We start from the raw sequence: 208,777 nt of genomic DNA, 5'->3' as shown, positions 1-208,777 counted from the left end.
GCAGGCCTTTAATCGCAGTGCTAGGGAGGCAGGGGCAGGTGGATTTCTGTGAGTTCAAGGCCAGCCTGGTCTACAGAGTGAGTTCCAGGGCAGCCAGGGCAAACACAGAGAAACCCTGTCTCTGAAAAACAAAACAACACTACACACACACACACACACACACACACACAGAGACAGAGAGAGAGAGAGAGAGAGAGAGAGAGACAGACAGACAGACAGAGAGAGACAGAGAGAGACAGAGAGACAGAGACAGAGACGGAGAGACAGAGAAACAAAAGCCATGTATTTGAAATGCTTGCTAGCTGGTTTCTTTCTCCCCCACCCACCTCTACCCCAGCAAAAAGTCCCCATTTCCAGCTGGGGCTGGAGCCCAGTGGTAGGACATGTGCTTAGCATCAGTGGTGTCAGAACCTCAAACAAACAAGGAACAGACTCTTCCTGAAACCAGTTTCGCACTAGACCCAGCACTCTAGCAGGGACTAGAGACCACAGAAAGAGCTCCAACACCATTCTTGGTAAAATGGTATGACGTTCCAGAATGTCTCCAGTGTCTACTTCTCGAATTTCCTGCTCAACCCCAGACTTGGCCTTTGCCTGCTACCCCATGTCTTTCATTGCTGGTCTGGTCAGGGCAGGACTTTTTCTTCTCAGGTCCATGATAGCTAGTAGGTCTATAGGAAATAACCCTGGGTCTGGATCTTCATGAACAGGCTCAGATCCCTCCTTCTGTATCTGGCTGTTATGATTTGGGTTGTAAATGTCCCTCAAAAGTCACATACAAAAGAAACTTGGTCATAACCTATTATGCTATTGATGGGTGGTGCAACCTTGAGGAGGTGGGGCCTGGTGGGAGGAAGTGGGGTCACTGAACCAGTGACCCTCTTGCCAGTCTTCTCTGCTTCCTGGCTTTGCTGTACCCACCCTCTCCACCATGTTCTATGTCACCATAGGCCCAGAGGCAATGCAAACAAGTGACCGTGGACTAGGACCTCTAAAACCAAGAGTGAAAACAGACCTTTCCTCTTTAAAAGCTCATCGTTTCAGGTATTTTGTTACAGTGATGGAAGCTGATTAGGAGATTTGAGCTATTACCCCAAACCTCTCAACCTTAACCAATTATGCTTTCCTCCAAGAAAAGACTCTTGAACGTTCCCCACTAAGGAAGCTAAACACACACACACACACACACACACACACACACACACACACCTGACTCCCTCTTGCGGCCTCTCAGCTGGCGCTGTGTCTCATTTCCTGAAGGTCTACAGGAATGACCTATTGACATCTAGGACTCTTTTCTAAGCATCCAATTTGTCACTTGTTCCCACAATGCACTGCTCTGTTGACCTTCACTCTGTTGACATCTATCCCCACCTCTTCAAGTATAATCCACTCATTCTTCACTCATTCACTGCTCAGATGTTTATTGAATGTCTACCTGTGATGAAAGGAAAGTGTGGAAAGAAAAGAAAAACAGAAGACATGCATACAACTTTATATTCAAGTAAGCCAGCAATGGAGAGATTGGGGACACTGAAGTAGAAAATCAAATGAGTTTCTCCCTTTACAGGAAGTGTTTGAGTGCAGCTATCTTAGGGAGTATTTTAGTCCGGATGGTGGCAGGCTCTGCTGCAGTAACAAATGGTCCACCAAGTGTTTGTGGTCTGCAAACCATGTGTTTCTCTTTTCCAAGTATTTTTACATTTGTCGGGCAGCTCTTCAGGCTCCTTCAGGATCCATGATCAAAGCTGCTCTCACCACATAAGTCTAACTTTAACCAGCAGCTTCCTGTTCACTGATAAAGGGGGAGAGCTGGGGAGTGTACTCTCCACTTCCGATACTGCAGCCCAGCAGTAATGTGCTCATTCTCAGAGTCTATTAACTGAGGAGGCTGGCTCTGCCCAACTGCAAGGGGGCTGGGACAGTCAGGGGCAACATGAGAATGGACCTTAAGTTACAGTTCTCCATTCCAGACTGGAGGTGAGTAGCAGAGGCCAGATGCTGCTGCTGAGTCAGAAGGGAGGGGTTCCAGAGACAGGGAAGCGGCAGAGGAGATAAGGGGCTCCATTCAGGAAGGGAGAGAAATAGTAAACCCAAAACACAGCTCTGGAAAAGGCAGTTCAAAGTCACAAACCAGCCAGGGAGGCCTGGAGGGACCTACCCCTGGCAGGGCTGCTGAATGTAGAGAGAATCTCTGTGTATTGTATGGATGCATCACCTGTCAATTTAAAAACCTATGACCTATAGGAAAAGGTAGAATAGAAGGTGGGACACCCAGGAGGCAGACAGGATTCTGGGATAGATTGAGGTGTGGGAGATTTACCCAAGAAGATGAGACGGAGGGGTGGTACCTGAGCACAGGTACCCAGCCACGTGGCAGAATGTAGATCAGAATAAATGGGCTGTGTTAAATTACGATCTAGTCAGAGAAGAGCCTCGCTATATGGCCAAGGTATATTTAATATTTGTTTTTTGATTCTGAGTCTTATTTCAGGTAGCAGAGGGCTGGGAGGAAGAACTAGGCATAGCTTCTACTTCTTAACACCACATAAGGAGGTGATATGAAGATCAGAGTTACTGCTCCAGCCACAGCGCTGGCAAAGCAGGGATGGAAGGACAGGCACTTCCATTCCTCAGTCCTCTTCCGGCCTGCTAGCTCACCAAACCCTTCTCTGTGGGTCACCAAAGGGAGCTGCAGCGCAGCCTGGGGCTTCAGCCAGGCAGCTACAGTGTGAGTCTCCCCAGTCCTTCAGCTTCTTCTTTGGAGCCTCCTGAACCACCTGCTTTCCTGCCCCACCAGCAGCGCTCTTTGGCTTTTTAAATTAACCATTTTAAGTTTTTAGATATGTAGCTGGGCAGTGGTGGCACATGCCTTCAATCCCAGCACCTGGAGGGCAGAGGCAGGAAGATCTCTGAGTTTGAGGCCAGCCTGGTCTACAGAGAGAGTTCTAGGACAGCCAGGCATAAGCAGGAACCCTGTCTTGAAAAAAATTAGGTATGTATGAGTGTGTGTGTGTGTGTGTGTGTGTGTGTGTGTGTGTGTGTGTGTGTGTGTGATGTGTATGCCTAGTGTGTAAGACCTTCTGAAACTGGAGTTATAGGCAATTGTGAACCACCATGTGGGTGCTAGGAACCTAACCGAGTCCTTTGGAAAAGCAGCAATTGCTCTTGACCACTGAGGCAACTCTTCAGCCCCTCTAAGGTTCTTTGGGAAGCTCCATTGATGGCTGCTTCTCCACCTGCCTGCTAAATGGAGCCTTTCCCAAGCTCTGGCATCTGCTCTCCGTTCCCCATGCTCTCTTTATCTCATCTAAAATGTGGCTTGCAAGGTCTGGCTATGCTTTCCATATCCTGATCATGAGTGTCTCTTGGGTCTGCTTCTGCTTATGGCTTCCAAGAGCTTCCAGCCAGTGGTGAAATGCCCAAGCTCTTCCGGAGCTCCTGGGTCACAGTTCTGATGTACTAACACGTAAAATACCTGGGAAAGTTTATCTTGACCATCCACTTGACCTGATTAAGAATCACTTAAGAGACAAAGCTCTGGGCAGGTCTGTGACTATGTTTCCAGAGAATTTTAACTGAAGTAGGAAGACTCATTTGCGATGTGGGCAGCATCCTTCCTTCCCTGAGTAGGATAGGCTCTCAGATTGACTAAGAGGAATAGAGCAAGCTGAGTACCATGCATACCACATGTATCTCCCTCTGCTTCCTGACCAGCCTTGGGCTCTTGAAAGCACACCTTCTGGCTGTGATGGACTAGCCCATCAAACCCGTAGTTGCTTTGTTTCTGATATTTTGTTACATCACTGAAAAAAGTAACCAATGCAACAACAGCACCGCCCAATCTGCTCAGTCTCTTTCCACAGTCTGTTCCCCATGTTGGACTCCAGGAGTCCCCTCACAAGACACAAGAACACCAATCTCAGTCAGACAGGAATTGAACATACACCCCAGGACTGATTGATCAGGGACATTGCTCCAGGTCTGGGGACTGAACCGTGACTTAACCTGAGTTAAGGCAATATAGGACTTTTTAAGCCTGAGATCTACAAATATTTGTGCCAAGTTATTTCACCAACTAGGAATAAAAGATTTCCTTAGGAGCATGTCTTTGTTGTACATTTATTCTGTTCACATTGGTTGGGGGTATTCAACTGTGGCAGGGGACTTGTCTAACATTCAAGTCTTAACCTGTCTACCAGGATGTGACTTGTCTTGTAACATTCACGCCTTAACATGCTAACCAGGATGTCAGTTGCCCGAGTACATATCTCTTTCTGCCAAGTAGGATGTCAAATCCCAGGGAGGTTTGGGGAACTTAGATTTTACTCTCCTACTACTCAAAACGGAAGTCTTATGCCAAATAGTTTCCTATATTGGTGTATGTGTCTCTCTTATGTTGGGCTCCATCCCAGGGGAAGCTTATAAAAGAAAATACCATAAAAGCTTATTCATAGGTGCAGGAAGGACTGCTGGGTAGTTGATTCAGGTCCACGCTTTGTAGGTGACTATACAAAGCAGTTCTACTGACTTCTAGCGTGGTTGGTTTCTAAGAGCACAGAACATAACAGGATATGTAATCAACTTGGCATTAGAATGTTTCCTGGTAACAGCAGAAACATACGAGGAAGTTCCTTTATAATGGTAGGCTAGCCAGGCAACAGTTACCTAGGCCTTAGCATTTTATCTAGGCCTCAACACTCTCTGACCCCATGGTCCCAATGTCCTTCATTCTTAGAACTGCCCCCAGCTCCTCGGCATCTGGGACCCTGTCTATTCGTGGATGCATCCAGGCAGTCCCCACTTGCATTTCTTCCTACCCTGGTCTGCATCCTTCCTCTTCTCTCTTCCATCCATCTTGCTTAGAACGTTGAGCTTTGTCTTCTTCAGGATTCCATTCGGCTTCCCGCTGGGTCCTCCTGGTTTTCCTCCTCACTCTCACCATCTAGCTAGCGTACTTCCTGGAGCTTGGCTCTGCCCCTTCTCACCTTCAGTACTGAGCTCCTCTGGGTTATCTGGAAGCTCGCCCTCCACCACTTTGTATAGTTTAAGACAGGGTCTTCTACGTATCACAGGCTGACCTTGAACTCACAAACTTGTCCCATCCTCTCCTGGGATTACAGGCACACATTATCGTGCCAAGTTGCTTGCCAGCATTACACCTAGGGTCTGTACACGCTGGCCCTGTCATTTTTACTGGCCTAGGTGCACATTTGTCACACTCTAGGAAAACTGGTCGATTCTGGTTCTCCCAGCATATCTAGAGTTGCTCTTTGGCTGGCCCTTGCTCAAGCTCCTTCTCCCGATAGCATGTTTCTCCCACCCCAGCTCTTGCTTCTCCTTCTGTTGAATCTTACCCATCTGTTGAATTTAATAACTAATAAGTCCCAGCAGTGGGTTTACCTTAAGCAGCACAAGAGCTGAGCCAACTATCTAAACTCCACACGGCTAATCCACTTCCCGCCAATACTCCCAAGCATATTCTATCTTGACTACCTTGGACTCAGTTGGGTAGCCCTCTCAGGCTGTAGTCTCCTGACTTCTTCACATGGTGGCTATGCCTCTCTGTCCTGTCTTCTCAGGGATGGCGGCTCTCCTCTCCTCCACACTCTCCTTCTCCTTCCTCCTCTTCCCAGCCCCAAGCCCAGGAATTCTCAAGTCCTGCCTCGGTCTGCTCTGCCCAACCATTGGCTACCGGCATCTTTATTTACCAATCAGAATCAACTGGGGACAGTGTGCAGACACTTGTGGAAGCAGTTTTGGGGACCCAAGTGAACATTAGAATGCAAGCAACCTTAAGCCAAACCCACTACACCCATCTTTCAAAGTTCTTCTGGAGGAGGGGCAATTCTCCTGCCTCAGCCTCCCAAGAGCTGGGATTACAGAAAGGACTCTGTGAGATCCAAAGTTACATTTTAAGTTTTAATCATTGTGCCTAAGAGATCCATAAACAAAAATGTCTATAACGTGTAAGCCTCTTGTCCAAGGACAGATAGTTCTGGAAATGTTGGAGGCCAGTGTTTATGGAAGATTATAAGTCACATGTTTTCACTTCCCTAAACAAGTTTGTTTGACCCAGCTGTACCTCATGTGCTTGAGCAGAGGTAGTTGAAAGATACATAGGCAGGAAATAAATCAGGATATATACTTGCCCCTGAGTGGATCTGATGGGATGTATGGTAGCCTTATGGGTGTGCCTTTATAAGCCTCTGTTACATGTGATTGGTGCCCATTTTCTGGGGACCCTAGAACTTTCCTGGTCAGAGTAGATTATCATAGCCAGTATTTATTATGGCTTACTTCAAATTTGGCTCAAAACTAGTGGTAATGGCCTTATTCTTGATCAATGGGTTTAACACCACCACACGAGCTCTCCAAGCCTCCTTCCAGGGCCATAGTCTCCAGGCACTTACCTGGCTTTGTAACCAAGTGTTCCCATGTCTTTTGCTACCGAAATGTTTTTCTTTGTAACTCAGAGAAGCACTCCCTTTTGCCACTACCCACCATCTTGTGTGTACCCAGAAGACTTCCGTTTGTGGGCCTCCCAGCCAGTGGCTCTCCTGGAGAGCCTTCAGAAAGTGAACTGCTACTCTGTGTTTGAGGAAGCAGATCCTTCCGAGGAGGCACTGTGTCTCTAGTTACAAGACTAAGCTTCCTACAGACTGGGTCACTACCAATCTGGGCAGTGTCTGGCCAGTTCTTGTTCTGTTAAATATTCTTGACGCCCTGTGTGCGGATTCCCTGACCTGTGTGAGGCCAATCTGGCTGCTTTGCACTTGCTTTAAGGGCTTCCCAGCCTGGTGGTTCTTCTGGAATATTCCATCAGGTCTCATTTCTGTGAGAAACCTGACCACACTGGAGAGGCCAGGCAAGTACATGAAGAGGAATCCAGTTCTGAGTAGGACTCTCTCTGGGCTGATGAGGCCCAGATGTAGCACACACAGAGCTAGAGGGCAGAGAGTGGACTGTACTCAATTACTTCAAAGCCACAAGAAATCTATCTGGGAGCTGAAGGGAGGTACAGGTAACTCTGGAGGCTGAAAGGCCCAGGGGGAAATGAGAGCTACTTACTGGAGCAGTGCCCTCGGGGGAGCTAAGTGAAACCTCCTTCAACAGTGGCTAGAGCTGGCATCACCCCTGTGCCCTACCTCCCTGTGGGAGCATCACAAGAAAAGCAGGGATCAGAAACAATACCTCCTGGCTGTAAAATGCAGTAAAGTGGAGCCTGGGGCACAGCTCAGCAAGTATCTTCCAGAGGACCCAAGTTTGGTTCCCAACAATTATACCAAGCTGCTAGTTTACAACAGTCTGTAACCCCAGCTCCAGGGGATTCTTCATCTCTAGCCTCTGATGACATCTGCACCCCCATGTACATACCCATACAGAAACACACGCACACACACATTGTTAAAAGTAAAAATTAAAATTGGTTTTTAATGTAATAATGTGAAGCACTTTGTTATCCAAAGACAGAAAAGAACACTGTAGTTGCACCGGCCTCTCTCCTTCATGTGCTGCCTAATGGGGGCATGGAGTGCCTCAGAGACCAGACCTAAAGCTCCTACATCAGGGAACCAGGAAGGGGTGGCCATGGAGAGGAAGTGGGGGCTGGAGAAGGTCTACCCTGGCCCCACCTGCCCATCCCTGCTTATAGGAACTATTTGGTCAGCCGTGGCAGGCCAAACCACACTCACTGGCTGATAAACTGTCTGAGGACACGTACTGTGGCCCAGTTCTCCCATTTTCTAAGCGGAGACCTGCAGAGATCAAGGGAGTGTGTCTGAAGTCACACAACGGAGAGTATTAGAAACTCAGATTTGAGTTTTCAAGTGGCCACATGATAGGTCTTTGTACTCAGCCTCCCTTTCAGTTGAGGCAAGATCCCAAAAGCTGGGTAGCATCAGGGGCCGGGGAGAATGCATTCCCTGTGTGCTGACCGCAAAGGCTGTAAGAGGAGAAAAGAAAAAAAAATAATAAACAGCTGTAAACATTCCTAAGCCAAGTGATCGTCCGACCTCAGGGACCAAGAGAAAAGTTCCATCCGTGTGAGAAGAAAACAACACAAAACAACAAAACCAAAAAAGCAAAACAACAAAACAACAGCTCTTTTTTTTTTCCCAAATCACTTCTCATAGTTGAAAAATGGCAAGTTCCTAAACAAATAAGTTATTTTTCCTGCTTTGGGGACTTGATGTTAACCCAAAGCTTTTTTGGAGTGAGAGAAAGAAGGTGGCCCACACCTGTAATCCCAAAACTTGGGAGGCAGAGGCAGGTGGATTTCTGAGTTCGAGGCTAGCCTGGTCTACAAAGTGAGTTCTAGGACAGCCAGGGCTACAGAGAAACCCTGTCTCGAAAAACCAAAAAGAAAGAAAGAAAGAAAGAAAGAAAGAAAGAAAGAGAGAGAGAGAGAGAGAGAGAGAGAGAGAGAAAGAGAGAAAGAAAGAAAGAAAGAAAGAAAGAAAGAAAGAAAGAAAGAAAGAAAGAAAGAAAGAAAGAAAGAAAAAAACGGAAGGTATGACTGGAGAATCCAAAGTCCTAAGCCCAGCCCAGCCTGTTCAGTAAACCCTCCCAATCAATCATCATTTTTAATGTTTTTTCTTTTAAAAAATAGAACTTTTATTATTGTCGAACATTGTCTTAGTAGGGGTTTATATGGCTGTGATATAAACACCATGACCAAAAGCAAATTGGGGAGGAAAAGATTTTTTTTTTTTTTTTTGGCTTCCACTTCCATTTTGTAGTCTATCATTGAGGGAAGTCAGGACAGGAACTCACACAGGGCAGGAACCAGGAGGCAGGAGCTGATGCAGAGGCCATGGAGGGGTGCTGCTTACTGGCTTGCTCAGCCTGCTTTCTTATAGAGCTAGGACCACCAGCCCAGGGATGTCAGTCACCACCCAAAATGGGCTGGGCCCTCCCCCATCGTTATTAAGAAAATGACCTACAGCTGGATCTTATGATAGCATTTTTCTCAATAGAGGTTCCCTCCTTTCAGATGATTCTAGCTTGTGTCAAGTTGACATAAAACTAGCCAGCACAAACATATTTAACATTTAAAATATATTTTTTAAATACACTAAATCAAAACATTCTGTAATCTCAAGCCAAGGACTCTTTGGTGTTTGAAGGAAGATACTATTTGCCAGGAAATTGTTATCATGTACGTCCACAAAAGTCAACACTGCCTGGAGGAGGCTGGACTTTCTGTAGGGCTGGGAATTGGGTGCAGGGTCCTGAGACAGCAGAACACAGAGCCCTGCTAAGCTCTGCCAGACTCCTGTCTTGTGCAGCAAGCCCTGATATATCCTGAGAGCAGAGGGGATTTGGTGAGAGCCTCCAGGCTTGAAGCCCTGGTGTTTGGGTGAGAAGACATCAAGAAGGGCATAGCTTTTATGACCAGATGACCTTGGGTGGCCTTAGAGGGGAGTGGCAAAGCCCAAGGATGCCCTACCCTGCTGTCTTCCTCAGCATTAGAGGCTCAGGTCCAGCCACATCACCAAACAACTAGACTTTCTGCCTCTGTCCATCAAGACAGCAAAGCCCATTGTGTTCTGTATTTGGTGTCTCAAATACACATTCCTGTATGCCCTACTCTTGATGCATGATTCGGTTTGTCCCACTCTTATACCACAGCTGCCACCTTACTTGGAGATCCAACCTGCAGCACCTCTGGCACACTCCCTAAGCGAGGTGTAAGTCCTATCCATCTGCCCAGCTCCCTCCAGCACCTTACCTCACCCTGATGCACTTGGCCATCTGCTAACCTGCTTTCTTTCATCTGGGTTGAAGGATCCTTCCAGTTCTGGGCTGTGTAGAATCTGTTTCCTCCTTCCTTCCTTTGCCCATCTTGCCATCTTCATTACCCTCTCTGCTTTTAAAATCTGTGCTCTCCATTCCTCCAGACCCACAGTGTAGCACCCTGTCCACAGGTTTCACAAATCTTGCATCTTCTTGTCCCATCGGGGCCCACTCTCTCTCTAGCTTTGCTGGTTTCCTTTGCTTTCCTGAGTGACAGGTGGGAATAAGGCAGTGACGCCCCGCAGTTCCCAGGCTTAGGCAGGGTTTCTATTGCTGTGATAAACATCAGGACCAGAAGCCACTTGGGGAGAAAAGGGTTTATTTTATCTTATAGCTTACAGTTCATAATGAAGAGAAGTCAGGGAAGGAACTCCGGGCAGGAACCGAAGCAGAAGCCATGGAGGTACATTTCTTACTGGCTTGCTCCCATGGCTTGCTCAGCCTGCTTTCTTATACACCCCAGGACCACCTGCTCATGCTGGTGCTGCAACAAAGAGGGCTAGCCTCTACCCCATCAATCGTTATAGACCAATCAGAGGGGGGCATTTTGTCAATTGAGGTGCCTTCTGCTTAGATGGCCCTAGCTCCTGTCAAGTTGACAAAACAAAATTCCTGAACAACAAAGAAACTAACCAGCCACAGACCAATGCACAACCTGCAGAAATTAAACCTGTTTTCCAAAGCATGGATCATGGATCACTGCACATGAGTGGGTCTGAAAAATCACTTAGTAGGTTGCAATCAACTTAAAAAGTAGAAGAATAGAGACTGGGCAGGGGTAGCATAGTTGGCAGAGTGCTTGTTGGTACCCATAAACCCATAGGTTTGATTCTCTAGCACCACGTAAAACATGCCTACTGGCATTGCCCGGAATCCCAGTACTTTGTAGTAGAGTCAGGGAGGTCAGAAGTTTGAAGCTATTTTTGGCTACAGAGCAAGTTCAAGGCCAGCCTAGGCTATACAATACTCTGTCAGAAAGAACGAAAGAGGGAGGGAGGGAGGGAGGGAGGGAGGGAAGGGAAGGGAAGGGAAGGGAAGGGAAGGGAAGGGAAGGGAAGGGAAGGGAAGGGAAGGAGGGAAGGAAGGAAGGAAGGAAGGAAGGAAGGAAGGAAGGAAGGAAGGAAGGAAGGAAGGAAGGAGCGAAGAAGAGGGAAAAGAAGGGAGGGAGAGGGAGAAGCAGAACAGAAAATACTGGAGGGCACACTCTAGAGTAAGTACCATTTTGTGATGCTTCCCTGCGTTGTTCTGTGTGTCCTGAATCTCTGGGGGAAACTATAGAATTTGTAATCAAAGAACCCAGAGGACCCCTGGTCTAAATAACAAGAACACCCAGGAGCCATCACTGAAAAGCCACAGGAGTTGGGGATGAAAAAATGTGTGTTACTGTGCAGCTCAGAGGACACTGTGGTCATCAGAACTCTGCATGGGTCCTCAGGATGGGCTCCTGATCTCCGTCTGGGGGGGGGGGATAAGACAGCTTTGGGGGTGGTTATAGGGATGGTGGGGGGATAAGACAGCTTTGGGGGTGGTTATAGGGATGGTCCTGAGAGAAACTGCCAAGTTGCATACCCAGTGCTGGGACTCAATTTGTATACAAATCAAAGACTGAATCAATGACTAATACTTTGGTCATCAAGACAAATAAAAGCTTTTTTAAAAAGAGATAGACTCTTCCAGAGACTTTTCCATGCAACTTCAAGGTCCAGAAAGTGTGTCTGATGGGGGTTCAGTCAGCCGGGAAACCCCATCTTCTGCATAGGCGCTGATGGATGGGATGATACAGTAGAACTTGAAGCCTCTTCTCCAGCTGGAGAGGGTGCGTTCTGACTCTATCCCAAGCCCTCAGCTTTGGGGTTCTGGGTGGCGGTTCCCGTCACCCCAGGCATCACTGGCAGTAAAAGGTGAGCACATTCTCCTGGTTGCCTCGGATGAGGAGGACGGGAGGTCTGAGGTCCTGGGACAGGGTCTCCAGCCAGGCCATGTACAGCGAACTGGGGCACTTCCCCTTCCTTCCAATGGGCAGGGTACTGTAGGAGGAAGAGCATCAGGAGGGGAATTACCCAGGGCTTTCCCACACAGCCCAGCACAGGGCTTGCCTTCTGAACAGTCCTTCGGCTTCCTGCCTACTCATCACTCCTTCCCACTCACCGTAAGACCTCCCTGCTGTCTTTCACAGTTCCTCAAAGAATATCTTCAGCCACAAAGTATTTCTAAGCAGACCTATGGCCTGCACATTTCCTTATGGCCCAGTCCCCTGCAACCCTGCTGTGGTGGTTTGCATAAGTTTGTCCCTGATAGACTCACATGTTTGAATGCTTGGCCCACAGTGAGTGACACTGTGGCCTTGTTGGAGGAAGTGTGACACCGTGGAGGCGGGGCTTTGAGGTCTACGCTCAAGCTCTGCCCAGTGACACAGTCTCCTGCTGCCTTCAGATCAAGATGTAGAACTCTTGGCTCCTTCTCCAGCACCATGCCTGCCTGCACGCTGCCATGCTTCCCACCATGATGATAATGGACTAAAATCTCTGAAACTGTAGGTCAGCCCCAGTTAAATGTTTTCTTTTATAAGAGTTGCCTTGGTCACAGTCTCTTCATAGCGATGAAACCCTAACTAAGACACCTTCCAACCTCACTCAGCCCTAATCATGTAATTCTTGAGTAGCCATGGTGGTAAGTTGCTCCTGTCTTGAGACCTTTGGACTTGGTAAACCACCATGCCCAGCTCTGGGTGGCTTCTTTGAATCATCCAGGTTTGAGGGCATTAAGCTGCTTGAGGACAGCTCCTCTGATTGGCCACAGTTTGCCATCCAATCCCCAGTTGACCGTTCTCATAGCCCTCCACAATCTTATAGGTGTCTTTAGTTGTGTTTATGTGTTGTCTCTCTCCCCCATTGGAATATGTGTTCATCCACCTGCAGGCTGAGTTTTGTCTGGAACTTCCCTCTGTGCATAAATACACTGAGACAGACAGGCTCAAAGGAAGTTTGCTGAGTGGGTGAGGTCACCCCACCAGGTCACAGAGTGATATGCTCCTGTGAGATGGCTGCATGCCCTTGTCCTGCCCACCACCGCCACCATCACCACCACCGCCACCACCCCCGCCCCATGAAGGATGTCAGGGACGATTCCAGCATGGTTTCTCAGGGGCCTTTTGTCCTAGCTGTAAAACACGATGCAAGTAACAGGATATCCTAGAATGCTGTTCAGTCATGTTTGGCTGTGCAGATAAGAAAGTGACTTTTCTACCATCTTAAGAATTCTAGCCGGACAGTAGTGGCGTACACCTTTAATCCCAGCACTTGAGAGGCAGAGGCAGGCAGATTTCTGAGTTCGAGGCCAACCTGGTCTACAGAGTGAGTTCCAGGACAGCCAGGGCTACACAGAGAAACTCTGTCTTGAAACAACAACAACAAAAACCCGAAGAATTCTAAAGTTACATTAGGATCATGGTTCCATGGGTTCAGCTTCTGGGAAATATGGTACCTCACAGAACCAGCTATGGTGCATGAGTTTGGGATATTAGTGCTTACACAACAGTGTACCGGATTGTACCCTTGACAATCCCTCCATCTGAGCTCTAATTAAGGCCAGCAGTGGACAGTGCCCCAGCTGAACTCTGGCCAGCTGAACTTGGCCAGCTGGAGCAGCCAGCCAGGCAGATTTGAACTAGGGTTCAGAGTTCAGAATCTGACCCCACAGTCATCGCCTGAGTGCTGGCATTGCAATGTCCTCAACTTGGTGACTTTGGCAAAGTGCCTGAGTGGCACTGAGCCTCAGAGTTCTTTAAATAGAGCAGTCACAGAGTCACTGCCCTTGTTGGCTGTCTGAGGATGCACACAGCATGCAGGTGGTGGAGATGTGTCCTGAATCAGGTTCCTAGATCTTTCTACCTGATGCATCTGCTTGCTACAACCTCACCAGGCCTGTGATCACTAACTAAAACACAGGGTCAGAACATCAGCCGGACAACCATTGCCCTATTTTTAGAACGTAAGGTCCCAAGGATCAGGAAGGATGGGTGGGAACAAGGATGCCTATGTCACTAAGCAACTGTTGTCTTCACCCGAAAGTGGTTAGTGATCTTCCATGGGAACGGCATAGGAGAGGAGAAAGGCCAAGCTTAGATTTTGCAGGCGCTCCTGAAGCTGAGGACTCTGCAGTCTGGGAAAATGCTACAACATTTTTGGGAACTGAGTTCACCAACTTTAAAGGGCACAGGGCACAGGTGCCTGCCTGCTCAGAGCCACAAAAAAACCCACAGTTCCTGCAGCAAGCTTCAGCCTGAAGTTCCCTCCCTGGGCGGAGCCTGTGGCCCTGTCCCGTGGGACAGCGCCTTTAACTGGCTCTAGCTTTAGCCAATAACATGCTTGCTCTTGCCAACAGGATGTGCTCACCCTAAACCACTGATCTTTAGAACAAAGCTGGGAACAATACAAGTTCTGTTCAAAAGTGCAAGGCAGTGTTGGGTGAATGCTAGATCCAGAAGTTAAGTCCCTGAACGGAACCAACCCAGGCTGAGTGCCAGTCCACTCCCCATCTGGAAGGCCCTGAGTAGAGGACACAACTCCTGTGGCAGTGTCCCTGTCTCAAGGAACACAGTTTAGTTATGATCCTTAAAGCAGGCCCCTGCTTACAGCATCTTCCTCAGCTCAGGCACGGGTGGTAAGGATGCCTTCATGAATTACTCTTTGGCAATGTAGAGGGTCGTTACTGAGAAAAAGGAGGTCCTGCTCAGAGGCTGTGGGGTTGGGATAGTTACTGTGCAGCGCCAGCTCAACACCTGTGCAGGTGTAGCTGCGCTCACACATGGGTGGAGGTGTAGGGGTGGGTCATCAGATAAGCCACGGAGTAGGAGACTGACAGAGCCAGGTTCTGCCCCAAGCTGGAGCTAGATTAGACACCCGTTTCACCTGGTTCCACTGAGGATTGTTCCTTGTTTGTTGTCCTTAGAATGTCTGGGAACAGGGGTCTTGAGCCCCTCCCAGCCTTCTTCTAAAAGAGACTAGAATTTGCATGTTCAGGGTTCCCAAGTCTAATGAGGCTGACCTTGACTGCATCCTGAGAGATCTGGGCTGGTCTCCAACTTGGAGGGTTGGGACACACTCACAGCTGCTCTGGAGAGTTGTTCCAAGAGCTAGGGGCCCTGTTGGGTGACATCTGGCTAGGGTGGGGGTGTGTGTAGGTGTCACCTCCAGGGTGACCAGACACACCACTGTTACTCTCAGCTAATCTCGCAAGACTAGTTGGTGAGCTTTTGACGTTTCCCGAAGTTTTGGGGAAGAGGAGAAAGTGGGGCGGGAGACGCTACTCAGGTAAAATCTCATCATGCCCCCACCCCCACCCCACCCCCTCACCCGTCCAGAGATGGATTCATTTTATAGCAAGTGAACTTGGGATCGCAGTGTGATGAAGGAGAACCTTGAACCTGCTTCAGTGCTCATTAGGGAAATCAAGGCTAAGAGAGACGTGGTGTTCCTTAGCAAGGCTACACAGTGAGTTAACAGCAGGTCATAATTGCAGGTGTGTTTCTTTGAAGAGAGACTTCACTATGGAAGCTGCAGCTTGTCCCACCCATGCACCCTGGACAGTTCACACCTCAGAGTCCCCAGAGGGTTAGATGTCTTGGCGCCACCTCCACTGTCTTGACTCAGGCCACACCCTGGGCCCAACCTAGTTTTGGGAACATTCTCTTGAGAGAATGTTGATGGAACAAACCCCCTTCCCTCAGCACGTTCTCAGTAGGAAAACCTGACCTTCTGCAGGCCCTGGGAGGTGCCCAACAATGGGTGTCATGGAGCCACAGAAGGGTCCTACCTCAGAGGGTCCACATCTGGCTTAACGCCTTGGTGTCACAGTCTTGACTTTTTCAATGCCGTAAGCCACACTGGAGGACATTCTAAGGCAGAATTCAACTCCCTGTGTGTGACACCACCCTTTGGCTGCCAAGAGCTGAGTACAGGAAGCCCCAGCCCTTGAGAAGCATGTAGGTTTCAGTGTCCTCTGGGGTGGCCCAAGGAAGGACTGGTAACTGCTTCAGCTCAGATCTCTGTGCTTTGACGCTAATTGGTCTGAGATCCTGATCACCACGTTACCGAGGACACCACAACTCACTAAGGGTCCTGTATGTCTTTCTGTCCTTGGGCACATGTGAAGTGACTCACAAGAACAAAGCCAGTAAGCAGCCTGGTGTGGTCAGCTAAAATTCAGCCTGTTGAAATGTTTCCTTCTGGATTAGGGGGTGACGGGTTTAGGAGCTGGAGACTTTGGGAGGTGATAAGGTCAAGAGCTTAGCATCCTCTGTACAAAATGTCTCTGGAGAGTTCCTGCCATGTGAGGACACAATGACAAGGGGTCTCCTAGTGACATGTGACTCTCATCTATGACCAGAAGGCTGGCTCTACCAGATACCATATTTGCTGACATTTTGATATTAGACCTTGAGTCCTCCAGAACCATGAGAAGCAAGCTCCTGTTTTATAAAGACCCAGTGTATAGTATTTTGTTATAGTTCTGAGTGGACTAAGACATGATTTCTGAACCTTGGTTGACCGAGTACTGTCCAAGAAGACACCACACACACACACACACACACACACACAAACACACATGCGCACACCATCCCTACAGTCTGTCCTGGAACATACCCCAGCAGGTTCCTCATAACTCTAACCTTTGGTGCTGACCAAACACTGTTGGTAGAAATAAATCACCATAGCCTTCCACACAGAGTGACCGGCTGGTGCCATATGAACCCCATGAGCCTGCAGACAAAGCTGAAGGGCCTGACCCCGCTGGCATCAGGGCTCTGATGGCATGCTTATCACGGGCTTCAGACCTCATCTGTCACTCTCCTGTTCATCTGCTGCATTTGCTCTTTACCCGTTGGTCATGCTGATCTTCTCAAAGTGACACTTACACTGTCTGACAGAAACAACGCTGGTCCCCCTCCCCATGGAAAGGGGAGACTCCTGACTGTGTGAGATGGAGACCCCATGTCTTCCTGTCACCCTCAAGGAGCTCCTTGATAGCAATCTTTTCTTGTGAATTTAATGTCCGGTATGGCCTATGGAGACTAGGAGGCAACCAGTCTGGGAATGGTACTATTCTAGAATCTTGTGCACTCTAAACCCAGTATGGTGCTAAGTTTGAGACCTCTCTATAGAAAAACTAACTAGCTAACTAACTAACTAACTAACAAACAAACAAACAAACAAACAAAAACAGCCTTTGCCACACATTTACTGCTTGTCCTGGTTAGTTTTTGATCAACCGGACACAAGGTAGAGTCAGTTTTTGTTTGTTTGTTTTTTGTTTTTCAAGGCAGGGTCTCTAGTCCTAACTGTCCTAGAACTCACTCTGTAGACCAGGCTGGCCTTGAACTCAGATATTTGTCTGGCTCTGCCTCCCAAGTGCTGAGATTAAAGGTATGCCTCGTTGCCCGGCTATAAAGTCAGTTTTTGAGATGACCACAATTGAGATATGTCCTCATCAGACTGGCCTGTGGGCAAGTGTGTGGAGCATTTCCTTGATTACTAATTGATGTGGGAGGGCCAAGGCTATGTGGGCAATGCCATCCATCCCTGAGCCAATAGTCCTGAGTGCTATTAGAAAGCAGAGTGAGGAAGCCATGAAGAGCAGGCCAGTAAAAAACATTCCTCCATGGCCTCTGCATCAGCTCCTGCCTCCAGATTTCTGCTTTGAGCTCCTTTCCTGACATCCCTGGATGACAGACAACAGCCTTTAAGCTGAAATCAACTTTTTCCTCTCTAACTTGCTTTTGGTCATAGTGCTTACTATAGCAATAGAAACCCTACTGTATTGCTTGTATCAGCAGATATAGACTTGCTTTCTAGAGCAGATAACACTTTGTAGGTCTGCCAGAATGTTTAGTGTTGAGATTTTTTTTTTTCTATGCCAAATACTGGTTGCTTCCAGAGACTGCTTATAGACCCAGGTGCCTCTATGTGACCTTGCCTGCTTACCCCCAAGTTATCCCTGATTGCTGAATAAAGATGCTGACAGCCAATAGCTGGGCAGAAGAGACATAGGCAGGGTTTAGGGTTTCTGGGTTTGGGGTGGGGGAGACCATGAGGAGAGAGAGGAAGTTGGGGAAAGAGAAGACGCCATGGGGTAAGAATCTTTAAATCATGACCATGAGGGCTGGCCAACTGGAGTGAAGAGCAGCCCAGATGGAACATAGTAAGTGGTAACTCAGGGTTATCAATAGGAAAGTAGATTCTAATAACATAGAGGGTAGATATCTGCCCAGCTTTAGTGCTGAGAAAGGCTTGTTATAAATTAAAGGCAGCACATGTCTTTTATCTGGGAATTGAATAATCAAGGCAGGGTAGAAGCCCCTGATTGGGATTAAATATTTTCTACCACAGTTTAGATTCATGTACACGAAAAAGGAGGATGCTAAAACTACATAGATGCTTCATCTGTCCATGACCATCTTACCATCAAGTAAGCCTGCCTCTGGCCCTCCTCCTTGCCACTACCTCAGGATTTTAAGAAAAAAGAACCCCTAAGGTCTATTATCAGAACATGCCTTGAAAAGAAGCCCATTTCCTGACATGTTCGTTGTTGCTGACTGCCAGAGAGGCAGAGGTGGAAGGGTCGCTGGTCTGAGTCCCATCTAGGGGTCCATAGCAAGCTCCAGATGTTAGGCTAGGAGCTTAAGTTCTCATGTGATAGAAGCCCTACAAGTGTGATGTCCTGCCCAAGCAGAGTGCTTGCCCCACCACCACCACCTTTCGCCCCACAGGCAAGCATGAGAAATGTCTTAACCAAACCTGCATGTTACCCTAAGCTACAAATGTGGAGGTCTTGGCTATCCATGTTCTTGTTTCTGGCCCCAGAGAGATTAAAACCACATAGAGAACCCTCCTTGCCACTGTTCCTGTCCTCTTGACCCGCCCTGGTCAACCCTGGAGGGCATCGTGGACTGGATGTCATTCCAGAGGAACAGTGTGGCCGGAGCAGCCTCCATTCCTCTTGTCCAGGTTCAGCACTCAAATCATCAGGGGATGGCAAATCGCCAATGAGAGTTGGGCAATTTCCAAGCTAGGAGACACACTGGCTTCTGAGACAAGCTGCCTCTCTCTGCCAAGCCTGTTTGGCAGGAAAAGAAGTAAACAAGGAAGGAAGATCAACAATGTCTGGGACACACACTCAGGCCAGGGCCGTGAGGCAGACACTGGACTGCATTGGACTGGCCTTGGTCTTTGAGAAGCCACCAGGTTGAGTCTGCAGCATCCTGGGCCCCTTTGAGCAGCTACCATCATCCCAACAGGCCCCTCCTCCCGCCACCCGTGACTTACAGGATGATCAGAGCAGCATCCCGAGAGTAATCCAGCAGTATCTCACTCAGTCTCACCTGCCGAAGGGACTGGGGCCAGGGAAAGCCAAGGTCAGCTCTACTTTCTTAACAGCACCCCAACCCCACCCCACCCCCAGTTTAACTGGATACAGAATTACTCCCCTAAACAATTCCTGACTCCCCACCCCCAGGAATAAAGGAACTCACATGGGAATTAAGCACCAAATGTACTTTCCTTTTGTTGTTTTTTGTTTTTGTGTTGGGTTTATTTTTTGTTGTTTTTTGTTTTAATTTTGTGTTTGTTTTTGTTTTTTCCTTGCTTGACTTTATTGACATGACCAGTGTGATAATGGAGAGAAAAAGTTCTTTGCTGGGTTGAAACTTCAGCCCCAGAGCTTCATGGCAGAGAGCCTGGGCAAGGTACAGTACCTCCCTGAGCTTCAGTGTGTACCTCTGCAAAATGGGTACAATAATGTCCTCCCCAGGGGATGTGGAAGAATTCAAATGAGCTAACTCACAGCTCAGTGCCAGGCAACGGGCCTGGCTCATGGAAGATCCTCTGTATAAAAGACTGGGGGACTCAGCTTCCTCAGGGGCAGAACTTGGGCTGTCTTTAGATACCCTGCTTATTTAGGAGTTTCTACAGAGCCAGCTGGTGCCAGGCTGGGAAAACATTCCAGATCCCAGGGTGCTTGGTGCTGGCTGGGAGACACACCTTAAGGCTGCCCCGTGCCCCTCAGAAATGAGGTGAACTCCCCAGACCTGAGAGTGGATAGATACTTTCTGTTGAGAAAGGAATCCGAGGAAAGAGGGTTAACCCAGTCTGGGACTCTCACTGTCTCACCGTGGACATCTTGGATGCCCAATTCTTTGCTGTGAGGGCTGCCCTGTGTCTTGTAGGACATTTAGCAGCGCCCACGGTCTCTGTAATACATAACAGCTGTAGCGTACATCCCTTGATGTGACCTCCAAAAATATCTCTAGACAGTTGACAGATGTCCCTGCTGGAGGAGGGTGGCAAGTGGCCCCTAGCTCAGGACCACTGAGAGGAGAACTGAGACCTGCCCCAGAGTGTTTGGCTGACACTGACTCTTTATCTACTCCAACTAAAAATATCACTGCAATGTCAAAAGAGCCTCGTGCCTGCCGTACACACAGCTCTGGAAGATCACCACCAATGGCCAGAACCACTTACATTATAGGAGGGTCAGTCTCCCCACCGGGGACAGCATGAGACTCTGCCCTCTCATGTGGCCCAAGAACATCTCAGACATTGCTAAGGGTGAATAGGGTGGAGTCAAGTAGGGATTCCAGAAGCCCAGGGATGGGGAGACATGCTGGAACCCCAGACCCTGGCAAGCCCCTTCCCTCTCTTGAACCTTAATTCTGTTCTTGTTAATCTCTTCATCTGAGATCTTCCAGGGACAGTCCCTCCTCATCTCAGTGACGGTGGCCTCGTCCTTGAAGCCATCATTGAGGCGGAAGGGTGCAATCATGTCCTCAAACCGCTTGGTGCTGGAAAGAAAATCTCAGTGAGGTTAGGTGGCAGGGCCCTGTTTCCAGGGGAGCCAGGGACATGGAGGAATCCCAAGGGATACCTAGGGTCCCCACACACAGGACATACTCCTCTCACTGAACCCATCCAGCTTTGCCGTCTGCACTGAAGGGCTCACGGGTGGCATCAGCCCTTAACACTTAGGTCTGGCATTCAGCAAAAGTCCATGAGCTGTCCACTGACCTGGACCCGACCCTCCCCACCCCACTCAGCCAGTAGCATCAAGTGCTGCTGCCCCTATATCAGCAAGACAGACTGGACCCCATTCTCACTGAACTTCTTATTAGCCTGGTGAGAGCAAGCAAGCAAACACAGAGGCAGGTGTTTTAGGAAGATACCCCCACCCTGAATCCTGTAACAGGGAATAGGTGGGAGAGGCCACTCTGCTAGCTGAAGGAAGTGTGTCCTTCTGAAGCCAGTTGTGTGCACAAGGCAGAAGGTGATGGGTGGAGAAACAGCTGTATGTGCAAAGGTCCTGAGGCCCACGTGAAAAGCAACACAGGAGCCAATGGAACTGGAAAAAAAAAGCAATAGCAAGCAGAGGGATCTACAGGGCCAACACACAACTCACTGCTCGGCCTGGGGCTTCTGGTTGATGTCGGGAAGGACGTGAACTTCATGGAATCCCAGTCTGAACTTGCTCAACAGAGAGATGATCCTGAAAGACAGATGCAGAAATTATTTTTGAAGTATCCACTCGTTCTGATAGTCATTAAGCACCTGCTGAGTGAGTAGCAATGATCAGAACAGAAGGGGCTGACAGAGGGGGCAAGGTGGCTAGACGCTGAGAAAATATGGGTGGAGTAGGTGAGAGAGTAGCAAGCGACATGGAAAAAATATTTGCCCAGAATCTCCCAAGTATCTGCTGGCTGACTCTGAACCAGTGTCAGCAGGCCAGGATGGAACTGGGATGTTGCTAGGCTTGGGAACCACACTTTGAGAAGTGAAGGTCAAAAGGATGAGAAGACAAAGGGAGAGACTGAAGAGAGGTGGTAAAGACAGAGACAACACCACACACGAGCTGAGGAGAAACCCAGGAGCTGCGCCCGTTAGACGGCACAGACTCAGCATCTGATGGAGAAGCCCACTGTTGGAGGGCACAGTCACGGAAGACTTCACAGAGGAAGCAGCCATCTGGCGGGCTAGTACATGCTGGAGAAAGCTGCTCTAGGCCCTCAGGGTAAGGCAATGTCCACATTGGAATCACCCAAGATGTTTGCAGAATGCACCGGTGGAACTCCAGCCCAGTGCTGAGCCAGAAATCCTAGCAAAGCATGGTCTGGGTGATACCTCCAGGATGTGATGTGCGCACCAGACCGACCCATTGGAGGAGGAAGCCAGTGAGGGTAGGGAAGAAGCAGCTAGGGTAACATGGAGCATGCTGGGAAGGGGAGCCTAAAGGCCCAGGCCTCTACAGACAGCTCCTGCTGGCTCTTGAACTTAGGGATGGGACTTAATTTTTTTTTTGAGATTTTTTTTTTATGTACATGTATGTGTGTATCTTTCTCTGTGTGTCCCATGTGTGTAAGGGTGTCTGAGGAGGCCAGAAGATGCCAGATCCCTTGAAGCTAAAGTTCTAACAGTGCTAGCTATTGGGACTCCAACTTGGATGCTGTTTAAGAGCAGCTGGTGTAATAAACTGGGGAAGCACCTCTCCGGCACCCCCACCCTAAGCCTGCTATGCCTTTGTTATTGTTGGCTAGTTGGTTGGTTTTGGATTGGTTTGTTGTTGTTTTGGTTTTTTGTTTTGTTTTGACATAGGGTTTCTTTGTGTAGCCCTGGCTGTCCTGGAGCTAGTTAACTCTGTAGACCAGGCTGGTTTGAACTCGCAGAGATCCACCTGCTTCTGCCTCCCGAGTGCTAGGACTAAAGGTGTGCAATGCCACCACTGACCTTGAGTTTCTGCGTCTTCTGTATCCCCCTCCCCAATGCTTACTGCTATGCTCTGTGCATGCAGCGCTGTGTGTTACACCCAGGGCTTCATGCACATTCGGCACACATAACCAGTGTTCCATTCCCAGAAGCAGGATTTTAAAAGCAGAGCTGTGGCACCTTCATCCAGGTATCTGCCAGGAGCCCAAGCAGTCCTTGGGTCATAGGGCCAGCAGATCATGTGATCCACAAAGTGGCAGTTGGGACAGAAGGGTTTTTATCAACACTGTGAGGACATGCTGTTACCCAACGGGGCCACCTTGAGCTAAGCAAACCTCACGAAACCCAGCTGCCACCCAGAGCTGGGACAGGAAGTACAGACTGCTGGAGAGCCTTCTGGTCTGTTTGTTTACTCTTTAAAAGTCCCATGAAAGTCAGGTGGCTAGGGTCCTCAATGCCGTCAGTGGCCTTGCCAAAGAAGGCCCTTTTGGTGGTAAAATTCTCACGGAGTGCAGCAGGCTGAGGGAGAAGGCAGGGAGAGTATGCTGGGCCTCCTTGAACCCACAGGGTGATTAGAAGAAAGAGCAGGGGTGGAATCCTGGTATAGGAAGAGTGGTACAGGCCAGGGGCCACCTCCTATCGTGATCTCCTGCTACAGCTTGCACCAGAGTCTTCTCCACGGACAAACCGCCACCATTCGTCTGAGCAGGTCTCATCATGCACGACCTTTAATCTTACTTCCCTTGGCTGAAAAGTCACTGTTGCCCCAACTCCTCCCCTACAACTCAGGCCAACTTGACACCTCTACAGCCACACCTCTGTGTACTTCTGTGTTTATTTAAGGCAAGTCACATTCTGTCTTAGTGCTGTGATTTGCATACAGTTTACCCCCAAGAAACTCAGGTTAAAATTTAATCCTCAGCGCGTGGGAGTGAGATCATGGAAACAGAATCCTGTTCTGGTGTTTATGGATAGGGACTTTGAGACCTGTTTAGGATTTGAAGCCAGGTCACTGAGGTTGCATCCTGTGGTTGAACTGAAATTTAGAGGCTTCATAAGATAAGAGGGGAGAACACACACACACAAACACACACACACACACACACACACACACACACACACACACCAGTATCTTGTCATATGATACCCTGCGTCACCATCACCGCAAGAAGGATGTCACCAGACACAACCCTTAGACTGAGCCTCCGGAACCGTGAGCAAAATGAAACCTCTTTTCTTTATGAGACAGACTGCCTCAGGTGTTTTGTTATAGTCTTTAAAAGGGGGCTTAGTAAGATATATTTCAGAAGCAAAATTTATCTCCTAATTGAAGCAGAAAACAGCACTTATGGCCAGAAAGAAGATACAATGAAAACCCATATAAATATAACAGTGTCACCAAATTCTGGCCAGATGGCATTGCCTGCCAAGCCAATGAGTCAGGCCTGCTCTGTTTGCTTAGAAGTTCAACTGAGCTCAAGAATAGGCCAGCTTGACACCAAGATCTCCTGCCAAATCATCCAGAGACCCGAGAGGGAATTAAAAGTCACTTCTCGCCATGAGATTTGGTATGTCTCCTGGCTACCTCATGTCTTCCCTGAGCCTGCATCCCTACTCTGGGGACACTGTCAGGAAGCATTCTAATCTTGCTTCACTTACCTCTGTCCTGCCATTCCATGAGTCTGTCCATGAAGAGTCTTGCGATTTCAGCACTTACCACATGTTCCTATCAGAGCAAACACCAGGACGCCTGGGTCTCCTTAAGGCGGGCCCCAGAAGCCAACCCTTCCGAAATGGAGAGAGCTCCTGCGTGAGCCCCAGGCACCATTACTGTGAGCTGGAGAGAGGCTGGCCTGGGCTTTGGGACGACCTCAGGGCCACCCACGGGCAGAGCTGGAGGGTACAGGGACAGGGAGTCCAGCAGCCTCGGGGAGGCAAGATGGCGGATCGGCACAGCCCTTGTGGTCCCCACTTACGCCTTTCTCTCTTCGTCCATCCTGTTGATCTGGCCCCCAACAAACACTCGGATCTTGCATTTGCCCCATCTCTTCTTGCGGTGCAGGAGATAGGGGATGAGGAGGGTGAGACCTAGCAGGGACGATCCCCAGGAGCCAAGAGCAAAGGACTCAGGACAGAGCCCTCTGTGTCTTTCCACCCCAGACTGCCACAGCGGAACCCTTGCTGGACCTTAGCTCCTCACCTGCAGAGGAACTCACCAGACTAAACCAACCCACTGGCCATGGTGCTCAGCAGGCTGTGGTTTATTTGGCTAACGCGGGAGTTTGGCTCTTAATTTTCAGAATTATCATTATTTGACCTTTTTGAGACAAGGTTTTAGTATGTAGCTGAGGTTGGCTTTGAACTCTTGATCTTCCTGCCTCTATCTCCCAAGTGATGGGATTGTAGGTATATGATACCATGTCCAGCCAATGATGTGGTTTTAAACAAGCAAGCTGGCGCTGAGTATTTGGCACGTAAGGTAGGGTGGGGTGGTAGCAGATAAACATTAGGATGGCCTTCATTTATTTCTTGAAAACTGAACATCTGACCAAAGAGTAGGAGCCACCCTCCCTGTCGTCTCTCCGTATAAGGCCAAGGCTCAGCCACCATGAGATCAGTGTATGCCTCCCTGTGCTTCAGTTTCTTGATTTGCAGAGAAAGACACTGCACTAGGTTGAACCCATAAGAGCACTTGCTGACAGGCACAGATTCACATATCCCAGCATGCATAGGCACCATTAATGAACTACACAGTTACTCTTGGATATCCACAGGGAGATGGGCTCCAGGACCTGCCCTCAGGTGCCACATATCTTTTAGAGAATGGTATAGGATCTGTGTGGACCCTACACCTGGCCTTGAATCTCCCTTAGGTCCTCTCCTGTCCTTCCTGCCACAGATCAGGTACCATGGAAATTGCTCTTGGGTTTTATTGTGGAGGAAACGGTGACGGGAAACTTAGTTTACGCATGTCCAATCAGACATGGTTTTCTTTTTCAGCACTTTGGTCTACAGGAGGACAGGCTCATGGGGAACCTACACACAGAGAGTCGATGTGTTCAACTAGGGCAGGGCTGTGGTCTCTTTCTTACTCTATCAAGGCAGAGCCATTGAAGCTGAGTGTTGTGTTTTAAAACCAGGACAGGCTAAGGCATCTGTCCATTTTGCTGGCTTCTGGGTCCCACCAGAGGCCTCAGTAAGTACAAGACAGAACAGCATGCCCGGAGATGCAGAGACCCCGAGGACAGAAACTCCCAGGGGACACAGATGGGTCAGAGGGGACCAGACCTCCATCATCGAACAGCCAGTAGATGTCAATGGTCTTCTTGCCTTGCTCCGACTGGAAGATGGTGCTAGCCTGCTCCTCTTGTATCAATGCCTCTGGGGTTGCTGCAGGAGGGGAAGGTTAGAGCAGAGCCAGCAGATTTGCTGCCAGGACCCACCTGAAAATAGCCAGCTTTCCCAGAGAGGTGGGCTAGCCGTTGTCACCAAGGTGAGCATGCAGTGGCCAGAAGCATCCTGCAGGCTGGGCCAGACACAGCTAATGTCCCTTCCCATACTTCATATAGTGCTATTTGAACCTTTTCCTGGCCCCCAGCTCCCTCTCCCTGGATGCTGATGGGCACTGGGGGACGATTGGCTGGAAGAACTCTGTCCCATCAAAGCATCCCCATGCAGCATCCCTGTACAGCATCTCTCTGAAGCATCCCTGTGCAGCATCCCTGTGCAGCATCTCTGTGCAGCATCCCTATGCAGCATCCCTGTGCAGCATCCCTATGCAGCATCCCTGTGCAGCATCCCTGTGTATTATCCCCATGCAGCATCCCTGTACAGCATCTCTCTGAAGCATCCCTGTGCAGCATCCCTGTATAGCATCCCTGTGCAGCATCCCTGTGCAGCATCCCTGTACAGCATCCCCGCACAGCATCTCCATACAACATCCCTGTGCAGCATCCCCATGCAGATAGAGCATATCCATCTTCCTGTACCTCTTCTTCCCCTCACAGATGTAGCAGGACATCTCTTACCAGCTGCCACTTTCCCCCACACCCCTGAAGGAAGGCAACTGCATGCTGCTCCTCTCTGCATTTGAACACTGAGAGGGAGTCTTACAAGGGGTGGAACTAAATGTACCACGGGCTGGTCATCTTCAACAGGAAACCAAAACCTATAGTCACCCAGCCTTGGTGATTAGGACACCACTGTCACAAGAGAAAGCCATTTACTCTTGGCCAAATTCCTGGATAACCTGATAGTAGCATTCCCATAGGATAAGAGTACCCCGATCTGAGCAGGTGGGGAAGGGGGGCTGGCCCATGCTGGGCACAGATGGCCACAGGCTCCCTTGCCTCCCTCTCTGGGGTCAAACATGGGATTAACTGCATAGTGTGTATGGGGGGCGCATCGGGCCTGTGCACCTAAGCCATTCTTTCCCCAGCTCTGTTCTCCTCGGCATCAGCCAGGCCTTGTCCTCAAAGGGGCCTCTGAGCATCCGTCTCCTCAGGATAATCTCATGTCTGAGGTGACCTGTGTGTCCATTACGCTGAGCATCCAGCATCGGCTTTGTCCCTGGAGGCTTGCCACCCTGGGTGAGGGAGCTTTTTGCTCCCTGCCTAGAGTATGATCGATGACTGCCACAAAGCTTGCAAAAATATTTGTTGTCTAGATGCTGTGGACATAAGAATATCTTTGGTCCCGGGTGATAATACCTCTGCCTGCAAGGAACAGAATCCTGCCTGCATGTCTGCCAGTCCTGACCACCCTTTGTCTCCCCCACGTCTATCACTAAGTCAGAATCTTCACAGTCAGGTGCAAATGCCGCGAAACATGTTTCTGTTTTGAGTGCCAAGGACAGACCTGAGATCCAATGGTCAGAGCCCATGGCCTTTAGGTATTTTCTTGATGGTGTTTATAGATGCCTCTCCTCTATCAGGTCCACCTGGTTATCAGAGCACAGCAGTGACTTGGAGCACTCTAGTCTCCTTTCTGGCCCTAGCTGGAAGTATGACCTTGCCCTGGTCAGTCACGTGCCCTTTCTGGATCTCACTTCCATTTGGAAACTGACGGACACCAAGGAACCATTAAGAATTGGCTACCTCAGAGTCTGTGACTCGACTAACACTTCCCTCTCTTCCACTGCTTAGAAAAGGTATTGGTTTTTTACAGGGCTCATCAGATGCAGCAGGTACTCACTGTGGGTCTGCAGAGCCTCGGAGACATTGAGCCCCTCGCGCATCCTCATGACACAAACCCCGTAGTTGAAGTCAAAGGCATCACTAGAAAGAAGATGCAGGGTCAAGCTGCTGGCCCTGTGACCTAGCTCCCAGGAGATCCCGTCTAGCCTTGGTCTGTGAGCCTCAGTTTCCCTATATGTGCAGTAGACAGGCAGCACTGGAGTGTCATCCACGACACTCCTGGGGAAACCAAATTGGGTCCTGCTCCATGTCACACTCATGAGTTGATCTTGTCAACCTCTCTGCCCACAACAGTGGGGCTTGGTGACTCCACTTTACACAGGAAAACATGTCCTGGGATCGGGGTAGCCTCATCACAGTCAGACAGTAAGGAACGAAGTAGCTGGGACCAAGACTATGTGGCTGGGACGATAAGCCGATGGACAGGTGTGCACATAGGAATGGCCACTCTCACATGACAGGTCACTATAAAGGATGTCTTGAAGACTTCTGACCCAAGAGTATATTTACTGACTCACTGATAATACCAAGGCCTCCCTGAGCGTTTGACCCATTGGGCTATGCTTGCCCCTCATTAGACTCCTTCTCAGACTGCCTTAGACAATAGAGTTCCCGGGAGCCTGGGGGCCAGATTTTCTACCCCATGACATAATTGTGGTAGAGTCAGCCATAGTCAGAGCTGAGTTATATAGCAGGTTAACAGCAGACCCAGATGTGGGCTGCAGGGCCCCAAAGCTCAGCCTTGTATTTTGATATGGGACAACAGCGGAAAGCAATCCAGACAGGCATCCCCTACATCTGGAAGGGCAAGAAGTGGAGGTGCTGAGGCTAAGAGTCAATCTTGAAGCCTTCTGGGACTGTCCTCAGTCCTAGCTCCCCATCTCTGCTCCCTGTCCCACCTCAGATCTGTGTGCCTGGCAACTGTGAGCTTCAAGGATTTTCCCTTAACAACCACCCTTCTCGGCTCCTCTGAAAAGCTGAAAGTTCCTGCGACCCCAAGCCTGCATCCCAGAAGCACAACTGGCCAGTGCTTTCTCCAGTTTGCCACCATCCCCACGGCTCCCCAGAGTCTCACACCTAGCCCACTTTCCTCTCTGCTGCCAAGTCCCTGATGACCTCAGGGTCTATGAAGGTCAAGGGGAGACACCCTCTGCACACCCAGCCTCTGCTCTGTTTCCCGCTATCCAGGAAGCCCCGGTGGCTCAAACCGACAGCTCACAGGCTGCACCTGCACGCTCACTCACTGCAGGACACCAATGTAGTCCTCCACTGTGGCTGGGTGGGCAGACTGCCAGTTCCTCTTGAATCCAACCACCAGAATGTTCGGCTTCATTCTCCCAAGCCCTGAGGCCTACCGGGGTCGGGGAGAAGAGTCGAGTCAGAGGGTGGTCTAGCACCGAGGCCTAGGATCACAGGGGCTCTGTCCTGTGACAAATGACCAGGGAGGGGCTCTTGCTCCTCCCAGCCACCCCTCCCACCCAGGCTTCAAGGGGCTCAGGGTTCTGTCTATACAGAAAGCATGAGACTTGAGTTTGTGTGTCAAGTTACAGCAACCTTGGGCCACCTAGTCTGAATATCCTCCCTTCCTCCCTGTCTCTCCCATTTTCTTCCCTCCCTCCCTCTTTTGTCGATCCTCCTGCCTCTGCTTCCAAAGTGTGGGGGTTACAGACGTCCACATCCTGTCAGGGTCTTCCCTTTCACACCCCCCTCCTTCCCTCCTTCCCTTCCTCCCTCTGTTTCCCCCTGCCTCTCCATCTCCTTCTCCCTCTTCTATGTCAGGATTCTTTAAAATATTTGGAGTGAAATCAATATAGTAAATTGACCATTCGGCCCAGGGAGAGACAGGAGTCAGATCTCTGTGAATTAGAGATTAGCCTGAAGATCTACATAGATGGTTTCAGTTAGCCAGGGCCATACTGTTAAGACCTTGTCTCCAAAAGAAATCATTTAAAAGTATACAATTCAAAACAAATTCACATATCTCTCTATATCTATATAGGTCTATCTATCTATCCATCCATCCATTTATCATCTATCTATCCATCCATCCATCCATCATCTATCTATCTTCTATCTATCTATCTATCTATCCATCCATCCATCCATCCATCATCTATCTATCTTCTATCTATCTATCTATCTATCTATCTATCTATCTATCTATCTATCTATCTATCCATCCATTTATCATCTATCTTTGTCTATTATCAATCTCTATCTATCATCTATCTATCTATCTATCTATCTATCGATTTATCATCTATCTTTCTATCCATCTATCCATCCATTTATCATCTATCTATCTTCTATCATCTATCTTTGTCTATTATCAATCTCTATCTATCATCTATCTATCTTCTATCTATCTATCTATCTATCTATCTATCTATCTATCTGGACATGGTACACTTGCCTCTAGTCATAGCCACCAAGAAGCTGAGGCACATAATGGTTTTGCTCAGTGCTAGAGCACCTGCCTAGCACACAGAAGACCCTGTACTTGATCCCCAAGTATCAGTCCCCCAACCTCCCAAAGCTAAAACAGGAGGTCCTTTGCATGAGTTGGAGGAATTTGGGGTACACCTGGCAACACAATGAGTCAAAAGCTAGCATGCTCTGCATGGTAGTTACTTGTCTCAAACAAAACAAAAGAAAAAAGGAACCCACAGAACAACCAGACACCAAGCACACACTTCACTGCCTCATTACCTCTACCTACTTCTAAAACGTTTTTGGGGAAACTTGGGAGCGACCTCAAACATTTTTTTTTCCAAGTTGAGAAACAGCTAAAGCCGTTAGAAAGGATTCTCAGATGCCTTCCATGACGACACGGAGCAGTGAACTCACTGCCCAGCGGGACAGTCTAGATGTCAGTCTGAGCCATGGTTATCACCACTGTGGGATGGCCGCATGGTTTACACCGCTGTGAGCCATGGTTTACAACCACTGTGAGCCGTGGTTATACACCACTGTGGGGTGGCCGCACATGCAAACATTTGATACTTCATGGTTTCCACCTTGCTAAGTGTAAACTATATCTGGAAAAAAGTAAGAGGGGGAAAGGCTTCCCATCTAACCTGGAAGGTGAGGCAGGAGGATTGCAAGTCACAGCACACCTGGGCTGCAGAGCGAGCTCAAGGCCAGCCGGGATAATTTAGTGATACTTAGTCTCAGATACTTTTTGGTTTGTTTGCTTAGTAAAATGACATCAAGGCCCTAGGCCCAATACTGATACTGAAAGAGAAAAAATTTTAAAACCTAAACTAAATTTAGACTCAGATAAGGCAGAAACAGGATCTGGGCAAAGCCACACAGTCCCCACAGGTTCCCAGGAGTCCTGGGCGCTCTTGAACCAGCGCAGCTTGAGACATAGGCAAGTGGGGATCCCGCTGCAGCCACCTAAGCTTCAGCGAGACCAGCACAGTCTACCGTGCATGCTGCCTCGCTGACTGAGTCCTCTAAGAAGCCTGGTCAGGACACCTGCATGAGAATCTGGACGCCACTGCGCAAGTCCTCAGCGATGACGTCAGAGTAGAAGGCCTTGATCTTCCTCTTGTTCAGCCACTTGGTGTGTCCACTGGCGATGAGCCGGAGCTCGGGCACTCTCTGCTTGCCAGGTCCCTGTGGGTGAGGGACAGGTGGTATCATGGCTGTCCTCCCTCACCATCCAGCCTGCTCAGCCCTTGTCCCGTCCTAGAGGCTCCCCTGAGACTCGGAAGCACCGAGTAGTACTCTTGGTTAGAGCGGACGAGGGAAAGTGAAAGAGAATGAAAGCTAGAGGCAGCGCTTGGATGGTAGATGTAGGGTCAACCTCAGCTACAGAGTGAATTGAGCCAGCCTGGGCTTCATGAGACCATGTCTTAAAAGAAAGACCTGGCCAGATTCTGCTAGGTCCACTTCCCCTGCCCCTCCTATCCCTGGGTAGATGCTGCATCCAGGCCCCGCCCCCCACCCACACACCCTAGGGTATAGGTGCCCTCCCCCCACTCCCCACCCAGCCTCCCAGGAGTACTCACAATGAGCACATGACCACAAATCATTAGGCTTAGGTTCTGGGTAAATGTGCTCACAAAGTCCACAAGGGCTGGGCGGAAGTTGGGGGGCCCTGTAAGCACCAGGCACTGGGGGCTAGGGAAAGGAAGAACACAGCGTGAGGCATCAGGAAAGATGCTTTAGGTCCTTCATGCTAAAGGAAGATGCTCTCTGACTCCCGAATCCTGGTGGTCCTGGGTGAAACTTGTGTGCACTGGGACACATATTGTGACACATTGGGGAGGCTGTGATTCAAGGGATCTTTCAGGATTTTTTTTGAGGCCATGATATTATAAGTATCCCTGTCCTTCTTGCCTGGGCCATCAGACACACCAGCCTACCTACTTCCTTTGCCCTGGCAACCCCAGCGTGGCAAAAGCAGAGTACCGATCAGTCATAAGGAGGCCATTGTTTAAAAACTCACTGTACCTTGCCCAGATGCCCGAACCTTTATGTTGGGAGTCAGCACAGGTTAAGCATTCCTGTCAATCAGAGCCAGACTCATTGGTTCATTTACCAGCTGGGCAAACAGGGGTTGTTAACAGCTCCAAACCTCACTGGTCCTTTTCTGTGTCTGAGGTTAGTACCCTCAGAGGTTTGTCATGAGTGTCTGTGGTCACAGTAGGTGGGTCATAGATCTCACTGAATCTACTACAGCCAGGTGAGAAGAAGATGGAAGGTGAGTGACTTCCCTTACCATTAGGGACTAATTTTGAAGGGCAGGCTTGTCACTGTAACCAACCCAGGATTGTGTCATAGGAATCAGACCATGTGATCCTGACAGCATGGCGTCCACTGTGGAAACTGAGACATGAAGACCTCTCCCTTGCTTTGTCTCTATCAGGCCGTGCCTGACCCCAGTCCTACACTGGCTCTTCCACCTTGATGCTACCATCCTGGTCTACCATCCTGGACCTGCCAGGGCAAAGGACCATGGCTGGCTCCAGGCTCCCAGCTGGCCCCAAAGCCCTGCTCACCGGTAGTTCTTGATGTGGTCTTCCACCTCGTTGAGGCCCACGGAGTAGCTCAGGGCCAGATTGTAGGAGCCAGCCTGTACTGAGGAACCCCAGTTCACCTCTGTGGGTAGAGAGGCGAGAACAAGACTCAGAACTGCAGGAAGCAACCAGTCCTGTGGCGGTGGGGGGGAGGAGGGACTGTCCTGCTCTCTTAGGCACAGAGCACCTTGGGAGCAAGGCCGTGGATTGATGGACAGGTGGCATCTCTGTTCCTAATGAGTGCAAGTCTGACTCCAAGTGCCACATATATGGCCACCTAATTCAAGGACATGGAGCTAGGGGTTGAACTCCCATTAGACAAGCAGACCTCTGTGACCATCTAGAAGGCCATGTTCAGATGTAGAGGTTTACGGTTACCTCCCTCAGACTGCAGTCCATCCAGGACCCTGCCTCATGCAGGTAGACAGTTTTTCTCAGTGCCCACCTTTGCACAGTCACTCTTGGTCACCCTGCCCTGTATGTACACATTAGCAAGTAGCCCCTCTAGGAATCTGACAGAAGAAATCTGGCTCTCAGTGGGCATTTTCCTTTGAGCACCGAGCTCAGGAAGGCTGTGGTAGAGGCCAGCCTGAGTCCCACTTGAGGGTGAAGCCAAGGCCAGGCTCCAGCTGGGATGAGGGGCCTGCCAGGCTACATGGCTACCCAGGCAGGGAGTTGGGGGCCTCAGGGGTCAGTGGCCACACACCTGGCTTCTTGTAGATCACATAGAGCAGGAGGAAGAGGACGACTCCGATGGCAATGAGAGCAGCCCACCAGGTAAGCAGGAACATGATGACCACCGAGATCACTGCCCCAAACAGCGCCGCCCACTTGCTGTAGTATCGGAAGGAGGGTCTCCATCCTGGGCGGGGCCAGGCCAGTGCACATGCGCATGCTCAGGAGCATTCTCCTTCCCAGAGCTACAGCAATCTCCATGCTTCCACAATCGGGTGCTGCTGTCCTGGCCTGTACCCACTACCTCTAGGGCCCCACCAGCCTTAACTCCCGGGGTGGGGTAGGAAGGCTCTAGGGAGTACCACAATCTTGCCTGTTGGGCATTTATTTCACCATGGTGACAAGCTATACCAGGAAGGAAACATCCAGACCTGGTCAAACACAGTCCCAACATCAGCAACAGTACCAGATCCCAAGGGTCTTATGGAACCCAGGAGATTAAAGGGATGAAAAGAGGACTTGATTCTTCCTAGCTCTGTGCTATTTTAGGGCCACTTCTAGTGACCACTGTACCATGGTGCATCTCTAAGAGTGCCAGGCACAGTGTGTTCTGTCTGGAAAGTGGCAGGATAACAGGCCCTTTGAAGATCTGGGATTCAAGTATTTCTCTGCTCTCTATTGCCATCTGCTAGAAGGTTTGCAGCAGCCGAAGAAGCAGAACCACCACTCCAAAAATCTATGCAATTAAATTGCTGCAGTATAAACAGCGCCCCCTAGCGGTCATCTGTGCACAAACAGCTACACCTTCCGTGACTAGGAAATTCATCCCTTTCTGAGCAATCAAGACTTCTGACACCCGAGAAATTGGTGAAGGGTGGAACTATAGAACAACCTCCATCCCCCGTAAAGGATGCACTATGCTCTGTAAAGAATGGCTGGCTTTGTTAGGGTACAAAGATTCCCTTCGTGTGGTTTTAAATGTAGGCTGTCCACCTCCACCATGCCTCCCCGTCTCCCCCCTACCCCTCCCCGTTCCTCCCCACTTTTTTGTGGTTGGGAGAGAGTCTGCTCACCAGGTGAGTTGGTGATGGAGGCATGGAAGCAGCTGAAATTGATGAGGGCGTAGGAGCAGAGGAAGAAGTTGGAAATGATGGGGGCGATGGTGTTAAGTTCAGCTTCGAAGACCCAGAGAGAGAGGGGCAACACGTTGGGGCTCCACCACAGGAGCTGCCTGGCACACACTCACAAGATGGTCCCTAGCACAGCTAAGCCTGGATGCTCAGTCAACTCAACCTTCTCATCTGGGAAGCGAGTCCTTTGCCCCATGAAATTCCAAGGGTCAGTGTCTTAGAAAACCTTAGCGTCAGTTTTTACGAAGACGGAGAGAGCCGGCAAGATCACTCAGCAAGCATCGATGCTGCCCACCAAGCCTGCTGGCCTTCCATGCTGGAAGAAGGGGACTCCTGCAGGCTGTCCTCTGACCCTCATGTGTTCCTGCTCCCCCATAACAAATGTATAAAAATATTTAGAAGGTAGAAGACAGGGGGATGGGCCTTTTCAGGCTACTGGGTGACTAAGGACAGTGGCCATGACACTTTTTGATCTCAAATAAATGTAAGGAATGCATTTGTCAATGTGACCCAGGACCCCTGAGAACATTTCCCAGTCCTGTCCACAGTGGGCTTTCTCTCCCTTGTCTCCCTGGCCCCAGTACACTCACATAATCGTGTGCATGTTGAGCTTAGAGTCTCTCTGGGGAGCCCAGAGAAAGACAAGCAGCTCTTTGGGGACAGGTATTTCTTCACATAATCTTATTAGGTCCCCTTGAGTATTTAGGGCCATAGTCCTCAGTTGGGCTAAGTCAGAATCATCAGCCCAAAGGTACCACCCAGAAGCCTACAGCTCTAAGAATCGGGCCTGCGCCTGAGCAGTAGGAGACAGGGGTGGATCTTGAGAAGGCCAGACGACTCACTTCTCAGTCTCCTAGGTGAGCCACTTCTTCATATGATGGAGGATCTAGTATCTAGAATCTTCCTTTGGGCAATAGCGACCAAACTATTAGGGCAAGTCTTATGGGTGGGTGACTAATGGGACCAACCTGAGCAGCAGGGATCTAACTCTAACAGGAAGGTGTTGGTGGGAGGGGTGAGGAAGAGGGGAAGGGAGGGAGTGGGGCAGGGACTGTCACGTTATAGGGTAGTCGCTTCTCTTTTTCGAATTCTGCATCCTCGGCTGCATTAACTAGGAGATATTTGGGTATGTGCATCTGTATGGGGTTGTGCCCTCCCACACGCTCTCTTTCTGCCCATCTGAGGCTTACGAACTATGCACTGCCCCTTACTCTACAGCGGAGCAAACGGTGGCTCAGAGAAAGGACTTATCAACGGTCAAAGCCAGCAGAGACCAGTCTACCTAACCGCTACATGGGTGAGAGGCTGGCTTTGTCTAGTTTATGCATGTATACAGATAGTGACTGAGCTAGCCATTTGTGTCAGCTTGGCCCATCACCGGTGTCCTTGGGGCGGAGGGGTGGTGTCCCAGCTGTCAGGACACTGGAATGCAGAAAGCAGGAAAGACACAGAAGTTCCCTCACTACCTGGCGTGACTCGCCACCCTGTCTGGAGGGGGAAAGGATTGTGTGGCCTTCCAAGGGCCTTCCAGGCTGGGCTTCACCCAGGCAAAGGTTCATGTTCTGGGACTGGGGTGTGGCTCGATAGTAAAGCAGTGTTTAGTTTGTGCCTGGCCCTGGTTGGTCCCATCCCCAGCACCAAGTAAGTGCTGTTCACTGAGTGCCCAGTGACATGGGGGTAAAGGGAGCGGGTCCGAGGACCTTCACAGGGGGCAGGAGGAGGAGCCCCTTACCAATGATGATGAAGGCCACAGCAATGGCATAGGCCAGCAGGTAGCCACGCACAGGCTCCCTGTTCTTGCCATAGCCTTTGCCAAAAAAGCCAATCAGAGGGTACAGCTGGTCTTCACACAGGCACTGTGGACAGTGAATGAAAACCACACTCGAACTCTAGCTGGGACCTCCCCTTTGCCCTTCTCAGGGCCAACCGTGCCCTTGACCCTGTGTGCCCACACCTCAGCAGGTTTCCACTTCTGAGAATGATAAATAACCCAGCCCTCGCCTCGCCACAGAGATAGGGCTACTTCCTTTAAGAGTTTGCTAGCCTGTTTCCCTTCCCTTCCACCCAGACCCATAGCACATGACCCACTTCACAGCAGCCTGGATGGGAGGGGCATGGGGAAGTGGGGATCTTCCTACTCAGCTCTTCCTAGCCATAAGCCCCCCCCCCCAGGCCTTCTTTCTGCAACCTCACCTGGAAGACCTTAGCAGCCGAGACAAGACAGGCCAAGGCAGAAGACAGGGTGGCGCCAAAGATGCCGGCTGTGATCAGGGGTGCGAAGGCAGACACCATGCTCATGGTCTGTGGGAATGTGGGGGGTGCTGAACTAGAAACACTACAGGGCATCCCTTCCCCACAGCAGGCTGTGGTCCTGACATCTCAGCCCACATTGGGTGTCCAGCAGCCAGGCCCACGGCTTATACCTGGTAGTAGTTGATGAGGCCATAGCGGCAACTGCGCTGCTGGGAGCATTCTGTGAAGTTCCAGCCATAGCCACAGGCTAGCCCTTCGCAGGGGCCTGGACCAGGAGTCATGGTGTCGTTCACATCCCCAGAGGCATCTCTCACCACACAGGAGCCTGAAAGGAAGGAGGTGTGTGGAGGTGTGTGTGTGTGTGTGTGTGTGTGTGTGTGTGTCCCCTTTCTTCCCTTTACCCTCTTCCCCATCTCCAAAGGCTGATGGCCACCTCTGCAGAGGGTAAGACACTGTGGACAGGGTGGCTTATCATGTGACAGCGTTAATGATAGTAGCAGGTATGGAGGTATTTGGGGGCTCCTGACAATCTGAGCAAGGTAATACCCTTAATTTTGTTGTTGCTCCCTGTTAACCCAAGGCAGGGAGAGCTGAAGGGATGGGCTCCATGTCCTTAAAGCAGAGACCTGGCTCTCAGTCTCCAAGAGCCCATGAGAAAGTTCGAGTTCCCTGGCCACCTGTGAACAGCTCGCCTCCAAGGCGAATGCTGTAAATGAGTACAGAGGTGCTACCCCTCAGAGCCCTGGCTTTCTTCTCTAAGGCAATGGCAGAGCCCAGATTAAACGTGATCATTAGACATTGTGCATGGGCTTCACGCAGGAATTTGGATTTGCAATGTCTTTAGCTATCAGAGGGGCCTAGTCTGGCCTCACTCACCGTGAGCATACTACTGTCACTGTGGAGGTGACGGGTGCCCCCAGAAGCAGGGCTCAAGGGTCACCCCAAAGACCTGTCTCGGTTAGAGGCCAGCCCCACACTGCAGTCTCCTCCAGCCCTACTACAGGGCTGATCCACTTTTCTCATTCTTGCCATCCGTGCCGTGCTGGCTACTCACCGATGGTAGCTGAGATGGCAAGGTAGGAGATGGTGGTCCAGAAAATGGCCATGAGTGTTCCCTTGGGGATGGCTACAGCAGGATCCTGTGGGAGGGCATGGTATTATCAGGCAGCCTGTGGGATCCCTTTGGGCCTTAGTGCCTTGGCAGAGGCCAGGGCGAACAGCAGACCCTGACCTTGGACCCTCAGAACCTGTCCAGCCCTGGAAGAAGCGCGCCCATGACTTAGGAACTACAAGATTTGATCCCAGTTTGGGATCCCAGGGTTAAGATGAGAAACCTCATCAGCTCCATATCACACCCAGAGGGCCCATGGTAAGGCTCACTGGGAGTAGTGGTGGGAGGGGGCCCTGTGCCTGGCTCTTCACCTCAGATTCACCTGAGGCAGCCGGCTACCGCTGGAAATGCAGCCAAATCCTCTTCACTAGTTCTATGTATCCAGTGAATCACCATTAACTAGTTAATTGGTCTGGTTCTCCAGCAATAAAGAGACAGAAGACATTTCCCAAGCATTCTCCTGCTCTAAGAAAGATTTTTTTTCCCCAACAATAGTGGCATCCATTTCCCACCCCCTATGCCCACCCCCACAGATCATAGCCACCTCCTGGGCACTTTCTCAAACACAATTTCCTGAGATATGGCCTGTACGATCCCACCCAGCTAGTGAGGCGCTGAGGGTGGCAGGATGTGAGGGAGATGGCTTTACAAGAGCTCCAGGTGCCTGTAGGCCCACAGCCTCAGACTCCAGGAGCTGGTTCCTGAGTAGCCGCAGAGGTTGCTCTTCCACAGCAAGCTCAAACCAGAGACCCAGACCCCAACCCAGGGGGGAAGGCCAAGCCTGCCGTGAATCGACTGTCTGCAAACCTTCCAGTGCTGCATGAGGCCCAGTAGATGGATTGCAATGTAAAAAAGCAGGCTGACAGAATGCAGAGAAATGAAGGCAGAGTTTCACAGTGGAAAGTGGTGGCAACCCTGGAATCTGCTGGGGTCTCTGTTAGGGGATCCCATAACCCTAACCTTACTAGTGATGCCCAGCGACCTGAGTTGAGTCCAGTGAGGTCCTGGCCCCCATTCCAAAAGGCCATGGCCATCTGAGTGTGGAGATGTTGGAGTTTCTCACACCAAAGGACTTCCTAAGTCTCAGCTGTGGTCTTAACCCAATGTCTACTGTGATGAGCATTCTCTGACCTCCTCAGAATGTGCCCTTATTTGCTAAGAGGTCCTTGGAGCTGTAAACAGAGATGAGGTCATTCTTGTAAGGAGCAGGGATTCCCTGAGTGACTGAAATCTTGAGTGACTGTGTCAAGGATTCTGAGACCTTAGCCCCAAGGGAATGACAAAGCCTTACCCTGGTGAGACTCTAAAGGCTTGACAAAGCTTTCCTCAGGAGTCTAAGTGAGTGCCTCCTATATACAAAGACTGGTAGCATCTGACGCTTCTTCCTCCTTTAGATGCTTACAGCCTGAGGCTGCTCACCTACAGAGACTTCCTACCAAGGCTGGTAACCTCTCCCCTGTGCTGTACTTAATAAATAGGCAATGCAGAGATTCTGGGTTGCTGGTGGTAGGAGGCGTGCTCCATTGGAGTGCTGAGCCTCCACCAGACTCCGGTGTTCCTGTACATGTGTCTGTCCTTCCTTTGTCCCTCCCCCCCCACCCCCCGTCCGTAGTCAGGGTTCCCAGACCCAAGCACAGCGGGTCCTGATACATGCTGGATTAGAGTGGGCCTCAGCTGATGACTAGTGTCATATTAGAAGAAGGTACATAGAGATGTCACCCATCGTTAAGAGTGACACAGGTTAAAATGACTGCCAGTTCAAGGCAACATTGTCAGGATACCACACAGCTAGGACAAAGCTGGAAAGGACCGGTCCTCAGACCTTTAGAGAGGCACAGGCATGTTGTGAATGCTTTCACTGACGTTTCCGGGCTCCTGAGCTGGAGGCTGTGTATTTGAAGGCCCCTGGTTTGTGGGGACTCTGCAGGCACAGGAAGCACACTTAGCCCTCAGCCTCTACTTGCCATCCTTATCTTGGTCTGAGATCTGGAGACTGGCTGGCAAATCCAGCCCATCTCTTCCTAGCAGTGTGCTCTGCGACGCCCTGCCACATCTCTCTGAGACTTAGTTTCCCCACCTGGTGTAAAAAAGTGCTCATAAATGGGACGTGTGGATGAGGACCGTGCCATACACTCCGCATCCCTGGCCAGCACAGTGTTACACAGGCATGAGCACCTGAGCTCAGAGCTTCAGGATCCACCTAGCGTTCAGCGTGCAGCGGCTTGCATCTGTAATCCTAGGGCTCCCAAGGCCAGGTGGGAGTCAGGGACAGGGGACTCTCCAGCTCACGAGCCAGCTAGCCCAGTGTGTACAAGAGTAGACAGTAAATAAGCTCTGTCTCAAACAAGGTGGAAGGTAAAGACCAGTACCCAAGGCCATCCCCTGAATCCTATTACATATATCTTGTATGTACATCCTTAAGCTTACACATATGAGTACACACACACATGTCATATACACACAGAATATGGGACGGTCTATAAAGTGGGGCTAGTAATACAGCTCAGTGGGTTAAGTGCTTGCACAGACCCCGATAACCTGAGTTTGACCCCCAGGTCCCATGATGGAAAGGGAGAACAAATTCTTAGAAGCTATCCTCTGGCCTCTGTATGCATGTTGTAGCATGCGCACATCCAAATTCATACGTGCACACCACACACACATAGCAATCATTTTTCAAGCCACAAATAGCATTAAGTGAGACCTCCCCAGTCTACAAGCTTACACTGTGTGGCTCCTCACCGCCGTGTGACCATAGTCAGCCTCTGACCCTCTCTGTGCTTGGCTTACTCATCTGCATGGTGGCAACGGGGCAGAGACAAGTGCCAGCTCCCTGCTCTCCCATTCTCTGCCCTCTGTCTCCACCTGCTCTGTTAATCTCACTTTACAGCTGGGGGAGCTGAGGCTTACAGAGATTGCTCAGAGTCTCACAGTGAGGGCCCCGTTGCTAAACACACTCCCAAAGGAAGGGCAGAGCCACGCCCAAGAGCCAACTTAAGGCCTGAGCACAGAGGGCACTACAACATGCCACCGCACCCGGCTCTCAGATAGCTGCTGGCCCTGATGCTGGGCACTGGGGAGAGAGAAGCTTGATGACTGTGGTGGTTTGAATATGCTTGACCCAGGGAGTGGCACTATTAGGAGGTGTGGCCTTGTTGGCATAGGCTTTAAGACCCTAGTTCCCTGGAAGCCAGTCTTCTCCTAGCGGCCTTCTGAGGTAGAACTCTCAGCATCTCCTGCACCATACCTGCCTGGATGCTGCCAAACTCCTGCTTTGATGATAATGGACTGAATCTCTGAACCCATAAGCCAGCCTCAATTAAATGTTGTCCTTATAAGAGTTGCCTTGGTCATGGTGTCTGTTCACAGCAGTAAAACCCTAACCAAGACAATGACACTGACAGTTAATAGGATTTGAAGAGGGGTCAGGCTGAAGGCCTTCTGCCAGATGCTCTCTTGAGAAAGTGTGGTAAGCAAGCATCCTTCTCTGCGGACCTTATTCAATAGGAGGCTCTGCTCTTGGTTTGGTTTGGCAAAAAACGGTGCCTCACAGAGCCCAGACTGTCTCTGAACTCATTGTGTAGTAAAGAATGATCTTCAACTTTGCTGATCCTCCTGCCTCAGCTTTATGAGGGCTGGGATCCCAAGCCTGTACCACAGTGCCCACCGTGCCCACTATCATACCTACCATGTCTACCACACCTATTGTGCCCACCACACCCAATTCTTAATTCTGTGAGAAGCACAATCGAGGAAAGCCTTCAAGGGGGAGGGAGACTAAGGTCAGAGTTCAACACAATACCATTTTTGGCCCACTGTCTGTCACACCCCCATCTCTTTGGTTTCTGCAGGCAAAGGCCATTCCATTGTCTCTCCTTACAAAGACTCTAGGCCTACTCCCACCCAGGAGCTCTGCTGGACCTTCTGTTATCACCCACTGCACTGCACTTCGCATTGCTGTGTTGACTCCATTCACTACCATTCAATCAACAAACACACCAAGCACCTAGCTAGCGTCTGACTCTAAGCTGGAAATAGAGCCAGAGACATCGGGCTCACACCTTATGCCAGGAACATATCACGGTGGACAGAAGGTCAGGCAGAGATGTTGCAGGAGGGACTTGAAAGAGGTGCAGAATTTTGCAAAGTAACAAGAACAGAACAGGGCATATTAGGTCTCTTAGGCAAAGGCCTAGTCATGAGCAAATGCATTGGTCTTCAGGGCCGAGCTGGGGATCCTGGGAATGATGTCAGGGTTCTGGGATGCGTTATGAGACAGGACAGCCTCTGCTTACCTTGAGGTCCCCGGAGATGTTGGCCCCTGCCAGAATGCCAGTGGCCGAAGGGAAGAAGATGGAGAACATGCCAAAGAAGCTACCATCAATGCCTCTCCAGTCGGGTACCAGGTTCTGAACAAAAATGTCCCCTGGAAAAACCAATGCCTAAGTCAGAGCCACCCACAGGGCTTAGCCATCTAACTGGGCCCAGTCAAACAGCAGTGGGATACCTGGAAGCCTGTGGCCTTGGGAGGAGATCCGGCCTCTTGTGCCCATGTAAGGAGTCAAATACACAGACCCCCATCCACTGAGTCACCGCCAAGGGAAGCTCCTGACCTCACGTACCATGGTAGCTGTAGAAGCCTTTAGAGGCTTTGTCTTCAGATGCTGGGATCAGTGTGCCCACCAGGTAGTTGGCAAAGGAGACCATGATGACAAGAAAGAATAGCACCTGGGCCTGGAGTAAAGGACACCGGAGGTCAGCCTTCAGGGGCCTGCAGGGTCACTCACTCCCTTACCCACGTGACTGCCTCCTCATCTCAGTCAGACAGTGAGGAGTCAGGGACGTGACAGCGAACAAGTTGATCTGAGACTAGAAACAGGAGTTATGATGGAGTCAGGTCGGGGGCTACGTTAGCAGAGTGTTCATTCCCAGCAGCAGATACTGTCAAGAGGGCGGCTGGAGAAGCACAGAACCACCTGGAGACTGAAGAGCCAGGAGGCCAGAGAGCAACATGGAGAAGCAAGGCACGCAAGCCAGGCCCCTGCCAATCAAAGGCTCCCCCTGGGCCAGCCTGCTGGCTATAGCCCAGTGATTCTTTGGTTTCCTGATATGTAACCTCTGACATTTGGCTGAATACAGGATTTAGCAGGGTTGAAGAACACATTTTCTTGCCTCCCTTTGTAGCTCTGTGTGGCCAATAGGGTGTGAGCAGGAGTTATGTGCACAACCTTTGGCTTAGCCTAAAAGTGTGGCTAGAGAATTCCCTTCTTTTCTTTCACTCCTCCCTGCCCCTCCACCTGGACCACAGATGTGACAATGGTGGCCACTGTGATCCAGGTCAATAAGGGCCACATTCGGGGATGGACAGGTCACAGGATGGAAGGAATCTTCACGCCCCTCCCCTGCTCCATGGAAACCACCATGCTAGCCCTACACCACATCCTTAGGAGGGTTACAGGACGTCTCAGGGTTTTTCTTTTATCCTAGTGGCCACACTTCAATCCTAGTTGATACACTAAGAAGAGGCAAAGCCAGAGCCAGGTCTGCCCTCTCCCACCCAGCATCCCCTCCTCACCTTGGACTCCCACTCCATCCCAGCCAGCGAGATGGCCAGCAGCACAGTGACCGTGACCACACCGATGATGCGGATGTCATTGATGGGGTCTACGATGGGTGTGCCATACTCCTGAGTGGGGGAGCAGGCCAGCTGTGTGTTCAGTCTTCACATCTGTTCCTCCAGAACCCCAACCCCACTCCACTTAGGGCATACCCTCCCCCAAAGGGCTACTGTGTGGTCATGGACAACATGGCCCAAAGGCAGCATGCACCCCAAAGGGGGCTTGTGAGGATGGTCTATACTTAGTAAAGACTTTTATTGTCACTCAAAGTGACAAGATGTAGCGTTGGTCACTGGTAGGGAAGGTTAGGCAGGAGAAGGAAGGCCCGGTTCAGTGAGGAGCAGTGTGTGTGGGGGAGGTGCTGGGGGGTGGAGGGGGGTTGTCCCACTCCCTCTGCCCCATGCCAGGTCCCTCACCTGCAGTAGGTCCCTTACGGTTTCTGCAAAGCCCACAGTGTGCATGGCCACACCCACAGCATTGGCAAAGGCGAAGATGAGGCCAATGGAGCCTCCCAGCTCTGGTCCCAGACTCCGGGAAATAAGGAAATAGGTGCCACCTAGCGGGCAGAGCAGAGGGCCAGAGAAGAAACTGTAGTGCAAGAGGGGCAGGACCAAGGGCCACAAGGTGGACAATGGAGACCAGCTTGAGAGGTAAAGAGCCCCTACAAGTCCCCATCAGAAGCAAGGTGGGCATGACAGGGTACGCCAGGGGTGGGGCAGTAGCTCAGAATGCATGGTGTCCAGATAAAGATGGTCCCAGAACTCACCCGACTTGACCTTGCCATTGGTAGAGATGGCGGAGATGGAGAGGCCGGTGATGGATGTCACCATGACCGACAGCAGGATGATGAGCCAAGTCAGCACTGTGTGGGGGTGAATGAATGGGAGCACCCCAAAACTCAATCAACACACTTCTCAGGTCAGCCCCCTCAATCCCCATGTGACCCGAGTCCCTTTCTCTGAGCCTTAGTTTGCCACCTGAAGAACTGTGGGTCTCAGTCAGAGGCCGAGGTGCAGACCTGCCACCCCAGAATTTTGGAGGTAGAGAGTTCAAGGCCAGCCTGGGCAATAGAGAGAGAAGCCCTGGGCGTGATGTCACATGTATTTAATCCCAGCATTCACAAGGCAGAGGCGGGTGGATCTCTGTGAGTTCAAGACCAGCCTGATCTACATAGCAAGTTCTAAAACAATCAAGTTTACATAGAGAGACAGAACTCACTTCAAATAACAGCAACCCCCACAAAAAGCCCCCAAATATAAAACTCACTAAAAATAAAGACTAGAGATATAGCTCAGTTAGGACAATAAAAGTCTATTAAATAGCACAAGGCCTGGGTTTGAGCCCTAGTACCACATAACCCAGGCATGGTGGCACACACATTTAATTCTAGGAGCTAGAAATCCTGGTAGCTAGAACTCTAAGGTCATCCTTGGTTGTTACATAGTGAGTTTGAGACCTGGGATATACAGGAGTCTGTCACAAAAAAGCCAGAGCACCTGGGAGTTAGCAAGGTGCTTGGCTCACAAGCAGGATGATCTGAGTTTGGTCTCTACAGCCCACACCAAAGTCTAGGCAGGGTGGCATGCACCTGCAAGCCCAGTACTGAGGAGGCAGAGATTGGAAGATCCCTGGGGCTTGCTGGCCAGCCAGTCTAGTCTAGTTAGTGAGATCTGGGCCAATGAAAGATCCATCTCAGAGGAGGAGGATGGCTCCTGAGGTAGATGTCTGAGGTTTTCTCTGGACTCTGCACAATCAAATATAAAGATGCACAAGACAGCATGTGACACACACACACACACACACACACACATCTACCTCCCCAGACTAAGATAAGGTTGGTTTGTCTACTTTCCTTGGTGAGTTGATTAATAGCAAGTTCATGTGCCAATGTGTGAATAGTTTGCAGGCACAGAAAGAAAGTCGCCCCCTTTGGCAATATAAAGAAAGCAGTAGTTACCATGTACTGAGAGCCTTCAGGTACTAAAGCCTAGGCTGCCTTCCAGCACCTTGGAAGCTGCACAGCAGCTCTGGAGGCAGGAACTGTCATCAGACTCGTTTTACCCACGAGGAAACCAAGGCTCAGAGATGGTTGGCACTCAAGGCTACCCAGCATCTGAACTCTGGTCTTCTAGAGTCCCAGTTCTGAGCACAAATACTCTGCGCTAGAAGTCGGCTTGCCGAGGTACCCTGACACTGCTGACTCTGCATCCAATGGTCTCTTCCACTCCACCCCACCCGTGGCTGCTGCCATCTGAGGGTGTGCTGGGAAGGAGCGGACCTAGCCTGGAGTCTCTACAGCCCAAGGGGTTGGGACCAGAATGCAAGCACTCGTGCATTCCCTTCTCCTTGAGGTGGCACTCACCGATGCCCGCCTGCGCCGTAATCCAGGGGAGTCGCAGGTAGAGGATCACTCCCCAGATGTTGAGCATGCAACGGATCTGGCAGGAGAGTGGGGTTAGAGGCTTCCTGAGGGCCAGGTGCCCAAAGCCAAAGCCTCGTGTGCTTGTTCCCAGGTCTAGGGGACACCTGATGTTTCTTGTGCTCTCCCTCCCATGGGATCAGACTGCCTGGCTTGGGGGTGAAAGGGGAGGACAATTTTTATCCCACCTCCTCCCACTCTGCCGTGGAGGCCTGGCCAGCCACTGCCTTGGGCAGCTTATTGACCCCGGGCATAGTATTCTGAAGGCATCAGCAAAAGCCAGGGGAAGCCAGCACCCCACGTAGAGCAGAAATCAAAGCTCAGGTTGCTTCCATATTAAAGGCAAAGCCAGAGGTCATCACTGGGGCTGAAATTCCAAATGGGAGGGTCCGACAAGGCCTTTGGCCCTGCCAACTACTAGGGCCAGGTAGGGACGTGTGACCTTCACACTCATGAGATTTCTGGGGCTCACATCTGCTGAGATGAAAATCAGGGTGTGCCTGGTTCTGGCTAACACAGATCAGGGGGGTGTCCCAACTCTGAATGTGGAGCCCCCGGGGAGGGGGTGAAGGCTCTGGTTCTGCTTTCTCCTGTACCCCATCCCCACATCTTTGTAGAACCCTATATTGTCTTTCAAAGTCAAGGGCATTGAGTCTTTACTTCCTGAAGGGTTACTTATGCTTCATACTACAGCTAACACTAGGCTGTACCATGGTATGCGATGGGAGAGGAGGGATTGTCGATGTGTATGTTAGTGCTGCCCTCTAGTGGCCATGTGGGGAATTTCTTCTAATAACCCCCTAGCAGGCATTGATCCAAGAACTCTCACACCTAACAACTATTTTAATGCTCAGTTTTACGGGTGAGGAAACTGAGGCAGGAGTAGCTAAGTAACTTTCCTAAGGCTACAACACTAGTGAGTAGCTAAGCAGAGATCTTCTTAGGATTGGGTCTTGGCCAAGAGCGCCCAAGAACTGTGGGAAGCCAAATACAATTAATTGGAGGCCACTGCTGATGGGGAAACTGAGGCCCAAACTGAGCTCCAGGTCTAAACTGCTCACTAGGGCCTGAGAGTCAAAGCTGAGGCTGAATGGGGCTCTACCCCCACCCTGTCTAGACATCAAGCTCCGGGCCACAGCCACTCACCATCACCCCCTTGACCCAGCCGAAGCGAACAGGTTCTCCAGGGCTCTTCTCACTGTTGGTGCCTGTCTCATCTTCCACAAGTCCATCAGTCAGCTCACGACCTTGCCGTCCATCAAAGGCCAGGGCATGCAGGTGGCTACCTTCCTGCTGGGGGCCCAGAGACCAATAGGAGTCAGGCAATGGGGGTTAGGGGCTGGGTGTCTGTATTCAGTCTTGCCTGCCCCACTTTGCCACACAGGCAGCCCTTGGACAGCTTCCTGGGTACAATGCTACTCGAAGCTTGGAGAAACACCAGAGAGAGCAAGCAAGCTGAGCATTCAGAATGCTTCTGCTCCGGGAGGCTCCTCCCCTCTAGGGCAGAGGGCTGGAGTCTGACAAGCCTGCAGTCTGAGAAGTGACACGGGATGGGAGGTGAAGCAGTATGTCACACGCCACACACCAGGTCTCTGACACAGAGAGTCTTGAACCCAGGCCTGGACTCCAGCATGGTCATCTTCTATTTCGTATTCCTACCAACCGCAGCCTACTCTGGGACCTTCATCCCAGTACCTATCTCAGCATCCCTATTCAAACAAGGGGTCTTGTTTGGTCCCTTCAGAGGGAAGCTTTGAAACACGGAAGAGTGTTAGAGGTTAGAACATCCAACTGTTGGTGAAACCGTGAGGTGACAGGGATTGGACCCTCCAGCCTCCCAGACAGCGAAGCCGATGAGCTAATATTTGAGAGGGCTCACCATGCTCCCTCCCTCCCTCTCACAGTCTCTCCCAGCGGTGTGCAACCTGCATTTGTATAAGCAGCAGGCTATGCTATCATTGTGCTGCCGGTGCCTGGACAATATGTATTACTTGTGCCCCCAAGCTTCATGGCACCTCTGTCCACTATTCATTTGGGTGTCTTGACCCTAGAGGAAGATGCCCAGTCATTTTCACAACACGAATGACAGAACATGTTGGGCAATCATGCCAACGTTACCCAGCCAGGAAGCGGCCAGTCTTTGAACTTCTGCTTACCTTGAGGAATGAATGCAGGTCAGCCAGGGTGGGCCGCACCTTCCGGGGCTCACCGGGCAGAGCGCTGTTAGCATAGTGTTCGTAGGCCGGCACCACGTCTATGGTGTTGTAACCGAAGGTGCGCATGTATAAGGTGCTGCCGTGTGTTAAGTGGCTGGGCTGGCTGCTGTCACAGGCAGCTGGTGGGGGCTCATCGCCTCCCATCAGTGTGCTGATGGTGAAGCGCCCACTGCACAGAGCATCGCCAGGCAGCTCTGTCACGGGGAGCTCTGCCATTATGGCTCTGGGTATCAAAGGAGGGGACAAGAGTGGGCAAGGGCACTGAGGGTGGCTTTATAGGCTGGGAGGAGGCGGGAGCTTGGTCCAGACCGCCCATGGCAAGTGAGCAGGGTCTCTGCCAGGGTGGGGGGCGGAGCCATAGCAACTGCTGTCCTGCCCCCATTTATCTGATCATTGACACAGGGGCCAATTTGGAGCAGGAGGGCTGGGCTAGAGCCAGGGCCACATCCCTGAGTCCTGCAGTAGCCCTTCTAAGCCTAGGGTAGCAGAGGTTCTGCAGCTAGGACCCAGGAAGCAGCAGACATGAGAGAGGACCCAGAGAAGGCCTGCTGCAAGGTGCCTACCTACACTGCAGGTTAACAGTCCTCGTGTTGGGCACAATGTATTTCTTTCATTTTATTTACTAGTTTGAATGGATGTCATCTTAGGACATGCATATAAAAAAAAAGGAAGTCTGCCTTCCGATCTCCATCCCTCACAGTCTCAGCGTCTTTCCTGATACATTTCAATATACATAAGCCATTGTGATTAGTGGCCTCAAGCCAGACCTGCAGCCACCTCTTGACTGACAAACCTTGAGAGCTTGGTGCTGGCCACTGGCCTCTAGGGTAAACAGGCACAGTGCAGCCTGACCTACACATTCACAGGCTGGCCTACGGGGCTGTAGTTTGGAGCCCAGAGCAACTGGTCTTTCCCTCCCTGGAGCCATGCATTGTTCCCATGAAGTAGGAGATCTGGTCAGCAAAGGCTCCTAAGCCATTGCAGGGGCATTGCCCTGGGGTATGAAAGACACTCTGGGTCTTGATGATGAACTAGTGGATGTTGGATGTGTCCTAAGAAAGCAATGGACTTGTAGCTGTGAGGGGTCCCAGAGTCAGCCCTTACATTAATGGCCCCACCCATAACTATCTTTCCCTAAGAGGCTGGGCGTTCAGTAATCCATGGCTGTGGGGCACAAAAGCCTGGCATCCTGCCCTGTCTCTGGAACCACCCAGTGTTTCCCTGAATCATCTGAGGCTTAGGGCTACCCTAAAGCCCGCTCCCTCTGCCCTCCCAGACACATGTCCTGAATTTGCTCTCAGTTACTTCCCAGTGAGGTGACCCAGCCCCTTACAAGAATAGGAGACGACGGTACATGCTTCTTGCTGCTTTATTGACTATAACAAAGATTTGGAATCGACCTTGACAATCAACAAATGAATGGGTAAAAAAAACTATGTATATGTATAAACCATGTATACATAAGTTATATAAGTATAAATTATATATATGCATGCTACTTGGCTATCAAGTTAAAATGTTTTCGGGAAAATGGACAGTCTCAGTATGAATATTAGGTGAGATCATACAACTTCAGAAATAAACCACACACTCTCCCTCCTGTGGAATCTAGCCAAAAATATATGTATGCATAAAAACAAAAGTACCCGTGGGTACAGTATAACATGAAGAAAGAGCATAAGAAAGGCTGAATATAAAGGAATGAGGAAGGATGGCACAAAGAGCAGGACACAGAAAGGGGACAAAAAGCTGATGTATTCCTAGTTCTAACTCCGTCACAGTTTTTTATTTTTTGATTTGGATGGTGGACAATTGCAAAAAATACATTTGACACTAAAGGTGTAAAATTTAACATGAAGCTCTATAGCTTCTGTTTCTATGCCAATTCTAACTGTATAGAAGTTCACTAAGTTGTACTGACCTTGGGTATGGTTAAATTTTGTTTGAATATTATTATTAACTTGCAAGATTTTTTTTTTCCAGACAGTAATAGTCCTGGCTGGCCTCTAATTCACTTTGTAGACCAGGCTGGCTTCGAACTCACAGAGATCCTTCTGCCTCTGTCTCCCAAGTACTGGGATTAAAGGCGTGTGCCACCACATGTGGCACAAGATTTTTTTTTAATGAAATTTAAAATAAGTTTATGGAATTTAAAATAAGATCTGAGGACTCTTGTCACTGTCCAACAGACCAGCCAGCACCCCATGCTGTGTGGCAGCAGGAGCCCAGGGACTCAGAGAAGCCATGGTGGAGCAAGGGCTCATGGGAAGCTACAGCTACAACAGACCAGACCAGCTGGGAGGTCAGCAGACAGCTGGAGGAGTGGACCACTGGAGAAGGGTCAAGGTGTTGTGGACAACCAGGGAAGGCTTCCTGGAGGAGGCCTTTTACCTGCTTTGTTCCTATGGAGACCTAGGGTGGGTGAAGGTCAGAGGGCTGCTGTCTACTCATGGTGGGACTCTGTTCAGGCTCAGGCTCCAGTATCTTCCAGAGGAAACTAGAGGAAAGCACTCCAGGCCCTACTTCTCAGAGTCTACCCATATCCCCTAGAGGACCTGCCCCAAGGCATCCAGGCCCTGCTACCTCCAACAGGAAATTGCACTCTGGTGGGTGCTTTCAAGAGACCCAGCTGGCCCCTGGTACTCTGGGCTAGAGAGACCAGGGCAAATGTGTCTAGCTAGGAAGACGGTGTTGAGACCAGTTAGAGACCGTCCCAGAGTCACCCTACTAGCATGGAGATGCTCTCAGACCTCAGTGCTCCCTTTCATGGAGGGGCAGTGTTCCCTCCAATTTCTTGGAAAGGAAGTCAGCCACAGAGGCAGGGGCCTCGCACAATAGATTGTTCAGCGACTATCTCAACCAACCAGAGTTTCAGACACGGGCTCAATAAGTGCTTGTTGGTTGTACAGGGAATGAATGGAGACTAGAACCAAGGAGAGCTAAGCCAGGTGGAGACGAGCTTACAAGGGGTCTTTGGGGATTCCCATGGCACAGATCCTGCCTCTATTGGACATTAAGTGGCGGGCAGAGGAAGACATAAACACTTCTTTCCTCTGCCAGCTTCCAGCAGGGCTGAAGGCTTGAAGTAAGGACTCAGGGGCCAAGGACTCCTCCGGGCCAGTTTTCTACCTTGGCAGGGATGGTGAGATTTGTAAAGCCTCCCCCACGCCACCCCCCAGCAGGTCCATGGCCCTTGGGGTAGATCTTATCTTCTGAGTTTTAAATCGCCAGCTACCTGGCAAAAATCACAGCTCCCCAGCATCCCCACACCATTCCAACACACTGTGCCCTGGCAGCTACGGAAAATTCCTGATAAAGATCTTGGGATAGAAGAGGCCAGGGCTGGTTTTCAGCCAGGAGTAAGAGGCTATGAAATTGCTGAATGACCTTGGCACATAAGTTCTTCCTTTCTGCAAAGCACTCATGTTAGCTGCAAGGGATGTAGGGCTGCTTCCCCAAACCTGCTGCCCCACTGCACTCTCTGGAGTAGAAAGAGGTTTAGGCTGGGTCCCTTAAGGGGCTTATCAGTAGGACAGTTGGTGACTGTTTGACACCTTGTGCCAAAGCACAGACCCTGAAAATGACTGCCCTGAAAATGGAATGGCATACATCCTGAATCCAGCTTCTGAGAGGACATAGGACCCCTACTCTGAGTAGTCCTGGAATTGAACCTCAAGGAGTTTCCATTCTGTTTGTTTTAGGGGTGTCTCTGAGCAAGTCTCCCCACCACAACAGCAAGGTGGGAGCCACACTGTACCAAGGCCAGCCAAGGACCAGACAGACTCAGATCAGAAACAATATCCTCTGGCTGAGCCACAAGGACAGGAGGGCACATCATAGCTACCCAACAGTAGTCCTGCCATCTTCTTGGCCACAGAGGCCCCTCCAAAAAGTTTCTCATATAGACCAGGTTCTGAGCCTGGAAGCTTAGAGCATGAAGCACCAGCAGAGAAAGGGACCTCACAGGAGATGGGGGCTGAGGGAAAAGGTGGGCAGGGACAGAGGAAGAGGTGGGTTGGCTGGTGACAGAGAATTGGTGGGATAGCAGGCTGAAGGGGTCATCTATCCATTCCACCTCGATCATTAGGTAATAACACATATGATTTTCTGTGCTGAGCAACCCCCCACCCTCCCCAAAACAAATCCCTGTCCTCTGGGGGCTCACATTCTAGAGGGCGAGACAGGCAGCAATGCACAGACAAGCAATCACCAAAATACACGTAGTGATACGTGCTATGAAGAAAATAAAGCTTTTCTTAGGTCTCTCTGAGGATGCAAATCTTGAGCTTGGCCACCCATATGTGAGCAGGAACTGCAAAGGGGGTGGGGGATGGGGTGGGGGAGGTAGGCAGGAAGAGCAAAGGCCCTGGACAAAAGGTGGCTTGGGCTTCCAACGGAGCAGGAAGGCCTGTGTGTTAGGACCAGGCAGGCAGGGTGTGCATGTGAAAAAAGGAACCCGGGGGCTCATAGAGCTATTTACAAGTGGCAATGGGGTATCGTGTCCTGAAGACAGAGATGATAGCATTAGCATTGTGTATGAAGTCAGTTTTTTTTCTTTTTGGAGGGTGGGGTGGGAGAGCTCCATGGACAGAGATGTCTCTGAGTAGGAATCCTTGACAGGAAGGGCTTTGGATGCCAGGAAGAGGAGCTGCTTTTGCCCTGGGTGTTTTGGTACCAGGAGCAGCAGTTGGGTGGTGTACATCAAATCTAAAGGAGTGGGACTGGGGAGGGCCGGCAGATGCCACTGCACGGTCAGCCAAGCACAGGGGAGCAGTTCAACTCTGAGCCCTGGGCTCGCCTGCTTCCTCCTCGCTGCACGTGGATTAGAACCTCTCAGGATCGCTGGCTCTGAGATCACACCTCAGAGCCTTTGTGGGCTTGGGCTGAGCAAGGGGAGGGCAGACCCTGGCATCTGTCTAAAGCTTCCCAGGTGACTATGAGGTGAGGTATGATAGGGAGGCTATGGACTACTGAACATCACCTTTCACAGTCAGTTGTCCCAACCCACCCTGTCCCCAAGTTCCTGTGTCCTGTGGTCCCACGGCGCTTGCCTGGAGAGGATGGGTAGGGTGCAACCCTGGTGTCGTGAAATAGCCGGGTAAGAGGATGCGCTGCTCGTCGGCCTGATTCACAACACCAGCTGCAGCAACCATACCAGAAATGGGTGGCTTCTTCCTGGGGCGTGGCTTCTTCCTGGGGGCGTGGCTCCTCCAGTTCGAAGAAGGTAGAAAGCCCAGAACCCTGCAGAGGTCTAGGATTGCCAAACCAGGAGCCGGATCCCTGCCCACAAGGGGCTTACAGACTTGATGACTCCACGGAAAAGAGACAGATCCAAACCCTACTCAGTGTAGGGACAGAGAAGACACAGAGATACCAGGTCCACAGCAGCCCTGGAAAGCCAGAAATAGGGCTGAGCTGCTGGGATTCCCATAGAGCCTTGAAGAGCACAAAGGTTTGCCTGCTGTAATTCTAGTCCTTTTACCTGGACAGTATTGAGAGTAGCTGGACACCAACGCGCCTTGAGCTTGGACCAGCTGATGTAAAAGGGAAATGTGCAGACACTAAGACATCTATCTGCATGCTTAAAGAAAGGACTCCTGACTGTTTCTTGGCCTTCTGGCTAAGATCAAGGGGAGGAAGGACTCCTGGCTTCTTTTCCTTCATGGGTAGACTAACTGTTTAGCCACCATTTACCCCTTGGGGCGCCATAGGTGTGAGGAATGTATTAGACTTAATGCAACTGTTTGGGGGCATAAGAACAAAGTATGTCAGTGCCCTCAGAGGCATGCAACCCAGGATCCCAAACCACGAGTCATATCCAAAGCATAAAAGCATAAAATCTTGGGAGAAAATAATACATGGGTTCAGAAAAAAGGTGGCTTCTTCTGTCTGGGGCAAGGATGCTATAAGGTGTCTGTAATATCTCAAAGAAAAGAGAAGAAACAGTAATTTAAGCTTGAAGCTTCTCAGCAGTCTAGAATCCTGAATAGTGATCACTGGTTGCTGAGTGAGAGTTGACTTTCCTTCTATTTATTTATTTATTTTTTGTCTCATATGGCAGTAAGGCTCCATCAACCCCTTAGCCCTCCATGCAGGCTTAGCTGAATTTTCAACGCAGGGCTGGTCTGAGCTCTGTGCTGCTGCAGCTACACACACTGAAATAGCAAACCTAGAGAACTCGGGTTTCCAGTAACAGGTAAACTCTTCCATCCCAGCAACTCTGCCAGGAAACCAGTGACTCAGCGCTGTCTGCGTCTCTTACGTCTGGACTTTCATTATAAAAGTCTCTTCAGCTTTCTCACTTTCTGGGAAACTCTTCCCCCGGACCAGGGCTGAGGGGGAGGAGATATGGCCATTCTGTCTCATTTTGAATTCCAAAGGTACATTTTAAAACAAGCTTTATGTTGTTTGGTTAAAGCAGTTTCAAACTAGGTATGGTTGCACATGCCTGTAATCCCAGAACTCAGGAGGTAGAGGCCAGAAGATCTGGAGCTCATGGCTGTCCTCAGCTACACAGTACTTTCAGGCCACATGTCCCCAAACAAAACAAAAACACGGGATTTTACCATGTGGCTTATGATGGCCTTTTTATTTTTATTTTAAGACAGGGTGGTCTTGAACTCGTGATCTTCCTGCCTCTGCCTTCCAAGTGTTGGAATTACAGATGTGCACCACCAGGTTCAAACCTTTTAATTTTTTTTTTTTTTTGTCTTATTCTTGAAACAGTCTTGCAATGTAACCAGTGCTGGTCTGGTGGTAACTGCTATGTAGCCCAGGCTAGCCTCAAAGTTGCAGCAATTCTCCTGCCTCAACATCACAAATGCTGGGATTATAGGCTTAATAGTCTTGAGATTTTGGAACCCAGAATCTCATGATCTGCTCCTGCAACAGGGACCTTGGAAACATAACGTCAGTTGCTTTTAAAAGCCCAGTACCTGGTTAGCTCTATGCCAAGCCTGCTCCTGGAGCTGCAGAAGGAACAGGAAGAGGGATCTATCTGGTCATACTTTGCCACCTGGGTGTCAGTCTCACCACCTGACAAATGGAGAGCTCTATGGGCTGACCACTGAGCAGGGACTTGGAAGGGCATTCACAGTGTTCTGCAAACAGAACGGCTCTGTGTATTTCTGGACTCAGCTCTTCAGTTACCATGAAAAACAGGTGTGAGAAAATAAACGCCTTGACTAATCCGATTAGTTGAAGGCATGCTTTCTGGTGAACAGCTGCTTCCATGCTAGGCTGTGGGCAAAAGCGGGACAAGGTGGCTCAGATTCCAAGTAGAAAAAAAAAAAAAAAGAGTTGGCTGTGTCTGCAGGTGAGAGACTGGATACAAACCCAGAAAACACTCAGATGATTCTAGGAGTGCAGTGCATGGTGCTTGCATGTTCTGCCCCTCTCTTTGAGCTCTCCGAGTTCCTAAAGCTCTCCTACCAGTGGCCTCCAGCACCCGAGGACATCTGAGCTCAGGCCACAGAGCTGGGCACTGGCTCCGCACTGGGTCCATGGTGGCTGGGGAAGGTCCCACAGTGTTTGTAGTCCCCATAGGAAACTGCCTGAGATTTCAGGGACTGAGCCTGGGTTCTTGGCCCCAAGCTTAGACTTCATGCTCCAGGCACTGAAAGGCTCTTGGAGAGCCCCAGTCCTCGGTCAAGGCACAAGAAAGCTGGAACAGGTAGACATCTTGGGTTTGGGCCTAGGGATTCAGCTCAAGTTAGCAGCTGTCATTCACCTGTGATATCTTTAAAACATGACCTTGCCTCCTCTGTTCCCAACGTGACAATTTTTTACATCTCATGTCATTTTAAAAGGGCATATGAATGGGCTGCCTTTGACCATGGTGGGGACACTGAGCAAGGTGACCCAATAGGCCTAGGCCTGGTGAACTTTTTCCTAGCCAGGCTCAATTTATTTTCACCTCTTCATCATAGCTCAGAGGTTTTTCTGACCAAACTGCTGTGCTGTGGAGTAGAAGCAGAGAGGCCTACCTCACCAATCCCTGAGGTCAAGTCAGATCGATGCTTCCTGGTCCTGCTAGGGGAAGAAAATCACCTGAGAAACTTCTGAAAAACACCAGCCAGTATCTAGCCCCTCCAGTCGGATGGCAGCAAGACCCCAAGAGCAACAGTTAGAGTCTCCCGTGTCCCCAGGGCTGGGGGCTTTTGGGCTGGCGCTGACAGGAGGAGGTGTGGCAGTGCAGCCCAGAAGGAATGCTGACTTGCAAGTTTCCAAAAACATCCTTTAGGCTGCAGGTGGCTTCAAAGACCTTTTTCTTCTGGTTGGATACTGAAGATAGAAGCTGGCCTGCAGGCTTTGTGCTAACTCACTGCCTCAGCAAGGTGACTGCTGCCTTGCACTGACAGGTATCTCTCAAATCACTTACCCAAGGTCTCTCTCCGCCTCATGGGTCACCCTCCCTGCTCCCCTCCTGGTCCCAACATACCTCTTCAACAAGGCGGGTTAACCTATGATCCAGGCTGGCCAGGGAAGGGATGAACTCGAGGCCTGTGACCTCTGGCAGGTTCTCCTCAGCTTCCGCCACTTCCAGGCACAGGAAACGTGAACACATGTGCAGGACCCCTGGAGCGTGAGAAGGGGGAGCAGGCCAGAACTGACCTGGTGCCACACACATCTTCTGCTTGCCTCTGTGGGTCTGAATCCATGTCACATATAGATCGCTCCTCCATCCCCAGTTCTGGAAATCCTGCCTTGCATCTTGCCCCCTTTTTGGAGGGCAGTGCTGGGATTGAACCCATAGCCCTATAGGAGGCAGACAGACGCTCACCACTGAGTACCGGACCCCAGTCTTTTTATGTTTTGAGACAGGGTCCTGTCACTTAGTTGCCAAGATTGACCTCCAGCTTGCAACCCTCCTGCCTCAGCCTACACAGCTGAGATTATAGGTGTCACCACCACACCCATCTCCATCCATCTGTATCCCCCTCTTGTGACATTTCTTATTACTATTCATGTATATACATCTAGATCCTCAGAAAACAGGGCTGCCCTCACCAATGGCCCCACAGTCTGTAGCCTCAGGGCTCCTGGTTGGTGCTCAAGGAGGCCAGAGAAGGCTTGAAATCAATGAGGAGAGTCACTTGCAGGAGACCCCTGCACTGTTGCTTGTCCCCCAAAGAGGGCAGTGACTGTTTTAGAACCATGTCCTGGGAAACTGGGGACACAGCTGAGTCAGTTATCTGGCCTTGGGCAGGCCGTCAAACATTTGCTGAATTACAATCTCCAATCAGCAGTCCCTGGAAACATGGGAACCAACAGCTGAACTTGACACATCAGTATCTGTCCTCCAAGAGCAAAATGTTGGCCTGCCGGCTGTGACCTAAGTTTGTGCCTTGAGATAAAAGAAGAAACAAAGGAAAAGGCAATCTTCCTTTGGGCTACTCTACCTGAGCCCATGTGAAACCCTGTTGGGAAGGAAATATGCCAAACAGCAGAGAAAAACACCCATCACCTTTGAGAGGCACCTACAACAGGAAGAGGGACACAAGGTGACTTTTGCCTGCTGAGGGCCTCCAGAGTGATGGCTCCAGGTAGGCGAGTCGCTTGGGATGCACTGACTCCCTAGGATCTGAGAGCAAGGGAGTGGGCACCCCTGCTTTCCCTGTGGCAAGGTGTCTCAGGGGAGAGAGGACTGAGCTCCGAGCCCTTCCCAGAGCTCTGCCACACTGTAGCTCTGTGGCATAGGATGGTCCCTCCCAGCACGTGCTGTGTCCAGGGCTCTGCTCTCCAGAGTGCCTCACTCGACTCTGTCTCTTGTCTCTCTCACATCCCTTATGGGCAGTTTACAATTTCCAATGTGGATGGCTGCAGTTACCACCAGAGGGGCCACATGCTGCATATCCATGCTTTAGAAAACTGCTTTAAAGTTTTCTAAAAACCCCAGCCAGCCCATTCGCATAAGAGCTCATGGCAGGATTCCATTCTGTGAGAGTGGCAGAGACTGTAAGGAGGATGCCTCTAGTGTGGCACTGCTGGAGAAAGAGACACGTAGGACATCTGAGAAGGAACTTCCCGACAATCTCTAAAGCAGAGGGGACGGCTCTCAATAGTGCCATTGTGAAGCTCCCAGGCTCTGGGCCTCTCTTCCCAGTCTGTTTGCTTCCAAGGGTTTCTATAGTGAAACCTGGCCATTCCCAAGAGCTGAGGTAACATTCATGGTGGGCCAACAATGATCCCCATGTTTCTTTTTATAAAGACAAGGTCTGAGTTGGCTTTAGACTAAACTCAAGTAATCCTCCCGTGTCTGCTTCCCAAATAGGTGGAACCACAGGCAGACTCAGAACTTTTCCATGAAAAAGGTAGATGCTTCACGAAACAGCTCCAGCAGTCCCTCTCTGCCTGATTCCACCCACTCACCAGTGTCCCTTCCAAGGCCACACACTGCCTTGCCAGCCTGGATCCAGGAGGTGCCAAGTCCAGAGGACATCATAAAGCCTTATAAGGGGTATGAGGGCATGGGTGCAGGGTAAGTCTTAGATCAGCAGACTGCCTCCAAGGGACCTGCTTAGCTGAGGGCCCCAGCAAGAGCCATGGCCAATCTGTACTGCTGGTCATCCATCTATTCCCAGGCAGAATACCAGAGCCCAGAACTCTGTAGTATTCTTGGTTAAAAACATAGCAGGTCCTGTCAAGAAACAGCAGTCCCAGGTCAGCCCCAACTTTTCCTGACATCAGCTCAGACACAGCCAGCCCTCACTGTTGACTCCCTAGTGCTTCCTGTTGAGCGTCCCAAATCAAGGGCCCCAGCCTCAGAATGCCACTTGCTGGCTTTGTCATCAAGATGCTGTTTATTGTCTACCACAGCTTGAATGAGATGTTCCCCAGATACCAAAGGGCTGGGTCTAAGGCCATTACTGACTTCAGAACTTCCAAGCCGGGACAGAAGTCCTCTACTTACAGAAGCAGGTGGCTGTGACTGGAGAGACCCAGAGACTCGGGGCCAGGTAGGCCTGAGGAGCCTCACGTACAGTGGAGAGGAGCTCCCTTCCCCGAGGTGAGGAGAGGCACTTCTGTCACCTTCTGGGAGCCTCAGCTAGGGAGCTCCCATTCCACTGGAGAACAGAGCAAAGGGAGCACATGGCGCATTGGGAGAACATTTACTGGATAGACAGGGGTGGAGTGAAGGAAGCGTCCTGGACAGAGCAAACACACAAGTTACTGCACGGAAAGGACCACGCACACACCGACTCGCCCACCATTCCCTCCCCACAAACACGAGTGACATCTGAAAGGCTAAGAGGAGAGGAGAGAATCTGCCCACCACATTACCAACAGAAATTACTCAAGTGAGGCCTGTGTCCTGCCTTCCCCGCAACCCCCCTCTAGCATACACAGCATTTGAAGCCCCAATGGACAAACATCTGGCAGGTGACAGGATAAAGGCCCTCTGGGGCCCCCAATTGTCCCAGTCAGTCAACCTGCCTGAAGGCCAGTTATGGCCTTCTCATCTGGCTGCCATTTTTGCTACCTCTCAAGTGTGAATGGCAGCAAAGGAGGGTTATCCAAGTAGCTGCGAAGCTCCTGGCGGCCTGCACCAGGCCCTAGGCTTCCAGTTACTGAGTGCCAGTGGATGCAGAGCCAAAGGCACACCAGACAAACTGCAACTGATGCTGTCATTTGCACCCAGAGGTGACTCTGTGTTCATATGCTAAATCTGTCCCCAGTGAAGGAGCTCATGGCCTGCCACTAAAAGGCTGGGCCAGGTCTTCTGGGACCCCCAGAAGGCTACAATCATTGACTCTGAAACTGGATACCCTTCTTACTGCAATAAGCCAGTGAATGTCAATAGCCAGTGTTTTTACCTGCACCATGCCCAAGAAACCGATGCTCAAGGGCAAAGGCAGCCAGGAACAATGCATGCCAGAGTAATGCTGCATCTCTACCCACACTACCCTAAGTATGCAACAGTATTCAGTCTTGGAGTTTTCATCCATCGCCCTACCTGAGGGATGACTCAGCTCACCCTGTAGCCAATCAGTCCACACCACTTTAGCCTGCTCAGGGCAACATGCCAGTCTGGGGGCTATTTGTAGCATAGTATTCAGCAAGCTCCAGGCATGAATGTCATGGATAGAAGGAATGGACTCATGGCAAGATACATGAAATATCCAATGAATTACAAGCAGAGGCTCTGATGCCCAAGAAAAAACATGGGTGTGGAGCCTAGGGCAGCAGGAGCTGGCACATTCAGCTAAGTTAACTTTGAGGGTTTGGACCATGTAAGCATTTATTCAACTAGAACAGTCAGTTCTGAAATCCAAAGCAAGAACCAACACACCTTTGTTTTGTTATTGAAATCAGGCAATACTGGGTTAAGGTGGGAAGACCCACAATTCTTTGCTTAAAATATCCCAAAGCATCACAGCAGTAACCACGGAACTCCTCTGGGCTCCAGTCTGAGTTTACATGGTGCAGGAGTGGGGTCTGCTTTCTGCCTCCAGTGTGAAGAAGCTTCCAGCTCTTCAATGAACTTCCCAGCTCAGGAGCTGCAAAACCAGAAGACTGGCTCTATGCGGGTTCTACCTCACTGTTCACTTGAAGTTACCCAACTTTACTTAGCAGTTCACTTATGAGCAGGAAGAAAAAAAATAATGGGGAGGGGGGTACAGTGGGAAGATGAGATCAAATCTCCAGGCCCAGAAAAGGTGCTGGGTCTCTTAACTCTTCCCTCCCCTATGGGGTCCCCCAGGAGTTAATTATGAGATCCTTAGGCAGCCTCTTACCCGCTCTGTCTCAAAATACCCTTGATTTTGTTCAAGACTAGAGACTCAGCCCTGGAAAACAAGAGACTCCAGGAGCATTTTCTTATTTCTCCAGGTAAACAATGAAATCACAATGAATCAGGAAAGAATTTCGTTCTCTGAACAAATGAGTGGAGATGGATGGATTAAGCTAATAATCTGCCCAAAAGTCACGCAGTCAATGGACATACACCAGCCCAGCATGCCACATGTAGTCACAGAATCAGCATATAGAGCAAGTGGGAGGTTTAACTCTTCTCGAACAGTACCTCATTCTTCCCACAAAGGTCTCCTTAAACCAACTCCTAACCTGCTAGCCACTGACTACACCACTATCCAAGCAGCTGTTTTTCATCCCTACTAGCTTTTCGTCTCATCTGGTTTCTGGCAGGACATGTGTACAGTTCTATATGCAGCCAGACTGCATAAAGCAAACACAAATCTACAACTGACTCTCATAGGGTGAAGAAGAGACAAGCCACAGAGGCTACAACCAACTCCCATCTTCTTGAATTGTGGTAAAAAAGCCAATTTAAGGAATAAAGTTAGGGGGCTAGAGAGATGGCTCAGCAATTAAGAGCACCAACTGCTCTTCCAGAGGTCCTGAGTTCAATTCCCAGCAACCACATGGTGGCTCACAACCATCTGTAATGGGGTCTGATGCCCTCTTCTGGTGTGTCTTAAGAGAGCAATGGTGTATTCATATACATTAAATAAATAAATCTTAGAAAAAGAAAAAGAAATAAAGTTAGTTACATGCTATGAAAATCTGGAGTACTCTCATTACATCATGTCAGCTCCTGGGGCACAGACATGAGCTACACCTTGCTCAGATACACCTACAGGGCTTGCCTTCTGTGACTTCATAGTAAAGCTCAGGTTTGGGTCCTGCTAACAAGATCAGACCAAAGAAAAGGAAGATAGAACATGACCTGGAGGATCCTCAAGTAATTCCTTTTATGGATCATGAAATCTGTGCCCATTATTGATCCATTAGCCCTTTCCCAAAGGACAAGAAATGGAAGTGACTATCCTGTGGTAAGAGAGTTCTCCCTAGAACAAAATCCTTTTTGGAGAACCTGTGAGAAAATGTGTTCCTGAGGGGCAGACCTTGCTCAACTGGTTGGCTCAGGAGCAAATGCTCATTTTGATCTTTCTAGTTTAGCTCAGGGCTACTGGTCCTGTGGAAGAAGTAGGGTCAGTAACATGACAACTACTGTTCAGGGATCAAATACTCCGAATGCAGGTATCAAATGGTTCCTGTACTGAGACATGCAGGATGAGCCCATGAGCTTGCTTTCTGAAGAGCAGAGGAGTGGATGGGCTCACCCACTCTACACTGTGAGCTGGGTACTTGCACTGCTTCTATTCCAGCAGTTCCACGCCCATGCTCTGACCCGTCTCTGGAACGTACACCAGCAGATTAATCTCCTGGGATCTTGGCTGAGGAATGAGGGCTGGTGTGAGGCTAGATGACCTCAAAGACTACTCCAGAGAACAGCAGCACTTGGTATTCCACCCACAGATCTTACACCAACCAAAGCTGGCTTCACACTCAACTACACTTGTGGAAAAGCACAGTGATTCTGCTATATGGACTATGACATCCAAAGGCTTTGATTCCTTGCTCATGGTGGGTAATTTTTTTTAATCATTTAAAGTCACATTGTCCAGATTTACACACCTATGTAGCCTCTCATTCTCTGGCCCCAAAACAACTGTGGACAACATTTCCCAAGTAAATACACACACACACACACACACACACACACACACACACACCCCAAAACAAGAAAACAACCTAAAATTTTAAAGGAAAAAAAAAAGGAAAAAGAATGTTTAAAAGAAATACAAATCAAAGAAATTTATTGGTATTGACAAAAATACATAATACAAAAAACAAAACACAACACAACAGAAACAAAACTGGAAACCCACCCCAGCTGGCCCACGTGCCTAATATACTGACAGTGTGCAGTCCCAGACCCCATCAAACACAGCGCTTAATTCATGAGGACCTCCATCTGCACCAGCCTGGCATTAGTGTCCCCCGACGTCCGGTACGGTATCATCCCAGCAAAGGTAATCAGGGCTCTGGCTTGACTTCGGAGTTGCTGAGAGAAAAGGGGTCAAGACAAGAAAACTGGTTAACTGCAGGTTAGGGTGAGGCACCCACCAGGTTCTTCTATGTTGTGCACTCAGTGTCAGGATGTCTCAGCCTCTACTGTCACATTATTCCAGCTTTATGTCCCTTTAAAAATAAATTTGTCCACTGGAGCCCCATTCCACAGGGTGTCAAAGCTTTTGGTGAACAAAGGCTGGAGACTGCCAGAAACGGCCTCAGCTCAGCACACCTGGCTAGCGTCTACACAGCTAAAGCTTCAGAACACCTGCTCCAGTTCCCTAAGCCTCCCTCTCTCCTAGCTGGTTTGTTTATCCTCTCTGCAGGGACCTGAGTGTCTAGTGCCCCCCAGAGCCATGGCAGTGCCACCTTGCAAGCTGTGTGCCTGTAATCTGAGCCACTCTCCTTATCCCTTTCCCCCATTTCCCTCTTGTTCTCCCTTTAGGACACAGGGTTCTTTTCTGAAAACACAACACTTTATCAAAACCAGATCTTTCCAGGAAGTGAAAAAAGAAAACCTGATTTCCAAGTGATAAATTATTGAACAAGGAATAGAGAAATTTAGGAAGGGTATACACCAGATTAGACTTAGGGTCCCCGTCAGGTGGCTTCGAGAGACACTGGGCTCTGGGGACTCAGGCTGCCCATACTGAGATTAACCTTCTCATGGTAGCAAGCAAGGAAACAAGCAACCTACAGAGGAATGGCCACACTTTTCTCAACCAGGATTGAAACATTAGGGCAAACTCCAGGGTCACTACAGGTCCTCAAGGACCACTTCAGGAAACTGAAAGGCTTTTTGCCTGAAGTGTGAAATAAACTGTCAAGTGTATGGTGTCCTTAATGTCCTAACAGACAGAAATCTTACTTTGTGATGAGAACCCTTATGGTATTCCTTTCAAGGTAAACAAAAACACCTAGGCTACCATTGCAGTTTAGCTTCTTTAAATGAGTTGTGGAGAAGGTTAGGCAAAAGGATTTGGTAGCACTTCACACTTTAAATTGAGCAGGCAGCTTTGATAAATAAGTTTCTATTGTCATCCATCTCTACCTTTCAGAGTAAAATAAAAAATACAGAAATACAGACTAGACCCCGCACAGAGGCACATGCCTTTAATCCCAGCACTAGGGAGGCAGTGGCATGCAGCTCTCTGTGAGTTCAAGGCCAGTCTGGTCTACAGAGTGAGTTTCAGGACAGCCAGGACTATATAGACAGACTCAGCCTCAAGAAGGAAGAGCAGGAAGAGGAGGAGGAAGAGTAAGAGTAAGAGGAGGGAGGAGGAAGAGGAAGGAAGAAGGAAGAGGAGAAGAAGAAAAAGAAGAAGAAGAAAATGAAGGAGGAAGCAGGAGGAGGAAGGGGAAGGAGGAGAAAGATGAGGAGGAAGAGGAAGGAGGAGGAAGAAGAGAGGAAAGAGAGAAAGGGAGGGAGGGAGGGAGGGAGGGAGGGAGAATACAGAATGGTAGGTTATGCAAAAAATTTTCTCCCTTGCAGGGCTGAGATGTTAAGAAGTCATGCACACTATGCAAGTGTTCTACTACACTACGCTCAGAAGATCTGCTGAAAGGGTTCCCTCCAGATGAGAGAAGTGGCTGGCCAGAGGACATCCTGCAGGGTCCTACTGACCTATAAAAACACAACTGCTCAGAGCCTCCTTTGCCACTGAGCGGTCTTGCCAAGGGACAGGTCCAATGAGTGATATCAATAGTATATTCAGAAAACAGGCTTTAGACTCCCTAGGGGTAGCTGCATCTGGTGCCTAAATGGAACAGCGCAGTGGCTCTCAACTTTCACAGGGTTACATATCAGGTATCCTGCATATCAGATATTTACATTATGATTCATAACTAGCAAAATTACAGTTGTGAAGTAGCAGCAAGAATTATTGTATGGCTGGGGTCACATAACATGAGGAGCTGTGTTAAGGCTGCAGCACTAAGGCTGGAACCACTGGACCAGCTGACTACTCAATGGAGCACTCCCAGGCACTGTTCCTTCAACGTGAGCATTCCTGCCCCTACTCAGTCACAAGCTCTATCAGGGACAGTGCCTAAGGGGACGACAACACACAACTTCAGAGGGAGGAGGCATGATTGTCTAACATGTTCAATTCCCCCAAACAAGTTCAGATAGCAGAAAATGCTCATAAAGTCCCATAAAAATACTAGACTAGACAGTTGGTTCTAGTGGCACAAACATGTAATCCTACCATGCAGGAATTCAAGTTCAAGCCTGGGTGACCGAGTAAGACTGTGTCTCTAAAAACTGAGGCACAGCTATTGTGGCTAATGGAAAGACAATTTAAACAAACTATTCCCCTAACCCCAAAATAACAATGACAAGAAAAAGCCAGTAATTGTCCTGCCTCTTAGCTTAAATGGGTCAAACTAGTGGGGTATGTGCTGTTGAGATTAGTTAGCACAGGTACTGATGGAAGCCCTACAGGAAGTCATACCCAGCCTCTTCCAAACCTGTGAGGAACCAGCCCAAGCTGGTTCCCTATGTCAGATCTCAGCTTCCTCAGTTGTAAGATGCTGTCTAGTCACCTCTCAAGATCTACTGTGAGCTAAGAGAGGAGAAACAACGGTTTGCAATAAATATTGTACTAATCAAAAAAGTAGAATACGGTATTGCTGAAAGTGTTCACCCCTGAGCAAGACTCAAAGTAACTTTGTTTGTTAGAACGGAATGAAATCCCATGGAATGAGCATTTTGTTTGATTTCCACCCCACCCCTAGCCCTAGTTTGAGAGCAGTAGCAATGGCAGTTTGATTTCTCCCAGGAGCTCCCAGTATAAGGTTTACACTAGTGCTAGGTTCCCAGTAAAGAATGTTTGGGATGATGTGGTCAAAGAGGGTTAGGAGTGGAATTCCAAAGGGAGTCTCATCAAGGTTTCTCAGGAATGCTGGGATCTTACAGAGTCACGGTCTTCAATGACTCGCTGGGGCCTGGTTGCTGAAGATGGACTTGTTCCTTTGAGCCTCTTAAACTGTGTGAACAGGATGTTCATGGTGGCGAGAAGAACTTCTGAGAGGTTGTGTCTGATCTGCAGAGAAAAACACCTGGAATAAGGGAAAGGAGCCCAGTGCCCAGAAGGAGCAACAAGTCGAGGGAGCATGGCCTCTGCCTGGTCATGCTTCATTCCACAGCTGCCAGTGGAGAACTACAGTCACCAAAAGGGAGCTGGTGGCATCATGATGTCCAGAGTGTCAGCAAATTCCTGGAACTGTTGTTCACTGGCCCTTCTCCCTGCTCCCTTATGGCACTTTGGTAGGGAGGACAGCACCTGTAAGCATGGAGGCTCTGCTGCCAGCAGAGTGAGACCAGAGATCTGCATTTAGTATCACGGCTCTCCAGGTCCCTGCAACTCCCCACTGCCTCAGACCTGTCTACCCTACACTTCCTTCATTGGGAAGTGTACAGGGACAGAGCTTGGTATATTACTTTAGCCCGTGATACAGTAAACCTGGTATCTAGGGGAAGGTAAGAAGCAATAGAGAAACTATGGCTGATAGCAGACTCTTCCCCTAGTGTGAAGTGATGGTTAGTAGTATCTCTCACTGAACCTGGAGCTCAGCCCTTTGGCTAGCAACCCCACTCCCACCCCGGTGCTAGGGTTACGGAGACATGCTGTCATGTCTAACTTTTATATTCCCTACTGTCAGGCAGGCAGTGGGCATCCAATCTCAGGTCCTTCTACCTGCCATCCTGCCTTCTCCAGTGAGCCACCTTCCCAGCTCTAGCCTTTTATTTTAACATACCCAATAGCTCTGAGAGTTCTAGCTACCATAGCCACCCAGACTGGACTTTTCTAGAATGTATCCAATTTCAGCTCTCCTGGTGGTCTGCAAGTTCATACAGTGGGTTGTTAGAGAGGAGGGGTCTGGTTGACCAATGAGTCTGGCTAAATTTTCTCACTGCCTATGCATACCAGAGGATATTTTAACACTCACGTATTTCTACAGGGTGCGTGAGATACACCCCATGATTTACACTCCACTTCCCCCAAGGTCTGCCTTGGAATATAAAGTGGAGAGCAACTGAGGAAGGCACTCATCATCTTCTGTGAGCTTCCATACATATGGGAATTATAAAAATATACATCACACACGTACAGATACAATTAAAAAAATAAAGCCTCTAGTTTTGGAAGGGATAGAAACAGAATTCTGTGATGAACAAAGAGAAAAACTCACTTCATCACTGAAGTTTCTGAAGGCAGCCACCCTTTCTTCCACACTCTCCTGATTCAGAGGCACCAGCTTCAAGCGGTCAATAATCTGTTTCAGACAAAACATCATCAGCCATAAGATACAGCATTATAGCCAAACCTCCTCCCCCAAAACCAGTCAGCCTTTTCAAAACAACAGACAATGCTGCTCTTCCTGTACATAAAACCTTTGATCCTGATAGTGGCACATGCCTGTAGCTCCAGCACGAGGGAGGCAGAGGTAGGTGGATCTCTGTGAGTTCAAAGCCAGCCTGGTCTACAGAGTGAGTTTCAGGAGAGCCAGGGTTACACAGAGAAACCCTGTCTCGAATAACAACAGCAACAACAAAAACAAAACAAAACAAAAAACCAAACCAAACCAACCCAAAACAAAACAAAATCCTCAAAAAACAAAAACCCCAAAACAACAGCTTTGATCCTAAGGTACTAACATGATTTTTATAATTTCCAGACCTAATTCTAAAATTCAGAGCTTTCTTTCAGAAGTCTGTTTCTATACTAAATGGGAGAGAAAAAAAAAAAAAAAAAGTGCGGGGCGGGGGCGGGGCAGAAATCTTTAGAGTCTCAGGATCACACTTGTCTCCGTCATTTAACAGCATGGTGGTGATAACCTGTACTTCAAACGCTCTTGCAGAAACTTACATCAAAGGCTCTGTCAATATGACCACTGTGATACTCGTCAAAAAAGGTGATCAGGTCCAAGAGGAGATAGAATGTAGAGTCCACAAACTTATTTGCACTTATTCCCTGAGCTCTGTACCTAAAAACAAAAAGGAGGGGTGCTGAGAGGAGTAAGAGTGGAGATGGATTTCCACAGAATCCTCACCTAAGTACATCAACCTCTCTGGACGGGCACAACAGTGTTCATTGTGACGCTGTGAAGGGCTGACTACTGTGATCTGGCAATACTCTTCCCACATGTTCTAAGTAAAGCCTGCTTCTCTAGTCCCCACCATCAACTCTACAGCCACATCTTTAGGAAGGAGAAGAGGACAGCATGGGCTACAGCACCTGGAGCTAACGCTGGGGACGACTGATTCAGGTGGTCTGTGTTGCTGCAGGAAGGCATCTCAAACCCAGTCTCCTCTGGAGTTAAGCTGGCTGAGAACTCAGGGACTTTACTGAGCAGTAAGGTGGATTCTATAACAGTGCCCACAAAGCCCGAGAACACCCCCATTACTACCACTGAAGGACGTTCTGAAAGAAGGTGAATTAGTGTAATCTGTAGGGAACTGTCTGCTAGTGCCTCATGAAGCTGGACACACAGTAGGGCGGACTCAGTGACCTGGCACCCTCGGGCCCCACTGAGCAGGCCCGGGCCTTACCTCTCCGCAATGGAGAGGGCCATGTTCTTCAGCCTTTCTTTGTTAGACTGTGGGGCGCTGATCTGTGGGACAACAGGGCTTAGCAGCTTGTTCATCAGCTCCAGCACCTTGTCAGCATTCTGTTGAAGATTTTAAGATTCAGGGAACAATCAACAAAAGAACAAACTAATTAAGCAAAATAAAACCAGCAACTTTCTGGGGTGATGAACAGAACTACTCTATATTCTGAGACCAGGGTTGTGTGGACAGATCACCCAATATATACCTACCACTTGCATATTTTCCTATGTCCTAATTAGACCTCAACACAATATTTTTAAATTTAGGAGATTTATCTGTCTGTCTGTCTTTTTAAAAGAGTAATTCATGTATATGAGTACACTGTTGCTGTCTTCAGACACACCAGAAGAGGGCATAAGATTCCATTACAGATGGTTGTGAGCCACCGTGTGGTTGCTGGGAATTGAACTCAGGACCTCTAGAAGAGCAGTCGGTGCTCTTAAATGCTGAGCCATCTATTTACCCCTAGGAAATCTTTATTTAAAAAGATTTATTTATTTTTATCTTTTTGTGTTTATGGTTTTTTTTGCCTGCATGTACGGATGTGCACCATGTACATGCCTGGTGACTGCAGAGGCCAAAAAAGGTACCAGATCCTCTGGAACTGGGGTTATGGAGGGCTGTGAGCCACCATGTGGGTGCTGGAAAGCAAACCCAATTCTTAGGAGAGCAGCGTGAGCCACCTCTTCAGCCCCAGGACATCACCTAAGTCATCAGTGCTTATCACATACTCGTAGGGAGATGCGTTTAACTCAGGTTCTTGGACTGCACACTGTTGGCCACTGTAGAAAGCTACCACGGGAACCACAGTGGTTTTGACAGTGTCTACAGGAGAGACTTTCATTATGCTGTTATTTGGCCATAGATACTTTTCGGACAGTTAGACTTCTGTAAAATGGGAACTTGACCCTGATTGAACCATTTTTACGCCAGAGAACATGTTTCAGCTGGGACAGTAGTGCAGAGCTTGGGCATTCACGCCGAGTCAGGAAAAGGGAACATTACCTTAGCAAGGTCATAAAGCTTCGCTGCCTCTTCAAACAGTCCTTTGTTTTCTGCCACCGAAGCAACTTTGTTGATAATAGGCTTTGTGTCACTGGTAAACTTATCTATAACTCCAGGCTGACAAGACAAATATCAAGGGGAAGGGAAAGACTCAACACCCCGCAGCAACTGTGTCTCGGAACACACAGCTGAACAGTTGCCCTAGTCAACAGTCTTCATCTGCCAGACTCGGCTCTCCTGAAGACATAAGGCCCCACACCATAACCACAGAAAAAGACAGGGCACGTTAATGGGAGCACTATGGAGTCAGCTATGGCACATTAGTGGTTTCTGAGAGATTTTCCAAAATGACTAAGAGTAGGTAAAACTATTAGTGATTCTAAATTTGCTGGCAAGCAGGATGTTATGAGAAAATACTTTTAGGACTTTCAATTTGCTTTCTAAGACAGATGCAGGAAGTGGTGGTGAGGACTTTGAAATAGCCTCTGTCACCACTCACTAGCAGGCACACGATCAGGAGAGTCTGACAGGCCCCAGGACTCAGGGAGGGAAGACCGACTGCGCAACACTGTGCTTGACCGTGCATGCTAAGGCACCTTCAGGGCTCGGCCAAATTCCAGTGCCCTGCCCCTCAACCCAGGAAATGCACTGCATGCTCAGATTCCACTTGTGTGCTCTTGAAGAAAGTACTTAGCCACTTTTATTTCTGCTTTGGTTCTCACTTTGTGGGTGACTGTCTTACCTGAGTAAGATACTACACAAAGCCAAGAAGATGGCCCCCACTATCAGTACCGGCAGGCCCCTCATCTGGGCGCCAGGCCAAACCATGAGGTTTACACAGGAAAGTGAGTAGCTGTGGGCACCCAGGGGGGCCAGGGTTAGGACTGGGCCCTGACATGGGGCTTCTGCCCTTCTCTTACAGTGTCCCATGGCATGGTAAGTCCCAGAGGAGCTGCTAAGGCTCTTGGGAGATGGCATTTCTGGGGTTGGTGGGGAGTTCTGAGTACTCAGAGGTGAAGTGCATGTCTAACTTTCCCATCTGGAGAGAGTAGGCAGAGTAAACCCTAACTTTTCTTCATGTTTTCTGAGTCAAAAATACAGCTGCCTTAGCTTTAAGAAAAATGTCAGACAGAACATATGAAAACACTAATTACAAATTTATAAATTTTAAAGAAAGAAAAATGTGTGTAAAACTAATTAATGCTATCAGTTGGGCTTATAATTTCATCCTTCCATTTGTTACAATTCATGTATCCAGATGACTCCTACAGTATAACTACATTCTGACAACCAAGGACACATTTAACCTACCTTTCTACTTCCATCGTTCTCTAGTTTTCCAAGAATCATATCAAACTGTGGGGGAAAAAAGGTTTACTCAGCTTACTGGTCAAGGAAATAAACATAACACACAATTTCTTAGGGCAAAGGGAAAGGAGAGGTCTCTCACAACTAGGACACAGTGAGGCTGAAGTCAGTATTGTCAGTGTAAGAAACCAAAGCAAGCCCTGCCCTGCCTGCCTCCCCCTCTAGGCCATGTACAGCACACACACAGAGTAGAATGAGAGCACACTAAAAATTCCAGCCAGGGTGATGAGAAAGCTGACCTACCTCTCGACTTTCTATCACAAGCTCGCTCACACAGCGCAGAAACATGTTTTCTCCTTGACTGTCTTTCTCATCCCTACAAAAGCACAGGAATAGCTTGGGTGGTTTGTGGTACAGATGCAGACTGAGTCTCTAACAGTCACTGTCAGGATGGAGAAATAAAAGCTAGGCAAGTACAAAGGCAAAGGCAGGATTCACCTGAGGAAGTAAAAGTACTGGAGGGCTTCTCTTGGGTCCGTGGACTCAAACTTGCGGGTGTAGAGCATGAGCAGACGCACAAAGTTCAGCCGTCGCATGCAGGGAGGGTCGCCAGGCTCGTGGCTGACTGTACATGGGAACAGAAGGGCCCCTCAGACCCCCGCAATCCAGGACCCATGGAAATCAAGTGTATAAGCCAAGAAGCGTGACTTCTGTGGTGCAGTCCCCATTTCCCAGTACGACCTCACCAGTGGCTTCACTTTCCTTTGTACAGACAGTAGAGGTGAATGTCTCTATGGCAGATGGCCAGCAGATGGCCTTTACAGGAAACAACTATGTACCTGACCATCATGGCTCATGTACTGGGGAGAACGTGCTGACCCAGTCAGCCACTCACATTTACCTGGCTCTCTACCTGCCTCTCCTACCTAGGAAGTCAAGTTGATAGGTGGCTAGCTGGTGTTTCCAAGGTCTTTAAAGCCAGATCCCTAATGAACGTCATACTCATGACTCCTGGAATGGCTCTGCCTGGCATCACCCTTTAACATTCCAGGAAATGCCAAGGGGTTAAAACAAGCATTCTAACACTAACAGAAAAGCTCATGTACCTACAATGCTCTAAAATGACCAAAATCTGGAGTGTCTGTCATTTCCCGACTAGGAACAAGGGGGATGGTGCACTATGGCCACATCAATGCCAGCTAAGACCTAAATACTCACGGAGTTGAGCACTCTGTCCAGAGGACTTTAAAAGCAGCTTTAGCTCAAACAGCACCAGGGCCACATGGACAGCATGGCAGCGCAGCCGCTCCATGCGGAAGAGGAAGGCAATGGCAGCTTCAAACTGTGCAGTCAGGAACAGCACTTGAAAGTAGAGGAAGGGCTGCTGGTTCACCGTGAAGTGGGACTCGCCTGCAGGAGAGGAGGTAAAACACACTCAGAAGGATGCTGCCACCCACTGAGTGAATGGTCTCGTTGAGTGGAAAAGAAGCAGCCACATGAGCCTAAAGTAACTGAAGGGACACTGGGCACAGGAAACTACATGAAATGCCACCCGAAACCAGGCACGGTGGTGCAGGCTTCTAATAATTTCAGTCACAGCAACAGAAAGACAGAGACAGGTAGATCTCTGTGGACTCAAGGTCATTCTGACCTACAAACTGAGTTCTGTAACAGACAGAGAGAAGCCTTGGCTTAAAACAACAACAACAACAACAACAACAAAAAGACCCAGCTCCTCTCTAGGCCTCACTCATGGTTAGAAAGAAGGGTCCTGTTATAAAAATCTAAGCTGTGTGCATTAGAGAGGAGAGAGACGGCTCAAGATGCTGAAGTGACAGTTGTCTTCAATATACATAGAGACAGAAAATGCAAAGCGCATGTACAGTCGGCTTCACAGAAGCCTGAGCTCAGCAACAACAGCTGCAGTCACTGACCCTATACTTCCTACAACTGTTCAACAATGAGGAGGTCAAAGGGAAAAGCTACTCCTCTCCTTTGTAATCAGGTGTGACCACTAGCAAGATCTACAAGGAAGCAACTAAGGCCTTATTCACCTCTCTCCCAAGCAAGAACTAGAAAAAATGTTTATGGTCTATGACTATGAAGTCACAGCTTTCTATTTCCTTATGGTGGGGCCAGAGATCAATCAAACTCAAGGTCTCTGGAATGTCAGGCAAGTACTGCAGTACTGAGCTACAGCCCCAGACCCTTTTATTCTTATTCTGAGACAAAAATTTTACTGTTTCCTAGGTTGGCCTTGAACTCAGGATATTCCTGCTTCAGTCTCTCAAGTATCCAAGTGATGCATATTTCTTAACGCATAATGGTCTGTACCTGATTGAAAATGGTAAGCCATATACCCCCCCAAAGGAGATGGTGACTGTCCAGGATCTTACCATAGTCTTCTAGCAGCTGCTTCTGGAACTGTGAGAGAGTGAGCCTGTCTTGTGGTGAGCTGGTGCCGTCATCATCAAAACACACCTGGTTCAACTAAATGCCCAAAGGAAACAAGCACATTGGTACAGACTACACCGTCACCCACACGCAGAGCTGTAGCTGCCCAGCAGCTAAGCTTGATGCTGTGAGCTGGGGCTACATGACACACTGTGGTTCTTGGGGCTGGGCTGTATTTTAGTAGAGCATGACTGATGCCCTAAATTCCGTCCCTAGCAAAGCAAAGGGAAAGGGAAGTGGGGGAAGAGGAGGGAAGGAAAGAAGAAAAAGAAAGCTGACTGTGTAGTTATTAGTTGGGAATTACACAATAAAAAAAATAAAGTGGATTTGATACAAAATCCACTGTCCCTGTCCTGAGTACTACACAAACTTCATGCATTACGAGCGTTGAGCATGGCGGACTTGAGCAGCCAAAGGACACTGTGCCTACTTTTAACCATAGGTAGTCCTCAGTCTTGTCGGCTACTTCACTCTGATTGTCGGTGATATCGCATCTCCCAATAATACAGTACACAGCTCTCTTGTAGGGGTCTGTGTTGTTCCTGAGGGCTCTGCGGTAGTGAAGTCGGAGTTTGTTTTCTGTAGCTGGAGACAATCTGAAGACACAGAGAGAGAAAGACTCAGCAAAGATCCTGAAAGGTGAAGTGCAAGCATGCCCATAACAGTCTGGAAGCTCTCCATCATCCTGAGCACAGGGCCTCTCTGCTCACCCACCACTCTCACCTGACTTCTAATTGCTAGCACTACATCCTTTCGCCCATCGGCCTTCTACAGGTCTAAGACCTCATTAGGAAGACTGGGGATTCTAGGGCTCAATATTCCCTCCAACATCCCTCAAGCAGGTCCTTCCCTAAATGTCTTGCTGTTGACGTTTATCAGCATGCACATGTGTGTGCAGCAGAGGGTAGAGGGCAGAGGTCGACCTCTCATGCCACTCTTCGGGTGGGTGGTGGGTTTTGATACAGTATCCCTTTCTGTTCTGAGCTTGCCAATTAGGTCAGGCTGACTTGCCAGAGCCCAGAAAGCCGTCTTTCTTCACTTCACCAGTGCTGAGATCACCAGCTAGTGCTACCGTGCTTAACAAGGGCTCTGGGACTGAACTCAGGTTTGCACTGCAAGCACTTTTACCTACTGAGGTTGCACTCCAACTTCATCCTTCAACTTTCTTAACCTTGGGCCTCCACACCCCCTTATTCACACGGGCTCACCTTCCAAATAGTAGACCTGTACCCCAATCTTTGGCTCAGTTGGGTGCTAATGCTGCCTCTACCCCAGTGGTGATCAAACCCTGGGCTCTGTGTATGCTGGGCAGGCAGATGCTCCACTTCTGAGCTCATCTTCAGCCCTAAACCTACTTTAAACTATCTAAGCAAATCAGAGGCTTAGGATCTGAGATAACTTCCTAAAGTGGCAGTATTAGCCCTTGAGTATTGGCTTCCCACAGGAACCACTGCAGTGAGTGTCACATTTCTTCTATACATGTGCATATATACAAACTGGGTTTGAACATGAACGTGTGTCCAATTACATAAGCACAACCAACTGCTGCTTACCAGTCCCTTAGTTTAGGAACGCTTCTTGAGGCAGTGGTCATTATCTCAATGCTAACTTCAGACTGATGAAATTCTAGCTCTAACTTGAGTCATAAGGCATACAGCAAATAGCATACACATCCACATGACTGAACAAAGAATATTTGTATTTAACAAAGTAACTAACACAAAAAGACTCATTTTATTTCAGTTATTATTTAGTTAGTTTTCTGGAGACAAAACATCTTGAACTCACAACCTGATGTCTCAGATTCCTGTCTGCTGGGATTACAGGCACACACCAACACTCTTGGACAAAAAGTTATGTTTTATGAAGCAATCAGTCTTAACCTAGAGTCTGTTCCATGCAGTCCTCCACTGACAGGAAACTCACTAAATGCAGTCTATATCTGCAGCAAAGCACAGTGCTCATGGTACCTTCTATCCTTGCTGTTCATGTACTCCTGGAACCAAGTTTTAAATTCCCCAAGCTGGTGCTGGGCTCGACTGACGACTTGTGATGCGGCAAGCAGGTCTCCACAGCGCATGCAGTAATAAATTAATGCCCAGACAGGATGGCCTTCTACCTCTCCATCCTACAAGACAAAGGCACAGTCAAACAAAAGCTAACAAACACTTTGTGATGTGAGACACCCAGCTAAGGTACGCAGTTCCCACCATAACCCCATGGGCTAAGAGCCACTGATTGTATCCTATTCCCTGTGTTTCGAAAACACATTGAGTTGTCCAGGGAAAACTGGGAGTGGCAGTGTGCGATGGATCTGGAGGTACTGTGATGCCAACAGAGCCCACCTATGCTTTTTCTCCTAGCCAGCAACAATGGGATCACCTTCTTTGATTTTGACAAAATAAAGGCTAAAGATGTCACTGACTAATGAGAGCAATTCATCCACTTGAGCTTATAAAACTGAACATGACTTATCCCTCCAAATGTTTAACTGTCTGGATATCAAGAGCTGCGAGGTGACTGTCTCCCACTCCCAACGATGTGACCACCCACCCACTTTTCGCTTGTCCGTGGAGCAGGCCTGGCCTTGTACTGTTCGTTGTCAGTTCTTTCGGAACTCTTGGCACTCCCCGCCCTTCTGTAGCAGAAGCTTCATCTTGGCATCACGTGCCCTCTTCAACACGGTTAAGCTATGCAAGGCCACATGCTCAGCTTTGGGACTCAATGCCTTCCTTTACCAGCTAACCCAAAGCTTGCTAAGCCCTGCCACATGCCCTACCACTCCAGATACTCTGCTTTCTCTCTTGTTTGTCCACACTGTTCTCCCCGCCTGGAACAGCCTTCCAGAGGCCCACTGAGGGTGAGCCCCTGCTCTTTAAGAGTTAAGTTTGACCTTTTATGAAGCTAGCATCTTTAGGCACAAAGCTCCAGCTTAGCTTGTACATTCTATCAGACACTGTAAAATAACCCCCACCTGCAAGACAAGCAGGCAGAGGGACTAAATCACACTCAATGCCACTCTTTCAGCTGGTTTGCTTTAAACTTCTGACATATTCCTCACTTCGTGTCTTACACCCACATGTAAGTGTCTGAGAGAGCACTTAAAGCTTAACTTTGAAAACTCATCTGAGACATGGTGTTGGCACATCTCCTGCCTCTACTCAGGATTTTTGCATGACTGGTTTTGAAAGGGCCCCCAGGAAACAGCACGACCCAGCCTCTTTACCACACAGAACTCCCTTCAACTAAGAATGCCTAAGATCAACTAGTGGCTCTGGAATGTGTCTGGCCCTGCAGAGGTACCTGAAGTCCTGGTGAAGGAGCTGGCAGTTTAATGTTTAGGAAACTCCGAACCAGCTGGTAAGTCCCAGGCACACCGCCCAGCTGTGCCTGATGCAGATTTCCGAAGACAGTCACAAGGGTGTAATTCTTATAACTAGAAACATTTTTAAAAGAAAAAAAATGGTCAAGGTTGACAACATGTACTACACACATCCATCTCCATGTTCAGAACACATGACTCTGAGTTCTACAGGCAAGGGCTGACTTTAAATTTCATACAGAAAAGGAAACACCTATGCAATGAAGCAAATTCCACTCTTATCATTGTATAGATTTTTACTACAGGTACCCCAGATAATTCCTAGGAATACAGCTGAGGATTTCCAATACTTCAAGAGTGGAGCCTACTGCTCTAATGGGTTTGCTTTTGAAAAACAAAACTTATTTTAAAGAATTCGAAATCAATTCCATGAAAAGTCAGAATTGTCCAGTGAATTCCATCCTACCCTTTACCTAGATTACCAGGTTCTAACATCTGTACGCATTTCCTAGCTCTACCCTTCCTATCCCACACCCAAACATACATAGGAACAGGATTCTGTTTATTCCCAGAAGCATTTACAAATGTTGTTAAAAGGTAAGTATGTTACCTGACCTACCAACATTTCAGCCATGTACCTCCTAAGAGCCAGGATATTTTCCTACCTAACCCAAATGCCATTATGACACCCAGAAATTGAGTATTAACAAACTACTATCTAAAGCACAAGCCACTGTCAAGTTTTTAATAATGGATTTGACCTGATTCCTATGCTCATATTCACAATTCACCCGTCCCCAGTTCTGTTTGTTTGAGACAGGGTCTTACTCTGTGGTCCTAGCAGTTCTGAAACTGAAGGTGTGGGGGGAAGGGGACGGGGATACTTTGTATTTATAGTGATCCTTCTGCCTCAGCTTCCCAAGTGCTAGAACTACAGACATGAACTATAGCACCCAATAGATTGTTTTCCTTCTAAATCCCAGACTCAACTTATAAAATCCAAGGCTCTTTGCTTAACTGGCACCCACTTTCATTCCTCTTTAGTCCAGGGAGTTCTCCCACCTTCTGTCTTTCCTGATACCCACCTCTTTAGACAACCAAGAAAAGTTGTCTGACAGAATGCCTCACAAGCTACATCATTTCTATGTGACTAGGCTCAGACTTAAGATTTTGTAACCCAGTAACTAAGTCTTTGTACACAATGACAGTTTTACAATGAGAGTCTGCCACTGGCAGCTACTATATCTCTTGGCTACCAAGCACTGACCAGATCTTTCTAACAGTGCACTATAACATAAGACTCTTCTCTTAGTACTCAAGAAAAAACCTGTGTCTGTGTGGCTACTCTGTTCTCTGTCAATGTTTTATCTTACCTAATACTGTTAGCTCCCAGTGGCAGTCTATGCTGAACCATTATTACAGTGGGGACTACAGAATGCTATCAATTCCCGCGTCATTTCCCTACTTTGTACCATGCCTCTTTATAAGTGTTTCTACTCCATTATTAGACCACACTATAATCAGAACTTTAAAAACATGTTCTGACTGCCTCAAAAGGTCAGATAACCCATGAGCACAAAGATGTGCAATGTCCAGTTAGATGCTGTGAGCAGTGAGGTGAGAGAGGGGGAAAGACGGGGAATAAACCCAAAGACCAATTTCAGAGAACAAATCGTAAAATTTGATGCATTAGTAATAATGGTGTTTAAGAATTAAAAGTGAACTATGCAAAATTATGTATCATATATATCTAGATCATAACTACAAAAAATAAAACTAAACTAAATACTCATGACTAAAGAAGGAAGAGGAGGACACTATGAGGAGGCAAAAGGAGTCTCTAGGTGTGAGGGATGGGGACCTCTCTTCTGCAGGTCTTCTTTTCAGCATTTTCCAAAGTTTCCATAAAAAGCATGTATAATGGAAAAGAAGCACAAGGTAGTTTATAAATGCATTCTCCCCACCACTGCAAGTATTTAAACGCACAAGATGAGAGGACAGAGTTCTATGTAGTAGCCAGAGCAAACAGATGCCCACTACTACCTCTTCCAACTTGTAATAAGACACGTGTGCTGGCAAGATCCTAAATTAAAGAATTCTAAACTCTTGAAAACCAAGACAAATATATCCTATCTCAAGCCTTGGAACACGGAAGGGACAGACCAAGCCTATATTTTCTCAACATTTTTGGCCTGATCTCTAAAAACCTATTTGGAACCAGGTCTACTTTACCATCTGGTGGATTATGTATCCTGAAACATTACGTGTAGACTGTCAGCAGAAAGGCACCTGCAGAACTGTATCCCTGAGATTGCTATTCTAAATAGGTAATAAGAAAGCATTCAAAAGGATGCTGTAGAGAGTAATGCTACTCAAGAGATGGAGAAAAGGCTTTATTAACTGGACAGGTGCTTCTAGGGAGCTCTAAAAGTCCAGCTAGAGAATGGGCAATGAAAGAATAACTAAAGTCTGGGCTGGAGAAATGGATTAGCTGTTAAGAGAACTTTCTGCTCTTACAGAGGACCTGGGCTGGGTTCCTGGCACCCATATGGTTGCTCACAACTGTCTGTAACTCCATACTGTTACAACCTCACTGTACCAACCTCACTGGCACCAGACGTACACATGGTGTACATATGTACTTTCAGGAAGAACACCCATACACATAAAATAAATACATTTAAAAAGTTAAAAACTGCGTGGAATAAATAATAAACTGGGATGCATAAACAATAGAACACAGACCTGGTAGCTGAAACACCAACTTAATGATTAGGTTTAACAGAAAAAGCATTTAATTTTTAATTCCTTAAGATTTTTATACGGTATAAGATTATCTGGCTCTTAGTCTTGTAACTAAAAATGAACAAATATTACTTTATTAGGGTCCTTATACTTGACAGTCAATACAGTCAAACTTCCATCACAAAAGCTTAGCCAGTGGGGCTGGAGAGATGGCTAATCAGCTGAGAGCACTGACTGCTCTTCCAGAGGACTTGAGGTTCAGTTCCAGCACCCACACAGTGGCTGGCTCACAGTGTCTAGGGGGTGCAGTCCTAGGGGGTCCAACACCCTCGTCTGGCCTCCATGGACACCGTACTCTTGTGGTACACAGGCATAACTAACCATAAAAATAAAAATGTAAACTAACGTGAAAACAGTCAAAGTCTAAAGAACTATTTCTCAAACCTTTACACAGAGAGATTAGAGAAAGTCAACAACAGCCCCGGTTTACAGATGCAGATTTCTAGTATCAGGAATGGAGACTGGTGAGGGCGTGCATTTCATGTCACTAAGGTGCAATTAGTGTGATATGTGCTATGAAAACCAGTTCCCTGCAGCATCAAGTCTGACTTCCCTCAGGGATCTTCCTAATCAAGTAGTATTTTGTTGACAAAGCAACCACACTGCAAGGCTGCTGGCATTTGAGACTGGCTAAGGCTGCAATTCAGCTCGTATACTCAGCTAAGCTTTCTCCTCTCAGGCCAGCGGGGTGACACCCAGCACCCTGACTCTATTTAGAGTCACACTCCTGACCATCCCTGCTGGCATTCCACAGACTGTCACAAATACAATGAATGGTGCTGGCCCTAGTAATGAAGTGGACAATAGGGTATGACGAACCAGCTACGAACCAACTCTGATTAGTGAGGAGGTGGAAGAAAGCCCAGGCACAAAGCGCTGGCCTCGGCAGCTATGCAGGGCCCTGACTCAGGGGTTAACTGGGTAGGGCCAAGGAGAGTAAAGTTACAGGGGCCTTGCTAAGATTTCCAAGTCATTTATTGCAAGAGTGAGTTAAAAAGCTGTAAGAAAACAAAGGAACCTGAGGAGTGAATGCTGGACCATATTAGGAAATCAGAATTATAACCCAAGTCATTATGATCTAATCAACATGTCTCCGTGTTAAATTATGGAAAGCAGAGAAATAAAAGATGTGAACAGTGCTTTCCCTCACCACCCTTTCCATGTATGATTTTATCAAGTGCAGAAACAGTCTGAGTAGATAAGTGTTCTGACAACAGAATTAGCTCAGCTCCAGTCAGTTTAAAGTACTCCAGTTATAACACACTCAGTCCCAGAACTACGTAAGACCAAGTAACATGTGACTTTAGGGAAGGTGAAAGCCTGCCCTGACCAGACACGGACATACTGAGAGACAGAGAGAGGGGTGGAGGAGGGAGGGAGGGAGGGAGGGAGGGAGGGAGGGAGAGAGAGAGAGAGAGAGAGAGAGAGAGAGAGAGAGAGAGAGAGAGAGCGAGAGAGCGAGAGAGCGAGCTTCCTTACCTCTGCTCAAGATATCCCAAGGCTTGCTTGACAAAGTCCATACGCACTTCCACACTGCTCCGGCTCTTCAGGGCGTCAGTTGCTGGTGTCAGCACCACATCTGTCATTTGTTTTACCATGGCCCACATGTCAGAAATGCTCTGCATATAAATGAGGTTGTGTATGACAACCATGTACAAGGGGAGGAGTTACCTGGCTATGACTGCACTGGCAGGCAGAATGAGGAAGGGTTGAGGTTTTATGTCTGAGATGCCCCTGGCTCAAATTCAGTGCAGAAGATGGGCCTCTGCCTTGCCAATCCTAAGAGCTCTGATCACTGATGAGTATATCCCTGCCCTGCTTGGAGCTGGCTTTCAGACCAATTACCATGCCAGGCCTGACAGAAGCACCTCCATCATTATAGGCACATGAAAGTAAGAAGAGCTCAACCTTAGTGGCTCACCCTTTAAGAGGGAGTGAATGCACTTCTAATTACCCAGCACTCTAGGAACTTAAACATAAGTCCTTACAAGGTTATTTAAGTTTCTTAGGGCTTAAAATAAGAGTTTAACCTAAATAACACGGTTCTGTCCTCCCAGAGGCTCTCTGGGCTGCCACCGTAGCCCACTTTATCAGTAAATGCCACGGCCTCCTGTTCTCCCTCCCACTCCACCTCAAGAGCGCCTCCAGGAAAGAGGGTTTTCTTTGTGTTCCTCTCCCCAGGCTCTGAATTTCTCCTTCAAAACCTGTTTTCTGGCCCCTTGGCAACACTCTAAAGATAGAAGCAGAGAAATGCACTGCAGTGGGGAAAAGTTGGTTCTCCTGGCGCCTCTCTCAACAGTGAAAGCTGCAGAATGAATACTAAGCAAATGTGACTAGTGAAGTCTCACGTCTGTCTTGAAATCTGTTTGTACTGCTTTTTATTTTACTACTGGGGGGGGTACAATTCTGAAAAACAAACCTGTGTATGAGTGTTTCTGCTCCTGTACTGGCCTTCCCTTCCTTCTGCCTTCCCTCCAGCACCTTCTAATGCACCCACCCCTATCCACCCACTGCTGCTCTTCCTAAAGGAGAAAGCTGCCAGGGAAGTAAGAGGGTGAGGAAGGCGTAAGTTAAGTTCAAGGAGATAGCACCAACTCCGCCCTCTGCATCCTTAAAGAGCATGCTGATACCTGAGGAGAGAAAATGGTCAAGAAGCCAAACAGAGCTCAGGACCTCTGACCACTGACTAATCCCAGCCAGAACTTTTGAGGATTTTTTTTTAATTATGTATTTTCCTCATTTACATTTCCAATGCTCTCCCAAAAGTCCCCCATACCCTTGGATGTATTTTTAAAAAGCCACCACAAAAACAATCACTCCAATTTATAAAAAACATTGGGAAAAAAATGCTAACTCTTAAAACAGTCTCTCTTAGCATACTGCAGCCTAGTCAGTAAGGCGCTGACGCCATTTGAACACGGAATGTGGGTTTCTACCCAGGTTAGGTCTGGGCACTACCTTGTCATCCAGCTCTGCGACAGAGGCACACAGGTCCACCAGGTTAGGCTGTAGGTGTCCACTCACAATCTTCTCGTTATAGATATAGATCTGAAAGAAGGAAACAAAAGTAACCAGCACGAGATACTCTCACTTCCTTAGAGATCAGAAGTCATTCTGAAGCCAGCAAGAGGCAGTAGAGGCCTATGTTAGCCTTCCCTTCCTCGGAGTGCCTAATCGTCCATAAGGCTAGGTCTCCACCTGTGGCCAGCACATTAAAGCTGACCACGAGCCCAGCCTTACAAACACCTGAAAAACATGGCGCAAGATAGTAGAGGACAGAGGCCAGGAACAAAAGGGAAGACGGCACACTATAGAAGCACAGGCAGGCTCTGATAAATCCAGGTCAGAGGACTGAATGGTCCCAGGCCACGGCTCACGGACTCGGGGAGGGCACAGCTGTCTTCTCCTTTGTCAGGGCAGTGTTTGCTACAGAGTTGGAATATTACCCCTAGAAAGCATCTCTGGGCCCGGCCTGAGAACTCAGTGTGGCCGCCAGGCCTGACAACCTGAGTTAAATCTCTGAGACCCACATGGTAGTAGAAGGAAAGCTGATTCCCACAGGCTGTTCTCTGACCACTGCTCCCACAGTGAATAAAAAAGTACATAAACATAAGAGAAAGAATCTCTGCTCTTCAGGTAAAATCTCTTTCAAGAAAGAAACAAACAAAACAACAAAAACCACAGCGATGATTTGATGTCATGCTTAAGGTGTAAGATTTTACTTTGGATTTGACTTATAAAATACTGAAATAATTATGGTTACAAACTAAGTTCTCCTCTCGTGGAAGACTTTCTTTTACATCTTGAAGTCCCTGTTCTGGTGAGAAGAGGACCGAACTAAAGGCAAATCGTGACCCAAGGAACCTCAGCCTCTTCTACTGTAAATGGAGGATGCTGGTGTCAGTTTAGCTTCCAGGGCTGTCATACAGGTTCTGAACCATAAGCAGCACTTATTCGCTCAATGAGCATGACCTAGGAGCCTCCCTTTGGAAGGCTGTATTCTACAGAGTACATACACATTCACTACTGCGGGAGAGACCCACCTACTGGATCCTAGGTGCTGCAGAGGGTAAGTGCTCCAGACTTTAGCTTTTCAGATAAAGAAGCTACACTGTTTCTCTATGCACATGTCATTTTGTTGGGTCTGAGCTTGTGGTAGCCACAGCAACCAAGGGACTCAGTCAGGTGAAACCTACAGGATGCTGATATGGAGTGAGTATATGAAAGAGGGTGAGTGTTCTAAAACTGGAGAAGGAAATGAAGTCTAGTGGTGAAATATGGAGTGAAAGGAAGGGGCTGTTGTCTCTGGAGGACGGGGCAGGCTTCGGCTGCCTGAAATTTGAAGCAGTAATGTCTGATGGAAGAGACTTTAACCCTAAATCTGTTACCATCCTGTGGAGTATATTCTCTGGTTCTACTATCATTTAACATGAATCTACATTTACACTAAGAAAGCATTTAGGATATTTATCTCAACAAGTGTTACTCAAGATATCTGATATGTGCTAGCTAATGTAGAACTCCATTAATTAACTAGTTGCTGAGTCCTCTATTACAGAGCACAAGGCCTAAGCTCCTCATAGGCCATGCTCACTTTTGTAGTCGCCATCTGTTTCTACCCCTAACTCTCACACTCCAGGGTGGCAGGGAGGAAATACATCCTCGTGTCTCTCAGGGTCATGACTAAATGATGCAGATCTGGAGACTCTGTGGAGGAAAGCAGCAACTACAGTAAAACACGGGCTTCCTTGAGTTGCATTCCTTTATTCCAAGCATCAGCCCCAGGTAAGCCTTGATCAGCCCCAGGTAAGTCTTGCGCACAGCTTGATCTTGATCTGTGCTTAGTGGTGCAGGCTCATGATCAGCAACCAGGAGCACGACCCCGACACGGCAGGAGCATCTTGCCTTCACTGCAATGCTATGCAGTGTCAGCACACTGCTTACCAAGGCACACAGCCTTTTGACAGCCCCACTCAATAAGGGTAAAAGGATCTGACCATATCCTTAGCCAGCCAAGTAAGTGATTCAGTTACTGCAGAACCCCATTTGCTTCATTCTCTAGGAAGCTACTGCCAACAATGCCAAAAGAAACACCTGGTCAGTAGAGAGCAAATTTCAATTTCCCCGCACTATCTGAGTCATGAGATTAACCCATTTAACAGAATAGAGAACAGTTGCATTCATGGTGAAATATTAACTAATCCCATGAGCAAGACGTCCCCGTGCTTTCAGGTCTGACTCTGCTGTGAAATCACTACTCCTGTGACTCTCTAAGGATCATAGCATTCCTTCTCCAGGATGAAATGTTTCTAAAAGGCATACTCACCTGCCGGGCATAGGCCATCTCAATGCTATCCAGAGAGCTTCGCCCAGGGGGATTCACATCACCGATGTAACTCGGCTATAAGTAAAGACACAGCGGCATCAGTTAAGAACAGTACTCGATTGCATAAACACATCCATGTCTGTAACCTGAACAGGGAAAGCAACAGAGAACAGCAGCAAGGCTCTGCTACAAGGACACAGGTTCAGCTATCCTCTAACAGCCCCAGGAAATAGTTTCCAGTACTAAAAACTTAATTTTAAAAATTATGCATTTAAAGAGTACTTGATTGCAGTCTCTGAATTTCCATTTAAATGACTTTTGCCTAATGCTCCTGTTTTCAAAAGCACCTCTCCTTCAGCTGCCCTTGGCCAAGCCACAATTTTACCACACATAAAGTCAATTATCCATCAACAGGATGTGTGCACTGTAACTCCTGAATAGAAGCGGCTGGCAAACGTTCAGCTGGAATTCCACAGTCAGAGCTGCCTAAGAACTGGGAACACGGACGCACAGCACGCTGCATGGGAGAATGTTCCCTACACCTCCGAGCTCCAATCAGGTCTGGAAAACATGTAGTCTTTAGATCAAGCCATGTTGGCTATGACAAGACAGGGCACAATAAAGGAATGCATAACAGGGCCAGGGAACCAGAGACCAGAAAGGCAAGGAAGCCAGGCAGACAAGGCTAGAGAAGGGCTCACTGGGAGCCTGGAGGTATGCAAAGAGACAGCAGTGAGTGAGCAGTGTGAGCCCCTAACTCACACTCTCTCTCTCTCTCTCTCTCTCTCTCTCTCTCACACACACACACACACACACACACACAGAAGGAATGGGCTTCTCAGAGTAGAGAGCATTCAGAAAATAGCCATTCTGGGATAGGCATGTAGCAGAAGGGAGTGGCACACTTTTATTTTAGCACCCATGATTGTACAAAGTGTAGGTAGAGGTGTGTAAAACTTTACCAAGGAGAGGGTGCACTCTAGACAGGAGAGAAAGAACTATAATAGCGCTCGCACAAAACAAGTCTAGGGTGAAAACTAAATCCAGTGATACCACAGAGGGAGAGATAGATGAGTCTCTACATAGAATTTTTGCCTTCATGAACACAAAGAGGAATCAAACTGATTAATTTAGAAAATTTTGTTATAAAAGCCCAGTACTGTTTAATTATGAACAACAAACAAACAAACAAACAAACAAACAAACAAACCACCGGGACACCAAGGAAACCAACACATACTTACCCACATGGATCACCACCACCAAAACCAAAACCTCTAATGTGAGTAAAACATGGGACAAAGCAAAACTGTAGAACCTCAAATACACAATGATGCAGCTTATATAGATGACAAGAAAACAATATGTCACAAACATACAATATCCATACACAGAAGTCCCTAGCAGGGAACCAGAAGGATGGACAGAGGTTGTCTGGACAGTGTGAGTGCATAAAAGCTCACGGTGTGAGGAACTTTCTGTGGTGCATCACAGAAGGAAAATGAAGGGCCTGTTGAGTAGTTTTGAACTTCTTTTGCAAAGAGCAGCAGGGTACTTTCTGTGCTTGGAATTCTACTCCAACCCCAACATATGAACTCGGCCATCCCTTAGGAACCAGACAGGGAGCACAGTACACAACTGAGAAGCATCTGGGGTGAGGCCGTCAAATCCACACTGTCAGTCTATATTTTACCAACCAATCACATCATTCATTTAAGACATGTCATACATGCCACTATAAGCTGGAAAGAATAAAAATGCTGCCAAACTACAACCCATAACTGAGTAAGATGCTGTGATTTCAGAGATGCTAAAATATGGGAAAGCTGTATGATTGACACTTGAAATATGGTATTAAGTGTCTTATCAAAATTAGTGTCTGCTCAATATTCACAAGTTTCACACAGCACAGCACAGAGCAGAGCAGCAGCCGTGTCATCTGTCAGGAAGCCTCAGCTCAGCTTCTCTAGCCAAGTCTGTTGCTTGCTGAGTCATTTTCCAGACAACTCGCCTGGGGAGACGCCCAGTGGCCATGGCCAAAATTCAACCCACCTACGTTAAATCCGCCTTTAAATACTGCTTTTTATTTTTTAAGAAAGTGATTCTCAGAAAGAGAGCATATGTATATGTGTACATATGTATGCATGCATGAACATATGGATACATGTGTACATGTGTTCAGTTGAATCCTCCTCTACCTTTCCATGGTTTCCAGGGTTCAAGTTCAGGCCGTGAGGCTTTCATGGCAAGCACTTTTACCCACTGAGCCATATCACCAGCCCCAAATATAGTTTACATGTCGATTAAAATATATCTAGGAATTCCCACACTGCTCAACTCCATCTTGCCATGCAAGCCAGACACTGGAGTCATTCCTTACACTCACCAGATGTAAGAACTGGGCCACAAGAATCCATAGCAGGGCAACAGCCTCAAGAAACTTATGTTAAAGCACACTATTTTTATCTAGGCAACACTTGAAAAGTTAACAATCTTTCAATTCCTACCTTCCTTTAAAAGTTGTTTCTCTTTCTTCAATGGCATCCTAAGGATATTAATTTTCCAAATAACTTTATGCTATTAAAGTGCCACTTCCTTTATTAATTGCCAGGAATAGATATTAACAGTGTCTTCACTCTTCTGTTATTGAGAGGCTTCTGAGAAAAACAAACGTTCCAGAGGCTACCATATTTCAGTTCATTTCTGCCTTTAAAAACTCCCCCAAAAGCCTCAGACTCAACTTTATATTAAATTAACCAAACCTGGACATTTTCCTTCAAATATAAGGTTAACTCAAAATGATCTGAGGTCTCCTCTCTGACGACTCTGATCTAACAATTGCTAACAATAAGATGCCCAAAAAGAACGCTATACTCACCAAATCCTACTTCTTCAATTATTACTTTTCCATTTATATAAAATTTTTTCATTCTTAGAAATTCTTCATAAATCAAAAGAGAGAAAAAAAGCCATATTAAAACAATTGCTGTTAACAGTGTACAGCTTCCCTAACGCTGATAGGGCTGTAACACTGCACAGGCCTGGAGCACACACCCCATGCCAGACACCGGGCTGCAGCTTTGTATCTGTTCCCAGTCCTTATAACAGAGGAAAAGGTGTCTCACAAGAGAAATCCAGGCTCAGGCTTAATTCTGATACCTGTCATCTGCCCTTCAAACTGTATGCTCTCTTCCACAGAACAAATGAAGTGGAGATAATATATATAGCTTTCCATCATTTTGAAAGAAATTACATGGAATGAACCCATGAAAACACAGGGCTCTATGTACTACAAGGACAGCTAAATTCTGAAAGATCACACCAAGTGTGGCAAAGATATGAAACAAATGGAATTTTCACATACTGATGGTGGAAGATATAATGAAACCATTTAGGGGTAATGTCTAGTAAATGGTGAACTTTCACAGGGTGTGGTGGCTCATGTCTTAACCCCAACCCCTTAAAGAAGCTAAGACAGAGGATCTCTGTGGATCTGAAGCCAGCTTACACTACCCAGTGAGTTTTGGGCCAGCCTGGACTTCAGAGTAAGATCTCAAAAAACCAAACAAACAACAAAAATGCTAACCTGTGTGGGTGTGGGTATGCGCATGCACACGAGTGTGTGCACGTGTACGCACACACACACACACACACACACACACACACACACACAGAGGGGAGAGGTGGGTGCTAAGAATTGAACCTGGGGCCTGGTGCACGCTAAAGTGCCCTTCCAGTAATCCCAACTTTAGCCCCAAAGCTGAACACACATATATATTCTGACCCAGCAATTCCTCTCAGGTGTACCCTCAAAGAGATACAAATATATTTTCATCAAGAGATAAAGGAATTGTTCTTAATAGCACTGTTTATAAAAGCCAAGAACTAGAAACTATCCAAATGTTCATCAACACATTCTAGTGTCTAGGGCACACAAAACTAGTTATACTCTTCAGTCATAAAATGAATGGCTTATCACTACAAATAAAATATATGAGTAGAGTGTTATGCAAAAAAAATCTACAAATAGCACATTTTATGGCTCCAGTTTTATAAAGTTCGAAGAGGTAGGACCTTGGGGAATGGGGCAGAGGTCAGAGGCTACTGCTGAGATACTGGGCTTGTTTTAGTAACTTGTTCATTTTTAATAACTGACTGAATTACATACTTAGGATTTTTATACTTTACTGAATAAACCTTACACTTTGTGGAGACAGATCAAAACAATAAAAGCAATGAAAACCATATGTAAACTGAGAATAAACCATTTGTAAGCTCAGGCCAGTAACTCCAACACTAAAAAGAATGAGACAGAAGGATCACACGAATGAAGTCATGCTATGCAGAGAACTCCAGACTAGTCAAGGCTATATATTAAAACCCTAATCCTATCTCAAAACAAATAAACAAAACTTCCCAGGAGTTTTCAGAAAATGACAATTCTCTGGGTACATGGAAGAGGCTTATATGTATCACCTGCCAACTTACACACAACATTGTTCACTCTGCCAAAAATCCCAACAGAGAACAATACTATAAGCCTGAGTAACTAACTCTCTCCAAGGGGCCTGGAGGTCATGGAAGAAGAGCCCACTGAATAGACTGGTCTATTTTTGAGAGAAGAGCAATCAAGGAAGAATATTTCATTTGTAGTTTATAATTACTTTCAAATCCCTGTACAGAGCACAGCCTATTAACACCATTTTAAAAAAATGAAGTTTATAAAACCAGGAGTTGTTCTAATTATTTGCTCAGACTCAGGAAGAATTGAAAGAGAAACACTAGATTAGCCAAGGGTCTTGTGTATTAGTTCTTCCTCCTCAGACTGTTTTCATCTGAAGTCTTTGAGTCTAAGAAATATAGGACAGTGTCCTTAAGGAGCAATTTCCCAAAATACCGGACACGAGCAGCTACTTACCTGGGGGCTTGACTGAACAGAAAGACAGGTTCTTAAGTTAATCTTAAATCCACCAAATCCTTGACCCACACTTCAGACAGCCAGGACTTGGAAGTTCTGGGCTTTCCAGCATGTTCTAACTCTGAGCCTGAGCTTCCCTATCTTCATATATAGTGAGAGTGTAGGAACCTGCACTGGCTGTGGGGCATATACCTGCAAATCAGAAATCAGTACTTGGGAGGATAGGATAGGAAGTTTGCAAACCTGAGGACAGCTTCAGCTACATAGTAAAATCTTCTCATTAAAAAGGGAAAAAAAAAAAAAAAGCTAAGTCCTCACCCAAAAGACCGAACAAGAAGCACTGGTAATATTAATATCATCACTTTTAAAACATTAAAAACTTTAAATAGCTATTTCTGAAGTTACTTTTAGATGCTTTTTCTTTTTTAACTTGACCCAGATAGGATCTCATGTATCCTAGGCTGGCTTTGATATTGAACTTCCTTCTCCTCCTGAGTACTGGGAATTGACCAGGGCTTTATGAATGTTGCTCTAACTGAGCTACATCCCCAACTCTGAAATTACTTTAGAAAGGACAACAGGGCTTTAATCCCAGTATTTGGGAGACAGAGGCAGGGGGATCTGTTTGAGTTCGAGACCAACCTGGTCTACAAGCAGGTTTCAGAACAGTCAGGGCTACACAGAGAAAACCTATCTTGAGAAAAAAAGGGGGGAGGGGATTGGGGGTGGGAGAGGAGGAGGAAGGGGGGGGAGGAAGGAAGAGGAGGAGAAGGAAGAGGAGGAAGAAGAAGAAGAGGAGGAAACAGGTCTGTTAGACCTAAATATAGTCCCTGAAAATTCCTTGCAGGAAAGATCTCCAACACGCAGTGAAACAGAAGAAAGCTGCAGAAGGGAGCACACAAATACTTTACACACATTAGCATATACTTTCAGCTATGTACACTCGTATAAAGCAATGCTAGAAATGGGTGTAAGGAAGAAGTGATGACCTACAGACTACAAAGAAAAACAGAATGGGTTATCAGGAGAGAGGGTGTTTTAAGTTTTGAACCACGTCCCTACACTGTCTTTATTTTTTTTAGTTAAATCTTTAAAAGAGAAGAACAATCTCAACTTAGTACAACTACAATAAACTTGGGCAATTAAGACAAGCAGACAAGCACTAGAACTTCGAATTTTGACTGGTGACTGATCTGATTCAACCTACCTCACTTTCTTGGGTGAAGTCAAGGGCATCCTCTCCCGACGCCAGCAGTGTGTGCAGAATCCTTTGTTTCACTTGTTCCCACTCGACCAGCATTGATTCTCGATGATACTCCTCAGCCATGCCAAAGGTCTGCCGACAGGACAGAGAGCAGACCCAGTGACTTTGGTTTCCTTTAAAACAATGCAGAGCTGCAAACAGGAGCCCCCACCCACCAACCACTTTTCTAGAAGCAGATCCAAACAATCTATTTTCAAATTTATCGTTTAAAAAAACTTGTTAGCAATGGTTTAACATACTAATGTGAAGACATTTCTGAAGACTCTCACTAAATTATGAGAAAATGTATATAAAATATACCATTTAAAAATTATTTTATTATTTTATATATATGGCTGTTTTACGTGCATGGATGTCTGCACATCACATGCATATCCAGTGCCCAGGGAGGCCAGAAGGGGATAGCAGATCCTTGAGACTAGAGTTACAAATGATTATGAGTCACCATGCTGGACACTGGAAATGGAACCCACATCTTCTGGAAGAGTAGCCAGTGCTCTTACCAGCTGAGCCATTTCTCCAACCCAAGCTTCCCGGTTTTAAGTGGAGAGCTGAGTGGCATGAAGTGCAGGTGCAATGGCCACCACCCTCCATCCTTAGAATGCTGATGCAAAACTGAAGCTCTGTAGCTGTTCACTAATAACAGGCTGCTCCTTTCTCTACCCAGACCCTGGCAACCATTACCCAGCTCTCTCTCTGACTGTGATTACTCCAGTTCTCTCTCTTTACGGCTGGCTTACTTTATTTAGCAGTCCCTAACATCCATCACGCTGAAGCATGTGCCACATTTTGTTGCATTTGTATGTAACACTGCTAAGAAGTGGGTATGCAGATATCTTTTCAAGTCCCAGCTTTCAGTGCTGGGGATGTACTCAGATGGAGAACTGCTGACACCATCTTGGTAATCTTCTGACTTTCTGAGGCTACAAGTTTCCATAAAGGATACAGCACTTTAGGGTATAGCACTGACAGTGAATCAGGGTTACCATTTTCCTACACTCTCACTCACTGCCGCACCGTTTGCTGTTGCTATAAGAACGTTAGGCAGTAGCTCACTGTCATTTTGATCTGAATCTTCCTAATGATGTGGTGATGAGCATCTCTCCCTATGCCTATTAAGACAGACATCTGTACTAGCCTTTTCGAATTAGGCTATTAAAAGACACAGTAGTACCTTTCCTTTTCTTTCTTTTTCATTTTTTTTTTGTTTTGTTTTGTTTTGTTTTTCGAGACAGGGTTTCTCTGTATAGTCCTGGTTGTCCTGGAACTCACTTTGTAGACCAGGCTGGCCTCGAACTCAGAAATTCGCCTGCCTCTGCCTCCCAAGTGCTGGGATTAAAGGTGTGTGCTACCACGCCCAGCTGTACCTTGTCTTTGTAGGTATGAAACAATGTAGGGCATGAAACAATGATGAATCACTGGTGTCTTAAGAGTTGAGACACTAAAGGGGGAGGGCTCTTCCAGTGAGTTTACTTATTTATGTAAAGTACTAATATTTCTGGTAACAGGAAAAAAGCAGTAAAAGAAAAATGCCTGCTGGAATTGATTTCCTAGCATCCTAGACCAATGACTACACTATAGTGACAGGACAACACTAGAACAAAGGCACTGGGGGTCAGGGAAGGGGAAAGAAGGGTGGATGGGAGAAAAGAAACAAAGGAAGAAAGGAAGACAGAACCAACACAGTTTACAGCTACATTGAATTGAGGCTGTTCTAGACCTGAAACTTTTTAATTGGTAGATCAGGTTTCCCCCAGATAAAACCCACTTTTCAAAAGAAGGCTATCTCACCTACAATGAGATTGCCATCTAATTAGGCAGCACTGAGAGCATATCAGTATCGCCTGCTTTATTTTGGGCAATGCAGATAATTTATACTGATAATCATTATATACACAAACTGTGGGGAACTATTAGAAAATTCAAATACATTCTTCCATAAATGCACTGAGTACTGAACAGCATTAAAATGTAAGCTAAAAGAGCAAGGGACACAATACACACACGCACACACGCACACACACAACGACTGGGAAGAAGGGCAGCACGCTTCATACGCTTTCTACAGTGCAATCATGGGAGAAATGAACAAAACTTTTAAAACTCTTCCTGTTTTGCTCTTTGTACCGAGATCAGACAGCATGGGTGGCAGAAATGGACACGGGCCAGCCAGTTAGCCAGAGTTGGAACATACACAGAAAACCTTTGTCTCTTGTTTATGTATAAACATAAACACAAAGGCTGTGCATTTTGACTAGAGACATGTGACTGATCAGAAAGGTGGAGTGAAAATGGAGAAAGAAGTGATTCCCTGGATGTGACTCACAATGGACACCACACCTTTTCTAACTGCTTCTTAGTGGAAGCCACTGCATTTTTAACCCTGACCCTATAGAAAAATATAGGGTTCCAATGGCAGGAGGACCTGGGCAGGTGGAAGAGTTTTCAAAAGCAAGCAAGACACAGGCAAAGGCTGAGGCACTGGCCCAGGACACTACAGCATCAGCAGGGTTTCTCTTGAAGACATGTTCTCTGGCTAATAATCAAGAGCAAAGTAGTAAAGGCAGTGACGAGCACAGATAAGACACCACCATAGAAAGCAGGGACGACCTCAGTGGGGTCAGTCAGAATTCCAGCATCAGGTAAGGGTTAAAGCAACCACAGTGGGAATTAACTACTACACCCCAAGTCCACTAGTTTACTAGGCTATCCTGGTACTTCTAGAAATACCAAACAACTTTGAAAAATGGAAGCTTTGGAGTTCAAGTGCTCACATGCCCCTGAGAAGTATGCCAGCTATTTATTTACAAACAGCAGCAACCTAAACACTGGCATCCTATTTACTGTTGGTGTGACAAAGAATATAAAATAAAAATAAATGGCCCAACATTAAAATCCTCTTGTCTTAACCATAGCACCCCAGCTTATCTTAGAGACAATGGAATGTCTAGCTTGTGGACCAATCAGGGATGATGAGCAGCCCATCTGCCCAGCTGTGGCCAGGTGGGTTTACTGTACCGTGGAGTCTGCAGTACTGAACTAGAGGCACAAAAGGTAATGGTGACCAAAGAGGAGCTACTCAAAAAAGAGGAAAGAGCAGGGAGGGTCTGAGGCAAGCAGGAAGTGGACATGGAAGAGTAAAGGAAAGTGAAAGGAAATGTAGAGACCTAAAACTCAAAAGGAAGGCAAAAGCAACCTCAGAAAAAAGTAACAAATTCAAGCTGAATGACGACTGTGTTCTGGGTGGAAGGCATTACCTGTAGAACACAGGTAAGAAAAGAAGGCAGGCCAGGCAGTGGTGGCGCACACCTTGAATCCTGGCGCTTGGGAGGCAGAGGCAGGCGGATTTCTGAGTTTGAGGCCAGTCTGGTCTACAGAGTGAGTTCTAGGACAGCCAGGGCTATACAGAGAAACCCTGTCTCAAAAAAACCAAAAAACCAAAAAAAAAAAAAAAAAAAAAAAAAAAAAGAAGAAGAAAGAAAAGAAGGCAGGGAACAAACTGGGCAACTGAATTAAGGACACGTTGGGAGCCCCTGAACTCCATTTTACCAAAATGAAGAGAGCAGTATGCTTTGGCTTACACATCCTATTCTTACTGAGCTGCTGCAGCTTTTAGAGACACTTTGTATGTTCTGAGAGTGTCATTTGTCTCTGCTGGGATGCACTAAATAGGAAAGGCAAGGATACATTTGTGGTTTCCTAGCCTGTTTTCCCAGCATTTCAGCGGGACATTGGCAAGTCATTCAGACATGAAATTGTAACGGAAATGCCAGGAAGCTGCTGAATTTTTAATTATTTTTTATTGAAAATTCTTTTTGCTCAGCAGTAAGCTCCCACTGTCCAGCCAAGTGAGAGGTACCCCTCAGGCTGGCTCCCAACACTGGGATGTCGTCCTCATAAACACATATGCACACACTTTGTGCTGTGGCATGTCACCTAAATTGTTTTGGCTGGCTGCACATTTAGTCTCAGTATGGCACAATATTTAGAGACTGCCAATTTCAGAAACACACTCTACAAGGTAAATGTATTAATAAGGTTTGGAGGCATTCAAGAATCCTAATTTAATTTCATTGGTCTTTTATAACAGGACAATCAATTTTGGTAAGAAATTCAAGAGTGAACAACAACAACAAAAACCCTTTCTAAATGTCTTCAGATCTAAATCAAATGAATGTCTCTATTTCTAGGATTAAGTACTGCTGCCAGCGATGTCACTAATGAAACTGGAATTTCCTAACTGGTCACGTAATGTCTTTGGAACATTTCTTGCACACTAGAGAAGGCAGCCGTGCCTGCCATCAGTCCTGCTGAGGATTTTACCCTGTAGACTGAACTAACTGCGCATCAAGCAGGGGCCCTTCTCACTTCATTACTTTTCAGATTACACAAATAATACATAAACACATTTCACCTGACATCCAAGCTAAGTAAACACTGCAAGAGGAACAACATTCCTTCCTCCGATCCCTCTGCAGAGAGACACAGCAGGCAGACTGGCAGGTGCTTCTGGGAGAAGGTACCTTCAGAGAGTCAGGTCTAATTTGACAGCTAACCTTTTCTCTCTCTTCCCCAAAGACCTCTCAGGAGCCTCAAAACTTTGACTCTGAACTGGGATGTTACTGAAAAGCTGCAGTCCTTGTCAGAAACAAGAGGAGCTAATGCACACTAGTAAAGGACCTGTGAGCATCATGAAGGAATGCTTCTCCAAAATATACACATTTATCCAACATGGGATGCTATATTGCTGTGTCTTGGGAAATCTCACCTAATAATTACTATTCTTTCCCAGAATGAAACCACCCAGAAACACCTGTGTAAAACTATCTGTTCTGATATTTCCGTGTTGAGAGCATTTGCAGGGGTGGAGAGAGGCTAGAATGTACAATGGCTGCTCTGGGTGATGTATCTGTTATCATTTAGCATACCAAACATATTCTAAAAGGATTTGAGAAAATGTTAGCATGGTGATATAGCCTTGCTACCAACCTGGAAACCTGGGTTTGAGCCCCAAACCGACATGGTAAAAGGAAATAACCAACCCACAAAAGGTGTCCTTTAGTTCTACATGCCCCCCCCCCCCCGAAATAAACAGTATAAAACAAAATGTTAGTTTTAAAAAAAAGTGTCACCATCATTCGGTAAGATGAAGGAAACAGAACAGGCAGGACTTGCAATCCACTAGTTAACACTATCACTCATGCATCTCATGTCGGTTGTTTCTTACCCTCTTCCGGGACTCTTCAATAGCAGACAACAAGGCATTATCTTTCTCATTCTTCAGGAAGCCCTAGAAAATGAAGTAAAGCCACATAACCAAGGTTACTTCCAAATAGCAGAAGTATACTCCTGAGCCAAAGGTAAACCCAAGAACCTGCTGTAGCAATGCATGTCTTTAACTCTGGCTCCGAGGTGGAGACAGGAGAATCAGGAGCTCAAGGCCATTTCCAGTAACGCAGGAAGTTTGCAGGCCAAATGGGGATATTGGAGACTCTGTACTCTCTATCCTCTCTGCCCCTGCCAAAGCCTAGTGCCTCCATTTACTAATGGCAGGACATTAACCAAACTCTAAATGTCAGCTGACTTATGTATAATAATGAGATAATGCAATCAAGTTCTTGGACCCAAGGCTCAGTACACAGCTCTACCATTAATACTGATTGTCTAGATATGTGGGAGACGTTAAGGAAAGTGCTCAGGGTGGCCTCCTGGTTCTTGTTCACTGTCTATTTGCCTGAGATGAGGTCAGCTGAGGGAGGATACAAGAGACGGTGACAACAGCCACAGATGCACACAGGCAGACCCTGTCTTTTATACAAAGGTAAAGCTTCTTTTCCACAGCTTGGGGCTGAGAGGTCTAAGCGGAAACAAGGAAAGCTACAATTAGTATTACATATTCATCATGTATGGAGATCAAAGTCTTGGTTGTAATGAAAGACTCCAAGTTATGCTACACCCCAGATCCACCTAAATTCTGTACAGCACAGTTGGCAAGCACACTATTCATACATTTATACATTTTAATGACCTGCTTTCTTTGTAATGCTTTCTTTATGATTTTTTAAAAAGAATTTGGGGAATGTAAAAGAAAGAACTAAGCAAACACTTTTAAATGGCAAGCTCACTTAAGACTATCGGGTGGTTTTCTACAGATCTGGTTAGTTTGCATACTTGTCATTTTAACAGCTGTAGCTTTATGCACTCTGTCCAAATAACCTAGTTCTTAAGCTGCTGGTTAGCAAATATGAATGGAAGGCGATATAATTTGGATAAGATATTAATAATATTCTCAGATCTCCAAGATCCCTTATCCACTGGCCCACGATTCCCCTGCACCTTGCTCTCATACTCCAAGGCAGCCTGCAGCCAGCAGCCAGCAGCCAGCAGCCAGCAAACAGTCCCCTCGGGAAGACGGCTCCAGGGCAGCTCTGAGGATTCAATGCACACTGCTGTCTACACTGACAACAGGGTATGAGGTGAGGGTTAGGGAAAGGCTTCAGTCCCTTTTTAGTAATGGTCCCACATACAGGAAAGGGAGATGATGTAATCATAAAATATACATACATTGTCCTTCATGGAAAAGGTCAATCTTGTATTATGAATTCTCTATTTTTCAAACAGGGTCTCAACTGTGTAGCATCTATCTCACTATCTTTCTCATAAGGGCTTCAATGGCTAAGGCTAAATTAAAGGCTTACAGTTTCACCATTTATAAGCAAAGCTATGCATCAACTACTGTGGCCCATGAGTAGGCAGGGGCCATGTGCTGCTGCTCAGGAAGCTGTTCGATTAAAGGTGGGAGGAGAAGCCACCATTGATAAGGCCTAGTTTAACTTTTCTGTTATGGCTAATGCAGAGGGCAGTATGTTAAACCTGATATTCTATCTCCCTTCTATGCTTCCCTGATCTTCCCAAGTCAATGATCAGCATATTAACTTCTTTTAACTATGCCTATATTCATGTATTTCACATACATACATACATACATACATATCTACAAACATACATACATACATACAAGCATGCAAAGCAGTAGTCAGACACACTTAAAAGAGAAGTACTTCTTGTGAAACAGAGCCCTCAATTGAATTAAAAAGAATTTTCTCTCTCTCTCTCTCTCTCTCACACATACACACTCTCTCTCTCTCTCTTTCTCTCTCTCTCTCTCTCTCTCTCTCTCTCTCTCTCTCTCTCTCACTCACTCATGCAAACCAACATTACCAGCAATTAAAGGAAAAAAAGATCATATATTTGAAGAAAACTGGGGCAGGGGGTTTACATGGGAGGGGCAGGAGGGAGGAAAGAGAAGGGGGTAAATGATGTAATTTTATTATAATTTCCAAAAATAAAAGAGTATCATAGCAAAAAGAAATAACAAATTATTGGGATCAGCTTAGTCTTAAGCTCCTTGTCTTTTAAAAGCTATATTGTAAAAAATCTCAACATATTAAATGAAGCATTTGTGCATGAGACTCGGATTTCAGATACGGCCCACATATGAACAAAGACCACACCACTATGTACCTCAAAGACTACCTGCTCTCTGTAGTACACACAACCCACAACACAACCATTTCTCAGAACTCCTGGAAGACAGGTCCAGACCCTTCCCCAGACAGCAGAGTATCTGCATGCGACCTGTGAACATTTTTAAGCCATAGGTCACTAACACAATGTGAATCTAGGGTTGAGAGCTTATATAGCATATTATTTAGGCAATAATGACAAGAAAATCTACATATATTCAATATCCCTCCAATAGGTCTTGCTATTTCTCTCTCCAAAGATGTTTAAAACTCCCTAGCCCAGCATCCCAATCACTGGTATCACAGGTCTGTGCCACCACATTGTACGTCAGACAAAATGCTTATTCTAGAATGTTTGTGTTTGGTTATATATAGGGCCAATTACACTTATTCTGCTCTTTGATATTTATCTTTTATTCCTTTCTACAAGGAAACATTAGAATAGATTATACATATTATATACTTTCAAAACTATACAGTAGCAGCCTACCTTTTAAAAAGAACTAACAGGTACACAGTAGTGATGGATGGAATCTTGTGCCATCTAGTGGTGATGATTAATTTACTCCAAAGAACACACCTAGCCGGGCGTGGTGGTGCACGCCTTTAATCCCAGCACTCGGGAGGCAGAGGCAGGAGGATTTCCTAGTTCGAGGCCAGCCTGGGTCTACAAAGTGACAGGGCTACAGAGAAACCCTGTCTCGAAAAACCAAAAAAAAAAAAAAAGAACACACCTTTGGGAAAAGTCATGAATGAAGATATTCTAAAGTCACTGTCTCTCTCCCATAGGCTATCAAACTATTAAGACTACCCAAGAAATTCCAATTTCCCCAGGTATCTCACTGATGGGAGAAAAAGGGCTGAAACTTAGCACCAGCCAGAACTTGTCCCCAGGACAGAAACTTAACACAGGTCTGACAACTCCTTAGACCACCCTGCAGGCCAGCCTGCAGTCCGGATAATGATGGGGAGGCACACAATCAGACTAGCACTGCTTGGCTAGGCATACTTCTTGTTCTCTGTTTTAACCTAAACCTCATGTCAGGACCTTGAAGCTAGATTTGGAGGGGGTGGGGTCCATTTGCTCCTTTCCCAGTATGACCATATTGAAAGAGCCACCACATCTGGCTCTGTCCTCTGTCCTTCAACCTTACTTCTTTCTTTAATTGGTCTAGAGAGGATGAGTAGCCCTAGCTAGGACCCAGGCTTTGACTCTTTTTTTTTTTTTTTTTTTTTTTTTTGAGACAGGGTTTCTCTGTATGGCCCTGGCTGACCTGGAACTCACTTTGTAGACCAGGCTGGCCTCGAACTCAGAAATCCGCCTGCCTCTGCCTCCCAAGTGCTGGGATTAAAGGTGTGTGCCACCACACCCAGCCCCAGGCTTTGACTCTTAACAACTCTGGTAACAGTTACACAGGGCTGGAATAAAATTGCTAAATTAAAGATGGGGACAATATGTATTTTACCATATAAAATAATGAAAGCAAAATTAAACATCCAAATGGATAAAAGACTCCTGTCTTCTTCCTCCTCCTCTTCAGTCTCAGAGCCTGGATGGGGCCAGGTATGGTGGCTCACCACTGTAATCCCAGTACTAGGAAAGATTGCTGTGAGTTCAAGGCCAACCTGAGCCTCAGAGTAATAACTTGTCTCAAAACACCAAACCCCAAAGCATAACAAGAATAAACTGAACAGGTGGGCAGAAACATAATCTGTCTCCATCCAGGTTTCCCAAGCCTCTTCCTAGACTTGCTATGACTAAAGTTGTTTTCAGTTTAAATTACTATGCTTGGGAGATTTATAAAACAAACATGCTTCTAATCTGCAAGCCCTACTTGCCAAGAGCAGATAACACACTGGAGTGCTAGAGGCTGTTGCTCTGCATCTGTGAACAACCTCGGTTGTCCCAACTCTACAGGATGTGCTTGGTCACATACAGGCAGGAGGTATGTCAGGATGTATGTTTGCCCTTGACTGGACAAGTACATATAGCCTTGTGGTTCTTGCCTTTATAAGCCCCTGTTTATTATAATTCAGTGACATACTATGGGAATCCAGTATCCATCCTTTTGGATTAAATACAGCTAGCCAGTATTAAAGCTAGCTTCAAATTTGGCTCAAAAATTGTGTAGTGGTCTTATTCTTGCTGGTAGGATTACCAGTCTTTTCTTTTTGGTTTCTGTGAGACTCTCCTTAAAACTTTAAAGTCTATCCTCATCCTGGAAAGGTGTTTTATCATTTATCAAAAAGTGGGATCTCTGGAAAATCAAGTTAGGGTACAAAGGTAAAGGCTGAGCTGGGTCTCCACTACTGGGAAGGCCTTGTGCACAGCTTCCCTCCTACTCAGAGATGGCTGCAGGCCTTTGGGGTTAATATGCCCATACCCAACTTTCCTATTTGCTCCGCCCTTCTAGGGTCCCAGAATAGACACATCACTGGCTCTTGGAATGGGTTTTGATTTCCAGCTTTCTGGAGCACACAATAGCTCCCATTCAGGAAGGAATTGGGCAATTCAATGACATCCAGGGCCAATCCTTTTAACAGTAGAGAAGCATAGACATCATAAGTCTAAAAGATCCACAGTATAAACCACACACAGGCCTGAGTGTTTACATATATGTGCTAACATATGAATGCCTGGTTTCTATGAAGGTCAGAAGAGGGCTCCTCTGGAACTGGACTTACAGCAGCCACATGGGTGCAGAGAACTGAATCCAGGCCTTCTGCAAAAGCAGCAAGTGCTCTTAACTGCTGAACCATCTCTCCAGTTCATCTTTGCTAGAGGAACTAGGCTGCCTTGTGATGTACCTGATGGAGAATAACCCAGACCAGAACTTCAAGGTTACGTCCATTTTCCTACCAATACTGTAGGTATTTCAAGGACCCAGTAGCCAAAGTGGCTCCTAAATAGCTAGAGGACAGGAAGATGAGCCTTACTGTAGTCAATACAGACTCTGGTATTCAGAGTACCCCAGAGAAGAGGAGAGAAGAGGCCTAGGCAAACAGACCTCTGTTGTGCCTAATGGACATATTTCTTAGCTTATCTGCTCCTCAACGGTGAGGAACTGGTTCAGCAAGTAAACATGCTCTTCCTTTTGAAATCCTGAGGACCTGAGTTCAGATTCTCAGAACTCCATACGCACGTGTGTACACATGCGCATGCATGCATGCACACATACAACATAATCTTTTAAAAAAGAATCTCTAGGGCTGGAGAGATGGCTCAGCAGTTAAGAGCACTGACTGCTCTTCCAGAGGTCCTGAGTTCAATTCCCAGCAACCATAAGGTGGCTCACAACCATCTGTAATGAGATCCGATGTCCTCTTCTGGTGTGTCTGAAGACAGTGATGGTGTCCTCACATACATGAAATAAATAAATAAATCTTAAACAAAAATAAGAATCTCTAATGAGGAAATTTTCTATGTACAGTTAAGTCAGAAAAGAAAAGCCATTAAAAAATATATTTTATGCTGCTTTTTTTTAAACAGGTCTCAGCTTCCATTTACAAGTAAGCATGACTTGAAGAACATATAAAGTTCCTCACTGCTGTTCACACAGATATGCATTAAATTAGAGGCTGCTGCACAAAGGAAAAGCCATATTTGATATGGCCCTCATGACACAAAACACTCCTTATTCTCTCTTTCCTTCAACAGACCAACCAGCCAACCATGCTGTCAAATGGAGACAGCACTACAGCCCGTGGGTATCTGACAAGATGCAAAATCCACAGTGGACAGCACAGAACCTCGGTGCTGCCTCCCATTTAATATGCATGACAGATACAAATCAACAGGAACTCTGTAATAACCAACATTCAAAATACTTACATTTAAAATTTTACATTTTCTTATTTGGGCCAGGGGTCATGACACATGTAGAGGTCAGAGGTCAGAGACAACCAGTGAGTTGGTTCTCTCCTTCCATCACATGGCTTCCAGAGTTTGAGCTCAAGTTCTTAGATTTGGCAGCAAATGCTTTTACTCGATGAGTCATCTAGCCAGCCCCCAAATCAAAATATTAATGTGAAGTCAACAGTGATATTAGGAATGAACACTACAATTGAATGAACTGCCAAGGCATGAATAAAAGGCATAAAGACAAAATAAGCAAGAAAAGGAGTGGTGGCACATGCCTTTAATCCTAGCACTTGGGATGCAGAGGCAGGCGGATCTCTTGTCAATTTGAGGCCAGCCTGATCTACATAGAGAATTCAAAGACAGCCAGGGCTATATATTGCAACCCTGTCTTTTGGGGATGGCGATAAAGGAAGTGGATAAATAAACAGAGTAGTAATTCTTATTCCGAGATGAAACAAAACCCACAGTGAGCTGGGCCTCTGCGCTGGTGTGGATATGGTTGCTCTTCAGCAGCCCTTTCCACGGTGTCTGCCGATACTCCCCCAGGAATCATTCAAGTGCAAATGATAAAACTCAAAGAACTGACACTTTTATATTTGGGTAGTCCCCAAGCTTTAAATTAGAGAATTTACATAATGTCTTAAAGTACTTTGGGTCATTTTATCAGATAGAGAGTACTGTGATAAGATAATATATAGAATGAGGCTGAATCTCAACTAACGTTTATACTTTAATCTCCAACTCAGATTTAAAGTAAGTCCCACTGCTTGTTTTCTACAAAAATGTCAAATTATCTGTTGATAGACTGCATATGTTCCCCATAAGAGAGTAGGGTCAGACAGACAAGAATGATGCCACTAGTCGGATGCTGTTGTGTGAGCCTGTGCTGAGCCTCTCGGCCCTTTCAGCAGGTGGCAGCAGATGCATGCTCAGATAAGTCTGGAGCCAGAGGTGGCATAGTGCTGTACAAGTCACGATGACGAATCTCACTTTGTATTTTGAACAAAATGAACTTCAAGTGTTAACGCTTTAAAGAGGGCCATAAAATTGTATGCTTATTTGGATCCTTTAAGGCAGATCAAATTATTATTCAAACTGGTTTACTTGGCAGTTTTCTAATTCTCCCCCAGGAGGAGAACTCAGTGTCCCAGAGGAGATCTAATAAACACAAAAATGCTCAGCATGGGTGGTACCGCCTCCCAGACCAACAAAGGGCACATGGGCAACATTTGACCTTAGGGTGCTGACACACCTGGTCTCTTCAGAATCATGTCAGTAGCAGTTCATCTGCACCACTGCCTTCTAAGAAAGCATGGGCCTTAAAGAGGGGCATTACTGTAAGCCCACTCACACTTTTTGCACATTTCCTCCTTATTACCCATCTCTATTTTCCACACCCCCAAAACAAGCAAGTGCCAGAACAAAAGCCCAAACTCTAAGACTTGAGAGTCAGGTAAAGCTATGGGCGAAGCAGCAGCAAGTCGGGTGGTGAGGACTGCAGAGATGTGTAAAACCCCGCCTGTTCACATAATGTGGGCACGGAATACTGGGTGCCTCCTCCTAGCTCTGCACAAAGGCATCACACGGAGTTGCTAACTTGAGAAAGACCAAGTTAGAGGCTGCATCTCAGTGATGCTACTTAGAGCTTATGATGCTGCTGCTGCTGCTGCTGCTGCTGCTGCTGCTGCTAAGCCTCTTCTGTCCCTTTTAAGGGCAGTGGGACATTTTTATTACCTGCCAATCCCATCTCACACCAGCCATTTCTAGATATTCAAGAATGATAACTCACACACCTCAGTTATTGGGAGACTCCATACAGAGGTTACAAGTATTAATGGCATCCTATAAATGACATTGGTGACAAAAAAAAAAAAAAAAGCTTTTCTACAGATTTTGCTTTCCCTCCACATCCCAAAAGGTCCTGCTGTTCCTTCATGCCCATAGAAAGCACTATCTTTTCACAAGAGGACTGGAGAGAGGGGACAACTTTGTCTGTGCTGCTGTCACACCACTCCTTAAAAACTACGCCCAAGCCAGGTGTGGTGGCGCACGCCTTTAATCCCAGCACTCGGGAGGCAGAGGCAGGCGGATTTCTGAGTTTGAGGCCAGCTTGGTCTACAAAGTGAGTTCCAGGACAGCCAGGGCTATACAGAGAACCCCTGTCTCTAAAGAAAACAAACAAACAAAACAAAAACAAAAAAACAAAACAAAAAAAACCCTATGTCAAAGCCTACACCCAGTGAGAGAGACCATGATGCAGCATGGAGTGACAGACCGTGGTAGCAGGCCCTCTGCTAGCCATTCTCCCTCTCCTTCTCCCTCTCTGCTGGGGAAATGTGGCTGTCACAGTGGGTAGATATCAAGGGAGCAGGGGGCCAACCAGCGGCTCTGACACTGGGGTAGCACCAAAGAGAAAACACAGTTGTGAGCACTTCCTCGTCTTCATCCAATTGCCCCTTAACCTCAGCACACTTGCTATAGAGACATAAGAAAGGGGAAGATTCTGCAGGAAGAACTTTTTCAATTCACCTTTGCAAATAGAATGAATACTAATAGTATACTGTGTGCTTGGCTTCAAAGAGCAGCAGCAGAGTCCTCTCCTCACCCAAAGGCATTAGTAGGATCTCAAAACTGGGCGGTTGCTCTAGGGGAGGAACAAGGTGGGTTCATTAGGGGACGAAAAAAGCATTTCAAGCTCATCTTGGGCTTTGGGTACTAAACCTGCCCTGCAGCATAAATGGGAATACAGCAATAATAGCCTAGCTGATAAGCAACAAGCCTTTCCATGGCCCTTAACATACACTCTGAAAAAACCCACTGAAGTAGTCTCTACTCTAAACAAGAAACAAGACTAGGAGTGGAGCCTGAGCTTCATCTGACCTTGTGCCTTCCACCCTGTTGGGAAAAAAAATGAAAGCAAGCTTTGGACACTGAGCCAGGGGTTGGGAGTTGGGGAGTTGGGAGTTGAGGTTGAGTAGAAAGTGTGTCTCAGTCAGGCCAATGAGAGCCAGCAACCTGCTTTCCACGGAGCTTAGGATTAAGCCTGAGCTCTCCTTAGCAAGCACAAGAAACGCTGTAAGGACAGTGTTTAGGAGCCACGCTCATATTAATTCCCAGCTGGTACCCACTGTCAGTCATTCACAATGCAGTCAAGGATGCTCTGCAGCCTCTCCTGCTCTGCAGCCATGCTTCTGCTGACGGGTCTGAGCACAAGCCAGCATGGGTGTCACAGAAGTAAGCCTTGTTTTCACTGCAGTCCCTTCATACTCAAAAATTCATTTTTCAAAAAATTGGAAACAACCAACCAAAGACATTTTCTCTGATTTCACAGTGTTTTAAGTGTAATTTGTCAGAGCTTTGTTAACCATGCTTAGAGTTTTACTCTCTCCTAAACCTCTTTATTAAGGCTGGAAACCTTTCGACTTTACTCTGTTAGAGCCAAGGAATGCTGGGGAATGCACCACTCAGCCCAGTCATCATAGACACAGCTGCAGGTCTGGAAGATATAAGCAGCGGAGAACATGGGGCACAGACATTTATCAAGGAGAAACTGCCCCCAAATTAAAGGCAGCTAAATCTTTTTACTCGTTTGTCCTGCAGAATGTTAGAGGAGTTGGTCTGCTAGGGATGCCTCAGAGAACCCCGCCCCACCCCAGCTCATAGAGTGCCTTACCACTCACGGTCAACCATCGTCATGAGCCTAGGAGCCTCACTTGCGGTGGAGATCATAGTTTTAATTGTGTGTTTATAAAGGGCAAATTGGTAAGTGTACATCATCTTCAACACAAACCCTGGAAGACTCTCGGCACAGCTTAGGAGTCATTGCTGGGATAGCTGAAAACAGACACGTCTGTGAGTCAGGCTGCTCCAGCACAGACAGACTGACTGTGCTGACCAGCCAGCCAACAAAGATTAAAAAACAAAACAAAACAAACAAAAAACCACCCAAAGGAAGCATACAGCATGTAGGTCAGGAATACAGCACTGTGGATGTAGAGCGGATATCACTTCCTTATGTCTGCCCTTGAGAAAGTGATTTACTGCAGAAAACCTTGCTTTACTTAGCCCCGATAAGTTGATTGTGCCAGATAAACTTTATGCTTGGCTCCAAAAATTCCAAACTTATAAGAGATGGGAATGAGAAAAGGCAGCAGCAGCACTGCTCTGGCCGTATTTCATCTGCAGAATAATCCGTATCTGGAGTCACAAAAGAAATACTGTAAGCTTCGTTTTGAAAGCGCTGGCGTATTTCATATATAAAATAACAAAAGCTGATGAAGAACCAAACGAGACAAAGAATGCAGTCTTACAGGAATGCTGCTTCACCTTGCCATTAATAATACTGTTCTGCATTTTCTAAAACTTTATCTATACAACATAAAGAACACACAATGGAGGCAACTCCAAAGTGTTAATACAATCTCTCAAAGGTGGTGTTTGAAGTCTAGATATGAGTGCTAACAACGCTTTAGGAAAATCTGAAAACTTCTATCTCCTACTGATAACAAGTAAGCATGAAATGTTTGTTGGTGGTGTTCCTAAGGATGTCTTCAGACTGTTCTAGAAAATAACTGCAGTCCGGATCTCCTCATGGTGCCCCCGGTGACGCCATTTTACTCCTTCCTCGCTGCCATCTTAGTGCCACAGCATGCTTCCTAGCAAGCTGGCTGGCATGTCTGCTTGTCTACTCTGTACTGCCAGCGCAGTCAAAGGTGTGATAGGAATATATTTTCTGTCACGGAAAGAACTGACCCCTGAATCTTTACTCTCAAAGGGTTAAAATTTTATGTGAAAAGCTTTGGAAAAGCTTCCAAACTGCAGAAACTCAAGAATACAGTATCAGGAAGAGCCTCCTCTAGCAGCCAAACTGGAGTAGCCAGGCTGGAAGTGAGTAAAACACAAAGCACTAGACCTCTGCACCTCCCAGCTGATCTGAAAGGTACTTGGCACAGAGCTTTTCTATAAAGTCAGTAACGGAGGAGGGGAGAACCCACAGAATCTTCTAACAAACAGCACTTAAAAGATTTTTTAAAGGAAGGCTCGGTAGAGCTCCTTAAGCCATCCTTCTAGGTAAGGTTGCAGTTCTGATTCACTGCCTGAAGACACTTTCATTTTGAGGTGTAAGCCTTGTGGAAATCAAAGGGAAAGCCACCTTTTCCTTTCTAGCACATATTTGAACAATTAGTGCATTCAATGCAGGGTCTCTGAGACTGGGGAAAAAAACCAAAACCAAAACAAAACCCTGAGGGCCAGGCTTCTGTGTGAGTTCTATTAGATTTACAGAATCTCTCTAGGACTCAGGTCAGGGTTTGTAAAACTGACTCTGCTATATCAATGTAAAGTTCTGTGAAGAAAACTGCTCTTTCCTAAGCATCCAACATGTGTTAGACAGAGACAGTGCTTAGTGACCAGGATGAACACTATCCCAAACAACCTACAGGAGGTGGCTGACTTTCTAAACCTGCTACAAGTCAAAAGAATTCTGAGAAGCCAATTCTGTGAAGGCCGAACTGAAACAGCCACTCAGTCTGGCGAGCCAGCTCTTCAAGCACAGCTAACTATCAACACTCTTCAGGGTTAAGACAAAAATTCTTCAGCCTTTAAAAAAATAAACACACAAGTCGAAGTTAAAACCCACACGTTTTCTCTCAGCAACGGCAGAACAGAATATAGATCTGCATCAAGTGGAGTGCACCTAAACTTAAGAATCCAGGCTCACAAGCTCACAGCCACAAAATGACTTTTATCTGAGTAGCTTTGCGTTCACAAGAATTAACGAAGCAAAGGCACCAAAAACGGTTCCCATAAGTGAGAGAGAAAAAAACTCAATCTATTATTTTCTTTAGAATAAAATTTTCTTTCATTAAAAACACTTTTTTCTTATGCCTCCTAATCATGTACTTACAGATTATTAACACGGAAGCCCTTTTTTAAAAAACAATAAAAAGCTCTAAAATTCAACAACCCTTTTCAGGAATAAAAGACATTTTTCTTAAAGACAATAAAAGAACCAAAACTCTGAAGTTAACTACTCTTAGGCTTCCTTTTATTTCCCTAGAAATCATCTCCATCTTTGACTAGTGTAAATTCATATTTATCATTATTAATGAATATTTAATTAAGGTCATTTGCTAAAGTCAGTCATGAATCTCGTATTTTAGGAATATACCTGAGTTTTGACATAGAACTTAGAAGAAAAAAAATCCAAGGGTCTCTGCTATACTTTGCACATTGGCAACATTAGCTTAAAGTCTATTTTACCCATTCACCCAAAGACAGATTTTCAACCTTTATCACTACACGAGAAATACTTACTGTAGACAAAAGGATTCCATTTTCTTTCTGGGAATATTCTCCCCACTCCTAAAGAATTCTTCTACACAGTATGCAAAAGCAGTGTTGGTTCCACAGCTACAAAGCTCCTGTGCCATAGCAGCTATGTCAATGGGATGGACCTGCAGCTGCCTTCAGAAGCCTGCTCACCTCGCCCATGATACAGCTAATTGTTAAAAATGGTGGATGAGACGTTTTCCATACATTACATTAAGGAGCTCTGATGAAGGCACTGGCATCCACCCACTTCAAACAAAGGGAAATAATGTGCAACTGTACAAGGCATGGATAACTGAGTCATCTCCCTGCACACAGGGTCAGTGTTAGAGGTTTCCTCCATCTTTTACAAAATGCAAAGCACAGCTATTGTCTCATCTCTAAATCAATTCTATGCAGTGTTGCATCAGGTCAGAGTTTTAAAGGAATGAATCTTAGGCACAAGTAAATCTAGACCCCACCCCCACCCCCACCACTGAGAGAAGCCAAATTCTCTCAGCTCCCCTCCCTTTCTGAGCAGGTCTCCTCCATTCCCCACTTGACAGCTTCTCCAGCTTCCTATTGTTAGTAAAGAAAAGTCCCACCTTTGAAGGGGCCAAAGCCCTCAACCAGGTGAGCCATTTCCAAGTCTCAGCTTCAAAGAGAGCTCCAGACCCCACAGGCCCCACAACAGAAACACATTCTTGAGATAAAAAGGTATACATACATATTTTTTTATTTTATTGTTTTTAAAAGCATGACAATGAACTGATTTAATGTTGAACTAAAACTAGTTATTTCTGATATCAAGCTATTAAGTGTTATTTATAGAAAACATTATTATTATCTTGTTATTTTCTAAACACTGTTTACATGACTTAGGAAGTTTTTATTTTACTTATAAACATCATAAAAATCTGAAATACATGTATATGCAAGACCTATACAGTTCTCAATTGGAATTTAAGAAATTAAAAATACTTTCTTAATTGCCAATAACTGATAGCTATTAAGAATTTATGTTAGGTACTAATATTTAATTTTTCTCATTTAAAATCTTATACTAAACCATTCCCTGTGAGATAATTCCAATCTCTGACAGTATTTTTTTTTCCTAACACAAGAAACCCAACTTATGAGATTCTATGAACGAATACACACATACACATACACACACACACACACCTAAATTCTAAAGAAGGAACTGGTTGGAGAGAGAGAGAGAGAGAGAGAGAGAGAGGAATTCTAACTTCATATTTCACATACAAATCCTGTGGTTCACTTAGCTCTTAAAAAAAAATCTTAAAGAAAGTCTACACTATTTGCTACTTAAAAATGAAATTCAAAAAAATAAAAATAAAAAATAAAAATAAACCAGTTCTTTAAATCTTCAGGCAGATCTTTGCCCCACCCAAACAATTTTTTGCTTTTAAGCAAAACATTAAAATGGCAAGGCAAAAATCTAAGTGATTCTTAGAAGAATTGAATACTTTTTCTACAAAAATGAGTTAAGCACTACAAAATTTATCTCAAAATTCCACACAAACCAAGACCTTACCTTTCAAAGACATTGCAATGTGTTGTCATTCTAACACCAGGGCACATTTATCTTAATTTCTTTATGAGACAAGAAATCCTACCTGACGTTCTCAAAAAACACAAGGAGTTGCAGCCGGCAAGGCGATCCAGTCAGTCACTGCAGCTCTCCTACCCTTCTAGCAGGGCGAGTGCTGCCGGCTCCAGTGCTCAAGGCTTCCCACCCTAAACTGCCTGGATTGAAAAGTCTGGTGGGAGGAGGAAGAGAGAGAGGAGAGAAAGAGAGGAAAGAAAAAAGGGGGAAAAAAAATCCAAGCTCTCTGCAAGTGCTAATCTGACTAAAGCACTAGAGTCCAATTAGACAATGAGACTGTCGCATCCTCTTAAATGGGGTGCACGGCAGGACCCTGCACAGAGCACTGCCATCACAAGAGCATGCTCCACACAAAATCAGAAAAGTCAGCTCTCAGTTTGCAAGCACAAACTGATGGGAGTAACAGTTTATAGGTTACAGAAGGGTATTTTATTGTTAACGGACTGTACCAAGTTAAGATTAAAGAGGGGGAGAGACAACATGTAGGCAAGGAATGCCAGGATACTTTTTCCTTCAACCCAAGCCACTCCAATTTCTCTGATGTGAATTTCTGATTACTTCCGACATCTTGCATGGCTAATAATCACTTCTCTGTCATGTTCGGTTAAAGTGGAAAATGCATTTGCTGCATTGTGATGCAGTGCTGTGGCCACAGATTGCTACACCAGTTGTGCAAAGCTGGTCCCTTAACTGAGCAGCAGAAATCTGCACATGTCATGATGCTAAAATAAATGGTAGTTAAAAGACTTTATACAGCAGCGGGCAGATTCTGCTATTTTAGTCTACAGAATATGTAGCTCCAATGTGCAGGATTATCTCAGGCACCATGCCCTTGTCAACTGCACTGCCCTTCAGAGAGAACAGTAAATTCCCATCTTAAATGCTTGGTCTCTTAGTAGTTAAAAGATTTTGATATTAAACAGTTACTCGGGTTAATTATATCTTTGAACAGAACAGAGGTTATTTGCATTTCAGGAATATCCCGCCAGTGAAACTGTCAGTGACACAGGAAAATGCAGGGTTTTTATTAACATATGCTCAGCTCAACTGTCACTTCTTAGTACAACATTTCGGGGGAAAACATATGATGTGTATGTAATGAATGTCCCCATTCTACTGCAACAATTTTTAAGGTGCTTGTCAGAAAGGGGTACTTTTTTCCCATATGTTTAACATACATCCTAGAAATTAAAGATCAAGATACGGATGTTTTTCACGGTAATAAAAGAAAACTCAATGCAGCAAATAAGTGTGCGACTACAAGAATGTTTTTATAAAATAGCAAAGATGAAACCATACCACGATGGTTAAAGTCAGATCAGTGAAAGGGCACACACGGGAAAGAAAAGAAACGAAAGCGCATTCCCTCTTCAAATCGACATCAGAGAACCTGGGAGTGTAATCTGCTGTCTGCAAACCCAGAACCTACAGTTACAGAACGTGAGTGATACAGGATACATGCCAATTTCATAATGTACTTTTATATAAATATTAATTTGGCCACTTAGCATCCAGAGTTTGGATATTTAAGGTTGTTTATTCTATCATCAAAATTTGTATTTTAAGAAACAGAACCAAGTCATAGACTTTGGTGCTAAAAAAACCAAACAAACTTATAATTCATATATTTCTTACATCAAAACTTCTGTCAATTAAATACACAGAATTGAGCTGCTTCTGACTTTTCTATCTCATAAAAACAAATCAAAGCCTTCAACAAAAGGAATGAACACAGGAGCACACTCCGACTGGTGTCAGAAAGCTGAGTCAGACAAGGAAAGAACTTATGATACTGACATAGAAAGCAGCCCAGGAATGCCCATCTTTGCGACAGCAGCAAATACCTAACTTAGAGGTGCATGTTGCTGACAAGGGCTGTAAACTTGAAAAGCTTTCTGATTTTCTGATCCTAATTTAAAATTAACTGCACCAACAGTGCTATTCAGTGCCATAGCAGATGTCACAATAGTTGTTGCTGACATTCAACAATTCAAGTTTTTATTCCAGACCCAATACAAGGTACCACCAACAGCTCAGAACTGCACAAGGAGGAAGGCAGGATCATGTGGTGGGGGTGGCTTTGAAATTAACCAGGCTCAGCTTAGGCTCCAATTACTGAACAAAAGACAATCCTGGGGGACTTCTCTCTGAACCAGAACAAGAAGCAAACTCATTTGTCTTTTATCAAATAAATACTGTATTGAGCATAGCAGACATGTAGCAATAAGGATTCTGTCTGGAAATGGAAGATGCAAGAAAAAAAGAGCCCAAATACCCAAGTGTGGTAAAAGTCAAAATAGCTCACTGGTACAGAATCTGACATACAGGAAAGTGAGGACACTCTTTGTTTACTTAAAAGCAAAAATCTCACTGCACTGAGTCTGTAAGGCCTTTTTACTCTTTACTAACCCCACCCGCAAATTAAGAGGATATTTCTTCATATCAAAATAAATTCTAAACCAGGTCAGAGCCTTTTCCCCCCTCAATCCATGAAAATTTTTAAAGAAACCAGGCAAGAAGCTCTCAGCTCAGGACTGCAGAACACTTTGGCAGAAAAGACCTCCAAGGCAGAAGAGACAGAGGTGTAGCTAATTTGCCTTCAGACTAAATGTCTGAATGTGGAGGTCAGAAAAGCACTGCGAAGGTACCACTTACAAAAAAAGAAGGATCTCTACGTGTGTCACTAGCCAAACACAAACAAATCCATTCTTTTTAAAGATTTATTTATTTTATGTATTATGAGTACACTATTGCTCTCTTCAGACACACTGGAAGAGGGCATGGATCCCATTACAGATGGTTGTGAGCCACCATGTGGTTGCTGGGAATTGAACTCAGGACTTCTGGAAAAGCAGTCAGTGCTCTTAACCACTGAGCCATCTCTCCAGCCCCCAACCCATCCTTAAATGTCTATGAGGTCATCCATTTTTTAAATTTAGTCCTAGACACTAAAAACAAGCAAAACTGACAATGTTGATTCATACTTACAACCACGGCATTGCGAGGCAGAAGCATAAGGATTTCAAATCTAAAAGACAGCCTAAGCTAAACATACAGTGAGCTCAAAGCCAGTTTAAGCTCCATACAAGACCTTATCCTGGAGTGGGAAGGGGACTCGGTGGTTAAGAGCCCTCCCTTAATGTGCTTCCAAAGTGTATCAGGCTGCTCACCACAGTCTATAACTCCACCACAGGAGATCTGACACTCTCACCTTCATGGCCACCTGCATTCATGTGATGAATATAAAGCCACCAGGCACATAAACACACACATTTAGAGATCAATAATCTTTTTAAAAAGACTATCTCAAACAAGCAAATGAAAAAGGGGGGACATAGTATTAACAATATGCTAATAAGTGTTAACATTAGATAATATAAATGATAATACTGTAGAACAGAAAAGAAAGCCACTGAAATTCTATAGTTCATACAGAATTATAAGCATCGTCAGATAAAATCACATTCATGTAAATGACTGTGAAGAAGTTCTACATGCACAACGACCACAAGCACATTACCCAAAACTGGGTGGACTCTGTTTTGCCAGGTTCACTGGGTTGGTGGGAAGATGGAGCAATATTGCTAGAGGGTACATCCTATTTTAATTTTTATGGCAGGTCTCACTCATCATGTAGCCTAAGCTGACCTTAAGCACTATCTTCCTGCCTCAAGTATCTGGGTAGCTGAGATTACAATAGGGTAACCCTCCTTTATTTCTTCTTAGTATTTACCTGCTCTCAGACTTATAGTACCTGCTGCCTACATTCCACTCCTTGGCAGGCATTTCATCTATAACACTTTATGCATTCATGCACAAACATATGTACAAGCAAAAGAACACTTAGCACATCACTTGTAAGTTCCCCTTCCTGGCTTTTGTATGACTCTATTATCCACCTCTCTCACTTTCTGCAAGCTGAACCCATTTTTATCTCTCAAAGCCTACTCAAATACTAATTACTCCACAGATTCTTCTCAGCCTCCCCAGAACTCGTTATTGCCTCTTCCACCTCAGAACTCCCAGGGCATTCAGAAGTTCGCAGCACCCTCACTCAGCTGGCAGCTTGATCCTGTTGTGGGACCATTAGTCCTGACTCTCTAGAGAAAAGACAAGAAGGTGGCTCTGGAAGGCAGTGCCTAGAGCTTACATTTATTCTAATTATCTTTGGTGGCTACCATATGGTGTTCTAGTAGTCAACAAAACCACTCCTGTACACTATGTCTCACCCAAGTAGAAGATGCAGATGATTGTTGAAAAGGAAAGCAAATATTATTCTAATTGCTGTTGGTTGTTTCAAAATTCTTCAGCTTCCTGAGACAATTCCCAGCCTTAGGTGATGAGGCAGATGCTGAGATGGTTCTCAGCCAACATGCAGAAAGGCACCAAACAAACTCTTCCTGTGACTCAGCATAATTCCCAGCAACATTCAGTTCCCAGAGTCAGCAGCCCTCTCACAGAGCCAAGAAGGTCTGGGAGAAATGAGAAGGCTCTCAACCAGCAACAGTGGTAAGGTGCACAGCTCCTCTGCCCTTACAGAAAACCAACAAGGAGTCCACAGTCACGGCACACATTTTATCCAGAACACTGCATGAGGTACACTACTACACAGAAGCAGTTGGTTAAAAAGACAGCTTGTTTATGTCTTTACCTTGTAGTAAAACACTCAAGGTTCATTCTCTCTTGTTTCTATTCAGACCATTTGGACCAGGGGCCAAAACACATGGAAAGAAAACACAAGCTCACCCTGCCTGGAGAAGGGGGTCTTCCTGCCACCTGGAAGCAAGGTTCTTCCTGTCTTCTTCTTTGGCAAGTATATGCCATAGTGGGATGGGGTGTTAAGAGTGAGCTATGAGCTGGGTGGTGGTGGCACACGCCTTTAATCCCTGCACTTAGGAGGCAGGCTGGCGGATTTCTGAGTTTGAGGCCAGCCTGGTCTACAGAGTGAGTTCCAGGACAACCAGGGCTACACAGAGAAACCCTGTCTCAAACCGCCCGCCCCCCAAAAAAAAGTGAGCTATGGTATATGATATGGTATATAATACTACAGTAAGATAAAATATATTCACACCCAAGATGGAAGAAATTTGACAGGAAGACTTCAGCTACCCCCTGGTAAAGGCAGTAACCAATGGGCTTAAAACAGGATGGGGAGATATCCTCCACAAATATTCCTTCGGATAATCCACTGTGATTTGTGACAGACCCATGCATAGTCCAGACTGGCCTCAAACTGGTAGTCCTCCTGCCTCTGCCTCTTGGGTGCTGGGACTGTAAACATTTATTACAGCTTCAAGGAGTTTTCTGATTTTGAGAAATGCAAAATGAGAACTCTTTTTGCTTGTTGTCCATATATCTTGTCTCTCTTTTTGTCTACTGCCTCTGTCTCTCTCAGCTCTAACATTAACAGACTTCAAGATTGAGAGGTGAAACAAGCCAGGCTGTGGTGGCACACACCTTTAATCTCAGCACACCACTTGGAGGGAGAGGCAGGTGGATGGGTCTCTCTGTTTGAGGTCTGGTCTACAGAGCAAATTCTAGGACAGCCAAGGCTATACAAAGAAACCCTGACTTGAAAAACAAAAACAAAAAACCTCAGAAAACCAAAAAGGATATGTGTAGAACAATAAAAGGTAATGAAATAATAAAATTATATGAAGACTCATGAAATTCATAGGTATAAAATTTCTGAGAATACTCATTTCCTTAGTGCAAAAAGAACTATAAAGTTCTAGTTAGGGTCCTACAATCACCTGGCCTGGATTTTGACTTCAGCCCAAGACTTTTTTGACACTATTGATGTTTGTTGAGAGCTCACTCCCAATGACAGGCCACTGTGAGAAACTACTGGGCACATGCCTAAGGTCCAATTTTCTGGAAATATGAAATTACCAAGTGAGAGATAATAGTGATTTCAAAAGAATGGCCTCTAGCTTGCTAATTCTTGTTACCAATGTACTTTACACAACAGATGTGGTTTTAGCCAGGTTGACTACAAACAGAATCCTCTTAAAATCCAGTTTGAATTTAGTAGGGAAGCTGCTACATGAATGAATACTAAAATGAAATACCAAAATTTGTCTTATAAATCCACATATTCGGAGTACAGATTTGCTTATTAATGAAGGGCAGGGCATGTTACTTAGAGGGAAGGTGGATCTTAATTTCCACATAAGCTTTTTTGCTGCACATATTTATTATTTATTACTTCTACTTTTTGGTTACTAGTTAAAAACAAAGGACTGCTTGGCAGAGCATGGGGGGACACACCTTTAGTCCCAGACCTTGGGAGGCAGAGGTAGGTGAGTTCTTTGAGTCTTAGTCAAACACACACAGTGAGATCCTGCCTGAAAAACAAATACAGAAGAGCAAGCAAAGGACTCTTTACTAAAAGAACAGAATTACTACATTTACCCAGTCCTCAGCAATTTAAAATGGGACAAAAACTATTTCCTATTTATTCATACAAATACACATTCTTAATATTTTGTCTTGATCAATGAGAAGAATTGGTGGGTAAAAGCATTTGTTGCTAAGACAGGAGTTCCATCCTCAGAACCCACAAAGTAGAGAGAATTCTGCAAGCTGTCTTGTGACCTTCACATGTGCCCTGTGACACATTTATGCACACCTGAGTGTGTGTGTACATATAAACGTAGAGTTTTTCTATAAAGGAAACTTATATGTGGGATTTCTATTCTTAATGTCTACTATAGAACTTAATGTCATTCCTAAAGCATTTGGAATGTACCAAGATATAATTAAAATTATGTTCAAGAATGTAAGTCTTAAGAAAATAATCAGCCGGGCGTGGTGGCGCACGCCTTTGATCCCAGCACTCGGGAGGCAGAAGAGGCAGGCGGATTTCTGAGTTCGAGGCCAGCCTGGTCTACAAAGTGAGTTCCAGGACAGCCAGGGCTATACAGCGAAACCCTGTCTCGAAAAACCAAAAAGAAAAAAAGAAAGAAAATAATCAGAAACTGGGCGTGGCGGCATGTGCCTTTGATCCTGAATCTTGGGAGGCAGAAGCAGGCAGATCTCTGAGTTCTAGGCCAGCCAGAGCTTTGGGGGGCGCGGGGGGGGGGGGGGGGGGAGACAGACACAGACAGGGAAAAGGGGAGGAAGAAGATGAGGAGGAGGAAGAAGAGGAAGAGGAGGAGGATGGAAGTGCCTCAGGTCCTTATCTCTAAATTAGGGGCACAGGGATCTGCAATTCTAAACCTTGTTTTTAATAGGTTGAGTTGGAAACTCTCCACCAGCTTAAAAGGACGAGCGGTTTTAAAAACAGGTACCTTTCTTTTAATTAACATGCTTCTTCACACCAGTCCACAACAAACAACCACGCTGTCACCTCACACCCCTTCCAGTTATTGGGCATTTCAAATAGCCAAATCCTGTTACAGAGCCTAGAACATTGAAAATGTAACAAGCGAGGGGACTTCACATCCACTTCACAAAGATCCTTCACAGGACGTGTGCTTCAGTAAGTCTCTGGGTGGTATGGGGTAGAAGGCTGTTATCTGGAAGTTCTTAAGATGTCTAATTGTGAACACCACACTGTATACTCACAGTCCCTCAGACTGAAGTACTCCTTGGCAAATTACTAAAATTTAAATCTGTTTAAGTACCTAATTAAAGGTACCCACATACAATCTCTGAACACATGCTGAAGTTGGAGGCCCAAAGTAAATGGGGTCTAGGTAACTACACACAAGCCATTTACTCTGTGCCTCAGTTCCCTTGTCTGTAAAGTGGTAACTTTCCCCCTCACCCCCAGACCTATAGAAGGATAATGCATGAACCTTCAAATGCTACAGGACTTGAAACCTTATGAAGCCTCACTCAGTACAAGATTATTCTTCAAAGTAAAGAGAAGTCAATTAAAATGATTTCTAAAACATAGGTTGCACATTCTAATACATTTCCAAGGAGATGCTTCATTCTGCTCCTCTGCGGGCTCTCGTGGCATCTGGTGTCAGCAGCAGCTAAGGAAAAGTAAAACCTAATGACTGACGGTAAACCCAAGATCCCCAGTGTATTAGTCAGGGTTCCCTTTCCTCCCCAACTTGCTTCTTGGTCATGATGTTTGTGCAGGAATAGAAACCCTGACTAAGACACCCAGCTCACGGGATTGAGGTGGAGGTGGAAAGGCAAACAGAATGAGGAAAGGAGGCTGGGAGAAAGGCAGAGGGGAGCAAGTTAATGAATAAAAACAAGTCCATCTTTCATCTCTTCTGGCTCCTCTGATGGCAGACGGTGTATTTAATCTGCTGAGAGACCAGATTTAAGGCTTCCTTTGGCATAGTCCACCCATGAATTATTAATGCTTGCAGAAGCAATAGCACATCCGCTCACAGCATCTGAGAGGACAATAATGATGAACCAAAATGGGATTATTAAGCCCACACCCTCTTTCTAGATCTTCCTCTCCCTTTCATTCTCCTTTATATGACTGCTTCCTAGGCAGTATATTTTGAGCTAACCTTCAATTTATATTCAATATTCCCATAATGAAAAAATAATAATTGACAAATCTTAAGTCATAAGAGATATGCTACGCATAGTTTTGTGACCACTGTGTCCTTAAAGAAGCACAACTAAAAACAAGGATGGTTTTAAAAAGGAAGTGGTGGCTGCAACTATAATCTCAACACTTGGGTGTGGAGGCAAGAGGACCAATAGTTCCAGGCTAGCATAGTGTACTGGTTAGTTTTGTGTCAACTTGACACAGCTGGAGTTATCACAGAGAAAGGAGCTTCAGTTGAGGAAATGCCTCCATGAGATCCAACTGTAAGGCATTTTCTCAATTAGTGATCAAGGGGGAAAGGCCCCTTGTGGGTGGGACCATCTCAGGACTGGTAGTCTTGGTTCTATAAGAAAGCAGGCTGAGCAAGCCAGGTGAAGCAAGCCAGTAAAGAACATCCCTCCATGGCCTCTGCATCAGCTCCTGCTTCCTGACCTGTTTGAGTTCCAGTCCTGACTTCCTTTGGTGATAAACAGCAGCATGGAAGTGTAAGCCGAATAAACCCTTTCCTCCCCAACTTGCATCTTGGTCATGATGTTTTTGCAGGAATAGAAACCCTGACTAAGACACATAGTAACTTTGAGACCCGTTTGGGCTACTTGGGGCCCTGTCCCAAAAAATCAAAACCAACCACACAATAGTAGCAACAGAAAAAAAAACAAAAAGCAACCGAACAGAACCCATCAGAAATGGTTATATATCTTTTGTAAACTCAAGAACTTTTAAAGACAATCTAGGTTGGTGTTACAAAATTATTTAATAGAAAGATCTTTTCTGGGGCTATTCACAGGTAGACTAAACCCTAAAGGCATGAGAACATCTACAAATGAGGGGTTGGTTGCACTAGACTTCTGTGTTTACACAATCCAGTTGGTTCAAACAAGAACACTTACACACATGGTGCAGGCCTCATCCCAGGGCTAATCACTTTATGAGGGCTAAGCATGCCTACTTCTTTTGTTTGTTTGGTTGGTTTTTTTTTTTTTAAATTTTGCTTTTTTTCGAGTCAGGGTTTCTCTGTATAGCCCTGGCTGTCCTGGAACTCACTCTGTAGACCAGGCTGGCCTCGAACTCAGAAATCCGCCTGCCTCTTCTGCCTCCTGAGTGCTGGGATTAAAGGCATGCGCCACCACGCCCAGACATGCCTACTTCTAAGAAGTCCTAAAGTGATATACATGCTACTGTTCTGGGCATCACACTTAAACCACTACCCAAAAGCCTGCTCCGAGTTGCCAAACATGCACAGGGCAGGAGAGTCACAGAGAAGGGAATTAAAGCCAACATCATGCAGAAAGCTAATACAAAAGGCAGAGTTGAACCACATGGCCGAGCTCTTCCAGACGTGGTCTACAGTATATCCAGTGCTCTAGCAATCTCCTCCAGAAAAATAAGAAGACACGGGAACATGCATAGAAGCCAAAGGTAGATTAATTTACAACTTTGTTCTAAAGTGTGTGTGTGTGTGGGGGGGGGGGGGCAGCCTTGTTTCCTCTGCTCCTCCCCATCCTTTCTTGTACTTTCTGCTTTTATGTATAATAGTTCAAAATGAATAGTTCTAACAGTTTCACTCCAAACCTCTATTTGTAACAAAAAAATTCTTAGAGATTTTCAACATAATCTGAATTAGACAATAAAAATCAAAACTAGAGAATTAGCAGAAGATTTAGGCAAGAACCAAGAAAGAAAGTAGAGAAATACATTTTAGGATACTTATTAAAAGTATAGAAGATGCCTATAATCTCAGCACTTTGGAAGGCTATGACCTGGGATCCTGGGTTCAAGGGCAGCTTGACTATATAGTAAGACTCTATCTCAGAAAACAACAGGAAAAGAGAAAAGAATAAAATATAGCTAAGTGCTGGCTAAGCTAAATTCCAACTTTTTAAATAAAGATGCAAACACAAAATAAAATAAAAACTACTATTGAGAGAGCAGACATAGCAATAGGCAAACAAAATGGTCCAAATGGGGACAGCAAGGTCAGAACTCCAAGGGACACTTGCCACCAGTTCCACAGTCCAGCTCATCCCAACCCCTGATGTGTCGGTCAGCTGTGGCAATGCACACTGTAGGGTGAGGAAGCCCTAGGAACAGCAGGCGTTTCTCAGCAGATACTCACACAGAAAAATGGGCTAACCATATTCAATGCTCTCCACCTCACTTACACCCAAGGCACTCTGGGAATCTGGTCTGGTACATTTTCATTAGCAATGGCAGCATCTGTTGACAGGCTGTATGAAAATGCTGAGGCAAGGAGAGAAGGCGGTAGGGGAGGGAGAAGGATACAAAGGATAGGTAAGAGAGAGAGAAGGACCAAGTATAAAACAAAGGGGGAAAGGCAAACCCAAAATACCTTTCTTCTCATCTGCTGTGAACCCTGTCATTCTGGTCCACCTAAAGTTCCAAACTTATTCTTGTATGCCACTTTGCATTTATTTAGTGTCTCAGGGTTTCTACTGTTGCAATGAAACATCCTAACAAAAAGCAAGTTGGGGAAAAACGGTTATTGGCTTATATGTCCATAGCACTGTTCATCATCAAAGGAAGTCAGAGCAGGAGCTCACACAGGGCAGGAACCTGGAGGCAGGAGCTGATGCAGAGGCCATGGCGGGTGCTGCTTACTGGCTTGTTCCCATGGTTTGCTCACCCTGCTTTCTTATAGAACCCAGGACAACTAGCCCAGGGATGACACCACCAACCATAATGGGCTGGGGCCTCCCCCATCAATCACTGAGAAAATGCCTCTCAGCTACATCTTATGAAGGCATTTTCTCAGTTGAGGTTCCCTCCTTTCAGCTAGCTCTAGTTTGTAAGTTGTAAGACCAGCCAGGACACTTGGCATCAAGGACTGACTCATGTAGTCTAAATGTAGCTAATGGGCTCTACTATGACAAATCTCAAAACATACCAAGCCCTTCACACAGCAGTGAGCTGTGTCAGCAGCAACAGCAAACACCAGTGTGTTTGTTCCAATATTCCTCAGGGAGAGAAAGTGAGGGTCACCATTATTCACTGTGAAGCCACGGGAGCCATAAGTACTTTATACATCCTTATAAACCAGATGGCTGACCCCAAATCTTTTGCATAGGAAAAAATAAATAGAAATATAACTTCAAATAAAACAGGCAAGAAGATATCCAAGAAGAAACATAAGGGCACAATATTAAAAAAAGCCACTAATGGAAAAACAAAAAACAAAAAACAGTACAGCATGCTAAGAAACAGCTGTGAGCTCAACACTCAGGAGGCCAAAGCAGGAGGCTTGTGAGTGTAAGGCTAGCCACAGTTAGAAAGCAAGACTTTGTCTCACAACGTCAACAAGCAACAACAACAACAACAACAAAAAACCCAAAACACACACACACACACACACAAAACCTAACCACACACATGTGACATATGTGTGAACAAACACACAACAAAACCAAGTCAGTCATGGTGGCCCACACTTGCAATTTACAGCATTTAGAAGGTTTACATAGGAAGAACATCAGTATAAGGTTATCCTCAGCAACCTAGATAAATTGGAGGCCAGCCTGGACTATATAGAACATCTTTTAAGAACAAAACAATCAAGCCTGCCAAATAACAGAAAGAACTGGCTCAGAGTCTGCAGAAAACAACTGCATGAAAGTCACTGTACCAGGCCACTACCTGATGCCCTCTTCAGTAAGGCAAGAGAGTTATCTGGGTTTAAATCTCACATCTTACAGTAGCTACTCTGTTCTGCTGTCAATTCCTTCCACTTCTGTCTTAGTTTCTTCTGCTGATGCTGTAACAAAAAGAACTTAGGGGAGAAAGTGTTTGTTTTAGCTCACAGTTTAAGGTAGGTATGGTGGTTTGGAGGAGAATGATTCTATAGGGAGAGGCACTATTTGAAAGAATTAGAAAGTGTGGTCTGGTTGGAAAAAGTATGGGGGTGGCCTTTGAGGTTTCAAAAAGCCCATTCTAAGCCCAGAGTTTTACTCTCTTCCTGCTGCCTGCAGATCCAGATGTAGAACTCTCAGGCGCCTCTCCAGTACCACGCCTGCCTGTGTACCCCATGCTCCCCACCATAACATAGACTAACCATGAACCTGTAAGCCAGCTTCAATTAAATGCTTTTCTAAGAGTTGCCACGATCATGGTATCTGTTCACAACAGAAGAACACTGACTAAGACAGTATAGTTCATCATCACAGAGAAGAAAAGAAACAGGAGCTTGAAATAGCTGATCCTATTTCACCACAATCAGAAGGCAGAGAGGGGTGAATGTGTGAGTGAGGAGATGTTCCTGCCACAACCAAGATAGGTCTTCCCATGCCCATTAACAAGATCGAGATAATCCCCCACAGGCATGCCCAGAGGCCCTGTGCCCAGGTGTCTCTAGATCCTGTCAAGTTGACAATATTAACCACTTTAATTTCTAAAAAAATAAAAAATAAAAAGGTGTGGCCAACATTGTTGGACCAGCAAGTGAGGGATGAGTAAGTAGTGGGCAAAGCCCACTGAAAAAGAAATAAACAAATAGCAGAATTATTCTGATACACCACTAACAGTTCACAGGAAGCTCCTGACTGGTTTCTGCTCCCCAAATCTTCCCAACTAGGGCAAAGGCACAGATTTTCAGAATAGCAAGAGTTCCAAATGGTCTGAGGGGGATAATGATCCAATGACTGTTCATGAAAGCTATGTGTCCCTTTCACATAATGTCATGCTTCTTAATTACAGAATAAAATAAAACACCACATGCTGTTTTATAAGCACCTAACAGTTCTGAGTAATAACAGTCATTCCAGGCCATCTCTAATGTATGCTTGATGTAATAATTCCTGGCTTCTCTTAAAAACATGCCAATTTCTCTTTTCTATGTTCCCTTTTTTTAAAGACTGGGGGTCTCACATAGCCCAATCTGGCCTCGGCATCAGTAAGAAGCAGAGGACACTCTTGCAGTTCTGATCCTCCTCTTGAGCACCCACCTTTTGGGTGCTGGGGTTATAGGTGTGCACTGCCACATCCAGTTTATGTGGTGCTGAGAATCAACCCCACAGCACCTCATATATGCAATGCAAACGTTCTACTGACTTAGTCATATCCCAAGCCTTCTTTGTCATTTCAAAACAAGATTTTTCACAACTCTGATATCTAGTTATCTTGTCCAACTAAACATTTTCAAATGATGGCTGTTCCAACAACTTTATGAGATGGCATGTCAGTCAAGATGGTGTGCTAGATCCATTTCCCAGGTTAGTTTTGAATTAAGCAGGTCTTACGGTAATGGTAAATATTAACGGTCAACTTGACACAATGTAAAATCACCTGGAGAGGCTCAATGAGAAACTGTCCAGGTTAGGATGGCCTGCAGGCATGTCTGGGGTATTATCTTGATGACATTAGTTGATATGGGAATGTACCCACTGTTGGTGGCTCTATGTTTTAGGAAGGATGTTTTAACTATTTAAGAATGGAGAAGAGGCAGTGTTGGCACACGTCTTTAATCCCAGCACTTGAGAGGCAGAGGCAGGTGGATTTCTGAGTTCGAGGCCATCCTGGTCTACAGAGTGAGTTCCAGGACAGCCAGGGCTACACAGAGAAACCCTGTCTTGAAAAAACTGGAAAAAAAAAGAAAGAAAGAATGGAGAAAGCACGCTGAGCATTAGCATACACGCAGCACTTCTTTGCTCTCTGGTCTTGATTATGAATATAAAATGCTGCTGATTTAAATTCCTTGCCAGGATGGTCTGTAACCCGAATTGTGAGCTAAATAAATTCTTTTTCTCTTGGTTTTGTCAGAGCATTTGCTCACAGTGTTTAAATGTGAGCATGCCATGCACACGGGATGCTAGACTTTCCTGTCCCCTGTTGGGCGTTCTCTTTGTGATTCGGTGGTGTTAGTTTGTCTTTAATATAAGAATCAGTCAGTCCAGAAGACGCTGAGCTCGTGAGGTCAGGCATTAATGTTCTGATGAATTCAACTCCTGTCTCCTAGAAGTAAGTAATCTTGCTGTAGATGATTTTTTTTTCTTATATTCTAGAATACAGGCAAAGTTGAGAGCTTTGTCTGTGTCTTTAAAATTCAAACACATATAATACCCTTAGGCAGCCAAATCATATTATACGATACAAGATTTCAACATTCCGGCACATTGCCAAAGCTTAATGGCCACTTAGACACAAAGTAAGGAAATGAGTCTGCATTAAGTCAGCAATCAATAGTCCAGTATTACAGTAAAGATGTGATGTGCCCTTTAAATTGCTTCTAGCATCATCCTTCTAACTCAAGCTCAGCTTCCAAAAAAAAAAAAAAAAGATTCAAACAAGAAGAGATATGCAACCTACTCTGCACAAAAACAAAACTTGGCATTTTGAACCAGAAGTTGCTCCTGGATTACACACAAGTCTTACTGGGCACCTATAGGACAGCAGGCTGAGAAATAATAGGCTGTGCTTTGGACAGTAAATTAACTGACAGCTCAGCAAGCAGAAAATAATAGGCAGGCAGCCACACCTAGAGTGTGAATGAAAGGATTTGGTCTTCCTGCAACTCCTCTCTCCCCGCATCCAGCAGGGCTTTGCATCAAGGGATAGTTGTCCGGCTTTTTACTCATTCAACATTATTTTACTATTAAGTCTCCCCAAGAGTGAGCAACATTTACCACATTCATTCCAAAGGTAGCACATCTGACCTGAGAAGATGGCTCAGTGGGTAACAGTGCTTGCTAGAACCTATGTTCCCCCACACCCCCAGAGAAATCTGGGTTTGGCCATGCACATCCCTATAAGCCCACCCCCACCACTGATAGGACAAAGACAGGTAGATCTCTGGGGCTTACTGGCCACCACCCTGGCCCCAGTTCACTGAGACCCTTCTTAAGGAAGTGAGGCTGGGAGGAATAGAGGAACACACCCATGTTCTCCTCTGGCTCCATGCATGCAGGTGTGTGTGCCTACATACATATACAATTTAAAATAAGATAATCAGGTATCTTTCTTAAAATATTTAAGATAATATAAATAGAAAGCTTATTAAGAAAGGAACACCAGACCTGGGTGGTGGTGGCACATCTTTAACCCTAGTACTCAGGAAGCAGAGGCAGGCTCTGTGAGTTTAAGGACAATCTGGTCTACAGAGCAAGTTCCAGGATGGCCAGGGCTACACAGAGAAACCATGTCTCGAAAACCTTCCCCTCCCCGCAAAAAGCAGCTTTTGAATTACTAATTGCCCATCACACATTTCTTCAACACTATGACATCCAGGACAGCCTGGGACCTCATCACAGGACCAAATTATCACTGCCAATACTCAAACCTTCAAGGAGCCACCAGGCCCTGCTCATTTAGAAGCCAGTCCTACTGTGACAGTCTGACATACTCAGAGTATTGGAGAGCCTAAGAGAGGAGAAAGTGCCCATGTATTCTGCTTCCTTGAAGAAATTAAGTATATCATAAACTCTTATGGTGTTCTGCCTGCTTTCAGATAGTAACAGCATTTTTAAAAGCAATAGAGGGATGCACCTACATATCATCTTGTCTGTGTCATTCCAAGAAATAAACCAAACTAGGCAACAGAAATAAAACTCAGTCAACAAATCCAGTCCACTTAAGAGTCTGTTGACCTGAAGCTCCTCTTGTTTTAGAAATTACACAAACAACCCAGTCTGGCTTGTGAATGTGTTTTAGGAAACACAGGCTCCTAAATGTTTTATCAGCTGCTGCTGTACTCTAAGTACCCCAAGTTTCTGAAAAGTACCACGGGCTTCAGCAACTGCACCTCAGTCTCACAACCAACCACTTCACAGTGAGAAACAATGCCTCACACATACTCTCCAGGATAACTAAAGTGGCGCATGGGCCTGTGCTGCTCCAGTGACAGTGCAGGTCGTGTCTGTCAGAATGAAGGGCCTCAGTCTGGCATTACCGAAGCAATAGGGCCTTTTTTCCACATCTCCAACCCCAAATAGAAGGTGGGCGTTTGTAAAGCAGGAAAATGCTTTAAGCAGCAGCAATACAACTGGTTCTATGTAACAAACGATACCACCATTCCACTCTTAGCTTCCCTCTCTCACCAAACAAGAGTAAAAGCCTCTCCAGTCTGAGCCCCTCCCTCCATTTCTTCTCATAGGAGGCACTGGTGGTGGAGACAGCAGTAACGTAGGCCCCAAGTTTCATAGCTATAGAGCCACACTTTGCAACTGCTGGTGGTCAAACACAGGGGCCACATCAGGCTGCCACCCCAAATGGAAATAAGATGCACTAAGCATAGCAGCAGATAGAGTGGTGCAGAGTTAAGAGCGGCCCACCAGATCTGCTGTTAGTGCTTGGCAAGGCTTTAACTCAAATCATCTCCACTCCACTGTCAAATAGTTGAGAAGATCAAAGGACACCCTCATTTCTGGTTTCTGAACAAAGCCTTTTAAAGATGCGGAAGATCTTGTGTCCCCAGCTCCAGAAGGTGGTGCATCAAGAGACAGCAGCAGGTTATGAGAGCTAATGAAGGAGGAAGGGAGGCTTCAGTGCCAGTTCAAAGGCACAGCCCTGCCAGTAGCTATCTGCCCTGCTCTATTCAAATGTTAGATAAATATTTTAGCTGTGGGCTTGTTCCAAATATTCAAAAAGAACTATTCCAACTTCTTTCTTCTTTAAGGTAGTAATTGATATTCTCCAGCTCACTCAGGATATAAGAAAGCCCCGGGAAGACAAAACAGCCTGTCAGCCTGCTTGCTCAGAATGCACTCAGCAGCTATTTGCTTGCTTGTTCTGAAAGCCTGGCATGCAGAAGCAAGTGTGAATGGATAAATAAAAAGACTGAAATTTTATATCCCTGGCTTACAGAAAAGCAGTTCCACAATTTCCACAAACCCTGCTTGATTCCAAAGGCTACAGTTTTTATTTCCATTCACCAAATAATGTAATTGTACTCTGCCACCAAACCACAATGCCTGCCTTTTCTCTGGTCACAAGCAGATGGGAAAACGTAATCATTCCAGGTCTTACCATGGTAGAATTAGTATACTTAACTATAAACACAAAACAGGTTACACAGCAGCCTCCCTCTGTGAATACATTTTTTCCCCCTTGGTTTTTCAAGGCAAGGTTTCTCTGTGTATGCAGTGTTAGCTGTCTTGGAACTCGCTCTATAGACCAGGCTGGCCTGGAACTCAGAGATCACTTGCCTCTGCCTCCTGAGTGCCGGGATTAAAGGCGTGCGCCACCACCGCCCAGCACGTAAAGACACTTTTAATTTTTACAAGTTTACTGGGTTTTGCCAACTGTGAGATTAACACTGGATCAGAGTTCAGTGTCAAGGACAGCAAATATGGAAACCACTGTGACACATGGAGACAAGGCCTGGCACAAAGCTGGGCACAGAAAGATGTGAGCTTTGCTAAATGCAGCTCAGCTGTCATGTCCAATCTTGACCTAAAATTTACCCACTATTCCAGAAAAGGGTTTCTGTTCAACCAATAGACCTCAGAGGCTGCCACACTCAGATTCATCTGCTGGTGAGTCTTAAGAACACTAAGCAGAGACTTCACTAGGACCAGGAGCGATGCTGTTTCAAGCTGGGAAAAGACAAGGCCCAAGTGTTCATTAAGCCCTCTGTGATCAGAGATAGAAAGTGGCTCAGTCGTTAGAGCTCTTGCAGAGGACCAGTGTTCCGTTCCCAGCACCTACATGATAGTTCAAAACTGTCCCTAACTCCTCTTCCGGCTCTGTGTACATGCTGCATACATGTACATAAAGGAAAAACACATGACACACAAAAAAATGTTTTTAAACCTCTATAACCTTAAAGAAAGGGTTACCATTAACTTCCCACAGAGTCTCTTAGGGTCGGGTGGGAAAGCTACAATAAGTATACAAATGGAGGCAAACCTTAGGAATGAACCTCATGCACACTTCCTACCACAGCTCTGCCAGGCCTTCGAAGGTGCACATGCTTAGAGTCAGATGAAAACACAACGCAACTGACTTCTTAAAATGGGCACATCCCAGCACTAAGAGGCAGAAACCAATTTGTTCTGTATAGTAAGTGCCCGGCTAGCCAGTGAGACCCTGTCACAAACAGTCCTAGAGCCTGGCATAATGGCTCTAGGACTTAATCCCACCCCTCAGGAAGATCTTAAGGCCAGTCTGTATCTACAACAACAACAACAACAACAACACACACACACACACACACAACAACACACACAGTAAAGAAGTCCGAGTATTAAGATACTGCTTGCCACTCTGACTAACTCATACTAACAGACATTTCCAGCTGTACTACTATAGAATTACTATCCCCCCAGTGATGTTCCCAAAGGCTGCTACTCATTGTGCCAATCACTCTGGCAAATCCAACACTCTCCAGCAAACTTCACAGGATTTCTGCAACTTGATCCAAATGCACAATTGGTGAGTACACAACTTCTTTTCCTCTTTCATGTTTTATATAGCTGTGTCTAAATGGTAATGTCTCTTTCTCAAGATAGAAAAATCCAAAGACAAACTGAAAATACCAATTTGGATGATAAGGGGTTACACCACTGATTCATTTTTAAACTCACAAAGACATTTAGTTTTTCTTCTCACTGTTTAAAAAATAAACTGAGTGGTCTAAGCATACTCTACATTTCCAAGAACAGAAAAAAGAAAACACTGAATATTTTATCATAAATACAGTGTGGTAAGCAAACAGCTTAATAAGCTATCTCAACACCAATGCTGTGCATGTTACAGATCAGCTTTCCTGACTCTGAATTTTCTCATGATAATGTATCCTTTATTTAATACTTCTTTTTCTCTTTACTCTTACAAGACAGTTTAATCTACTAATTAAGGCAGATTATGAAGCTGGAGGCCAGCATGGGCTACACAGTTCCACCAGGAAACCAAAGGCTACACTGAAAACTCTATGGAAGAAAGAGGGGGCAGCTTGCTGTGTTCAGTGCTCTATAAGCAGCAGACTATTTGTAACTGAAAAGGCCTGCACTGAAGGCTCTCTAACACATTATTGTTCAGTCATTTGTTTGGAAAGAATGGATGGCATTGAACTCTGGAATCAAGGTGTGTGTAGTCCTAAAGTCTTCATGTCCTAAAGGCCCCAAGGGAAAGCGGAGGATGCACTGTCTGTCCATGTTTGCCAGACACAGGACAGCTATCTACGTGCCTACTCCAGTACTCTCTCCCCGTGGGTTCAGCTGAAGGTGTTTCAGGAATTTTAATGAAAGGTTTAACATTTCTCGTACTCAAATTTCTGGACTCAAAACTGTAAAAGAATAAATCCCTATTGTTTTAGGGTACCTATTAATATTAGTTTCTAGAAACTGGGTATAGTTATTGCAATTATTCCAATATTGCTTTTTTTTCCTAATGCCATTTAGAAATATTACAGCTTAACACTGGAAAATGCCACTCCCATTTTTATGGCCTACCCATAGCCATTGAAATATGTGTTTGTAGTCTTTTTGATGTATAGCCTCTTGAAATATACAAAAATTGTGTTAAAAATAAAACCCAGGACTATGTGAAACCATACTATATTATTATATAATTCATTTTTGTCAATGATGAGGTCTATTCAGATCGTGGTAAATACATGCAATCTGTCCTTAGCAAAAAAAAAATTTTTTTTTTTTTGGTCAAGACTAAAGTGTGTAAGTGGATTTCTGTAAGCCTTGTGCCTAAAACTATAAAGCCACTTTGACTAGTCCAATATAGTCCATTCAGTAGTATGTCCTATTACATTATTGCTCTTACACAAGTTTGTAGGCCTTCTTTATGATTGTTTCCAAAAAATAAAATCAATAAACATTTTTAAAAATTCTATTAAATATCATTCATATGTATATTTAAGTAGTTTCCAAGACGTATTACCGTTGCTGGTCACAACAACTTTTAAAAAATGCATTCTCAATGCATCACTGATTAGGATAAACAAAACAGTAAAAACAGAACCCATATTAATTTCAAGCTCCATTAGAAACAGAAGGAAATATAATCAATGTTTACCAAACAGAGACAGTCTACACATGGAAAACTGCCGTGTGCGCGGATAAGATGACAATCCATAAGCGGTGAAGCCCGGCCCAGCACCTGTCAGAGAGTGCCCCAGTCCATCCTTTTGTAACAGTGCATTCAGGATCTGATAAACAGAGGTGACGGCTCTACTCCAACACTTAGCATACAGGGTTACCATACAGGATTTGAAAAACAAAAGTTCATGTATCAGTGCAAAAGTCAATCAAGCAGGATACAGGGACTCACACTTGGAATTCTAGCACTTGGAGGGTAGAGGCAATAAGATCCCTGCAAGCTGTAGGCCTCCAAAGCTACTTAGTGAGTTTCAAGTCAGTTATGGCTACATATTGAAACTATGTCTCAAACAAAAAACAAAAACAAAACCAACAACTTATGAGGACTGGAGAGATGGTTCAGCAGTTAAAAGCACTGGCTGCTTTTCCAAAGGACCTGAGTTCAATTCCCATCACCAACAAGGCAGGTCACAAATGTCTATAACTCCTGTTCCAGGGGATCCAACACCCTCACACAGACATACATGTTGTCAAAACACCAATGCATATAAAATAATTAAAAAATAGCAGGTTTATGGTATGTAAATGGAAATCAAGACTACCAGATATTCTTCTAAAAAAAAAAAAAAAATCAAGCAACTGAAAATGTCCAATTTTACTATTATCTGCAGCCAAAGCACACCAAAAGAAAGTAAAAGAAGGGCCACTCATGCTAACAGTGTCACTGCACTAACCAGGCTTAAATATGACATTGTCGGACTTCAAAGCAAGAGCACAGAGCAGTGGTTCACCTTCCTAATGCTGTGACCCTTTAACACAGTTCTTTATGTTGTAGTGAACCTCAACCATAAAAGAATTTTTGTTGCTACTTCATAACTCTAATTTTTCTATTTTCATAGATTATAATGTAAATACCTGATATGCAGGCTATCTAATATGTGACTCCCAAAGAGGTCATGACCCACAAGAGGTTAAGAACCAGTGGCATAGATCAACTGAGCTACAAAACACACTTAAAACCATCAATTCCTACAGATAAACTTGAGTCAGTAGTCCAGTTCAAAGTCTTTTCAGGCCAAAGCTATATTTTTCCTCTTTCTTGGCAAGAAGATGAAGTTGACAGTAGCTTACTACTACCAAGTGTAGACCTTTTCTTAAGGTCTAAACGATAAATTCCCAGTTACTTTGCGGGTATAGGGCAGGAAGAAAACCCAGGCAGTAAAACCCTTGCCTTGCATGCATGAGGACCTGAGTCGAGCCGTGAGGAGCTGCACGGGTCGGGTGTGCCTGTAATCCCAGCAGCGGAGAGAAGGGAGCAGAGATATGCACATCCCTGGGAGCCCACAGGCCAGCCAGCCAGCCTGCCTTACATGGTAAATTTCCAGGCTAATGAAAGACCCTTTCTTAAACAAAAGGTTAAAAGTGCCCAAAAATAGGTAAAAAAAAGATTGCCTTCAGCATTCCACACGTGCCTACCTATACCCTCCCCTAAATTCACATACAGATGGGCAAACATTTTGGACTATATACACAACTGCCTTGGATTATTTTGCATTTTAAAGGTATTCTGGCAAAGTCCAAGTAAGAGCTGAAAAATCTGAAATAAAAGCAACTTTAGTCTTAAAGTTCAAAGCTTTTCCCACACAAAACTAAAACTCATTACAACAACATTCCAAATTAAGAAATTCTTTCTGATGTGACTGAACATATATTGCTAGGAGACCATCCGCCAGGGTGCTGAAGGAGGCTGCTCTCACATTAAGCAAAGGGTTAGAAGAGATAATCGCTCTTACTCCTACAGCCAGAGCCAGTTGCCTGTCAACGTATGAGTTCTGTCCCATTCACGCCATCTGATCAATGTTAGAAGTATTATGATAGAGCACCGACAGCTATACTGGAGATCAGCTAGTATTTGTTAAAAGGCAAAATAAAAATAAAAACCTTGGGTTTTTACATTTTGGGAACATTCAATAATTGAGGAAATCATGAATATCAGTAATTTCTAGTCTCCATTCAAAACTACAGATTTCCAAATTAGAATAAATGCAGAAATATAGCATCAAAGTAAATGGGTCTTCAAAGGGTAGTGGCACACAGTATTAATTTAAGTCTGGCTCATAAAGAACACAATTATCACCCAATTTCTTCCTGGACTTGCCTTTGTGGAACCTGAATCCTTTCAATTTCAAAGGAATTTGGGGTAGGTGGTGGCACAGTCACAACTACTCAGGAGTTCGGGGATCATGAACCCAGGAACTTGAACCAGACCATGCAAGAGTGGGTCCTATCTCATGCAAACAAAACAAAAACGGGAACAGGAAAACCAATGTAAACAGCATATGCTTTTATTCCAACCCAAAACTAATTAAACCACGAGGTTTCTACTTAACAGTTTAATAGCAGTTTCTGATTAGATTAAAATAGCAAGCAACAGCTAGCGGTTATGTTTGGCTCAATGAGACGCGGGTGCTCTATTAGGCCATTTCCTGGTATCACTAATGCAGCCAAATACTTCCTGAAAATCACTGAGTCAATTTCAGTAAATAGTACTTTAAGTCCCAATACAAGCAAGATGCAAAAAGAAATGCAAACAATATATAGTAAAATTACCTGAGATCTAGTTTAAAAAAAAAAGCAAGAGAAACTGAACTACTGTCTCTGTATCCTTGGACTAAGACCAAGTAAAGGTGAAATCTGTACTCAGAAACAAAATTATCTGAAAAGTAACAGGTCGGAATTGCTTTCTTAAATTTAGCCACAAAGAACACTCTGAAAACAACCCAATGAGTCCCTTCTAATCTCCAAACCTGAGTCTCTTGTGTTCCTCGGTAAGAAGAAAATTAATGAAGAAAATGACATTCTTAACTGGTAAAAAAAGGGCCGTGGCCTACTACTGCCTGGGTACAAGCTCTACTGTGCCTGCAGCCGGCAGCCCTTACCTGAATGTCCGTGTCCTTCACAGGCTCGAGAGGTTCAAAAGTGGTGGCTGCGCTCAGACTCTCCAGTCTCTGGGAGATATGGGATATGTCAAGTCCCCTTGACCCGAGAAGAACTGATCTATATGGGGATGTAGGACAGGAAGACAAGAGAGAAAAAGTAGTATTAGGGTATCTAATATATGCCAAAAAATACCAGAGTTGTTTCCATTCAAAACCTCCTACCATGGAGTAGAACTAGGAGGCCAGAACAAGTGGTAGAGCACCTGACTGGAAAACCTTCACTTTCTGGCCAGAGGCTGCTTTTATATGGCTGCTTTCTTACCTTCCCATAAAGGTCTCCAAACTCAAACAACAAACATAACCCTGTATGTGGGAGTAAGGTACCCAAACTAGTAATGACCGACTTAGAAAGAGGACCTCTTTACAGAACGAGACAGTACCAGAACCTTAAGCTAGTGAGCTCCAAACTGAGGAAATCCGTGAGACAGATGCAATTATTCCACCCTGTTTTGCAGATGAGAAGCTAAGGTGCTGTGGTGGTTTGAATATGCTTGGCCTAGGAAGTGGGACTATTGGGAGCGTGGCCTTGTTGGAGTAGGTATGGCCTTGTTAAAGGAAGTGTGTCGCTGTGGGGGTGGGCTTTGACACTCTCCTCCTAGATGTCTGGGAGGTAATCAGTCTGCTCCTGGCTTCCTTCTGAACAAGGTGTAGAACTCTCAGCTCCTCCTGTGCCATGCCTGCCTGGAAGCTGCTATGCAGCTTGATAATAATGGTCTGAACCTCTGAACATGTAAGGCAGCCCCAATTAAATGTTGTCCTTTTTAAGAGTTGCCTTGATTATAGTGTCCCTTTACAGCAATGGAAACCCTAACTAAGACAAGTGTGAAAAGACTAACCAACTTGTCCAAAGTTACACAGCCAGGACACAGCAAACACTGGCAACCAATCTATCCTAGAACGAGAATGCAAACTCTTCACCACCACTCTATGCTTAACTGCCTCTGGAAGGAGAAGCAGGAAAGCTCAACATCTCAACTTCAGACGAACCCAAATCCAAACATTAGCTGAGGAGACCGTCTAGGGGAGTAGCAGATAACTTGCTCAGGAGGAGTCAGACCAGAATCAAGATCTAGTTCTGCATGGCTTATCTTCAAACTCCAGGTACCATGCTACTATACCTTCAAATTTTCTCTCTCTTGCTCAGCCAGTAAGATAGCTGTTTTCTGATCAATAAATGCTTCTGAAGAGAATTAGGAATATAGCCAAGTTCATTTCTCCTCATCTAGGCAGCAAAACAATGAATATATTTTGAGTGAATGAGTGAGTGAATAGTCCAGTATGACACTGCTCATCAGTTAGAAAGGCTGAACCAGGAAGACTGCAAGCTCCAAGCTAGCCTGGGCTACAGGAGAGTCCTTCTCTCAAAAATCAAAACAAAAAACCAACAGATCTTCACAATACCTAAAGCTCTTTGAAACAAAGAAAGAAATCTGGGTAAGTTTGGCCAGCTTTCTTGTTAAGATTTGCTTTTATTTCTATTTACTGATATGTGTATGTATACATCTGTGCACCAGCGACCACGAAAGTCACCAGATCCTTTGGAACTAGATTCACAGATCACATGACATGGGTGCTTGGGAAGCAAACGTAGGTCCTTTACAGGCAACCAGGGCTTTCCACCTCTAAGCCATCTCCTGCTCCTTTTGTTTTGTTTAGTTTGTTGCTTTTAGAAGTCTTGCTTTCAACACCAAATATAGAAAATGTGCCTCCATGCCTAACTAATCAGTTTTATTTTTTTTAGATTGCTATTTTTGTATTATGATTTGGTATTCCCAAAATGTGACTAACAAAGTATGCTTTCACCTTGAGTAAGAAGCTAGAAAGTCAGGCGAATGAGACCCCAGATGGTGCTGGAGATGGGGGAGGAGGAAGAAGGGGGACTGTTGCTGCTGCAGCATTTGTGAGCACATAGAACACCTGTAGTGTAAATTTACTCCCAGCTCTCTCAGAGAAGAAGAAGGGGTCCCCTCAGCCTGGCTGTATTCTGGTAAACACTGACAGTTCCTGCCAGCAGATCCTTAATTCCTTATGTCACCATCTCTGGGCTTCCCCTCTAAGCGAACAAATCGATAGACAGCCTACCCCTCTAACAATCCTCAATAGTTTTCTTCATTGCACAGTGCTTCTCATCCCTGGCTCCACAAAGACCTAGTCTGACTTCTCCTGGACAAAGTGGGGAATCAAGTCTTAGTATAATGTTCTCCCTCCTTTCAGGAAAGTTCTACTGATACATATTTGCATACCACACAATTCATCCGTTACAGTATACATACAATTCAGTAATTTTGGTATATTCATATACAGAAGTATACAACCATCACCAGCAACTGTAGAATATTTTCATCACCCCACAAAGTAAGCCCTATCTTGAGAAACACTTCCCTGCTTTCCTTCACAAGACCTTGACAATGCATATAAATGGAACAAGACAATGGTCTTTGTGACTGCTTCCTTTCTCTAATGCTTTTGAGGCTCATCTATCTGGGGTAGATTTAAGACTTCATTATATTTTATACCATACCTCATTTTATGTATCCATTAATCAGTCAGTGGGCATTTGAGCTGTTTCCAAGGTTTTCATTGTTATGAAAAATATTGCCAAGAACACAAGTTTCACATGAATGCTTACATTTCTCTTGGGCATATACCTCAGAGCAGAACTGCTGGGTTAAGTCTTCTGAGGAACTCAGACCTTTTTCCAAAGTAGTCACCATTTTACATCCCATCAGCAACATACAATTCGCACATCATCACCTTTAGGACTATACTATCTTGTCAGTCTCCCTTTTCTTGTTGTTATAAAAAAATGATTAAAATGCAAAATTAGAATACTGTATTTCTTTGTTCCTATGACCCAGCTTCAACAATTCACAGGATATGCTCAATCCTGTCCAATCTACCCTATTTTCCTCCACCACTCCAATTACTTTTTAATTATTATAGTAAAATATATTTCCCAATTGTTTCATAATTTGAATATCTGTGTTTGTCTAAATGAGTGCCAGATAAGCTCTTGTGGGCAACTGGTGTGCTTTCTAAATCTTTTCTTTACAGGTTTTCCCCTCCATCTCATTTTTTTTCCTTCTAGTTTCTTCGTAGAAGAATTTAGGTGTGCTTGTAAAAGAATGTAACTCAGATTTAATCACCTGACCTGAGGAAATGCTGGGTTCGATTCAACAGCTCTGGGATAGAGCCTGATACTCTTCGCTTCAAAAAGCCTTGTGGTTGACAAGTAGGTTACTGATACTAAGAGTTGACTCAAAGCAAGAGATAAACTCAAAGCAAGTGTTACAGTCTGATTAGACGCAGGCACCATTGTTCTGTTGCTATGTACTGGTCACACTTCTATCAAGAGGTATGGAAAGCCTGCAGACACTGATGTCCACTGCTTAGACTCAGCTGTTCCTTGTAGGCTTACACACTGGACTATACTTCTACCTTTATAAATCCTATGACTGAAAACCTATGACTGTACATGTGCTCACCCTGAACAGTGAGCTGGCTCTCCAATAGTCTTCAACCTGACTAATTGTTATTTTGGTATCATTAAAAACTGAAACACAGATTGACATGGTGGCGCATGCCTTTAATCCCAGCACTCGGGACGCAGAGGCAGGCAGATTTCTGAGTTCCAGGCCAGCCTGGTCTACAAAGTGAGCTCCAGGATAGCCAGGGCTATACAGAGAAACCCTGTCTCAAAAAAAACCAAAAAAAAAAAAAAAAAAAAAAAGACCTGAAACACATTTGATGTTTTAACCTACAGAATTCTTACAGGTTTTGTTTTGAGATTTATTTCTATCTTATGTGTATAAATGTTTACCTGCATGTATGTCTATGTATTGCACGTGTACATGATGCTGTGGAGGCCAGAAGAAGGTGTTGGATCCCCTGAAACTAGAATTACAGATGGTGGGTGTTAGGTCCCCTGGAAGAGTGCTGAGCCATCTCCAATCTCCTCTGCATTTCTTACCCTTCTGATGCTCAATCAATCTTACCTTTGGCCCAGAGAAGCCTCTTTGTGTTTGTCTCTAAGTTTTAAAGTTTCACTTCATTTCATTTTTGTGTTGATGTGTGTGTGTGTGTGTGTGTGTGTGTGTGTGTGTGTGTGTTGGCTTATGGCATTGAAGACAAAACCTGGGACTTTACATACATTAAACCACTATTCAACATGTATCAGTAGTGCCTTTCAAGTTCTTTCTCAAATGACACCAGGAAGACTTTATAACTGCCATCTGGCATGGCAAGTTTCAGGTTGAATCTTAAACACAGTTCAGAGATCAGCAACTCTCCAAAGAGCCCTTGTCACCTTTAAAGAACTTTATAGATAATTCTCTGGAAAACCAGGATTGCTGTACTGTTCCTAGGCCTCTTCAAAAGCAGAGCTAGAAAGGGAGGGTTTTTTTGGGGTTTTGTTTTGTTTTGTTTTTTGAGACAGGGTTTCTCTGTATAGCCCTGGCTGTCCTGGAACTCATTTTGTAGACCAGGCTGGCCTCGAACTCAGAAATCCGCCTGCCTCTGCCTCCTGAGTGCTGGGATTAAAGGCATGCGCCACCACGCCCGGCTTTGTCTTAGGTTTCTTGTGACAAACTATAACATGAGTTAACATTACTGCCTTCAATTCAAATTTAAGAACACTGCACTTCAGGCTTACTTCAGATGCTCTAATTGTGTTTCCTTTTCCCGTCACAAAAGTCTCACTACCATAACTAATGTATTTTGACTGACACAATATATAAGTCTCCAGAAAACAGTAATAGCCTTCTACCAGTAACAACACATTAAATATTAAATAACATATTAAAATATAATATAAAGATATTATCATTAACTGATAAGCATTTAGTTTGTTTTATTTTCCATTTTAGGAATTTTTTCAACTTAAGCTTTATTGTTAAACATGCCAAATATGTACATACCATTCTAAAGTCAGGTCCATTAAAGGGTCCCTGTCATCTTCACCATATTCCTCTCTCTTTTTCACAGGGAACATTTTATCTGTTTACTTTCTACATTAGTCATAGCTTTGTATTTCCTGTGTTTGATGCTTTGACATGGGGGTCTCTGCTGACACTGTAGGGCTGTCCCCAATTCCCAAGAGGTACCAAAACTCCACTGCAAACCCATCTTTCCTACCTACACCAACTGTTGCAGTTCAAATGAGAATAGTCCCCACAGGCTCACAGATTTGAATGCTTGCTCCCCAGTTACTGTTTGGGAAAGATGAGGGGGTGTGGCCTTGTTAGAGAGTAGGCTTTAAGGTTTCAAAAACCCACTCCAAGCCCAGTCTCCTCCTTCTTGCTACCTTCAGATCTGGATGTAAGTTCTGCTACAGCTCCTGCAGCATGCTGCCCTAAATCAATGATTCTTCCTTTTATACTTTGCCATCATCATGGTATTGTATCAATGCAATAGAAACCAATCAATCCACATCCCACATTCCAATCATCTCCTTCATCAGACTTTCACAGGTGATCAGAACCACAGTATTTCTTTCCCAACCACGCCAAAACCAGGTACCAGGTAACTAGAGACATCCCCCGTACCTCAGACAGAGTCTACAAGAACTCCCCACCCTAACTAATTCTAACCATATGTTCTATAGAAACCACAATGAAAGGCCCTGTTCTTGCTCTATCTGCCTCACGATTGGGTTTGGGCTATAACCCCAAAAGACACCACAATCCTATATAACCATAACCTTGAATGGCAAAATCTCAAAAGATCAAAATATAAAATATAATTCTAGAAAAATAATTTTAAAAATTTAAAATGTATTTATTAGAGTTCGACATAATGACAAAAGTAGACACCTATAGTCCCAGCATTTGGAAGGTAGACAGGAGGATCAAAAGTTCAAGGTCATCCGGCTTCATAAAGCCTGAGGTCAGCCTAGACTACATGAGACTCTGTCAAAACAAGCACAAAAGACATTTATTTGTCTGTGGGGTATGTGTATATGTATTGAACCCAGTGGGTTTTGCTGTGGTTATTTTGTTTCTTAAGACAGGGTCTCTCTGTTATGTAGTCCTGGCTGTCCTGAACCAAACCTAGGGCTCTGAGATACTAAGCCAGTGTTCTACCAACACACTACACTTCAAGCCCCATCTCAACCCCCCACCTGCACCTGCATGCATGTGTGAATGTGTGCATGAGTATGTGCATGTGTAACAATTCTGGTCTGTAGTTTAGGGTGCCCTGGAATTCACTGTGTAGAATGAGGATATCTGCCTGTCTCTGCAGAGACTAAAGGTGTACCCTATCCCACCCAGCTAGTTTGTCTTTTAAACACATAACAACATAGGAACATTTCATGGGTGGCTTTATAAAATATTATGGATAGGCTATATTAAAATGTTTTTGTAAGTGTGAGCAAATATACTACAACTATGTGGATAGTTTGAATAAGAATGCCCCCCCCATAGGCTCATACTGAATGCTTACTCATTATGGGATGGCACTTTTTGAGAAGGATTAGGAAGTGTGGCCTTGGTGGAAGAAGTGTGTCACTGAAGGTGGCCTTGAGGTTTCAGAAGCTCATGCCGGGCCCAGTCTTTCCCTCTGCCTGCCTTTGGGATCACAAATGTAAAGCTCTCAGTTGTTTCTCCAGTGTTGTGATGCTCCCATCGTGATGACAAGGACTCTGCCTCTGAAACTGTAAGCCAGCCTCCAGTTAAATGTTCTCTTTTATAAAAGAGGACATTTTATAAAAGAGAACATTCTATACAAAGAGTTGCTTTGTCAGGTTGGGTGTGGTGGTGTACACCTTGAATCCCAGAACTGAGAGGCAGAGGCAAGTAGATCTCTGAGTTCAAGGCCAGCCTGGTCTACAGAGGGAGTTTCAAGACAGCCAGGGCTACACAGAAAAACTCTTAGGGGTAGGAGAAGAGAGGGTTACATTGGTCATGGTATCTCTTCGCAGCAATAAACCAGTGACTAAGACAAACTGTAAAAACAAAAGTTATAAGGAGGGGGGAGAGTATGGGGGGCTTTTGGGATAGCATTTGAAAAATGAATGAATGAAATGAAGAAAATACCTAATTAAAAAAAATACCTTCAAAGTGTGTAGGGATCAAATTGGATTGAAATAAAAATCAATTGCTATTTTCTTCTCAAAAAAAAAAAAAAGTTATAAGAGATAATCATGTTCACAAATAGGTTTAAAAAGGCAAAATTTATAAGGATATAAAGCCCTGAATTCAATCCGCAAATATCCAATAAAAGCCTTTTATTCATGTACCATTAAAATTGGCAGTTGGCATACCCAGCTATGCTTGTTTGTTTGAGACAGGGTTTCTCTGTGTAGCCCTGGCTGTCCTGAAACGCATTCAGTAGACCAGGCTGGCCTCAAACTCAGAGATTCACCTACCTCTGGATTAAAGCTGTGTATCACAGCTTTATAACTGCAATCATATAAAATAGCATGATTTTTTAATCTGCTTGTTTTAAAATGTATTCTGTGATATATATCAAGATAAGCATCCCCTATCATGTCTTCCATGCTTCTGTGTTGATTTGGGTACACAGATATAAATCCAATCTGTGCCACAGTCATATAAAACCACAAATTTGGCAGAAATAATACTAGCAATCAAACTAGCACCATTGTCTAAGTACCTCTCATCGTACCACGCATGTGATAATTTTTGAGGCAATTAGTAGCTGCCAGGTTCTTCAGGTAAATGTGGCTTTCACTTGTTAAAACCTCCTGGAGTCTCATCAGCTGGAGGAGTGTGCATGCTGACGAGAAGTGGCTTCTTAGGTGATGGTCCCATCACTGCTGTACTGCATGGCCAATCCTTTCTGCAGAGCCCAGTTTTGTACCCTCCCAGAAAGGTGGTCAGCCTTCCTGACCACCAGAATTACAGTTTGCAGAGATTTGGATTTCAGAGTTTCAACATGTAAGATTATGGCATTTTGTATCAGGCCCTTTAACATTACCACGCAGCTGGCTCCCAGACAATTCCGGTACTCACTTGGGTGGGCTACACGATGTATCAGCCCGTATGTAGGCAATCCGTGAATAAAAATCTGCCTTGATGATAGCCATTTCCCTTTCTGCCTTAACCACATTCAGTTAAGAAAAATCTTAAGTATTTTTAAAGCATTTCCTTTTTTAAATCAGCAAATACATACATACATTTGTATCACTTGCTCTTTAAGAAAAACTTGTGGCTCAATTCTCCGTGCAATCTACCCATTCAAAGAACATTATTCTGTGGTGATTCTTAGGTACACTCAGAGTTATCCAGCCATCACCACCATCAACTTTAGAACATTTTCATTGCTTCCCAATGAAAACCTCTACTCTTCACTAATCAGCTCCCATTTCCCCACTTATTTTTTTTCTACAGATTTGCCTCTTCAAAGCATCGCTCATAAACAGAATGATACAATATGTGCTATTTTGTAACCAGTTTCTTTTACTTACATACACTTTTAGGGTTATTCATAGAGTACATATGTTGTCATGTTTAATGCCCTTTCTTGCCAAATCATATTCCATTACACGACTATGCCACATTTACTGCCCGAGTTCATCAGCTAGTGGACACCTGCCACTGAAACTCATGGACAAATTTTGTGTAACATGTGTTTTCATCTCTTGGATATATACCTAAAAACAAAATCACTTGAAGGACTCTGGATTATGTACCAAAAAGGCGGGTCCACTTTACATTCCCACCAACACTGCATGAAAGAAGACTCACCCAGGGTCATTTCAACTTTGTGCACATTCTCACCAACACTATTACATGTCTTTTTGATTATAAAAACCCTGAAAGGTATGAAGTGGTATCACAATGTGGCTGTGACATGTATTTCTCTGGTAGCTAATGACACTGAACATTTTCCCACTTACTAGGCAATGATTCTTATGCCATTTTAAAATTAAGTTGTCTTAGTCGGGCATGGTGGCACATGCCTTTAATCCCAGCACTTGGGAGGCAGAGACAGGCAGATTTCTGAGTTTGAGGCCAGCCTGGTCTACAAAGTGAGTTCCAGGACAGCCAGGGCTATACAGAGAAACCCTGTCTCAAAAAAAAAAAAAAAAAAAAATTAAGTTGTCTTTTTATGAATAAATTTTGTAAAAGGCTAAAGAGAAATAAAACAAAACATGAACCAGTGAGATGGTTCAGTGAAACCACTATAAGTACTTGACACCAAACTTGACCCAAGTTTGATCCCTGGCAAATTGTCCCAACTTCCACGCAAGTGGACATACATACATACATGCACACATACACACACACAGTAATTTTTTAAAATTCTGAATATAAATTCATTATCATTTAAATAAATGGCAAGTATTTTCCCCTAAAACATATTCTTTTCTAGACAGTTGCCTTTGAAGCACAAATGTTTAACTCAGATTAAATTCAACTGATCCATTTTTAATATATATCCTTTTGCCCTAATATCCTAGACAATTCTGCCAAATCTAAGGTTAGGAATATTTGTTGGTTTGTTTTGAAACCCAAGTAACCCGGACTGGCCCTGAACTTGCTGTACAGACAAGGATAACCTTGAATTTCTGACTCTGATGCCACCACCTCTAGAGTGCTGTTACAGGCATGTACCACTGTCTTTGTTGTAACTATATTCTATTGCTGTGAAGAGGCACCATGACCAAGGCAACTTATAAAAGGAATCGTTTAATTGGGACCTTGTTTATAGTTTCAGGTTACTCTAATGGCCATCATGGTAAAGAGTGAGGCAGCAGTCAGGCAAGCTCGGTGCTGGTGCTTACATCCAGACCTGCAGGCAACAGGCAGAGGGAGACTGGACCTGGTATGTAGGGACCAAGCATTCAAATATATAAGTCCATGAAGTCCATTCTCATTCAAATCACCATAGCCACCAAAGTTTATGTGATGGTAGGGACTGAACCCAGGGCCTTGTGCATGCTAAGCAGTCTACCAAGTGAGCTACATCCCTATCTCTTGAGGTCAGAAAAATTTATGCACATATTTTCTTCAAAGAGTTTCATAATTTTAGTTCTTATATTTACACCTAGAGTCCAGCTGGAGTTAGTATTTGTGTACAGAATAAGATAGGAACAAGTTTATTCTTTTGTTTATAGACATTCAGTTACTCATTTGTTAAAAACTACTCTTTCCATGTTCAATGGTCTGAATAGCTTTATTGAGGGAAAAAAATCATAACCAAATAAACTTTTAAGACTCATAATTATAGAATTATTGCTGTTATATTTTAATAAGAGGAAAAGAAAAACTCAGTATTTTTAGAGTTGTTTTAAGACTACAGATACTACATACTACTGATTTTTTTTAAAAGATTTATTTAATGTGTATGAAGTTTTTGCCTTCTTGTTACATACATACATACTCATGTGCATCACATGAGTACCTGGTGCCCATAGAGGCCAAAAGAGAATGGCAGATCCCCTGGAGCTAAAGTAACAGACAATGAGGAGTCACCATGTGAGTGCTAGGAACTGAATCCAAGTCCTCTTGAAGAACAGCCTGTGCTCTTAACCACTGAGCCCCATCTAGACTTGTAATTCTATTCCAGCAATCTATCCTCATGTCACACAATCTTGATTAGTGTGGTTTTCTGTTTATAAATACAGGCTCACCTTATGTAGCCCAGACTGGTCTTGGAACTCACTCTGTAAGCCAGACAGACCATGAGCTCACCGTCCTCCTGTCTCACACTTCCTGCTGATGCTATAGATATGGATGACCACCCCTGGGAATTACTGTGGCTTTCCAGTAAGTTTTGAAGTAAGTCTCAGTCTTCTGTTTTTCTGTCTTTTAAAGATTATTTTGGGGACTGTAGAGATGGCTCCATGGGCACTGGCTGAGTGGACCTGGGTTCAGTTCCACCAACATCAGGCATGTATGTGGTACACAGACATACATGCAGATAAAACAACCAAACTCACTTTAAAAAAAAAATCGTTTGGCTATGCAAGAGCTCTTATATCTAAATATAAGCTCTTGTATCTAATATCTAAAACATTAGATTAATCCCTCAATTTCAACAAAAGGACCAGCTGGGAAGCTGAAATATTTTTCTAAATTTTTTTTTAATGTCTAGTTTTTTTCACTATGTATGGGTATTTTGCTTGCATGTTTGTGTACCTTGTGTATGTGTAGTCTCTTTGGAGGCAAAAGGGGGCATCAGATTCTTTGGAAATGCAGTTAACAGATGATTGTGAGTTACCATGTGGGGAACTGAACCCAAGTCCTCAAAAGAGCAGCCAATGCTCTTAAACCACTGAACCATCTCTCCATCCAGGCTTGGATTCTGGAATTTTAATAGTCCTTGTTGAATTTATAGACCAACGTGGGGTGATACCTTAATATTAACTCTCTCAAGCCACTGACATAGGATGTCTTTTATCTGCTTTCCTTTTTTTGTTTTGTTTTGTTGTTTTTTTTTTTGGGGGGGGGGAGGGGTTCAAGACAGGGTTTCTCTGTGTACTCACTCTGTAGACCAGGCTGGCCTTGAACTCAGAAATCTGCCTGCCTCTGCCTCCCAAGTGCTGGGATCAAAGGTGTGCGCCACCACTGTCTGGCCCGCTTTCTTAAATAGAAGAAAAAGAAGTATGCACCTACCCACCGACCCTTTTGTTGTTGATGTTTTGTACTAGGGACCAATGCAGGACCTGTCATATGTCAGCCATGCACTCTACTACAGAACTACACTTCAATACAGTACTTTAGACACGTTTCCCTACCTTGAAATGCTTTCTTAATAATCTGTTCTGGAAGTATAATGATTATTCCTTGGTACGACTGGAAAGTAATCCAAGTATACAAACCTGGCCCTCTATTCAGCTAGTATCCTAAAGACAGACACTTGTCATTTCCTACTTTTGCTATGACAGATAATGCCACAGTGAATCGTTACGCAGACATGTCATGTTTCTGTTACTAGGTCTTTGGGATGGATTCCTAGAAATAGAATTACTAGATCATTTTTGATAGCTATTTCCTACTTACGTCTGACAGCACTACATCTTCACCAGTAACATGTGAAAGTACATCCAGTGTCCAAATGATTTGGACATATGCTAGAATAAAAACTTCCAGAATTAAAAAAAAATCAGCTCTTGAGCCAGGGCTGGCAGCTCACACTTGCAACCCTAGCACTAGAGAGGCTAAGATCTGGAAGCAAGAATTCCAGGCAAGCTTGGATAACATATTTAGTTCCAGGCTAGCCTAGGCAACATAAATAGTGTAACTACTGGAACTAGAGGAGCATGGCCATCTCAGGGGCAGCTACATGAGCTTATGTGTTGGCTATGCAGAAATGCTGCTGAGGGAGAGAGGAAGCCCTTCCGCAGAAGTGACGACTTATGGATGGTTATACCAGAAACTTTTCACACGATGGGCAGGAGTTCTACCACGAAGCTACACCTCTAACCCAACATTCATCTCCTAAGGCCCTTGCCTTCTATCAGCCCGAATCCTAACAGTCAGACAGACACACAATCTCCATGGTCAGAAAGCCACAGAAGCTGGAGTCACATTCCAGAGACCCAAAAGAGTAGAAGACACAAAAGTTGTTCCCAGTACATACAAGGTTTAGGAAAAAGAAGAAAGAAAAAGAAAAGAATTCAAACTTCATCTACAATTTACTAATGAAAAAAATCTTAAATAACATTTCATGAACATCAATCCCTACCTCTCCCACTTCTCAAGTGTTGACAATTAGTCAGGAGGGCAAATGCCAAAAGGGATTTTTTTTTAAACTTATTTATTTTTGTTTTATATGCACTCATGTTTTGCTTGCATGTGTGTCTGTGTGAGTGTTGGATCTCCCAGAACTGGAGTTACAGATAGTAGAGTGTACCATGTGGATGCTGAGAATTGAACTCTTGAAGAACAGCCAGTGTTCTTAATTGCTGAGCCATCTCTCCAGTCCTCGCCAAAAGGGATTTTTATTTTAACCAAGCCGAATTTGACTCTAGTTGCCCACTTACTACCTGGCCTTCCTTACTTAGAAAGTGAAGATGACGCCGCTTTTACAGGGTTGACTTCACGTTACACTATACCAGACAAACACAAAGTGGCCAAAAAGACAGCTTAGCAAAATTATCAGAGCGAATGATTATTTACTATGAAGCTTTGGACAAACTATGTTAGATATGCTTTGTATGATATGGAGAAAACTGTAAAAGATTACACAAATTATTAATAATAGTTACCTGGAAGAATAAAGTTAGGGTAAGAGAGTGGTCACTATCTTTTTCTTTGTACATCTCTAGGTTGTTTGGCATCTGTTGCAATGGAAAAATCCATTGCCCTACTTCTGCTGAGAAATGTGGGCAGACAAGTGATGCTGGACAATCACAGACACGGGTAATATTCTGTGTTTTAATGGGAATGTACACATATACTCTGTTATTCACACGAGTTCCTAAGATTTTTCTATAAGAAACGTCTCAGTTTGCAGTTTGCCATATAATTTGTGGCTATTACTCAGCTCTGTTAATAAAAAAAAAAAGCTACACAGTCAATATATAAAACAAGTAAATGAGCCTGGCAGTGGTGGCGCACGCTTTAATCCCAGCACTTGGAAGGCAAAGGCAGGCAGGTTTCTGAGTTCGAGGCCAGCCTGGTCTACAAAGTGAGTTCCAGGACAGCCAAGGCTATATAGAGAAACCCTGCCTCGAAAAAAAAAAAAACCAAAAAACAACAACAACAACAAAAATCCAAGTAAATGTGATCATGCTACCAGAAGATGTGATAGGCAACAGGCTCATGGGCCACAATCTACAAACCCCTGCTCTATATATGCCAGGCATACTCTTTATGTGTGGTGGGGGGGAAAAATCCAAAATTTTAAAAGATCAAGTACACATATGCAAAACTGCTCTCAAATTTGCTCCCTACAGCTAGAAGTGTTGGCACACACCTGTAACCCTAGTTACTCAGCAGGCCAAGGCAGGAGAATAGCATGTTTCAGGCCAGCTGGGAACAGTAAGATTCCATTAAAAAAAAAAAAAAATCTGTTCCCTTAAAAATAAAGATGCATGTGGTACAGGCAAAACACTTATACACATAGAATAACTTTTTAAAAATTAAAGGAAAAAAATTTCACAAAATCCTATTCAGTTCTCTTCTCTGCCCTCATCCAGCATGTACTAAAATATCCACATCATACTTTGTGTCTTTGCCTATCAAGAAGATGGAAAAATACAGTCATCAGCCCTCTGGTTTCTTTTTAAGCACCTGCCCCACCCTATATCCATTCTTTCAGTGTTCCAATTCCCAGCCTCCCTAAAATAATGAACTTCAGGTAGAAGGGATGGGACGAATGGAAATTTACAAGAAACAGAATATGATGGATAATTGTTACCAAGAAAACATCTTCCCTTTTTGCTCTTAATGGGCTGTAAAGCTGATGCAATTAAATTATAACTATAGCAACTCAGCGGGTATCCATGGGCTTTTGCTCCTTCGGCATCCTTGCACAAGCAGAAGCTGTCTGCTTAAAATCAAGGAAACTGTAGGCAGCCAGAAACAGAAGTTTGGGGACTACAAGGAAGGCAAGTTAGCAGAAATATCTACAGGGTGTTGGGGACCAGTGTAGGTTAGCTATTGGCAGGCAGCATTTTGCTACAGGCTAGATAGTTTAAAAAGACAAAAACAAGATCTGAACAGTGTAGCAAACGTCTTTTATCCCAGCACTTGAGTGGCAGAGGCAGGCTGATCTCTAAGTTCGAGGCCAGCCTGGTCCACAGAGCAAGTTTCAAGACAACCAAGGGATGTCCATAGCATACTACTGACTGCATAGAGCAACTAAATGCTGTTTTCATGATCACTTAGAAACGGACGGCAGCCGCCCCACGACTTTGATATTTACCAAGTTCCTAAAACAGACAATGCCTCAGATTATCATCAGTCTTTCTCAAGTTAACAGAATGAAGACTAGCTAGACATTCTCCTGACTTACACAGAATCCTACTGTCTTTCTGGACCCAACAAAATCTTAGTAGCAGAACCCCCTTCACGCATGCCTCTCTCCAGGACCCTTCCAGAGATGCAGGAACATGAGTGCTGCAGTCAGCCTTACTGATCTGAATCCTGGCTCAGCACTCACCTGCTGTATAAAAGGCACCAGCCCCTCTCTGAGCCTTTGCTCTTCAATTAGATATGCAGATCACTGTCTTGATGCAGGCTGTGATGATTAAGCAAAGACTTAATGTATAAGCAAGTTTCTAATACACAGTAAATAACCGTTCACTTATATTTTTCACAGAAAGCAGTTTGGTTTTGGTTTTTTGTTGGGTTTGTGTTTTACCCAACTAAGATCATCTGTAAGGATCCTGCTAAGGCTGTATGACCCTGTTAATCAGTGTTTCTCCGCAAAGCCTTGATCTCCTGGGGCTCACCCACCTTCCTGTTTCTACGGAGAGCACTGCATTTCAAGGCCTTTCAGAGGCAGCCTCTGGGGTCACTGACAATAAGCAGACAGAATCACTCCTCACTTAGATGGCTTCTCCTTACTGACCATTCATCAATTTTTTCCAATTACCCTTAAAAACTCTGTTTACCGCTGAGTGCTTTCTGGCTTTGGGTAGCACTTACGTGAACGACCCATATCTACTAACATGCTTACAAGGGCCATTTATGACTCAACAGCCTGCAAACCCAAGCAGGAACTACAGAACAAAGCTTCCCCATCCTATGATATGGGTTCTCAGCTTGGTCAGACAAACAGGCTGGCACTCTAAAAACCTAGAGAGGCACAGAAACAAAGCAAGGTTTGCTGATCTATGTATAACTCTGAGGTCCTGTCTATCTGGCTTGTGACTGTCATAGAAGAAATTGATCTGCTCCCAAACTACCCAATCCAACAGCACTTCCCCATCAGTACTCACGCCTTGACATCTGCTGTCTCCTGGGATGTGCGTGTGAGGGTACGGGAACGCAGGCGCTCACCAGCTTGCTGGATCTCCTGTAAATTTCGTTCTACATGTGGAAGCTCAGAGATGCCTTCAGTCTCAGCAGCAAGCTGTTCAGCTTGCTGAAGGAGCTCACCAAACCCCTCAGTATCCATTAGAGATGCAGATGCTACAAGAAAGAAAAAAATAAAAACCCAAGTCAAGGGGGAGGGAGGCTTCATCTCTGCTTCAATCTGTTACAAGATAATAAAACTCCAGGACTTTTTGTAAACCGAAAGGGGAACAGTTCATCAACAAGCAGGATTTGTTCCTGAATATAGCCCAAGAACAGGCCTGACAGAGAAGATGAGTCAGACTGTGAACAGATCATTTCTGTGAATACTGACAGCCCCAAGACTGATTTCACCACCAGAACAAATGCAAGCATATTAAGCCACAGGCTAGAATTCCTGCCTTTTCCTGCAGACCCAACACAGATAAGGAAATGAAAGCCATGTGGCAAGCTCCAGGATGCCTAAAGAGCAACCCCTCTATACCTCCAATCTCTCCACATTTATCTTGAGAGAAAAGGGCATCACCACCAGTCCACCTGAATCCCAACATTCCAGAAGCAAAGGCAGGAGGATCTCTGTGAGTTTGAGGTTAGTCTGGTCAATAGAGTGAGATCCAGGACAGCCAGGGCTACACGGTGAGACCCTGTCTTGAAATATGCCATACCCCAAAGAAAAAAAGATGAAGGCACTGCTGCAGCCAAAGGCCTTCCATCAGGATTTTCATGGTAACTCTACACCACGGAACTCAGTTATGTGTGCCCAGCATATGCCGAGGTGATCTGGCTGAACTGAGATCAGAGAAACACTAAGTGTCTTCTAACTAAACCCAGTCTCACTTTATTCTAACACAACCATGTCTTCTTGAATATAGAAGACATTCATTTTTATTATTCATACCCTGGACTCCATTTGCACATTCTTATAAGGTTACTGAAGGCCTCATTACATATGACATCTGACTCATTACTGCAACTACTAACAATAATTATATTTATATAAATAGCACCTATCTTTTAGACCATGAATATAATTAATAAGGCCACCTGTTTCTCTAACAACTGATTCAAAGGTCTGTAGCTTGAAAAGATGACTAAACTCATGGGGGAACATTTGCTATTGTGACCAACATTCAATTCCTGAGGTCCGTATGATGGAAAGAAAACTGACTCCAAACCAACTCTGGCAAGTCTTCCTCTGACCTCCACATGTGGTGTGGCATGACTCCACACGTACATACAAGCACACATACAAATACTATTTAAATAAATGTTTAAAAAAAAAATCAGGAATTGGGAGAGGCAGACGGTTCAGTGGTTAAGAACACTGACTGCTCTTAAGGATCTGGGTTCAATCCCAGCATCTACCTGCCAGCTCACAACAACTGTAACGCCAGTTACTCATGCCAGGCAGCTCACAATTGCTTGTATTCTGGCTCCAGAAAATCTGATACTCTTTGCTGGCCCCCAAGGGCAACCAAAAATAATATGGCACACATACATACACATATGATTAAATCTTTAAGGGTCTGGAGAGGTGGCTCTGTGATTAAGAACATTTGCTATTCTTAGCACTCAGAGTTTGAGTTCCAAAACCCACAAGGCTGCTCACAATTGCCTGTCACTCTAGCTCCAAGGGATCTGATATGTTCTTCTCCTCTCAGTGTGCACTGCATTGATATGGTACACTTACACACACACAGGATAAACACTCATACACATAAAATAAAAAATAAATCTGCAAAATTATAAAGCGAAAAAGATTAAGAACAAGTTTATTGTTAAAAAGAAAAAAGTATATAGGGGCACTGTAGCTCACAACTATAACCCCAGTACTCAGCAGGCTGAGGCAGGATTGCCCCAAATTTGAGGCCAGCCTAGGGACACAAAGCTGAGTTCTAAGCTAGTCTATAATATAATGTGAGATACTGTCTCAAAAATAAGATAGACAACTCCTTATAAACAGCAGCTCAATTTTAAAGGTTTTATACATTTCATTTTGATGTGTATGTGCATATGTCTGTGTGTGAATAGCAGTGTGGGTATGGGTGTCCACAGGAGTTAGAAGAGGGCATCAGATTCCCTGGGGCTTGAGTTTCAGGTTGGTTGTGAGCTGCCTGAGGTGGGTGTGGAGACTCAAGCTTGACTGCTCTACCGCAAGGTCTTAATTATTCTTTCCATCTTTGTTTCAAGCCCGTGGTCTCCTACTTAGTGTGACTCTGTCTACAAAAAAAAAGCATTTTGAGTTTTGTGGCACACACCTTTAAGACCAGAACTCCTGAGACTGATACAGGCAGATCTCTGTGAGTTTGAGACTAGGCTGGTACATAGTGAGTTCTAGGCCACCAGCGTTACAGTAAGACTCTGTTTCAAAAACGAGAAAAATTAATGTTCTAATGATCCCATGATCTAGACCTCTTTCCCCCACTTAGTATATACTTGGTAACCTCTGTAAGAAAGAAAGCTCTAAACGTACTGTGAGCTACGATGAGCTACAGTGCAGTGTTCTTCCCAGGAGGTAGCCTTCTTCAAAATCAATCAATAAATCAATAAATCAATCACACAAACTATGATAAATAAAAGCACTTAAAAACAACCTACCCCAACATGTCCACATTATCTCTTTGGAAAAGGCAAAAGTCTAAGAGGAATATTCTTGGCTTTTTTTTTCACATAACCAAAGATGGTAAGACATAACACCAGGGGTATTCCCCCATGGTTCTTGTATTTGCTTAAGCTAACTGTAAACGTCACCTCCAGCTTTGCTTGCTTTAATAATAAAAAATGAGAAGTGCTTTGCTTGCACTGCTCTTTAACTCAAAAGCCTGGAGTTCCCTGGTATCCCCTCTCAGATCTTTGGAATATGTTCTTTGAACCTTGAGAGTTCGAGGTGCTGGTGGGTTGGTAGATGCTGAGAAAAATTAAAGAAAATAAGTGATGTCCACAATTCCTTCTGTCTCTGCATGCAGGTTTGCATTCACCTGTCATTCAATGTCTCAACAACACATGCCCCACAGGGGTCACATTAGCATTCTCAAATAAGGTGGATGCAAAAACTTGTGGTTTGAACAGGAAATGCTTAGGATAAAGGAACAATGTGTTAGAACACTTAGTTTCTGGTTGGTGGCACTTGTTAGGGAACGTTGTGCACCTTCAGCAGGTGAAGGCCTTCACTGAGGACAAAGCCTTGAGGGTTGACAATGCAGCCTCTCTTCTATTCGCTCATTTCCTGGCTGTGACTGCAATGCTCCTGTAACCATGCCTTCCCCGATATGGAATGCAGCCCATTCAGTGGGAGCCAACATCTTAGTTGGGGTTTCCAGTGCTGTGATGATGCACCATGACCAAAAGCAAGCTGGGGAAGAAGGGGCTTCCACACTTCCAGATCACTGTAAATCACTGAAGGAAGTCAGGACATGATCTCAAACCGAGCAGGAACCAGGAGGCAGGAGCTGATGTAGTGGCCATGGAGGGGTGCTTTTGCTCTCTGTGGTTTACTCAGTCTGCTTTCTTACAGAACCTAGGACCACCAGGCCAGGGATGGCCCCACCCACAATGGAATGGGTCCTCTCCTATCAATCACTAGTTAAGAAAACACCTTATAGCTTGATCTTATGGTGACATTTCCTTCCCCTCCGATGGATGACTCTAGCTTGTGGCAAACTAAAACTAACCAGGACACAGAAAGAACTCTTTCTCCTTTAAACTGTTTCTTGCCAGGTTATTTGGTCACAACAAACAGAAAAATAACTAAAACAATCCTTACAGTTGCATATATAGTAAAATGAACCCATATATATAAAGATAGTGAAAATAAATCAGATAATTTCAGTTTCACTGCTATTAAAACATGTGAAGGTTTTTAAAAAAGATTTACTTATTTATTAAATGTAAGGACACTGTAGCTGTCTTCAGACACTCCAGAAGAGGGCATGAGATCTCGTTACAGATGGTTGTGAGCCACCATGTGGTTACTGAGATTTGAACTTAGGACCTTCGGAAGAACAGTCAGTGCTCTTAACCACTGAGCCATCTCACCAGCCCTGGTTTTTTTTTTTTTTGTTTTTTTTTTTTTTTAAGTGAACTTAATGCGAGATTTATTATTGAACGATTTGGTAGGGTATAGGAGAGAACTATTGAAGCCTTCAGGAATGCAGGGCTCTCCACTTGTCCAGAGGACCACGATTGGGGATATATTTGACACCACAGCCATCAGGAATGAGCCGCTTCTCAGCAACCATGTCTTCAAATTCATCTGCATTAAACTTGGTGAAGCCCCACTTCTTTGAGATGTGGATCTTCTGGCGGCCAGGGAACTTGAACTTGGCTCTTCGCAGAGCCTCAATCACATGTTCCTTGTTCTGCAACTTGGTTCGGATGGACATGATGACCTGGCCAATGTGAACCCTGGCCACTGTGCCCTGGGGCTTCCCAAAGGCACCACGCATCCCTGTCTGGAGCCTGTCAGCCCCAGCACAGGACAACATCTTGTTGATACGGATGACATGGAAAGGGTGGAGCCTCACTCGGATATGAAAGCCATCCTTGCCACAACTCTTTACCATGTATTTGTTGGCACAAATACGGGCAGCCTCCAGTGCTTCAGAAGAGAGTTGCTCATATTCATCTGACACCATATGGCCACAAAGTGGGAATTCATCAACTTTTGCTTTCTTCCGTCCCAAATCAAAGATTCGGGTCTTCGCATCAGGGACACCACGGCAGAAACGAGACTTTGGGTATGGCTTGTTCTTACAATACCAGTAACACCGGGCGGGGCGGCGGCCCATGATGACAATAGGATCGTCGGTGGCGCGCCAGAGGAAAAGAGCCAGCCCTGGTTTTTGAGACAGGGTTTTTCTGTGCAGCCTTGGCTGTCCTGAAACTCATTCTGTAGACTAAATTGGCCTTGAAGTTAGAGATCCACCTGCCTCTGCAGGGACTAAAGGCTTGTATTAGGGTTTGATCTTGTGAACTGTACATTCAGATGCTGATTTCTGTGCCCCAAGATCTAGTTATAGTCAGGACACATGAATGTTGAAGAATCTCCTAGATCAGTGTGGTATAAAAAATGCTCCCCAATTATCTCTGGTAAATAAAAGGCTGAGCAGCCAATGACTGGGCAGAGGAAATAGAAAGGCTGGATGTTCAATGTCAGAGGGAGAAGATCAAGGTAGAAAGATCAAAGTAGAAAGATTTCACCTTGAGGCAGGTGAGAGTCCAGGAGGAGGGCACAAGGCAGAGGAAGAAGATGCTGCCATGAGGTTGGACATGAGGAGGCGTTGCCAAGGGAGTTCTCCATGAAGACAAACAGCTACAGCAGAGCTCTCATGAAGAGACTAAGTGCAAGTAACTCAGGGTGTGTGGCTGGGAAGTAGCTAGACAGCATAAAAGGTTAGGAATATCTACTCAGTTATTGTGCTTAAAGCTTGCTGAGTAAATCTACAGGTCGCTGTCTCAATTATTTTGGGAGCTAGCTGGATTAGAAAAACCTGCCACTTTCATTTTCATCCTATAGGCGTTGGCCACCACCACCACCACTGGGCTAAAGCATGTGTTTAATTATGAAAAACATGGTCATTTCCACATTCTTAAAGTAACCATGTCAAACAGTCAATCAAGCCAGAAAAGAATAGATATCTTAAAAACTTCAACTACTGAGCACTTCTAAACCATTCTAAGTCCTTTTGCTTTTAAGCACCATCCACAAGTAGAATTTTTTTTTTACTTAACAGGCCTTGTGTAGTCAAAAGCTAGGTGGCTTTTGACCCTGAATCTTTTCTCAGTCAGTTCCAAACTGGGGTGACTCTGCCTCCGTGGGGCCGTGTGTCAATATTCTGAGATACTCTTGGATATCACAACTTAGGGCAGAAGATACACATTATTGACATGTAGAGAATGGGAGCCAGGGTTGCTGCTAAACATCCTACAACACACAGCATAACCTTCAACAAAGAATTAGTTGATCCAAAATATGAATAGTTTCTAAGCTGAGAAACTCTTCTGTAAACCAAGCTAGGTGTCTTAGCTAGGGTTACTGTGATGAAACAAAGGGTTTACTCGGTGTATGCATCAACACCATAGTTCATCATCCAAGGAAGTCAGGACAGGAACTCAAGAAGGGCAGGAATCTGGAGGCAGGAACTGATGCAGATGAAAGAGTGCTGCTTACTGGCTTGCTTCCCACAGCTTGCTTTCCCTGCTTTTTTTGTTTGTTTGTTTTATTTGTTTTGTTTTGGAGACAGGGTTTCTCTGTGTAGCCCTGACTGTCCTGGAACTCACTCTGTAGACCAGGCTGGCCTCAAACTCAGAAATCCACCTGCCTCTACCTTCCAAGTGCTGGGATTAGAGGCGTGCATCACCACTGCTTGACTTCACCCTGCTTTCTTGTAGAAACCTCGACCACTAGCCCAGGCGATGTACCACCAACAATGGGCTAGGCCCTCACACCACATCAATCACTAATTAAGAATAGAAAAGGCCCGGGGGCTGGAGAGACTGGCTCAGTAATTAAGAGTACATACTGCTTTTCCTGAGAACCTGAGTTCAACTCCCAGCACCCACATCAGGTGGCTTACAACTGCCTGTAAGCCCAGCTCCAGGAGAATCTGACACCTCAGACTCGTGGGCACTGCACTCATGTGCACATACCCCCTTTATACACACAGTTAAAACCAATAAAATATTTTTTTAAAAAAGAAAGAGAGAGAGAGAGAAACACTCTACAGGCTTTCCTATGGCTGATCTTATGGAGGCATTTTCTTAATTGAGTTTCTATCCTCTCAATGACTCCAGCAATGTCAAACTGACAAAAAGCCATCCAGCACAGTACATTTTAAAGGTACACACCATTAGAGACAGTATGACCCCCTGGAAAAATATCAGAAAAGCAACAGAGATTTTACTAGACCCAAACAATAATATAGGATTCTTCCCCCTCAAAAAATTTTAAAAATCACTATATATACAAAATTATCTTTAAGGTAGTATGCATACCATAGTATACCATACAGAAATAGAAAAGATCAAACTATAGCCTAAACTCAAAATGAAGAGGGGCAAGCTGCACGCATCTATTTAAAAACAAGAAAAACTACGCTGATAGAGAGCAGAATACTGGCTACCATTAGAGGTTCAGAGGGAGTGCTGATTCAGAGGGGGCATAACATACCTTTCTGGGTCCTGTGGATTGAACTGTGGCCCTTCAAAATTCGTTTGAAGTCCTATCCAAAGGAATGGCATAAGAAAATGAGGCCTTTGGGAGGCAGTGGTAAATGGTGGGGGTTCGAATATGCAATCAGTAGCATTCTCTGAAATCATGCTAGAGAGCTCCTGTCTTCCATATCCTGAGGCATATGTCAAGGAGACCACACGCACAAAAAGAGCAAGATGGAGGCCACTAACGAACTTCCAATTTTCAAAGCAGTTAAGAAATTTCAGGAGGGAGAGTTGTGCTGGGATTTTTTTTTCCTGTTTGTATATTATGTTTTGTTTTGTTCTGACAAACACATTTTTTTATGTAGCTAAAGGGCCTTCCTCAAAATCAAAACCCTGCCTCTGCCTCCAGAATGCTGGGATTACAAGCACCAAAGCCAGCTCCAATTTCTGTTTAAACCACTCAATCTATAGTCTTCTGTTATGGTAACCTGACCTGATACAGATGCAAGGATAATGGGAAATTGTCTCTATCTCAATATACACTCATCCCAGGCATGAACAACGGGTAAAAAAAATTACTGAGCCACATACTTAACAGCTCTTACTTAGAAGGTTAATAAGAAACAAACAACAACACAGCCAGAAATACTGGCTCTAAATTGCCTACTTCACAGCTGCTCACTGCCCCTAATTCTCAGTGCCCCTGCACTCAAGCTCCAGCCTGGCTTGGGTTTCAGGCTCTGCCTGTGTACATCCCCTCCTCACTGTCAACCTACTATGTGTCAGAGTGTAGTTTTCTAAGCACCACTGCCAGATACCCTGTCCACTCCCGTGTGGCCAGGTTTCTGCCTCTCTGGTTCTAACTCACGATTTTCCTCTTTATCTGCACCTGACCTTGGATTGTTACCTCACGAGTATTCCTCACTCTGCTAACTCCGACACTGTAATACCAATAACTTATACTTCATTTGTGGGGAGGGGTGTGTGTCACAGTGTGAATGTGGAAGTCAGAAGACAACCTGCAGGAGGGAGTTGTTTCTCCCCTTGCACCTTGTGGGTCAGGTATAGTCTATATACTATACATGGGTATAATTCTCTATATTATACATAGGTGCAGTCCGTGTCCCTCTAGCCACTGCCTCCTGTCAACTTACTCTTCATTTTCACATCATTTTCCATATGATGCTCTTACTAAAAACCTCTTGGGCCCCACCCTCAGGGATTCCAGTGACACTATTTCTGACTTTCCATATTTACCGTCTATGACCATCCCTGTACATGCCCTGCCCAGGTTTCTAGTTACATTTTTCCCAAATGAAAACACCCACCAAGCTCCTAACAGCTATTTCATCCCTGTATTGTGAGACTCTGAGCAAGATAATTACTTCCTCTGTAACTCATCTTTGAAAACTTTAAGTAACTATACCTCCCTCCCCTGCCACATTGCAACCATTGAGTAAATAAATAGCATTAAGGCCAATTCGAGTCACAACCTAATATGTTTTACATACAAATGAAGCATGCTATCCAAGACTTCAGTGGGTTGGGAGCTTTGGCGCCAACATGGCAATGTTCTGAGGTGATAGGACCTTTACAGCCTAGTGAGAAGGCCCTCCTTGTTCCCTGCTGATACCTGCTATGAGCTAATTTAGTCTTAAAATACATAAATACCTATTTGAATCCACTTCTGACTATTCTACCACTATCACCCTACTCCAAGCCACTTACACATGACTCATCAAGATCACAATAGCCTCTAGGCAGGTTTCCCTGATCCTATATTGACCCCTCTGCTACCTGTATGTTCTCTGCCTAGTAGTGGGAATTAGCCCTTGAAAACCAGGACTGGGAATGCAATGCAGTGGTACAATGTTTGCCTAGTATGCTCAAGGGCCTAGCTTTAGTTTTCAGAACTAAAATATAATATAATTTTATATATACATAATATATAGAGAGGGGGGAGGGAATAATGGCTAAGCCTTCAATAGTTCCCATTATCTGTAAACTCAAGTCCAGCCCAATGTGATGGTAATTGCCTGCCTATAATCCCAAGTACCCAGAAAACTGAGCAGGCGGTCCTGGAGCATGTATGAAATTTGTGTGTGCTGAGATCTCCATCATCTGTCCATGAATCAAGCCCTGCCCTTCTGCTCCCACTCTTCCCCATGACTATGTTCTTCAGCCATACGGCCATTTGGTTCTTCCAATATGCCAAACTCACAGCTGCCACTGGCTTCTGCAGTAACCACTTCCTCTGCATCTACAGAGCCTATCCCCTTAATCAATTCAGGTCTCTGCTCACAGGTCTCCTTTGTGAAGATGCTAAAACACTCCATCTAAAGGAGTCCCCCCATTTCTACAGTTTATCCCCTAAGAAGCGCATGTCAAAGCCAGGCATATGGCTACTTATTTATTAATCAATCGTCTGTCTTCTAACAGTGTCCTTGAGTCTGGCAAGCTTGTCCTGTTTTCTTTCACAGCATGAATTTCTAGTGCAATGAACAAAAGTAACTAGTACACCAAACACTCTTGGAAGTTACTAGAGGGAGGGTGATGAGGTCATTTCTTTAGTTGACCTTACAGACCAGCACAGGAACTTAGAAACGAAATTTCTGGCAGTGTTTGAGGCTTTTTTGGTAGTCAGCAAACTATGCACTGGAGTCAGACTAAGTGACTATTTGAGCACATTGGTGGCGTAGGTGTAAAGTGGCCTTTTGACCTTACAAACAGGAGATGGCTGGCTGGGAACGTGCATGCGGCACAAGCATGAGGATTTGAGTGGGAATCCCTAGTACCCATGGACAAAGCTGAGCATGGTGGCATCGATCTGACACCAGCACTGAGGGAGGGACAGACAGAGACTGGTAGACCCTGGGTGACTCATTGGTAAGCCAGTCTAGCCAATCAGTAGGCTCCAGGTTCAATGAGAGCTGCTGTCTCAAAAACTGACAAAAACACCCAACAGCAACGTCAAGCCTCCTGACCTCTGACATCCAAACACATATGGGCATGCATCTCACACACCCCCCACATACATCCAAGCACATATGGGCATGCATCTCACACACACACACATCCACACACATATGGGCATGCATCTCACACACACACATCCAAACACATATGGGCATGCATCTCACCTCCCCCCCCCCACACACACACACATCCAAACACATAAACACATATGGGCATGCATCTCACCCCCCCCCCACACACACACACATCCAAACACATATGGGCATGCATCTCACCTCCCCCCCAACACACACACACATCCAAACACATATGGGCATGCATCTCACCCCCCCCACACACACACCCAAACACATATGGGCATGCATCTCACCACACACACACACACACACACATCCAAACACATATGGGCATGCATCTCACACACACACATCCAAACACATATGGGCATGCATCTCACCACACACACACACACACACACACACACACACACATGTGGGTATGCATCTCACCCCCCCCCCCCACACACACACACACATCCAAGCACATGTGGGCATGCATCTCACCCCCACACACACACACATCCAAACACATATGGGCAGCATCTCACCCCCCCACACACACACATCCAAACATATATGGGCATGCATCTCACCACACACACACACAGACACACACACACACACACACACACACACACACACGTATACATCAAACATAAAGCTACAAAACATTTCAAGCTTTAGGTTGTTTGAAACAAAGGGGAGATAGCTATAAGTGGCCATACTATAAGAGAGAAAAAAAAAAGACTGTTGCATCTCTAAATTCCATCCAATTCTTTCTCCAAACCAATTATTTCTAGTTGTCTATCTGATAGCTACTCCTGACTGATCTATGGATGCCAGCAACAATTCTAGTTCCTCACCTTGGGTCCCCACAACAGTCAATTTAGCCAGAAACCATCTGGCTCCCCTCTCCCCTGAGACTAGCCTATAACCAAGTTTACTTCTCAAAGCTCATGACAAGTCATGCCCTCACCGTTCCCCTCTGCTCTGACCTTCATGCCTTCCTCCCGATTACCTCAACAGTCTAAAACTTCCCATTTCTTCTAACACACTCTCCCTGTGGCCAAAGTGGCCATTCCAAAATATCTCCCACTTTAGACCAGTTGGGGCACCTCAACCTCAGTTTGTGACATGGTTGCATGAGGTGCTCTGTAAAACAGACAGCGCCATGCACCACCTTCAACTCTTCCCTCCTTCTTCAGTTGTACCCTGACACATCTCTGCTCCTCAGGAAGCCTGGCAGTTTCTTCCCTTCCCGCTCCTGTACCTGTCAAGCACACAAGCATCCCCACCACAGACAGAGAAGGCCCTCCCTACTTATTCTGAACCTTCTAGGCATTCTTCCCTAGCGGAGCAATTGTGACCACTTCTCAAACATCTCTTCCCGTAGAGGAAGGTTCACAGATATTTAACTCTGAATCCTGAGCATTGACCTAAGCCTGGCACATAATAGAACTAAAAACATGTTTGCTAATTAAAATGACTAGTGACCATAACAGAGTTGGGACCTCCTCCTGATCTTTACTCTGACACACACACAAACACCTCAAAATGCATCTACCTTATAGGCTCAGGGGTAAGAGAGATGGCTCAGCAGTTAAGAAAATCTACAGCTCTGTAGAGGACGCCAGCCCAGGTCCCAGCACCCACATCAGTGATTTACAGCTGTCTGTAACTCTAGCTCCAAGGAATCAGACACTCTCTTCTGGCCTCCACAGAAATATCCACATACATAAAAGACACACAAGAACACACAAATGAGAGGAAGAGAGGAGGGAGGGAGGGAGGGAGGGAGGGAGGGAGGGAGAAGAACCCAAGTTCACCACAGCTCCAACAGTTCAAGTCTCATGGTTTTAATATTTATGTTTATTGCTTATGTGTGTGATGTCTTCCCAAGAAAGAAGCCTGTCTCATTCACCACAAGCCTATAATATCAGTAACATTCATTTATTTGATATTTATTGAGCACCTACTTTATTGTGTACCAAACTTAAGTACTAGGTAGGCACTCATGTTCTACAGGGGTCGGGGAAGGACAAACAATACATAGGACAAATAAAACCTAAATGCTTAGGGGAAAAAAAAAAAGCAGTGAAGACAAGAAGAGTGAGGAAAGGCTTAGATTCTAATGGCCCTAGTGAAGACTCCAAGAAAGAGAGCAGACAAAACAGACATCCAACCACAAGAACAAAGCCCTTAAGTCAAAGCATGTCCTGCGGTGGTGTTGGGGGTGGGGAGAGAATGTGGGGTGTAACAGACATTGAAAGTATGGGTCACGTTATTTAAAAGCCTTACAGCTCACTACAGGGAGCTTATATTACTATTGTTGTTGTTATTTCTATGATTAGTATTACTGTTATTATTACTAAAGCGCTGACCTTTGCTTGTACTGAAAGTCATCTAGGGGGGTAGGGGTGGGGCAGGGTCTAATGTAGATCAGGCTGGCTTCAACTCGCTTTGAAAGCGACACCATGCCGCCCATGCTGTGATTTTCTTTCAGAAGGGACCCAATATACTTGGGCATCCCTTACAGAAGACAGGATACAGGGTACCCAGAAACAGGTGAGACAACCGAAGCGGCAATCATTAGCATCCTGTCGGATTCTCCGTAAAAGGAGATTAAAGTTGACAGGGGTTCGCTGGCCGCCCCTTCACCCGGAAGAGCCATTCTCTAGAAGAACGGCCCCCACGCCCCAAAGAGGGCAGTCAGGCCGGGTGACGCCTGGCAGCCGTGGGTGGGCGTGGCGACAGAGCACCAGTGGGGAGGACCACGCTCGGAAGAGCCTAGTCACAGCACTCGGCGAGCAGTCGCCGGCCGGCATGCCCAGCTACAGCAAGAGAGGAAGCACGAGCCTCTTCGAACTAGGCTCGGTGTTCTGCTTCAAGGCCAGGCCCCGAACTCGGGCCCAGGGTCGGCTCGGGGCCGCGTGGGCGCCCACACCTCACACACCTTACCTGCCTCCGTCGCCGCCCGCTGCCGGCTTCTTCACTACGCCGCCGCCGCCGCTTCTCGCGCCGCTCGCCCGCGCCTCCTGATTGGCTGAGGCAGTAAGCTCCCAGAAGCCCCTGCGCGTTGCGCCGCCAAATGAACTTTATGGAGACCCGCAAGAGGACACAGGCGTGGGGGCGGGGCGGGGCCGGAGGCGGGGCTGTCGCTACAAGTAAGTCAAGGAGCTCCGCCCTGCTCCCGCCCACGTGGTTGGAGTTGACAGTCCTAGAGGAAGCATTTCCGCAGTTCCCAATGCTGGGCAGACCCAGAGAGCTCGGCCACTCGGTGTAGAGCTTCAGTCAAGTGCCTGGGCCTGTTCTAGGTGCAGGGAACACGGTGACTTCCACAGCAGACAAGATCCCTGACCTCAAGCAGTTCTCAGCTTGGCCAGGGAAACAAAATATAGTGAATAAATGCAGCAGTAATTAGGAGAGCTAAGAACGGAAAAGCAAACTAATTGAAGAAAAATGGTCGGATGGCCAGGAAAGGTGTCATTCCAACTGAAAGGTGAAAGATAAAAACATGTTTTGGAGTTTCTCAAGGGAAAAGGCTGTCTTTTGGCAGCCTGAACAAGCAAGCTAGGCTGGCCACCTGCCCCGTTGGCCAATTACAGAAAAAAGCAGTGGTGATACCCAAAGAAAAGAGATTACTTCAGTGTGGCCGCGTTGGGAACAAAGTGTGTCACTGGGATATACAAGAACCCTTCAGGAGGTTCTTAGTCTAGTGGGTAAAAGAAATTTGAAAACAGGCGCTGAATGAAAACAATTTTGTTGGGAGTTTGAGAGAAAAATAACAGGACAGGCAAGCTGCAGGTCTCAGCAGCTGCTGAGAGGAGAGACCTGGATAGGAGGAGGTTTTGACAAATGTAAAAGAGTGTGGGGCTAACTGTAAGCACTCGTGTGTGAGTGTGTGTGTGTGTGTGTGTGTGTGTGTGTGTGTGTGTGTGTGTGTGTCCTGGTGCTCAAGGAGGCCAAAAGAGGTCATCAGATCTCCGGAGTAAGATTACAGGTGGTTGTGAGGCGGCATGGGTACTAGGAACCAAACCCAAAGTCCTTTGCAAGAGCAGTATGCTGAGCCATTGCTTTAGCTCCCGTAATAGCCTGTAATCGTTAAAGAGGCACTTTTTGGATTGCACAGTCTCGAACATGTCTAATCTTTCAATGAAGGTCACCGTCCTGACCTAATGAGGACCATGTGAACACAGGCCTAGGCAAGGTTGTCACCATTAATAATTCTAGTTTGGTAGATGCCTGTTTGATAAAGTGTTCTAGTCAGCTTTGCCTTATATGCTTATAAAACATAAATACAATTAACATACAAAGATGCCCACAATGATTAGCATTATAGCTGCACAGAACTTCTTTCTGCCTGCATGTGTATGTTTGTGGTATATATTTGTGTATGTGCAGAAGTATGTGGGCAGCTATGTGCACATGTGCTTGGAGGTCAAAGGTTGCTGTTGGGTGGCTTCCTCTAGTCACTCTCTGCCTTATTTTTTGAAACAGGGTCTCTCACTGAACCCAGCGCTTACCAATGGGCATAAATAGCTATCCAGTGAGCTCCAGGGATCTACCTGTCTCTGCCCTCCTCCCCTGAGCACTAGGGTTACAGGAGCCACCCTCCACACTGGGCTTTTGCTTGCTCAGTAGGTACTTTACCAACTGAGACTTCTTGCCAACACAAAAGATTTTATTATTTTTATGACCTTAATTAATGTGCTTGTGAGAGACAGAGAGAGAGAGATCTCTCTCTCTCTCTCTCTCTCTGTGTGTGTGTGTGTGTGTGTGTGTGTGTGTGTGTGTGTGTGTACTCAGGTCCTTAGACTTGCCATCAGTGTCTTTATCTGATGAACCATCTTGCTAGCCCCAGAAATTATGTTTTGTTTTAATGTCATGGGTATAAGTGTTTTTGTGTGCATATGTGTATGTGTTCCGTGTTTGTGCCAGACACCCACAGAGGCCAGAACAAGGCATTGAATCCCCTGAAACTGGAATTACAGACAGTCATAAGCCAGCATGTGGGTGCTGGGAATAGAACCTGGGTCCTCTCCTAGAACAACAAGCACTCTTTGCCACTAAGCCAACTCTCCAATTGCCCCCCACCACTAAGTTCTTTATAAAATAACTCAGCTTCTATTTTTCCAGCAGAATTCAGAACCTCTGGCTCAGTAAGCTCTACAGCGGTGGTGCTCAACCTTCCTAATGCTGAGACCCTTTAATACAGTTCCTCATGTTGTAGTGACCCCCCCAACCATATAATTACTTTGTTGCTACTTCATGACTGTAATTTTGCTGCTAAGTTGTAATATAAATATCTGATATGTAGGACCAACAGTTCAAGACCTGCTGATCTATAGAAATGACAAAAATCAATACTTCAGACCTTTCTTTTGCCTGTGTAGGGAAGGAGAGTAGTGACCGGTGCGCCTCAAATTTACAATAGTAAGACTCATTTAGTCAAAGCAAGCAGATGTTGGCCAGTGTCTTGGTTAGGGTTTTATTTATATGAAGAGCTACTGTAACCATGACAACCCTTATAAAGGAAACCATTTAACTGGGGCTGGCTTATAGTTCAGAGGTTCAGTCCATTGTAGTCATATTGGGAAGGATGGCAGCGTGCAGGAGTTCTACATCTGGATTGGCAGACAGCAGGAAGAAAAAAATGACAACGGACTAGTCTTGAGCTTCTGACACGGCAAAGCCCACCTCAAGTGACACACTTCCTCCAACTCGGCCACACCTGCTTCAACATACCATACCTCCAATAATGCCACTCCCTATGAGTCTATGGGGGCCATTTTTTTTCATTAATTAATTTATTCCCCTTATATCCTGATGGCAGCCTCCCCTCTTTCCCCAGCCCCCACTTTACACAGCCTTTCCTTACATCCCCTTCTCCTCTGAGAAGGGGGAGGCTCCCCTGGGTACCAACCCACCCAGGCACATCAAGTCACTGCAGGATTGGGCACATTCTCTCCCACTGAGTCCAGAAAAGGCAGCCCAGTTACGGGAATAGGATCCACAGGCAGACAACAGAGTCAGAGACAGCCCCCTGCTCCAGTTGTTGGAGGACCCACATGAAAACTAAGCTGCACTTCTAGTACGTTTGTGCCATGGTGCCTAGGTCCAGCCCATGCATGCTCCTTGATTGGTGGTTCAGTCTATGGGAGCCCGTGGGGGGAATTTTTATTCAAACCACCACAACCAGGTTTTAAAAGGACTATGAAAAGGGCCACTTACCATCTGAATGATGCTGATCGCAAATGACAGAAATGTCACACTTTTATTCACTACTTGATATATTGTAAGTCGTGGTGCAGTGCCTGTTGTACAATAGAGGACATTTTGTATTTGCTAAACTTGCATGCCCAAAGGTTTCACTGTGTAAAGTTTTGCATAATATTTAGAGTTCAGATTCGCAGCTTTACATTAGTCTTTAGTCACAGATACAGAGGGCGTTAAGTGTACTAAAATTACCATACATAAAGCTGTTTGGAGTGGCCCATACCTTTAATCCCGGTACTTGGGAGGCAGAGACAGGTGAAGCTCCTGGAGTTCCAGGCCAGCCTGACTTACATGGTGAAACTCTGTATCAGAAAACAAACAACAAAACAAGCAAACAAACAAAACCCTAACATAAACAGTTACTTAAGTGAACTCTTGCTCTGTTTAAGACCCTTTAGGGTTCCATTTCCCAGTTGGGCAGTGGTGGCACATGCCTTTAATCCCAGCACTTGGGAGGCAGAGGCAGGAAGATCTCTGAGTTCGAGGCCAGCCTGGTCTACAAAGTGAGTTCCAGGACAGCCAAGGCTATACAGAAAAACTCTGTCTTGAAAAAAAAAAAAAAAAAAAAAAAAAAAAAGACTCTATTTCCCAGTTCACCAAAAAGCCTTAGAGAATAAGCAGAAACAAATAATTTCTTGATTTAAAAAAAAACAAAAACAAAACAACAACTTTGTTTTTGAAGCTAGCTTTTACAAATGTTTCTAAGAGCAAAATGTCTTTATCATTTAGACATGACCTCACTATAGAGCCCTGGCTGGCTTGGTGCTCCCTATGCAGACCAGACTGGACTAGACCTCATGCAGGAGTCTCACAGAATGTGAAGGAAAAGAATGAAGACACAAACGGAAGATTCCATTAGCATAGAGTTCACACCAGGCAAAGCTAATTGCTAATCTGTGGTGATGGATGTCAGGATGGTGTCTATTTTGGAGTGGAAAGGGGGAGTTGGCTGGGAAGGGAAGGAGGAATCTTCTCAGATCTGAAAATGTTCTGCCTCTTAATCTGGCTGCCGAGCACATGGGGGTATTCACTTTTTAAAAATGTATTAAGCTGCACATTTAAGATCTGTGCATTTCGCCATGAATATATTATTCATTACACTTCAATAAAATAGCTGTGGAGTTTGAAATCGTTTTTGGTGACCCAAAACTCATCGAACGCCGCCTCCCCGCCCCCCCCCCGCCCCCACTGTTCGAAGTCCGCAATTCTGATTTCCCGTTTTGCTATCCCGCCACCCCCCATTATGTACTAAGCCCCTTATGGAGTACAAAGCTAGAAATACTTTGTAAAGGACAGACAGACACCTCCCCCACCACACCGATTGCTCTCCTATCTCAAGCTGCTGCTGCCAGAAATGATTTCATAGTGGGTGGCAGCAAATTACATAAAGCTTTGTGATCGGCGGCTGAGCCATCAGCCGTATTCTCCAAGAGACATTAAAAGCTTAGAAGGGAAGGCACCAGCTTTGCCCTCTGCATGGGTTTAATTTCAACTTGTACAAAAGGTGATTCGACATTATCAAGGATGGCAAATTGGCTTCTGCTGGAGCAGGAGCTCCTGGCAAGGCAGCAGGCATGCCAGGAAGCTGGTGTGAAGGATGCCAAGAGCAAGTCCGGCCTCAGTGGAAGGCTGTTAGGAGCAGGCCATACTGCCTAGGACATTTGAGTTTGGGATAATCAGTTGAATCACTGAGGAACCTTGCTTGCTCAACTATTAGCAGTCCAGCAGTAAGGTGCGTGTCTGGTTGATTGACTCAGGTCTTTCCATACCTACGATTTGCCATCCTTAGTGCAGACTTAGCCTAAAGAGAAGAAGGAAGGCTGTGTCTGGTTGAAGAGAGCTGACAGTCCCTACTCCATAATGCAAATCACATCTTCGGATGCTGTCAAACCTGACAGAGCCTAAGATACCTAAAGCTGTTCTCTCCAACTGGGATCTGTTAAAGAGCAGACCCAAGAGTCTGCAAGTCGATAAATACCATAGGAATCAACAATTGAGCACCAACTCTGTGCAATGTTCTGGGACGAGAGGCCTCTACAAGAATTGTCCTCGTGCAACACATACAGTGGCTGTTGGGGAGTGGCATCAGTAATGGTCTCATTTCACCAGTGCTGTAAAAGCAGGCAAACGGGGGGTTTACGTTTCTTCAAGGCCATATGTTGAGCTCATTGCAGAAGAATGAGTCAATGGAGACCAGGGCCATGTGTCCTGTATTAATCCCAACACACCGACTCTTACCTTATACTAACGCTAATACCCCGGCACAACAGAGGCCGCCACAGTTCAAAGGCAACAAGTATGAGTCAGAGAACTGCCTTTCTCATTCTTTTCCAGAGGGAACAGAAAATTGTACAGAAATAGCTAGCTCCAGAAAACTAGCAACCTCTTAAACACACACACACACACACGCACGCACGCACGCACGCACGTAAGTACGTATGTACATTACCACCCAAGACCCAGCCATTCTGCCACTACATATTTACTTACCTAAGAGACAGGGGCACGGGAATGTGTTTACACAGAAATGCTTCTATCAAAATGTACATAGCAGCTTTATTCATAACAACTCAAAACTGGAAACAGCTAGTTTTCCATGGTCCATCAACAAGAACTGAAGGGGTGTGTGGACGGTGGCATGGCTATACAGATTGCTGCCTGGTGGGTCTCCTAAACCGCTGTCGGCCCAGAGCCAGACGTATAAGAGCAATAATGTGAGACCCCAGTTACATCAAGCTGAGGAACACACCTCGCTGGTCTGCAGTGAAAGGGTTGGGAATAGTCTTTCCTAGAAATGTTGATGTGATGAAGAGAGCCTTGTGGTGAGCATGCGCGTACAGCAGTCCACATATGCAAAACTGTACTGAGCTGCATGGTAGGATTCGTGCGTTTTATGGCATGAAATTGTTTCTCAGTAAAATCTGGTTCATCGGGCTGGAGAGAGGACTCAGCGGGTAAGAGCACTGACTGCTCTTCCAGAGGTTCCAAGTTCAATTCCCAGCAACCACCTGGTGGCTCACAACCATCTGTAATGGGATCCGATGCCCTCTTCTGCTGGGTCTGAAGACAGCGACAGTGTATCCATGTAAATAAAATAAATAAGTCTTTAAAAAAAAATCCAGTTCAGTATAGACTTGGGCTAAGGCCATAGCTCAGGCAGGGGTTGTGTGCCTTCCCAGTCTGCCCAAGGCCCTGCTGACACTGCAAAGATCATCAAATGAGGCAATAGAATTTACATGCATTCTTAAAAAAAATCTATTTATTGTTTTATACCTAAGTACACTGTAGCTGTCTTCAGACACGCCTTAAGAGGGTGTCAGATCCCATTACAGATGGTTGTGAGCCACCAGGTGGTTGCTGGGATTTGAACAGCGCTGTGAAGGGTAGGGTTTTTTTTTTTTTCTTCCAAATATCTAGTTGTTTTATTTGTTATTAAATATATTGATGGTTGGTTGGAAAAGAAAAAATGGGGGAGGGGAGGGAACCCGATCATCCCACACATGTCTCCTTTGCTGCTGTGTAGAGACACTCTGCCAATGTCTGTCAACTTTGTTTATGTCAGATTGGGCAATTTGTCACTGATGCTGAATCTGCCAAAAAGAAACATGAACTAGATTGACAAGGCTTGGAGCCTTTCTCTCTCTCTCTCTCTCTCTCTCTCTCTCTCCCTCTCTCTCTTTTCATTATTCCAGATTTGGGGGGAAAAATGTTGTTTCCCCGACAGGAAGGCTCATCTGTGGGTAAAACATGAACCAAGGGAGCTTGGGAGATGTGATTTTGGGTTTTGTGGAAACTTTTATCTCCAGGGGACTCTGCCTTCTTGATTGGCTCAAATTACCCTCCATTTTCAATTGTGTTCTTTCCACAGAGCTGTCTGTTTTGAGGCCCACCTGGCTATGTTGTGGGCTATGTTGTGGGCTATGTTGTGGGCTATGTTGTGGGCTATGTTGTGGGCTATGTTGTGGGCTATGTTGTGGGCTATGTTGTGGGCTATGTTGTGGGCTATGTTGTGGGCTATGTTGTGGGCTATGTTGTGGGCTATGTTGTGGGCTATGTTGTGGGCTATGTTGTGGGCTATGTTGTGGGCTATGTTGTGGTTGACTATTTGCAGCTGATGTTTCAAGGGGGAAAAATGACAAAAGGAAAGTATCTCCAAGAAGCAAAGGAAAAAACAACAAAAAACAAAACAGGGCTAGACTGTAGCCATCACTGTACTCAGAAATCAAAGAACTTAATTCTATAAATCCAGCATTTAGGAGGCTGAGGCAGTAGGACTGCCAGGAGTTCAGGGCCAGCCTGGGACTACAACATTAGACCCTGCCTTGAAGAAGAAGGGGGAAGGGGAGGAGGAACAGGAGGAAGGAGAGGAGGAGGAGGGAGAGGAGGAAGAAAAGTAATCGCTTCTGCAAAGCATAGTTTTGTTTTGTTTTTTTAAGATACTTTCTTTATTTACATTTCAAATGTTATCCCCTTTCCTGGTTTCCCCTCGGAAAACCCCCATCCCCTCCCCCCACCCTCTGCTCACCAACCCACCCACTCCAGCTTCCTGGCCCTGGCATTCCACAAGGCATAGTTTTATAAGCCTTTAATCCTGGCACTCAAGAGACAGAGACAGAGGCAGAGGGTCCAACTTAGTCTACATAATGAGTTCCATGCCCTCTGGGGCCACAGAGACCCTGTCTCAAAAAACGAAATAAAATGTATTAGCCAGGGTACTCTAAAGGAACAGAACTTATGGAATGAATGAATATATACGCGCGCGCGTGTGTGTGTGTGTGTGTGTGTGTGTGTGTGTGTGTGTGTGAATGTGTATAACTCCATCTGGTCTTACATTTAATCCTCTCTCCTTGTCCTTCTGAGTTCTGGGATCACAGCCATGCACCACCACATTCAGTAGGAAGTTAGCTCCACACAGAGTAGGTATTCTTATAAGAATAGCCATAAGCTACTGGGAAGGGGCATTATGTTAACAACATAGGGTGCTGAGGGTGCAGCTCGCTGGGAGAGTGCGTGTATGTGCAAGGTCCTGGGTTCAAGTTCCAGTGAAGGAAGGGAGGGAGGGAGGGAGGGAGGCAGGCAGGCAGGCAGGCAGGCAGGCAGGTAGGCAGGCAGGCTGACTGGCTGGCTAGCTGGCTGAAACCACAGCCTTGTATACAGTAGGCACTCAAAAATATTAGTTGTTTTTATTTCTGCCAAAGCCTGTTTTTACAGATCTATAGAGCTGAGTAGGAAAAGAAGCTTCCCCACCTCACTCACTAGGACAAAACTGTCAAACATCCTACAAGCTTCCCTAGTGTCCACGGAGGTCTTAGCCCTGGAAGGCCGCAGTGTGGCAGTTCAGCTTTCTGTCCATTAGGGGGTGCTCAAGGACTGCTAGCGGAGGATGGACCTTGGAACTCCAGCCAGCCACACTCCAGCCAGCATTGAAGGCAGGGGCAAGACTTTTAAACAGAACAGGGCACTAGCATTTGAACCAAACAGGGACAACAAGCCTGAGTGGCACGCAGTGTTAGAGGGAACCAGCTCTTCTGTAGGTTCTCTTCCTGGTGGTCAGTCATTTCAGCTCGGCTGTGACATCTAAACCTTTTCCAACCTCGCTGGCTATGAGAGATGAGTGATAAACTCCGGCCACAGGCAGATTCAGAGCCACCGGGAGTCAGAGTTGACCCATATGCAAGCTCACACTCTCTGAAGGCTGTGATATCGGGAGACTGGGGTAGCAGTCCGTGAGTTCAAGAGCAGCCTGGAGCTATATAGTGAGCGTAGGCCAGCGTAGGCAGCTTGTTGAGATCCTGTCTCAAAAAAAAAAAAAAAAAAAAAAAAAAAAAAATTAAACAAAACAAAATAAAGCCGGAGCAGGCTTAAGGCATTCCCATTGAGGCAACCCAAGCTAGCCCTGAACTATCAATCAAGAGATCACCTTGAACTCCAGTTCCTCCCACCTTACCTCACAGTGCTTGGCTTTAACTGGGCTGGCCCCGTGGGTAGTTCTACCTACTGACAACAGCAAAAAGGGTTCTTTGCTCTCTTGCTCTATGATCAAGGCTATTTATAACAGAAAGAGTCTAAATGGGAGCTTGCTTATCGTTTCAGAGGGTGAGTCCCTGACCATCATGTCGAGGAGCAGGCTGCAGGCTTGGTGCTGTAGAAGCAGCTGAAAGCTCATATCTTGGGACAACCACCACAGGGCAGAGAAGGATGCTAATTTGGGAATGGTGTGTGTCCAATCAATGAAAAACACAAGTTCAGGGTTTACTCCTGCTCAGCTTTAACCAGGGCGGCCCACTGAGTAATTACTCCTGCCAGCAACAGCAGCTCCCGCAGCTCTATCTAGCCATCTTTTCCAACAGTCTACATTTTTAAAGATTTGAGTTCTTACAGCCAACTTGCCAGAAAACCAAACACACAGTATGTGGTATGGTAAAAGAGTATGGCTTGCAGTCTTGAATGTCTTTCTGTCTGCCCAGCAGTGGGATGGCAGCAGGCAAGGCTGTGCAGGTCAGGCCTCATTCTTCTGAGAAGGAAAATGCTACACTCCCCCTCCCCCGTAACACGGACAGGGTTTCTCTCTGTAGTCCTGGCTGTCCTGGAACTAGCTCTGTAGACCAGGCTGGCCTTGAACGCACAGAGATCTGCCTGCTTCTGCCTCCAGAGCCCTGAGATTTATAAAAGCGTGTGCCACCGTCACCCAGCACCTGACCTCGACAAAAACAGCAGCCAGGACTCTACCCTGTTCCCTCTTCTGCAGCAATTTGGCTTTTCCCAAAGGTTGGCACACCTGCCAAAGCCTGCAGTGATCTCCTCTCTGCTTTCTGTTTCAAAAAGAAAGCCACATAAAATATTATTTTTTCATAGGTGCCCACAGAACCAGACAAGAAAGGAATTCACCAGTGAGATGGAAAAATACAGACACAAAGCCAAATTTGTTATGTAACTCTAATTTTTAAAAGTATTCTATTCGAGAGGTCCTGAGTCTTATCTCAGCATGGCAGAAAAAGAATGGGAAATGAACAAAAGAAAAGCTGTCTACATTCCCAGAGAGCACAGAAACGATCTGCAGGAATGCTAAGTGCTTACCTGGCAAGGGCCGGAAGTAGCAGCCAGGGGTAGAGCTAGCTGCTTATGAGAAGTGGAGACCAACTGGACTGTTTGAATTTTTCACAAGAATGTATTCATGTATTCTGCATAATTAAAAATTAATAACATCTAAAATACTCTCCATGAACATACACTGATGCTAGCTAGGAATCTCCATGGATGGGAGATGGTCTTAGTTCTTTCCTATAATTTATGAGTCTCCTGCCGTGAGCATTTATGACTTGAGCTATCAAAGTTGGGGGAGGCTGGAGGAGAGATGAGGAAAGGGGCTGAGGTATAAGTTGGTTGCAGAGTACTTTCCTACCATTGCTTTCATGTAGGGGGGAAACTCTGGGCTGCAGCCCAGCAGTGATAAAAATAAATATATAAAAGTACAATTAAGCTGAACATGGTCATGCACACCTTTAATGGCAGAGCTTGAAGGCAAAGGCAAAAGCAGGCAGATCTCTGTGAGTTTGAGGCCAGCCTGCCTGGGCTACAAGCAAGTTCCAGACCAGCCAGGGCTACCTAGCAAGACCTTATCTCAAATAAATAAGTTTTAAAAAGAAGAATGAAACTCTCCCACTCTCTTGTAACATAGAGTCCATGGTGTCTAGAGTCTACTCTCCCAGGCCTCACTGCAGGTTTCCTGGTTCCCAGCTCTTCTCCATGGCCAGTCGCTCCCTTCTGCTCCCTTCTTGGTGTTCTTTAAGCTCAGGAAAAGCCCCCATAGTAGGTGCAGACCACGTTGGCCCACAGGAGTGGAATGTGGGCATCCTTGGCTTGTGCTTGTCAATCACTCTCCTTTGTTCAACTGCCCCCTGGAAGCCTTCCTGCTCCTCCATGGGTAATGAGAAACATTGCTAGAATTTACATTGTTCTGAGTGTGTTACAAAGGAAACGGACCATCCTGGGATACAAAGTGTAGTTCGAAGCCAATCTTGGGCAATTTAATGAGACCTTGTCCCAAAATGTAAAGGTTTACCTAGCATGTTTGAGGTCTTGGATTCGATTGCCAGCACTGAAAAAAATAAGTAAATAAATAAATTTAAAAAAAAAAAAAAGAATACATCCTTTCCTTCCCACCCCTGCCTCCCCAGAGTGCCACCACCAGTGTTTGTCCTCATGGAGATGTGTTTAATAAGGTTCCATTGTGCTGGATGGTGGTGGCTCATGCCTTTCGTTCCAGCACTTGGGAGGCAGAAGCAGGCATATCTTGAGAGTTCAAGGCCAGCCTGATCTACAAAGCAAGTTCCAGGACAGCCAGAGCTACATGGAGAAACCCTGTCTCAGGGGGGAAAAAAAAAAAAAACCATAAACAAAACCAACCAAACCAACAAACAAACAAAAAGACTCCACTGTGTGTCTGGCTTTGTTCTCTAGTGGCTAGCAAGTGATATCCACAGGCCTGGGGTCCAGGCCAGAAGGCTAAGGCGCCACACCTGGTAGAAGACCCAGAACTGGGATTAACCCCTGTCTCAGTCGGATTTCTGAGTTCGAGACCAGCCTGGTCTACAAAGTGAGTTCCAGGATAGCCATGGCTATACAGAGAAACCCTGTCTCGGGAGAAAAAAAAAGAAAAGAAAAGAAAAAAAAAAAGAAACCAAGATTGAAAGTTATTACATTGTTTTGCACACTAACTCAAAAACAAGAACAAAAACAAACAAACCAAAAATACCAGAATGTTTTGATGAAGTTACAAAACACCTCTTTCTGCCGTTATACAATGGTCTTTAAATGGGGTCCTAATTTGCTTTCTACTCCTAAGATAAAACACCATTACTAAAAACAAGCTGGGGAGGAAAAGTTTCTTTCAGCTAACTGGTCACAGTCCATCACAGAGGGAAGCCAGGGCAGGAACTCAAGGCAGGAACCTGGAATTAGAATTGACACCGAGGTTATGGGAACACAGCTCGCTGGCTTGTCCCCCAGGGTTAGATAAAATCACCCAGGACCACCTACCCTGAAATATCTCCTTCCACAGTAGTTGGGCCTTCCCACATAAATTAGAACAATCCAATGGATGCATTTTCTTTTTTCTTCCTTTTTAAAAAAGATTTATTTATTTTATGCATATGTGTACACTGCAGCTGTCTTCAGACACATCAGAAGAGGGCCTTGGGTCCCATTGTTGAACTCAGGGCCTCAGGAAGAGCAGTCAGTGCTCTTAACCACTGAGCCATCTCTCTAGCTCTTGAAGCAGGATCTTTCTCTGTCACCCAGGCTGACCTCAAACACCTAGCTTAAACATCTATAATAGCATCTGGTGATTTGACAACATTTCTTGTGTTTTAATTTTTATTTTATGTGTACTGGTGTTTTGCCGGCATGTGTGTCTGTGTGAGGTTGTTGGATCCCCTAGAACGGAATTACAGGCAGGTGTGAGCTGCCATTTAAACGCTTGGAGTTGAACCAGGGTCTTCTGGAAGAGCAGCCAGTGCTTGTAACCACTGAGCTATTTGTCCAGGCTCTTGACCACATTTCTTCACAGCAGGTATCAGAACATAATTTTTTAAAGATTATTTTTGTTTTGTGGGGGAGGGGGGAATGGGGGTGTCGTGGAGGAGGAATTAGAGTGGGCAAGTGAGCTTCCTGAGTAAGGTCCACCGTAATGCACAGCTGCAATGGGTGTGCCTCGGAGAGGCACGGCCCCCCTTGGGGTTTGTCCCTGGATTGCTTCTTGATGGTGCTGTGCCTTCTCATGTTTTATAGACATCCTGTATCTAGCTAGCATGGTGTGAACGGGCATGGGAAGAACCTCACTGCCCCTAGCCTGGTGTGATTGTCCTCCATGAAGTCCTCTCTATTGGGCAATTTTCCTGAAGATCAGTATGAAGATGAACTTGCATCGAATAATGCTGTTTAAATGAATTGATGACTTTACAGAAGCCCTGCTTTAATGTAAACAATTTTCGGAAGTCAGGGTAGGAAGACTCGGGAGATGGTTTAGATTGTTTTGCCAGAAAAATATAACAAAGATAGAAATAACCGTGGAAATTGCCCCCCTCTTTGTAGAGATGAGAGGGCTGTACAGGCTAGAGATGAAACACAGTGAGCTCAGGCACATACGTGTGCTTGTGAGGTTTGAGCAGGTTAATGATCAAAGAAAACGTTCCCCCTGGTTTGGGTCTGAGTTCCTTGATCTTGTGATGTAAGGCTGTGGTCACCGGTTTCAAGTGTGCACCACGAAGGGACAGGGTTATGAACGAAGAGTAAAGGATCCTATTTCCTCTGAGTGTAAGAGTAGGGAGGAGACGAGTAGCCAGACTAGCTAAATGAGGCTTCAAAAAATAAGACGGAATATAATGACTTATTTCTTGGTAAATACAGACTGTCCTCAGCTAGCATAGGGAACACTCGCTACAGTAGACTTGGCTTGCTTAAACTTTGTTAATCGATGACAAAAGAATTATTGCCAGGCTGGTGAGATGGCTCAGGGGGTAAGAGCACCCGACTGCTCTTCCAAAGGTTCGGAGTTCAAATCCCAGCAACCACATGGTGGCTCACACCCATCCGTAACAAGATCTGACTCCCTCTTCTGGAGTGTCTGAAGACAGCTACAGTGTACTTACATATAATAAATAAATAAATCCTAAAAAAAAAAATTATTGCCTTAGGGTTCAGATGGATTTGTGGAAGGAAAGATAGACAGGAAGTGTTTAGTTAGGTGTGCGTTTCAATGGAAGAAGACATAATTAGTAACCATGTTGCCATTTCCCTTTGTATAATAATGTTAATCTGTTTTCCAAGAATATGTTTTTGTGCTGATTTTTTTAAAAGATTTATTCAACTCAAGTATGTAAGTACACAGTTCCTCTCTTCAGACACACCAGAAGAGGGCATCAGATCCTTTACAGATGGTTGTGAGCCACCATGTCATTTCGTTGCTGGGAATTGAACTCAGGACCTCTAGAAGAGTAGTCAGTGCTCTTAACTGCTGAGCCATCTCCCCAGCCCCTGATTTTTTTTTTTTTTTTGAGACTATGTAACTTGTCCTATAAGTTGATCTTTTTTCTTAAGAAGAGTTTTTTTTTTCTGGGGTGGTATAAAAAAAGCTAAGAGAAAAAATAAAGTTGTTGGAGCCCTGATTCATCCACCAATTGTGTGTTTGTGAGTGTGTGTGTGTGTGTGTGTGTGTGTGTGGTGTGTATGATCCTGCTTCAAAAGCAAAAGCTAACTAAACAAGCAAAGAAAACAGGCCTTCTATATCAAATATCCCCAGTTTAAAGCATCCTAAATATGTCACATCCGGTCTAGATGTTTGAGGAAATTCTCAAAAACATTCTCAGGGTCAGGAATTAGAGTTGTGCTCTGACCTCCGAAGGAAGGAAAGATGGATGTCCTTAAACAAACAAAAATGCAAAAATGAGCGTTGGGGAAATTGGCAGTGGATGCTTAGAGGAGCCCACAACTCAGAAGTCTTTCCCCAGGGGCAGTGTGTATGTCTGTCGTGCTAAGCTTGGGAGCCTCGGCACAGTATCCAGCATTCGAGGAGAGCTTCATTCACTTGTCAACTCTAAATTGCAATTTCCCCAGCTTGCAATGAAAAGAATTAACCAGCAGGTGGCAGCAAATGCCCAACAAATGGAGTCAATCCCTGCTTCAACTTTCAAGATGCTTGGATCTGCACTGTCCTGCAGGATAACCATGGTTAAATTATGCAGCTGAAATTTTCTTTTGAGATAAAATTTTATGTATTCAAGGCTGACCTCAGATATGTTATGCAGACAAAGATCAAGGTGCTGAACTGATCAAAGTACTGAACGTTCTGAGTGCTGGGATTACAGGCATCCATGTGTTGCGATAGTCTCCGGTACTGTTTGAGGGTGATATGATATAGCAATGTGCTGTCTCACATCTCTCTCCAAGTTTGTTTAGTAACATCACGTTGGTAGTGAGAAATTGGGCAATACTGGTAAGAGCTGTGTGATAGAGCATCTGCCTACTGTGTGTGTGAGACCCGGGTTCCATCCCCAGCACAGGAGCGAAGAGTGGGTGAGAGTGGGTGTACTGGCTAGTTTTGTGTCAACTTGACACAGCTGGAGTTATCACAGGGAAAGGAGCTTCAGTTGAGGAAATGCCTCCATGAGATCCAACTGTAAGGCATTTTCTCAATTAGTGATCAAGGGGGAAAGGCCCCTTGTGGGTGGGACCATCTCTGGACTGGCAGTCTTGGGTTCTATAAGAGAACAGGCTGAGCAAGCTAGTAAGGAACATCCCTCCATGGCCTCTGCATCAGCTCCTGCTTCCTGACCTGCTTGAGTTCCAGTTCTGACTTCCTTGGTGATGAACAGCAGTATGGAAGTGTAAGCCGAATAAACCCTTTCCTCCCCAACTTGCTTCTTGGTCATGATGTTTGTGCAGGAATAGAAACCCTGACTAAGGGGCTGGAGATGGCTCAGCGGTTAAGAGCACTGACTGCTCTTCCAAAGGTCCTAAGTTCAATTCCCAGCAACCACATGGTGGATCACAACCATCTGTAACGAGAACTGACGCCCTCTTCTGGTGTGTCTGAAGACAGCTACAGTGTACTTACTTACATATAATAAATAAATCTAAAAAAAAAAAAAAGAAGAAAAAAAAAGAAACCCTGACTAAGACAGTGGGGGACTTAAGGAAATAAATAAATAAATAAGGATTGTCCAGTTGAAGTAAGCTGTCTTCTGGGGTGCACCAGGGATTGGCCAACCAGCTGTCTCACCCTAAGTCTGGATTTGAGAGAGCCGCTCCTGCTGGCCTCTTGAGGTCCTTTTTTACAGGAGAGAGAAATGTTCACTGGGAGAGAGCTGGCTGTGCTACATTGTTGGGAAGATACTATAAAAGGGAGGGAACAGGGGTAGGATGTACATCGCGTGAATGGGGTGCAAAGTTTAGTGTACGGTGAAAAACACGTTTTGCTATTTACATCAGCTCTAAGAAACAAAAACGTTTTGTTTTGTTGTTTTTCTCGAGACAGAAGTTCTCTGTGTAGCCCTGGCTGTCCTGCACTTGCTTTGTAGACCAGGTTGGTCTCCAACTCCCAGTAATCCTCCTGCCTCTCTGCCTTTTGAGTGCTGGGATTAAAGTCATGCACCATTATGCCCAACTCAGGAATGTATTCTTTTTTTATGATGTATTTATTTAATGTATATGAGCATTCTATCAGCATGTATACCTGCATACCAGAAGAGGCCATCAGATCCCAATGTAGATGGATAAGAGCCACCACGAGTTTGCTGGGAATTGAACTCAGTACCTTAGGAAGAACAGGCACTGCTCTTAACTGCTGAGCCATCGCTCCAGTGCCCCAGGGCACTTATTCTCTCTCTTTTTTTAAATATTTATTTATTTTATGTATATGAGTACACTGTTGCAGTCTTCAGACACATCAGAAGAAAGCATCAGATCCCATTACAGATGGTTGTGAGCCACCATGTGTTGGCTGGGAATCAATTCAAGACATCTGGAAGAACAGCCAGTGCTCTTAACCGCTGAGCCATCTCTTCAACCCAGAATTTGTTCTTTTTTTTTTTTTTTTTTTTTAAAGATTTATTTATTTATTATATGCAAGTACACTGTAGCTGTCCTCAGATACTCCAGAAGAGGGCATCAGATTTCGTTACGGATGGTTGTGAGCCACCATGTGGTTGCTGTGATTTGAACTCGGGACCTTCGGAAGAGCAGTCGGCGCTCTTAACCACTGAGCCATCTCGCCAGCCCCCAGAATTTGTTCTTAATTACAAATAGAAACCTTAACTTCCAAGGACTTCACACAAGGACTTATGCTTTAACTACAAACAGAACCCTTAACCTGCACAGGGAAACAGGAATTTATTCTCAACTGTCTCAACTGCAAACAGAACCCTTAACCTGCAAGCCACATTTTCCCCACTTTGGTCTCCCATTAACTTGAAAGGTATATTGTTCCTGTTTTGGTCTCTCTCACACACCTAGACATATCTGGAAAGGGGAGACAGGGCCTCACTAGGTAGGGCTGGCTGGCCTGGAACTTCCTATGTAGACCAGGCTGGCCTTGACCCAGGCCTAGATTCCCTGCCTCTGCTTCACTGTGCTGAGACTGACCAGAGGCACTGTTTTCTATGCCTGGCAAGGAAGGAGAGGTCTTGATTAAGAAAATGCCTCCAGCAGATTGGCCTGTGGGACATTCTCTTGATTAATGATGGATGTAGGAGAGCCCAGACCACTGTAGGGGTGGGGCTGGGCTGCCATTCCGGGCAGGTGGCCCTGGGATCCATAAGAAAGCAAGCTGAGCTAAGCCATGAAGCTCTCTCTGTGAGTTCCAGTCCAGCTAGGGCTACATAGAAAAACCCTGTCTCAAAAACAAAACAACAACAATAACAACACAACCACAACCACCACAACAACCTGATATATGTTATTCATTTGAAAGTAAGATCCTGGGCTGTTGATATAATATAGCTCGGTTGGTAGAATGCTTGCCTATTATCCATGATACCCTGGACTCAATTCCCAGTACTGAAATAACCGTGTTAGCGGCATGGTGACACACACGTGTAATCCCAGCAGTTGAAAAATGGAGGCAGGAGGATGAAAAGTTAAAAGTTGTCCTCAGCAACATAGGAGAGAGGCCCCCTTAGGCTGCACAGTAAGACAGACCTGTCTCAGATGGAACAGCCAGGGAGGGGCTGGGGGCAGTGAGGAGGGTCTATATAATCCCTATATTGAAAAAATATAAACACCCCTTAGAAAAATGGTCACAAACAGAAAATAATGACATGGCACAAAAGAAAGTGTGTGTGTGGGGGGGGGGGGTGTCATGACTCTAGAGGTGGTGGGACACAGGTGAGGCAGATGAACATCTCATGTAACGGCCAACCTTACTGGGAGCCCCAGACAATTTATACTCTGAGGGTTAAGAGAAGTTGCATGAGTAAAGTATCCAATCACTAGGGCAAGCTGCAGGTGACGACAGGCAAGCTGCAGGTGACTGACAGGCAAGCTGCATGCAGCACAAACATGCTTTTCCATAGAGGCATATAAACAAATATCGATAGGCAGATAAGCAATCATCTGAAGTGAACGAACTCCCAACTGCTATACCTGGGAGGGGGAGGAAAACTTAACCCAAGAACAACCCTCTTAATCTTCCCTCTGAAACTTCACAAACCAGGCCTCCATCCTCTGCACTGTTCTCAACATTATCCAAGCTACGATTCCAAGCTCCTACAGAACATCCCACAGAGCTCTTAACACCAAATGGCTCTTCTAGCTCCAAGTTCCAAGGTCCTTCCACAGTCCTCCCCAAAGCATGGTCAGGTTGTCACAGGAATAACCCATTTCTGGTACCAATTTTTCTTTGTCATGTTTTCTATTCCTACACAAACATCATGACCAAGAAGCAAGTTGGGGAGGAAAGGGTTTATTCAGCCTACACTTGCCACATTGCTGATCATCACCAAAGGAAGTCAGGACTGGAACTCAAGCAGGTCAGGAAGCAGGAGCCGATGCAGAGGCCATGGAGGGGTGCTGCTTACTGGATGGCACCACTCACAATGGACCCTTTCCCCCTTGATCACTAATTGAGAAAATGTCTTACAGCTGGATCTCATGGAGGCATCTCCTCACCTGAAGCTCCTTTCTCTGTGATAATTCCAGTCTGTGTCAAGTTCACACACACACACACACAAAACCAGCCAGTACAATTGACCCCTTGTCAACTTGACACACAAACTCATCACTATCAACCCTTACTTTCTTATTTATCCTCAAGATGCTGTTCTTAAGAAACTGAGGTCATAGCCGGGCAGTGGCGGCACACTCCTTTAATCCCAGCACTTGGGAGGCAGAGGCAGGTGGATTTCTGAGTTTGAGGCCAGTCTGGTCTACAGAGTGAGTTCCAGGACAGCCTGGGCAATACAGAGAAACCCTCTCTTGAAAAAATTAAAAAGAAAGAAAGAAAGAAAGAAAGAAAGAAAGAAAGAAAGAAAGAAAGAAGGAAGGAAGGAAGGAAGGAAGGAAGGAAGGAAGAAAGAGAAAAGAAACTGAGGTCAGAAGACTCTTGTTTTGATTTCTTGGAGTATTTTTTTTTTAAACAAGCACTGAGAAATCACCTCACACAACTTCATGCCTGTTGTGTCAGAGAGGGAGGAAGAGGCGGGGGTGGGGGTACAGAAAAAAAATGATTCATCTACAATGATTAATATAGGAACGGAACCCAGGAACCAACTGGAAGACTTCCCAGTGGCTGAAGCTGCAACGGTCTGAACAAGAAGATGAGGCAATATTGGATTAGAATCTAGATCACAAAACATGTGATCTAATTCACAAAACATTATAATCTAAATCATAAAACAGCGGCCTGGGCTACACAGATGCTTGTGTATCTTGGATCCAGTCCTAGAACAGGAAGGACTTCAGGTGAAAACTGGGGAAATCTTTATAAAGCACAGACTAGTTCACTATAAACAAGCTGGCAACTCAGCTCAGTTGGCAGAGCGCACGTCTCAGGCAAGATGACTTGGGTTGGCTCCCCGGCATCTCATAAAACCAGACCTGATCACAGATGTCTGTAGTCCCAGAATATGGAAGCAGGCAGGGTAGAAGTTCAAGGTTATCCATAGTTACATATTGGGTTTGAGGCCAGCTTGGGTTATGTGAGAACCTGATTTAAAGCTCATGTAGGAATCAACGGGGCTGTGGAGATTACAGCACTTGCTGCTCTCCCAGCGCACCTGGGTTAGATTCCCAGCACCCACACAGTAACCTACAACTGTAACTTGGATGCCCTCTTCTGGCCTCCTCTGGCACCAGGCACACATGTGGTGTACAGATACACATGCAGACAAAACATCCATACATTAAAAAAATAATAATAATATAAAAATAAAAAACCCATTGAAGAAACAACCAGTGCATCGAAGATACAGATAAACAGGTATAGCTTAGAAAAGGAGACCAGCGTGGCAAGAGGCCTAAGACCTGACAGGTGTGTACCCCAGATACTTGTTCTGAATTATGTGTTTAATAGCACCTCTCAAATCATAAGCTCGGGACTGCAGGAGGGAAAGGCCTGTCTTACTTATCGTCATTAATCGGTCCTCATCACGGTCCACCACAGGACAGAGCAAGAAGCAGGAATGAACACACCACTGCTTCGCTCCGTGGCTCCCCCTTAGCCTTCCGTGGCTCCCCCTTAACCTTCCGTGGCTCCCCACGACCCAGGAAGTGAGCAGGTAAGACTCTGTCTCCAGGCATTTTCTCGTTCTGCTTCCTCCACTGGGTCAGGCAGGGCAGGCTCTGGGATGGGTGTGTATGGTAAGGGGACACAAAGATGCCAGTAGTCCTGGGCTACCCTCTTGGCTTCTTACCGCCTAGGGAGCTCTCTATGGGGATTCAGGGTTGATTTTTCCATCGCACACCAGGCCCACATGACCCGTATGTCTCTGGGGAGCCACTTAATATTGACACAGACTTGAATTTTACCCTGGGGAGAGTTTTCTCAGGCCGGAGAGTGGGGACCAGGACAGGAGAAACAGCTTCTGTGAGCGTGTTTCACAGTAGACAAGGAGTGACGGCGATAGAGTCTTCTGATACTCGAATCAGTGGGCAGTTCTTCAATGCTATGGGGGAAGGCCCCCCCTTCCACAAGTTTCCTCCCCAACAAAGGGATGTCAGCCCAGACTCTGGGTGTGGTCAATAGAATGAAGCCAACACTTCTTTGCTGGGAGAAGAAAAGGTGGGGCCCAGGGGACCACTCTTGGAGTGCAGGACCAAGGAATTAGCCTAGAGTTGGGCTGTAGGATCTGCACTGTGGTCTTGGGGCCCATAGTTGGGTCAAGTATCTTCGATGAATGTCCTTTGAGACTGCTTTCACAGTGAACATCTGAGGGACTGTGTCTGGCTGGAGAAATTGGTGTACAAGAGACCAAGGAATTCCTTACATCCAAAAGCCACAGAGACAAAACCTGGTTAATTAAAACCAGCAAAGAGGTGGAGAGAGAGGACGGGTCTAGACTATACTCCCCTGGCTCCATCTTGTCATGTCCAGTGGCAGCCAGCCAGTCACAGCTGAAGTTGACATAGCTTCTCAGGTTGCTGCTCTCTGGACTCAGGCCTGCTTGGCCACTGCTCCTCAGGGCTGCAGACCTGAGAGCCTGCACTTACCCTCTTGAGCCTTTTTACTCTCTTGTAAACAATCTCTTTATTAAGCTCTGCCCAATTACTCATTGATTTCCTGCCAAGACTCTAGCAAGTATAGAAAGCAGCTCCCAGGGGAAATCAGGGGTAGGCAAGGCCCCAGGTCCCATTAGAGAACCTGCTGGTGGCCAGGTCCACCTTCTCCCCATTCAAGACAGCTGGACTTCCTCCGACTGAGGGAGTGGGCCGGTCATGGAGAGGTTACCTTGTTCCCTGTAGCAGTGGCCGATGGCAAGACCAAAGGGGTGATGTCAGCTGTGTCAACTCTGTACCCCAGCCAGGCTGTGCATGAGACACAGCCTGTCACCTGGCCACACGCAACTGCTATACTCTCACTCTCTGGAACTCCTGCTCTCTCTCTTAGACAAGGTCTCATTGTGTAGTCTCAGCTGGCCTGGTCCTTACTATCTCTATGTAGTGCAGGCTAGCCTAGAACTCAGAGATCTGTCTGCCTCTGTCTACTGAGTGCTGGGATCAAAGGCATGTGCTACTGTGCCTGGCCCTTTTTTTTCCCCCCTTGAGTGTCTCATTCTGTAGCCTAGGCTAGGCTAGCCTGGAACTCACCATGTAGTCTAGGCTAGATTGAACGTGTTGCAATCCTCCTGCCTAAGCCTCTTAAATGCTGGTGAGGGTCTAGAAGTCAGATAGAGCCCTGAGAGGCAGACAATAAAAAGAGAAGCCACCACTAGGTGACAAAAATGGCGAACCCAGGCTTCTTCTTTACCCTTCTGACCAAGGCCTAACATCTTTTTTTTTTCTTTTTTCTTTATTTATGTAAGTACACTGTAACTTTTTTCAGACACACCTGAAGAGGGCATCAGATCTCATTACAGGTGGTTGTGAGCCACCATGTGGTTGCTGGGATTTGAACTCAGGACCTCTGGGAGAGCAGTCAGTGCTCTATTAACCGCTGAGCCAACTCTCCAGCCCGGTTTATCATTTTCTAAGTCTAGTTTTCCGCTATTCCTGTCAACCTCATGGATCCCGAAGTCCTTTTTTAATGAATTTGCCTTGCCTAATTTACCTAGACCTCACCCCTGCAGCTTGTGCCCAGAGAATCCCAGATGGTATAGGGCTTGCTTTCAGAATTCACACAGTACGGTGGGTGCCCTCTCAGAAGATGTCCAGCCACCCCGCATCCCTTGAAAAATGAGATATACAGCATTTCCCATGGAAACGCAAGTCCCAGGCTTGGCCCACCAGTTCTTGTGGCTGCCATTTAGAATAGGTTCTTTACAGTCACACATGTCACTCTAGTTACACACACGCCCTGGGGGCCCTTTTGTTAGATGCTCCACGTGCATTTTGAATTTACACTCTTCAGAAGAGAGAATCTAACTGGTTTCTCTCTTTTGAACTACTATGGATTATATAGGGTTGGATAGGGTATCATGCCAAGCCCTCAGACTTAACTTCCTGCTTCCTCCGCTCATCCACCGACAGTTTCCCTGCTGTGGGCAAGACGTGGTCACGTGAAGGAGTGAGTGAGGGCCTTAAAGATGGCTCAGTGGGTGAAGGTACCTTTTAGCCAAACTGGGCGATCTGAATTTGATCCCTAGGACATGGTGGGCGAGAACTACCTCCTAAAAATGATCTCTGCCGTGCATACACTTGTCATGCCACATGCACATGAATGTGCGCACACACTCCCCCTAAGTGTAATAAACAGCGTGATTGGTGCGGTTCTGAGTTCCGCTTCCTCCCTCGGGGTGTCTAAGCACCACTGCACACTCCGGGGGTCAGGATGGGGGCATGAAGCGGACGGAACCCGGAAGGGTTGCGTCAGCAGGATCTCGGTCCAGCTGTGAGTTGGGGGCGGGGCTTCTCCGAGGATTTCAGAGTTAGAGCTCTTTTACATGGTGTTCAGTGACTCAGCTTTCTTAGCAGATGACCTGCAGCGAAACTGCTTGCTCCTTTAAATTAGAGGTGAACAAAGGTCATATGAACTGTGAGGAGTGGTTTTCAGGGTGAGAGTAAATTATTGGCTGTGGCGGGGGTGGGGGGTAGGGGGTGGGAATCGGAATGCTTCATTTACATGGAGAGGAATTCCAGGTGCTTTGGAGGCAGGTTCTTAATGGGAGAGATGGAAGTTGAACCTTGGCCACGGACTACATGACTTTCCAGGGGTAGAGGATATGTGCAGGGTCTTGCTCTCCAGATAAGGTCAGGCAAAGAAGGGAAAGCCCCACAGAGAAAGGTAGTCCTCCACTTTGTGCCAAGCTCAGAACCTATCTGGACATGGTGGACTGCCGACCTTAATTGTAGGGTCTTCCAACAAGTAGAGATGTCTTCTGACCTCGTGGCTTCTCCCAAGAGGCCCACACATCTGTCTTAGCTTATTCCATACCAACTACCCTAAAGTCGGGGGGGGGGGGGGACAGGAATGGAGCCATTTAAAGATGGAGATGTTCAAACTGTAGTGGTCCAGCTCAGAAGCAACGCTCTGACGTGGTAACTGATCCCCAAATAACACGATGTAGGTGCAGCTTGCCAGGACTGTAGCCATCTTGATTATCCCTGTGACTATCCTGGAGTAACCCTAGTTAGTGGTCACTGCACAATTTCTTAGCAAACCATGAGTTGATAAGGTGGAGTCATTTATGAGACTTTGCAGTCAGACTGGCAGGATGCACCCGGCTCTTCATGATCATCTTAAGATAAGCCAGCTACCTTCCAGTAGTGTCAAGTCACTTTTGTTCAAGCCTTTAAACTCCCAACTGAGTCAAAATGTGGGATGCCAAATTGGACATTCTGGTGCCTGGGTCCACACTTCTGTCCGTAAATTCCCCCAGTAATTGTCACTCGTTAATTCTAGATGTGTCTGCATCTCTTTGACCTCACAGCCCCTTGTCCTCATCTTTTAGGACTGGGTTGTTCTGGAGGAAACAGAGCCTTGAAGACTTCTATCAGGGGGTCTGTTATATTTATATTTCCTCTCCTCTTGGAAGCTGAGTGGGGTTGGACCTGATTAGTATGTGACTGGCAGACAGTATCCGATACATGCTCATTTAACTTAGAGCACACTTATAGATTGCCTGCTGACTGCCACACACCATGGCTGGATGAGAGGGAGAGAGTCCTGAGTCCCTGATATGTGCCAGGGACTGTTCTAGACACATTCAGGTTCATGGCAGCCCCGTGTGCTCCCCATGATGAGACATGGGACTTGGCCACATGTCATCCTAAGACATGTCCCCAAGACAGGCTACTTGACATCCTAAGTGGGGGAGTGGGTCTAGCTAGCTAGGCAGCCTGGCTCCACAGCCCATGTTCTCAACAACTTGCCAGGTTTTTTCACAATGGTGTACCGAACCTTCTGAAACTAAGCAAGCCGTTCTAAAAATACCCACGCCAAAAGCATTCAATTTACCGTAATCTTATCTCACAGAGGTCTACAATCACCCTGTTCTGCACAGGGTAGAGGGTAATTGAGGATGACCTTTCACACAGGACTTGAAAAAGAAAAGGCTGCACGTTAAATGACTGGTTGTCAGGCCCTGGGAAGACATTGTGTTCCTATCCCCTTAGAGGCTTGGCAGCTGTACTTCTCCAAAACAGAGTTACCAAGGAGCAATGGCTGGGTACGTTTGAAACCCTGGCACCGCCGCTTGCTTCTAGACCAAGACAGAAAACAACACGCCCTTGGCCATGGTCCACAAGGCTTTACCCCAGATTCTTTTGCAGGGAAACGGTGGTTGGGAACAGCATGCCAGCCACACTGGTCAAGCATGCAGAACCAATAGGAGGGTATATCTGCCTGAGTTGGTTTCCATGACAACGGGACCAAGCACAATTCATAGCACGCCATATCAGGTACCTGGGTAACTCTACCATACAGGCATTACCATGTTCTCTCTGTCATCAGTACAGGCAGCCGCATACATGGTTGGGAAAGTGTGTCCAAATACCAGCTTGCGTGAAAAACAAAAAAACATAGAACTACTCAGGTGTGGAGGCTGAGCGTAGAAGAAGGATGAGCACATAGAGAGAATAAGTTTAAACAAATACAATGAGACACAGATGTGAAAATACCATAATGTGTGCTGGAGAGATGGCTCAGCAGTTAAGAGCCCTGACTGCTCTTCCAGAGATCCTGAGTTCAATTCCCAGCAACCACATGGTGGCTCACAACTGTCTGTAATGGGATCCAATGCCCTCTTCTGGTGTGTCTGAAGACAGCTACAGTGTACTCATGTACATAAAATAAATCTTTAAAAAAATATAAAAGAGAAAGAAAATACCATAATGTAAGTTAACTTAAAATGAATAGCAATGGGGCTGTAGAGGTGACCCAGTCAATAGAGGCTATTCCTCAAAAGCATGGGGACCTGAACTTGGATCCCTAACACCCATGTAAGAAGCCACTCATAGTGGCATGTGCCTTTGACCCCAACACAGAGGGCGGTGGGGACAGGAGGATCCTTGAAGCTCATTGGTTAGCCCAGCCCTAATCAATAACTTTCAGGCTCAGTGAGAGACCCTGTCTCTACAAATACAGGTGGAGAGTGGTCCAGTAAAGACACCTGATATCTAGACCTATGCTATACATACCTACACAAAACACACAAACACCTACACTAACAAGCACACGCCACACACACACATACAACAGCTAAAATAATAATAACAATGATAATAACAATATTTTAAAAAGAAATGTTGTCTGGGCTTGAGACCAGAGAGAAAACGACAGAGACCGTTTTATTTTCCCAAGTGGTTCTGTATGGCGCTTCCATGCGTTTTAACCTGAAGTACACATAGAAAAGAGTTTCCTGGGCCAGGCGTGTGCTGCTCAGTGGTAGAGCGCTTTCCTAGCAAGGCTCCCAGCACTGTGAATAATTAATTAAAAAAAAAGATTTATTTACTATGTATACAGGGTTCTGCTTATCTGTATGCCTGCATGACAAAAGAGGGTACCAGATCTCATTACAGATGGTTGTGAGCCATCTTGTGGTTGCTGGGAATTGAACTCAGGACCTCTGAAAGAGCAGCCAGTGCTCTTACCTCTGAGCCATCTCTCCAGGCCACGTGAAAAATTGATTTAACCCATTAATTAATTAATTAATTAATTAAAATAAATGCAGGTGTCCTAGGTCCATGAGACCAAGCTGCTGCTGCCTGCAACCGGGAGGGAAGCGGGCAAGCAAATAGGCGAGCGCTATGTGAAAATCAAGTCTGACTTGTAGATATCATGACGTTGTAGGGAGCGCTGCCCCAGCTCACATGCAGCAGCTGCAGCTGCTTAATGGCCCTTTGTAGGCTCAGTGCTCGACAGAAGGCCCAGGAGCAGCTCTGCTTCCCACCCCACGGGAGCAACCGGCTGGAGGAACCGAGAAAAGTGCGGAAAGTCGGCAGCAGGGAGACTGGGAACAAATACTGTGTTACTTAGGACACTTTCCCAGCATCAGGTCTGAGCTGCCTGGTCCACACTCTCTGGGCGGGCCTCGGTGTCCCATTTCTAAGGATAAAGAATCAACGCCCTTGTTCTCTCTGCTCTGACCCTCAGTCAATGGCTGAGGATGGGAAACAGGAAGTGGATGTTGGCGCCGACTGCTCTGACTCAATCCAGTCCTCAGCCCTTACCTACTAAGGTTCCTGCACGAAGGGCACCTGCCACTGTGCAAGTGCGGGAGTCATCTGTGAGGAAAGGGTTAGAGGATAAAGGAAACAAAGGAGGCAGAGCACACAGTCATTAACTTGCCAGGGCACCTTCGGTAGCAGTGTCAGCCCCAAGAGCTCCTGCCTGACTCGAGGAAAAGGGAGAGAGGCCCATTCTTATGTGCCCTCATCTGAGAAGGGCAAGCGCCCTTCGGGTTTACCACACATAGGAAAGTTAAGTGAGCCCATGGGGACAGCAACTGAAGTCAGGATCGGAGGTCCTCAGCTCTCTGCCCTCACCCTGCACTGAGACTCCCAGATCCACACGGAGCCCTGGGTCCGGGTATAGGCCCCCAACCAGCTGAGTGATGTAAGATCGAGGAGCTTAAGCCTCAAGCCTGGTGTTTGACAGGGAGGAGCATTCAGGGTGGACATGCTTGCTATCAGGAACTCGACTAGAGAGCAATCAGTGGACAAACGGAGTTCACTGAGCTTATAACCCAAGACCGACGTCCTCACAGCCAGGCACGTTCATTGCTGTCTCTGGGAACTGGGACTCCTAAGGCCCATTCCAGGGCTCACTTCCCAGCTGCTCAGTGGCTCTATTTCCAGACCGTGTGAAGACGGAGGTCTAAGCCTGTGTGGAGGTCCAAGCGGAGGTGGAGGTGACCACCAGAGGGCAGCTTAGAGCCTTTCCAGGTGTCACGGCGGCCTGGTGCACTCAGCACCGGCGTCCTCTTTGGCTGAGTCATCCGCACCTGGCCGTGGGTAGTGCAGAGCGCACCAGATGAGCTGAGCGCAGAGCTTCTGCGCACGGCGGAGTCTCTCCTCCGGAGCCGGCTCTATCTTGTTCAGCAGATGTCTTGCCCCCTGGGCCTCCTCGCCTCCAGGCAGGCCCTTCCCAGTTACTTTAAGTTTGCTGGACTTCACTCTCACATCAGCATTCCAGAAAACCGGTCCAGTTTTCACCCTCACCTCCCCCACTCCCGCCCCAGACGTCATGATGAATGTCACCTTACCCTGGCTTGGAGTATGTGCTCCAGAAGTGCCGAGCTCTGATGAGCTGTGAGGGATTGGTCACTAGTGTCTGTCATCTTTGTGTTCCTCTGCACGGTCTCTCTTTTCTCTCACTCTCAGCCATACCTCACACGTGGCTCTGTTTTTCTATTGCACCACAATAGGCAGGGGGTTCTGGTCCACGGTCTGTCTATAGCTAAGGGTGGAGGGACCGATGGATACAGTGTAGGTACTAGTTCATATGGAACTTTCCTGGGGAGCACCAAGCTTGCACGCTCAACAACACATTCCAACACACCTTGACTGGCAGTACTTCCTCTGGAGCCAATCACACATCCCTAGAACGTTGGGCAATTGCCTCCAAATCTTGGACGACTTAATGATCAAGACCTAGACTCTGAAGGGGCAAATTCATCCTGACTCGAGGAGGCACTCCCACAGAAAAGGTGCTAGTCACGACCCGGAGCTCTTCCTGACTGTCTAGTGTCCTTTCAGGATTCCTACACATTGGTATCTCCCTGTGTGGATGTCTGACCTACTGCTGCTCACAGTGTGGGGCCCTCATCTTGGAGAAGGTGTGTGCAATGCACACCCTCGGGGAACATTTTTTTTTTCTAACCACAATTTCCATGTCTATAACCTGGTGAGAACCAAAGCAGGGTAAGAGAATCAGCTCAGCCGGGCGTGATGGTGCACGCCTTTAATCCTAACGGGAGGCAGAGGCAGAGGGATCTCTGTGAGTTCGAGGCCAGCCTGGTCTAATTGAGTCCAGGATAGCCAGAGCTACATAGAGAAATCCTGTCTCAAAAAATAAACAAACGGGCTGGTGAGATGGCTCAGTGCGTAAGAGCACCCGACTGCTCTTCCGAAGGTCCAGAGTTCAAATCCCAGCAACCACATGGTGGCTCACAACCATCCGTAACAAGATCTGACTTCTGGAGTGTCTGAATAATATATAATATTTATAATCAATAAATAAATCTTTTTTTTAAAGTAAACAAACAAAAATAAAAACAAAAGAAGAGAGAGAGGGAGTCAGAGCTTGAAAGTAGGAGCTAGAGATCACTGCAGTGTGAACATGCTCATGGAGGATGGACGGAACAGGTCTGTCTCCCCACCAACACACAAAGCCCCAATATGCCTTACCTGTGTAGTTTGTGTAGGGGTGGGCCTACAACATTTGAGTCCACAGTCAAGGTCTCTGTGTTTATGTTCAATCCCTCATCTCAGTCCTTTATCCCAGGCCACACACAGAAAACCAGATCAGAGGCTGGTGAGATGGTTCAACAGGTAAGAGCACCCGACTGCTCTTCTGAAGGTCCTGAGTTCAAATCCCGGCAACCACATGGTGGCTCACAACCATCCGTAACGAGCTCTGACTCCCTCTTCTGGTGTGTCTGAAGACAGCTACAGTGTACTTACATATAATAAAGAAATAAATAAATCAAAAAAAAGAAAAAAAAGAAAAAAAAGAAAACCAGATCAGAATGAAGTCATCAAATTTAATTGTCCCGCTCCAGCCAAAGAAGATCTGGGGGTGGAGGCTGAGCTTGAGAGGGAAGCCACAGCTGGCTCTGGGTGTGCAACTCTGGGGACATTGGCTATCCTTTAACCCCTGAAGACCTTTGTCTTTGGCTGGAGGCACACTTACAGCCTTCGCAGCTGCAGGAGCCACCTGTGGGAAGGAAAGAGAAGCAGTGAGCTAGAGACACAGGCAAGAGCCAGGGCAGGGTCCCTGAGGGCAGCATTGCGGTGCATGTCTGGGCCCGCCATTCACCCCCCTGTCCTGTGCGGCACACAGAAGCATGCCATGGGGCTACTCCACCCTACTGCTGGGAAGTACAGTCACTCTCAGATGTTCTTCCCACAGGAAAGAAAAAGTGAGGCGCTCCAGAGCGGCCAGTGCACGGACGCAACAGGTTACCGCCCAGTTCTTTCTGCCTTGAAATGAGAACCTTGAGAGAAGGAGGAGCTGAAACTTAGTAACTTCCGAGGTGCGGTGAAGCTGCTGAGGTGGGGGTGGGGTGGGGGGACGGACAAACTAGCAAAGGGCTCCTTAGAAAGAGAACCAGCAGTGTGCAGTAAGGAGTCCACTTCATCCAGAAATGAAAACAACTCTGGCCAGGTGTGGCAAGCATGCGTCTAGCAGGCCTGCCCTTCTCCCCCATTCCCTCTGTCTTGCTGAAAAAACTGTGAGATCACATTCCTAAAGCTCACCACCAAGGTCTGTTCTCTTATGTGGCCAATCCCTCCTCCCGAGGCTGACTACCAAGGTCCAGCTATCAAAGTGTTGAAGTGCGGCAATCAAAAGCCCCCTTTGGCTCACCTAATTAACACGCCCAGTTAAAATTAAACACCCCCTCCTAACACAGAGTTTCCCCTTGGTGGTATATAAATCACCACTTTCCTGTGTGCCAAGTCTGCCTCCTCTCGACCCAGAGACAGTATTCTGTTTCTCCAGGACAAATATTCCTGCCCACCCCAATCTGTCCCCCTTCCCTTTCTCTCTAGTCCTCTATCTCCCGTCTTTGTCCCATATTCCCTGCCCTCTGGCCCTCTGGGCCAAATAACTTCACCATGTCGGTGCTGAGACCTTAGTCTTGGGGGTGTTCCGAGCTAATACTTTTTATTTCAGAAAAAAACGTGTGCTCTGAAATCCTTTATGAGGGACACAGGAGCAGAGGAGCAGCTGGGGGCCATTTCCACTGCAAATGACTTGAGGTTCAAAGAAATGAACAAAAAATCAGCTAGGCTTCTGAGAGGCACACAGAAACCAAGGAACCTGCCTGCTGCTGCTCACTTTATAGTTAAAGCCCCACTCTGCGTGCAAAGGTCCTGCCAACACTTTGCACCCATGACTCTCAGCTGGCTTGCCGCTGGCTGGGTTGTGCAGAAATGTACACTTCCGCTCCCTGAACAATTTGAAGAGGTTGAACCCCCCGCACCCCGGGAGGCTTAATAGGTAATAGGATAGAAGACTGGCAGCTTCTAAGTGGGTTCTGGGCTGTGTGCAATAGCCCCGCCCTCTTCGCAGCACCAGCGCACTCGTCCTTGCCTTAGTTCTACCAAGTGTAGCAGAGCTGAGCGCAAGCTTCCCACCAGGAGCAGTCTCCGCGTGCAGAGGGTGCACCCAGCAGGGGGCGTTTCTTCTGCGCCCGCCACTGGGCGGCCCGCAGGAGGCGGGGTTTTGCGCTCAGCTCTACGCTGCTTGCAATCACCCTGATTTTTTTTTTTTTGGCCAGTTCTAGCAAGTTTGCCGGTCATTCCTCCCTATTAAAGTTCCAAGAACCTAGTCCTGGCTGTTTCCCACCCTCAACTCTTCACTATGGTAGTCACCTTGCTCTTCCCGTCAAAGTGAGAGTAAGGTTAGTGTGTGTAGGTGTCGCTTCTGTGACATTGCCAGTCTTTGTCTCCACCTCCTTCCCTTGTACCTAGAAAGAGGACAGACACGGGACTTTGTCTCTGCTTTCCATTGTTTATACAAATAGGTGCGGGTTTTGGCCTAAAACTATCCTAGGCTCTCCATAGCCAGTGAACCCTCCCTAGTCCACTGGGCAGTTTTTGACACAAAGTACTTCATTTAAAGTTGGAAGACTACAAACGTGGGAAAGGTCCTCAATCCCTGGTCACAGTACTGGAATTTGAAAGAGCAAATTCATCCTGACTTTGCAAGAAACTGTCACCTAAGCCACAACAGTGGAGGCCCTCCCAAGGCGGGATATGGTGTGCACAGGGGCCATCGGGGCCATCACTGACTTCCTTCGGGATGTCTGGGCCAGCGCAGCTGCAGGTGTGTGCACACGGGACACTGCAGTGAGCAGCTGTGTGCAGAGGTTAATCAATTTCCCCCTGAGTTCATATATTTGTCTTCTGTCGAATCTTCAAAAAAGTGTACTTTGTGTTCTCTGAGCTTTTTTTTTTTCCTTCGTACAAATAGTATCATTTACTCCAATGTCACATTGTTGGGTGTGGCTGAGCTGAGTGCTGAGGGCGTTCCCTGCAGGGGTGTTTAAGGTGCCTAGAAAATGCATCAGGTGTAAGGTGTGTAGAAAATAAAAGCAGTAAGGGGTTAGGGTCTATCCTTAGAGTGCTTGCTGCCCACCATTGAGGCTCACTGTAGTGTGGATTCTTAGCACCTACATAACTAGCCCGGAGGGGCAGTCCAAATCTAAGCCCAGTGCTGAGCGGACAGAGGTGGATCTCCAGGGTTTGCTAGACATCCAGTCTAGCAGAAATACAGTTCTAAGTCCTGCTAAAGATCACGTCTCACGGGCTAGAGAGATGGCTCAGTGGGCAAGAGCACTGACTACTCTTCAGAAGGTCCTGAGTCCAAATCTCAGCAACCACATGGTGGTTCACAACCATCTGTAATGAGGTCTGACTCCCTCTTCTGGAGTGTCAGAAGACAGCTACAGGGTACTTACATATGATAAATAAATAAATAAATCTTAAAAAAAAAAAAGATCACTTCTCACAAAGTAAGGTGGGATGTAATGAAGATCTCAGGCCTCCACGTTCACCACAAACACTTGTGTGTGTGTGTGTGTGTGTGTGTGTGTGTGCATGGGCAGGCACATATACACACAAATTAAAAATCAAAGTATGTAGAACATCTGGGGACCAAACATCTGGGAGTTGTCATACTCTGTGACACTTTTTTTTTTTCCGAGACAGGGTTTCCTCTGTGTAGTCTTGGCTGGCCTCGAACTCAAGAAATCTGCCTGCCTCTGCTTCCTAAGTGCTGGGATTAAAGGAGTGTGCCACCACGCCCGGCGACACTTATTTTTGACATAAGGTCACATGTAGCCCAGGCTACCCTCTAAAACTTAATACCTGGGGCTGGTGAGATGGCTCAGTGGGTAAGAGCACCCGACTGCTCTTCCGAAGGTCAGGAGTTCAAATCCCAGCAACCACATGGTGGCTCACAACCATCCGTAACAAGATCTGACTCCCTCTTCTGGAGTGTCTGAAGACAGCTACAGTGTACTTACATATAATAAATAAATAAATCTTTAAAAAAAAAAAAAAAACTTAATACCTAGCCTTGAATTCCTGGCCTTCCTGCTGCTACATCTCAAATATCTTGATTACAGGCAGGACCCACGCTCTTTATCACTTTTTTTTCCATCTTTTTTTTTTTGGATATTTTCTTCGTTTATATTTCAAATGCTATCCCAAAAGTCCCCTATACCCCACCCCTACCCCCACCCCGCTCCCCTACCCACTCACTCCCACTTCTTGGCCCTGGCTTTCCCCTGAACTGGGGCATATAGTTTGCTAGACCAAGGGTCCTCTCTTCCCAGTGATGGCCAACTAGGCCATCTTCTGCTACATACGAAGCTAGATACACGAGTTCAGGGGGTACTGGTTAGTTCAGATTGCTGTTCCACCTATAGGGTTGCAGATCCCTTTAGCTCCTTGGGTACTTTCTCTAGCTCCTCCATTGGGGGCCCTGTGTTCCATCCAATAGCTGACTGTGAGCATCCACTTCTGTGTTTGCTGGGCACTGGCAAAGCCTCACAGGAGACAGCTTTATCAGGGTCCTTTCAGCAAAATCTTGATGGCATATGCAATAGTGTCTGCATTTGGTGGCTGAATAGGAGATGGCCTGGTGACACAGTCACTCCTGTAATCCCAGGTACTTGGGAAGCTGAGGCAGGAGAATCAAAAACTCAAGGTCAGACTGGACTGCAGAATGAGTTCTAGGACAAGGTAAGCAACTTGTGTCAAAACAGCCAAGAAAGCCCCTCTGGAATCTAGTTCAGTGTTAGTCCCTGCCTAGCATACGAGACACCCTATGTTAATTTTCATACCCACCTCCTTATACCCAACAATGTGAGAGGAAACCAGAATCCAAAGAGAATATAAATGATAAGATTTTCTGTGCTTCCAGGATGGGACATCAAGTCTTCCAGGACCACCCTCCCTCCCTCCCTTCCCCTAACACAAGACCTGACCAGGCACACAGCTGTTTTCCATGAGGAAGCTTATGGGATAGCTTGGCTTTACCCAAAGACATTACCCCTCTGTGAGGGCCAGAGGCGGGAGGTAAAGGCACGAGGGGGTCCAAAACCAGATCCCCAGACTATCAAGTCACCCCAGTTTCTTATTGCCAAACCACACCAAGAAAACCAGAGTTAGACTCAAACAGGCTTTTATTATTCACGTACTCGGTAGAAAACGGGGGTTTAGTAAACAGGGTGGAACTGTATAGGAAGACGCTGGGTTGGTCCGATACTATTTACACGTGGTGGCAGCGCTGTTCGTCACATCAGGCACAGCACGTGCACTTGTCCGCGGCGCCTTTGCAGACACAGCCCTGGGCACATTTGGAGCAGCCCACGGGACAGCAGGAGCAGCAGCCTAGAAAGGAGGAGGAAGAGGTCAGCCTGGCTGAAGACCTCTGCTTCCTGTCCCCAACAGAGAAGACCTCGGTTTTTTTAAATAGTTCTCTGTATAGTTCTGTCCCCGAGACAATACAATGGCCTCCGGGAAGCAAAGGACATTTCTCAGAGCCAGTTTTGTAGGAGTTCCCCGCCCCTAGCCTTAGCCGCCACCCAAGGTGTCCCAACTCACTCTTCTTGCAGGAGGTGCACTTGCAGTTCTTGCAGGCGCAGGAGCTGGTGCAAGTGCAGGAGCCGCCTGGGGAGGAGAAAGAAGACAGCATGAGGGAGGCAGCATTACAGCAGTGGCCAACACCACGAGTCCCGGCTCAGTTCACTAAGTCCTCCTCGGAGCTGCAGGGAGCCTAGCCCCACTTTTCTCCTCACAGGTTAAGTCAGGGATTATGTCTTTGAGTCCCAAGACATAAAGGTCCTTCACCTCTTTCTTAATTCAAGCAATTCACAGTAAGTTTAGTAATGCCTGGGACTCAACCCAGATGTCCCCACTAACTGGGTGATCAGGAACCGGACATTTGCGCGTCTAAATCCTAGCCCCAACCCCGCCAAAGGACCCGTTCGACAATACTCGTAACTAATGAAGGCTTTTGCAAGAGCGGATTCTAGAAAGAACCGGAATGAATCGCCAACTAAAGGTGCCTATTCCCGCCAAGCCTCTACAACTCGGGGATTCCGCTCTGCGGTCCCAACTTGGTATTCTAAAGACCAAGGATCGGGAGTCTTACCGGTGGAGCAGGAGCAGTTGGGGTCCATTCCGAGATCTGGTGAAGCTGGAGCTACGGAGTAAGTGAGGAGAAGGTACTCAGGACGTTGAAGTCGTGGTGACGCTTAGAGGACAGCCTGCCCTCTTTATAGTCGTTGGACGAGTCCGGGCGCAAAGGGTTTGCACCCAGCAGGCGGTTGCTCCAGCCCACGCATAGTCACGCGCCCCGCGTCCTTGGCAGAGCCGAGCGCACTTTTCGGGCGGAGTGCAGAGCTCCCTGGAGCGCCAGTGTGCACAGCGGGACCGCCCCTTTGGCACGACTGGCTCGGATAGGACGACCCATGTGACGTGTGGAACATCATGTCCCTATAGTGCTTTCCCCGATATTACGGCCTATCGCTGCTCTGGAGTTTACGAGAACTCACCCCGGAAAGCCAGCTATCTCCGTAAACCCATTCGCAGCGTGGTAACCTCAGCTTCTCCTTTCCTGGAGTTCCTGAGCAGCGACCAGCTCCGCCCAGGTCTCTCTCTGGATCGAAGCTAGGAGAAGAGGAGACAGTTTTATAAAGACTAGCCTTGATTATTTTAGCCAACAGAACTCATCTCAACATTATTCTCTACTCCTGAGGGGGCTCATCTAAGAATGTCCAGGGCTGAGGGGTCACTCACCTTAACCCATCTGCTCTACTCCAGGCTGGTTTTAAAAACCAAGGTACCCTCCCTCCAGAGAGATCATTTTAGGTGGGGACTGCATTAGATAAAAAAAATAAAGTCAGCTATTTCTTTCTTTCTTTTTTTTTTAATGCTTCTGATTTTGAGTAACATTAGAGTCTGCTGTCAGGCAGGCCTTGTGTCCTGGGCAAGAGAACAGCTACACTGTTGGCTCATGCATACCATCACTTCTGAGCTATACGACTTTGGGCAGGTTTTTGCTTAACTGTGGTAGAACCACCACCAGCAATATGTCTATTATGCCAGAACCAGGAGTTAAACCAATTTCTCATTTAATACCTATAGAGAGATGCAAATTCTATTTACACACAAGGACAGAGGATTCAGAGGTTCAGTGACTTGCCCAGGCCATATATCCAGTCAGTAGTACAACGGCTGTGAACCAGCACTGCCTGGCACTAACGCTCCTGTATTTGTCCCACGTTCTCTTGCTGTGATTCTGTACAAAGTTCATCTGTAGGCAGAGAAGGCACCAGGTGCTGGGCTATGACACTCCCCCCCCCCACACACACACTTCCCCCTCCTCTTCCCCCTCTCCCTCTTCCTCCTCTTCTTCCTCCTCTTCTCCGTTCTTCTCCCCTTCTTTCTCCTCTCTTCTTCCTTTTTCTCCTCCTCCCCCCTCCTCCTCTTCCTCCTCCTTCATGGTGGTTTAGATACAAGTGTCTTTCTATTATCAACCCACTGGTTTGGTAGTATAATATTACCCAGGGCGTTTCTCCTTCCTCCGGATATTTCCTCTTGGAGGAGACAACACAGCAATACCCTCTGCGTGGGAAGATCCAAAAAAAAACCTTCATTTGGAACTGAGTCTTTATCTATACAGTTAAATTCTTGCCTTAGGGTAGCTCTTTAATCTCAGCTCTTAGAAGTCAGAGGCAGATGATCTCTGCAAAATTCAAGGCCAGCCAGGGCCACACAAATGAGATCCTATTTCAAAAGTTAATAAGGAAGTGATTAAAGATTAAAAAAAAAAAAAAAAAACAAGCCGGGTGTTGGTGGCGCACGCCTTTGATCCCAGCACTCAGGAGGCAGAGGCAGGCGGATTTCTGAGTTCGAGGCCAGCCTGGTCAACAAAGTGAGTTCCAGGACAGCTAGGGCTATATAGAGAAACCCTGTCTCGAAAAACCAAAAACCAAAACCAAACAAACAAACAAAAAAACCAGAATTCTTGCTTGACTAATGTTGGTCAGTTCTCTCCAGATCTCATGAATTTACTGGTTTTAAGTAGCTAAGGACTGGGCTTGGAAAGAGCAGAGGATTTCAGCCTGGGCTAGAGACAAATTCCAAGCACTCAAGGGCAACTCCTAAGCAGAGATCTCACGTCAGAGACATCAGTGATTCTGCAAAGGCAGGGACTGCTGGCTCCTAGGGTACAAGTCAGGCTGAGGTGTGCTCTGGCACAAAGATGCCCAAGTCCTTTATTCTGCCTCTTCCTTGTTTTCTGGATGCATACGGAGATGTTTCTGCTGGACCACATATAGTTGGTGTTTTTGCTTGTTTTATCAGTTTGTTATGTTTTATTGTCTATTGCCAAAACTGAGATCTGTAACAGATTCTTGGGCCTTTAGACCTCTTGCATAATATGATTTTTTTCCCCTTTTTTTCAGTGAGGATTGAACCCAAGGCTTCCTGATCACCAGGCAAGCATTCTGCACCTGAGTTTTGCCTCCAGTCCTTTACAGTCTTTTATTTTGAAAGAGGGTCTCACTAAGTTGTTCGGGCTGACTTTAAATGTGCTCTGTAGGGCTGGAGAGATGGCTCAGTGGTTAAGAGCACTGACTGCTCTTCCAGAGGTCCTGAGTTCAATTCCCAGCAACTACATGGTGGCTCATAACCATCTGTAATGGGATCAGATGCCCTCTTCTGGTGCATCTGAAGACATTGACGGTGTACATGCATACATGAAATAAAGGATCAAACTTAAAAAAAACAAAAACAAAAACTGTGCTCTGTAGCTAGACTGAGCTGGAAATCCTCCCCCTGCCTCAGTGTCGGGAGAGTAGACAGGATAATAGAGGTATGTCACCAGGCCCCAGTTTCTCCTCCTCCCCTTCTTCTTCTCCTTTTCCAGGGGTGCCACTCTGTAATTCACAATGGGCTGTAGCTCACTGAACAGCCTGGTCTGGCCTTGAACTTGAGACACTCTTCTGTTTCAGCTTCCCAAGTTGCTAGGATACAGGTGTGTGTGTGTGTATCACAATACCCAAAGTGTTTTGTGTGTGACTTCTTTTTTGAGACGACGTTACATGTGGCCAAGGCCTTAAACTTGCTATAGTCCTTGAACCTCTGATCCTCCTGCCTCCGACTCTTGAGTGTTAGAATTACAGATGTGTGCCACCAAACCTTGCTTACACCGTACTGGGGACTGAAGGCCGGGGTTTGTGCATGTTAGGTGAGGGTTGTACCACTGAGCTACATTCCCAGACCCACGTTGCTTTTTTTAATGGTTCTAGAGATGAACCCCAGAGCCTCATGCAGAAGGCTAAGTTCTCACCACAATGCCAATTCCCAGCCCAACATCTAACGTTTGAATTGAGAAGCTAAAGTGTAACTGTCATTCACGTGGTTTCAAGGCATTCAGGGACTAAGCGAGGTCCCAACATTCATCCCTTAGACCCCCCATTACACTGGACACTCCCCCACCTCCCCACCCCCAGCACTGGACACACAAGACTCTTGATTAGGGTATTTGTTTGTTGTTTATTAGCTCTGTTTGGAGACAATGAGGGAAATCTCCAAGGTTACATTCTCACGCACCTGAGCTCAGTACCACCTCAAAGCCAGCACTGTATGAATGGTGTCAACAAGGGACACATGAGGCCAAATTCCCAAACTGCACTCAACCAAGAAAGTTCTCAAAACACCAGGTCTGGCCGGGCATGGTGGCGCACGCCTTTAATCACAGCACTCAGAAGGCAGAGGCAGGCAGATTTCTGAGTGTGAGGCCAGCCTGGTCTACAGAGTGAGTTCCAGGGCAGCCAGGACTACACAGAGAAACCCTGTCTTGAAAAAACAAACAAACAAACAAAAACCCCACCAGGTCTGGGCTTGGTTGCCCGTGTATTTGGAGGACATGTGGTTATCAGCATCTAGATTTTAGCTGAGTGACAGATCAGCATCTGAGGGGTTCAGTCTGGTCGGGAAGTGGTGGTGCATGTCTTTAACCCCAGCAATTGGGAGGCAGGTGGATTTCTAAGTTCGAGGCTGGCCTGGTCTACAGAGTGAGTTCCAGGACAGCCAGGGCTACACAGAGAAACCCTGTCTCCAAAAAAACAAAAACCAAAAATCAAAAAACAACAACAAAACAACAACAACAAAAAAAAAAAAGAAAGAAAAGAAAGAGGGGTTCAGTCTGGGATATAACAACAGGCTATGTCAGAGGTTCAGTGACTTGTCCAGGCTACATGACCAGTAAGAGAGAAAGTGGGCTGTGAACTAGGACTTCCTGGCAATGAGAAATACAGGCTGTCTTGTAAATTTACTCTTCACAGAGAAAGCCCAAGAGCAAGCTTGGTCCTGACTTCTGGAGAAACTCCTCTTTCCCTTTGATTGAAGACCAAATCGCATTACCTCAACAAATAGCCAGGGGGCATTAACCGTTGGTTTTAATTGTGTGTCATTCATGCCCTTACAGCTTTCTAAAGAGAAGGAAATTCCACCCCGCCCGCCCTCCAAATTGTCCAAATTGCAGACTCCACCTGGACCCCTTGCTCCTGGGAAGATGCTGAGCAGTTCCATCCAAATTTCTAGTCACTTTGCTTAAATTGCCAGGGGTTGGGATGAGTGAGGGGCAGAGTTCTGCCTGACTCCGAGAGGAACTTTCAGACTGACAGTCAAGTCATACCACTGGGCTCTGTGGAAGAGGGAAAACTATCCCTGTCAGTGTCACTGTAGATGGGCAGTTCCTCGTGGGGGCTCTAGGCTGGACACATTGTGCCATTTAGTCTCCACGCTGCAAGGCATACCCTTGGATACTTATAGTGTTTACAGTACTCTTCATGGCTTTGTTCTTGTTACTGATTTTTAAAAAATAGTTTATGTATGAGTACACCGTAGCTGTACAGATGGTTGTGAGCCTTCATATGGTTGCTGGGAATTGAATTTAGGACCTCTGCGCTCTCTGGTTGCCCCACTCACTCACTCACCCCCTCCCTCCCTTGCTCCAGCCCAAAGATTTATTTTTGTTGTTTTTGTTTTTCGAGACAGGGTTTCTCTGTGCAGCCCTAGCTGTCCTGGAACTCACTTTGTAGGCCAGACTGGCCTCGAACTCAGAAATCCACCTGCCTCTGCCTTCGGAGTGCTGGGATTAAAGGTGTGCGCCACCACGCCCGGCTAAGATTTATTATTTTAAGTACACTGTAGCTGACTTCAGACACACCAGAAGAGGGCGTCAGATCTCATTATGGAAGGTTGTGAACCACCATGTGGTTTCTGGGAATTGACCTCATGACTTCTGGAAGAGCAGCCAGCGCTCTTAACCCGAGCCACCTTGCCAGCCCATGTTACTGAATTTTTAAAAATGGATTTTAGTCTGTAAGCCCAGAATTTATAAGTCTAAGGCAGAAGCTCAAGGACAGCTTAGGTTACACAGTTAAGATCTGGCCTCAAAACCAAAGGTCACCAAAATTTGAGACCAAGCTGGCTTCAGAGTTAGTGGTCCTTCTGCCTCAGGCTCTCAAGTGTTGGGGTTATTACTCGTGGGAGACGTCATATCTGACTCACTCCCATTTTTATTTACAGGTATTTCATACTTTAAGCCTAAAAACCGAAAATAATTAGGGGTAGGGATGTGGCGCATTAGAGCACCTGGGTTTAGTAAGCAGGAAGCTTTCGGTTTAATCCCCAATACACACACACACACACACACACACACACACACACACACACACACACACACGCCCAGTAGGAATGGCCCATTTCTGTGACCAATGCATGCTTCTGCATGACCACTTTCTAGGCGGTCAAAGTCCAGAGAAATATAATCCGACTAGCTCAAATTCAGCTGCTGCAGTCCCATCTCAACGCCTCTGCCAGCCCTTAACCAATGCACAGAGACAAGCTGAATTAATCAAGTCAACGGCTTTTATTGTCAGTTACATGCTTTATAGAAAAAGTTGTGGAGAACGAGTCAGGGTTGTACAAAAAAGGCTAGGCTTCTACATGGTCTATTTACACAGATGTGGGGACCCCTCCGCCCCCCTTCAGGCACAGCAGCTGCACTTGTCGGAAGCCTCTTTGCAGATGCAGCCCTGGGAGCACTTCGCACAGCCCACGGGGCAGCAGGAGCAGCAGCCTGTGGGGAGAGAAGAGTTGAACGTGAGCGAGAAACCTTGTCAGAGGCACACCACCTGAACGCTCCCGGGAGGGAAGGCGCGGCGCGGCGGGCTAGGGACCCCAGGAGAGTGACGGGGAAATGGCAGAGAAGATCCAACTTACTTTTCTTGCAGGAAGTACATTTGCATTGTTTGCATTTGCAGGCGCCAGCGCAGGAGCAGGATCCATCTAAAAGTAGAAGGCAGTCAGTGAGCGCGGTTGAGTGGGACCCGGGAGTACCTGAACGCTGTTCTCCTAGGAAGGTGAGGCAAATCACCCGGGTAGGCGAGCCACTATCTCAAGGACTAGTTTAAAGGAGCAGGAGTGCTTCAGAATTCATTCGGAAGGGGTAGCCGGTCGTACCCTTAAAGTAATTACTAAAGGAGGGGCCAAAAAGCCTGTCTAGCTCTCCCAGAAATCCCGTCAGCAGTCCCCCTTACCGGAGGCACAGGAGCAGTTGGGGTCCATGGCGAGTGGAGGCGGCGGTTGAAGATCGACGAGAGATCGGTTTGAAGAGTTCTAGGAGCGTGATGGAGAGAAGCACGCGGAGCGCGACCTTTATAGCGGAGAGTATTGGGTCGAGCGCAAAAGCTCCGCCCGGGTGGAAGGCACCATGCACGCGCCCCCGCCGCCTGCACACGCCCTTTTTCTGGCTCAAGGGATATGGCCAGCACACGCCCCTGGGCCTGCGCACGACCCGAATTCTGCAAGCGGCCCTCTTTTTGCTCGTGGGACAGAGCCTGCACACGCCCTCCCCCCACCCCCCGCGCTGAGTCACACCCCCTTTCTCTGGGCTCAGGGACTGAGAGCAAAGGAGCTGAGCGCAAAGGGTCTGCGATCCGGTGGGAACCGGTTCCAGGACACCTGCTTGCTCCCGCGCGCGCCCTTTGCGGTGCCCCGGGGCCCGAGGGGCCGGGTGCAGAGGCGATGCTGAGCGACGAGACCTCTGGCCGCCCAGATCACGCCACGGGGACACAGTTTCCGCGCATGTCTTGTGTGCTAACCTGGGTGAAAGCGGGGCTTGGAGACCCTGCGTACAGGAAAACTTAGCTGGCAGTGTGAACCGGTTACAAAAACCAGCCCTACCCCTGGCTTAACTGCTGTTGGTGATGTACTCCTGCCCCCCTGCGTGTCACGTGCTGCGGGCACCGTAAGAGCTGTCGTTTTTCCTTACAAACGCTGGTTGGAGTGTTCATTATTCTCACCGTAGAAAAGTGGAAACGGAGACGCAGTCACATAGTCACTTGCCCAAGATGAGTGTAGGGTTCGAATCCACTAAGGCACCAGCCAGTTGTCAAGAGACTAGAGACCATAGACACAAGCCTTGTGCTAAGACTTACTCTTGGGGGGCGGGGGGAGGGCAGCGAGTGACAGGAAAAAATGGTGGGGGTCTTTGCTGGAGGTGGAATTCAAGAGAACGAAAGCAGTCCATTCTGGGAGGATATGGACCAGGGCCCTTTGCCAGGGTGTTTGCCAAGTAGGAAGGGCCAGATGGTGGTGTTCTGAAACACACGGATGGAAAGCCCCACGTAACCCGACCCACCTCCACCCACGGGTGGATGCTGAGGGGAAGGGTGGAGATGGCAGCCAAAATTTCTTCCCCTGGAGGTACATGGTGTTTCCCCACTTGCTTAAGTCTGCTGAAATCAGACTGGAAGTCATAGCTGGAATGTCTGTGTCATCTGCAGAGCCAGGAAACTGGTGCCGGAAGCTTCCCGGCAGGCCGACTCGGATACTTTCAACGGAGGCTGTGGGTGGGTTGTAACAGGACAGGCTGTCCTCGCAGCTCTTAGTGAAAACTGGGGCAATGCCTTCTTGACTCATTCCAGGCATTACTGGATGCCCACGGCTGTCCATGGATTGTGTGATTAAACACCGTGTCCTTTCCCTTCCTGGCACTTTCTGTGGCTGCCCTGGCTATGAACTTGAACCGGATTGATTTCTGGGCTCCCGTGCTCCCTTTCCAGACTGACCCCAGAGCAGTCTTTGCTGTAACTCCAGCCTCAAGCCAGGATGTTGTTGGCAGTCACCGCTGGCCAAGTCCCGTAAATTCATGGAGGTAACTAACCCACGGTACGGTTATTCCTGCCCAGTTCTCACTTCCCGCTAGGACTTAGATTTTGAAAATGGAAGTACGTCGTAGACTGGATGTATCCGCCAGTTCCTTTAATCAGAGCACTCAAGAGGCAGAGGCACGTAAATTTCTGTGAGTTCAAGGTCAGCCTAGTCTACATAGTGAGTTCCAGTCCAGCTTTGGCTATAAGGTGAGACCCTGTCTCAAACAAACAAAAAATACAAGCAACAATGAAAAAGGAAGTCAAGTTTGAATGATGTGACCCAGGCTTGTAATCTTAGCACTCAGAGGCCCAGCCAGGATTGTGAAAGTCAGGCTGACCTGGGTATATACTTATTGTTAGTCTTAACAATAAATAGATAGACGAATAAGGGCTAGGAATGAAGTGTAAGGTCGAGGGCTTGCTTAGCATATGTGAGACCCTACGTTTAATCCCCAGCATGACATTTTAAAAAATATATGTGTAAATAAATAAAAGCTTGAAGAAGTCACCACCCTGGTATCTGTCATTCACCGAAGCAAAAAACACCACAAAGAGGAGGGAAAACTAAGCTTCCAGAAAGACAAATCCTGATGGAGTTTGGCCCCACATTTGCTCTTGGGGTACTTCTTCCTTCTTTGCCTCCCCCATTCCTTCTGTCCCTTCGTTTATCCCAGGCATTGAACTCACATATGTAAATGCTTTATCTAGAAGCGTACTACCCCCCCCCCCGCCCCCCGCCAGCCTGAGTGGTTCAGAACCTCAATTTATACATTTGTCAAAGAGTCAGATGGTACCAAAACCCAAAGGCCGCATACAAACATCATCTGGTTTGATTATTTTCTGTTCTCCATGTTGGTGTGTCTGTGTGTGTGTATTTGCGTGTGTAGTAATATTTGAGTTCATGGGCCTGTGTGTGCAGATCCTAGGCTGGTGGCAGGAATTATCTTTCCTCTCATCTGTGTGGTGGTTTGAATGAGAACGACTCCCTCCAGCCTCCCTCCATCCCATAGGCATATGTATTTGAACGTTTGGGTCTCCGTTGGTGGACTATTTAGGAAAGATTAGGAACTGTGGCCTTGTTGGAGAAGCTGTGTCACTAGGAGTGGAGTGGGCTTTGAGGTTTCAAATCTCAGCCCAAGCCGGGCTTGGTGGCGTACGCCTTTAATCCCAGCACTCGGGAGGCAGAGGCAGGCAGATTTCTGAGTTTGAGGCCAGCCTGGTCTACAAAGTGAGCTCCAGGACAGCCAGGGCTACACAGAGAAACCCTGTCTCGAAAAACAAAACAAGCAAACAAACAAACCAGTGATGCTGGTAGCAGGGCACACCTTTAATTCCAGCATTCAGGAGGTAGATGCTTGAGCTTAGAGTCACCTTGCCTTAGAGAGCCTCCGCAGCAGCAGCAGCAGCAGCAGCAGCAGCAGCAGCAGCCTCACTGTCTTGCCACCCCTTTAATAGGGAGTGCCTTGAGACACTCTTATCTGAATTTGTGCTAAGTCATTGTCAGTTTGTCTCCCTGGAACCCTGGCACAGGGCTTCCAGAGTTGTCAGGGCACGTAGTGTGCCTGAGGCCCCGGGGTTTGATCTAGGGCACCAAAATCCAAATGCACAAACAAAACCAGCCATAAATAAATAACCCCAAACTCAACCCAGCTCCCTACGATAGGTGACGTTAACACCTGTTGGGTCTCAGTCTAATGAGCATATCCTGAAGGTCACATGACTTGCCGTTTCGTGTTAATCCTGCATTGAACAGAGGACTTGTTCTCTGGGCTGCGGGGATGGAACCAGGACTATAGGTGGTGGTGGGGGGGGTGGGGGGGGTTCCAAGGACAAAGGTTCAGCTCTAAGCACAGATGGTCAGTTCTTTCTTCCTTCTCTTTACCAGGGTCTCACCCTGTGGCTGAGGCTATCCTTGAGCTCATTGTACCAGTCTGGCCTGCAATTTATAGTCCTGAGTTTCTCCAGACCCTGCCTTCCTTCCTTTCATTTATGGCACTGGAGATGAAGCTCAGGCCTTATGCATAAGAGGCAAATAGAGCTTTATTCCTAGCACCAAAGAGCCAATGCCCCTGTACTGGCTAGTTTTGTGTCAATTTGATACAAGTTAAAGTCACCAGAGAGAAGGGAGTCTCAATTGAGAAACTGCCTCCGTAAGATTCAGCTCTAGGCAAGCCCGTAGGGCATTTCCTTGATTTGTGACCTATTGGGGGGAGGGCCCAGCACATTATGGGTGGTGCCATCCCTGGGCTGGTTGGTCCTGGGTCCTATAGCAAGCCATAAAGAGTAAGCAAGCCAGTAAACACTCCTTCATGGCCTCTGCATCAGCTCCTGCCTCCAGATTGCTTGAGTTCCTGTCTTGATTTCCTTTGATGATGAACTGTGATGTTGAAG

General features: G+C 46.1%; 4 protein-coding genes, 2 long non-coding RNA genes, 1 other non-coding gene and 1 pseudogene across 17 annotated transcripts in view; 1 reads left to right on the top strand and 7 right to left on the bottom strand.

Moving 5' to 3' along the window:
- Positions 1-11,422: 11,422 nt before the first annotated feature.
- Slc12a3 (solute carrier family 12, member 3) lies at positions 11,423-48,536 on the bottom strand. Of its 6 annotated transcripts, none has more exons than XM_017312625.1 (25): positions 48,132-48,534; positions 47,122-47,268; positions 45,919-45,994; positions 44,323-44,418; positions 43,973-44,112; positions 43,514-43,645; positions 42,561-42,672; positions 42,234-42,364; positions 37,882-37,966; positions 36,998-37,152; positions 36,768-36,875; positions 36,307-36,430; positions 34,518-34,619; positions 33,476-33,631; positions 32,752-32,851; positions 31,759-31,870; positions 31,223-31,363; positions 28,987-29,093; positions 27,741-27,823; positions 25,836-25,937; positions 24,524-24,635; positions 21,247-21,333; positions 20,500-20,635; positions 19,122-19,189; positions 11,423-11,825 (listed from the first exon to the last, which is right to left on the bottom strand). In XM_017312625.1, exons 1-25 carry the CDS (start codon positions 48,405-48,407, stop codon positions 11,684-11,686), a joined length of 3,030 nt encoding a protein of 1,009 aa, XP_017168114.1. In that variant the 5' UTR covers positions 48,408-48,534; the 3' UTR covers positions 11,423-11,683. The 6 variants fall into 6 exon arrangements, 5 of the variants coding, with proteins under 5 accessions (XP_017168114.1, XP_017168115.1, NP_001192240.1 ...); XM_017312626.1 differs by having other exon boundaries at positions 47,122-47,265; NM_001205311.1 differs by having other exon boundaries at positions 43,514-43,624; positions 48,132-48,437.
- Positions 48,537-49,544: 1,008 nt separating this feature from the next.
- Positions 49,545-163,081, bottom strand: Nup93 (nucleoporin 93). 5 transcript variants are annotated; one of them, NM_172410.3, is made up of 23 exons: positions 163,014-163,081; positions 157,034-157,085; positions 149,790-149,982; positions 133,874-133,991; positions 96,312-96,374; positions 91,028-91,156; positions 84,903-84,977; positions 82,535-82,624; positions 81,056-81,195; positions 76,753-76,885; positions 75,420-75,577; positions 73,880-74,045; positions 73,392-73,485; positions 72,214-72,405; positions 71,494-71,620; positions 71,299-71,371; positions 70,999-71,043; positions 69,688-69,804; positions 68,623-68,741; positions 67,940-68,057; positions 67,263-67,346; positions 65,984-66,112; positions 62,579-63,060 (listed from the first exon to the last, which is right to left on the bottom strand). In NM_172410.3, exons 3-23 carry the CDS (start codon positions 149,966-149,968, stop codon positions 62,950-62,952), a joined length of 2,460 nt encoding a protein of 819 aa, NP_765998.1. In that variant the 5' UTR covers positions 149,969-149,982; positions 157,034-157,085; positions 163,014-163,081; the 3' UTR covers positions 62,579-62,949. The 5 variants fall into 5 exon arrangements, with proteins under 5 accessions (XP_006531439.1, NP_001344197.1, NP_765998.1 ...); NM_001357266.1 differs by lacking the exon at positions 157,034-157,085; NM_001357268.1 differs by lacking the exons at positions 133,874-133,991; positions 149,790-149,982; positions 157,034-157,085; positions 163,014-163,081 and adding exons at positions 60,418-60,691; positions 108,788-109,039 and having other exon boundaries at positions 62,965-63,060.
- Positions 53,264-53,334, bottom strand: Mir138-2 (microRNA 138-2). The gene has a single exon (NR_029552.1). It is a non-coding gene; the product is annotated as a microRNA 138-2 (primary transcript).
- On the bottom strand, positions 153,936-154,693 carry Rpl10-ps5 (ribosomal protein L10, pseudogene 5; annotated as a pseudogene).
- A 29,581-nt stretch (positions 163,082-192,662) lies between the features above and the next one.
- On the bottom strand, positions 192,663-194,226 carry Gm39228. The gene is made up of 2 exons (XR_001778759.1): positions 193,981-194,226; positions 192,663-192,855 (listed from the first exon to the last, which is right to left on the bottom strand). It is a non-coding gene; the product is annotated as a predicted gene, 39228 (long non-coding RNA).
- Positions 194,227-197,317: 3,091 nt separating this feature from the next.
- Mt1 (metallothionein 1) lies at positions 197,318-198,762 on the bottom strand. Of its 2 annotated transcripts, NM_013602.3 has the most exons (3): positions 198,307-198,556; positions 197,757-197,822; positions 197,318-197,543 (listed from the first exon to the last, which is right to left on the bottom strand). In NM_013602.3, the coding sequence occupies exons 1-3, from the start codon at positions 198,332-198,334 to the stop codon at positions 197,452-197,454; spliced, it is 186 nt and encodes a 61-aa protein (NP_038630.1). In that variant the 5' UTR covers positions 198,335-198,556; the 3' UTR covers positions 197,318-197,451. The 2 variants fall into 2 exon arrangements, with proteins under 2 accessions (NP_038630.1, XP_006530815.1); XM_006530752.4 differs by having other exon boundaries at positions 197,318-197,822; positions 198,307-198,762.
- Positions 198,763-204,077: 5,315 nt separating this feature from the next.
- Mt2 (metallothionein 2) lies at positions 204,078-205,027 on the bottom strand. Its single transcript, NM_008630.2, has 3 exons — positions 204,770-205,027; positions 204,453-204,518; positions 204,078-204,309 (listed from the first exon to the last, which is right to left on the bottom strand). Exons 1-3 carry the CDS (start codon positions 204,795-204,797, stop codon positions 204,218-204,220), a joined length of 186 nt encoding a protein of 61 aa, NP_032656.1. The 5' UTR covers positions 204,798-205,027; the 3' UTR covers positions 204,078-204,217.
- Positions 205,028-205,989: 962 nt separating this feature from the next.
- Gm39227 overlaps positions 205,990-208,777 on the top strand; it is a 5,532-nt gene continuing 2,744 nt past the window's right edge. Inside the window, exon 1 of the long non-coding RNA XR_879107.2 lies at positions 205,990-206,388. This is a non-coding gene — a long non-coding RNA (predicted gene, 39227). The remainder of the gene's footprint in view (positions 206,389-208,777) is intronic.

Source organism: Mus musculus, chromosome 8 (assembly GCF_000001635.26).
Source record: "Mus musculus strain C57BL/6J chromosome 8, GRCm38.p6 C57BL/6J".
Lineage (NCBI taxonomy): Eukaryota > Metazoa > Chordata > Mammalia > Rodentia > Muridae > Mus > Mus musculus.
The sequence above is the reverse complement of the archived record's forward strand: the minus strand, read 5'-3'. Positions and strand labels throughout refer to the sequence as shown.

What these genes read in the sequence shown, in the direction of transcription:
- Mt2 (NM_008630.2), bottom strand. Translation starts at nt 204,797, where the DNA reads ATGGACCCCAACTGCTCCTGTGCCTCCG. An exon ending in CAACTGCTCCTGTGCCTCCG is followed by an intron (nt 204,519 to 204,769) that starts GTAAGGGGGACT and finishes TTCTACTTTTAG; the next exon opens with ATGGATCCTGCTCCTGCGCT. An exon ending in ATGTACTTCCTGCAAGAAAA is followed by an intron (nt 204,310 to 204,452) that starts GTAAGTTGGATC and finishes CTCTCCCCACAG; the next exon opens with GCTGCTGCTCCTGCTGCCCC.
- Nup93 (NM_172410.3), bottom strand. Translation starts at nt 149,968, where the DNA reads ATGGATACTGAGGGGTTTGGTGAGCTCCTTCAGCAAGCTGAACAGCTT. An exon ending in CAGTACTTTTACTTCCTCAG is followed by an intron (nt 71,372 to 71,493) that starts GTGAATCCTGCC and finishes GTGCTTTTGTAG; the next exon opens with GGATGAGAAAGACAGTCAAG. An exon ending in GCCCTCTCCATTGCGGAGAG is followed by an intron (nt 68,058 to 68,622) that starts GTAAGGCCCGGG and finishes TTTTGTTTTTAG; the next exon opens with GTACAGAGCTCAGGGAATAA.
- Slc12a3 (XM_017312625.1), bottom strand. Translation starts at nt 48,407, where the DNA reads ATGGCAGAGCTCCCCGTGACAGAGCTGCCTGGCGATGCTCTGTGCAGT. An exon ending in CGGCTGCTAAGGTCTTCCAG is followed by an intron (nt 36,431 to 36,767) that starts GTGAGGTTGCAG and finishes CACTGTCCACAG; the next exon opens with TGCCTGTGTGAAGACCAGCT. An exon ending in GACTACATTGGTGTCCTGCA is followed by an intron (nt 27,824 to 28,986) that starts GTGAGTGAGCGT and finishes TCTTCTTTCTAG; the next exon opens with TGATGCCTTTGACTTCAACT.
- Mt1 (XM_006530752.4), bottom strand. Translation starts at nt 198,334, where the DNA reads ATGGACCCCAACTGCTCCTGCTCCACCG. An exon ending in CAACTGCTCCTGCTCCACCG is followed by an intron (nt 197,823 to 198,306) that starts GTAAGACTCCCG and finishes TCTCCTCCCCAG; the next exon opens with GCGGCTCCTGCACTTGCACC.